This window comes from Passer montanus, unplaced genomic scaffold, assembly GCF_014805655.1.
Source record: "Passer montanus isolate IOZ18808 unplaced genomic scaffold, ASM1480565v1 scaffold2, whole genome shotgun sequence".
Taxonomy (NCBI): Eukaryota; Metazoa; Chordata; class Aves; order Passeriformes; family Passeridae; genus Passer; species Passer montanus.
This window is the reverse complement of record NW_024366591.1, coordinates 17,230,008-17,518,365: the sequence shown is the minus strand read 5'-3', so window position 1 is coordinate 17,518,365 and position 288,358 is coordinate 17,230,008. Positions and strand designations below refer to the sequence as shown.

At 41.0% G+C, this 288,358-nt stretch overlaps 3 protein-coding genes across 20 annotated transcripts in view; 1 reads left to right on the top strand and 2 right to left on the bottom strand.

Annotated features, from left to right (window-relative positions):
- Positions 1-90,760, bottom strand: part of AIG1 (androgen induced 1) — a 123,994-nt gene extending 33,234 nt beyond the window's left edge. The window contains exons 1-3 of the mRNA XM_039707568.1: positions 90,224-90,760; positions 53,881-54,036; positions 42,588-42,689 (exon numbers count right to left, since the gene is read on the bottom strand). Of these exons, the coding sequence (XP_039563502.1) occupies positions 42,588-42,689; positions 53,881-54,036; positions 90,224-90,364 (399 nt within the window). The 5' untranslated portion in view covers positions 90,365-90,760. The remainder of the gene's footprint in view (positions 1-42,587; positions 42,690-53,880; positions 54,037-90,223) is intronic.
- Positions 90,761-111,434: 20,674 nt separating this feature from the next.
- LOC120501303 lies at positions 111,435-117,650 on the bottom strand. The gene is made up of 2 exons (XM_039707394.1): positions 116,944-117,650; positions 111,435-112,607 (listed from the first exon to the last, which is right to left on the bottom strand). Exons 1-2 carry the CDS (start codon positions 117,509-117,511, stop codon positions 112,516-112,518), a joined length of 660 nt encoding a protein of 219 aa, XP_039563328.1. The 5' UTR covers positions 117,512-117,650; the 3' UTR covers positions 111,435-112,515.
- HIVEP2 (HIVEP zinc finger 2) lies at positions 115,571-252,246 on the top strand. 18 transcript variants are annotated; one of them, XM_039707380.1, is made up of 13 exons: positions 115,571-116,669; positions 148,206-148,311; positions 177,450-177,511; positions 178,185-178,342; positions 178,621-178,682; positions 200,755-200,852; positions 226,505-226,549; positions 227,816-233,438; positions 234,187-234,341; positions 239,492-239,667; positions 242,264-242,365; positions 242,886-243,796; positions 250,573-251,391. In XM_039707380.1, exons 8-13 carry the CDS (start codon positions 228,027-228,029, stop codon positions 251,389-251,391), a joined length of 7,575 nt encoding a protein of 2,524 aa, XP_039563314.1. In that variant the 5' UTR covers positions 115,571-116,669; positions 148,206-148,311; positions 177,450-177,511; positions 178,185-178,342; positions 178,621-178,682; positions 200,755-200,852; positions 226,505-226,549; positions 227,816-228,026. The 18 variants fall into 18 exon arrangements, with proteins under 18 accessions (XP_039563314.1, XP_039563313.1, XP_039563319.1 ...); XM_039707379.1 differs by lacking the exon at positions 178,185-178,342; XM_039707385.1 differs by lacking the exons at positions 178,185-178,342; positions 178,621-178,682 and having other exon boundaries at positions 250,573-252,246.
- The last annotated feature ends 36,112 nt before the right edge of the window (positions 252,247-288,358 follow it).

The window sequence follows — 288,358 nt, the reverse complement described above, 5'->3', positions numbered from 1 at the left end:
GACACTAGGTTCAAACTCCTCTCAAGGTGGATGCTGCATAATCTCTCATTTGATGGACAGAACAGCATGTACTTGCCATGAGTCTCAGCCTTACAGGGCTGCTGGAAAGGCAGCAATTATTCTGCTGTCTTCTCCAGTTCTCCTGGTCAAAACAGTTTATCAGTCTGTCAGTCTGACCAGTGTTAGTGCCTCATGCAGGGAATGATTTCTCTTCCTGTCCATCATACCTGGAAGCAACAAAACTGTCTTGGAGGCCAAAAAGAAAAACCCCAACCTGTTTCAATTCTTCTATTTATCAGCATGTTCCAGAACAATTTCTCATCTCTATCATGGGGTAAGAAACTCGTCACACGCTCACCTGATGTAATATCCTCTTCCCCACAGTTCATTTGCAATCACTGCTGAGCACAACCACCTCTCTGTGCAGCACCTCCCATGTGATGGAAGACAGAGAGAATGGACTTCTGTGAGGCCTAGTTCCTGGGTTGCTGCAGTGCCAAGCAGGTCCCACAGGCAGATCAGGGGACTTCAGAGACTGCCCACCCTGAGAATAAAGATGTGATGTTTTGGTGTAATTTTTGAAGTGACTTCTTCATGTTGTCTACAGGTTTGAACCTTTCTGTTATCAAAGCAGCTGAAGATTTAACCTCCCTGTGGTGCTCCCTAGCAGCACTGCAGCTTTTGAGCTGATCACACATTGTCTGTCTGTCCCATTGAAGAACATTTCCTGTAAAAAGAATTTTTGGCACGGCTGCTTCATTCTCTGCCAGGAGCAGAAAGTCGATGCAGAGATTAGCAATCGATTTTCTAAGAAGTACCCCACAAATCAGGTCTCCTCTCTCTGTTTGCCTTCACATTTCTGCTGGAGCCTCTATAATTAATTTAAACAGATACAAGCACTTCTCCTCCTCTCCTTTTTGATGCGAGCTGTTCCAACAGACTGTGCAGCGAAGCTGCAGCAATTTCAAAGGCTTCCGCTCCCTGCGCAGAAGGGAGCAGCTGCAGGAATAGCTCTTTGAAGAGGAAATGGCACCCAATGGGACTGGCAGGCGGCTCTGAGCTGAGCCCAAAAAGCCCCCAAAGTCCTTGGGAGCATCTGAGGACATCAAAAGAGGAAAGAACTAGGCTGGGAGAAGCCTGAAGGATGACTTCCCCTCAACCCTGAACCTTTTTTTTTGTGTAAGCAGCAGGGTTTGAGAGGAAGAGTCTTCCTCATATTTGGCTCAGATAATCCCATTTATATTGAAAGACTGGAAGTAAGTGCTGAACACAATTTCAGTCCTGGATTATTCATTAAACTGTAAATGTATAAATATGTATACAAACACTAACATATCTATAAAAATTCTGGATTCCTGTATATTGTTTAAAAAGCCATTATATTTCTATTAATGTAAGTAAGTATGCAACCATATTTCAAAATTACTATAAAGCACTCATGGGGCTTCATGCATGTTTAACTGGTTAACTGATGAACTCACTGATGTGATTTATCTCAGTGAAATGGTACTTTTTTATGATGATTGCCAGCATACTGTGTTATTTACAGCACAGAACACACTTTCCTACTGTCCCATTTAAGTGATTTATACAAAATGAAATAGACAAAACAAAGAAATCTTTGTTTCATAGATATGCATTTGTGTACAGGTACATACATATTGTCTCTGCCCTGAAGTGGGTAACATCACTGATTTGCTGCTGAACTTTATAACTGATGGAAATTTATTTAACAGGCTTCAGGCCTAAAAGGACATTTTTTCATTAAAGCCCTTTGGCCTGTGCAACTCTTGAAGGACTACTCCAGCTGAGGGATAGTTCAAAGAGCAGCCAGTTTTTAGTGACATGCCCGCGAAAGCAGTATTACACCAAATGAATGTTCTTTTATGAAAGCTGCGTCCTTCCCTAAGTATTTATGTATAAATAAATGCCATTTTACTACACCGCTACTGCGCGTAACCAACATGCTGTATAGAAAAAGAACTGACACAACACATCCTGTAAATGCCTCTTCCTTGTCAGATTGCACTAATTATACACTGCATCAAACTTCTCCATCTTTGTCCTCCTAAACGGCAAATTCTGACTTTCCCAATCAATTTCACACTGCTCTTCTCTCTTCACTTTTCAATTTTACTTTTGGAATAACTTAAGTTCACGGACATACAAACCTGAGATAAGTGGTGCACAGAGCTACTGCACATATATTTTTGCCCACACTTCTGCACATCCTTTGGCACAGATGTGGATGGCCTTTATCTGAGACCATATTGAGTCTGGCAGGATAACCCTGCATCCTGGCAGGAACTGCCCTCAAACAATTTTCTCTAAAAATTTTTTCTCTATAAACAGTTTTGCTCTGCTATTAACATTAGGCCTTATTGTTCTGATATCACCCAACAAATTATGATAAAACATTATACTGTGACTATTTTATTATACGTTGCAATTAATCGGCTAGTGAACTCCATTAAAAACACTTCTCTTTTCCTAAGTGTATAGGCTGCTTAACTGAGTTACTAGATGATGTGCAAAAATGTAAAGAACTAAGTTGAGATCAGTGGAATAATTATAATTTCCACTTCTCTCCCAAGTGAAAGTTTTGCTGATACTCCTTGACACCTCATATCTTAGCTGTATTTTCAATGTCTCACGGGGTCAGCTGTTGAGAGACAAAAACTCTACAGCCAGTTGTTTATACTTCTGAAAGCAAAATTAGAATGCAGAACAGGAAATAAACTGAAATGGTCTCATACTTGAATGGAATATAAACATTCTGCTTAATTAGGTCACTAAGCATATGTTTGTTTACTTGGATATTTTCTCTCTGGCAGTTCCTCTCTGGGTAACACAACAATCTCACTGGAGAGCGTGGAATTCCCATGGCAGATAACATGAGGTTGGCAATTTGGGGGTCAGAAAAATATGCTTATTAGCATACTCCCACATAATGAAGGGAGTTAGAGTGTGAACAATGCATGCCTTGCTGCCTTCTGTGTCAGGCTGGTGTCCACACAAAGGACAGCAGGGCCATTAGGGAGCTGGTCATAGCTGTCTGATTTTCTGCCAAACCCTGATTTACCTTCTTGACTGATTATAAAGCAGAGAATGGTATGGATGCTAGTGATGCCTATTTCATAGATATGGAAAATCTTCCCTTCTTGCAAACCAAAGGGCAATATTGCCGCCTACATTCATCTCTATAATTCTGTAATTTTTTTATATTTTATTTGTATAATTTTCTTCTACATCCATCTATGCATTGCATTTCTTCATTGTTTTACGGCTACTTGGAACATATATCTAGCCTTTTTGTCTTCAGAAATACAAGCAGACTTCTGGTGGTACATATAAAACCCAGCAATCTCTGTTTCTGTGTGCATTACAGGCCCAAGCCACAACTGAGACTAAAGGAAATCCTTCAGAGACAGTCCCGGTGCAGACTCGAGTCCACCCAAGCACTGTGGGGAGAGCAGATCCCCTCACTACCACCAGCACCTCCTTTTATGGGCCTGTGTTGAAAGCAGGACAGGGCTTACAGAAAACCATGTGTGCTGTTCCCTCCAGACCACAGTTCCAGGGCATGGTGCTTTATGGACAGGCGTGTTTTACACAATGAGCCAGTATTTTCTGGACGTAGCACCTCGGCAGTTGTTCCTCCACTATCAGTCTCGCGTCAGTTCCTGGGATGAGTTCTTCTGATTTCTCGATAGAGATTACTTGCACCTGGATGGGAATGATGGGGTGTTGGCAGGGACACTGAGCAGATGAGAGGAGAGGGGAGAAACCTTGCCAGCCTTTGTGCGTACAACTGCTGAGTCAGTTCAACAGAATCAGAAATCCCCACCCCCACAAACACAGGTGCAGATGGCCATGTAAAAGTAATCTGAATTTGGCTGCTGCCCAAATTCCACATTTCTCTTGGCTCCACTGGAGCCTTTTTCCCACATGACCTCATCTCCCATACCCTTGCAGCGGACAGCCAGGCAAGCAACGTGCAGTTTTTTCCCAAAACATCCAGGAGTTTTTGCGGAAGTGGGAAGGAGATGGCAGTCCGATACAGGCGAGAGGAAGAGCATACAGGCATGCCTGGGTCTGGGCCTTTGACCCTCAGACCTCCCACACAGCCACTGAAGTCTGGAATCCAGACCCTTGGAACTACCAGACTGCCTTTGTGTCCTTCCACCCCAGCAATAATGCACAGACTGCAGGAAATCCTTCCATGTGAAGGACTCTGCCAGTGTAAAGCTGCTGTGCACAGAGCCTGGCAGTTCCTGCTCTGTCCCCCTCTAGGACAGGATTAGAGGGTATCAGGATGCCCTCGTGGGAGACTCAAGCTGCTGCAAGCCAGCTTCAGCTGGTCTGGCCCCTGCCCCTCTCCGTGCACAGCTCCAAGCAGCTGAGGACTGACATGCAGAGACGTGAACAACAACTCCAGTGCCAGCCGGGAGGGCTGAGGGCTAATTCCCACACCCACCTCAATGCCTGAGTTAATACTGAGTACAGCTACAGCATATAGAGCTCACAGACTTATTGAAACACAGCCACTGAAGATTCAGAAACTTAAGTTTAACCTACAAAAGCTTTCAACTGTAGAAGCTTTACCTGAAAGTGACAATATTCCTCTGTCTGCAAAAAAAGAGAGTAAACTCCTTATTTTAACTTAACTTAAACAATTACCAAGTCCACACATTCACCATTTGCTAGGGAGACTAATGAAGCCAAAGCCAGTGGCAATGAAATACATGATGTCTGACCAAAGACTGCTTCCACACTGTGTTTCAGTTTCCAGAAAGAAGCCTCTTTGTGTGCACAGCTAACAAACTTTGTAACTTGTCTGATTTGATTTTGAGGGAGTCTTCAATCATTTTTCAGAAAAAGTGAAAGAAAATTGGTTGACTTTGATTAAAGCAAAAGAAAGACAAAGCCTGGAGTAGTTCAGATAGCAAAAGTTTCAGAAATTCACAAGCAGTTTCAAAAAGAAAACTGGACTAGAAATTATGAATACAACTTCACTGTAGGGACCAGTGCTTCAGCTGCTACAATTGGTAAAGGAAAATCAAAATCTGTAGCACTCAGATATGTACCATATTTCATGATGGATATCTAAGAACCACCCATTCCTTCATCTCATGTTTAGCATATCCCATGTGTTAGGGCAAAAAATAAAAACTTGAGCAGTAGGCATGAGAATGACAACACCATCGGGAGCCTCCTGCTGTTGGAGGCTTTATCGAGGGGAACTTTGACTGTCAGCTTGGCTGAGCTTCAAATCTGCCCTAAATATGGTGCAACTGGCTGAGAGGAGCTGGGACAACAGGGTGAGAACGCTTGCCACCACAGAACTATCAACATAAGAGGGTGGCTACCTTCCTGTTCGCTGGGTTCTCGCAGAGACTGATCAAAGGGGAACGCTAATACACACGACACGCACTGGCTACAGCGTGTGCCGGGCTCGAGCAAGGCTGCTCATGCCGGGCAGAGGCTGCGGCTGCGCGCAGAGGGGACACGGAAAAAGTGAATTGCAAGCGGAATTCCCTTGTTAACAAGTTGTTAGGAGGTGCTATGTGTCTATTTAAATCTGAATTGTGGAAACAGTGGAAACAGAAAAGGAATGGTGAGCAAGGTTAGGATTGGCCTTAAATTTCCCGGACTGACTAGGAGAAAGTCCTGTCTGGCATCTGAATATGCTGCAGGAAGCATTCTTGATGTTGTGTCTATGTCTTTAGCCTCCTTTAGGACTATTGCTAGATGTCACAGAGCTTCTCACAGTAGCCATGAAGATGCTTCACAAAAGTGGAAAGCTTTATTCCTTCTGTCAGTCTCAATCATGGTCACTGCAACTCCCTGTGGCTGGAAACTGCTCCGCTCGAGGTCTGGGTTAGGCTCAAAGCTGTAATCATGCTGTGAACCTGGGACAAGGGAGGTGTGTGGGAAGGAAGAAACAAGAACAGAAGGAAATGACACTGCAAGAGCCGACAGCAGGATGGAAAAATGGAGATACACAAGGAACTTGTCCTTATAAGAAATGCAGAACAGAAAACTGTTGACATGACACCCTACACAAAACAGCTACATGAAATACTATTAGCAGCTTTGGAGGTGTGCATGATCAGAGTAGCAAGGAAGAAGAAACATCCTGAATCTGACTCAGCCTCTGTTCCCAAAACACATAGATAATTAATTTCTGGCTTTAAAAGCTGTAAGAGATCACTAATCATTTGAGCCTTTTTCAGCATAATTGAAAACAAGTAAGGAAAAACCTAGCTTACAAATACCAGCAAGCCATGTTTGGGATGCTTTGTTTTTATTAGGATTTTTTTTAGAAAGAGCATTTATGAAAACCCAAATACAGATTTGTGGCTCCATATGTATGGTAGGAAGAACATTTGGTTGCACTGTGGTCATCTCAGTGGTATTAATCTGCAGTCTCGTCATTCATTATTTATAACATCACTGTCTTTATGAAGTACCAGGTCACAATCACCATAAATCCCAGATACTTCACTTAAGTACTAAAATTTTAATCAGTCTTTAAGAGTGAAAAAGAAAGAGAAATTAAGTCACCCAAACAAGCAGAATAATCACATTCTGTTGGAACATACAAGAGGACAAGATCACGCCAAGAATTTTGGGTCTAATATGCTAAAATGTGAATAAAAGCTCTTGTGCCATGCTTGTCAAAAGACCACATGCAACAGCTTGGCCATATAGACAATTCCCATAACCTTCTGTGAACCTGTAAAGTATTCCAGAAGTGAACCCACATTACTGATCTCAGCCAGTAAAATTCAGCCCTGTTCCCACTTCTACAAGTTGTAGCAGTCCATACTCTCATTAGACAGCAAGAATTCAGGGCAAGGATCATCCTCTAGTATGTGCTTTGTACAGTGCCAAGCACAAAGGGTGGAGGACTCTAGCTGTCACACAATATAAATAACAGTGATTAATCTTTCTGATGCCTCCCTATTAGCTTGATTACCTGGCTTGATTCACTCGAGGTCTGTAACAGCTTCCATGGGCTGTCAGAAATCTTATTTCCTCAAGCTGTTTTTGTTGGTGAACAAGACATCAACACACCTGCCTCCTGAGAGGATGGATTTGAGACTAAGCACAACACAGTCTACCCTCTTCATGCCTGAACTCAAGTTGGCCTGAGCTGCTCTTAAGGTGATCACGAAGAATGGGAATCCAGGCTCTGTATCTGCAGCCAAGAGTAGCTTATCTGTAGCTCAGGTGAGACTTACGCTTTGGAGGAAACATAATCCCCCAAACTGTGTTACACCTTCTCACCCACCCCTGCAAGGGACTGGAGGTTCTTTTTGCTCCCTGAGCACACTGGGGCATGTGCAGGAAACAGGTCCTGTTGCCCCTACTCAGCACTATACCATGTCCTTGGCACACTTGTTGGTGCAGTAATTTTAGGAAAGCAGGTATTTTTAATTTCAGTAAAGGCTTTTCTCTATTAATCAATCCTGTCCACATTCTCATCAAGATCCAGACTCTCGCTCCGTCTGGGACTCCAAATGTCCCAGACATTTGGAACAAAAAGCAATGCTTTCTTGCTCCAGCCATATTTATCTATTGTTTGTTTTCACAATGACCATGCCACCTCTTTTGTTTCTTTATAAGCCCTTGTCACAGCTTCATCAACCCACTACCTATTTCTACCTGCCCTTTTTTTTCATTTGCATTTGGGAATTGTGCTTTTACCAGTACTGGACTAGAATTTAGCAATTTTTAGCTCGGGGCCAGGGTCTTTCCAGGTTTTATTTTTTTAGGCTACAGTCTAGCCATGTGGTTATTCATCATGTCCCCCTGCAGCTCTTACATCCAAGAGCTAATGATTGCACTGAAACAGCACCCTCAATCTAAGAGTACTGTTCTTTTCAGTAGAAAAAACAGGTTGGTGAGGAAAAAAGTAAAAATACAAAAAAATTTGGATTATTTTAATACAGTCTTCATGTCTGACTCTTTTACTGAAATTATAACAAAATCTCTATTTACCCTTGCAGGTCTAAGTTTTGAAAGGGTTGGTGTTTTTTCAGTAACCAGGATTTCACTGAGTAAATGCTTCACATAAAGACAGGATTCCCTTCTAATTCCTATATCACTTCAGTGCATGCTTTTCTCCTCATCCCTTCCTGGCATTGTCCTTTAAACATACTTATGAAAAAATACTTGTGGAAAAATCACACTTGTCTTTGGCCTCCACTATTTTCCTTTTCTTCTGTCCAAAGCCCATGACCAAACCCCTCCTAAGCATTGAGAAGGTTTCTAAAAAGTACAAATACTTCAAAGAAAGACAGATACCTTTTCAAGTGCATCACAAAATTAAATTGTAATCCACAGCAATTACACATATACTATCAACCTCAGCAAATTATTTAGCTGCGAGCTGTTTCAAATGCTTTCTTCTCACCCTCCACCTAAAGCAGGGGAAAACCTATGAAATTAAATACTTGCAACTTCTAAAAAAAATGTCACATCTCCTCCTGTTGAAATGCGATCAGCCACTCAAAACGCAACTCCAAACACCTGCTGAACATGGGCAATGTGGGTAGGCATTACATCGTACGCTCTTGAAGAGTAAAGACTATAAATCTCTCCTACGTAGCCAGTGAGAAGCAATTCCCTGTCAACAGATGCAGAAGAGGAGACATGAAGATAACCTTTCCCTGTCTGTGTTGCTGAGGCTCCAAAGGCTGTAAATCTCCCCAGAGCAGCCACTACAGTAATGGTTCTGCATGTTGTGCTTGAAGAATAGTGACATTTCATCAGCTGCCTAGAAATGCAGAATCAATGGAGAAGTATTTTACAGTTTTTCAAGGGCACACAGGACCAGCAAAACATGCTGCTATTGCATCTGCTAAAGCTTTTGCACTGCCTATTCACCTGTTATTAGGAATTTCCCCTGTGCTTGTGATGGATTTATCCTGACACCTCTGTCACAGGTATCTTTGCTACTATCTCGCTATGCTGCCGAACCTCTGCTCAAATAAACAAGTGAGTAAATGCACACTTCAGCTTCTTGCTTTCCTGGGCTTGCAATGATCTACTTCTCATGCTGGAAAATAGCAAAAGCCAAATGGCAGCATTTTAGGCCATATGCAGTCACGCAAAGGCCACCTGAATCAGGACTGATGATAGCTGCTGCTTTGTTCTATGTCTGAAAGATTCATTTCCTAAGTTGCTAAGCATAGGATAGACTTTTCCAAAGCTGGGGTGTGAAGGGACCTCTGGAGATCCCCTAGTCCAAGCTTGATGTTCAGACAGGGTTTTACCAGTACAAATTGCAGCATCCAGCTGAATTTTGATTATCAGTACGGATAGAGACTTCACAGCCTCTCTGGGCAACCTGATCTAGTATTCATAACCTTCACAGTAAAAAAGGTTTTCCTTATATGACCTTAGCTCAGTACACCATCTGAATATTTTTTTTCCCCCCTCCAAGGAACTGCAAAGTTGCATACATATTTGAGAGAAACTTTCTGCAAAACAAAGTATGAGCAGGAGGGGTCGGTTCCCTGTCTTCCATATATCATGGCGAAGTTTTTAAGACAAGAATTCACACCATAGGTTGCTAACTTTGAAAAGGGCTATTTATTATCATATCTATATTTCTAACTCACAGGCAGCAGAAGTTAAACATCACAGAGTCAAGCTACCTAGAAAGCCTACTTCACAGCAGTCACCTTTGTCTCTCTCTTTGCCAGTCTCCTGTTGTGGAAGAAGATTTATATACAATACTGGTGATGCCACCTGTCTCTGAGTTTCTTGAGCAGGATGAAAATGATATGTTTACTTTACCCATCCTTTGGTACCTTAGTTCAGTACCTCAGTTCAGGACATCATACAATGTCTATGTTCTGCACACCTGAAGAGGAACCAGGGCTTTCAAATGGGTATTAGCCACCAGAGGCGGCCTTGCTGCCAGCCACCAGCCATCAGTGGGATTTTTCACCAGCTTGTCCATCACATTTCCACCCTTATCCTCTGAAGATATTTTTGCAGCATGCTGAGTATTATCAGGACTGGATGAGGAATCTTCCACACCCTATCTAGCATTTTTTTCACTTACTGTGTTAATTTCAGGGGCTTGATGCTCCATTTTATGACACTTAGATACACATTATGGGTCTTAGTTGTGTTTCAAGGTCAAATCAAACCAAACCAAAGAGAGGGACAGAAGTCTTCTGAAGTTTGGAAGAAAACCTCAGGCTATATACAGGATTACTGCTAAAGATCTAACTGATGTGATCTATACACAGGTAGAGTTGTCTGAAGTTGTACTACCTGTGCCAACCATATTCTCTGCACCCTAAAAAATACCTAATTATGAAGGAAGCATAGGGACTAATGGGCTGGCATGAACATAACCAACTGCCAAAGAGTACTTAATGCTACAGCATAGGCCATGGTCAGGGAGGGACTTACAGGATTTTCTTTGGTAGAACCAAGAAGCAGACATGTTGGATAAGCCATACAGAACAGAAATAAGACAGCTTCCAAAGTAAGTACAAACCATAATACTGTTTGCAAAGGTTAAAGGCATCTGGGGAAGATAGGATTCTTTTCCCTGAAATTTTATATCAAAATTAAAAAAAAGTCAGCTGAAGACAGCCTCGTCTGTATCACAAAATTACTGCCCATTAATATGTATAAAGTAACTCATCATTAAAATATTAGGGCAGACAAAGACCAGTACATTTAAAGGAGCTTGATGCTAACCAGAACAACAGATGATGATACAAAGTTAAGGATGACAGTGCTACATGTCATGTCAAATTTAGCTCCTGTAAACTAACATGATAGTTAAAGGATGTTCACATATAATTTCCAGATGGAGGAGGGAAAAATGTCAGAAAAAAACTAGCTTAAGATGATTTCTGATGACTTTTTTACTGGAAGGACACTATCAGCCAGTTAAGACTATGGTAAAAAGAGAATGTAGTGTCTTGCAGGAATATTATCCCACTAAAAAAACTTTACCTATATGCACAGATCTGGTGACAGATACTATGACAGAATAAACAGAGAAAATTGCCCCAGATTTCTACCACTTTTAAAAGTTCTGAAAAATTCAAGAGAGAGATGGACATAACTGAAGTAAAGCACAACATGCCAGTTTATCAGTCTAAATAGCAGTTATTTCTGACTTCATGTGCTTTCACTGTTTACTGCTGCTTTTTGGATAAGGTTGTTTCATACTGCTTTTCAAATAGAGATTCCAAAAATTTTTAATTGCAATAGATACATTCATAGTGTGTCTTAGTAAAATAAAAATAAAAAAATATGAAAACATCTAGCAGTAGGTTATGAACATGTGACGTACAAAACTCAGTTAAAGAGCTGTACTTGTTAATCAATAGATACATGCTTTCATTACAGACAATTATACCTATGTCTGAGTCTTTAAGCAGAATTTATTAAATTCCTATGGCAACTTACATACAACAATACCATTGTCAAATATATCATCAATTAAAGTATGTATATGAAAAACAGAGAAACAGTCTCACTTCCACAATCTAAGTACATCATTCACTCCTTAAGCAGGACAAAGTGGTCTTTAAGCACATCAAGCACTAGAAATGGGTATTAGGTAATAATTTCTGTCTTGGAGTATGGGTAGCAGCTTATTTCAGATAACAGCTTTTCACTGACAACAACTGTACCATTACCAGCATAACAAAGTAGGAATGTCAAGGGAAGGCAAGACCTATGCTGGAGCAGAATGAAAACACTGCCGTGCCTGACCTTCTCTCAACAGGAAAGGGACATGTTTGAAGGCTGTCCATGCCAGGGCCAGGAACCCATACTGAAGGTGAGAGCAAAACTGCTGTACTGAATTCAAAGGTGACAGTAAAGGCCCAGTTCTTCATGGCACCCATGCTCTTGTCAGCATAAACACAAAGAAAATGCTGACCTGAGAACATACAAACCTTTCACCTTTTGCACTACCTGGTCCTAACTAAAGCCACTGGTGTCAGCCTCCCAAAATATAATGCAGACTATGAGATGTATCTATCTACACAGACACTCCATGTAACCCCAACTCTGCAGAGGCGGTTTATGTTGGAAGAAAATTCCTTGACCAAAATAGGCTACAGTGACAAAAATACTTTTAGATGTATAACCACATCCACTTTGGTATCAAAAGGAAGCAACACTGGGCAACCTAAACCAACACTGCCACAGCATCAAGAGTTTCATAAAGAGCCAGCTTTCACATATGTTAGCTATCACATTTCTTCTAAATCAGTCTCAGATGCAGATGATGGAAGGGGCTGGAAAATGGTGGCTGCAGAAGAAGAAAAGTACTTCATTATATTCTGTTGCAAATTATTTCCTTGCTGCAGTAGAAATGCTCCAGCAGCCCTGTCCATGTTCAGATTCTCCCACTATCTGGCCACTACAGGTAAAAATGGGAGATCAAACTGGAGAATGCCATTTACACTCTCTTCTTTCTTTTTTTCTCAACAAGCTTTAGCTTGGGACACTAGGGAAAGAACAAATGAAATAAAGGAGCTATAAAAACCACAATACTAACAGTAGCATTTTGTAAAACTTCTTATGAGAAAAGGCAAAGGAGAGCATTGATTTTACACTCTTCTTCATATTCCTTTCCCACACACTCGTCTCCAAATACATGACACAGCAGAGCAGCATCAGTGAGCTCCAGTTCCCTTCTGGCTGCCACACAGCCCTGTACTGACTCACTTGAAACTCTTGCAGCTCGGTGAATTGCTCGAGGCTCAGGGAGGCAATGCAAGTCCTGAACAAGCACTAGGTTCATTATATAGGACATTACAAAGGCAATGGCTTAAATGTACTGTATAGGTATGTTAAGTCCTATTTTCTTTTTCAGAAGATACAGAACTGCAATATTATGATGTCTCTTTGTAGAATTCTGTGTACTTCTCTTTTTCAGATTCTTACACATTTTCAAAATTCTCTAAGGCGGTTGATTTGAGGAAGAACTTGAAATGTGACAATGTTATCAATTAATTTAATAAATTATCAGGAGAAACTGAGAGTTAGATAAAGGTTTTTGTTCTTGTTGTGTTTTGATTGGTTTCTCTGTGTGGTTTTGTTTTCACACAATATGGGAATAAATAACTTATTTCTATAATTGGCCAGCATTTCTCTATCACATCAGAAAATATTTTTGAAACCTGGATAAAAAGTGAGGGAGCGAATGACTGAATGTGCTCCACCCCCGTACCCCCCATAAAAATTCCCTGTGTTTTTCCTTAAAAACCTGTATTTTTAAAGAGCTAGCAGAGGCTTGGCCTCACATCTTCTATTCATATTGAGAAAAAAACGTTGTGGGCAAACCTTTTCATGCAATTTTATGAAAATCTCAACTCTTGATAAAACACTATGCCAAAACAAAAGTAGCAATAATGTGGTTGATGTAACAGGAATGGTTCAGTTGTTTAAGAATTAACTGATTCCATGCTTCCTGAGTATGGATAGTTTGGTTTCTGGGATAATAGCAATTTGGATAGTTATTTCATTATTTCATCTCAACTGGGTTTTTGAGGAAATGTTGGTTGATTTGTGGGTATGTTGTTCTTATTTACCAATGAAATACTATACTCAAATACAACACAGAGTTTTTCCCATTTGTTTTATATAAAAATAATAACAATTCAGCTGTATCCCTGGAGGAGTAACTGACAAAATCCTTCTAAGGGTTACTTTATCTTCCTTTTTTGTTCATGCTTCCAGTTTGTCAGCAACTGAAATAGTAATTAACTTGGACTGTCATGTTTTCTGCACCATAAATAGAACTTTTAAACAACCCTGAAAAGCCCTATTTTCTTTAGGTTACACAACATCTCAAAAAAAGCAAGTGACTGAAAACCACCACACAATGGATGTTAATGTTTTGAGTTCCAAGAGAAAGTCAGCTGCAGAACATCCATGTCTGTTTTTCAAGCCTCAGCATGAATGAAAAGTCAGCACTTTTAAAAAACACAGGTTTTTTAAACAAGTGTATGGCAGTGCTCTTTGCTTTTTCACTGCCTATGGAAGTGGTGGGTTATTCCTAGTCTTGCAAACACCTTTGAAGGATCATTGAGGACTTCACAAAGAATCTACTTTTTTAAGGCTCAAAAAAGATGACAACAGAAAAGTTTGCAGATAAGTCAGCCAAAATACCAATCCTTGTGATTGCTACTTTTAAAGACAAATGTATAAACTATTAAATAAAAGAAAGAAAAAGTCCTCACTCATCCCCTCCCTCCAAATCTCTGCAGCTATAGTAGCTGTGCCATGCTGTTTCTTAGAGAGTTGGGACAGCATATTTCTTATTATTTTAACAAGATGAGGAAAGCAGTAATATGACATCAATGGATATAAATGTGGTTGTAAGAGAAGTTTATTGTAGTTTAAGACTGTCAAAAATATCTTGTTTTATTAAAACATTTCTCCTTAGTTTCAGAAGGGTTGAATTATTATGCCTTTTCATGTCTGATATATTTTGTTGGGGGAAAATACATTGAGAGTAAGGAATCTGCCAGATATTAACCACAGTGTACTGCATTTAAGTACACAGTGAGATGTGATCTTATTTTGGGACATATCCTGTATTATTTAGACTAAAACAACCACATACCACTGTCAAAAAGACAACAGAATATAACTGAGGAGGCTCTTTTGCAAAGGATCACATGAAGACAACATAAAATCATAAACCTATTATTAGAGTTTTGCCACTATGGGCTTTCTTGTATGTAAGTTAATTTACTGCAATTTTTCTCCCTCCATGGTTTCTCAGAAAAGTGGGGTGAAACCCCTGAAAGAAACCCCACATTTTCTAGACTAGGAGATGAACAGCACACCACACTACAAAAACACCAGTCTGGTTCTAATAGTTTAATAATCTCTTCCCCAGGGGAAAACTAACACTCTAAAAATACCAAAACAGAAACAACACTCTGATCCAGCTTGGGTTAAAGATTTTTCTGTTAATTTTAAATGCAGAAGATCACTTTAGGGAAACCACTTTTTTATGAAGTAAATGTTTAATAAACAGTAAAGAACATTCCCTGCTGGCACTGCCTATGCAAATATACACTTAAGACTTCAGTATCTACAATATGCTGTCCTCACTACTGGGGACCTGGCTGCCCTCTCCACTCCCATATCACAAGAAGCAGCTATGCAGCAAGTAATTTCATGAAGCTTTTTCTCATGACATTCTGGAAAATTATTCAGCTAATGGCTTGGTGGACAGGTCCAATTTTTTGCCTCATTGTCTGTGTTCTGACTCCAACTCTTTATAATATTTTGGAGAAAGTTCGCCTTCTTTGCACTGTGCCGAGTAAATATTTTGTCAGTTGTTAAGGATGAGCTACAAAGTAAGTCCCAGCAACGTATCCAAATTCAGCAGCAAGACTTGGAACCATATTAGAACTTTTTCCAGATCGTGATTTGTAATGTATTTCAGAAGCCAGAAGAAAACCAACCACTTGAACTATTATGGAAAGGCTGAATGAACCCTTTTCAGAGCTGTGAAAATGTTTTCTCCACAGTTAAAAAAAAATAATTTAAAAATCATTAGTGCCAGGAGAAAGGGCTGGGTAATGAAGGGGGAAGTTTCCTTTCAGTGCAGCATGTTCTCCAAGGAAGAACCAAACTGTGACACCAAACTGTCCATGTCAAAGACACATCCATGCCACCGGCTGGTGAGCAGGAAAACACTTAAAAGAGGCTGCCCTCCATCCTGCCTCCACAGTGGAGCTATAGAGAAGGAGCCATAAATGAACACTAAACAAAGACTTGCTTCAGGAACATAATTATTTGATCTCTGCTGAAGCCAGGCAATTAGTGGAAGTGATGATCACCGAAACTGAATTCCACTAATTAAGTAAGCAAACATCCAGCTTATAAATTACTAAATAAAGAGAAGCAACTTGAACACAAATATAGGGCTCCACACACATCTATAACAATGTCATGGTAACCACTTGTTTGTAATTCTAGTGTTATGTCTAACATAAAATGTCTGCAGTAATAATCTGGGGGAGGGGACCCCACAGACAGGTGCTGTTGTTTGGACCAATTAAAAAGAAAAATAAAAAAGCATCTTCCTTTCCAATAGAATAGTCCTTCTTCATAGGATTTTGGACTGAAATAATCTGTATCTTCAGATTAGTATGCCAGAGATTCTGTCTCTCTTATACTATTATGATTGGTGCCAGAAAAATATTTTTTCTGTCTGCAAGGCAAAGTACAAAACACCCAAATTGGTGAAAAGAATGCAAAGGATGAAGAGGGTCACAAGGAATGCAGAGATAGAGTGAGAAGACAGAATCTGAAAAAATGATGCTGTATATCTGAATGTTTATCTGAGGAAATTTCTCTCCCTACCCCAGCTACAGAACACTAATATAAATGGCAAGCAGTTCCCTTCCCTTCCCTTCCCTTCCCTTCCCTTCCCTTCCCTTCCTTCTTTCCTTTCCCTGCTTCCTCTGCTTCTCCATTTTTGGTGCTTTTTTTGAGGTAAAGACTTTATGTGGGAGATATTAGTAGGCTTTTTATAGAGAAGAGAATACCACTTATTTAAGCAGGAAATTTTTTTGGACAGCATTTACAATCAAGCCCAGCTAATGGTTCTAGTCCCTGATTGACCTCTGTTACTTCTGGCATGCTCACAGCAAAGAACACCAGTCCTTCAGGAAAAGCCATACCAGAAAGCTAGTAGAAGGCCAGAAGGATTTAATTTGTGTTTCAGCTACACTTTGCTATTGGCAGTAGCATCCAAAATGTCTCATCAAATCATGAGGCAATAAATTGAGGCATAAATTGATAACATCTACCAAGTTCAGTTTTCAAAAGAGTAATTCTTGACTATATTTACTGTTTGCACTGAGAAGAACTTCTCCAGTTTTGTTTCTTTGGCACATTCATAAGCTACTATTCAGCTTCAGGGATATCACATCAAACAAACATAAACACTCTTTTCCCCTCCTCCAGACGAACACGTTTATATTGGTTTAGCCCGGAAGTTCTTTATGTAGCATCCTCCCATTTGATTTTAGGACCTTCCCGCCATGCTCTTAGGCCAACAGCTCCTCTGCATCACCACTGTCCTCATCCCCATCCGCTGGGCTGGACATGTCCTCTGCACAGCTCTCCCCTGCTATTCCCTGAGCCTTGGCTGTCCTTTCCCTGCCATGCCACAGCTCTTGTCCTCGCTTCCCTTGCCTGTGTCATCCCTATGCTCTTCTCCCTCACTCTTTCTCCTTTTGTTTTCCTGCCAGACAACTGCTCACAGATCAGTTTTTTTCTAATTTATCAGAAGTGAAGCAGAAGTGACACAACCAGCAGAGGAAGCCACAACCATGTGTTTGGTCGCGTCCTGCTTTTCTGATGCATCTTGTGCATTGGTGCCCGCCTGCGACTGGAGCCCTTCAGCATGGCCAAAGTGCAACCAGCCAAGCTTCAGAGAAACCCAGCCACTGGCCAGGCATGGAGATGCACGATGCACAGCTCTGTCACTGCTGGACAGCAAGGAGGAATGGAAGACTTCTAGGGCAAGACTAGAGAAAAACAGTTGTGTGCCTCACAGCACATGCTGGCTTCTGGTATAAGAGTAGCTTTTTGATCAACTTTTAAAAGCAGTCAAAACTACAGATAAAAAGGGAAAGAATATATTCTGAGCAGACATTCCCTTTTTTTTATCCTTATGTTCTTTTCTGGCTCAGAACTTTTACAAGTCCACTACAGACCAACCAGAGACCACAAAGTTAACAGAGATGGAAGATCCACCTAGGCCTCATGGTACTTCAGCTCAGGACAAACTCCACTGGGTGCAGGGATAGAACAATGAAAAAAGAGGAAGGGACACATTTCTGAAAATACTAACCCAATTAAGTCCCAGAATCACAGAATGGTTGGGGTTGGCAGGGACCTCTGGAGATCATGCAGTGAAATACCTCTGCTAAAGCAGGTTCATGTACAGCAGGCTGCACAGGATCATATCCAGACTGGTTTTGAACGTCTTCAGAGAAAGAGACTTCACAACTTCTCTGGGCAATGTGTCCAAGTGCTCTGTTACCCTCAAAGTGACTCTGTAAGTGAAGGTGCTTTCCCTCACAATCAGACGGAATTTCCTGTATTTCAGTTTGTATCTGCTGCCCCTTGCTTTGTTCCTGGACAGTGCTGGCTGGTCCTTTCATCTCGACATCCACTCTTAAGATACTTGTGTGCATGTGCCCTCTCAATTATCTCTTCTCCAAGATAAACAGGCCCAGTTCCCTCAGCCTACTTCATAAGAGAGATGCTCCAGACTCCTAATAAGCTTCATCATCTTCTGACGGATCATCAGATGAATTTCTAAGAATGTACTTAAATACTTAAAAAATTACAGCTCACTTATACATATTTATTTTCAGATAAAGACAGCAATTATTCTTAAAAAGTAAGTACAGTCCAAATAAAAGTCATTGTTTCAACAGCAACAAAAAAGTTATTGCTCTCCTCAGCAGCCTCTCTCCATAAGGTATTCCACGTGTTTAACAACTATAAAACTTCACTGAGGCCAAGTGAATGAGGGGATAGAGTCAGTGACTAAGTGAGGAGACAGCAGCTAACAGGATCAGGAAATAAGGTACATGCCAGCAGAGGAGTATAACTATATAGACCCAGTCCTGTGAGCTGCTCTGTTTGGCACCTGACCCAGAGCAATGCACAGCGCATACGCTCACTACCTACATCCAGTTTCAGCTAGGAACATGCGCTGCCTGTCCCTTCAGTTCTGCCCCATTTCTGGAAACTTGTCCTTTTCTTGGCACATGCCATGTTCAAGAAACTTGGTTAGAAACAATGCATCACTTTTGGTGTATCTGGCAATTCAGGCTGCAGTACATAATTTTTTAAGCCCAGAAAATGTGACCAAGTTTCTGCAATTTTGTTTACTGCAGTGAAGAAATTCACACTGCATCTTGACAGCATGTAAGATGTCTTATGATGAGGAAAGGCCTTAATAAGGCAGGTAAATATCAAACAACAATTCAGTTCAAATCCAGAAAAACATTTTAAAATTTTGCTTGGAAAAAATTAGTTATATGTAAAGTCTGTGAATGTGTTTCTTAAGAAGCAAACCACTGGACGATACCTCACTGCACTGAAAGGAATAGCCTAACTTGTATCGGTGTCAAAGGGGTAAGGAAAGATGCAAGACAGCCTTTAGAAAACCTAACACCTCTGTTGTTTCTCTATTCTCTGGGACAAGTTGAACCCTTCAGAAGCATTTGCCCACAGCTCCTACACCTGTGAAGTGTGTATTTCTTAATTTTTAATTTATAGGTATCTTTCATATTGCCATCTTCCACCCAAAGACCTAGTCAAGTCTACTTCTCCCAGTAATCTGGAAGGACTAAAGTGTTGTGATTCAAGATTTGGCTACATCTTTCATCTAGATATGCTCTTGATTTTTTTAGAAGATTGCATTTAGGAAAGCTGAGAAATAAAAATTAAGTTAACAATGCCATGGACTTAAAAGAAAAATTACTTCTATAGCTATTTTCTGCCCTTAATCTTAAGAATTATACTGAATTTTAAAAATCTATGAAGAGAAACAGATGAATTTTTAATGATTTTATTCCTTTCAAAGTATAATTTAATATTGTTTCCAAAATTACCTTCCACAGACTACTAGAAACACCAGTCCATGCTGATCAGAACATCATCTCACCGGCTGATCTGATCTCACTGCAAGAAAGGAGGCTTATAAAAATGTTTTAAGACTAAACAGTACAACCAGTGCCAAGTTTCATTTGACTCACACTGTATGGAAGCTGAGGTCCAAATAGCCAATGTTCTTCTCTGCCAGATGCCCATGTTCTCAAATTTAAACAGATTTTATATTTACCAGTAATACTTACAGTAATCACCAAGCTCTACTGAAGAAGACATTTAATAATTTGTATGACACCATATGCTATATTTAATTTTCTCTTTAAAATGCATTAAGAAATATTTTGCAAAAAACCCAAATTCTTTATAAACAAAACGTAATCAGTATGGGTGTGTGTACCCAGATGTCTGTGTGTGAAAGAGATTTTGGAAACTAAAGGCTCTAATTTCTCTTTTCTGAAAGGCCCTAGATTTTACAAGGTCAGAACAGGAACTTTCAAATAAAGGAAAAAAACATGAATGCACAGAAGGAACTCACATCTGTTATGCTGCCATTCATAGTGCAATCCAAAAACAGCACAAGGAGAGGCATGCAAACAACATAACAATTTTGGTGTTCTTGTGGGATATTAAATAACCAGTAAATTTTTGGTTAAGAGCAAACTAGAAAAGGTATGAAAATTCATTATATCCCAGCTCTAGCCTCTATTTCTACATTGCTCTACGGAGGCTACTGAAAAAGAAGACAGAAACCTCTGACATTTCTATTCCTCCTTCAAGAGGGAAGCAGAGAGTCTGTAAGTCTTCCTTGTCTCAGTTTGGAGGCTGTACAAGTGCACAACTATGTTTTAAGACAGAATAGGGAGTATCAGAGGTCAGAAAATCCCTTTCCATGAACTGTTTTAAACAAAGCAGAGCCATGGGACAACAGTAAGGAACAGCGGTCTCAGGTGGAAGCCCATGGTTTGGGAAGAGTCCAGGTTGCACCTGAGGTGCCCTAGAGCAAGGACCAGGACTTGCACAGGCTACATCTTCACTTGATCTCATCTAAAAGGAATCCTGGAAAATACAATCCCAATATCTGCTGGGATTTGCAGACATCCACAGAAAGGCATATTTGGAAAGAGTTCAAGATAGATGCAGCTTCCTTTCTAGTAACTTAGGAAAGTGTGAAAGAAACTAAAGATCATGCTCATCTACCCTGTAAGCAGGGAAAAAACCTTCTTCTTTTACCTGGTATGTCAAAGTCAAGGAGGCAGCCATTAATTTAACTACAGCAACACTTGGTACAGTTTTAGCCCAGTGAACAGGCCTTTTTATTTTGTTAAACCTACTAAAAGTGGTTTTACTTGCTTGTTTAGACTTTGCCTCTGGTCTTGTTTAGACTTAGAACTCTGGAGAGAAATGTCTCTTCAGAGAGAAGCTGTTTGTTTGCAAAATAACTTGATAGGCAAAGCCTGTGGGGAAAATTGGCCTCTAACATATAGGAAAAACAAACAAGAGTGGTAATGGATTCAAAGGTTAATGTAGAGACAATGAAGAAATTAATTAGGTTAATGAACACATCCTGCTACCCACCCCTTCATCAAAATATGATGGCATAGCTGCACCCCAGCTCCGGGCACATCCTCAAGAGGGATGAGAATCAGATACTGCAAACAGTGTGAGATACAACATGTATGCAAGCTCCCAGAGTGTCACCCAGGACAGGTGACACTTTCACCTGGTAGCCTGCAACACCAGTACCTTGCAGACTCCTGCCTCCAGGCCAGGAAGGACCTGCTGACAGCTGCTTTACTTTCATCTGTGCACAGACTCCAGAACTTTCCTCTGCAAGTTATGGAAACCATTATTTTCAAACATGTGCATCACTGTGCTCACTGTGATACGGCTGAACTACAGACCTGCATGCAGGTGCAAGACTTACCCATTTCCCAACCCACCTTTAGAACTGTATTTTCTCACACTAGCTCCTGAAAACCTTAAAAGCAGCTAAATTAACTTCCCAGTGCAGCTTAAATTCAGGCAATATTTCTGAAATGACTCTCCAACCTTCTTTTCCCCCATCTGGGATTTAATAAACTCCACCCAAAATTCCACAACACATCTGGCAAACAAGTTATTGTGACTGGTTTATTTAACATCATCCCTTCTGTACTTCCCTGTTATCTTCATAAACTACCTTGAAATTGTAAGATGCCGTAAAAAACTGTTTATGTAAATTTAAAAAAAGAATAACATTCTGCCAATAAATTCTATAATACGATACCAAAATCAAACCTCAAGGTAATTCAGGTATCCCCAAAGCTAAGGCTGAAAAAAGCATCACACTTAAAATAGTCACAAAATTGCATGTTGGAGTTAGAAAATGTCTTTCAAAACAAATTTTTGACAGGAAATGTTGTTTGGGTATAGCTGAAATTTTGTCATTTTGTTATTTTAAAAAATTTTCCATGCTTATAAACAATCTAAAAGATCCATCAGGCTACTTCAGTATGGCTGCACTGGTGGCATTCTGCCTTCTGCCAGCAGTTCTCCAGAACAACGTTGCCTTGGAAGAATTTAGTTTTCAAGCACCTGACACAACAGTTCTGGGCTGTGGGTTTAGCTTCTGGCTCTCATAACAGTTTTTCCTTCTCTCAACCCAACCATGAAGTACCTGTATGAAGATGCTCTTCAGGTTTATACTAACTCAGAGGAAATTATGTTGTGACTTACACATTTAAAATATACAAAATAATGGAGAAAATCTGATCCTACAATAACAACAACAATGAAAAGCAACCAACCAAAGGAAAAAAAAAAAAGAAAAAGACAACCATTCCAATTTTTTTGCCTCCATTAATCATATAAAGAATAAATACAATCTATAAATGTATGAAAAACTGGTGAATAATGGCTATGCAGACTGCTGGGTGTCTATAGAAGTGGTGTGTTTGGTTTTGTCAGATGTGAGACCTTGGAAAGCCCTACCTGTTCTGCATTTATGAGTAGGTACAATATATTTTTGGTAAGCTCTATCATTCTGTCCAAGTAAGAGAGAAACAGAGGCTAGCTTATTTCAGGCTGCATAAAAAAAAAAAAAAAAAGAGGAATAATGGATGCAAACTGACAGTCAGGTAAACTCAAGAGCAGAGTTTGCTGCATGCAATTCCCCTCACGTGGGAGATGTTTTTAGCATGCAACAAGAATAATGGACTGGGAGAGCCTTAAAATTAGTTTAAGGCAAGGAACTGCATGCAGACAAAGTGGCATCAACAAGTGACAAACTCACATCTGTCTGTAACAGCACCAGAAGCCAGCTGAAGCATTACAGCTGGTACTTAGGTCAACCACATGTAAACAGTTTACCATATATATTATTTCAGGCTGCATAAAAAAAAAAAAAAAAAGAGGAATAATGGATGCAAACTGACAGTCAGGTAAACTCAAGAGCAGAGTTTGCTGCATGCAATTCCCCTCACGTGGGAGATGTTTTTAGCATGCAACAAGAATAATGGACTGGGAGAGCCTTAAAATTAGTTTAAGGCAAGGAACTGCATGCAGACAAAGTGGCATCAACAAGTGACAAACTCACATCTGTCTGTAACAGCACCAGAAGCCAGCTGAAGCATTACAGCTGGTACTTAGGTCAACCACATGTAAACAGTTTACCATATATAACTCATTTTCTCTGTCAGGCATTACTCCTAAAATAAACAACACTGCTCCATTAAAGGTAGGTGGTGACCATCTTACCTTGCGCGTGCTGATTTGCTAGGGATGATCAAAATGATCTGCGAGGGGACATCAGACCCATGGATTCATGTAGCTCGCAACATAAGGATAGCTCAGGTGCCATCCATTAAAAGAGGGTATGGGAACAGGGGTAATAAGAGATATTGGTGCCTGGGAGATTGTAGATCATCTCCCGAGGCGACACTTTCCAGGTTCTTAACCTGATCAGCTTCTCCAAAAGGAGACATAAGATCTCTCATATGGAAAACCATGATAGAAGATGAGGAATAAAGACTCTTTTAATAGAGCAGTGGAAAGCATAACAAGATGAAGCTGGATAAGTTAGAAATTTAGAAAAGAATTAGCAGTGACAGTGAATAATGACAGGAGCAAGCTGCTAAAGAAAATAAGATTGCTATCTTTTCAGATCATGACCAAATGCCTTTCTGGAAGACAAACTTCAGCCAAATGAATATTACTGGGCTCACTACAGGTGCAAGTGAAATGTTATGGCTTGTGTTAAGCAGGAGGTCAGACAAAAACACCTAATATTCTTTTCAGACCTTACATGCCATGGATGTCTGAGTTTGTCTGTACGTATCTTGTTGGTAGGTAAGGACTCACTTTCTGAGTCTGGATGAATCCTTGCCAACAATGAACTAGGAGTGTGCAGCTGTGGTTAGCGTAATACACAACCAGCCTAATAACTTGCTCCTGACTGGGTATCAGCAAGCTCACAACAGAAAATCAAGTTGCATCTGTCTGCAAAATACCATCCAGACACACCTACCCCTAAGTTTGCAAGTTGACAAGCCAGCCAACCTGGAGCATTTTTACAGATAAGGAGACAGAAGGCATGTCTGTGCCATGCTCTAGATTGTGGTGCAAGGATTTCTGAGCTAGCACCCACGGTGTTCACGCTGGAGCTGGCAGCAGTACAGCCATCTCAGCTACCAAGAAAGCCTGGCCAAGGGGAAGGCTAATTTGGATGCAGTGCCTTCAAGACCAAGAGCTGTACCACATGGGAACAGGCCAGGCCAAAGCAAACCCCAGTGACCACCCTGCCACAGGCTAGGTGGGCATTAGGTCCTCTTGCCGCATGTGGCACTCAGAGGCAAATTGTGTCATGGATTCTGTTCTTCTGGAGCAAGAATGAGGGCTCAAGATCAGCTCATTGGTCATAACTGGAGTTTAAGTGCTCTGAAAGGACAACATGCATTCCCTTCCACCAAGCTCTCAGCACCTGCTTGGTGACCTGTCTCTTTTTCTCAACGTAAAATGAATGAAAGCAACTCCAAGTGCAAAACAAATTATTCAGTCACAGTTTTCTATGCTTGGCATCTAAAGAGTAGAAAAATGAACAAGGTGCTAAGAATATGCACTGGACATGCAAAGAGGGCAAATAAAGTTATAATGGTGATAATATCATTGCCATCACATAGTTTGTCTTTACAGAAAATACAGTGAGCAACACACTGAAAAATCTTGGTTTCTCAGCACAGAGCTCTGCACTGACAAGTAAAACACAGCTTGAGGAAAGAAGACAGAACACGGTCCTGAGGGAAGAATGTTGTCCTAAAGGGCTTATGCCACAGGATTGAATGCTGTGAAGAAGTATTGAAGTAAAAGGGCAAACCAAAAGTGAAATTCAGATGTTTACTCTGCCCTCCTCTTTGTATCAGATACTCAATTTACTCAATGATAATCTCAGGTTTTATTGAATAAAAAAGGTTTTCCATCCTTCATATCTGAAGAAGAGTTTCAAACTGAGACCATAAGGATTAACCTATCAAGGTACAGTTCACAAACTTGCATATTTTGGGCCCCTGCTATTTTTAATTCTGACCATTCATTCCTTAATGTTTGCCAGCTTACACTTCAAAACCACTGATACCTGGTGAAGAGCCCCAAAATAATGATACTAGCATAGGATGCCCAGGATTAATCTCTATATTTCATGGAGGTTTGTAAAGAAATGCTCAAGTAGGACTGGTGCATGAGTAGTACAAGCACATATGATGCATTCCACAGGATAGCTCCTGAAAGCATCCTGAGTCACTGCTTTTGTGGGAGGATAGTTCCTTGAAAGAATAATGTCCATCTGGAGGGACAGAGTAATTGGAAAGAGGCACTGAGGAGAGGATTTAAACAGTATCACAGCTACTGGATATGAACTATAAAACATGGTAAACATTTCAAAAACACTTAATAATTGCAAACCAGAAAACTTTAGCATTATAATAGCATTCTTAAAGTTGAGTTTTTCTGTAATCATAGAACCTTAAAAGTTGAAAACTCTCCTCTCTCTGTTGTGTACCAGTATGATTTTCACAAACACGTCACTTCAGTTGCTGTACTAGGAACAAAAACAGGATGGGTATTAGACATTGGAAACACTCCATCTGCATTTACCACAAGGGTAGTTTTTCCCATGGATCATAAGAAGGGCAGACGGGCATTCCCTCGAGGCAAACAGAGATGTTTTCAGAACATTGTGCAACAGGAATACTCCCTGACAACGTGTCTATAATATTATGTTCTAAATACAACTTTCTGTACTGCACCTTAGGCTGTTTGGTGGTGGACATATTTTTCTGCCCATTCATTTTCCTAGAACTTGTATAGAGACCAGCTGAGATAAACAGCCTTTTAAAAGCAGGACATCTCATTTAGCCACAAAGATGTTCTTTACAAGTCAATAGGTCCATAAAATTTTCTGAAAAACTATCTGTGTATCATCGTTACCCAGTTTCTCAATCAGCAAGGTGGAAAAGGTTATGATGAAAGAAATGCACTTAGTCACAGAGTATCTTGTGAGCAGACAGATTCCAACCCACTCCTTGTCCCAGCATCCAGTTTCCTTACAGAGCCTCTATGTGGCCAGAGTTTGATAAAGACGTGAAAAGTGAGACAGTGTCAAATGTCATCCAAGGCTTCCTTGTGGACAGACTTGCAAAAGAAAGGAAAGAAGAGTCTGTGTTCATTTCAGGCCCACGAGACTTCAGTCAACACACAGCTCATCTAAATGCCACCCCAGGAGGCATTTCCCCAAGCACTAACAAGAGGCAAACATCGATCCCTGCCTCAAGGAGCCTGCTAGAGAGCTCAGCTTGGCTCTCCCTGGGTAGCTCACCAGCCCCTTCTTTGCACCTCTAGTAGCACAGCAGATTTGGTAAATGCCCTGCCATGAAGACAGCAAGTGGAAGAAGATTGTCTCATGATCTGAGCAGCTAGCTTCCCTTTGTGTCTCCATGAAATCCAGTTGCAGTAGCCCTCCTCACTGAGAAAAAGTTTTTCTGTGCTGCTGATAGTCCTTTCCATTTCACATCTGGAGATTGTTAACCGTATCCCATGGGGTCTGAGTTTTAGCAGTAAAAACACTCCAACAAATTCTAGTAAAACTGATTTATTTACATTAACTGGACACTGGATACCCAGATAATACTATATAGAATCATAGAATATCCTGAGTTGGAAGGAATCCATGGGGAACTATATTTCCCTTCCTTTTCACATTGACATTTCACCTTGACCTGTCCTTTGAAATCAATACTAAGGAAACCTCACATTTTAGTGGTTGGAAGTTCAGAACTGAAGAGGTCAGAAGCTGAAAATAATTTAAGCATGACATCCTCTGTTTAGGAGAGCTTAAATACATATGAGGGGTGGAAGTCCCAGCTAAAACTCAAACTTGATGCTGTGAGACTTCCCCTCAGCTTATAGCAAACTCTCTTTCTGCAAAGTCATAATTTTCTGCCATGGAAAGAATTATGTTAGCAGACACTGAGCACATTGCTTCATATCTTTGAAGGACAAAACACTGCAAGAGGGAAAAAGATACATATACATATACATATACATTATGCAGCTACAGAAAAGAAGAGATAAATAAAGCGGGGGGAGTGCTGACTAGAGCTGTAAAAATGGTTTCAAGTTGCTAACTTGGAGGAAAAATTACCTATGTGTTGGATATAAAATTTACTACCTTTCCAGAAAGTTATGAATTTGATATCAAAGACTTATTTGGTGCAAGCAAATTTCTGCACAATTATCTTTGTTTAACATTTGAGCCACTCTTCGGTGAAAGCCAGAAGGCTAAGTTAAACGTTCTTCAAAAGTGAATACCACAAGTAACTAAAGAAATCAAAATATTATATTTATTTTAAAAATCACCACTAACAGGAAGAACCAATAGAATAGCTGCAGAATGCTTTCCACTCCATTCAAACAGGCAAAACCTTCTTGCATTACACCACCAATGTGCTCAAGTTGTGTGGCAGAGAAACAATCGTTAGAACTGAGAATGTGAGAATGAAGGAGATGATGGTTTGCATCCAACACTTGTTCTGTTATTTTACTTTCTCTGTTTTACTTAGTTTTGAGCCCATCACTGCAAATGTACCAGCTATTAGAGCTTTCTGCTGTCCTCAGTGCTACATAAGTGTGTTCCATGAGGTGGCAGAACATACAACCACCCCAAGGCCACTGCCTGAGGCTTGTTGCTGCCGCTGCTGCTGCTATGGTAGTGGAGCATGCTCTCGCTCAGCCTCTGACAGGGAGCATGTATCATTTGGGATTCATGTCATGGATAAAGGTGGTGTAGAGCAGGATGCAGAAAGGGTGTGCTTGGCTGCCTTGTATCTAATTTATGGATAGGTGAACAAAGGCATGAAGTGTTAAGAGAATGCTGCGGACCACACAAGGCTGCAGCCGTGCTGTGGTGCAGCAAACTTAAACAATGCCTTTGCTCCAAGCAAGGACTGACTCCTGGGGAAAGCATTTATTGCCCAGAATTCATCATCAGGAAAATGAAAGAGAACAGGTTTTATTTGTACTGTAAATCATGCACAGGACCAGAATACTTCATTGCAGTCAGAAGAAAACTGAATTCTGGTGTGGTATCTGACAAAGAGGCAATTTTGTTTTTGTAACTGAGACAAGTTGTATCTTTGAGATAAAGGAACCAATTAGCACTTTTGAAGAGTATTGTCATTCTCACTTCAGGAGGAAAAGGTATTGAAATCATAAGATGATGCAGAGAGTCCAGTACTGTAAGAAACTAGGTTTGAAGAATTTGAAGGCACCACAATTGAGCCTTCTGCCTTTGAAGGCCAGTGCAAGAAAGCTGATGCAAGAGCTTCGGCAGGGAGTGAATGCCTGCCAAATTCCCACTAATCGGTAATAAGGATAGCTGAAGAAACTGGTCTCTGAAAGGAAAAATAAAGCTTGAAACCTCAGACCAACTTCTTCAGGAGCAGAACTACTGCTAAAGAGAGTAGTAGATCCACGTGTGTGGATAGATATAGGCTAATGCCTATAAATAGCTCCAAGCTGGCAGTGCTACGGCAGGAACAGAAGCCAGACTGTGGTAACAGCCGGCTTCACTATAGAAATTTTCATCTTAATGCCATCTTCCTTCATCCTGTAGGAGATGCATTAAAAACAGGCCTGGATAGTATTTTAAAACTCTATCAGGCTTTTAACAAGGTTTCATAAGGTTACATGAGAAATTTTTTAATTTTGTTTTAGAAATTCAGTTCAATCTCTATGCAACACTTACTAAAATCCTAGGTTTCACTTTTTACATGAAAATGCAACCTGAAATATGACTTTTACATTTAGTCTAGTAAGTGTTCTCTACAAAAGTAGCAATAGTGATAAGGAATCTTATACTGAAATTCTGTAGATAAATTTGCCAGATTAAAGAAGCAAATATCCTTTACTCCTTTTGCTCCTGTTAATTTAAACCAATGGGCAATTTTAATCCTCCAGAATTAATGTCACACCTCTCAATTAAGAAGAGAATATATAAGCCTAAGTAAACTGTCTTTAATACTTTTGTAAAGTTTAATTCATTTGTTTGCAAAGTGATCTGAGATATCTGGAAAATTAAGTACTATTTTCTTTTCCTAGCAAAGGTTAGAATACAGTTGGGAATTCTGCTGCAGTAATACACGTGAGACTAGTTTCCATGAACATAACAGAAACACTAGATTCTCAAGTATATTTCATCTGCATGGAGTGCACTGAGTTATACTTACAAAAGTAAGAGAGAAAAGGAAAATCATAGCACTTTTCTACCTTTCTGAGGTTGCTGGGGTTCACATTTCTTGCATGAGTAAACGAGGATAGTCATGCTAGTCTAACATGTACTGACAGGAACTGGCAGGTCTGTGTCACCTGTGACCAAGGGACCAAGCAGGGGCTAGTTCTTTTAAAATGTTGTGCAGTTAAAACACTATCACAGAATTTTCAATGCCAAGGAATTTTACATATTACTATTTATATTTTGAATTGCAGTCACAGAATGTTCAGACTTGCCCTGCTCTGCCTAGCAATGTATATAGGTGGGATCTTCCACGAACAAGTCAACTTGATAAAATACACTTTCAGGTTCACCACAGAGTTTTCTTCCTGACACTGTAATACTTACCAAGAGGCTGTACAATATTATATTACATGGTAATGGTATTTCCAGAAAAAAAAAAAATTGCACATGAATAAGGCAATGAAAGTATGCAGGTAACCATGGCTACTGTTGTGAACCAAATAACATTTTTTATACAGCTGTGAATATTTGTATTACTGCCAGCTAAGCTGTAGAGTTCAGATTTGAGACAGAACTGGTAAACACTGAATTCTTGCCTGAAGAAAGGTACTTCCCAAAGTGGATCCAGGCCTCTACATTGCGCTGCTACTCATTCTGGTGTAACTTTGTCTAGTAAACACACACCTTATTGCCCCAGTCAAAATTATCAAAACACAACTCTCCATGGCCACTTCTTATACTTCACTGTCAGTGACCCACTTTTGCACAAACTATTTTCTGTCTTAGGGGTACTTTTATTTCCTCTTACCCACAATCACAACTATTGACATAACTTCTGAAATAGCTTTGACTTCATAAATGAGTTTCATACTTTTGAAAGATCTTTAAAAAATTTGCAACTTCTCAGCTTTCCTTGATCTTGGTTAGTGGTAACACCCACCCCCTTCTGCCCCCTGTCCCTCACTTTGGTCCCAACAGCATTCCTGGACAACAAAAGAAAAAAACATTTCCAAAATGTCAGGGCAAGGGCACATGAGAGGGAGCTCTTCTCCCTTGACATAATTTCAGTGTCCAAGTTCATCCTTCTTAAATCATCCTTCTGTTTACATATCAGCGTCTCTCTTCTCAAATCAATCATTATGTGAGAAGGAATGGAAACCTAAGGGATTTTCCTCCTTACAGAGAAAAGGTACACCCAAAATCAAATTATTTGGAATAAGTTGTCAATAGTTACTATACAAAAAGAAAACATAAACACAAAAGCAGTTGGTGAGGTGAACCTGTACTTCCAGTGATATAAACAAAATGAAAATAATGAAACGCCTATTGTAACTAAGTGAAGCACGACTTAGAGCAACATCTCCCTATTCAGAAATTGAGTCACTTCTTCCTTCCAATAGAACCTAAGTTTGAAACCCAAGTGAATGCTCATTCATAGACTATGATTTGTCGTCTTTGCCTGGTTTGTAGAGAGTGAGTAATTTCTTAACAAAAGTACTGACTAATGAAGCAAATGCAGATTCACTTTGCAGTTCAATGTTTAATAAACTGCCTGTAGCTTCAGGCAAACGACAAATTTCATGTTTTCATTTCTCCTCTGTAACACAGGGAAAATACTAATTCTCTTATGCCGGTCTTTACCTGTCCATTCATTTAGACTGAGAGAAATATAAGAACTAAACATCTTTTGTTTCTATCAAAAAAGATCAGCTTAGAGAGAATTACAGATATTCTTTAGAATTGTATTATCTACCAATATAATTATTAACAGCTAAATGGCAATATATATTAAGTATTTCTCTCTATGTATGGTGTGTGTGGGGTTGTGTGTGAGCATATATACGCATATATACAGACAAACACTACACATACACTATATATACAAACTGTATACATACATGCATGATAAATATATTACTGAAGATTTACTATATATAATAATCCTACCAAACTGATGTCATGGAGAATAAAACTGTGGGAGGCTCAGTAGCACAGTGTTCAGACAAACAACTGGGAGATCTAAAGACCCACAAGCTCTGGCGAGAGTAGAGGCAGCAAGTGTGCAAAGCGGGGCATTCTTTTGGTTTCTGCATGCACAAAAATGCTGGAAAAAGAGAACTGTTCTGTAAAAACAGTGGTCACAAGAAACCAAATGAAGCTAAATTTCTGCATGTTGGTCTAAAATAAACTATGGATGCCATTTTCAATATACACTGGGTGCTTTAAACTTCTCTCTCAAGTTTTTTCTCAGTGAAGTACAGTACACACAATTATCACCTCCACATTCTATGGTTCTCTCCAGCTGACTACTATTAGCACCTCTTTATTTCAGCATTTGGTTTCCTCTACTTTGTCTTCTCTTCTCCTCCTTAACAACCTATAAGGCTATTGCTTTTTCTCTTAGCTTCTGACACTTGATTTTCTTTCTCCTTCAAATTCCCTCTTCTTTTCCATCTTTCATTCCTCTGCTTTAGGAGCAGAGACCAAAATACCATCCACCTTAGTCTCTGATCTAAGAATATATATATTCATCTCCTAACATGATTTGCAGCTGTATGAATTTTTAAACAACTTGCAGCCAACAAAAATTTATTAATGGAGACGTCAGTAAATCTGTGTGTTAGTAAAAAGACACTTTTAATGGATGTTTTCTTAATAGACAATTGTATAATATCCCATTATTTTATTTTAAAAATGGCCTTAAAATACGAAGTTCAGTAGACTGATGTGCATATTTCCTCTTTCTCGTAAATAGTTCTCAAAAAAAAAAAATCTACATTACATATTGCATTTGCAAAAGAAGCCACAAAAATGTGCATTGCAGTGACTCAGCAAGTTGGAACCCTGTATACTGGCTTATAGAAAGCTGGTAAAGCTCAAAGTAACAGAATAAAAAGCTAAAAGCCCCAAGAAGCATATAAAATTTCTTCCTGTTGGAAATAAACTGAAAGATGTGATTTGACTGTTACAGCCATTTTTATAAAGAAGAATTTCTTTTCTAAGTATATTTGACTTTCTATAGCATGCCTCACATCAGCCTAGAATTTTATGATATACCAGGAGCACTAAATTTGTACATAACCATGGGTAATGTTATTATTTGTAGCAGTGGCCACTCGTGCTGTGCAGCAGAATGGACAATACCAACTCTAACTCTTAGTTGCATTTGCATCCATGAACCTCAGAGGAATCTGCAGCAGGCAATTCCTCTCTTCACTGTAACTGAAAGAACGGGATGCTGAGGCTCGTGAATGGGAAATCCCTCAGAGGTGTCAGCAAGCCCCAGCACGGTGAGGAGCAGAGGGCAGGCACAGGCAGCCTGGTCTGGCACAGCAGCCCAGCCCCGCCTGGGACACTTCACAGCCAGAATCAGAGGCACAGTACCATAAGCCCTCTGGCAGACTGCAGTGTTTTTCCAGCTACCATCACAAAGCCCCACAAAACACATTAGCACAAGCTAATGAAGACATAAAAAAATGCTTTGGATCTAACACTACATATTTTTCCTCAGATTGTTTAGTAAAACAGATCTAGGAATAAAAATAGAAATATAAAAATGGGGTTTAAAAGCAGCACTTCAAATATGCAGCATTCCTTGTTTTGAAGTGAAAGTAAGCTGTGAAGAGGGGAAGGGTATCAGTTAATAACACAATGGAGATGGAAGAGCAAATCATGTACTGGCCACTGGTCCGCCTCTTGCCATTTTGAGACATTTCACACCATCTGCTGTTTCTCCATGGTAAGAGTTGTTTCCTGCTCACATAACTCTGGTGTCAGAGGGAAGGAAAGGGTCACCTTAGTCAGACTCATGGTCTCTGACAGTAACAAGACACCTCTGAAAGGTTATGGCTTTTCCTGAGTAGGGCATCAGGATGGAACTTCGGACCTTTATGTAACTAAAGTTACATAAAGGTCCAAAGGTAGAAGGGACAGTTGTAGAACTGCATGACTAATGGCAATGGCTTACACATCTGTCAAAAACATTCTCTGTGCTACCTCCAATTACTAAAAATGTACACTGTTTTTACTTCTTTGTATCTATGTGGGAAATTTTAAAATATGAGGATAGAACATAACAGGTTATGTTAAAGCTTAGTCTTCCATGAGCGGAGGTCCCAAGGTTATCCCCAAATTCTTGATTTCTGCCTATCAGCATGTATAAAACATTACTGCTGTGGCACTATTTCAACATATTAATCATCTGAATATGAAATTACTTCTGCAGAAATGCTGTCTGTTTCCAAATACAAAGACACACAGAAGATGGCATTTAACAAAGAAAAAAGCTACTTCTAAAAAGTGGTAATTTTTTACAAAAACAATGTCAAAATATTTCCTTGTATTAGTTTTCCTGAAGCAATAATGATCTCTGGATACAGGGAGAAGCAGTATTTTTTATTCCATCAACTTCAAGGGCTGGAAAAAGCATATAAGCTTTTGGGTTCAGATTCCCTTCCCCAGGTCTGCTGATTCTTCTGGTACTGTGTCCATGTGAAATAACCCACTTTCCAACAATGATAAATAGGTAAAAATCTGGTCACTGACTTAGTACATATGCCTTCAATTGAAGGAAAAGCTGTCTGCCAAGCTTCAATCAAGTAGATCATAGGTCTGTGAAAAAAAGAATCTAAAAGGATGGAATTCAGTTGCTATAGTGGCACATTAAACAAATAAATGAGATACCATGGAATGCTAAAAAATATTTGTGGTCTGATTAAGTCATATTTGCCACATGTGTGAACACTAACAGCACAGTTTAGTAAAGTGGGTACAATGTAGTACAGTCCCACTTTTACTATGCAAAGTCTAATTCTTATCTGGGTGCTAATGGTTATCAGTGCGTCCAAGGGTTCACAACACTGCCTTTTACTGTAAATCATAGGGGAAAACATAGTCCTTTAAATACATAAAGTTAGACAATAAATGCTTATTAAACTATTACACCTTCAAAGATATATTTGCATTCTTCCTTGTACTTGTGAGACCTTCTAAGGAGACAAAGCTTCCAGGATGCTCACGTATGGAGTGTTTATTAAGAGTACATAACTTGTAGCTGGCAGCTGACTTATTAAACATTCATCAATATAACCAATCCTCCTCCAATACATTATTTTTTTCTAGTGAAATGTTCTCTTTTCTTGATAGAAGACTTTAAATATACTCATTATTAATCATAACAATCTATCCTGTAATGTTTGACTCTACTATCTGCCTATGTTCTCTGGAAAAAACTCAGGGAAGAAACCAGAAATCTATTCTGTTAAAAAGATAAAACAAGTGTTTGATTTAGCAGAGAGAAGAAAGCATATATTTTTAACTGGAAATGCATACTGCTTATTAATGCATTTTGCACTGATTTTAAAGTTGAACATTTATTTACATTTATAACCTGTAACTATATATCTGATAAATGGTGCAGTAACACCTGAAAATGTACCATCTTAGACCCTACAGCTCCAGCAATGTCTATGGCAAGCAATATAAGCTGCACAAAAAGTGAATGTTAAAACAAAACCAGCATTCCTAATATTGTCAGAACTATGTGACTGAACCAAATGCATGTCCATCCCACATCACTGCTGGTGGAACAGCAAACCTAGCAGTCCAGGGCCAAACTCTGCTTCTAGAAAACATAGCTCAGTACTCCACACTCAGAGAAAGGCTAAGGCCCCCTTCATGTGCCCTTTTGGGGCTTTTTGTTGGTCATTTGCTTTGTGCCCATAGTAATCACTCTAACAAACATTTGTATGAGCAACTTCAGCTGAAAATCTGGCTTTAAGCTTTCATTATCAGTATTATTACTATCAGCATAATTACTACTTCCAGAGTTACACCCAGCTTTGGCTGTTAAAGCAGGGCAGTTTGAAATGCAGACAGAACACCTCCTTACTCCCGGTATTTCAAATATGTTACCTTCCAGCTCAGCTCACCTGCAACTCTCACCCTCAGCAAACTGCATCTGTTTTAACATGCAATGCACTCCACACTCCACAGCTGATATGGCAAAAAAGGGTCTTTTCTAAACAAAGGACTTTAGTTTTGAGAGTGAAACAGATGATCAAGATTATGTACAGCCTTGTCAGATAAAAATATAGACAGAAGCAAAGACATCAGTGTCATTCTACAGATGTAACACAGGAAGTTTTATATGAACACAGACTTCATACTCTTGTGTGGTTGTGGGTGGTTTTAATCTAAAACTTTTTCCAAAGTTTTGAAGCTCCTGGCATGTCACTGTGCAAATATTACTTTACCTGACCTGTAAACCTACATCCAACAGCAACAGAAACAATTCTCCTCCTCAGAGAAGCACCCATAAGCCATTTCCTTGCTCTCAATTCCTCAAACTAAAACATCTCAGGGAAGTCTACCCAGTGAACATGGAAGACATGGAAGAAAACATACTCTCCATTTGTCTTTCTTACTGTTTATTTCCTTGTTTCTCTCTTCTTCCTCCCTGAAGTTCCCTTTACCATTTTGAGTCTCTTCCAGCTTGTCTACATTATTCTGTGGCTCCTTTTTTATTCACTTGCCTCATCTGTTATTTTTCTTTTCTTTTTTTTTTTTTCTCTAGGTAGGAGTTGGAACAGCATCAGCTGACTATTTAATTCATCTCTTTCCTCCCGCCTGTCTTTTCCTCTCATTCAACCATCTTTCCCTAACCTCCCTTTTTGTGCTCTCTCACTCTCTCCCCTTCTCTCTTCCTTTGGTTGTAACTCTGCAACCTGGTGCTGACACTAGATGCTCTCGTGCTGTCTGCCAGCAGACTGAGTTATGTGACCTTGTAATAGAAGGTGGTTAAACTTTTTGAAAGAGATTTCTTCTGGGGATTTCAGCTCTCAGGCCTTTCATTTTCAATGTTCATGCCCAGAATAGGGCTTGCAGGTTTTACTGTTAAGTGCTCAAAGATGTTTTGAAAAAGGTTCCTTGTTACTAAGGTTTAGGGATGTTTATATCAGGAGGAGCCTCTGTGTGGGTTTCCTCCACATTAGTGGAAATAGCAAACAATCGGAAAAATTCAGCATCTGTGTCCAGTTAAAAAGCTGTCTTCACCTTACCCTGATGAGTGTTCTCTGGCAGATATGTAACATGGTTAAGGCCAGCTTCCCACTTCACAAAAACTGCTGTGCTGTTACTGTGTTAGATAAAGGGGTTTTCCTAATGCCCCCAGAGGATGCCATTTAGACAACCAGGGCTTCTTCACCCTAGCAGCCTATTTCAATTTTCAGGTGCTATACTATCACAGGTTTTGACATACCACCAATTTCCAAGCCCTTCACATAAGTAAGAGAAAATAAAAGAAAATCTTTTAAGCTGGTGCTGCTTTTCTCCCCAGAGCAGGGAGATAATTGATACCACTGTAGTTACGCTCCAGTGGTGGAACTGGCAGATAATGAGGAGAGATAGCAGACGGAGCCACGTAACTGTGGCATAAAACATGCAAAAAGTGTACAAATTCAACAACATTGTTTTCATGGGTTTTGCAAATATCCTGAGTCCCCAGGCAACCAGCTTCAATTGCTATTCTCTCCATCAGATGTTTAAATAATAGCCATCTAGGAGTGGTTAGTCTGTTAGAAATTAAATTTAAAATTTTCCCTGATTTTTATCAGGAGACCTTGCAACTTATGTAGAAAGTGGGAACGCCTTCCTGGAGCAATGAAAATTTTATTCACACCTAACATATGAAAATATTGTAAATAAATTAAGAAGAGCACTTGAGTTGTACTATCCTTGAAACACATTTATTTGATTTAGAAAATAAATCCCAGAAAAATGTAAATATCTTCTAGGCAGAAGCATGAAGCATTAAGAAGGTGCACTAAATTTAAAAAGCAGAGCCCACCCATGGGATGTGCTGTGTTAGGAAATCATCCCCAGGAAGTATAATGCACTGTTTCAAATTAACAATTGCTGAAAAGGATTGTTTGGTCTACATGAAGAGAAACACCCTGATAAAAAACAGAGTATCTCCTCGTTCATACATCAGAGTGGCCACTGTGTATCACCTGACCAGTGATTAATGGAGAGATGGGTTTATCAAATAACTCACCACTTTTGGACATTCCAATCTTTATGTTCAGTTTACTATGGATTTTGATTTTTGCATGCATTTTCTACTGTTCTTATTAAATCATCAAGGAAAAAATATTTACACCAGAGAACCAACTTTCATAAAATCACAGAATGATTTGGCTTGGAAGGGACCTTAAAGACCATCTAGTTCCAACCACCCTGCCATAGGGAGGGACCCCTTCCATTAGATCAGATTTCTCAGAGTCCCATCCAATTGGGCCTTGAACACTTCAAGGCACAAGACATTCACAGCTTCTCTGGACAACCTGTTCCAGTACTTCACAACCCTCACAGGAAAGAATTTCTTCCTAATGTCTAATTAACTAACCTGCCCTCTTTCAGTTCGAAGCCATTCTCCTGTCACTACATATCCTTGCTCTGTCACTATATATCCTTGTAAAAAGTCCCTCCAGCTGTCTTGAAGGACCACTTCAGGTGCTGAAAGACTGGAATAAAGTCACTCTGGAGCCATCACTTCTCCAGGCTGAACAATGTCAACTCTCTCATCCTTTCCCCATAGAAGACGTGCTACATCCCTCTAATCACCTTTGCGGCCCTCCTCCAGACTCACTCCAACAGGATTATGACCTTTCCATCATTAAAACAAAAAGACACACAAGCCATGGCCACCAGGCCTTGGACAAGGCTGCTAGGACAAACAATTGGAGAGGTGGTTGGTGTGACTTTGCACCAGCCTTTGGTGGGCTCAACTTTTCAGCTGAGTAGTCAACAATAAGAAAAGAGAGACAACTTGTGAAATTGATAGAGATACATCTCTTGGACAGGCTCCTTCCTCTTCCTTCTTCTCTCCTTCCTCCAACTGCTATTTGTCCCAGTTTTTGTGCATTCTCTTGAATACTAGAACAGAGGGTAAGTCTTTCTAGAAATGCCTTTGTTTCCCATTTCCCGAAAGTAGCTTAAAAAATAACAGAGTACAAAACTGGAAGAGCTCATATAGACTGCAGTGGCACAGAACCGAGACAATAATCATTTTTCCAACTCCACAGATGCAGAGCATATTTCTCTCTCGCCTTCCTGACCTCTCCTCTAGGGTCTTCATATGAAGACATTACTTTGTTTCCGACCTCCAGAGCATTTCAACTCCTCAGTAAGTAATTTCTATCTCTGTATTTTGCTTTCCTTCCCACAAACAAAAGATGATTCACATTTTTAAACCAAATTTGAGACAGTGTCTGCAAAAACCAAAGAAGGACTCTCGCTGAAATGGTATGCTAACTTGGACAGATACTGCAGGCAGTCCTGCCATGTAACCTGGCTCAAAATCAGCAATGCTCAAGCATAAATTAATTCAGTCTACATATCTGTTTATGTGGGCATTGGTTAGAATAAGGGCAACTTCTAGTTTTAAACCCTGTGCTAATGTTGAAGAGAATATAATTTCTGAAAAAATCATCCATGCATCAACCTGCACAAAAAGTTGCAAGGAATGAACTGATAAAAATCCTATTACTGTAACACATCCATTTTACACACTAAAGGTTAGTCTTCAATTAAAAATTCCTCATACTGATAAAGACCAGATAGCCAGCCATCAGAAAATGGAAAAGAGTATTTCCCATGGAAAATATGCCTTTGGAATTATGAGCTGATATGGTTCCAAACTGCAGGACAGTCTCCAGAAAACAAATGACATCTCTGATGAAAGAGTTCAGCAATTTGGCAACTGAAATTGTAGCCCACAAAGATGAATTCATCTGCATAACTAATAAATCCAGGAAGTGCACTTGACAGTTCAGAAACAGACCAAGGCTGAGACACAGCCCTACTCTCCAACAACTCTCTTTAGACAGGTAGTTATATCTGTGGACAGAAGCTTAGCTTCGGCTACTCAAATGTGTTCCTTCAGATAATAAACAGAAATTAAATCCTTGTGTTGGTCAAATCAGCAGCAACCCTGCTATTGATTTTCATGATCATTTATCAAGTCATAGTGATTGGTTATGGATTAATGAACTGACTGAGATGATGCAATACATCAGCTTTATGGCACAGTATAACTCTGTTAGAGATACCTTTCACAAGTGTATAAATCTGCACATATGAGGTACTATCTGGTATCATAAGGCACCACTTTATACACAGATTTTCCCAAATACAGGAATTATATATTTGTGGCTAATACAGGGTGTGGGGGTGTGTATATACATATATATATATATGTAATAGAAATATGTTCTTGACACTATATGCAATTTTATTTTATGCTGAATAGGTTGTGCATGGCAATAAGCCTCTCCTCTTTTTCTATGAAAATTTATAAAAAATATTAAAATTGAATTAGTAATGGGACTGCATATTTCCAAGGTTCATTTCCCTCATGTTTCCCATTTCTAGAAAGGAAGTTTTTCTATAATTCTTATTTTTTTAATGTTGAAAAAGTGTTGCTATGAAGGACTGGTATCTCTGAGTATTAACAAGATATTACAGTGGGTTCAAGAACATAGGAGTTTAGATATGGACAGTGCTGTAACTGCAAAAAAAAAGGATGGGAAAGGAGGAACAAATTACTAAAAGCTTAAAAAGCAGCAGGCACCACAGTCCAAACCACTTCATCCTGGGCTAAGGCACTGAATCGGACAAGCTCTTCAAACCATTTCTTCACAGAGCCTTCAAGACAGTCACCTGAAAATGCTTCTAATGCTTCCAATACCAATACATGCCCATATTACTAATGGAAATATGACTGCTGTTATTACACCCCGATTTCATGACTTTTACTCCTTTTCTATGTATGGATTTTGCAGGTTGATATTGACACTTGAGCAAGTTGTTACAGCTGATCATAATACAGTAGAAAGCTTTTTTAATGTGCAAATTTGTTTTTTAATTTTTTTTTGGTGTTAAATAAATATTTTTGGGGAATTGCTGTGAAAAAATTCTGGATAGAGTGTTCACAGGTGAAGTAACATTTGACCTTACATCCTTAGGAGCTGTACCAGATACTTTGTGGGAAGCTCACTCAGAAGTGGGATTAATCAGCAAGGTGACAGAAGCTAAACAACTCACATCTCACTGACAGATGAGAGTCTCTTGTGTGAGTTGTGTTGTGCAAGGCTCCAGCATGGCCACCCCTGCTTTCAGAATAGTTACCATTCCATGTGCACAACTGCTGTCAAAACGTGCAGGAATACATGGGAATAAATGTTTATTTCAGTATAAAGAAATAGCCAGGGATCCTGATTTTTCTAAACTACTTCCAGAGGTCCTACCCTTTCACCAAGTGGGCCTCTATCATATTCTCTAAAATTTATTATGTCAAAATTTTAACTACTACTAAGTGAGGTGCAAGCATTCTCAAGGTAGTTTAATAACCCTTTCATACTATGATGAGCAATGCATCAGAATTAATTAGCATGAAAGCTGGTGTGGATAAAATGATGGATAAAACATCAGAAAGAATGTACTAAATGTAGTGAAAAGCCCCACAGCCATAAGCTTCCCTTGTGATCTAACTGAAGAACACTTGGATAAATGGAGACTGACACAGAAACCAATTCCTTTACAAAAGTCTTTCAAAAATGCTTTCAACAATATTTCAAGTTGAAAACAAAGTCTAAAATAGTTGGACACAATACATTTCAGTAAACTCTGTGGTGTCCAAAAACATCAAACAAAAAACCTCTTCACATATTTCACTAAGTATACATTTCTACAAAGCAACATGAGCTTGAGTTGCCTTTTAGTTATAGCACAGAGAAGACTTCCTGAATACCTACGGCCTTTTGCTGCCAACTGCTTCACAATGTACAATCATGAAAAATGTTATGGATTAGGCACTTCTAGTATATGGAATGTCACCTGAAAGAAATGTCATCAGAGCTGGGACTGATCTGTTGTGGGGAAAAAATCAAGATGTGCATGGTTTAGCAGTGTTGCAGTGTTTGCGAGTTTTCAGTTTGTAACCTCAAAGCTCAAGAGAGGACAGCCTGAACAATCATGGCAGGAGTCATCAGACTCCATCCTCAGCTCTAGACACACATAATATCATGCTGTTCCTTTCAAAACATCATAAAACAGTACAGTATCTAGCAGAAGCTGATGCTCCTCTTGTCAGTAACAACTCTCATACCGCTCCTTTGACACAAAATCTGGGGAACAAATAAACAGCAGTGTCATCTGTCCCACTCCACAACAGACCAGTTTATCAATGGTGGACAGATCTTGGTTTGCTGTGGTGATAAAGTGCCCACACCTGGAAGGGTGAGCTCTGCTGTCATCTACTGATGAACAGCAGTGCCAAATGGTTTGCCACATCTTGATGAGGAAAACAAAGTAATAATGAAACATTTTGCACAGATGCAACTAGAGAAGCAAACATGACACTTTTCAGTTCCAAATGCTGCATCAACAGTGGAAAGTACCTGATGGCAAATTGTGGCCTTAAGTTTCTTTTAGCATTTAAATATATAGTTGACAGAAAGGATGTCTGACTTCACATAGCAGAGAGGGATTAAAAGGTCATATTTCTTCTCAATAAACTACCTTTATGAATACCAATGCATCAATTTTAAACCTTTGCACTGATACATATAATTCCACATTATTAAAAATATTCAGATAGAGGTTCTGCTACATAAGTTTGGTATGCATGAGTTATTTTTCTAAAAACACACAAGTCCAATAAGTAGAGATTTTTTGAAAAGCACTTTAACCAAAAGGTTTTCATTATGAATTATTCTTTGGTAGACTGGTAAAGAAACATTAAATTAAGTGTTTCTGTGATTTTAGAGCAAGATTTGTCAAATCCAGAACTTCTGTTTTATGGAACAGTCTCGTCCTCATGACCACTGTGACATTTCTCTGGGAAAGTTACCTTATACAGGAAAGAGCTGACCCCCACAAAAAGCCTGGGATGTAGGGCAAGTAAGTTCATATCTCCAGTTTCAACCTAATAAGGATTCAAATATGACTCCAGGAGACAAGGAAGGAAAGATGTTACTCTTCCTTGCAAATCACATTCCTTAATCACTTCTCAAGGGATTTGCACCAAGAGTATACAGAATCATGCACAAAGAAATCAGTGTCTTACACTTTTGTTTATGCAAGGAAGTGTTTACATTACTTTACTCACCATTCCATGATTTAGCCATGCTGGTATAAAATTATCAAGCAGCTTTGGGTAAACCAGTTCCCTGTCATAGATATAGATGCTCCAAAACATTGTCACGACAAACTAAGGAGAAAAAAAAAGACAAGACATTTTTAAATATATGCTTCTGAAAAATTAGTTGCATTCTTTAGATAGCAAAATAGGTCACTTAGCAAAGGATTACTGTTCTTTCACCAAATACTGTTATAATCAACAGCTTGAATCTGGATTACTCTTTGAATTCACTGAGGTTTTAACTTTTCTTCTTTTTTTTTTCCCCCTTAACTTTTAGCCAGGAAAAAACAATCTCATTTTTTGACTTACATGCCTGTGGCCAAATTACAAGTGAATATTAGACTTTAGTAGCAGATGTGGCATATAAATAATGTTTCTCCACTAACAGGGCAGAAAACAAATGGAAAATCAGCTAAATATCACTTGGAATTCATACAAGTGATACATTGTATTCATACAACATATCAACATGAAATATTCACTCCTGAACAGAAGCCTGTAAATTCCTATTTTCACTTTTCTGTGTCAGCCATCAAGACAGCTTTTAAAAAAAATCCAAAGAACCTTTGATGACTTTGCACACAATTCATGGACTGGGATCCACCAGTATCCTGCTCATTTGTCAATATGAAATTTGGCTTGGTTCTTCTCAGAGACTATTTACTAGGGGTCCAGAAAATGACCATTATTTGCTGTAGACTGAGGGCAGGACAAATGGATCAGCTAAAGTTTACAGTAGGCTAAATTTTTGCTAAATTGTTCACATATTCTTTCAAGTTATCTTGATGAGTGAAAGGCAAAGACAATACAAACCTACAAAATGTACAGAAATAATAGTTTTAGCTTACCTTAACTGTGGCAAGTAAGTATTTTTCTAATTAAAATGCCACTGCTTTCTTACCTTGAATTTGAGTCATAGTTTTCTAGAAATAAAAAAGGCTTATTGTTCATAGCAGTAAAACCCAACACCTGTGCCAGGAGCTTTTCAATGAACATTTACAGGGGCTCTCTAAACAGTAATGCTAAATCCAAGTTCAAAGATTGAGAGCCAAAAGATAGAACTTTCACTGAGATAGAAGGGAAGTATTCAGTTACATCCAAACTCATGTAGCCTATGATCTAACAGCTCATTTATAGGATCAGTGAAAGAAATATGGGGTGAGCATAGCACATTTTGCAAATTACTAGCATGTATAATAGTGTAGGCATAAGTTATTTCATTAGCTTCTGACTTTAGAAACTTAAAATTGAGGTTTGCAGTTAATCAATGGCACCTTGTTCTAACCACAGACATGCAGACTTTGGCCAGCCAGTTATGTGAATGAGCTGAAGCAGTACACTGTTCCCTCAGTGTGCATACAGTACATAGTTTCTTGATTTCCAGCACAGTTGTCCATCTGTTACGACAGCTATCGATGCCTGCTCAGAATAAGCTTGGACTATTTGACTAGTGCACAGGGGCCAGGAAAAAAAATAGGTTATGATGGACAGCCCAAAAAATATTGCAAGTATAAAGCACCCCATAAGAAATCTCTCTTCTGGGGCAGTTTTGGCATTGGCACAGCACAGCTCTTTACGCACCTGCTGACACGTAAGTGCCAAGATATGAATAGCTGAACAGCAGGAAAAATGGAAGCAAAGTATCCTCCTCTCTATAGGCCTCCTAGAAGTCATGTATTATCACAGTGGGTCTCTGAGAACCTGCTAAGATCAACTGGGGCATAAAAACATCTTCTCAGGCATATGAAGACCAAGATTGATAATGTTTTTTCTTCCAAGGACGTCTCAAAACAAGAAAAATCAACCAGGATTAGGCTGAACTTTATTACACTGAATAGAACAAAGCTAGCATGTTTTGACCTGTGATTTTTGTGTAGAGCAGAATAAAACAATAGACTTTGTCAAGGAGGTAAAGACAAGAAAAGAGGGGACATGCCATCTGTCCCTTAACCAAAGTCAGCCAATGGATGGAACAGGATCAGCCTAGCTGGTTGCAACCATCTGGAGCTACAGACGGCAAATGCTGCTTAGCAAAGCACTATCACAAGGCAGACATAAGGTAAAGGAAGTGCGCAAAACCAAACGTGTTACAGAACTAACCTGTCCCAGAGGATGACCTGATACGAGACTTAACACAACACCCTGGGGAAGATTCCTTCCAGCGTCTGAATGGTCCACCTTACTCTTCTTTACAATTAGTTCATTTGGATAAAATGAACTATAAAAATTAACTATTTTGATAACAGGAATTATAATGAGGGCTTGCGACATAGTTACTTTGGCTGCTTCTGAATTTGTTTACTTTGATTAATGAGCAACTGTTGGTCTGGTACTTTTAAGTCCCCTCTACTATGCTTACATTTTGCCACTGGCAGACTTTTTATTTGGGCTGGGCTTTGCTAAGATCTCACATAATCATGTAGTGCCAGACCATGACACAACTGAGCTGCTTCTTTACACTGCCTCTTGTAAAATCCTGGACCTGCAGGATGAGTTCCTTATGCTTTTTTAATACCCAAGGCAGCACACAGGAGAAATGAGACAACATTCTCAGGAGGTTAAATTACAAACTTTCATTCGTAAACTTTAGAAAATAAAGGCACTTGGCAAATTTTAAAGCAACATTCAATCAAAATCAAGCATTTCACAAGGCACCGGCTTAGTGAACTCCAAACCATCTAACTCTAAGTTACTCAGATATTGAGAAGAAGAAATGGGGGGAGGAAGAGAAAAAGATTAAAAATCATTGCTTGAATTCCAGTGTGATCTCAGCTACTGTGAAATCGTAACAGTGGGCTGTGGCCACACGTGCCTATACTTTATCTGCCCTGGTCTCTCAGGGCATTCCCCTTTTGGTGGGGCTTTTGCTGTCCCAGTGGCTAATAGCCATTGTGGGTCTGGACTAGAGGCTTCGGGGCGGTGGGGGTGGAGCAGGGCACCTTTCCACCTATGCAGGACACACCCTGCCCGTCCCTTTGGTTGTTTTAAGTACAGGACACGGAGGCTCAAAACAATGACTGAGACTAGAACAATGGGAAACAGGATCTTCTTCTTCCTTGTTAGCAGTAGTGGGATTCTAACCCAGCAGAGAGAGGGAGAAAAAAAAAGGAGAGGAAATAGAGGAAAGTGTACAAGAAACCATACAGTGGACAATTGCTACTTCAATAATCAAAAACATAAGTTCAGTCAGTATAGGGATTCCACCCTATACTACTATGCAAGCTATCATCCCTCATCCTGTGAGTTCCAGAGATGGCAAAAAATATGCAAATCAGGATCTAGGGGAAAGAGTTCATGAAACCAGACTTTCGGCTGCAGTGATTGGAAGAGTTCAGCAGACTGGTTGGCAATTTTCTTTACTTTTGCTTGTGCTGCTTAAAACAGCATTTTCCTATTGGTGAGGTTCAGCATTTCACATATTCCTTGCCCATTTAGTAACAACCTATCAAGGATTAGACAATTTTATAAAATCATTTTTGATAATTGCTGGACTTCTACGTTGAGCTCCAAAATGGCCTAATGAGTCCAATTTAAGATTCTCTATTGCAATGCGACTGCACACCTCACCAAAAAATAGAAAACTTAAGGATAAGGCAAATTTTCAACAGTTAGGCTGCCTTACATTTTAGAGCTGATAAACTTACAAACCCAGATATCAGTGTAACCTGAACACATTTCCTGTATTACCACCCTTATCCCTTTCACCAATGTGGTTTCAGGGGGGCTCCCCAGAATCCGTATTAGAGTCAATTATCTTATTACAACGCTAGAGATCCAAATGCCAGTATAAGGGGGAATATCAGGGTGCACCATGGAAAAGTCACATCAAGTAAAAGTTCTTAGTCTGGTTGCCTCAGGGGGGTTAAAGGTATAACAAACACTCGAGCCATTTCTATCTATTTGGCATATTTTTCTAGACAGGGTCCTGGGTTCAAACCAAATACCTTCCTAACTTACTAAACCCTTCATTGGTTTCCAAATGTGAAATCCTTTCTTCTGACATCTTGACCACTTAGGACTTCTTTGCTTACAGCTGGAGAAAACTTTCCAGCTGCCCCCTCAGTCTCTGTCAACCCCCTTCTCTGTATGATCACGCTTCATACATCGCTTTCCACTACTACATGTGGTTTCTCTGGCATCAAACTACACTTATTTCTCAGTTCAAAGTAATTTTATACCTTGTTCTGAGGAGGTAGGAAGGGGTACACAAATCTGATTTCATAATCATATGAAATCCTGCTGAGCTTCCAAGCTAAATTCAGGAAGGAATCTTTTCCACCTGCTGTGGCAACCAGAGAGGAGACACAAACAGCCCGAAACAATGCTTGTGACATTTATACACATACTGCAAAACTACTGAGGCAAAACAGATACAAATATAAATATCACAAAACATATTAAGATAAAAACATGTACAAACAATCACTGCAGCAAAGAACTGTGTAAATCTTCAGTCCTGTTGCCGCTTCATCTTCTCACAGCCACATCTTTGCATGGAATGCTTGTAGAAGGAGAGACAAAAGAAAACTCAGTCCTACTTGGACTAGTTTTAAAAAGAAGGAATTATCCATCTGCTGTTAATTTTGTGTTCTCTGCCATGGGCATCTCTGGTCACCCATGCATGCATGTGCAGGGGGGTCTTAAAGACCAGCAGGACTTCCCCGATAGCTGGGAGGCCTACCAGTACTGGCTGACCAGGACAATCTATGGGGTTCCAGGGATCATCAGTCCTTTTGTTTCTGGAAGGCGTGGTAGGAGACGTGGGACAAAATGCTGTAAGTCATGGACATCCACTTACTCTCCACCAATCACTGACTTTGGTCACAGTGTCCCACAGCTGATGAGGCGCCTTTGGATCCTGAGGTCTCAAAAACCATTTCAGGAGACCATTTGTCCTTTCTACTATCCCACTGGCTTGTGGATGTGGTGTAGGGGGTGTGGAACAACCACAGTATTCCTTCAGTTTTCGTCCACTCCTGGACTACTCCTGCTGTGAAGTGACTGCCATTAGCTGATTGCATTGATTTTGGTTTAGGAAGGAAAGTGAATCATAATTTTAATCCTTTCACAGTACCTTCCCCTGTAGACCATGCTACTGCTTTAGCCTGCACCTAGGTTGACACTATTTGAACACCTATCAGCACATATTCTTTTGCTCCCGATTTGTTAAAAGGACCAGTGCAGTCCACCTGCCAAATTTCCCACAACTCCTTTCCCATCCTTAGGTGCAGAGGGGAAATGTGCAGGGGGTGTTTCTCCAGTCTGGGTGCAGCACTGGCTGCAGACAGAAATGACTCTTTCACAAGGCCTTTGGGTGACAGGCCATCCTCTACTTACCACCTCTCTTAACACGTATTTCATCCCAGAGTGGCCATGCTTCACATGCAGCCATTCCAACAAATATCTCCATTTCTCTTCTTATTTTACTTTCTTTTCCTCAGCTAAGACAGCCAACTGAGTGACAGAGTCTACTTGGTCATTTAAGATGTGGGCTGGATGATCCCCCTTCTGATGGGCTGCTACCCATCCAACTGATACCATTTTGGATCTTGCACTCTTCAGAATTTCTCCCCATTCCTCTTTCTGTCATACCAGCAGTCTTTAAACCTGTATGTGCCAGTGGCTAACAGCTAGTCTGGGTCTGGAATACAGGCTTCAGGGGGTGTCGTATCATCCTACCTATGCAGGACTTGCCCTGACCCTCTTCCTCCCTTCCTTTAGCTGTTCTGAGCCAGTACTCATTTTCTCTGGCCTCTCACACCTACCTAAGCTTCAAACAGAACTCCAGGTCTTGTGCTCGTGTTGCCTTCTTGTGGCATAATTCATCACTCTTGTGGAGACAGACATTGTACTGTACTCACATGCCAGGCTGAACAGGCTGCTCATATGAAACAAAAATTTCAGAGAGCCCAATACTTTATTTTCCTTTGTTCCTAAGGCAAAATGGCACAAATATTACCCTTCCATTTCCTCTGTAGATACACTCAAGGCTTTGAATTCAACAAAGAAAACAGGCAACAGAAATTGTTTTTTACATTTCTTTGCACAGGAGCCTCCTAAGATTGACAGATTTGCAAAAATAGTACTGGGTTAAACATAAAATTAAGCAATGTATAGAACACAAAAGCCCCTCATTTGTGGCTTATCCTATCTAGAATCTGCAATTATTCTATCTGTCTGTAATGATTATCTGTCTAGGGTCCAGTCATTACAGACCAAAGGAACCTCAGACTTGCCAGAAGACCTTGGAACCTGGAAATATGGAATAGCTCACTTATTACAGGCATCTGAAAGACTGCTGAACAAATACACAGCAGCAGAAAAAAAATAAGGCTGAAAACAAACTGCTGTCTTCCCACTTAAGGAGGTATTCCTTAAGTGTTTGTCCTCTGTCTGAAGCTTCAGAGGACACGAGCACAGCATGTGGCCCTGTCAAGGGAAAAGTTTTAAAGGACAAGTTGGGAAATGGATGGTTATTCAAAAGAGAAGTCAAGTGGCTTTGTCAAAACACTACAAATGGAAGTAAAGAGAAACTAAGAAAGTAAAGCCAACAAAAAGAATTGTACAATTCACACTTTTACATGAGTCCAACCAAGAAATGTTATGCAAACGAAGAATGAACCCAGTGGAACTTTATTTTCCTACACTATGTGTTTTTGGTTTTGGCTGGGCTGCACAGTTCAGTCATTTCCTGGATGGCTAATGACAAAGAAAAAAAACCCAAACCCTTGTGACCCTGACACAATTTGTTATAAGTACAATTAAAGGTAATCTTTCTGCCTATCTCCCAAGACACTTGTGGTTAACTGTGAGTATAAATATGTTGTTTGTGAACTTCTTTGACAATTAGAGGTATTACATCTAGAAGAAAAGTGGTGTTAAAGGCAGACCACAGTAGGTACAACTTGGCATGGTACTGTCTTTAGGTGGGATCAAGAGCTAGCACAATACACCAAAGGGATTTGAAAAGTGCCAGTGACAGGAATCACAAGGAGTGGGGGAAGAAATCCCAGGGAAAACCCCTCTCAGAGAACAGACTTCAAGGGGCAATTGTACCACTACTTGCTAATTATCCCATCACCAGTCATCTTGTCACAACAGATGAGGGTAAAATCTAGAAGAGAGATTTTGCATGGTTGAGTCAGTTATGGAAATAAAATTATGCTTATAGTCTGGTCAAGTAATAAGGTAACTAGGAAACTGCAGCAAATGCCTACACATCTTTTCTTGGCATAAGAGCACAGATCAGCATAACTGGTGATCTACAGAAGGGTGATCAGCTTTCCTTTTGACTCTACTATACAGAGAAACATGAAATAAGAAAGCTGAAATATGAAACAAGAAAACATGAAATATGAAATTTCTCCTTTGTATCATAGGTTTTTTAAACCCATGAAAGTGTAACAGAAAAAAATGAGGTAATTCTGGTCAGTTTAGACTCAGATTCAAACATAGCTATTGATGCTACATGATATAAAATGTCTGTGGTAGAGTTTGTGATTTTCTAGGCAGCAATCTCTCTTTTGATACGTGACAAGATCAATTTTTGTTCTTCCTATTATTATTAAACACAGTCTTAAACAACCAGAAATGCCTGATTTATCTCTCCTTTCTTTTGTTTAGTACAAATTACAAGAAACATACTGATAAAATCAAAACACTAATTAACCATAGAAACATGGCAACTCAATGATTTATGTCAAACAAATAGAAAAAAAGCTAAACCATTGGTGTAATGTCTGACTTTTAAGCATGTCTCACATCACTCTAGCAATGTAAATTACTCTCAATATATATCTCCTCTACACAGATAAAGGGACGGCAAGTCCAAGTAATTATAGATGAAAATTGGTAATGAACTTCTAAAATGCCTATGCAAGCAATTTTCTTCAGTGGATGGTTGCTAATCTCTTAGGCATTTGAATAGTATTGCAGGCTTATAACGAACTTAAAAAAAGGCTAGGAAGTGTTGCCCACAGGCCTTTTATGGCATAAGGCTTTACTGCACAGAAAAATAATCTATTGATTTCTGATTTGATTCTCTCAAGAGTCATGTTAAAAAGAGCAACAATAGGTAAATCGTCGCCATTATGTCCTCAGAGGAGGTTCATGTTTATTTCTTAACTCTCCTGTGAAATATAGGTTGGCAATTCAGTTTTATCAGAGCCCCTGAAGATACACAATGCATATCACAACACTGCAGAGATGTGATTTGCTGCACAGATTTTTCAGGTTTTGATTTGTTTACAAGATTTGATTTGTTGTGAAGCCACAAAAGGAGATAATTTACCCTTGGGCTGTTCTTCCCCTCCTTTGGAAGGTGGGAAGAATCTGGTGGTCAGACTTCCCAGATGGTTTGTATGTTTAGTTTTTCAGGAAGTCTTAAAAATGAAGAACTTAGTTACATTTTTTTTTTCTCACATCACTGTTTAACTTGGGAGTGGATATCCCTTTTCTCATCTGTTTTTCAGAACAAGTCATCTCAAGGGCTCTAGTAAGCAGGAAATACAGAAAAAAAATGTGGTGAATTGCTCCTGAAAAGCTGCAGTTATTAGGCTTTAAAATGTTCCCCTAGTATTTCCATTATTGCCTAAACATGCCCTGTGTAAAACACTGAGCAATAAAAATAATTTAGATGTTAAGGTAACTGACAAGTACTTAAGCATGACCACTACTGTTACATTAGAAACCCAAATGAGATTTTATTCACATCTGCCCAATTTTTATGTGTGAAGGTTCCCTTGTGTCACTACTGGAAACCACTGAGAAGCTACATGGAGAGCTAGGTGGGTGAGTCTCAAGAGAAAGAAAGTTTGCATTTACAATTATTTTCTTTTTTTTTTTTCCTTTTTTTTTTTCTGGAGTGAGGAAGCTGTTAAAAGAATATGAGAAACAAGGGAACTTTTAACTTTTTTTCTGCAGACACTCCGGTGTTTAATAACTTCCCTCTAATGAGAACCTCCATCATGGCAAAATTTCACTATTTCTTCTACATAAATAGCTCTTCAGACAACAACATCTGCATTAGATGTTGGTTACTTTCGGGTCCTGCACTCTTCCCATCTGTAATCCCACCAAAGCAGAGCCTGCAGTGCCCAGCAGTCTCTCAGGCACTGGCCAGGCTTTGGCAAGTGGTAGCTGCAGTGTGGTGAGATCTCTGCTGCTGGTGAGGATCAGGTTCCAGGAAGGAGTTGAGAGCAGTGTAAAGTTATGAGGTGCTGCTGTTTGTCTCTCAGTAGCCAGGAGAAGAAATGACAACAAAAACAACCTTTATAGGGTTTCTTAGTAAGAGGTAAAGTGGTAAACAACTGTTCCCCCTCGCCACACAAGGGTCACACTTGGAAATGGAGCATATCTGTACAATGAGCATGGCCATTCCTTGCTATGTTTCTTCAAGACACAAGTTGTTCTTGTATGAAGCCTCTGGGAAAGCAGCTAACTCAGGTATGTGACATATCTCTAGGGAACTGCTAATTTGTAAATGTTGCAACAACACCTGTAGTGCAGGCAGTGGCTAACTGGGAGTCTTCATGTACTGGTGGCAAGAGAAACATCACCTGAAAAGAAAACCTCAGAATTGCCAAGACAAAGTGAAGCTGAAATTCTCCAAGATCTTGAGAAGTTTCAAGGTCAGGAGCACTGCAGGAGTGGAGGAGCATACAGGCAACAGTATGGAGCTAAAACAGTGGCAGGAAAGAATCCCTGAATCCTGAGATGTGTGAGAGACCCAAGGAGAGTGTGTTTGATGCATATGAAGGAGTACACTTCCACAGTGAAAAAGGCACTTAAAATATTTAAACATAGACAAATAGTGTGAAGTTGTTCTCCTTTTTCACTTCTACTATCAACACAGTAGGAAAAGCATCTGTTGCTACTCACAATCACAACTACTTCTAACTCCCCATCTCCCTTAAAAATACAAAAGCAACATAAATTTCTGCACCCATAAAATGCATATTTGCAAACTTTATATGCACAGATTTTCTACTAGCTGTATTACCTGATCCAATTTCCTCTACCATTGCTGAAAAACTGCGATCTGCTACCCCAACATGAATTGTGGCTGCTCCCAAAAGGTAGCCCAGCAAGTACAATAAGGGAAGGCTACCAGCTGGGTTTTTATGAAAGAAGTACCTGCAGTGTTTCACATATGCTTTGCCTTTTGTAACTTTGCAAAAGCATTCTCTATTTCTTCACGTATTGTGAAATTCCACATAAATGGTGAAATGAAATTCTAATGAAGCATCACTGAATATATGAAGTTATAAGTGATAGATTGATATGTTAGCTGCTGTTAACTGACAGAAAGTGATCAGCTGTTGTGAAAGTACAGCTTTAAAGACCTCATACAGCTTTTCATACAGTCCATGAAAAAAAATCTGCTTCTAGTAAATTTATTTTGAACTACTGTACAATGAAACAAGAAAAAAAGAATTAAAAGTTTAATCCTGAATTACAATAAAAGCAATAACTTTAATGAAATGTTCACACATTTTTGCATTGCAACCTAAGTTTGGAACTAGACTGACATAGATGACACTTCCATATAAAAACTCATAAAATTTTGGATTTTTAGCAGCTTTATTAGCTATGTAAAGACACTGAACACTTCTTGCCATTGAAAGTGACATGCAATGTCCCAGTGAAGCAAGATCTCATCCAAAGAATAATTTTCTTTTGAAAAAAAACATGTCAAGCCCACATTTTCACATACCTTCCATGTCCTTTTTAACATTACTAACAAAACCCCTTTTTTCTACCTCAATTATTCTGCCAGCTCTGAATCCCCTGTGGAATTAACAAGGACTTTTGCTTCTCTTTGCAACCCGGACTTTTGCTTCTCTTCTTGCCCATGTCAAAATGTCTTATAGCCCAGATTCCCTCAGGTCATTATGGTGTAAAACATGCCACAGTCAGCACTTTCACTACTCCTGATGATGACATGTGGAGCAGAAAAAGTCTAAATTGAATCTCAAGATGCTGCTGGTACAATAAACATATAAAATTACTTGTACAATCAAGCTCCTATTGTAACATGGCTTTTTAAAAATGAACCAAAAATTATTTCAGCAACACACTGTATATTCTGTTCCCTTACACCTGTGAAAAACAAGAGAGTAGTAAAATCATCTCTCCCATTTTTCCCTTTCTGTGTAGTCTTTTGCGTAATGATGGGAAAACCTTTCAGGAAGAAAACATTCAGTAAGCAACACTGTTCACCCAGTTTGCAAAGACATGCACAGATTAACACTGTACTTACCACTCCCACAGGGAAAGCTAGAACAGCCATCATCCAGTCCCGGAGGGAAATGAGTTTTCTCAGCTGCCGCTCTTGCTCTTGACTGTCATTCCCTCTAGTGAGAAGACTGGACAGGTCAGTCAAGACACAAATCCCAAAGAAGACAGCCTGGATAACCTGCAGAGAAGGGGAACACACTCTTGAACACATCTTAATCTGTGTTCCTTCTCCCATTTCTTCTTCCCTTGAACAGAGAAGACCAGCCCTTCAGCAGAGAGCAGGTCAGACACAGGCATGCATGAGGAATATTGCCACAGAATTGACATGGGAAGTGGGAATACATCAGTCCCTTAAATATGGGTAGAGTTTATTCACATAAAAGCCACATGTGCTTCAAAGTCCTGCATGCACCTTGCTCCTAATCCACAGGGGGGATGCATGTGAGTGGAAGGACCATTCCAGAGGTGGCTTTCCACCCTCACCTCAGATATGTGCCACCTGCTGGACTTGAACTGCAGCCACCCCTTCCTCTGTCACTCCATACAGCTCATCCCCAAAGCAATTGCCTCTGAGGCAGAAAAGTGAGGAATGCTCCCTGTGAGAAGAAGGGAAAGAAACAGAAATGACCTTTGTGACAGGAGGTCTGTTTTGGAGATTCTGCCTGCCCCAGACACTCCACCTAAAAGTGAAGGAAGTGCCTGAGACTTCCTGACAGACACAGCACATGGCCCAGGCATCAGCAAATCTACCTCTACTTCACCTCAGGTAGTGAATGATAGAATGAAAGAGCTGCAGGAGTTATTCACTTTCTTTTCCTGATGGCAAACTGTCATTTATCTATCTTATCCTTTTTTGCATTTACGTATTTGTGTGCAATAGAAGATTATCTGTTATATTAAATCGTTTAGTTTAATCACCTGAACCCACTGATTTGGTTCAAACTTGACTCAATCTTAATGTGATCACTGAGTTTTTCTCCCTTAATTAGCTTAGTAAAACTGTAATAAGTTAGCTCAGGAATGCTCTTGCCTGAGGACTTGCACATCCTTTCTAGTACAGTTCAGAGGAAGTGCATGCAGCTTGTTTACTCCCCAAACTGGAAGGTCGGGTCACAAACCCACACACATCAGGTCATCTCAGGTAAAAAATTAACAAAAACATGGGCTTGGTTCCCAAATTAGACCATGATTAATCAAAAAACATAAACACACCTATGCTTAGAATTCATACTTCACGTATTTTAAAGCAAGCATGGAGTCCTAATTTAGAAGTCTTACTGTAAACTAAGTGTTCCACTGACTAGGAATTTCTGACCAAGCAGAAGACTACCCATAACAAATAAGAATAGCATATACCCAGATGCTGCAAAATACAATTATCTGCATACATCTTTGCAGAATTTCCACTACAATAAAGAAAGACAGGCAGGCAGGAGGGAAGGATGGACAGAGAGACATACCAAACAGATGCTGGCTACCAGGAAGAAATCCAGAGATATGTAATGATTGGATGGATTAAAGTACACTTCCTTCCTCAACACTTGTAAATTCTGGCTGTAAAACTGTGAATGACAAACACTAAAATGGCCCCTGGATCTGCTTGCAATTCTGTTGCCATTGCTTTCTTCTCTCCAGGCTGTAGCTACATGGAATTTGCTTAATAAATAGATGAAGCAACATTACAAAACATTCCCTGAAGCCGTGAGATGTGACAGACTACTAGTGCTAGAGTTGCATATTGCGCTAGAAAAAGGTATTACTATTTCAAATGACTGCTTAGAAAAAATCTTCTACATAATTTTTGAAAAGCCTTTTAAATGTAAGTTGGGACTTCTTGGAGCTACTAAGAACTCCTAATGCACTTTTTCATATTATTTGTTTGAAACAAGCACTTAGTTGGAAAAAAATCTTCCCATACTCAGCCCTATTTTCCACCAAACAGATGGCCTATTTGGAGAGCTGAAATAGAAGAACTAATTATGCATTTGCTTGACTTATGAGGAGATAGGATACCATCTACTATTCACTCAACAGTGTGAATGCCAAACAAGACAGAGATGGGAAAAAAAGTATACCTAACAGTAATGAGATCAATCTGGGTGTTAAAAAGTTTAGGCTGAGTACCAGGAAATATTTCCTAACAGTTAGCTCCGTCAGACCATGAAATAGTTTCTCAGAGGAAGTGGTGGAAGCCTCATGGCTTGAGTCACTCAAACCAATATTGGACAAAACACTCAATAATGTACTGCAGGGAACAGTATTATGCTGGCAGGGCTTGGAAGAGTGACTAATGGATTGTTTGCAGCTTTAACTACAATTCCCTGAAATGGTCCCTCTCCAAAGAAACACAGACTCAAACAATCACACACCCACTTTCCAAGGGAATTGAGATTGTACATCCACTAATCAATCACAAACTGAGCAACTTCTCTCCCTATTATGCTGTTATGAACACAGAGCTTCAAGAGAAAATGTAATGATATCATTGGGAATGAAATCCCAATTAGGAGTGACAACTCCTGAAGGGAAATACCCAAAGATTTCAGAGGGTAGGTATGAAGCAGACTACTCTACCAAAACATTAACAAATAAAAATCCATATAGGAAAGAGAAAATTACATCTTTATTGAGAACATTCAGAGCCAATGAAAAAATTGTACAGTGTTCAGGGAGGAACAGTTACAGCTTAGTCATACAAATAATGTACATACATTCACTCCATTCATTCTACTTCCTTTCCTTTCTAGAATGCACAAGGAAACTCTTCTGACACCTATCAACACCTGGGATTAGAGTTAGGACCTCCAGAGCTGCATGAGTCTCAGCAACATTAATTAAACAGAATCAGTAATGATTTATATCCTTTGTGGGTCTGACATAGGAAAAGCACAGCATGCAGCTCCTGGTGGCTTTTGGTATGAAACAAACTTTTAAAGCCCATGCTCCTCAGTGTGAACAGCGTCTAACAGATGTGAAAAAAATCACAGCAAGGAAATGGAAACTCCCTCCAAACAATGGTCTCCAAGGTGCCCTGGTGTTACCTCAGATTTCAAAAGAGAGACCTTATTTTGAAAATTTGCGGTGGTAAATCTTGAAACATCCTCAAGCTGTTAAACAGCTGACTTTTTTTTTCGCTTGAAAATGTAAGTAAGAACGGTATTTCAGAGGAAATACTTTCCAGTTTTGCCTCTAACTAGAGCTTGAAGGAAAACAGTGATTTAGAAAATGACAAATTTGACAGAAAACAGACAGAGCTTCCCTATGCCATGTAACAGTATTGACAGAATCAAAAACTTATGAGTAGAGTATGCAATCCCAAGAAAATAAGTGAACAGGTATAAAATACTGACTGCTGATCCTTTTTCTCCTAGAAGCTTAAAGGGGCCACTGCCACTAGAGTTGATACTACAGTACCTTTAAACTGTGATAATGTAATGACAAGTAATAACAATGGCCATGTAAAGGAAGTCAGCAAACAAAACTCAGAGCAGAGAAAACACTTGTTAAGTTGCTGCGGGAGAAAAACAACTATAAATATAAGATGAAACCAAGCAGCACAGGAACCTTCTCAAACAGTGAGATGTGTTGAACTACATAGAATAAGCTAATTGTATGTGTCTATCTAGTACAAGAAAATAAAAACTTGCTTCAGTAGGATAGTTTTTTTCAAAAGGACTGCAGCTAAAGACCTCCTTGTACTACTCCTAATTTAACTTCTTAAGAGTCAAACGGAAAACTTACTTCCTCATAAATCCATGTCCAGGGTATGGAGACTCCCTTCTCCCCCATGCCATGAAAACTCCATGGTGTGGACAAGATCTCTTGAGATTATGAAAATTCTGTTACTAGTCTTAACAAGGCAGAAAATCCCCCATTAAATTCACTGAATCTGGAATTTCATTCTCTTTCAAGTTCACTCTCATAATCAGAAGCACTCCTTAGAGCTCAGGGCAGAACTGGAAAAGTCTCTGCAAGCACTAATACCATTCAAGGGTAATTATTCCTCTACCTACCTGTGATCATGGAAAATCACTGTCCTCAAGTTACCATTTTCAAGATTAACACCACTTACTTCATGTGACCCTCTGTGAAACAGGCTGGCAAACAGACAGCATTGCCAGAATAAAACATGGGAGCAACACTCACAAAATCCACAAGAAATAACAAGAAAAAAGCACTAAGTAACCAAACATAGCCCACATGATAGGATGACTAATTCACAGAAGGGTGTCAGGGAAGCCTTACTGATCCATGGGGGCAGGGAGTGGCAGGGGGGGTAGTAGGGCCCATCCCATCTTCAGCCAGTGGCACAGGGTCAGTCCCAGCCTCAGGGCATCAGGCATCCCACTGGGGACAGGTCACCAGCTCACAGCTCGGGGGGCAGACATAACCTGACCCATCAAACTGCTCAGGCTTGAGACACATGTTGTATTTCCACAAGAAGATGGAAGTTCAGCTCTACCAGCATGCAAAATCAAATTGCTGGAAGTTGTAATTTCTGTTGTATTTCAGATTTTATAATCTGTCATATAAAGAACATGGTCCGATTTTCCTTTTCAAACAATGGAAAATTATTTATAACCTTGGAGTACTGCCCACCACCACCTTAGTTTTAATTTCTCCAGCCTCTAGACATCATCACTTGCTGTAACAAATGTACTGTGCTTCAGCAATGAAGATGACTGTTTCAAGTGGTGTTGAGTATTGGGCTGTTTGCAGGCACCTGTGGACAGCCTGCATCCTTAACAACAGCTCAGTTATCTGTACTTGCAACATACAGAGGAAGTCCAGGATGAGAGATGGAGAATAACAAGGTATTTTTAATAGAAAATGCTTCAAATGAAGCGACGGGTTGTAGCTGCTTAATAAATGTTACTGTTCTTAATTGCATGGAATTCTGACTGTTCTTGCCCATTGCCATTCCACCACTACTCACAGGCACACTGCTTTATTCTTCTCACTTCTCCCCTGCTCGCTGTATCTTTGTCAGTTATGATAGCAAGCAGAAGCTGGACAACATTACAACAAGTAATCTTTGTATCAGAGACGCTACAGACTTCAGATAAGAAAAGGACAGATTTTTGTGTCTACAGACAAATGAAAGAAAGGCATAAAGAAAAAAATGCAAGAACCATGAGCCTTTAAAATACTAAAACACAGTGTAATACATCTAACCATTAACCTATAATTGATTAGGGTGCAAGAACCATGAAAAAGCACTCTGTGCTACTCAGAATCATTATTTCTGTGCATGGAATAGGGAAAAAATACTCGTATTTCAATAAGCATCACCCCAGAAGATTCATTGACAATAAGCTGAGGTAAACAGCAAGCTTGTGTCGTATCTTCTTCCATAAGAGCTGCAAGAGCCATGGTTGTTTTAGGTTGCTTTGTTTCTTAAGCAGGTTTCAACATCATAGGTCACTTCAACACAGAAAAGGATGAGCCCCTGGCCCACCAAAATCCAGTAGTCTCAGAAAACAAATACATCATCTACTGAAGAAAAATAACAGACAAGGCAATGAAAACATAGTAAGCCAAAGGAATAGTTAATGCAAATGCCATCTATTTTACTTTGAGTTGTTTACTGGCTAGGAACCTAGACATAAGTATTTCTCCTATCCCTTCTTTCTCTTTTACTTACACAAATTAAAACTAAAAACTACACCAGTAAAACATGACACTTCTATCAGAAGAGACATTAGATCTCAGTAACTGGATAAAGGGACAGCCTTATAAATGTCCAGCACTGTCCTCCTCATCCAAGCTAAATGACTCATATCTTCCTTTGCAGCCTTCAGTGGGGGAACAGCTCTTCTACTCAGCATGTTGCACATGAAAACTAATCCTTAGTAGGAAATTTAACTTCATTTTCATGATTTAGTCATATGATATGAATCAGCTTATAAAACATGCCTAATCCCTTACTGTATTATGCAAATTCACGGACTCCTTTAAATATAATCCTTTACATTCTACATAACTTCCTGTGGTCTCTTCTCTGAAGCCCACCAGCATTGTCCAAATATAACCAAGGATGGGGTTTTAAACCACTGAGATTATACAGATATACAAAAGAATAAAATCTACTAGGAAATGAATATGCGTGAAAGAAAAAACTGTTTGACTCTTGGGTCTAGTTTTTATAGATACTGTTCAATTCCTAGTGCTTAAGCACCTATTATGAAGGTATGGAATGGGGACCAAGCTGTGTAAGATAACAAGATCTTGTGTTTCCATGACAAGAGATGCCTTTTAAAATTATGCCTGTTGGAATACAAGATATGTTTTAATCTGGAGAGACAAAAAAAGCAACTCAACAGGCTCTTCCTTTCTCTTTTCATCTTCCCTCCACTTAACCCAGGAAAATCCCTTACTCTGTTACTCTAACTTGAAAGGTTAACTCAGACCATTCAGTTTTAGCATTATTTTTGACTGTCACGTAAAGATTTCCAAAAATATGCAGTACAGTTCTTGGAGAATAATGCATTTGTGCTAACATAGTTTTAAAAGCAGTTTTTATAATACTTTAAGTACTTCTGTAAGGACAAATATTCCTTACTACAGCAAACTAAACTGAAATTTGGTACACTAGCAAAACTATTTGGAAATACTATATTTTTTGACAGCAACAGAAGCATCTTTACTCTTTTTATATGGGTGCAATACCACCAGCAAAAAAAAAAAATCCATAGTGGACAACTGAGGAATTCATTTTAAAGTGCTACTCTATCTCAGCTGAGTTGCATAGATGACATTTCTAACATGATCTCAGCATGACAGAGTGTATGCCATCTGGCTCAGAAGTGCTAACAGCCTGGAATCCACTGCCATGTATCGAATGAAGAGATGGAATGGACAATGTACTAAAGAAATATGAATAAAAATTTGAACAGATGCTGAGAAAGTACTACATTTTCTCAAATCTTTTGCAATTATATCAGCTGTGTCATTCCTCTCCAACACCATGTCAGTCTTCTTCTTAGATGTTCATATATCTTACTTTGATCTTGGCTAATACACTCAAAGAAGCATGAAGCTCATTGTTGCAGTTCTTAAGAAATTATTATTCTATTTTTATCTTTATCTTTTTAATTGTTTTGACTAAACTAATTTTCTAACAATCCCCATCTTCTTCCTTGCTCTCTTACATTGTCTATAGAAAAGCTGCCATTACTACTTATTGTATCCTGCTTATACGACAGTGTAATTTCATTAAATTTATATAATCCATTCAGCAAACATGTATAATACAGTTTATTCAGAATAGATTATGATTTTATTAAGTTATATATTTTATGTTTTTCTTTGGTAAAGCTTAATCTTATTAGGATTATACACTGCTCAGAAGGTTATGTCATTATTTTTGCATAAATGATAATTTTACACATTTTAGCATGATTGGTACACTCTCTTCAGCAGTGCTCTTGCAGTTAAGGCAGGAAAAGCAGCCCTCTAGACAATGTTTGGGATAGCTAGCTAAGAAGGTAAGACTTGTTCTACAGCTGTCTGTGCTAAAATGAGCTTTAGGATAGGGTTTCCCATGGCTGGAAAGCCCCTAGCAGTTTGTAAATTAATTACCCTCAAAAGGAAACTGCATTTTATTAAGAGCAAAACTTTATTTAAAAATGGTTTGCTCAAAACCCCAGAAACTTCTGCATTGCACCAAATTTTTCATGTTTAGAAATACACTTCGAATACCGCTAAAGAGAAGCAATTTTGACTGATCAAAGAGCAACTGATTTTGCTTTTAATTTCTTCCCTTTTTAATGAATAAGATAATAGCTGCCTTCTAAACTCCTGAATTTAGATAAGGCCATTACAAATGTATCTCAGCAACATGGGGACAGAGCTGGAAATGCAAATGAGAAAGTCACTATAATCTTTTGAGACACAGCAACCTCAGTGCTGTAGTTTAGGAAAGAAAAGGTTTTAAAGGTCTGTTTCCTGAGCACTGTGAAAATAGTAATGAATGACTCCACATACCAGTCCAGAAAATCAAGCTTTTACATGATATGCATCTAAGTTGGACAATTCTCCTTCTCTCCAGGGAAGGAAAGGGAAGGAGACACTGAGGGCTTTATCCCACCCCGTCATTCATCCAACAATACACAAATAAGGCAGTTGCAAACCCATATTGTGGAAAACAGCTCAAATCTCTGATCAAGATCATCTTCAGCTTTTGCTTAAACTCTTCTTCCTTTGCACACTGCTGCAGTAGCTGAAGTATAACTTACGGCAGGAAAAGTATATTCATAAATAAAGTTATTAGTAAGATAAGGATTTTCTGCAATTTAGACCACAGCAAAGGATGCTGCTATTCAAGCTCCACTTGAAAAAGAGACAGGACGTAATTTTGTACATTAATTATGAAGCACGTGGTTCAATGAAAGGTGATCTAACATGTTACACCATCCTCATAAACAAGACTATTCTTTACACAGCACTTCAAGCTGTTCTAAAGAGTTGCATTTTGGGAGTGTTACACCATCCTCATAAACAAGACTATTCTTTACACAGCACTTCAAGCAATACACTGTTCTAAAGAGTTACATTTTGGGAGAAAAAAAAATTCTCATTATCTCTCATCTCTAAAGAAACCATGGGAAAACCCCTGATATAAACTAACTGCATTTAAATTAAAAATACAAGCGGGGGTTAAGCGTTCACTAGGTGTGTGGCATTCCAACCACAGATGATAACACTGCCCTGCTTTCATTGTCTTTCTCATGAATCAATCTCAGAGGAAATGAAGGATTTGTTTCCTGGTTGTTGTTGGTGAAAGCAAGGCAGGGGGAAATGACCTGGCCAAGGCAGCAAGGCACCCCAGGGGTGAACTCAGGTGTCCTGACCCCTAGGCAGTTCTCCAGGCATTGTATCAAGCTTATTTTCCATGCACCTAGACTCACTCTTATAGAAACAGCCATTTCCAACGCACACACATTTCATTCCCTCCAAATGCAGCCATACTACTGTACTAACAGTGTAAATCTAAGAATCCAAATATTTCTCCTCTTATGCAGCTTACAGTGATCAGAGTTTTCAAAGACCTTCTTTAGTGTACTAAGCCTTTAATAGTTAGATACTATAATTCTGACCAGCTGATCTATTTCTGCCAACAAACTAGAGTTACCAAGGTCTCTAATACCTTTGGAGATCTTGTCCATTATACCACTCCCACCTTCACTGCTCTTACACCATATTTCATACAGCAAATATTGATTTTGAATAACAGTAGTGGTAAATATATATTTTTAATTTTCTCCCTTGTTTTGCTCTGTATCAGTAAGTTTGATGTGCTGCAACTTCAATGTGGTGTACACTTGGCTTCTCAGCATCCCTACAGGACAGGTCACAGAGTAGAAGAAGCACAACGACCTCATCTGCTACCTGGAAACTGTCTTTGGAGAGAGTGGTCTGAAAAAGAAAACAGCATGGAACCATATCTTGCCTTATATGCTCGTGAACACAGACACAGCTCAAACCTCTCCCACTCTTTCTTACTGTAACCAACTTTAACTGTTTCTCGAGTTTCCAAGAAACCTTTCAGACATACCAGTTTACTGTGCTTCTGGCTTACTCACTACTTTTCACTTCATTTGCAAAAGAAAAAAGAGATTAACTATATGGAAGTTTAATTTTACATCTTCTTACATATTAAGGGAAGCCACTTTATGACAACTACCTGATATCAAAGCAGGTTCCAAACCCATGAGATGTAGATATTCTCCATCAGCAATGAACATATTTTTCAGTCAGTAAGCTCTACAAGTTCAAGAATAGGCTTCCCTTTCTTCTCGAAGAAACAGAATGCTCAAACAACACATGTTGTACCAGGTAAGAAAGTAGCAAATCACCCGAGTAAAGCAACCTTTGCTGAAGTGTAGTTCTGGTAACAGTGAGCACAGTGTTTTTGATTTTCCATGGCAGGAAAAGCACTTTGTAGTAGCTTATAAACATGGCAGCCTGGCAGGAAAAAAAAAAAGCAAAAAAAAAAAAAAAAGCATCTGTGCCTACCAAAGAACACAGCCTACTAGTCAGCCAAGCAGGACACACCAGGAAATGCCCAAGCATCAACTGGCCTCTGCAGAACCTCTTGGTCCTCCCAACACTCCTGCCTCCATGCACCGGGCGGGTAGGTGCACGTGCACTCCGAATTAGCACAGCAGCTGTAATTGTAACGCAGCTGGGGACAAGGGCTGTGCCCCTGCACAAGCTGGGCCTGCTGAGTCACCAGGAACTCCCAGGGCAGTCCCGGGAACTCCCCAGCCAGTTTCTGTACAGATGAGATAATTGATGGATAGCTACTGGAACCCGCCCCGGGCAGTCCCAGCTGCACCAGAGGTCTGAGGCATCGATAAAAGAACTCCACAGGCAGTCCCAGTACATGTTAACAAGATAATCAACTGCATGTCACAAACTGGGGAGGCAGGGAGTTCCCAGCAGCCCTGGGAACAACCCAGGCGTGTCCTGCTTTGCTCATATGAAGTAAATAGTGAACTAATGGACACTATTTATCTATTGAGATATGTATATCATTGAACCGGACAACTTTTTGCACACAGATGAGATGATTTTAACTAGAAACTCATCATGCATGCACTGGAGTGTTGACAAGGGGATGTAGGCCAGCTGGAGGAAACCAGAGGTTGGGGGGTTCTCATCCAAACAAGCTGAAAATGCTGCTACAAGGATACTTGTGATGGAGACTCCCGTCATTACCTGGTTAGAAACTGGCCTTACTGGCACAACAGTGACAACAGCAACATCAGATTGTTAGCTAATACGCAAACCGATGTGTGTGTGTAATATGAACCAGAAGAGTCTCTTACGAAAATTAGTCTACCACCACATAAACTGGCCACAATGAAATGTAATGCAGATTTAAAACATTATCCTAGATGTATCAACAGTGGTCCAAGAAAATGCATGTGATGTTACTGTCTGATTTTATGTAATGTACCTCTAATTCCAACTTGCAGAATACATACCTTTTTTCCCAAAACATCTGGTAAATAAATACTTTACAGTATTCTGCCCTGTTCTTCACAGCACAAAAACCAGCTGGTTACCCAGATAAGGTTTATAAACGTTGGAGGCTTTTAGGCCATGCCCATTTGTTTATAATCTGGCAGTAGCCCATTGCAGCACAAGGCCCAGACACCCCTGCAACAGAACAAGAACCTCTCCAGTCTGGGCCACCTGTAACCACCCAACAAGAAACTTCCCACTGGAGTCCCGGAGCAGAGCTGCTGAGCAACCCCTATCAGCATGCCCATCTTGAGACATTCACTTCTGACTAACAGCGAGACTGGGTCACATTCAGCCTCTAGCTTTCAATCAGCCAAGAATCCTGGGTCAGAGATGTGTTACAAATTTTATATTACACAGCCTGACCAGGGCATTGGACCCTTCCATCCCCATGTCATGAAACTCAACTCAATGACTCAATGCCAACTACTCAGTGCAGAGCTGAGCTGAGTCCACCTGGACTGTGAGCTGTTCTGTTACACTCAGGAAAGCTGGGTTTGGATTATGCCTGTATCCACCAGGAGGTTCAGGCACAACACTGCACAGGGCTTTTACATACCTGGCTAAAGTTGAAACCAGAGCTCTCACACAACACTAATTTCCAAGGAGCAGACCATAAAGTGAGATGAAAATAAAGCAAAAATGAACTGGATATAGTAAGGTAAAGAAGTATGTCTGGAATCCCAACCTCTCCTGCAAGGCACATACATGCAGAATTCAAATGACCTCAGTCAATTTCTTGTGTGAGATGAGCACTCACAGCTTGATGCCCAAGAAAGGCTTTGCAAGTCCAGCATTTTGGGACTACTTACTGTAACATATGGTAGAAAGAAAAGACAAATTCTTGGTATCTAACTTTTATGCAGTATCAAAGTATAATACTTGCTAAGAGATGCACCCTCTACACCCATTTCAACCCAAACTGAGCTTAAAGAATAATTCCTGTCTTCAAGAAGATATATATTACTGACAATGTCAAAGAGTATTATGCCCATCTTTTCTGGTAAGTTGTGCTAGTGTAGGAGAGAGCCCACAGATGTTGTTGGAACTTATACTGAGGTTCCAGCCCTGTGCCTGTATTTCACTATAAAAACTATCGGCTAAAACACTTTATCTGGAGCAAGAAATAGGAATCAGAAACAAGGACTACATCCTCTTGTCCCATTCTTCTCCACACAAAATGCAATCTGTACAGCCACTACTCTAAGTAAAGTTCTTTGTGAATACTGTCTACCATCTTGCCACTAAAGTAATTATTTTCTTGGTGCAAAAACCAATATATTTTAGAAATCTCACTGCAGAGCTCATAAATATCACATTTCTTCATATATTACTGAAACCTCAAGGAAAACACATGCTGGAGATGTTTTTCAAGTTCCAGTTAACTCCATCAGTTTACTTTGTTCTTCCCACTCCACTGAAGAGAAGAAGCATGTGTGAACTCTGGCCATATACAAAGTTTGGCTGTCAAGATCAACTATTTCACTTCTTTATTTCTATTTATAAATACAGTTAGGTATTACAAGAGCCAGACTATTTAGCCATGAAGACTGTCAAAAGAGATAATGTACTGTGTCTCAATGAATTACAAACTGGCTGGGTGCCTAGCCTATTGACTGCAAAAGTCCACTCCATTACAGCTCCGGCAATGTCTTCTATCTACTTCAAATAGGTTTTTAAAAGCAGACAACTGTGAAATGACTATACGGATCACACAAATTATATTTTTTTTACTCCTTCTGTTGGTTATCTGTAATTATTGGTTACTAGTTCTGATGTCAACTCAGGAAGAGTAATACTTTACCAGAAAATCTAACTGATGACCTTCAGAATGAGATACCACTCAGCAGTATCTCCAACAGTACCCACACAGATATGTGTTAACTTACTCTGCTGGAATTAGTGCTGTGATAAATTGTTTTCCTTATGTGTTTAGGGAACACACGTGCAGCCACAGTGTGATCAAAATTAATATTACATTTCAAGGAACCAAGTCCTTAGTGTAGTAGCAGTTACAATAGAGTGATAGTTGTTAAGAGAACCATGAAATTTTGTTTGACTCACTGCAGGCATTGCTTGTATCTGCTTCCAAAATATCTAAAATAGATCACTAAAAAACAAAGGTAATAATACCTACAAGTATAGCAAATTGAATACAGGTAGGCAAACATATTCTTTTGAGTGGAAAACACTGAAAGAAAACAATAACCCAGAAAATGCACATTGACTCCAAGTTAGAATACCACAGCTTGCCTTTACATGAAATTGTATTTTCTTTCAGAGGAAAATACAATTTAAATACTGGTTTGATTTATAAAATGCTTGGCATTCAATCATCAACTTGCATACATGCAGTGTAGTAAAAGCACATTGTGCTTCCCTGCAAAGGGTTGTCTTCTCAAGAAGCAGTGTTTATCCAGCTATGAACATAGTCAAAACATGTACTTCATCTAAAGCAAAATATTATATAGTATTGCAATAAAGTAATATTATAATTAATATGAAACTACTACTTCAGAAATTGCCTGTCTATAATTATAACACCTGTATTAATGCCATGGTCAGCACGTTAATCCATAGTCAATTTGAAAAACAAGCACAAAATATCTACAGCAGAAATGGTCATATTTTAACCATGAGCTTATTGATCTTATATGGTAAAAGGATAACTATCATATCATGATGTCCATATTTTAAATGTATTCAGCTGCAATGAATGAATGAATCAATCTGCATATCACAGTATTACTATGGCATTATGATTGCTTCTCTACAGAAATTTTCCTACCCTTACTTTGTTTTTTGTCATTACCACTTCCCAGGTTTTCAGACTGAAGATGGAGAAAGTATTAGAGGGACTCTTTCCTCTCCAAACAACTCAAGAAATCAGAGAAGGAACCTGAAAGGATCTAGTGTACTTCAGTTCTAAGTCTGCTTTCCCTTAATAGCCCTTCGTCAATTAGAAATTATTTTGCTGCTAAATACAGAGACAGCCAGCTTCAGACAGGACTTTTTCTTTGGTATTATTAGACCATTTCTTTTGAAGAAACCTGAAACTGATCAAAGAGATGATCTGTTTATTTCTTATGCAGCTCTTATTTAAATTATTCTAAATGTCATACAGAAAGGATGCTTTACATTGAACTGTCATAAACCAGCCTAAACTGTATCAATATGCATTACTCAGCAGTGTAAACTGAGTAAACATCCATATATTGTAATATTTCTATCAAGCTACGATTTTTTAAAAACCAACAGAAAATCATGAAGCAGAGACCAATAAATTGCTAACTATCCTTAATAAAATCTCAAAAAAATTAAGTCTGTTTCCCTGATTTTAATTTCTTTACTCTTATTAATGGTAATCTTTTTTAAGAACTAATAAAAGAGATTTTTCATATCTAATTTTTCATAGATTAATGTATTTATTTAGATCAAAAAGAGGAGTAAGATTTTCAACAGAGATGTTCCCTATCAGTGTCTATTTCATAAGAAGGCAAAACAGTACATCTGTTAACTTCAGTGTTGCATAATAGCACAGGAGGAGTAACCAAGAGCAAAGTAGACAAATCCACAGCAATTTACGGTTTTGTAACCAAAACCAGCACTTTAAATTCAGCTTGAAAAAAATACAGGAAACTACTGTAGCTGGACAAAAACTACTACTGTAGCTGGACAAAACCAAAAAAAGAGGCAATTTCCTTGTGGTAAGATATACTTAGTAAGCAGACTGCTACATTTTGCACTACTTGCCATTTTTGGATAAAGCTTCTGGTGAAGAAAACTGCAGCAAAATAAGGCCTAAGGCATTGATGCCATGTGAGCATTAGAAAAATGTGACACTGAACACAACTGCCTAGTCAACCACAGGCAGAAGAAAGGACTCCAGAGTTTGGGAAGGTAACCAGACTTGTAAGGGCGAAAACCAAGTAACAAAATGGCAATCACTTCCCCTAAAAATGAAATCTTGTTTTTTGCTATACTCCTTATTTTTTGTTATACTAGAAAACAGTGACTAAAATGGTGCATTTATTTTATTTCTGTTAGATAAGTATCATGACTGGTGATAGGCTGGAATATGCTAAAATATCTCCAAGCAGAATTCTAACAGTTCTGAATTAAATAAATGATCTTAACTTCAGATGTGTTGCAAATGCAAAGAAAAGCTTAAAACAACACATTACGTATTTAAATTACAAACTAAAGAAACTATACATTTTCTGTAATAAGTAAAAATGTTTCTTTTCACTATTCTCTACAAGATTTTAGAGGTAGTAGATATTATCCTCCCACACCTCATTGTTATTTGCAGGTGAGTAGGAGGAAAACCAGTTTTCCTACTTTCTAACTCCCAGCTGGTTTCTCACTGAATTGATTTCTCTTCATTCTGTGTGAATGAAATAGTTACTGAACTAACCTAATGAATAACAAGAAATACTTTCTCTGTATCTGCAGAGGAGAGCAGTGTTGTCAAAAAAGCAATTAATACTGAAGGAAACTCTAATTCTGGTGCTTAACCATTACCTTTAAATAGTTTTGTGGTGTGGTTCCTGTTGAAAAGTTCAATAGCACAGTCTCCATCTAGATTTAACAAGAACTATTGAAAAATCTGGACATGTAGTACATGGTAATAAAAGTACCTGAAAATATGCTGTACTAGGATACATGATGGATTATGAGCGTGTTACACTACATCCAGCAGACACGATCATCACCTGAGATGATGGTGATCATCAGTGAGATCCTTAGCAGAAGATGTGATTGAGCAGTTCTGTACAACACAACAGAAAGAGACAGATGTGTAACTGTAGAAGAGTGGAGGTATCCAACTTACTTGTCAGAACTCAGGTGGATGAAGTCTGAGGAAACCTGGGTCAGTATTGAGCATGATCTGACTAAGGGATTGGACTAAATGACCTCATGACTTACCTTACAACCTGAGTGATCCTATGATTACATTACATCTGGAACTTCGTGTAAGGAAAGTGTTTCGTTGCATCAAGGATTGTGAAATCTCTTCATTGTTTGTGAAATTCACATATCTCTTGAATTATTCCAGCAGATCACAAAATTTTAAACACTTCTGAACTATTTTCACAATCTACTGAAGGAATTTTCCTATGGTCATTACAGGCTTAAGCTTCACATGAGGACTGTGGTGAACTGACACTGCTTCAATGGTACTTGGTCTCGTATAAGTGTCACCCTGTTGGTAAGACTTAGAAAATGTTACTCAGAGGGTAAAAAAAAGAGTCAGGGGACAGAGACCAACTGAAGATTTGAGTAAAAAGTTGTATACTAGACTATCATTAACTAAGAGGTACTCAGTAGCACCTGGTTACTATTTTATATGCTTATGTAGAAACAATCAAAAAAATTCAAACCCCATCCAAGTTGTTGCCCATGTAAATCTGGAAATCATTCTGCAATTGCAACATCTGCACTTGACAGGTTCAACTCATCCATTAGCATAAAGAAGAGTTATCTGTGCATGTTTAAGCATGTGCCTTACTGATTGTTTCATTGTCATTTTCTGTCTAAACAGGTCAGGAAGTTTTTACATACACACTTACATACCAGAACTGCCTTTTAAATCTATAGTGACAGTTCAAAATCTGTTTCTATCTCCATGAAACCGAAAGACATTGAAACAAATAGCTTAGTCTTTTCTATGTGATTTTACAGTCCACTGTTTTTCAGTAATACAAAGAATTCTTACTCATACCATGTCAGACTTCTGGTTTATGTTAAAGGAATGTTATCCATTCTTTGGTGAGGTCTTCATTATGGATCCTGGATCCACCTTGCAAGTGTCAGCAGCAAACTAACACCAATTCAGCTTTTAACCAAGATGCACAATGCTGATAAAAAAGTTATCACTTGAGTATCAGCCAGGCAAGTTGCATATGAAATGCAGCACTAATGTAATTTCTTGAAAAAGCTTATTAAAGTTTTGCAGGTAGTCTTTCCAACAGCTAATGGTATGTTATGAAAGGGCTTATCAACTGGGAGAATAATTTAAGGATTTGAATTCCCATAGGTGGTGGTTACTCATATCTGTGTGCAATATAGACAAGACAATAACAAACTAGGATGAAATTCTCGCTTCACTTAGTTGAGTCTTCTGTCAGTTAAAATATGAAAGGTAAAATACAGATGTAACCAAAGTTATTTTCTCTGCTGCTGATAACAACTGAACCGAAAACTTCAGTTTGTCTTGGGATATTGGAGTCTTCCAGTTTCATACCTTGGACACGTACACTCCTCAAAGAGTCTGCCATTCCTCACCATTGATCCTAGAGTTAGAACCCTGAACCTTAATGTCTGTTTAAGCCACCATAATGACATTTCTTTCAGCCTGCAGAGATAAATTCAGCTACAAGAGAGAACAAGAACAAGGAGACTGCAGTAGGATGACTGTTGCTACCTTTCCCCCTACAACAAGTTCAGTTCTATACAGACTACATATACCCCACAAACAAGATTCAACTATTCACATTACAGGTCCTGTTTGGGGGGGGAGGGAGGGGGTGTCCTTCTCCTTTATTTGGCCTTGTAGTACACCCTGCATGGATCTCATGTGTATGCAGTGTTCCCTGAGCTTTCTATTTGTGCTGTATGAGATGGGATAAAGTCAATTTCCTTCAGAGCAGCTAATATGGGACTATGTTTGAAAATAGATGTTTACATTATTGCTGAGCAGTGCTTGCACCAAGTCCAGGCTTTTTCTGCCTCTCACACTGTGCCACCAGTGAGGAAGCTGGGGGTGAACAAGAAGTTGGGAGGAGACACAGCCGGGACAGCTGATCCCAAGAGACCAAAGGGATATTCCACAGCATATGGTATCGTGTTCCTTACATAAAGTGGTTGGAAAAAGAAGGAAGAGGGGGATGTTTGGAGTGATGGCATCTGTCTTCCAGAGTGACTGTGATGTGTGAGAGAGCCCTGCTTTCCTGAAAATGGCTGAACACCTGCCTGCCCAGGCAAAGTGGCAAACAAACTCGTTTTGCTTTGCTTGTGTGCATGGCTTTTCTTTTCCCATTGAACTGCCTTTACTTCAACCCACGGGTTTTCTCACTTTTACTCTCCTGATTCTCACCCCCATCCCACCACAGGGGGAGGAGCAAGGGCTGCATGTGGTGCACTGTTGCTGGCCAGGGTTAAATCATGACAGTGCTCCACTACTGCTGGTGGTTACTGAACTTTACATGCAGCAAAGTTTCTGAAAAAAGCTAATTTTTCTAATCATTTGGAGAATGAAAGCATACAAAAAGTCTACATGAAGGACTTTCAGATAAGCCACACTGGAGGGCCATAACCGATTCCTCTACATACTGTCAGGTAAAATTAAACTGCTGGTTTGTTTTCTTTTATTAATTTCTTCCTTGATGTTCAGAACATCTGATAAAATATCCTGCATATTAAGGCAACAAATATTCGCTAATGTAGTTAAAAAATACTGTATTTTGTAGTTAAAAAATACTGTATTTTTGTAGTTAAAAAATACTGATTTATTTGAAGAAACTGCAAAGAAGAATTACAGCTAGTATTTCAGAAGAGTCTCTACAACCATTTAGCATTTACAGGTAGGACTTTAAACTGATAAGGAAACCTGCTAGAATTCATAGCCCAAGGTACAAAGCAGTGGAAAATCATATTTTACCTGAACACATCATCCAGGAAAGTAACAATAGCTACTTTTAGTGTCAATTTTATAGATTAACTGAAGCCCAGAAAATTTACTCCTTGTGATGACATCTTATAGTTCAGGACGTTCTGGAAGAAGACAGTCAAAACTCTTAACTGACCAAGACTCATTAAATAATCCTTTTGACCTTGACAGAAGTCAGCTGGCAGAAATTCTTCACTATTTGATTATCTCCCTCTCCTATAGACATCTTTTGAATGCTCATACTTAAATATAGACATGCACACTTCTAAATAAACACCACTTACATCTGTCTCTTGCTGATAAAGCAATGCACAGATGATAATTCTATCATGGAAAAAAATATTTTCAGTGACAGACCTTGACAAGGAGCTCAAAGATTTAAATGAGTGCTTCAGTTTGCCTGCCTACCAGATTAAACAGGTATTTCTAAATGGTATGTGCTTCATGGAGGAAAGTCAGTTTGACTGACTCTGGATAAAGACTATGTCTTGAAGTTTCTATTTCCTCTATGTCTACATACAGAGTGAAAACAAGATACAAGCACTACTAGATGATAATGATGTGTATTTATTGGTATTGCTAAGATATACATGGCAACACAAGGTGCAAACTAGAGGCCTTAAAACTGGATGAAGAATGCACAGAAAATCTAGCAGGAAAAAAAACAGTAAAAAAGTTACATCCTTGTTTGGAAAAGAGTAGAAAAATAATAAAATGACCCTAATTTTCAAAGTAAAATTGTTAGAAGCAAATCTGGACTATGATTAAGAGAATATAAACACCTAAAATCCTTTTGCTGCCATGATTGTTTACTACTAATTAAGCAGATAATTTTTTCACACTCCATTTGCAGCAGCATCTTCTGTTTGAAGTGTTGTGAAGATGTTGTGTTTGTCCAACACAAACACTTGTAAATTTCACTTTTTGATGGTTCTGCACTTTGATCAATTCAGTGCCTTTCATGACTTCAAGAAAAGTGGATTTTAGAGACTTATAAAATTTCCCGAGAACTGGCCATACGAAACATTTGATGACCTCTAACTTTGGCTCTTGACACTGTTGTCCATGTCACAGTTGAGGCGAGAAAAATAAAGCTGTGGAAAAGTCATAGCAAGGATAAACACCAGTGTTAATCCCTTTTGTGGTTCTTTATAAAATACTTGGCCATACCTCATGAATGGCAAAGGTCTGAAGCACAGTTTATTCACAGACCAACAAGAAAATGAAGAGGGAAGGGAGAATGCTTGTAATAGAAGTCTGATAGCTGTAAGCTTAAAGCCCAAATCAGATTAATGACTTAGGATGTAGGCTTTCAACTGATAAAAATTTGGAAGTCACTGTCATGTGATTACAGATTAAAATGGCAGCCACTCTCAAGATCAGGTGTATCTGGAAGCCATCCACTACCTTAACTGGTATTCTGCAGAGGCAGATACACCTTACCAGAGTGTAAGAGCAAAGGCTCTGAGGACAGCACAGGACAAACTAAGCACTAGCACAAAGTAAAACACCTGACACTAAAACTGACTCTCTGATTCCAGAAGTTATTAGGGTTCATGCCTTCTCGATATTCTAACAGAAAACTTCAGATCTTCAAACTTTCTTTTTAGATCATTTGCTTTAAATCAAAGAGCTTTTTGGGCCACATAGCTCAAAGAGATACTCGGGAATTATTCAGAGAATATTGATTTCAAGCTCTGGGATGGGAATGCAAGAAACGTATACATAATAAAATATGCTTAGAAAATATTCTTGTGAGAAAAAGAAAAAACCATGAACCCTTATTCTCCCCACAGAAAAGTGTTAATTAATGAGATGACTGAAAGCCGTGAACAAAAATCTAAAGAAAATATAAAACCCAAAGGAAGTTGTGAATTAACTTGACACTACCCACTTCACTACATAAATGCAATACTGTTTGTTGTGTATGGCACAACCTCCTCTCTTTTATAATTTTAAGTACATACAGTCTCTCATGAATCACTAAACCTTTTGGCTAGGGTTGGCATTGCCTTTTGTCCTGAAAAGAGGGGGTGCACTCCACAGCTATGAAAACTGGATCGCCTCACGGGCTGCCCCAGCTCAGCACCACAAGTTGCCTTTCCAAGCAGGGAGAGAAGGGGAGGTACCCAGGAACCAAGCAGCAGGCTGCCTGTAGGCAAGGCTTGGCTGGAAGGCCTCAGCAATCTGTCCCCAGCTGCCCCTGTTTCCCCAAGAGGAAGAGGGTGAGCTGCACAGCACTGCCTTCAGCCAGGTCTCACCTGCAGCCACCCTTGAGCATCACTGCCAGTCAGTGACTACAGCAGCAACAAAACACAGCCCCGACACCCAAATGCCAGTCATATATAGGCTTAGCCATTTACATAACCACGGACTACAAAATACACTAATAAATAAGGGCACACATGAAACTCAAGATCAGAAAGGCTGACAGGACAATGCATTCCTCTCCAAAGCACGCACATAGCTGCCTCAGCCCAGATCCATTTCAAGATGGATCCTTCAGGCAGAAGGGTCCAGTTCAGCAAATCAGGGACTTGATCAATGGGTATCCAGGACTGTCAAAATATGGAAGATAAGTCTTTGCAATCTCTTTCACTGCAAATTACTGATCCTTTATGAATTTTCAAACAAGTAATAAATATCGGGAGAAAAAAATTGTCCAGCACAGTGAAGCAATAATCCATGGACATGAAACACATTCCACATTTCTCTCCTCATTCAACTCTGCAGCTACAAGAAGACTGTAGCACAGTAAACAAGCCTCCTCCTCCTCAACACACTTCAACTCATTCTTCCCACACACAGCTGCCACTATCATGCATATTTCAAAGCCTCCATCTGGGCTTGACAACTGTACCTTCCTTTCTTCCAGCCAACAGAAATACACGTCCTACTCAAACAGGCATGGATGATACTGCGCTGTTTATTTCAAAAAAGAAGCTGTTCCACAAGTAGGTCATGTGGGTGGAAGCCTCCATGCTAACCTACATGTTCACAGTGTAGGTTAGAGCTACCCTACATTCATTTTTCCCTCTTTCCAGCTAGAAATTGTCTTCAGGCAGCATGTGAGGACTCATGGTACTTGTCCAGGTTGCTGAATGCCTGGTTCTTCTGCATAAACACCTACTGTTCACACAGGGATTAACTTCACAGTATACACCCAGCAGGTTAAACATTTCCCAGAGATTCTTCATTTATGCCACATATGCTACACAGTGCAGGTACACCTCCTTCTGTCCAGAAATATGTCCATAATTCCAACAGCTGTTGCAGACTGAGGATGTCCTGAACTCAGCGGGCACACAGGCAGATCTCCAGTCTATGGCCCTCATCTTTTTCTCTTAAGGTCAACTTGCCCTGCTGGAGCTATGCCTCTTGAAGTGCTGCTGCAGCAGTCACCCACTCTGCACCCACAGCAGCAGCCTACGTTCTACCATTTAAATAGCTGTGTCTCTTCCTTCCTCCCTCATCAGCAGCCTGTACTCAGATCACCCTTCCTGTACCATCAAATGCACTCGCCTACATCCAGCATGTAAACATGCACCCTGCCTCTCCCGTCTCTTGCTCTGCAGGGGCTGGGTAGGTGCAGGCTGAAGACAGTGCCTCTTGCAACACCACGGGTCAATATTACCCCAGGCTGTGGTTCTTATCTTGGACAGCAGAAGAAGGTGGGGCCAAAGTGGAGTTAGGTTGCTCCTGATCTACCAAGGGGGAAGCACCTGGGTTTATTCACACCCCATGGTAATGTCCACACATTTCCCATGTCTTAGTGAACAGCAGCAGGAGCAGGTGAGTCACCAGTGAGACAGGGCAGACTGGAGGTGATGCTTAACAGCCCAGGCAGAGCAGGTTGAAGAGCCTCCAGCCCCACCCTGAAAAAAGCCTTGAAGGCTGAACAGGGGTGATCTGTGGGCAGCCTCTGCCTCACATCACCTCCTGAACCACCTGAGATTAACAATGTTTTACGTACAGACTATGCAACTAAGGTAATTCCTAAAGGATTCTAATGACTATATGTCCAGCCAATTTCAGTGTCTTGTCTGCTGTGTTTGCATTTGGTTCAAATCACACTTCTCTGCAGAGAGATGTAAGACTTAGTTAGCAAATATTTCTTAAGTGCTTTGAGATCTTGTAATAAAAGGTACAATGGCACTACAAAGGAAATTTTAGTAAGACGCTATCAGGAGATGTTAATTTTTTTTTGGAAGATCTCTATCTGTGTACTGCTTCTTTCTTGGAATAAGGAGAACAAAGGAGATGGTACACATGCAAGCATCTCTAAAGAAAACAGACAAGATTGATCATTTAGAATGGTCAATTAGCTATTTATTCTATTTACCTGTGCTTTCTTTTGAGAAGACCACCAAGGAGAAAAACTGCAAAGCAAACTCCAGTGGAAAGATACTTTCAACCCAGCATACTCATTCATTTTAGGTCATATGGAAAAAGATGCGACCTAGATCTTCAGCCACTCTGCAGGCACTACCTGTCTTCCTACTTTAACAGCATTTCCAACAAACTGAGATATGGCCTTAATTTTCCTTAAGCTGATCATACAGGTTTAAAATTTTTTCTTTGATATTTATCATAGTGCTTCGGAGGTCACCCAGGCATTTTATGCAGACTGCTAGTACACTTAATCATTTCAGTGTCTTCCTGCAGTAAATCAGAAGATATTATATTAATAAAAGATGGGTCTGTTCCAGGTCTGATTCAGACTGCTGAATCCTCATCTACCTGGCTTAGAAAGAGGCTTTTAAAAGGTCAGTTTACTCTATGGAATTCTGAGTCTCAAGGATATGTCTTCTCTTACACAAGATATATACACTTGAGACCAGCATGAAGACACTGGAGTGATTCAGAATGAGTGCTCAAGGCTGTCTATACCACAGCCTAGCCAAAGAGACCTTGTCTGAAAATACACCACTGAGATACAGGCACACCATGCAAATAAGTATCTCATAAAACATGTTTGCCTCCATCACTACAATTCTTTGTCTGACAAATACTGTTTGGTCACATTCACTTAGCACAAGAAACAAGACAGGCAAAATACAAGATCTGCAAGGCAAAGACTGGACAGAAGAGGACTTATCTTGTGCCATATTATTATTATTTGGTTTTGTCTTCAAAATACTTACTAATCCTTGTAATCAGGTTGTACATACTTTAAAAAATAAATAAATAAAAAGAGAAAGCTTAAACAGTTGTTATTTTCTGGGCTTAGATTTTCACGTCCTCTTCTGACTCTCACTTTCAAATTTAAGTTTGCATTGACTATTCCACACAGCACAGGTACAATTCCTATGAAATAAGGTAGTATTTATGACTAAGTCACAACTTTCAGTGTTATAGTCCTCTTGTGACATCGATCTGTCCCTGGCTTGAGGGAAATTTAACACATTTTCAATTAATACCACTGACAAATATTTCTGAATAACAGTTTCTCACTGCAATGGCTGATTTCTTTGTAAAGTCGTTTTGTCCAAGTATTTTAATGAAGACAATCAAACATCTTGTTTTCACTTGATAGTTCAACTGCTCTGAAACCATGATTTTGAAATACTTTTTCTAAATCTTTTTCCTCACAAGAAATTGTGAGATGGATTTTTTTCTTCCCATCTGGAACTAATTCGTAATTTCTAAATTTACAATCATATGAGAAGAGGCATTAAAAAAAACAAACAAAAAAAACCCCCAAAAAAACAGAAAAAAGCTTCCTTCAATATTTTATGTCTTATCTTACAATGTGCTGAAAACCACATATTTCTAAGTCACATGCATATGTGGATGCTTTGTATCTCCCAGAACTGGGAGTCTGACCTCAACTCCTGTGCAAACCACAAACATGTGAATAATACAGAGAGAATACCTTACCATCAGCTGTCAAAAGTAACATCAAAATACCCCTGTAGATCAAGATGTTTGCTACCTTTCCATTAGCTGTTGGAAATAATATGCAAATACCCCTGTAGATCTGGACCTTTGTTATCACAAGGCAGTTGTGAACACTGGTTCCAGGGATGTGCCACACAGGTAGGACCTGTGGTAGAACTCTGACAGAAGTGACATGGAGACCAAAGTGCTCCCATCACAACACAGCAGCCTGACTGCAGCCCAGCCCTGCATTCAGCACAGGAAGGCTCACCAGGCAGGATGCACTCTAGCTGGATCATATGTTGAGCATTCCTTGTTCCAAACATCACTTGACATCCCGGCTGACATATCTTAAAAGATATTGACTCTAAATCACCTAATTCAATCAGAATTTCATTTGTATTGACCTGGATTACAGGCAACCTGATTTTACACATCTGTATTTGTATGTGTCCACTGGGCATGTGTTCAGCCTTGCTTATGGTTGGAAATCGGGGAGTGGAGCCATGACAGGCTCATCTACATCTGGTAACCCCTGACAAAAATGAGTATGTTTTCATGTGGGTTTGAGGAGAAGGTTACCGCTGTGAAGTGTACATTTGTCTCTTTCCTTACTCCTAAACTGCACCAGGCGTGTCTGCATACAGCCAAAATTTGCACGTACAATCAAGGTATCAGTACTTGTATATGTTCACATGAAAAAAACAAACTTCTATTAACAGCTGAAAAGCTCAGCAATGTTCAAAAACATTTTTGTTCATTTCACTTAAGGTAGTAGATTTTAAACCTCATGATGATTGTTAAGAGACAAGTTTTCTTATTAGGAAATATGCAATTTAAATAATTTCTGCATCTCATTTAAAATAAGTACATTACAAAAAAACAAAGATGGAAAATGACGGAATAAATACTTATTGCTGATTTTGTACATAATTTTGATTTTTCATGTTAAATGTCAGTTTTTATCAAGGACCTGCTTCTGAATTGGAAATTTTATCATAAAAAATTGAATGGCAGACTACCAAAAAATGACAAGATTTTAACACCATAACAAACATTAGGATCATGATCCATTATGCTTAACACTTACAGGCTTTTTTTTCCTGTAACCAGGATGCTTAAAAACTTGTTCAAAAACAGAAAGCAAAGCTAAGAGTCTTATGTAACAGCATAATTTCCAAACTGGTTATTTAAGGCCACACCACACCAAGAACAAGTTTTTCTAATAGAAGACGGCTTTTTTTTTTAATTGGTTTGGGTCTATACAAGGTGCTTTAAAAACACAAGAGAATGAATGACACTGAGTAGGTCTGGTATTTGGGGAGGACAGGGTGAGAACACAGAATATATGAAAGTGAATGCACTGGGAGGAAAGACGGTATGTGTGAATGGGGGAAAGAGCCTAAGGAGTACGTGGGGTAAGAAAAGCAGCACTTGACAGGAAAACACAGGCTTCTGGAAGAGCACTGGGAGTGCAATTGGAACTGTGATGCAGAGCTGAAAGTCACGGAGACTGATGGGTTAGAAGATACTAGAACAGGTGAAGAGATATTGAACAGGGGAATTCCTGTAAGGAAAAAAAAGGCAGAAAATATACTGATAGCTGACAGCAACTTGTAACTGAGGAGCCTGACTGGGTGATAGGGGGCACAAATGGATCAGGGCAAAGGGACAGCAGTTTCACTGACAAAACCAGCAGTGGATGGAAAGAGTCATCCTTTGCACACCCTCAAGAACATTCATATTTTGCTTTTATGTTGCAGGTTGAATTTTTAAATTAAGAAGTTCAGATCCCACTGGTCCAAATCATCAAACTAACAAGAGGTCCCTCCACACTTTTCTAAAATGCATTGTCATAAAATACTTCTCATCATTTGAACTCAGCCTTGTAATTAACAGGGAACAAAACAGCTTTGAAATATTTTGGTAATATTTGGTAATAATTGTAAGTAGCTTCTGCCTCAAACCATGACAAAAAGAAAATAAAACTTAGCCTGAAATGACATATAACTTAAAAGCAGAGAATACAATCTATGGAAAACCAGAGGTGTCTAGCTTCTGAAATTATACTGGCAATGAGTCAAGGAGATTTGAATGCTAATCTTCTATAATAATATATTAGAATTAGAAAGATCATTAACTCCTTAATAAATGCAGGAATATCCCTTTCTAGCCATGCTAGGTCATGACACAGCTAACCCAAAAGCTGTCTGCTCTCTCCTGTCCTCTACAGTCGACACTGAAAAACCTGAACAGCATCTTGAACCGATGTAATCTTTGACCTACTGTTCATTAATTGGTCACCTAAACTGACTTCAGTAGTAGCAGACCATTTACCCTGTGATGTGCACAGCATATAGAGAGGCTATGACTACTGTTCATTAATTGGTCACCTAAACTGACTTCAGTAGTAGCAGACCAATTTACCCTGAGATGTGCACAGCATATGGAGAGGCTATGGAACAGAGTAGCTTTTATGACAGTTTGGTATTTTTAAATTACATGCAGCATAGGTGAGTAACTATTATATCAAATGTACCCAATATGTGTACCCAAACCTGAACACACCAAACCCCTTCCAGCCTCCTGAATGTCCAATTTAAAAGTACGGTGCCATGCAGTTCTCCACAGCAGAGGTTTCCACTGTGACTCACGCTTTCTTGGGACACTTCCTGGGACCTACTCGAATGCAGACAATTGTGTCTACTGCACAGTCCTTGGAACATAGATAGAACAAGGAAACCCAGGTTAAGAAGGTTTTCACACATGGACTCTCTGTTTGTTTGTAAGCCTAAGTGAACAGCAAATGGGGACCTCTGCATCTGTCAGCACATATGGCTTCCAACTAGGGACAAGCTTTGCAAGCACCCTGCGCTGAGCAGAGCGTGCTAAGCCAAACACGAATGCGCAGAGAAGTGGTGCTGTGGCACCAGTGCCCCCAGCCAGGGGGGCTGTGTGGGGAGACTGTGTGGGTGTGTGGGAGGAAGAAATGACAGAGAGGAAAAGGAAAGGAGGGAAGTCTGAGGGAGCTAACACATGCTGGTTTAGCCAAGAAATACCAGCCACCCTGCATCTCCACCCTTTGCTTTCCCTCACTTTGTCCTCATAGCCGGCAGTCAAATACCTAAATACCAGTTTGTCACAACATGAGACTGGTCGGCATGGTGCACTCTGTCACCTACGCACCCCGGGTACAAAGTGCTGTCATGTCCAATTCCTTTCCTCCCTCACTTCCCTACTTCCTTTCTTTACACGGCTGAGCCTGCACAAGCACTGGCCATAAACAACTTGTGTCTTCCCTATGGGCAAGGGCCCCACTGCCATGCCTCAGGATCAGCCACTTGCCCCAACACCAGCTGTCTGAAATGCTTCCATCACTTTCACAGGCACGCGTTTGTTAAGCACCTCCCAGGGAAAAGATCCCTTTTGTATTCTTGCATTTCACCAATTCATATAGCAGCAGTTCAAGTCAGCAGTTTCTTTTTTTTCCTTTTGCATCTGATCAAGTACATTTAGGAACATATGCCACCTGTACTTTGCATGTGGAACTCCCACTTGTGCTGAATTCTAATAATATTAGCAATAATCATAAATAACGATTAATTACTTATGTGCTGCCAGGACCAGAAGGCTTCAAGACACATTATAAAATATACACAAATATAGGGAAGAAAAAAGTAAATTTGCCCTCAGGTACACAAACTCCTAGGTTTAAAAAATATACAAAAACAGACAGAACTGCCTGAAACCAAAAATGAGCCAATCAATCCCTAATAGATTAAAATTTAAATTCTCAACTAGGTTCCTCCCTGCACAAGCAGCTCAAACAGTCTGAAGAGTCTAGCAGCATTTGTAGAGTCAAGATTCAGCCTCTTAAATTGTTTCAGTTGGACCAATTAATTGCAAAAACCCACTACCCCTTGTGCCTTGCTTTACAAGTAAGGAAGGAATTAGTGAGGGATTTTACATCCTGCTCTCCTGCACATTCTATTCTACTTTACCAGGACAACAAATATCCAGCTAGGAAAAATGCAGCAGTACTAGTTTTGTTTTAGGCTACACTGCAGAGTCCTCATGCGCTTTAAAACAACTAACATGACAGACAACTGCAGCAAAAATACCTGAACCATATCAGCTACAAACAGATTAAAGTGGAAATTATTATACAACTGCACCTTTTGGCATGTTTGTTTGGAAAACCTACTGTAAAGTGGATGCTTGTATGGGCAGTGGCAAGACAGGATGTTCAGGGAATGCAACTAGAGGCATTCAAATGGTACTTTGAAACTCTCAAGGGAAAATTGGGATTTAGCTATGTTGCCAGAAGAAGCCTTCATACAAATGAAAATCAGGTTCTTATTTTCCCCTAGCATTTCACATAAGCTTAGCCTGTTTTCAACAAACAGAATCCCTAAAATTTGCAGCATAAAAGCAATTTTCCAATATTAAAAAAGAAACCAAAAACTTTATCACAGTTCTAATTGGGAGAGGGCCTTGTTTTTAAGTCTTACCAACACATGCTTATAAATTTTAACTTAGAGTTTCTTCCTGTCTGAAAAGTCTGGAAGTTTTATTTAAGCTTCTAACAGATTTTTTTTTTTCAGAGTTGGGTTAACTTTTCCATCCACTAAAGTTAAACACGGCTTTTTCAGTGGTAGCATATTTAACTATGCGGAGTTGAAAAAATCTTGCATTATACATATTATACATAAGAGTAATGGAACAAAGCCTGCAAAGCTTTGAAGACTAATAACAAATTCAGAGCTTTGGAAAATGAAGTACGGGGAAAATGTAATTATATAAATAAATGCTGGAAAATAAGGCAAAATTTGAAAAAGCTTTCATTGGAAGGATGAAAGCTTCTCATATTCACTCATTCAAAGAGTTGGTCTACAAAATAAGTCAATTGTCAATTTTGTTTCTACCTTATATGCCATATTTATCTATATATACATACATATAGTGGAACATCAAGATGAGAAGAATAGGCCTCAGATTCAAATACTTTAAAAAATCCCAAAAACCTACACTGAAAGGAGTTTGATGTTTTGCACGAGTGTTTTGCAAGCAATAACATCACTTTTATTACAAATACAGAAATATCCAGTGTGAACTTTCTTATACACCAATATTTCTTTCACTCTTGAATTCTGCAGAAAGCATACTAACCTGTCACTGGTGGTGATCTTTTTTACATTCACTGTCTGGAACAGCATTAGCAATTAGAGCTCCAAATAACAAGAAATTCTCCACCCACAATGAACTCCACCCAACATCAGAGACTGTATTAAAGTAGCACAATTAGAAAAATGTTTTCTAGATATTGCATTAGGATATGCAGACCCTCACAAAACCTATTACTAGATATGGAAGGTTGCAGCACAGAAAATACTTCATCTAATAGAAGGAATCTAAGATTTTTTTTTTATTGGTTTGTTCAGGCAAATACACACTCAACATAATCCTTCACAATGAATCTCATATATTGTGTTCAACAGACTGCAGAATTGCCTATTTTTTCTTTATTACATTCTATTGTTTTACTTTATTCAAATCTTCAAACTTATAACTGTGGAATGTGAAGATTCTGTATTTCATAAAGGCTTTTTTTTTTACTTCTAGGTCAATTTCAGATCTGTTGTACAGTGGTATATTATCATATATTCTTTTTCAGCCTAAGGACAAAGCAAGCAACTACCCACACAGCAATCTACCCTACAAGTCCTTGTACATCCTAATGTTCATGTAACTGCAAAAAATCAAGTGTTATTTGATTTTTATTACAAATGTATTTAATTTAGAACACTAAGTTTGCAATTTTCTATATTAGTTAAGAATACTATTTGATAGGTTATATAGATCTTTACTACAACTTAAGAAGGTCAATCTTCCAGAATCTATTTCTTGTATAAACTTACATGGCTGCATTAACATAACACAAATATATGGTCAAAAATACATTGATTAAATAATTTTTAAATACTTATATTCACAATGGATTAGGACAGCTCATAACCCAAATGACTTCACAAGGAACACTAATGTAGAACACTAGACATATTGTCCTTATTTAAACTAATTGTTTAAAACAATTTTGCTATATGAAGGCATATAAGATTATCTGAATTATCCTTACCACTGTAATAAAATTTTAAACAATTCAACTGTTAGACAACTTAACTTTTTCAAAGGGCAAAGAAAGTCTACTAAACCAATTTGTTGAAGTTGACATAATTTGAAACTCTTCTGGCAAAACTCTACAGACTGTACACTAGTGTGAAACACAGCACTGCTGCATATCACTTACCCACTCCAAGTTCTAAAATAATATTACTGACATTAGTTAAATCTATCATCACAGAAAGTGATCCCAATATTTCCTCTCTTCCACTCTCTTGCTTGATGCTGCCAACCCTATTGCCAACACAAATAGTTCAAGATAGCCATAACTTCTCTGAGAATTCCCAAATTAAATGTACATCATACTTAAGTACAACTGTAAAATAGAGACAGACTAATACAATGTGAAAACACAACACTTCAATGTAGTGCTCAAATTCCACTCAATTTCTAATAGCGCTACCAACAGCAAATGGAAAACACAGATCTATGAATAAAGAAGGGTGACACTATTACATTTTTATTACTGCATCAACAGCACTATACATTACTCTTACCCAGACGTGTTTACAACCCAAGAGTGAAAAAAAGCTCTGAAATACTTAAAAGGCTCTCCTACCTATATTGGTCCTTTTTCTTTCAAATACCTTAAATATCATTAAGAAACCCCACCTTGTTATTCCTTAAATAACAATCCTTTTCCATGTAAACTGATAAATTATCCGTTGACTGTATTCTCTGTAACACCACAGAGGTATTTAGATATGATGATTAATTACTACTGAGAATAATGCATAGTAATATATTACCGGTTTGCTTCTGGAATCTTTTCATTCAAAAGTCATAAAACACTTGCATATGAGGCTAACTTTACAGATGATGAAAATGGAAATCATAAGGTGAAATCTATTTTCCTAAGGGAAATCCTGTAAAAGAGTCATAGTTATATTCCATAGAGTGTGGAATGTGTTTTCACTTTTGTCCTCTGTTTGTGGCAAGTGGAATCCATACAGTTAGCAATGAAACTCACTCAATTTCAAATACACCAATGGTATTGCTTGTTATTCCTCAATTCTGAAACTTTTGGCCTCTAGTATTTTCTGGTCCTTATATTTCCTATCAGCTCAACTAAATCCAAACTGGGCACAACTGACCAAAAATTTTTAGCTGTGCTTTCTTAAACTGATATCATTTTTTGTTGTCCAGTAACTGTATCTCATACAACTTAATAACTAATACATGAATTAAATAAATTGTAAGTCTAAACACTCGAGTTTCTAGTCCTGTTGATAACATGGTCCTCTGAAAGTTTTCAGAGACAAGGATACAAGTTCTGATCACTTATTTGAACTTAAACTAAATCTAAAGATGTTTTCTAAAAAAACCCACAGCATTTATTGGCAAAAAATCTGTGCTGAGAACAGAGCACATACCTATTTTTTGTAGAACTCAATCTGCCAGGCAATGTATAAAAAGTTCACACAGACATCCTGCTATTTCTTTCAAGAGAATAATAAATGTATAATGTCAGGCAGATTTATATATGAGCAAAATCTCTTCCTCTCTAGCTTTGGCTGCACTGAATCAAGACATAGGAATACCCAGGTTAATATTCTGATATTCAAAATGGGACTATTAATTTTATGATGATTAATCATAAAACATAACACTTGAGACTGCTTCCAAAAATTTGGCCTTGCATTTTGTCTCTGTAACTACCCTGTGCTGCCTATCAGGGAGATCTTATAATGTTATTATATCTTATAATCTTCAGATTATAAAATACAAAACCAAAAAAACATAAATTTGTTAATATATATGCACTCATATCTTGGTTTACTCTACTTTCTTTGAGGAGTAAGGTTTCCAGAGAAACTGCACAATGAAAACTAGAAGCTATTTAGACCAGCACATCCCTTACTAAGGAGGTAGATACTTACAATTCTAAGTTACTTTTCTGCTAATTATTACAAAACCCAAACATAAAAAGTAGATTTGGTCTTCTTTTGGCACCCACAGGCTATCCACTTTATTCCAGAAGACAAATTCTATTTAATTTTGCCTCCTCTCCCAAAAAAAAGTAAGAGATCCAAGAGAAACTGAAGAATAAAATGCAGTAGCAACTTTTAAATGAGTTGGTGCAATGGATTCCTCAACAAATGTGTATTTATAAAGGCAGGTGTGCAACTGCAGTGTATGCAGGATGACCAAGTATGATTATCTTTAATCCAGCTACTTCAAGTACCTACAGAACTGCATGAGGAAAATTTCTGAGTGATTTATATAAGATGACAAACTTGCTGCTGGCATCATTTCCGGCCTAACTGAAATTTCAGCTATGAGGCTCAACAATGTATTTGTGGGATGCAGCACAGGACAGTGCTGTCCTGCTGTATTCCACTATTAAAGCACAAAATCGTGAATCTGAGTTAAACAAAGGCAGCTCTACAAGAACTTTTAGGTCTATTTCTTGAAATATCCCATCTGAATCCAATTCTTTGCCATTTTCACAGGAACTAACCTCAGGGCTTGGTTTGTGTTTTGAGTTTAAATGAAAGCAACACATAGTTTTGAACTAGCCTGAATATTCAGTTTCATAATTCCATCTGCTGGGCCCACCAATTGATTTTGGCAGCAACTCTTTACCTCTTTATACCTTGGTTTTCCACTCTATACATGACAAAGAAAACGCTGCTGTCTTTTCTGTATGGGCTTGTGAATACACAGGTACTAGGCAGGTATCTTTACCACCTTTTGAAAAAGCAGGGTAAGTATCTACCACCTCTATATACAAAGAAGAAAGGCTGAAGTGGAGATATTACTGTTAGTAGCAACAGTCAGGAACATCTTGAATGTAATGTCAAAACATATTGCCTGTGCATTGCTTCATAAACCAGAAAAATACTCCACTGTCACAGGTGTTTTAGGGAATGTTGCCATCAGATCTGCAACTGCAAAAAAATTGTAAGTCATCAGAATGACAGCAGTTAAAATTCTTTGGTTGCACTTGTTTTCTTTCTTAATTCAAGGACAGAAGAGATTAGGGATGAACATTGGTATCCAAAACACTACTTAGATACAAACATCCAAACACTTTGGATCAACATGGACATTACATTTTATTAAATTAAAAGTATTAAAAAAGTAGTAAAGTATTAAAAAACTTCTTCATAATGCTCAACTTCCGTGAACAGTGTGAGGGCTCAAAGTCTACTGTTCAAACCATGGCATACACTTATAATGTTTTACTACCCCATGTTTTAGAGTCCAAACTACTAGATTTTCATAATTCCATTCAAAAGTACAATACCTGCTGATAACCGTAAATCATTTCTCACAGCACCTCTATAAAACTGGCTACTTAAGACTCCAAGAGATTTGCGGATGCTGAGACTGGAACGAACATCCCTTCACAAATGGACAGATGGAAAAAAATTGCAAATTACTTTTCAGATTAAAGTAATAAACTGACTTTTCTCAAAAACTGGTAGCAGTTTTTGGAAGCAGAAAGAGCTTCTACGTGCTTCTGTGATGTCAAAGATGAAATCTCTGTTTGTGGAGGTACAATCTGTAGCAAGAACACACGTCTGCCAAGACTCTGGCATTGATGATATTTTGTCTAGACAGCCTTTGAATGTGACTGACACAGGAACAGTGCACATGGCTGAGCAAACTGAAACTTATGGAAGAGCTTTTCAAGACTTAGTCAAGACACAGGATTTTGGAAATGTGCCTAACATCCTCCAACTATGCCTCCTGGTATCCTCCTCAGGAATCTAACTGGCTTTGTTTCATCAAATCTCCTAGCTGTCCCAGGGAACAGAAAGATACATTTGCTTACATAAGATAATGGACATAAAGAAATATCATCAGCAATTGGAGAGCTCTGCATGATGGCTAGTCACTGAGAAAGGCATTCAAGTCATTGAATTGTGGGTTATTTTGAAGGATTGAACACTGCAAGAAATAGCTAAATCTTTTCTCAAATACTGGGCTTGACTATGAGAAACACATGACAACTATTAGCTAAAGGACAAAAATAACTAGCTGCAGTTGATAACTATTCTAGCTATTTCAGAAAGCATTACATATTTACCATGACCTTTTGAGCCCTGACAGAAGTAGCCTGGACCATGTACATGCTTTGATGGAAAAGTCCACGTGAACTTGCCATTTACAAGGCTACAATTTTTGGGAAATGATGACTATCATTTACAGTTAAATTTTCACTGTATGCCAGACCTGGTTGACTTAGTCCTCAAGCAACTGTCAAGGCCAGGAGAAAAGAGAAAAAGGTGAAGGAGACTCAAAGAGATTATCAGCTTTTAGCTTTGGCTGGTTCACTTCCAGTTCAACTGAAGTCAACAGCTATTAACTATTACAGACAGTACTGTTCAGCAACCCAAAAGGTAAAAAACAGATTCTAGCTTGTCCTCCAGAGAAACATCAAGCCTTAAGGCACTAACTTAGAGTTGCAGCAAAAGCACTAGTTACTGCTGTGGAACCTCAGAGCTCCAGCAAATTTTTGCACCTGCAAAAAAAAATAACCCTGGCTAAGTGAAAAATACAGCAGATGCTTTTTCTCTGCAAACAAAATACGGACCTCAGCGAACCTTAACTTAATCCTGATACAGAAATTTGCACACTTGACCTGCTTGGCTAGGAGTGTTTGAGTCTTTGGTCTCCAAGCCCACAAACTCAACCTACTGAGCCAGTACCATGCGTGTAGGCAATGTATTGCAGCAGAATCTACAATGAAGTTCTGAGAGAGGCGTTATCACTGGGAGGCACTGAAATACTTGCATTTTGGGACTTTTTAGTGAGCTGGAACTGCAAAATGTCTCACCGTGGATACAAAGTAAAAAAAAGCACTTTGATCTAGGTACTAGGTGTAAGTTGGCTATCATATTTCTGAACCAGAAACGGGAGTTTCTCCTCCCATCTCATCTCTTCCTCCCGCCCTCTCTCCTCCCACCTGCACTAAAGGAACACTTGTTGTGGGGGCAGCACGCCTAGGAAGGCTCAGATTAAAAATAGTCCTGACTAGCACCTGGTGCTCTCCAGCAGGCCAGCATGCTGGTGACTCTTACAGATCTGGACCCTTATGAAGAAATATGATGAAATGACATGTCTTTTATTTCATACACTCGTTTATGGATTTGCAACCAAAACTAACTGGATCTGGCAAGTTGGAGTTGCCTGGCTCTTTTTGCATCACTGACACACTTGCACCTGTCACGGATGGATTCCTAAGAAGGGCCAAAAGGAGCAAGACATATATTTTATTTTGACAGCACACGGGAGCCAGATGCTGGGCCAGCAGGTTCTGGTGTTCACTGTCGGCCATTAGGAAAGGCGAAACACATCATCAGCACTGGGACGGGTGGCAGGCCGTCAGGCGCACCTTCCCCACGGCCGCTCACACGCAGCAGCCGCTCGCCTTTGTGCGTGCCTGTCTCCGTTCAAACCACCCGGCTCCGCGGAGTGCGGCCGGCTCCTCTCACGGCCGGCCCCGCAGCCCCACCATGTCGCCGCCCCGCTTTAAGGTCACCGCATGGCGAAGCCGTCGAGCGCCGGGGGCCGCGATGCACCCGGGCCGCGGCCGCTCCACGGGCAGCCCGAGGGAGGGGGCAAGGCCACGGCCGCCGCCGGGGGCACTTACCAGGTCTATGAAGGTCAGAAATTTCCAGCTGCCTCCATAGGTCTGATGCGCGGGCATGTCAATGGCCTTGTAATTGCACAGGATGGAGCAATAGGACAGGAGGATGGCGGCGCGCAGCACCTGGCAAGGCACCAGCGCCATGTTTGCGGCGCGGGGTGCGCCTCCGTGTGCCTGTGTCTGTGTCCCAGTGCCCCGCGTGTGTGTGTCCGTGTGGCCCGGTGTGTGTGTGTGTATCCCCGTGTGTGTGTGCGCGCCGTGCGGGCGGGACTCCGAGCGCCCCCGCGGCCCGGCCGGGGCGGAGCGCAGGGCCGGGCGGCGGCGGCAGCCGGGCGGGCTCGGCGCCTTCCCGAGCCTCAGCTCCGCGTCCGGGCCGGGCCGGAGGAGGCCGGGCCGTTGCCGAGGGAGGGGAGGGACGCCAGTGTGAGCACGAGTTAAGTGCAGAACCCGGCTGCCCGCCGGTTTTCAAGCGGGAGCTGCGGTGAGTCAGCAGTTACGGGCGATAACTGCCCGGCTCCGGCTCGTGTGTGCCCCGGGCGCGCGGCCCCGCGGCCCGCGCTGCCAGTGGGCGGGAGCGCGGCCGGGGACGCCCGGGAGAGGCCGGGAAGGGGGTGCGGCTCTGGCTGAGCGCCCTGCCTGCCGCTCCAGGGCTGCCCTTCGTGTGTCCGTGTCCATGCTTGTGTCCGTACCCTTCGCGTGTCCGCACAGCGGCCCCGCCGGGCAAAGCATTTGTTTTGCCCTCTGTGTTCCTGAACCTTCAAGTTTCCACTCATCCCACACAGACGTTTGCTGGAAGTGGGCTCTCCAATGCCTGTGAGATGGGAGCCTCCTGATCCCTGGGTTGAAATGAAGTACCAGCATTGTGAGGCATGATGCCCTGGGACATCATACCAAGGGTCTGGAGCATGTCTTACAAGGAAAGACTCAGGGAGCTGGGCCTGTTCAGCCTCGAGAACTGATGACTGAGGGGACCTCATCAATGTCTGGGAGTATTTTAAGGGAGGGTGTCAAGAGGATGTATTCAGGCTCTGCTCAGTGGTGCCCAGCAGTAAGACAGGAGGCAAGAGGCAGAAACTGATGGACAGGAAGTTCCACCTGAGTATGAGGAAGAACTTTACTGTGTGAGTGACTGTGCACTGGAACAGGTTGCCCAGAGAGGTTGTGGATTCTCCTTGACTGGAGATGTTTGAGAACCATCTGGACACAATGCTCTGTGCCATGTGCTCTAGGATGACCCTGCTTGAGCAGGGAGGTTGGACCAGATGATCCAATGTGGTACCTTCCAACCTGACACATTCTGTGGTTCTGTGATTCTGTCCTGTCAGCAAAGGTTTGATCACCACAGGGATCCTTGATACTAGGAGAAATCAAGGGGGGCTCATGTTTTGGACTCCTACACCTTAAAAAAGAAAGCTCTCAAGGTGCTTGATTGCAGGGTAAATATTAAATTGCTCCACCATCTGGAAAAGTTATTTTAAAGGGAAAAAAACCCATGAGCAGTGATGTCTGGGCTTCGATAGACAAATCACTTCTATAAAAACTATCTCCATACATCTGTCTTAGGAAATAAATATTTGAACAACAAGGTGCTTTATCATAGTTAAGCTACTGAAAGGCAAAACGAAGCAATGATTGTGCAATGCATTCCCTGCTTCTATCCCACTAAGTAAAGTCAAAGCCTTTTAATCTGATATCAACTGTGCTCAAGTCCTGCAAAAAGGAAGAGCTTTTAGGAGAACACATGCTAGCAGCTATCCTCAATGAATTTAGCACTGTTCAAGGTTTCTCCTTATGGAGAAGAATTGTATGTCATATGTATGAATGTATAAAGAATCCTCTAGAAACACAAAGAATGAATTTAGCACCACATGCTTTAGATAATCTTATCCATCAGTTCACAGACCCAGCAAGCACATTGGGCTTGGTTTTGGGCACATTACTCTTGTATGTGGCATGTGTTTTAGTCTTGCAGGCTAAAAGTCTTGCAGTCTCCCTGAGGTCTCAAGGTGCAGTGTGAGAGTCACCTGAGTGTAATGTAGTGGTCTGGAGTACAACAGGAGACCAGACTAGTGACATTATCAGTGTGACCCAGCAGAAGGGAGTCTGTAAAGCAGCATAGTTGCTGGTGGGAGCCTGATGTTCTGTATGCATGCAGGAGGATTCACTTCTCTGGACCTGTGAATATTCATTAGTGGCTGAGGTGCATTAAGTGAGTTCCTGGAGCACATCTTCTGTTTTGGTTTATTCAAAAGGAGTCCAGCTTGCTTTCTGAAACTGTGTCAAGCTGCAAAAGCACTCAAAGGAAAGTTACTCTGTGCAGAACTCTACAGTGTTTTGATCAGCCTCTTGACAGCAAGAGTTTGGGGCTGTCTAAGCCTTAGGCAGCCCATCCCCTAGTTTTCTCCTGCACCACCTCCTACAATATACAACAACTCACTCCTTTGGTCATCTCTCTGTCAATAATGAGGCACTGCAGACACGAACACTCACTGAACATTACATGATAGCCACCTTTAGCAGTTTGCATTTCTGTTGTGTGTAGGTTAAACAGTCTCCAAAGTTACAGCACCCCAATTTTTTATTTTTTTTTTTAAACTGAAAAACCACCCAAGCATTTTGGAGCCCCATTTGAATGTTCTTCAGTTTTACTCTCCACTCTTCAACAGACATCTCAGCAAGGCTCACAGAAAATCTTAACCTCGTTAGAAGAGCTTTAACTAAGCCTTGTAAGTCAAGGTGAAAGTCTAAATGAAGCAGAATGTGGTACATTGTAACAGTCTTGTTCCCCGTTTTTTTTTCTTTCAGTAAAGAAAATCTCAAGGCAGGCTAACTATCATGCCAGGCTCAGTCAAAAACTCTTCTTTATTAGTCTTTAGTCAATAATTCTTCTTTATTATGCATTTCTAATTCCTACTTTTGAAAGGAAGCATAAATACATTGTGGGTGGGTTCTTTGAGCCTGTGTCCTTTCTAAAGGAGTATTTGTTTACTTTCTGTACAGCATTCTAATAAGGACTAGATGAGACTGGAGGCTGCCATTGGTCTGTATGTGCTGCTATGGATTTCATACTCTGTTTATTGAGAAACAAGCAGCAAAGTCTTTTGTGACTGTTGTTGAAGTCGGTCTGCAAATTATTTTATTTTCCTTTGGATTTAGTCTTAAATATTTTCCAGCAAAGTAAAATATAGAAGTTTACTGCTTTGACCTTTACATTGCTGTATGAATGAAACTTTTTTGTACTTTGGTAGCTTGTTTACATTTCAGGTTTTGGATTAAATGCTTAAATCATTGTAAGGTAGATTTTATCCATGCAAAGTCAGATATCCAGGGCTACCCTCTTATTTTTCAGATTCCAAAGATTAAATACTTGTTTGTATGTAAATTGTGAAAAGACTAAGTTTTCATAAGCCACATACTGTGAATTTACTTGAAAGTGGGATTTTGACACAGGTCATAGTTGTCATTCAGTTGAGAGGAGAGATGGCATTAGAAAGGAGAAAGAGTTCAAAGTGTCTGGGATGGGAGGGCTGTCTACTACAGGGGAGGAAGCAAGATGCCTAAAAATCTGTCAAAGAACTGACTGGAAAAAAAAAAAGGTGTGGGGGGAGGTGTTCCCATCCAATTATATAAAATGAATATCATAGTGTTCTTTCTACTTGGCACCTTGACAGAATAAAATATAACATCTTGGAGTCCAAGTTTTGATCTTTTCTAGACAGACTAGCAAATAAGAATGTTGAAGGAATATTTGGTAGATTTGTCTTTTTTAATTTTTTGGTTGGGGGAGTTTGTTTTGTTTTGGTTTTTGTTTTGCTTGGGGGTTTTTTTTGGTGGCTTTGGGTTTTGTTTGCTTTCCATTTTTTAAACAAATGACATTTGAATTTCTGAACAGCATTTTATTTTGTGAATATCAAAAGATATTGGTGAATTATCTGGGAGAGAGGCCCACAATGGGCCTTTCTTTAATTGCTTTAAATGCAGATTAGTTGTCTACAAGGAATTATGCCAAAGCATAATTCCCTCCAAAGCAATGATAATGATAATAATAATGAAAAAAAAATAATAACAAATGGTTTTACTTGTAGGAAATTGGTAATACTGCCTCAACACAATGTGCTCATGATGATGCACCTGATACTGCAATTTCTAATATCTGAGGCATAGAGTACAAACTGTGCCAAGGTAAGTACTTGGATGTGTGGGAGTGTGACTCTCACATAAGCAGACATGCGAAAATTAAGCTTTCTTGTGAGGAACATAAGTGAAATTACTGAACCAATGCAAGTTAAAAATCAAGAGGAAATTGTTGAAAAGCCTTCTCAGTGCCTAAGAGAAGAGTTTATAGAAATGTTCTCAATTAATATGTATGTGTTTAATATGTATCTCTTCAGTTGAATAAAGTACCACTTGGGTAGGAAATGGCCTCATGTATCAGGGGAGGATTCAACTCAAAATATTTGGTAAAGACAGATGCTGTAACTAGGCCTGTTATTAAAAGTACTAATAAAGTTTAGGCAATATTTTATTTCTTCATTTACTTTGAATAAAGCTATAAATTAACTATGTAATAAAGATTGAAGGATGGAGGAAAAAATAATAAAAATTAAAAGACTGCATTCATACCTGGTATAAAGAGCAAAATGTCTAGATTTATGGAACTGCTTCATTTTCTGATGACTGATTATTGCCAATTTACCTTCACTTTTAGGTTTAAGAACTACAGTGAAGTTACTAATTTGGCATATTTTGTACTGCATATTGTACTGTATATCTATCTATATGTATTTAACAATGGAGAAAAAAGCTGGAGCAGAGATAACCAGGAGATTAGTGAAACAAAGCTTGGGGTAGGTGGAAATTGAGTTATCCTCTCTGTAAGTTAAACTTGACTTTATCCTGAAAAAACATGAACTTTCTTGCTATAAAGATGAAATGAGTGAAAAAACTCGCTATGTTCATCTTCCCTCTTAGATTATAGTGCCCCAAAGGGATGATTTTATAAAGAAAAACCTTATTGTACAGATCAGGAATTTTGAATGTGTAAGTGATGCAGGGACTGTGTAAGCAGATTAGCTTTTCTCACATTTGGATCAGATAGTTTGTGTGTAACAAAGCTGTTTCTTGGTTAGGCTTGAATATCTCAGTTTCATATACTTTCTGTTGAGTACATCAGAGAGTGTTAGGGCAGAAAGGGAAGGCAGGTACCAGGCCCTGAGGCACAGAAGTGTGCTACTGGGAGTATTCCACCTGCCCACAGATCATATGGCCCTCTGTAAACCAGAGCAAATATTGTCCTGCTGTAGCATGCAGTCCCACAGAAGGATGTGGCTTTTGGGAAATGGTTTAGGAACATGCAGTGCACAGTTGTAAATTATCTGCTGTCCTGTTTTAAGAACTTATCCCTCACACTGCATCTAGCTATTGTCAAGTTCTTGGAATGAGCTGGATATTAGCACCATGCTCTAAACAACTGAGCTAATCTTGGGGTCAAAAGATTCACAGAATATTCTGAGTTGGAAGGGACCCACAAGGACTACCAAGTCCTGCTGTTAAGTAAATGGCTCATACAGGGGTTGAACCCATAACCTTGCTGTTAATTAACCTTGGTGAATATGCACTGTTGTTTAGGAATATCAGTGAGCAGTAAAAAACAGAACTGTTTGCCATGGGAAAATATGAGTCAGCTTCTAATTCATTAAAAATGCACAAATGAAGAGAAACCAATTTTCCACAAATAATTGTAACGCCAGAAAAATTAACCCTGTGTGAAACTGCACATTAAGGATCTGCCTTCTATTCTTTTGATATAAGTCAATCCTGGCACAAGAATTTTTACTAGTTACCAGTGAAACACATGAAATCCCATCTGCATGTAAGAAAATGCTGTTTACTCTCAGACTGGTTGCTCATGGGAGCAGGTTGCTTAGACTGTGGATTCTACATCTGTGGTGGTATTCAAAACCATCTAGACATGGTCCTGGACAATCTGGTGTAGTTGACCCCAACTGAGCAGGCGGATTCAACAATATGTTCTCAAAAGGTCCCTTCCAACCTCAACAGGTTGATGTGATGCATTAGTGTAAATGGAGATACATTTGCATTTACACTTAGTGACTAATGCATAGCTCACCAAGTCAGCCTGCACTTTCTAGATTAAAAGTTGTTAATTTCTAATTTTAACAATTAATTTAAATTGCTAATTTTAATTATTAGTTTAAATTCTTAGATTTAAAAATTAACAATAAATTAAATTGTTAAAATAATTTCTCTGATGTCAAAATAATTTCTCTTAAATCTCCTAAGTACATCACTGTGCTACCTTCTCTGAACACCTGGCCAAAGGAGTTACTAAGATAAGAAGGAATGGGAGTGGTGCACCACACCACTTTTTTAGCGCTGCTTGCATAAAAAAAAAGTTACATAATTGTTAAGTTGTGCTGGAGACTTTATATGTGTATTTTATTAATTGAATTGGAAGAAATCTTTACCCTGAAATTGCCCATAAGAAGTTGTAGACTTATTTGTTTGCACTGTGTCTGTACCCCAAATTCCTATTCATAATTCTGGACTAGTAAAACTTTATGTCTCCTGTCCTGACTGAAAGTTCATCTCAGCAAGACCTAGTTCTTAATTTATTTTGAAATTATAAATATGTAACTTTACTTCACCCAGTTACATCCTGGACTTCTGAGGAAACATGAAATACTAAAAAATACAGAATCTTCTTAAACAAACAATGTTATTTTTTCTATAACAACCAACTCATAGGCAGTACTGGAAAATAGAGTAAACATAAAATATCTTCTATTGTGAATGACAAAATTGTCTGGTTCAGCTGCAGTAAGATTTAGCTGATAAGGGAGTGGTAATACACATCTAACACAACAGCCAGGACAGAGAGAGTGTTTCATTCAGTAGCAGAGAGACAGCAGTGGCTAGCAAGGACAGGAGTGACTAAATACCCACCTCAAAGACTTGGCATGCCCAGTTTTTTCAACTGGTTTTGCTTTGATGCTTTTGCAGAAGCTTGTATTGTGTTTGGGCTGCCAAGCAAACCTGGAGGTGCCTCCCATCATCTGCTAGCCCCCGTGCAGGGAATGCTGATCGTTGCCAATTCCTCCTCTCTTGATAGGAATGACTCTCAGCAGAATGCCACACTTCTGGCTTTCTGCTCTCTGCCAGACAATACAGCAGCAACCAAGCTCTTTCTGTCACCAGCTGGAAGCTCTTTTTCTATCTAATTTTTTATTCTAGTGCTCATCCTCAAAATGTCTTTCGCACAACTTGTGGAAACTGTCATTTTTCAGTGTGTGTCCTTCCCATTGATACAATCTGCTGCTGAAGGCTCACATTTCTCTGGGCTAACAGTGGCAGGGGGTCTCCATCTTACTGTGATGATATTGCACTACAGATGGTTCTATAGGATGGTTTTCCTGGATACTGATGCTTTTTTGTTTCATTTTGTTGTGTTTTATTTTTCTTGTCTGTGTATCAAAAACGTTTCATATTCTGGAAAATAAGAACAAGATCAAGAAATCTTCGGGTAAGGTATCTTCATGCCTCTGGAGCATCCTTTTTTTTCCTGCCTTTTTAGTTCATGGCTATGCTGATGGATTAAACCCCTTCCCCGTTCACTAATTTACACTCTTCCAGCCTTCTTTCAAATCTTGTTCTTTGACACACAAAGCCACTGTGGAAATGGTAGACAGAAAACTATTCCTGTAATTTCCTCACTTATTAATCTGCCATGTGTCTGCATCTCCATAACTAAAAGCCTCTCTTAAAATGAGCTTGAAAAAAAATCCACAATAGAAACCTCAAAATGGATGTAAAAAGGGAAGGAAACACACATATTGATGTGACACAAAAAGTGAATTGCAAACTGAGTTTAGGGAAACAACCATGAATAACTTTCTCCTCTGTTTGTTCAGCTTTGTATGTTTTTATAGTCTGATGGTCATCTGAGATTAATTGCAAAGGATGGAAAGATAATGTGTGTTAAAGGAGAAAATGAAGGGAGAAGCAGGAGGTTGAGACCAACCTGCAGAAAGAAACCAGTAATTGCATATTTGAGCTCTTAGATAAATTGCCACAAATGCAAATGGGAATAAATGAACACACTGAAATTACTTCAGACTTTCTTACAAATATCTTTTTTCATGTTATGATTATTGCTACCCACTTGCTAAAACAAAAATAAAAATTAGAACAGTTTAAAACTATTCAAGCTAAATCATGGGAATTTCTCAACAAGTGAATGAGATAATCATAATCCTTGTTTTCCTGGATGACAGCAGTGTTGCACAATGTTCATAACCACTGCAGAGGACACACTGGAAAAATGGGTGTTTGCGAAGAAAAAGTAGTACTTAATATCCATGGGAAATGTTTGGCTGCCAGAGCTCCCGCCCATGAATCTCAGATTCACTAGCCACAAGTCATTTTGCCTTTTTTTTCCTGTTTATAGAAGAAACACAATTGTGTCCATTTCACATATGCATCATGGAAAGACAGCAGCTTAAGCAGATGTGGAGCAGCATTACTGTAAGTCTTAGCAGTATAGCTAATAAAGTGCAATTGAATGAACCAGGAGAGGTTGAATTAGGGTGTCTTTGCTGGAAGTAACCCTGGAAACTGTAAATATTATAATTAAGATACCTTTGAAAACCTTTGGGTGCCTTTTTGGAGTATATTAACTGGTAAATCTGACTAGCTATGCTAGTAATGTACAACTGCTAGGGACAATTGAAAATGCACAGGACTTCAATTTTTTAACTAAAATATTCATGTGAATGAGGGGGGAAGTTCCTGTTTATGAACATTTTGCAAAAAATGTCTATTCTCAAGCATCTTCAAGCCTTGCATGAACTTATGCAGCCACTGGCCTAGCAGCTTTATAATTTATGAGCAGCCCAGATGGCACACTATGATTCAGAAGACAGACTAAATCTTTATAATACTCCATTTAATTTTGGCTGATTTAGATTAATCATGAAACTGTCCTCTATGTTTTCTTAACCTAGGCAATTCTAGATTTGAGAGGGTTTTGTATTTTGGCTTTGTTTGTTTGGTTTTTTGTTGTTGGCATCTTAATATAACATATATCCTTCTTATCAGAGTAAATTATATAATGGATATTTCCAGAAATGATTGGAGATAGGGATTTTTACAATTTCAGACATTTCTGATGGCAGCTGAGGAAATTTTATGTTTTTCACTTTGTCACAGAAAACATATCCAAGTGTGTTTATTTTCCTTGTAAGGGATTCACTGCAGGACAACAGCTTGGTGCTCATGACCAGCTATGATGGATTCACATGGGTGAAGTACACAGGTGTCTTTCAGGGCCAGCATACCTAGCTGAAAACCTTATCAACTGCAAGATATAATAATTTGTCTCTTGGGAATTCCTGGTCTGTGGTGAGGATAGGGTGTAATGCAGATGAATGCAAATAGCTAACATTTAGCATTAGTATAAATTTTAGATGGTTACCAAAGTATCTAGGAACAAAATTTTCTTAATGTAGAAGTCATCTTAAAATGTTTAATATAGTGGGAACACTTAAGGGCTTCTTTTTCACTTATTTGACATCATTCTTCTATCCCTCATTAACAAATTAGCATGCCTAAAAAACCTTGTGCTACTTTTATTAGAATTAATCTCTAAGTTTCCTGATTCAACCAACCATCTAATTTTTTTTTCCCAATTTTACCACTGTCAGTGGGTCTCAGGTGAAAATTTGACGCTTCTTCTTCTGAATGTAATGATGCGCCTTCCACTGATAATGATACATGATCAATCCTGAGCTCATGTAACTTACTCAAGGCCAGTGTTCTGGTATCATTATAACATTAAAAACAATGCATAGAGTATGGTTTCTATGCCACAACTGGAACATAGTACATGGTGAGTAACAGAATTCGTTTCTCAATGTGAGCAGATATTCTTCATTTTCACTAATTAATGTACCAGCAAGTTTAAAGGGAAAAGAAATAAATGAGCAGAATATTAAAGCAAAACAAAAAGCATCTCAGAATGAAGAGTATGCATGCAAATGAAAGTATGTGATAGTGGCAGGAAGTGATTACATCCTAAGTCCTCTACCTTTTTTTCCAGATTTTGCATTATTCTTTTAACTCTAAAATTATAGCAATGGATCAAATAATTTTCATAAAAGCATAACAAAACCCACTGTTATTAGTTTGAGCAGATATACCATGTGGAGTTTGTTACCATTTTCTAATTTTCAATTCACTTATTAAGATCATCTCTCATTTTTTAATTTTCAGTAATCAGTGTCATTCTAGTTGTGAAAGCACCTCTGCAGTCTAGACAGTACATACTCATTTATGTGATAAATAATGGATAAATACTGAGTGTGCCATTAGCCGTTAATGCAGTAGATTGATTCCCTGCAGCACACACTCTCCATCCTTGTTTTAGCACTTATGCCACCTGTCTCTTGCACTTACTGTATGATGCTTCAATAATGTGAATGGGGTTCCCTGATCATTCTTAATTTAGCTCATTTTATCATCTCAAAAGTAGGCTGGCATTGCTCTGACAAATGTGCAAATCCAAAGGTGCCTCACTACTGCCTTTATGATAGTTGTCATTACCCTGCCCAATGTTTTTATCACAATGCTGATTGCATGAGGGTGACTGGATAGAATCAGTAGACCTGGTTTTTTTCCACAAATTTCCATTTTAACATACCACTACTGCTTTGGCAATGTGGCTGAGACAAAGACAGTTTACTTCAAGTCCCTGCTCCCATTTCCTTCAACTTTAGGAACATGGATCCAAACAGAATTAAATCAAATGGACAGATATCCATAAATCACCAGGGCAGACTGGCATTCAACCAAGATTTTGAAGGAACTCAAATGTGAAATTGCAGAACTGCTGGCCAAGTTGTCTCACAAATCTATAGAAACAGTCACTATGCCAGACTGCCAGTGAAACTTCCACTTATAGGTAGGAATTTGTGATTGTAATTCATCAGTACATAAGGAAAATTATATATTGATCAACAGTTTACACATAGATTTGTTTTCAAATATGTGTCTATAGTTTACGTATAGATTTGTTACTAATATATGTCTATAGTTCAGTGAAATAAAATTCTTCCATTGTACATTCTATCAATCTAATTAATGATTTATTTGTCCTTACATAATGCCTTTGTTTTTACTTTGATGCTCCTAAGAGCCTTCTTACTTTTGATAGCCCATTGCATTTAATCTTTATATGAGTAATACAATATTCAAGTGCTGCTATCCTGTTTTGCATGGTTCCCTCAGTTCCTGGTGTTCAAAGTGAGAGGTCTGTGGCTGCAAGTGGATAGCAAATTGCCATCAACCTGTTGGTCTGCAAGGGCATATGCAAATAACTTAAATGTGAAAAACGTTTTTTACGTGACCTGAAACAGTATACTGTGGGGAAGATGGGTAAGAGAGAGCAGAGAAAGAATGGACACAAGAAACCAAAAGGGTAACATTTCTCCCCAAATAATCCAGGAGGTAAAGAAATCATGAAGTATATGAGAAAGTTTGTTTAAGTTCTGCCCAGTAGCAACTATAACCTGCAACTTCCATTTCTTGTTCTCTCTTACATCTTAGATTATATGCTTGGGTGGGGAAGGATTCTAATTATTTTTGGTGACTATATATTTTGCATAACAAATAAAATACTTTATTTTGGAGATTAATGTTCAGATTTCATCTCTGAAGCAGGACTGAGGACTGTTGTAACACTGGCTGCTGACAGCTTGTTTTATGCAAAGGAAAAAGGCTCATCTGTGGAAAATTTGACTGTTCTATGGCTTAGCCTTTAAGGCGCTCATGAGATGATGGTGAGGGAGCAAGTCTGATTCTGCTCTCTACTACATGTCATGTTAATCATGCTCATCACTTGCATTAAGCCAGGGAGCAAAGATTTGGGTTCCCATTAATAATGTCTTCCTTGGTTAAGAGGAGTCCCCAGACATGGCCAGGGGAATTGATAGGTGAAACTATCTCCTCTCTTGGTAACAAAAACCTTGTCCAGAGAAAGTTTCTCTTGTCATGAAAATATAGACTGGATAAACTGGAAAATATGCCACATCAAAGCTGTTGACAGCACCAAGAGCAAAGTTTCTGTCTGTTCAGATGAGCCAGAAGGTCCCTGGTCTGGTTGCAGCAAAGTTCTGCAAAAGATGTTTCCTCACCTTCAGGTCAGGCCTGTGTCCAGCTGGCCCCAGCCTGGATTGCTCCTCCCTCAGCTGTGGTCCTGCATGCCTGGCTGAAAGCCTGGCTTCCCCCAGAGCAGCTCCTCCTCCATGGGAGTCTGGGCTTGATGTGAGCCTCAAAGTCACAGGGGCCAAGATCCTGCCTGTAAATCAGGAGAAAGTCAGTGGTCCCACTGTCCCCTCAGCTTTCTCCCTTTCAGGAGGGAAGAGGTACAGGACTACACTGTGAACCACAGGTCAGCCTCACAGAACCTCACTGAAAGCTTCTGCTTAGCCTCACAGAAACCTCACTGAAGGAAACCAGGGAACATATTTAGCTTTGCTGCATAGATCATAAAGCATATTTAAATAATGTAATTCAGTTGCTCACTGAATATGCTTTTGCTTTAAAAGAAGACGAAAAGAGGAACAGTAAATGGAGTAAGCATGTCTCTGTATTTATAAATGCATAAACTGCTTTGACTGTAGTGAAAACAGCCAAAAATTATCAGAGTGCAAGCCTGTTTAGTTTAACCAGCAAAAACTTCGAAGGACTGTCAGAAAAGGATTCACTCCTGTTTAATCTGTTAATTTTGTAGGAGAAAGCTACATCTCTTATCCTCAAATTAAATTTATTTACCCATGCATAAGGGAGAAACAGTGAGCCTTAGAGATGCTCTGTGATTTAAAATTCAGTAGATTTTGCTTCTTGAATTTCAAAGACTTCTAAGCAACTGAGTCATGCTACGTTGGAAAATCACACAAAAAAATCTGACTTTCAGATGAATGATTGTTATGGCTGAACCTTGGAAAAAGGAGTAAAAGGCCAGCTTAAAATACTAGGCGTATCTTATTGTCAGCTTTATAACACTGAACTACGTTCACTCTACTTTTCTTGGCAGGTTTTTGCATTCAGGAGAGCAAAGTTGTTTCAGGCTGAAAAATAACAACAACTGTTCATGTCCTTCAAATAACACATCCCATGTATCTTTACTGTCAACTAATCTGATTCGTGTATATAAGTTATTGCCCTGTCAGTTTGGCAGAAAAGACCCAGTCATATATTTTCTTACTTCAGGGGAAAATCACAACAGCTTCAAGAAAAGTCTTGTGCTGAGTACCAAGATGTGTCAGATAACAGAAAAATGGAAGCAACAGGAAAATAAAAGCAACACAGTCCCCTTCTTCCCATGCCAGCCCATCAATGCTGCAACTTGGTTTACCCCATGACTCCTGATATCCTGTGAACTTGGGTATTTGTTCTGGTTCCTTGCCCATAATCCCTTCACTGGAGTAAGTTACTGGACTGAGACTGGGGACCAGTTAAACTTAATGCTGATCCTACCACATTCATTTCCAATGGCATTAAAAAGTTCAAAGCAGTGATAAAAATCTCCCGTCAGTGGGAGTCAAACAGCTTATCCCACATTTGTCCCTGTGAAAGCATAGCTCAACTGCAGGAAGAAGAGCACTGGGAAATATTTTTTTTCTGTATATCTCAAAATATATATGGGATTAAATTGCTGACAATGTCAGCAATTGCTTAACATCTGACTTCTGATAAATAGAATCAAGTTCTTGATTCTACTTGTTGTCCTATATACCAACCCCATCAAACTGTTTGGTGGAAAGGCAGCAAAAGGGAAGGCATTGTGTCCACTCTATAAAAAAGGTCACAGAGAGCACCATGGAGGTCTGCTCTTGATGATTTTCTTGCCTACCAGTGCAAAGTGAAGTAATCTTTTACCTTCAGCTTCCCATCTATATAAGAGGTCTATTTTCTTGCTTATACAGGAGACTGGGAAGAATAAATGTCTTAGAACCAGTCACATACTACAGGAGTAAATGCAATAAAGAGACAGCCTCCATTGGCAAAGCCTTTGAGGGAGCCTAGAGTTCCTTTTAACTGACCCCTACATTTTACCGTGCATTACACAAACATATACACAATATTTAGCATATGTAGGATTTACAAGAAATATCAGGTTTTTAAAATAGCCGGACAAATAATTTAAAATTAATGGACAAAACCCCATACCCATGTCCTTAGCAAGAAAAGTTACATGTTTCTGTTAAATAGTTCTAACTCCCTACCTCTCTTCTTAAAATTCTTCTTAGTAAATCTGTGACTTTATTCTCTCACTTCTAAATAGCTGAAGTATTTTTGAGTGTCGGTCTCAATCCTACTCTGTCTCAACAGACTAGCACACCCAGTGTGCTCTGCTCAGCCAGTGCTAGCAGGGCTCCAGCTCCGTGGGAACAATGAGAACATTAGTCTTGTCCTCTGGAATATCCATTTAGCATCCTGGGTTTTTTTTCAAGTATTTTAAGTTTTGTCTTCATTGCTGTTTCCTTTAATATAAGTCCTGTAAAATTTTTTCTGAAGAAAAACAGAAACATAGTCAAGTTTCATATTGATTAGGGATTATCTAACTGATGGAACTGTAATGTGGTAGAAAATGCCTTTTACCCTCTAAAGAGAGAAAAAAAAATATTGATCACAGAGCCTATGAAACCATTCTAACTATTCTAAAATGTTTAGCTGTTCTACACGTTATGAGAGTCAGTTTATCAGAATTATAAATAACAGTACAGCCCACTAAAAGTCAGATTAATGCATAGCAATCCCAAAAGCATTCCATCAAGGAGTACAGTCATTTGGGTAGAAAGCTTTAGTCAGTTTATTACTAACCTGATTGGACACTCAAAATGCTTATAATGGATTTAATTTGGTAATAATAAATTATTGCTTATACTAATGGTGCTATCCAGATTAATAGGTTTTAAATGGTTAGAGCTGTTTTATTGTCTCATCCTGACTAATGAACTGGTCTATATCTACACTGTACATTGAATGATGGAGACCAATAACTTGAACAGTATCATACAGTGGTATCAGTATGGGACATCAGAACATTTTTTTCCTTATACATTGAAAGGTAAAGTTGAATTTTATGAAAGATTATGAACGATGAAAGTGTGCAACAGAATCTGTAAATAGCTGACAGAACACTGGGAAATTGGTTTAAGTGCCTCACCACTCCTCACTCAAACCATCTGTCAGGCATTTCTCCAGTAAAAAAAAAAAAACAAAAAAAACCCCCAAAAACCAAACACAATTTTTAGAAATGTTTGTTCTGCAAATGCAAATTAATACTTTTTAATTTCTTTCAAATCATGTAGAAGGATATATATCTTACAACATGTCTGCATGGAGATATGGTGCCTATTTAACCACTTCAAAAAAAGGTTGCAAAGGCCCAGGCAGGCCATCCAAGATGAGTTTGAATTCTCTTTAGCTTTGCTAAAAGAGGAGTAGAGTGGCTGAGGACACGCAGAGTATGGTTTGACAAGTGTCTTCAGCTTGTGTCTGGTTCACCTGCATGTGCAGAAAAAGCCAGTCTTGCCCTCTCCCTGCCTGCTCTTTTCCTCCAGCCCCCATTGCAAGTGCATTGCGGATGCTGCTGACAGTGCAGCTCCCACAAGTTCTAGTGCCAGGAGAGGAGAGGTGGTGGAACAACAGGGCTGGGGACATTGGGAAGGAGAGGTTCACATCTCTCAGTGACACCACAGACTTATATCACTTTAAGCAGCTTGTGAAACTTCACTGCAGAGCCCCAGCTCAGCAATATGCTCAAATATGTGCCTAAGTTGAGACACACAAGCTATTGATAAGAAGATACTGAAGCATATGCTTTATTTTTAAACATATTATTAAGAGCTTCCTGAATTGAGATAATTTCCTTCTCAGTATTTCTCTTGCCATCCAGCATAACTTTATTTTTTCACTTCCTGCCAATATGTACTTCATCTCCCTCTGCACATTGCCAGCCAGCCCCTCAACTTGCTGGTTGGCATCTTTTCATTCTCTTAGGTAGAGTGTGTGTGTGGTGCCACACTATTTTGGGAAGGCCTTAAAGATACAGGGCAATAAAGATACAAATCCTCAGGGATGGGCCCTGCTTCATTGACTGCTATAGCAATAGCTTTGTTGTCTTCTGTGTTGCAGGAGTCCTATAGAAAATTAAAGACAACCTACATATCTTTAAATAAGTTTGGATTCAGATTTCCTTACCAACCTGTTCTGTTATCAGAACCTAGGGTATGGAGGAAAAATCTAGTTCTGCACCATTTCTCATTGCTGTCCTGTCTCCTGTGGCCTTGGAGAGGTAGATAAGGGACATGAAAAGCTTGTGAGTACTGCACTGTAAGTCAGCTAGTAGGTCCGAGACAGTGTAAGTAAAGATCCCAAACTGTAGACAAGTTGAGTTCACCAGCTACCTGATTTGTTGGCCTCAAATATTTCTTTACCAGAAGATTTTATTCATGATTTCACTAACAGCATTTCACTGAAGCAGAACTTGAAACTTTCTGTTTTCTCAGTACTTACAAGTTTGTCAGGCATTCCACAAACCTTCTTCTTCAGTTGTGAGATCTTGAACGGTACAGAGTATGTAGGCAATATCTTGTTATATTAATGTAGATGGCTAATACCTATCAATCTCTGAAGTTCTGATGGGATGATAATAGATGACCTGCACTGAAGAAGACTGGCCTATCTCTTCAGTTGGTTTCAGTAATTTTTTTCCCCCCCAGTGAGATGTCCTACTTCTCATTATATCTTGCAGCTAGAATATTTTTTACATTGTATCTTTTGACCAAAATCAGAGTTAAATTACACATCACAACATCAGTTGCCTGCAATCATCTTTAGCCATAATTTGGTTCGTACACAGAAGCTGAAGATGCAATTTTGATATTTTGAAAGAAAATAATTTCACCTAAATTATTTAAGAGACCTTTACACCTACCTGCAGCAGAGAAGTTTGTTTTTAATGCTGTGAATGCCTATTGCTCATAGCACACAGGGTTATCTGGTGCCAACCTCTCTGCAGTTTCAAAAGTTTCCGGATTGTTGAAATATAATTACAGTTTAAGTGAAGATTGGAATGGAACTTTGAATTTGCTGTTTTATTAATTTCTACAGTCCACAGACCTTGAGCCAGGAACACTGCTGGCCATGCTGTAAGCCCAGGAGTGAATCTCTTTTTGTATATTGGTATCCACCAACATACTTTCCCAGGCTTCATGCTAGTTCCTTGCCAAAACATTGTAATTGCACTGGTGATTTCAATTCTTAGTTTTTGGGTAAATATGCTTCTTAAACAGTCTGACAATGTCCTTATTGACCAAGAATACAATTTGACGCTTCCCTCTTGCCCCCCACACCTCAGCAGCGATGACACATACTGAGATTACAACTGAAATTGTTAACAAACAACATCCAATGAATGTAACCTGTTTGCATTTAATAGTGTCCACCCACTTGAAAAATCCCAAAATTTTCAAAACGTAAGAAAACCATGTACTTGTATACTCATAGCCAGCTAGGCATGGGGCCAAATTGAACGTCTTTTCCTAGAGGTGTGCAAGAAATGTCAATGTCTGTGAGTAAGGATGGAGAGCACAGGATTGTGAAGACTAGGACACTTAAGCATTTGTTTAAGCCCAAGAAAACATCACTGAAATCACTAAGTTTATTCCTGCACTTAACAGTAATTATGCCTTTACATACCAGCTTGACTTCAGATTTGTCTGTAGTACACTGACTATGCAATTTTACCCAGCTCCCATTGATCAGAATCATTGTGCAGCCCTTAGTGGGTCTTGTGATATTAGACATTCCATTAGAGAAACATTGTTTCCATTACCATTTACAATTTGAGCATTTTAAAACTATCATTAAAATATGTAGCTTTAGAACATACTTTTTTTCATATATGTAGCAGATGGCTACTTACTGGCAACTGGTCATGTATTAATTTTCAGAAACCTGTTTCCTGAATATGATTAATGACTCACATCCCTTTCATATCTCTTTATTCCAGATGAAGGGTGTATGGATTCTGAAATTCAAGACATATGCTGAGCACCTAATTGGCTGCCAATGGCTCAAAAATATTATAAGTTCAAAAACTCAGGTAATACAAAGTTTGCTGCCTGGGTATTTCACATTTACAAACCTGTGGTATTCAGGAAATAGAGTTTATATTGATATTTTAGCTATTAGAATTGGTTACATTATGACAAATCAGTAATTTGTTGGAGATCTTTAATGCATTTTGGCTTTTAAAGCAGAAAATACAACATGCTTTGCAATGTCTCTTCCATTATGAAGAAGAAAAATAATTCAAGGATGAACTGAAATTTTCATTGAATGCTTTCCATACAGTCTTTGAAACTGAAAATAATTTTAAAAGCCCAAATTTTGTCAGACATTTGCAGAGAGGCCAGATGTGACTGGAAAAAGTCCCCTGAAACAACCCACCATAAATTAGTAGGAAGATAAGAGCTACCATTATTTCAGCCAGATGAGAACTTCATGTAATTTGTTGTTCTCAAAGTGTGGCCAGTTACACCACTTAGGGAAAGAAATTCCTCTTTTTGTCTCCTATGTTTTTTCTATGATACACCCATTTCTGCCAGTCAGTGAGTGGTTTAGGGACAGACCCCTAAGCATCTGCACATATGTGAGCTTTTTTAATAGCCAGTAAGGGACTATCTCACAGCTAATGAGGAGAATCTTGTTTTCAAGACATTCCTAGTCTGGCACCCCCCAGCATTCTTCAGCCTCTGGTCTACACTCCTGCCATGTGCTGGGTTAAGTAAGTGGGGTTTTTTTGCCTGTTAAATCTGCTGAACCTCCTCATTTTCTTGATGGGAAAGAAGAAAGATGGGAAAGATGGCACCATGTTATTTTTCAGATTGTGCCTGAGCAGAGGAGTATTTGGTATGTGCCACCTGCATCTATACAGGTGCAAAACTTTTTCATCCCTTTTGTTTCTGAATTACTCCTGATAAAGGTGCTTTCATTGGTCACTGGGCTAATAGTTTTGCTGGACTGTCTGCAATGACTTGCAGAACTTTTTTAACTGACAGTTGGTATAGACATGATGGTGAGTCTAGAGTTAGATTTCTCCCTGTTTTATGCTTGCTGACAATGAATTTTATTTTCCTTCTATGTAGTACACATGTGAAACTTTGGTCCAGTTTCAGGTATTACAGAGATTTTAATGTACTGTATGACAAGTTGGTTGAGACTGACAAAACTAGTAGAAACACTTCAGACTTTTATTTTACACATCCTCAAACTGTTAATCCATTAAGATATTTATTCTAAACCATTCTATTTTATTTAGAATAAAATAATTTATTCTAAATTATTTTATTTCGAACATTCCAGCAGAAGTTTTGATGACATTCCTACTGAGAATTATTGAGAACAATATTTCTTAGGAACAAATCAGTCCAATATAGAAATGTGAGAAACTTTACCTGTTAATATCAGTGAATCACCATTTTAGAAGTTTTGATCATCTACTGTAATACTCATAACGGAATTTACATTGCTGACTCAAAAGTGAAAGGCTCTGATGAACCTCAATGCCTAAAATTTTTTAGTTAAGCAGTTTCATAGATATTTATAAAATAAATTGGTCTTAAATTATTTATTTATTATCCACTATTAAAACACTTGAAACAACACTGACATCTGTTTCAACGTTTTTGGTAGCCAAAATAATGCATTAGTGTGCATGAATAACTCAGTGGTGTGAGACTCAGGTAACCAAAGGACACTCTCTAGGTGTGTCAAACAGCAAGTTATGACAACAGCTGCATAAAGTTTGCTTTGAGCTTGTTCAACCAAATGATTTTTTGAGCAAAGAGCACCCACCATCAGAGGCAGCTACTGCCTGGCAGTGAAGCTGTTCACTCATTAGTTAAAAATGCCTAACTAACACCTAAACTGCAAATACCATGCATGTCAGTACTGCCAACTCATCTGCGTGTTTTACTAATTATCTAGAAATCTAGTGTTTTCTTATATTTGTAGAGATAATTCTTGATATTTATCTCATTTCTGGCAAAAAGTGGCAATGTAGGAGTAACTGCTTTCAGGCAGATGATTTATCAAATTATGCTGCTTACACATGAATTATATGGAACCAGTCTGGATTACATTTGCTCATGTCCATATTCATGACCTTCCAGTTGCCGAGTTTACAAACTTTCATAAACCAAAGACTAATTTCTAATTCAAATCAGTAGTGTGAAGGCCTGGAAAGTTCAGAAATGGGAGAGAACTTAAGAAAGTCCAAGACATATAGAAAGTGGCTGAGGTCCTTCAGTAGGTGGCACACTTCCCTCTCAATCAGTTGAGAAGGAAAGTATTTGCAGGATGCTTGGGGCGCTTGCCTGTGGGAAGATTCCAGGGATGCAAAACCAGGAAGGTAGCCAATGTGGTTAGGAAGGTTCCCATGGCATGTGCCAGAGGAGTTATGGAGATAGGATAATGTGGTGAAATTCTAGATAGCTGCAAGTTAGTTAATGCAATTTTTCTCATCCAAAGTGCTCCCTGCCATTTTGAGATATCTTTACTCTGTTTTCAAGATGTCACTAATCACTGTTAAGAGTGGTCTGCTCCTCTGCTCTCTCCAGCCCATACATGAAATTCTCTATGCATGAAGCACTGGAGGTTTCTTTGAATAGGAAGATGATGTAAAAGAGTTGACTGTTTGAGAAGAATGCTAAATGAAAGGCTATCAGGGCTAATGGGAATAAAAATAGGCAAGCTTTTAGAAAATTAAGTCACTTAATAGTTCAGGTTATATATAACTCAGAAGTTGCTAAATCATGCCATGCTTTTGGCAGGCTCTTACTTCAGTTGTTCCTATAAAAAATGGGGCAGGGTGAGGGGGAGAATTGAGTCCTGTATACAAAACCTGCAGGAGCTAATACTTTATATTTAACGAGAAATAACCAGTGCTTAGTAACATGTTCCACTTGTCAACAAGGCAAAATATTTTTTCCAAATCCCTAAAAGTTTTTAAAAAACTTAATTGGGTTGTGATGTTAAAAAGGGCAAGCAAAGAGAACTTACAAGCTTTATTTATCTCACATGAGAAGTGCACATAATCCCTTGCCTGAGTTTCTAGTCAGCAGCATAGATTTTCCTATTCAGCTAGTCAATTAGCTATGAAAAAAAATTAAAATGAGTAAAAGTAATCAAATTTTATTTAAAAAAAATTTTCCCAGGATTCATGGGCTTTAAAAAAATGTTCCCATGAAAGGGCATAATTTCAGAAAATTCTGCCTTTTTCATTTTTTCACCCTCTTCCAAGGTCAAGTGATGACATGTTGTTATCAAGTTGTTGATGCACACAGCATGTTAGTTCTGCATCTGGAAATACTTTATTTAGAAAAAAATAACTATTTTTTTTTTTTGTGAGGAAATCTCAAGATAGCAGAAAAATATTTTTCCTTCAGGAAATACAGCCATTTGTTCATTACCAGGCAAACAGGACTCCCCTTCCTTTGGGCCCTCTGCCAGAGTTATTTACACACAGGCTTGTTCAAGCTAACCACCTTGGCTTCGTGCTCCTTCACACCATTTGATACTGTATGAGATTGGAGCTGTTGTGGATAAAGAAGTGCTTCACTGTGACTCCTTTGTGTTCTGTGGAGGAGTCATGGGCACACTCCCCTATGAGGAAAGATTACCCTTGTTTATGTGGGAGAGTAGACAAACAAGATACAGCAGCCTGGATTCAAGGAACACATAGGAAGAGGTGTTGAGAGGGTGAAATGGCAGTGTCTTTTTCTCTCATACGATAAGATGGCACTTGAGCAAAAGGAAAGCAATGTGTAGAAATGAGAAAGTGGAATGCTGTGGCTGGAAATGCATTTTATGGTATTAAATGACCAAATGATATGTGAAACTCATAGCTGCTAGTTATCTCTATGAAGAGCTTGAGATGGTCAGTAGAAGGTAGGTAGCTCCTAACATAAAAAATCAGTTACCTGAATTAGTACTGCTCTTCAAATGGATTTTGTGATGCATTTGACATCCTAAGTAAAGTCAGAGGCAAACGCAGCCCTTTTAGTACTCTAGCCAATTCTTCTGATCCATCTGGGTCTCCCTTCTTTCCCACGGTCCTTGCTGGCCCCAGAGCCACTGGATGTGCCCTCTCAGGCTCTCCTTGGCAGGGTCTGGTGGCTGGGACCCTCACTCTCACAGGCCATTCATCATCCAGCACCCAGCTCAGGGCCCTTCTCTCTCTGATGAGCAGAGAAACAGCAGGTCAGAAAAATGAGAGAAGAAGTATGGCAGGAAGCTCCTGTATAAATAAGGACAACATGTTTTAAATATCATTGGTAGGAAACTTCTAGTATTTATTGATGAGGAAAGCCATTCACAGGCAGTTTCACATAGATTTTCTAATTTAATCAAACCTTAAGAAAGAGGATCTAAACAGCAAAATAACACCATTAATTTTGTTTTGCACTCCTAACCTCTGAGACTTTCAGAAAATTGGATACATTTGGTCCATTTTGCTTTACACTGCTCACAGTGAAACAGTAAAGAGGTATCAATGCCTTATATAAAGGAATTATCCCTTTTCTGCAGTTCTATCTGTAACAACTTTGTGAAGAATAGTAATGAGCTTGTGGGTACAGGTTTGGAGACAAAGTAATTTTTTTCTTAAGAAAGGATGAATTCTTTTAAAATCATTAGCTATTTTAGGAATGAATGGTTGTTTAACATTTCAATTCAATTGCACTATTATAGAAAAATTATGTAATGCTTTCTCCTATCTACTTTGAGAGCAGCACAGTTTACAAAACTGATGGATTCTGTGTGCTCTGAGATTAAACCAAATTTTCAGAATAATTTATAGCATTTAATAATCTGTGAACATTATTGCTGAATATTATCACTGTATGTTGTGTTTGCTGTGAGCTGCAGCTGTGATGGCCAAGGTGCTTTCCAAGCATCAAGAATTACTTATTTTTTGATGAATCTGCAAAATCTATATTTAAATAACAGCTGTAAATCTTACATCTGAGAGCTCCCTTAGTTATCTTCTTTGTTAAAGTGATAGTTTTATTAAATGCTGGGTGTAAACACAGAAAAAAAATCTAGAGGGAAATGATAGGATGGTATGAAGCAAGGACATCACTATTAAGTTATGTTGTTGCCACGAGTAGGTGAGAGAAAATGATTCAGACGTCTGATGCCTCTCTGCGGAGTCACTGGGAGGAAAACTACCCTGGCATCCCAGCTGCAGTCCCCTGTGGCACACTGCTCCTGCCTCATGCTCCCCGTGGGAGGGGAGAGGAGCATCAGTGGGGGATGAAGGGTCAGTCTGTACTCAGTTACACCCACTCCCCTACAGTGTGCACAAACAGGGAGAGGGCTGAAGGAGCCCTGGGAGGATCTCTGTGCCTCTTTGCCTGGGGAAGTCTCCTCCAAGCTAAGGACCCTTGCAGCTGCAAGTTGTGCAGCTTGTCAAAACCTGCTCTGGGACTTGAGCCAGACAAATTTTGTAGAACAGTGAGGGTCTCTGAGCACAGGTATAGCTTCACTCTCTCACTCCTGGAAGCACCAAAGTGCTGAAGAGTTGTAGCTCCAGCACATACCTTGTAGAGCCACAGTGAAGGAAATGGCTGTGGCTCAGATGGTGCAATACTAAGAGAATGTGGGAAAGCACACACAGTATAGCTTCTTGAGGTAACCAATGTAATTGGAAAAAGACCCTTATTTTGAAAGGCATTATGGAGAAGCATTTTTTACTTTGCTTTGAGACTGATTGTAAATAAATTCCTATTTTGGACACTGAGTCTTGTTGCAGTACCTTCTGTGGGCTGGACAGTAAAAATGAACTTCTGAATTCTTGCGAGAGGGAGGAGACAGGATGACAACCCTGGGCATACACAAAGAAGTCAAAGGTGCTGGTCAGGAGTCTGCAGCCTCTCAGAGGGGAAGGCACTGGCAGCCATAATCTGGGGGCAGAGGTAAATGCTGCTGTTGTAGAAAACAGCAGGATGGGAAAACCTCATTTTGAAACAAATCCTAAGCACTCCCATTGACTTATTCTGACATGACATCAAATAAAGATCACAAGCCCAAAGTCAATATGTTTGCTCAGACAGAATAATTCCAGTCAAATAATACTCAGTGTCAGGAATGACAGTATCACTTACACCAAGATCAAGAAAACAGACATGCTCACAGACCCAACAAGAGCAAAACCCTCTTTGTTCAGCCCTCTCAGCATAGAACATGCTTGTAGGAGCAAGCCTTATTTGTAAAATAAGTAATAATTTATCATTAAATTATGGTCACATGATATTGTGCTTATATAACTTGAGGGAAACCCCAAGAATTCCCAAGACTCTCCTGCACCTCCTGGATTGAGCAAAATGAAGCACTAGGAATCTGACTCAGAGATCACCAAAATTAACAGGGGCCAAGGACCACAGTAGCATGAAAAGATTTTTATTAATACATTCTATGCCCTTCTGTGTCCCTGTATTGCAAGCTCTGAGCACTGAATTGTTATTAGTCTCTAAAATATGCAGGAACAATTTAAAATTCTTAGTTACTAAAATTATGAAATAATGGTTTTATTTACTCTGGCATCTGTCATAAGAACCATTGTTTTCAGGATTTATGTATAAACTTTTTCCTTTTCATCCATGAGACCGATTTTTTTCTTGATTTCAGTCAAAAGAATAATCTCAGATGCCAAGTATGACTTTCGATGTCACCGTGACGGTGCTGCGAGTTGGCATCACTTCGAATCAACTTCCAGTAGCCTGTAAACGGGGCTGAATGGATTCCCCAAAAGAAAATTTACTCTGAAAAGTAGGTGAAGACATGCTGTCAAAAACCCAGCGGGCGCGGGTGCCACGGCAAAGCCAAACCAGGCGAGGCCAGGCAGGGGACCCCCGCACTGCCGGAGCGGCCGGGAGAGGGACCCAGCCGGTTGAGCTTCACTCCGAGCAGCCGTGGCAAATCTCAGGAATACAAACACCGTTCCCCGGAATCGCGCTCAGGCTTAACTAACTCAAAGACCGTGTGAGCGGCAGGACCCGGGGCGTGTGTCGGTGCGAGACCAAGGCCGGGTCCCGCTTCGGCGAAGGTTCCGAAAACCCGTGGTGCGTTCCCGACCACCGCGGAAGGGCGGTGGGATGTCTCAAGGAAGCACGGGCACCGCCTCGCCCGGCCGGGAGGGCATTTCCCCTGCAGCGCCGCCCTGCCCCGGGGCCGGGCGCTGCTCCCCGTGAGCGGCGGCGGGGGGTGCGAGCCCCGTTACCCGGCGCGGGTCGCTCCCGGGGCCGGCGCTCCGCTCCGCTCGGCCGCGGCGCGGACGGCGAGCGGGTGTTGCAATAAATGCGTCTGTCTGCGGCACAGCCCGGGGCGGCGCGGCGGGCTCCCTGCCCTCCGGGGCCCCGCGCTGAGGGGTGAGCGAGGGTCGGGGTGGTCCCCGCCCCGGGGAGATCCGGCTACGGCTGCGAAGCCGGGGCCGGCGGCCGGCACGGGGAGCCCCGGCGGTGCATTGTTCTCCTTGACAGATAACGTGATCTCGGCCAGGCGAGAGCGAGGGGGTGGAGGGGCCGGGGGAGGGAGAGAAAGGAAGCGGAGGGAGGGGAGGGGGCAGGAGGATCCCGCGTCCTCAGAGGAAATTCTCAGGCCGGGAGGACGCGCGGCTTGCGCACGGCAAGTCGGGACTGGCTCTCCTGGGAGTTCCCTCGGCGGGGAGGGGGAGGGGAGCGGCGATCTCCGCCGGCGGGGAGAGGCCGCGGCTTCGCCCTGCGAGGCCCTGCCTTCCCGGCGAGGAGCTCCCGCGGCTCCCGCCCCGCGCAGCTCCCAGGGCGGGCAGCGCCCAGCACCGCGCCCGGAGCGCTCCCGCCGCCGCGCGGGGGGACCCGGTGACGTCACGGGCGGCGCGCTCCCCGCGCTCGCTGCGCGCTCGCCGCCCCGTAACTTCTGTTCTGGGAAGTGGTGCCAGGAATAGCCCGGCGGAGCCGCCTGCAGCGCGGAGCGCTCCCTCCCGCCGCGGCCAGGGCGGGCTGCGGCTCCCGGGCCTCCGCCTCTCCCCCGTGCAACACCAGCCCCTCCGCCACTGTCAGGGAGATGGTGATGAGCCTTTCCAAAAAGAGGGAGAGGAATGACCTGCCTTAAGATAAACGCGTGAAGCGGGCGCCCCTTGGCCGCTGGAATATCTCTGTCTGTCTTTATATATAAAGAAGCACCGCGAGCCGCCTCACTCCGGGCGAGCCCTTAGCAAAGGAGCAACACGAGCTACCGGCGGGATCAGCAGCAGCAGCAGCAACAACAACAACAACAAGGGCACCGGGAGGGCTTCCCTCCTTCCTCCTCGGTGATTTCCCAGGTGAGCAGCACCGGCTGCTGCGGGCAGCCCCCTCCTCCCTGCCCGCCGCTCGCTCCCTGTCACCGGCACCAGCTGACAGCCGCGCCGGGGCGCGGGGCTCGGGTGCGGGGCTGGGCTCGGGCCGCGGCGGGCAGGGCGCTCCGCGGAGCGCGGGGTCTGTGCCGGCGCTCCGAGCGCCGCCCGGGGCTGCGGGGGTAAATGGAGGGCAAGGCGGCGGGAGGGCGCCGGCGGGGGAAGCCGGCGGGGCTGTAAAACCGCCGGACCGGTAAGTCACCTCTGTGGCGGCGGCTCCGGGCGCTGGCAGGCACCGGCACCGTCCCCGGGGCACCACGGCCGGCGGCCCTTCCCGCTGAGCCGGCGCAGGAGGGGGACACGGCGGGGACAGGCCTTTGTCGGTGACACGCCGTTAGGAAATGTGGGGAATACCCGGCTTGTAAGTGTATGCAGATGAGGAGAAGGCTGCCTTGCGTAATCCCCTCCTGCGGCGGGGAATGGGCATGGTCACCGCCGGGGAGAGGCGCCCGCGGGGGGGCCGACCCGACGGGGCACTCATCGCGGCCTCCGGCGCCCCGGGAGCCGATGGGGGGGCACCGGGGCAGGGGGGGCGCCCGGGGCCACCCGGCGCGGCGGAGGGCAGGGCGCCGGAGTAGCGCAGGGAGGGGATGTGCCCCGGCTGCCAGCGCGGCCCCGCGGGGGTGCCGGACGCGGGGGAAGCGCGCGTGTGTGTGCGGGGACACCCGCACCGCGCCGGGGTGCGTGTGCGGGAGTGCGTGTGCGCGCTGCGCCGCGGTGACTGTTCCCTGAAGTGGGTGGGACGTTGGCCCGTTCCGGGAATGTTCCATGACGTGTAAACGCCACAGGAAGGGGGTTAACGAGGGGCTCGGCCGGGGCCGCCGCCGGGTCCCTCCCTTTCTCCCTCCCTCGGTCCCCCCGCCCGCCGGCGGGGCTGCCGCGGGGGCCGGCGGGGGCACGATCCCTTATGTAATGCGGGGTACGTGTGCGGCCGGCGGGGATTATGTAAGCGGCACATCCGCGCCTGTCGCATAGGCTGTGGCATAGGATAGAGCACCGCACGCCGGGAGGCGGGCAGGGGCGGCGAGCTGCCCCGCCGCGTCCCCGCCGTGTCCCCGCCGCCGGGGTCAAGCGGCGCGGGGGAGGCGGGGGAAAGCCCCGGGTTATCCCGGGTCATGCCCCGCAGCCCGCCCCGACCTTCCTGCCCGGGGCTGGCGCGCCGCCGCACGGCCTTCCCCTCGTGAGAGGGAGCCCGGGGCGGAGGGGACGGAGGGTGGCGGTGTCCCCAAGAACTCCGGCCGCGGGTGGGGAAGCCGATGGGAGGCCCCGCCGCCCCAGCACGCCTGGCCCGGGGTCCCGGCCGGCCGCCGGCCAGCACATCTTGTCTCCGTGGGCAGGCGGCCGGGGCTCGCCCCGGGACAACGATAAACCTCCTCAGAGCTTAATTTCCCGGAAAAGGGTTCTGTTTTTCGTATTAGTTGGCACTAATGGTCAAACTCTTATTTTTTTTTTATTTTTTTTTTAATATGATAGTTGCAGAAATGAAACTTCTGCTGAAACACTAAAGTGTTTCGGTTTTTAAAGCAATAATTCTTAAAAACCTTTTTGAACTAAAGTAATCGAAATACTAATGAGTTTCAGCAGAAATATTTAGCTAAATAGTTTCTCTTGAGTCTCATTTTAAAGTGAAGCCTACTTTAATATTGAATCTGTCTGGGTTTGTATTATTAAATAATAGAGGGGGCACTAAACGTTTTTTGCTGACTTAGTCAAGGGTGTCACTTTATTTTTTTTTTCTTCTAATGAATTTATACTGAGAGCTATTACGAAAGAAGTAAACAAAGTGGTCAGGGTGGCAGAGGAGAAGCATTGCTGGCGAGGTCTGTATTCCTGTGCTTCCCGGAGCTGTGTTCGTGCAGCTCCCAGCGCAAGGGGGCTCCGGTCGTCATCGGCAGGAGTTCTGGGGACACCGGCTAATTGGAGTAATTACTAGATTAAAGAACTACTGGTCTAACGAGGTACAAATTCAGTGGGCCCAGGTTTAAGTTCTGTTGTTGTTGTGGATTACCACTGACTACCAGAGGAATTTGATCCTCAGGTTATCAGGACACGGTGTGGAATCCTCAATATTTTGATAGTGAAGATGATATACAGACGTGCTGAAAAAGTGCATCTGTTTTTCAAAGATAGGAGAGTCTCTGCCTGTTGGATTTGAGGCACGTGGGCATATTTAGATAGATGCAGTGTATCCTGGGGTTTATATTTATTTATACTTAGCTGTTAAATCTATCTTGATCCTTCCACTCAGGAGATGTTTCTGAAACTTCAGGTATGGATTATCTGAAACTTATTTTTTTTTTTTTTTGCTTTGTCTCATTTCTCAAAAAATTAAATGTTATAGAATAGGCTGAGAGGGTTTTTCATGTGATTTTTAAGAAGTCACTACTGTCATCTGCAAAAGTATTGAAGATTCCTGTGGTTTTCAGCTGTGCAAAGGCAGCAGTGATACGGTACGAAATCAGTGTGTTATTACTTTTGTTGATTGAATAATCCGCATTTTTAATGTTTTGTATCTGTTGTGTTGATGTTATTTTCCAGTGGCTGTTGGGCATAGCAGTTCTATGTGTCCTGACTGAAGTGACTTCTTAAAACCTCACTGCTGTGGATTAGGATAGAATTGAGCAGCACTTGTCCCAAAACACAAATGTAGAGGACTTTTAATTGTGTATCTAAGTCCAATTGTGTGGCAACAGTGCAGAATGCTTCTTTATAAAGGCAGATTATTAGATTCTCAAGTGACTAGATTGCCTCATATGTGAGATCTGTTTACAAACCTTCTTGTTACTATGAAGACAAAACAGAGAGCCATATGCATTCATGTGGTCCTTGCTGAATAATGGTACATGTGTCTACTTGAGTGTTTGGCAGTATATCATGTTTAGTTTATGTGGTGGCACCCTACAAGGCTATTCTTTTTTGACTTTTAACTATTTCTAATACCATTGGCTGTATTCAGTTGTGTGAGCAAATTTATGACCCTGGTCTGCATGTTTGTAACTAAGCTGGACGTTTCTAAAGCAGGACATTTCTCATGGAGCATTTTGCCAAATTTCTTTGCTTATTTATTTAGGAGCTTTTTAAAAAAGAATAAAGGTGAATTGGATTTAAACAGAAGTGAAAGTAGCGAGTACCATTTTGTATGTCCCTCTGCTCATCATTTTTGGTCAACAGCAGGGGCAGTTACTGTTACTGCTTTTGTAATTTAACCATATTGGGTAAGGTAGTGGGAATATAGGAGCTGTGTGCCTGGCAGAAGTGGTTTACTTAGTGAAATACTGCAATACTTACCCATCAAAGAGAGGAATGCTTGCTATTTAAGAGTATTCCTGTATACAAGTCATAGTGATGTATAAGTCACAGTAATATGACTTGGGTTATGAAATATGGCTTGCCATCCTTCAAATTTGAGTGTGGTGGGGTTTATAATAAGCTGTGGTTGGTTATATTGATAGTTATCTGTACAGCTCAGCAAGTACTACCTGCTTGTAGTTGATTCTGCCTAAGGATTGCAGGTAAATCACCAGAGCTGAGTACTGACTTCCTCAGTCCCATCACAGATCAGGCCCATGAAAAGTTGGTTCTTCATGTCAGTGGTCTTCACACAGGGTAAAGAGAAAATGTTTTATCTGTTTTACCTCAGACTGTCAGTATGTGGTTTTAAATTATTGGTCCTCCAAGCAGGAGGAGTGCATAATTATTATTATTCTTACAGGTTAAAGGCTTCAGGAAGAGTTAATTGTTAATACTTTTGGGAGTTGAACAGGAGTGTTGAGTGCAGAGGCTGCATACCTTTGGTATTTGAAAAAGGTCTGATAAGTTACGAGGAAACTGCTTTAAAAATTCTTTTTTTTTTAAAGAGGCACGTTATTTTTTCTCAAGATTTCTTAAACAGCATCTCTGAAGTAGTATGCTACAGATTACATATTTTTGAAGTTATTTGTCTTTCTTCTGTAGTTTAACCATTTGTTTGTTGGATTTTTTTTTGTTTGGTTGAGTATTTTGGGTTTTTTTGTTTCCCTTCAATAGACTATCTATCAGTTGCTAAAGAAATGAAGAAACAGCAAGGGGAAGTGTAAGCTAGATGGAAAATAGAGAATGGTATTTTTCACATATTCAGTCATCAATTTGGGATGCTACATTTAAATAAAGCAGCACAGAATTATGATAGAACAATGAAAGTTTCAAGCTGGTTGTGCGGCTTGAATGTGCCATTCTGATACGAAATAGCAGCTTTGTACAGCCTTCTTTCTCTACTGGGTGCTTAAAAATTTTTGTAAGACTTGTAATGACTCCCCTATTTCAACAGAAAATATTAAAAAGCAGTTCATTGCAGCCATATTTTTAATTCTCAAGTGAAATTAGGACTTGTGAAAATGCTGGTCTGTCAGCCTGAGAGAAAAAATTCACTGTAAATAGAAATATTAGAAGATTTTCCATGACAACCAAGTAGCAAACCCCTGTTTAGACTTCAAGAAATCATTAGTGAAATTAAAAAATATGTTAATGTCTGGAAAAATCTGGGGTTTTTAAAACTTTTTTTCTTTTTACAGAAATAGCAAGTGGGAGGTACCATGGATGTTTTATTTCACCATTCTGCTTTGTTCACAGATTAAACAATTGGCTTTACCCTCCCTACTGATTTGTAGTAGGTTGTCCTCAGTAAGGTTTGTCCCTGAGAACTCTCTTTCCAAAGCTATGAGTGTGGAAAAGGTGGGGGAGGATGTAGGTAGGGGGAACAATCTTATACAGTGTTTCAAAATCCCCAGTGTAAGAATAAGACATTCAAGTACCATATGCAATTTTATTTGTCAGGAATTGCTTGCCTTTTTTTATTGTCTTGTGATTAAATTCTTACCGTCATTGATATGGTCTAAACATAAAAGCTCCTTCTTGCTCCAAGGAAGTATTGTGGATTTATTTGTCTTTCAGGGACATTCTGTGCATCTGCAGAATGGTCACTCTGTTTCCTGTGTGACAGGGTGTATATATATATATATATATATATATGTCTCTTTTACTGTTTTTTGAACCTGGATATCGCCTTTTACTTGAATAAGCAAAAACCTGTGCATGCTTTTTCCCCCCTTCACTTTCTCTGGATGGGAGTCTCAGGGCATACCTACCCAAAAGTGTACCTACCACTTGAGTGGTTTTCTGGAAGTAATGCCGTGCATAAATATGGATTTAATTATCTGATGTAAATTCCCCTGGCACATGGTTATTCTGATATGGCCAGTTTGTATAGTGATAATATCCCCTTTTTTTGGGTTTGTTTATGCACATTCTATCGCTGTCAGTTGGTCTCAGCAGAAAAGTTCCTTCTAAGTATGACATGGTAACCACAGGTAATGTAATAATGTAGTAGGTAGTGAGTTTATGGCCACTTCATGTACACATGGGTTTGTTTTGTTGCATCTCAATTTGTCTTTTACAGAAAATTATTTTCTTGTTTTTTTATTTTTTTTCTTTTTCTGATAGTCGATAGTTCTGCCCTAATGCACTTACAGAGTCTGAAAAATGCAACTCATGTACAAGAAATTTGATCCTGCACACTCAAAAAAAGAATAGTAAAGAATACATCTGTTTTTAAATTAGAAAGTTCACTTAATTGCAACTGAAGTAACTTGTAATAAACTGCTGTAGCTCTGGCTAAAATCTTTGATTTATGTAAGGTGCAAAAAAGGCGGGGAAAAGAATGTGCAGTCTTTTTTGAAAGGCTTAGCTTAACTCCTGTTGTGTCGTACAGGAGAAATTCAAGGTTTCACTGCTACAGAAAGTTTCTCTTTCAGGTAGTTATTGGAAATTCCTTACAAAGAAAAGCAGTTAGGTAATTTGCATATATAGTTCAGTTTAATAGAACAGTGAAAACTAGAGGAGCGAATGGGAATTGATATTACAGTGTCAGGTGACATTTTAAAAGCAATAAAATAGAGTTTGACCCTCTTCATAAGAAAATACTCAAAAAAATGAGCAGAAAAATTCCAAGTTGTTTTCTGTAATTTATGGTGAAGTTTACACTTTTGTGGCTACGGAGAATAGTATTGCTAAAGAAGTGTCAAAAACTGAAAGAAAATTGTAACTGCACAATGTATGATATGATGCATCAGAGGATTTAGTTGAAATAATATTATTTATTGAGCAAGTTTTCCATTGACCAACATCTGTGCTTAGGCAGAAAGGAGCTCTAAGTTTAAAAAAATCGAATGGCAAAGGATCAGGGTTATCAAAATTAGTCTTATTAGACAGTAGGGTTTTTTTACATGTTGGCATGTTTTTTTTGTCATTTTTGTTTTTTAAGTAAGATAAATGTCCCAGTTCTCTGTATTTATGTATTTTGTGTTTGTGGCTTGCATTAAAACAAAACATGTGTAGTGTCAAGAAAGAATAGTATGAAATAACAACCGAGGTTACCCTTCCTTGACAACAAGACTTGACACTATTTAGTTAGAGCAGAAACTATTCAGTTTAGACCAAAATCAGTATTCAACAGAGACGTAAGTTGCTGGCATCTATTACCAGTCTTCACAGGTCAGTGTAGCTCATTTTGTGTGTAGTGTGCTTACAAAAGTTCTAGAAGTATGTGGAGTTTTATGTTGCTTGTCTCTCAAAGACAGCTAAAATAAATAGTTCAGTTAGCTGAAAAATAATATTCTTATTTGCTCTTAACTGTTGTCAGTTTTTCTGAGGACTGGATGTGATTTTCTTTCTTTCTGCACAAGCCTTAGCAACGAAAGAGACGCCCTAGAGCATCGTGCAGGCCCGTGGCTCACTGACACCTCTGCACGCTGACAGTGTTCAGCTGAGTCCTGTGTGACACCTGTGAAACACTGATTCATCTTGAGAGCTGAATTTCTGAAACTGCTTTGTTAGTGTTTTAGAAAAGAAAATCAAGTACAATGCATGGTCTTCTGTAACAATAGAAATGGACAATTTTTGACTTTTTCCCATTGAAAACTATTTATGTTTATGAATGCAATTTCTGAAACTGTTTATGAAAAGCCTTTTAAGTGCATTTGTCTGAAGTAAAATAGTTCTTTAGTGAAAAAGGCATTTATCTTTGGCAGGACATTCATAGACTCCTACAGCCAAATTCCTCGTCCTGTGTAAGTCAATGAAAGTTTCTACAGTCTGGTAAAAATAGGATTAAACTGTCAACTATGAGACTATAAAGTTGGACATCTTCCTGCTGCCTTGATATGATAATCTGTTTTGATCACCAGGTGAGGCTGTAATACTAGGCTCTTTGAGTAAAGAGATTTTGCTTTAAAATCTCTTCAAAGCTATGTGAATTTAATTTCTTCCAACATTCATAGTAAATTTATGTCAAACAAAACTTGCAGTCTGTTCCATTATTTTATGCTTGGTCCTGCAATAGTAGAAAAATCCCTTTAAAAGTTAGTGAATATTTTCACAGAGCTGCTTGGCTAGAATATTTGATTTCTTAAGGTTTAAATAATGGATAAGCTACATGTATTTAATTTGTGAGGTACAGTTGAATTTTCATACAGGCTTAGCAAGATGTTACTGATACATCTGAAGAAATTTGTGGTAAGTGTAAGGGTAGGAGTCGTTTATATAATACGCTTAGGAGGAAATGATGTTAGTGAAATAAAAACTGACTGAAAGGTATTTGTTTTAGACTGATACCAAATACAGTGTTGCTACCTCTGCAGTTGGTGGAAAACATTGGGATCAAGAGGACGGTGAAGTTGGTCCAGTCATGTTTGATATGTCATATATTTTTAATCTCTGATTTACCTAATTACTAATTAAATACACAGATTGTGCTCATCTTTGACCCAATTTATTGTAGTGAGTAATGTTAATTATTGGTGAAGAACTTTATAGTCAGCCATGCATTAGTAAAACTACTACATGATTTGGAGTAATTAGTAGGGCAATTTTGAGTCAGCTATTTTTTTTCTAAACAAGTAAGGCTGTAAATTGGGGCTGATACACAGTAGTATGATAGCACCTTTCTTTGGTCTGACAGGACTTTGGTCTGTGAAATGTAGGGTGGCAAAAGGATGACATACATTCATTTTCTCTCCTTTGTTTTTTAGCTCAGCTCATATAGTTGTTCTTTGATTCTATTAAATTAGTGATCTCTTAATGGAAAAAAATTAACCACTCTGTTCATTACCTGTGAACAGGCTTGAAGGAGAGGTGAGAAATTAATAGAGAAGTGAATGGAAACTTATCAGGTCTTCCAAATTTTTCTTTTGGAGCAAGGACAGGATGTGTTTACATGTCACCTTGGAAATGCTTGTTTTGCTTCTGGGTTGTGCAGATTTCCTTGTGCAAGGCTGATAGACCCAAACCCTCCATGGTGGAAGGCTGGACTGGACACATTCACTTGTAAAAGATGAGTGTACAGGAAGAACTTTTGCTTCAGTTTTGGTGTATTTATGTGTGATGTTTTATGTGGTGTGTCTGGGGTCTTTGCTCATTCTTCTGTAGGAACAGTGAGGTAGCCCAGATCACCCTGTGCATGACAGGAAAGGGAAAGACACATGGAATGATGGAGTTCCTTTATGCACACCTCTTCAGAACTTCAGTGTAGCTTATTTTCCACAAATGGAGAGAATATGAGAGAAACCTTTTAATTTCATTTCTCTTTCTCACTTGCAACCTTGTTAATTATAGAAGAAACTAGGGATGCTAAATATGCAATTTTGGATGTATGCTGGTTAAGGATGAGGCTTTGAGGGGAAGATCAATAAGATGGGGATGGGAGGTTTGAATGTGATTGACAGTGGATTATAATTGTCTACTGGAAGTTATTTTTATCAGGTCAAGTTCCCTCTAACCTACAGAATTTTAGTAATGCAGTCTTTAGAATCCCTGTCCCATCTCAAGCCATACAAGCTTGTGTGACTGAGTAACTAAGATCCTATGGAAGGCACATTCAAGGATGCAGTGGTAACATCCTCTAACTTCCAAATTTGACATCTCCACAGGTAGCTTGCACACATAATATGATGCTTCTTATCTTGCTCAGTGCTTGAAGGTATTTATTTTTGCATTTGTTTATGCATGGTTTTGATTTAATTTCTTTGCAATATCATTTAATCCCCATCAGTAGTTCAACCCACTTAACTAGCAAGCAGAGGAATAAATGAAACTAATTTTGACTTTCTTTTTTTCAGTCATGTGGATTGTCTGATGAGCCAAGAGTGTAATAAATACATTTGATGGCTGTTTACAGATTCACACAGCCGTGTTTTAGTTTCCTTGCCTAATTCAGATGGTGTCACATGCAGGTGATGGGATTATACTTGTCTTTTTATCTCAGCCAAAAAGGCATTTTTTTGGCTCCTGCTTTGATGCTTTCCCATAAAAATGAACATATTACAGAAGAAAATGGAGAGGGTTTGCCACATAGTGTGAAGAAATATTTAAGAATGCATGTCTAGGTATATACATCTAGACTCATGTACGTATATGTGATCGTAGCTTTTACCTCTAGTCAAGTCCTGTCTCCTTCATAGAACACTATACTTGGAGTAATTTCATGAGAGCTCATGGTTGGAGGTCTGGCTGTTTGTCACTGGGAGGAAGATTTGTCCTGGATTCCATGTAGGTTCAACTTCGGGTGTTGGTCGACTATCAAAGAAATTCTTTTAAATAAATAAATTTATTTGAGTTATTTATGTATGACTGTTAGCATTTTTTTCACAAATGTCTATGCAGATGCATTTCTAAAATGTTATCCACTGTTCCTGGTGCTCTGCTGCTAGGAGGATGCAGCAGGGTCAGTGAGTGAGCATGGCCCATTTGGCTGCCTGTGACTGGCTCAAGGTCGTGTCTTCTTGGACCCCATAAAGATGTTTGCCTTTAAGCTGAAGCACTTTGAATTCCTTTTACATCCTGGTGTTTCTGAAGGACGTGGTCACATCCCTCTGTCTGCTCAGAAGGTGGAAGGGTTATTCCCAGGCCCTGTCATCGCTGCTGCCTGACGCTTGCCTTGAGCAGGGTGTGCCCTGAGCCTTGCTGCTCTGGTGGGACACCCAGCTCCACACTGCGGCTGAGCTGGTGCTGCCAGCTCTCACAGCTGTAGGAGAGTGACCAGAGTCAACCATGCAAATACATGATGGAAATCAAAGCTAGCCTAAAAAGCACTTGCATCGTGCCAACACGGATCTTGTTGCTGGAGCTTCACTTTCTCTGGAGCCAACACAAAACCATCTTGCCCTCATCTCACGGTTTTCTAATCAGTGCCCCATATCTGAGAAGATGACACCAAACTGTGCCTGGCACAGCTTGTGACACCATGTGAACTACCTTGTCTCTTGTGAATGTAATGAAAATTCTGTCATTTGGGATTGTGTCCTGACCAATAAAAGTGCAGAATGGGAAGTTATTGATTTTGATTTTTTTTTTCATGAGGTCAGGATTTTTCATCAGCTGTAGATAGGACTTGTTCTGCTGAAATAGTACTCCTCATGACTGTCCCAGCCTATAAATGGAAACCTTCAGCATGCAAGGTTTGCTTTTCATTGAATATAGTAACACTAGGTGAGACTGTGGAAAAACTGTCTACACGGAATCAGCCCCTGGATACTTCAGGCAGAGAAGACCTACAACAAAGGGCACTCTCAGCAGAAATGATCTTTACATTGCCAGATGGTATAAGGTATTTTAGAAAAAAAAATCATGCATTATGTACCCCAAGGTGCTTTCACTGTGATTTGAATATAAAGTACATGAAGTTGGAGGTGAAAGTGCTGCAACTGACTGGCTTAGAGCTGTGGTTTTAGCTTTTTTTGGTTATTATTTGTAGTTATAACCTAGCTGAAAAAGAAACTTGCTTGGAGCCAGGGCCATATCTTGTCCTGTGTGCTTCTCTCCCCAGTGAAATCCCATTATTTGGTTTTGGAATGATTAAGACGTGAGAAACTTGCATTTAATTTGAGTTTGTGTATGATGACCTGTTTTATTTTTATTTTTTTAATGAGGTCTGATGCCTGCTTATTTCAAGTGGCATAATGTTTTTTTTTTTTTGTCTGTTTCTGGTATGATTCAGCTTACAAAGAAAGATAAAGCAATACATACAAAAGGTTTGCATGGTTCTAGTGTCATGTTTCATTTTGGTGTATTTCACCTGCCCTATGTATCTGCTTCTCCATCTGTAGCCCAGTAGTGCCAAACTGAATTAGGTTATCCTTGATAATGGAGTTTTTCTTTGCAGTTCCCCATTTTTGGATGTAATTAAAAATAAAATCTTGCACCTCACCTGATGGGTGGATTAGAGGGGAGATGAGTTTGGTGTTTTTTTTAAACAGTACAAACAAAATAAAAAAGGAAGAGGAAAAAGCCTAGTTCAACGAAAGCTTATGATATGGCTCTAGAATGCATAACCCTGGGCAAAAAGGGCCAGTTATTGGAGTAGTTCTTGAGTAACCTAATTGTTTGATAAGGATCCTTGCCTTGATCTGTTTAAGTTGTTGTTGGTTGTTGGAAATATTCCATTTCTAAATTTGTGCCTTATTGCATACCCTAAGGTATGTGTACAACCCACTGTAATTGCACAGTTTATTATTTTATTAATGAGAGCTGTGATAATGTGTTGGCTCACAAATTCCCTCCAGTCTGGGTACGGTCTCCTAATTGCCCGGGGTTCTGCCATTCTGTTTGTTCTGGGGCTGGTGACAGGGAACACAAGCAGATTCTCTGTAAGCACGGTTTACAAAACTCAGACCCTGCCCTAAAGCCTGGGTTTGGTGTGATAATGCAACCAAAGTCTGGAAAGGCCGGATGCGTTTTTTAACACACACATAATGAATAACAATAGAAGCGGCAGAAGGAAATTCTTACTACATAATCCTGAGTACCTGAGACTTTGCCAGCTGGAAGGAGAGGGCTGCACACCTTACTTGGCCTTCTTAACCATAACAGAGCACCCCTTAGCACTCCTTTGATCTGGGTCTCTCCTGCCTGCCTCTTTGCCCCGGTGGCTGGAAGACGCTCGCTGTATTTGCTGTAAGGCACACAACAGTGAGCAAGCACCTGGCGTGCAGCAGCAGCTCCTGCTTTTCGTGTGCCTCGGGGGCAGCAGGCGTGCTAGGGTGCCTGTTCCCATGTTCTGGAAGCTGTTTCTGTTTGCTGATCCTAGATCCACAGCACAAGAGAAGGGAGCAGCAGCAGTGGAGGTGTGGTCTGTGGAGCAGACGGGGAAATCCAGTTTACTGTGTCTGTAACTCTGGAGACGAAACTTTCCCGTAAAAGCCCATAGCAAAACACCACATCCTCAAACAGCTCCGCAGCACAGCCCAGCTTTCCTGGCACGCTGTGAACCTCTGACCCTGGCTTTGCAACATTTGGGGAGCTCTCTGAGGACCTTGTGGCAGCTGGGGTAACCCACAGCGCGGGGGGATGGCAATTCCCACTGAGCGTATTGCAGGCTGCCTCCTTACTGTGGTGGCTGGGACAGTTTTCCACAGCTTCTGAAACTGCTCATTACAGAACTTGGCTTTTCTACAAGGGCTTTTCTTAGCTGTAGCCCCTGTGGCTTGATGCAGCATGCTTTTCTGGAGGAACAGATGGTATATTGCGTAGAAAGTTACTGTATTTTTGTATCACTGGTTTGTATTTATTTATATTGCTCTTCATCTTCCTCTCTTTTTTTTTAAGGTGTGCATATAGGCCAAGTGCAGAACTTGGAATCAGTACTGGGTTTGTCTTGGGTATACTCAACTTTATATTTGTGTAGGGTGTGCTCTCTGAAGTTTTAGGGAACAGATTTTCATCATTTGGATTGAAATTAGCTCGAAATACTGCAAGGGGAAAAAAGCATTTTCCCTTTAGAAGTAAGAAGACCTTTAAAAGAAAAAGTCAGTATCTTCTTAAACAAGCTTTGTACTCACTGAAGTACAGTTTACTTTTTTAAGTCAGTAGATGTGTTTTCTGTATCTAATCTTTGTTTTTTTAATTGATATCATCTGGTCAATTTGAGTGAAAATGCTATTCCCATAAGAAAAATATTTATTCTAAATATTATTGTTGCCTAGGATCTTGTTGAATTAATGGGATACAGAAGCAGTCAAATTGATTTGATATTTGATTTTTAAAGTGTATTCTCTTTGTTTCCATGAAAGCAGTTTAAATAAGTATTTTAGCAATTGCTTTTGGTTTCTGGAAATTAGGTTACTTATTGTTGAAAACTTAGGGTTCTTAAACATGGGGTTCAGGTCTGCTTTGTCTTGATTAGACATTTGAAATAAAATATAAATACTTGGTACCACAAAATAAGGGCTTCCCTTTTCCCCCACTTAGCTTCCAGGACTTAATGTGTTTTTTCCCAAAGAATCTCCATAAGCCATTGCTTATCAAAGATAGTTACAATCACAGGGTTTTGGTACCACTTAGCCAAATCACTTTATGTATTAACTCTCAATGTGAATATATATATATATATATATATATAAAATTATATATATATGATTATATATGTAGATGTCTACATATTGTTTTGTATCTAAACACGCAAATGTGCACAAATTTGTAGGTAAATGTATACAGACACACCACAGACAAAAATACATTCCCACACTGTGTCTCTGTGGACACACACACACACATCTGCACTATCTGGGATCATCCAATTTCAAGTTTAATATTTTCATCCTAAACCAGATCCTTACCATAGAATTGGAATGTTTGTCTTGGCAATGTAGCATTTTCCCAGTAGCTTTTGGATGGGGGAGAGGCTGTGCCTGAAGACCCCCTCAGGTACCTGGCATGAGGGACCAGTGCTGGTGGCAGTGTCCTGCTGGGGCAGGAGAGCATGGCATGGGGCAGCTGAGTGCAGTAAATGAGGAGACAAAATGCTGGGGAATACTCTGGGAATTTCTAGTTGCTGCCACTGCCGTGGTGGTTGGATCGTGCCCTTCAGCAATGGGCAGACTCTCCTGCATTCTGTACTGCTGTATTTAGGCTGAACACTGGGTTACAGTGAAAAACAAGCCCTCCCTGCCCCCACTTCTGTTTTTTGCCACACATATTTTGAAGACAAATAATGACCTACTATCAGGTGTTTTGGCAGCTTGGACTTTGTCATCTTTGTTTGCCTTGTTTTAATTTAAAAAAATGGTGTGAAGGATATTTTAATCATTGGCTTATAGGATCGTTTGAGAGAATTCCCTTAGTGATGTGACAATTCAACAACAAAAAAATTCAAGATAATGGCTTTTCCACTTGCACTTCTCTTCAAATGGAAGTGAAAGAATTATTAAAACTTTGTACATAATTTGAATTCCCAAGTGATACACGATAGTGGATTTGTTAAAAGTATTTCCTGGATGGGTTGCAAAGGGTAAAAGTGTAACTGAGTTGGTGGGGATCACTAAAGGTGTTAGATACTTTGTAAGTAGCCAACTTTAAGAGTTGTTTTCCCTGGTATTTGTACCTACCGCAACCAATATCTGTTCTGGAGTGAAAAAGCAAGTGTTTTCATCAGTGGGGATCACTAAAGGTGTTAGATACTTTGTAAGTAGCCAACTTTAAGAGTTGTTTTCCCCGGTATTTGTACCTACCGCAACCAGTATCTGTTCTGGAGTGAAAAGCAAGTGTTTTCATCAGCGTAGCCAGGGCACTGTCAGTGAGACCAGGTCACAGTTTGCATCTGTCTCTGTTTCTCACCTCAAACCATGGCAGAGATGGCTTAATACTCTTTGTCAGCTAATGGGACAGTGAGATGTAATTGCATGAAAATTAACTCTCAGGACATGGATGGGTGTGTGAATCCAGTGCTATTCCTTGTTCTGTGTCTTTAGCAGACACTCTTGCAACAGACAGCCGTAGGTGTGTGGCAAAGCCTGTTGTGATATGGCATGGTGGTGCCTGCTGGTTACTCAGCCTGGCCCTGTGGTGCTGCTGTGCCACGCGCCAGCTGTCTCAGTATGGTCAGAAGTACAAATTGTTGGTGCATTTCCTTCATTCTTGGATGTGGGTGTAAAAATAGTTGGCCAAGTTTGTTCTGAGTGAGCATGGTACCAAGTGGTTGGATTTCAGAAAGTCGAATGGCTCTTATATGTGTTGTTTAGGATGCTGTGCACAGTGGGAACTTTCTTATGGTACTTTTGAAGGTTCACCCCCTTTTTCCTTTTCTCAGGAGATTGTCACTACTTACACCCACTACTCTGTGTAATATAGGCTGGATTCTGTTCCAGCAACCACAGTTTTAAGGGTGACATTCTGATCACTTTACTCTGACTGGGCTAATCCAAACTGTCTTCGCTGCAGTTGATGCCTGTGTACTGCAAATCACTGTCAACACCAAAGACTTATTTCTCTGCTTATTTTTTTTAATATTGAAAAGAGTCCTGATTATTAGTGCCAGATTGACAACCTTCGGGATTAGGTTTTCAAGCTAATGTCAGAACAAGAAGCAGTAGATATTTTTTCATGCTACCTGGCAATGAATCCTAGAGATAAGTTACCTTTGAAAAATCTACCTTTAAAGGAAAGGGTAGAAAACAACCAAACCAGCTCGTGTTCTTGTAGAATAATGTGTTTGAAAATATACCCAAAATGTTTCGTTTATAAATTATGGAAGTACTATATCTGACCTTATTTTAGGAAAAATGATCAGGTTTGGTTAGCTAGTGACACTGCTTATGTCCCATGAAAGATACAATATATCCAAGATGTACTGGTGATTCCCTAGTTTCAGCTCTATTATGCTGAATTACTAGGGCTGAAAACTGGCTTCAGTTCCCAGTGTGACCACAGGGTGGTTATTGCAGAAATAAGGCAAAAATACTCTCTTCAGCTAGTGATGATGGTATGAGAATTCAGAAGAGCATTTTCCAAACATCTTGTAACCCTTTTCACTGAGGTTTGTTGAGTACCTCTATTTGAAAAAACAACTTCTATCAAGTGGAGCAGTGCTACCCAATCTGTCACATTTGATGTATGCTGGGACATGCTTATGGTGGAATGACTGCATTTATCACTGTGTTTTAAGATGTTGTTCAGAGACTATCAAAAATGGGTTGAATGGGCTTACAGTACACGAGAGTGTACTGTAAGCCTGTGCATCCCTCTGCCCCAGGAGAGGATCAGCTATAACTGAAGTATTTCCTACAGGTAGTTGTTCAGACTGCACTTTAAAGCTTCCAGTGGCTGGTGGAGACTCTGAAACCTCCTGAAATTCTGACAAGAATTTCATTTACATTCTTGTCAATGCTTTCCATTTAAAAAGTATTTCTAATATTTAGCTTAAGAAGGTAGTAATGGTGGGTAGGACTGCAATCCAGATTCCCTCTGTGCTTGCCAGCTATACTGATTTTCTTACATTTAGATGGACAGCCTGGCTGGCAATCAGTTACCAAATGTTGGACATCCACATGCCACTATCCAACTCCTGCATCCTCACTGTTTTCCTTAAGGTGGGACCTTACCTGCTTCAGAAAGACAGAGGCGAATTTGAAAAGAAACCTCTGTATTCACTCTGCCAGGATGCTGGCCATGTCTGACAAGGGAATCTGGAGTTCTTCCCACTGGTTGTGCCTCTGATGCATTTACAAAACATACTTTACTTCATGGGATCCAAAGCAATGTAAGGCTTGATTTTCAGATGCTTGCAAAAGTATGGGCTGCAGAAAAAAGCTTAGTACATTTTGATATTGTAGTAATATTTCATTCTGCTTCTATATTGCAGTAATATTCTTACACAAGCTGTACAAGAAAAACAAGAGCAGCACGGCTCCTGAGCAAATATTGTTTCTAGTCACATACGATACTTTGCAGCTGACTGCTTAGCTGTTTTGCTATGCAAGTGCAGAGAACACTGTTAGCAATAAAGGCACTGCTGGTTTCTCCTCCCAAACCTCCCTCCTTGCGGTGCATTGGAAATGACTGAACTTTGGCCCTCAATCTGCTGACACCCTGAGGGAGCGTAAGTGTAATGACGTCTTTGCTTGTTTCAGCTGCACAACAGGAAACGCTCGTGGCCTCCCCTTCTTCCTGCTCTGAGAAAGTGCTGCTGCCTTTTTTTTTTTTTTTTTTTTTTTCCCCCTCCCTTCCCCTGCAGTCGAATGGGCTGAGACCTAGTTTCAGGTCTGGGCTTGGCAGCCAGCTGGTGCTCGCACCGGCCCCCACTGCTGCTGCCTCCTCCCCAGGGCAGCCAGTCGCCTCCCTATTGCTCTGCTGGAGTGGTGATGCCAGAAACACGAGCTTTGTAATTTTCTTTTCATTTTTCCTTTTTTTTAACCTCCTGGAGGAGTGACTGAGAAGAGAATACAGTTATGTGGCAATAGCTTGCTCCACGGAGCGTGTCACTGGACACAGCTGAGCTGCAAAGACCAGGATGGTCAGGTGATGATTTGCCTTGGGGACACCATAGCACTGCCTTAATGCAGAGGACACACTCAGGTGGGCATTGAGGGATCCTGGAATATGGTCCCAATAGTGCTGAATAATGCTGAATATACTGGGCCTGAACAGATTTCATTGCCTTGCTGCAGTACAGAGGCTGGCTTCATGCAGAGCATTGACAGGAAGCCTGTTTAACTCTCTCTGGCTGCTGCTTTTACACTTCGTAACCAAAGCCGGGATATGAGTAAAAATGGTTATTTGCAAAACACAAGCATTTTGCTGCTAAATCAGGGAGGAGGATTTTATCTCAGTATAGTCATCCAGAACATTAAAGCAATACAGTACAGCGTTTTTGTGAGTGAAATTGACTGATTCAGTATCCAGCTGTTATTCTGTAATGACTGGGGAGGGGAGTGGGTCACTTTTGAAAAATAAAACACGCATGTACTAGGGAGTTTGCATATAGTGGCATGAGAAGTGGCACCGAGTAGTCCAGAGTAGAGGATCCTGAATTTGAAAGATTTAATTAACTTTGAATGTAAACAGTGCTGCTGCAGTGGCTTATTCATTTGTTTAAAGTTGCATAGGCATATTATTTGAGGAGAAGCTTTTGTCTGGGTTCTGTAATAAGTGACTTCTGGATATACCTCATTAATCTTTCGTACTATCTAGCTGCATAACTCATGTTGTTTTTAACAAACTGGAGTTATGTAACATGAATCATGCCTGGCAAGATGCTTGCTAGCAGGAAAAAGAAGATAGGCAAAGAAGTAACGGCACTCAACCTTTTGCAGAATAGGATATGCCTGTGTTTTGAGATGTGTGTTGGTACGTTGGTATTCCCAGCTGTACAGACAAGGTCCAGCTATTCATTAGGAGGATGTGTCCTGAAACAAAGTCTTGGGATGGGAATGTTTAACAGACAGAAGATTGAATTTGAACCCTCCAGCTCATGGAGGGTTCTGTATATGTATACACCAAATTCCCCCCACCCCAACCCCTGCCTTCTTTTTCCTCTGGGATAATAAATGGGAAAATTCCCTTAAATAGGCCCAATTTCACATGTAAAGGAAAATATCTTGATGAGCTGTGATTGCCCCGTAAAGTGTTATATAAATCTTTTTCCTTCCCTTTTTTAATATGCCCTTATAGTATCATTAGGGATGTGTGCAATGCAACAGTTCTCCGTCTCAAGAGATTTTACAACCAGTTTATAGAAGGGAGAGGCAAGTGATCATATGAATGCATTAAAATAAGAGCAATTGATTTTAAGCTAATTTTTCCTTTAATAATATTTCCTTGACAATTTTTTTTTGCTGTTACTTAGGTTGATGTTCAAAGTCATGCTGAGTTGTTAAGCCTGGGATGACTTCTTGCTTTAGTGGCATGTATACAGTTGTTAAATAATAATGTCAGGAGATAAAGGTGCAACAATATCAGGCCTTCAGGTAACGATTAGGAATAGTAACTATTTTGGAAAAGAATGGTTTAGTGCTCCTAAATTCCCCTTCAAACTGTCCTGCTCCCTCTCATTTTGACCAAATAACTATGTTTTTTCCTTTGTTTTATCTATGAATGAAACATCTGTAAACTGTGGCATAGGGTTATAAACTCCTGTACTTTTAAACTTTATTGTTATTAACAACAGATGGCCAAAAATGAGTGCTGATGTGGATGGTCTCCTTCACTGCCATGTGTACAGGAACACAGCAGCTGATGGCGCCTTGGCACAGGTGGCAGCTGAGATGTTACAGTGACAAGCAGCCTCTGTAAGCTGCTGCTGTAGCCAGCCTGGGGCCGATAACCTCAGCACAGAGACAGGGGATGAACAAGCACAGATGGAAATGAGTATTTTCTCACACTGGAGGCCATCCAGGTCATGGCCAAGGGATGTCGAACAGGCACTATAAGGAAGTGAACCATGTTGCTCTTGGTATGTCCTTAGTTTCCAAACAAATGAAGGATGTCTCGTGGACTGTCAGTGCAACATCCTTCAGAAGAAACTTGCTTTTTTATGAAAACTTAAAAAAATTTCAGTCTTCTGGAGAATTTTTGTTGGATTGACTTGGTTTCATATAGTCGCGTTGCTGTTAGAGCAGCAGAAGCTTAGAGCTGAGAATCTAAAGAGTGGCACATGAGGGCACCAAGACTTTGTAGGTGGAGAAGGACATTTTCCTGAACCTGCATGATGCAAACCAAAATGAGAGTTCATCAAATGCTTTCTGTTTCTGTCAACTCCAATGTTTGTTACTTTTTGATTCTGTAGTGGGTTTTGTCTGACTAATGGTCATGTCCTTTCTGTGATTCCATGATTTACTTGATACAGATGAACATTGTGCGGGGACGTAGTATAAAATTGTTGAAATTTTTTTGGTGCACTTTGCTGTTATGGCTACTTAGGAGGGTTTGAGTGTCCTTTACTTGGGCGCACTTTACTTGAGTTTCCCTTACTCTTTTGGATGAGAAGTCCTTGTGGCTTTGTTAAGAGCCATGACTTGTGAAGCCAGGAGGTTCAGAGGAAGCATCACGGGACCCATGGGAGTTTCCACCCGTGTTTTGGCAGGACCCATGAGATGAGCATGGCTGCAGAGGAGGTTGTTGTGGCTCTCTGCTGCCTGATCTTGTCAGGTGAGAGCCTGTGCCTGCTGGCTTTTGCTGGGGGGCAGCCAGGGGTGGGCTGAGGACTGACGGGGGGTGAGCTGGGCTGTGCAGGCACAGGAGAGTGCCATGGCAGCTGAGCACAGCTGGGATCAGTGCCTGTGAGGAGTGAGGGTTGTTCACCATGTGCTGTGGGAGGTGTGGGCTCTTTCTGCTGAAATGGGTGAGTGAGCAGAGTAGGGTAAGCATGTGGCTGCTGGATGGAAGAAAGTAAATTGCCACGAGTGGCACTGATGCACAGACAAGGAGGGGGTGTATCTCTGTGCATGAGCTGGCAGTGGCTTGCTCAGGGGTAAACTCTCACATCCTGGGGTCTTTGAATAGATCTTCAGAGGTTACTACTCCAGGTCATAAGGCTCTGCACAGGGGGATTTCTTGCCCTTCAAGCTGCTGTGCACAGCTTCATTTTCCTTGCTTTTGTGCATCTTGTTCTTTCAAACCCTTAAGCGTTGTCAGATTATCAAGTTGTTTCCATGTTGTGGAAAAACTTGAAACAATTACCAACCCAGTTTCGCCATTTTTGCCTGTTAAAAAAGGTGAAATTTAATTTACACTAATTATTTAACCAAATGAGATGCTCAGCATGAAAATGACCAGGTGCAAATTAAGATGAAATAAGTAAAGGAAAAAATATGCTGTGCATTACATTTTTCATATTAAGCATTCTATTTGTATTTCATTACCAGTCCATCTGCAAGAAGATTTTTCTTAGCAGATTGAAGCATTAAAAAAAATCTCGAACAAATTTACAGTAGTCTGATACAAATAAAGAATAGATTAAGAAGGGAGAGTTTTAAACAAATCTTCTGATTATTGCAGAGTTATTTTCTTTTAACTCTGGTTGTACTGTGTGCCTTGGAATGGTGTCTGGAGCCATGCAAAGGCCACCCTTTTTCCACACTGTGTTGCTGCAACACAACCTCTGCAGAGCTGCTGTGTGTGTAAAATTGGGCCCTAGGTAGTACTGAAACTTGTTGTAATATGTAATATGTAGCCTAAGTGGGTGTGTGGTCTTAGCTCCTTGTCACGGGAAGGGATGTGAGAGCGTTAGTCTGGTTCTTGTGATTGTGCTTGTTGCAGTCCTGCTGCCCCTCAGCCAGTCCCTATGAACCTGCCACTGCCTTGGGAGGGGCAGATCACAAGTCATGATGGTTTCACTGTTTGTGGGGATGAGAAGCAAAAGCTTTTGTTCAGTTGTAGCCGAGGCTGGCCATGAGATTGTGTTGATTACACCATCACTTTTACCAAGGCGAGTTCAACACCCTGGTGGTGTTGCCATGGTGCATGTTTCTTTGGAAGCACCAAACAACACCCTTCTCTAGAAGAGAACAGGTTTCACCCTGCAAAAATATGTGTGCTGTCTTTCTTTACCTCGGCAGGCCCTGGTTTTGAACCTTCCCAAACACTGGAGATGTTTGTTGCAAGGTTTACTTCAAGAGTGGAATTGGTTTTTTTGAATGCATCATGCAAGATTTGGTTTATCTGGAGCATGCTTCCTTGTGCAGTTGCTTTCCACAGTGCAATGCTTGTAGGTTAAAATCCTTTCTGTTGTGCTTGTGCCAGATCAATTCCTCCTGCAGCAAGTCTGTTTTCCTGGCATACTGCATGCACCAAGGTGCCTGGTTGCAATAGTGAGAAAGAAATTTTTTTGTTTCTGCTGACATGTCTTTCTTGCAGATTCAGAATGGTAATTACAGGGGGTTTTTTGTAACCATTTTGCAAAGAAACTCTGAAAACTAGAATAACACTCCCTGCTTCAATGTATACTTTATTCCATAGGAAAAACCGCTTTAAATGCATGTATTTGCACTTGGAATTTGAATGCTTTGCATCAAAACTGGAAATGACAACGTCATATGCAGGGAGTAGACCTTTGAGTTTATGGTGGTGGCATGTTTTACTGTGTGTGACGTGTGATCACACAAGCTCAGCAGTACACAGCTGACTTGATGTATTTACTGTAATCCTCTACCCAAGGAAGTACGGTCTAGTGGCTGGCAGGCTGGGTGGGGACAGCACCCACAGCTTCAATTCCTGGTTCTGCTACACAGTTCATGAGTTTGGGGCAAGACTCACACCACCTCACAGTGATTTTCATGTGAGTTATATTCATCCATGTGAGTGAGGCACAGCAGTGTCACTGTTGTGCAGTGTTCTCTTCATGTCAGTTCCACTTCCTTATCTTACAGACGTGTCCTGTAGGCAGATGCTGTGCTCTGCCATTGATCCAATAGGGTTTTGTGCTAAAATTGACTGCGGCGTTTGAACCTTAATTTTTGTTTTTGTCTGTTTTTAAGTGACCATTCTCAGAGTGACCCATAGTTGTGCCATTTACTGTGGGCACCTCTGCTCATACTATTTATGGTATTAAGCATAGAAGTCATTGCAAAAGTCAGGCTATATGTGGCTTTGGAGTCCAGTTCCATCTCCTTTACTTAAGAGGAAAAATAGCCTAACTAAGGTGCAGTCAGCAGCCAAGGCATGAGAGAAATGCAGCACAAATATCTGCCAGATGAATCTGGTGTTTCATTAGCAAAGCCGCTAAGAGAAACTTTAATTTCAGGCAGATTCCTAAGCTGTGGTGAAATCATTGGGCCCTACACACCCTCCTGAAGTTAAGTATATGGTTATATACTTTGTGAATAGGAATGGCTTATTGAGCTGGAGCCGGCATGGGGAATTTTGGGACTCCTGCTGTTCTGCTTACAGTATTTTGCAGGAGAATTTAAGGGTGTAGAATGACACCAACTGGATTCACAGAACAATCTGCTCCTGTTCCCGTGAACTCCAAATTATTTTCCTTCTCACATGCAAAGTTGTATCGAGAGCTGCATTTAAAAACCCATCTGTTGTCCATATTATATCAATACGAAGAAAAATTTTAGACTTCTAAAATATTCTGGTTTTGTGTTCCATCCTGCTGTCGTTTGTCTTTCAACTACAAGCCATTTCTTGTAGTTGCACTTACTCAAATCTTTTCCCTCACACCAGCAGATGAAACTCTGAGTTACTAAACTGCAGAGATGGAAGCAGGATGCTACAAACTGGTAGTGGAAAGAAATGACCACTTTCAGAACATGACGCTCTTGATAGCCTAAAATAAATAAAGAAGTATAATATTTGTTTTCTTATCAAGTATGGGAATGAGTAATAAATTACTTCAAAAGTTGTTTCATCATATTTTTCATTACACAGTATATTTGAAGTATCATCAACATCTAGATGTGTTTTGATATAATTCATGACACAAATACATATAGCAATATACAGCCTTTTAAGTTTGGGGTTTTTTGTTTAGTTTTTACAGCAAAACAAGATTACAATTTCAGTGCTACTGGTTATAATTTTGTAATTCACCTGCTGCTGATGTGACTTTCCTGTGTTGCAGTGGCAGTAGCATGAATGCAATGATTGGCAGACACTGCTTTTTGAGAGGACAGCAGTGAAGTTCATCAGTGGTGTTTATTTTGGTTTTGTTGTTACATTTTGCTGAAACAGCCAATTGTGACAGAAGAGGAGAGACAATATTATATTTTTGCAGGTTTGGAATTTTGTCTTTGCAACTGTAATGCATACTCAGGGGTGTGTGTACGTATGTGTATTTTCTTCTGCAAAAGCTACCAGGCTTTCCTCTCACCATTTTAAAGCAGTATCTTCACACTGAGAGCTTCAGGATTTTTCAAATGCTGCAGTGTGTCCTCCCTGGAAATTCCATGGGAGACACTTGGGTCATGGGAGTTTTGTAGGCTTTTCCTAGTGAGGTACAGACCACAGATAGAAACTGTCTGTCTCACAATGGTTGGGTAGCTGGGCCAGTGTACTCCAGTGGGTGAATTTGCTTCCTTTCCCACTTTTATTTAGCCATATGGATGCACCTGTAGTTGTGAACTTCGGCTTTTGATACCATTTTGCATCTTAGTACATCTGTTTTATCTGCAAGCTCTGCTCTCTCTGACTCAACATGGAAGATTTTCCCCTTAGCATGAATGCTGACCATCTCTCTCCTATCTAAGCATAAGTTCAACTAAGTAATTTTGAGACTGCTACCTTTTTGTTGAATGTCTTTAGAGAAATTACTAAGAGCAGGCGGATAGACACAGGCATGACATCACACACAGTTTGTGATTGCAGGGCTTTTTTTTACATAGGAAACAATGTTACAAAAGAGATGTTGGGAGGAAGGTTGAATTAATTCCTTTGCGAATACTTTCTGGATAGGAAGCCATATGGAAGTAGTAAAGTGTTAGAATTGTGTAATGTAAGTGATTTTTTTTATTACCATGACTTCTATTGTCCGTGTGGTAATATCTAAAGTCTTCTATGAAGATGTAGCCTTCCTTGTCTTTACATCTTCAAACTCCCTGAATCTCCAGCATATATAGCTGACAGATGAGGAGAGGAAAGAAATGTTATCACAGGGATCAAAGATGGAGACAGATTATGTGGTGCCCTCCATGGTCAGATAAGAAATCAGTGGTGGCTAAGAACTCAGTCTGTTTCTCAAGTCCTATGATTTGGTGGCACTCCCAGCACCATATATCACTTTGCATCACAGAGGTAAATCTGTGTCCTTTGTGCACTGTGTTAAACCATGTTAAACCATGTTAGACCTTCAGCAACCCTTTTGCTCCTGAAGCTTTTGACATACTTAGTTTATTACATGTATCTTTGCATTGCAATTCAGTCCTAAACTTGTTTTATTCTTAAGTTTAAAGGTCCCATCTGACATAAAGCACATTGATTTTGTGGATGATTTATGGAATAATGTCAGATGCCACTGTTTAAAAAAAAATTACTGCCTTGCAAAAGTGAATGTCTTGTTTTCTTTGTTTAGTAACATATTCAAAACACTTGAAAGGAAGTTTTGGAATAAGGAGATTTCTACCCTGGGGGAGTAGTATCCTGTGCTTTCGTTAGGTCATGTCAGGCCATTGTTTTGCTTTTCTTATCATAAAGATCTTGTGTCTTTATTTGTGCTCAGCTGTGGACTTGAGTTTCCTGGAAGAGAGTGAAATAATTAAGAAATAATACTACAAAATCATATGTTCTCTGTAGCTATGCTTGTTTAGTTGAAGGGAGTTCTGGTCTGTAGCTATGCAGAATAATAGGTGGTGTAGATACTTCCCAGTAATAAGTGGTATCTTGTATTTGTGCTTCTCATTGTAGCTGAAAAGAAATAGGATTCTTCCATGTGAAAAAAAAACAGAGAAATTCAGGGTCACCCGTCAAATGGCTAGTAAAACTGGGGTCTCTTGACTGGTGAAACTGGGGTTTTCACCCATGACTGCCAGCTGAGACTCTCAGTGGCTTTTTCTCTACTGGTGGATGACACGGTGGCAGGGTTTGGGAAAGGGCATGTTTAATTTATTGCTGTAGATGTAGGCACTGGGGAGGATGGCTGGGTGCACAGGGTGGTTTATCAGCAGAAGTCATTAAAGTAGGGTGATTAATGTGGTGCCAGAGAAGGGCATGCAGTGTGTTGTGCTTGCACTTAAAATCTGTGAGCTGCCACACAAGGTCACACAGCCTAAATGCAGTCCTGGTGAGAGGAGTCACGGGAGGAAGAAGGGCACTGCCAGCCTAAATTAAGATCTCATATTGCTGTGCACTTTTGTCAGGGGATGGAAGAACACCTCCTTAATGACTTGGTAATGGGATGGATGAAGCTTGTTTGGTACATCTGTCTTGCTTGGTAAATCTGGCTTGGTTCTGGTGTGACAGAGCTGAGATATACTAGAATAAGTGATGTGAGCAATAGCTTTCCTGGTCACACCCTGGGATGCATGTGCCTGCTTTGACAATAAGCAGAATTTCTAGCACTGACAGTGAGATGCCTATCTCCAGAACTAAATTTATCAATACAAGGAGGCATGAGAAGGCAAGGCTTGTTACGTCCCATATTCATGGGACTTTTCCTTTGAAATGTATTGTTCAATTTCCTCCAAGTGTTCCTTGGGGAAACAATTTGGATTTAGTATGCATTTTACCATTGATTCTTCATTCATCACTATGTGCTGCTAGATTTTTGCCATAGCTTGTGTTTACTTTTATTTGCTGTTAAACACCACCACTCTGCTTGCAGGCCGCACTGTGATGTGCAGGTTCCAGTACATGTGGAGAAATCCTGGTAGAGCAGAGCAGGGGTGCTGTGGGTGACCCCATAAAACCCACACCAGCAGCCAGCAGATGTGTCAGTCTGCGTGGTGAGCACAGAAACTGTCCCCTGCACAGGCCTCCTTCTTCCAACCAGGGACCAACATGCTCTCTTATAAACAAAAATAAATCAATTGCACCTAGGGTATCGTAGTCTTTCCAGGGAGCAGCTCTGACTGAGAGAACTGGAGAAAAAGCTCCTGGCAGAGGTTATACACCCAGGTTCTCTTCTTTATGTAAGTGGCAACAGCAGAAGGAGGATGAAGCTGCACAGCCATGTGAATAAATGTGCAGAATCTGAAACTGGCACTTCTGGCTCGTCTATCACATACCATCCTTTTATAGTGTGAGATGAAATGTCCAGCACCAAGTTTCAGCTGCCCTCAGCAGACATGCCATTACCTTCTGTCTCAGTGCACAGCCATAATCTCATCCTGAAAAATAAGATTTTACCTTCCACTTACCCTTCTGGAGACAGCTTGTCAGAGCAACATGGTACCGCAAACTTATCCTGCTTAATGTCAGCTAATTAAATTCATTTTTGAATATACTACTAAGCCAATTTAATTCTGTCTTTCAGAGCCTGCAGAGACAGTTGTGACTTTCAGATGGGTTTCTGTCTCTGATTAGTGATCAAATCTCTTTGTGCTTTTCTAGACTGACTCTGTCTGTCTTTTTCTGCGTGTCTCTCACCAGTACTTGGATGTTATATCTCAGTGGGATATGGGGTGGAATGGGGTGTTTTTCCCTGTGCTTTCATATCCCCAGCATCTTCTGTCTAATTTGTCAACATTCTCTGTTCAATGACTTTTGATCTCTGAAATGAGTTTCATTACTGTGGTTGGAATAGAAATAGGAATTCCTGTGAAATTCTCCTGGTGTTAGGTCTCCTTATTTTAGAGGTTGTTTTTCAAAAGTGTTGATCTTTGTAGGGATGATCATTGGAGTGACCTTCTAACTCTGAGGTCATACACCCGCCTCTGGATGATCATTCACATCACAGTCCAAGTCACAGTCCAAGTGCAACAGCCTCCAGTAATGTTTACTGTCTGTCACTCTCAATATATTTTGTTATCACAAACATTCATGAAAATAAGGGGCAGAATTTAAAAAATAAAAAAAGATTAGTCTAAAAGAGAGAAAGGTCAAAGCAAGTCACAGAGTGACAAAGTGACAAAGAATAATGTACTTGATTAATTGAGTGGTGCTGGTGGAATATATCATGCCAGGGACAGTCCAACAAGTATTTTTTAATTTTAGAGGCTTTCTCTGCAGGTTTTCAAAGTCAAAGAAAAAGTAATTTGTCTGGAGATTTTCATGCTTTATTTTCTGTACAGCTCTGGCACACCCCTCACTCCTTTTGTGCAGCTTTGTGCCAGGGACCGCTTCCAATTTCCGGTTCCTGAATTCCCCAGTGCTGTTGGGCAGCAGATTGCTGTGCATCACCGTGGAACTCCCTACTGCAGTTTAGCCCCTGTCTGCAGCTGCATCTCCTTTCTCTCATTCCCTTCCTGCTTGCCCTCCCACTTGTTGATGTGACCCGTTTGTGTTCGCACAGACGTGACAGAGGCAGAAGGGAACAGTTGCTATCAGCAGTGTAATTCCCGGTTACTGAGAAACCACTGCTCCTGTTTTCCTGCCAGAGAGCAGCTGCAGTGTGTGTGGAGACATGGACTGGGGAAAAGCCTGTGTCATTGTCAAGCACTGTGCCTCTTCTGTATGGAGAAAAGGGCTTCAGTCTGCATGGATGTCAGTCTGATATATTTTACTGTCACTTCATCCATCCATCCATCCATCCATCCATCCATCCAACCATCCATCCATCCATCCATCCAGTTTTTGCATTGCATAGTAAAGCAGACAAGTGCAGTTGTGTCTGTAATGCGGCTTCTGATGACAGAGAGAACAAAATACCAACTTTCTCACCTTTACTAAAATCATGCTGAAGTTGTAAAACAGAAAACAGGTGCCAGGAAAGTAATACCAGAGTCTTAGATTTATTGAGAGGAAAGGACAGAAATTTTTTTTCAGATAATTAATTACATATTTTTATTTAACTTTAAACTCAATTTTTCTGAAAGGCTATTAAGGGGTGTATTTATTTGAAATTAGAAGCTATGGTTCTAAATTAAATTAATAATAAAATATATTCTATTATATGTATCCGGAAAGTTTTTGAGGCTTGATACCTCCTGACCTGGGTTTAGTAAAGAATTTGATGCTTCTATATAACCAGTCTAAGCATTTGGTTTAGCTTCTTTGTCTATTTCTTAAGTCCTCATTCATTTTTGAAATTAGCATGGGGAGAAAGAATTCCTAAAAACCTGGTAAGTCCTAGAGCACAACAGTGTGTTTATAGGGACTTTCTAAATACTTGTAGTTGTTAGACCTCTGTAGCTCTGTGTGACTTCAGTGTGTGCATTGATATGAATATTTGTAATACGAAAGATTGCATATTTGCTTCTTCAGTGCTGTACTTTGTTGTAAGAAAGGTGTCACTTTGGGGCAATGGAGTAACTTACGTAGTTTAGTAAGGATAAATGCAGTTTTAGGATAGTCTTAAGACCTGTAGACTCAGTTTTAAGAAGTGATGGCACATGTGTGGAATTAAATTGGAAGCAAAAATTTAATTTCAGCTTCCATTAATTTTTCTAACTGCACTTAATATTACATTTTCTTAAAATGTAATTTTTGCAACATTGCTTGTGCAAATGAAGGTTTTAATTGATAGCACTAGAGATTATCACTGTCTAGCTATAGAAAAGAAACAGTTTGGAGAAGAACTGTATTCATTTTCATACCAGTTTCTCTTTCTTTAGAGTCTGTATTGATTTGTATGTTTAGTTGCCAGTCTTTTTCCCATTGAGATTTTAAGCACTGGGTCCCCAATGTATTTCTGTCAACACTATTTCCATAAATCCTAGAACCACGTACTTAAATATCTCCCATATAATTTCAATTTCCATATCATTTTACAATGGCTTCCATGCTTTGCTTCACCTAGAAAGACTTTGCTTTTGCCTTAAAAAAGATCTTCTAAGACTTGCAATTTTTAGATGAATTTTTGGGACTTTGGTGCTTGTTTCTCACCACAGGTAAGGAATTAGGAGGCCTCTGACAGAAAGATCTTTGTAAAAGATCTTGAAAGTTGTCATGATCATTAGTAGTTACGTCAGTTCTTAGCTGTTGCTCATTAGTGCCTCTGGCTCCACTAGAAGTGGTTTGTTTTGAGCAGTTCTGGCTTTCTTCTATGCAGTCTCTGAGATCCCTCCCATCTCAACTATGAACAGAGAGACAGCAGCTCTGAAATGAGACATAACTGGTGGCCTTGAAAATATGGACCTGGCCAAGGAAGAGCATAAAGACTCAGTGAATAAATCTGAGCAAAAGGGAATCATATGGATAATTACAAACTCATTTCCTACGGGACACTGGAGAGCAGAAAGTGAAAGGTAGCTGGTGACAGCTACCAACAAGAGTTAGGTTTGAACTGATTCACTAGAGATGATAGACTGTGTTTCCCTTGGTTCCATGTGTGCTGTATATTTCTGTTCATGATGTAGCTATCTGGTGATCATTCTTTTCAATTCATATGGTGATTTAGAACTTTGAAATGAAAGTATTCGTGAGAGTTTTCACTTTCTAACGCTACTGTTAACAGACAAAGAAAAAGAAAGAAAAATGTTTAAATTATTCACCTGAAAAGTCCTGGTAGTTTCAAGGTAAATGATTAGGTGCATTCATTAGGGACAGATTATTAAATGACTCCAAATAAATCTGCAAGCAGAAGAAAGTGTTGCATGTCTTACTGTGTTTTTCTGTTGAAGGCAGTTGGCTGTGTTTATCCTTCTGTGGGGGGTATGTCACGAATTACTTCTCTGGGAAGGAAGATTGTTTTTAAGGCTTCAACAGGTAGAGAAATTTTGCTTTTGTAGGTAATTATTGGGAGAATTGTTGGGAAAGAAAATTGCAGCAGTTTCATAGGACAGATCTGTCTGAGACTCAGATAGGTCTCTGCACCATCTGCCAGGCAGCGCTGCCTCGGGGCAGTCACTGCTCCCCTGTTTTCCTCACTGCTGCTGGGTCCATGCTGTGGCTCAGCATCTCACCTCAGCATCTGGCATTCAAGTGTGCCTGTGCCCACAAATAGGTGCACTGCTCTCTTGGTGTTAATACTGTTTCAGAGCAGGCAAACTTTAGATATTGCATTGTAGCATCGTACCCATGGGCAGTACACAGCTCTTCACCCATAATTTTTTGTTGTTGTTTTGGACCCATGGATTATGTTCTTTGCAACTTAGTCTTTACATGGTTTTACACTTGTTATTGAAAACCAAATGCAGGATATAGGAGACACTGACTTGCTTAGGTGGCAGCAAATGAAGGTGTACATGATACTAGTGAACTGTGAGGTGTTGAGGCTTCTCACTGAAGTGTAATAAAGGCAAGAGCCAAGCCACTTTGGAGGCATGAAGACTCAAAGAAGCATTAGAGTAATTTATAAAATATAAATTATGCCTAAAATCTAAATTCTTGAAAATTCTTTGTTATTTACCAGGCTTTCTTCTTGAAAACCACTTACTCTAGGATGAGATACAGCTTGTAGAGTAGGAGAAAGATCAGCCTCTGTTTGGGGAAGCTTGATTAAGTAATTGGGTAGTTTGTTTGTTGCAGAGTGTCTTGTCATTGCAGATAGCACTGCTAATGCAAGCTCATTTTCCATCTCTGCATTGGCTACCTACCAAAATATTTAGAAACAGACTCACCCATCAGGTGGTTTTAAATTATCAACTTATTATAAATAAGGTGATTGTAGTGACCAGTGGGAAGTAAATGCTTTCTTAAGATCCCTTAAACTCAAGAAAAAAGGTTACAAGAGAACTCCAGTGCTGTGTCTACTGCCAAACCACCAGTTTACAATGTTAGGGGGAAAAAAAAAGGGAAGATAAAGCCAAACTGGCAATGCACTGGTGTACTGGTGGAAGGAATGGAAGGAATTACATGCTTTTCAAGGACCTGACAAATGGGAAATCTGAAGTTCTGTATCTGTCCACCCAACAGTAACAGCTTCTGCTTTAATATTGAAAACTAGTTTTCAGTGCTTTGATAGTATGCCTAAAATATGGTCTGGAGAAGTGGGCCAAAACAGTTTGGCTACAGCAGGGCACTTTTGCTTGCCACTGTGAATGGCAAAATGTTTTCTGTGAGCCTGGAAAAAGCACAGACCCTGTTAATGCACAGGATGAATGTGTGAAATGCACAAATGCATTGGCAGAGCTTGCTGGAAACCTGTGAATGTGATGAACTTAGTATCTGGATTTGTTATACTTTCAGGTGGGACCCTCTTCTGACATGTGATCTACCCTGAGCTACTTTGACTCCTACGATGACAATGTTATCACTGCCACATCTCTGGGAACCAGTTATTCACAAGTACACGGTATGTGAATGTCTGCATCTTACATTAACCACTGCTTGTTGGAACAGCACAGAAACAATAACAAGAAGGTGCTAAAAGTCATTGAATTGAATGTTAAGCCACATGTACAACCAGTTACACGGACCTGTTCCAGCAGATGTTTATCTGCTAGACCTGGCCTGTATGCAGAGTAGTGAACTGTTTTAACTTGAACATGTATTTATTCACAGATATTGGTGGAAGCATTCTACCAATGTTTCCTTTGGACGAGATTATACTGGTACAGTGATGATTATTCTCTCTCTCAAAAGGAGGGAGTGATAGCAGTAGCCTGAAGGGTTCTGTACTTTAACTGTATTGTTCTGTACTTTAACTGTATTGCTGCACTTTTTTTTTATGCATTTAGGAAAGGTCTTTAATTGCTTTCTTTATTCATTCAATTTTCAATTTCTGGTCAGTCTAAATTAGATTAATTTCACACACCGGTGAGTCCCTAAAGAAGTGTAAATTAACTCCATTTTACCAAACCCAACCAGATGATGGCAGTTATTCCCTTGATGTTTGTCTTTACATCACCCACCATCTTTGACCAAGACTTCAATAGGAAGTGAATTCATATTTTAGCCTGTTTTCCTCAGCCTGTATAAGGAAATGGAGACTGAGATCCACATCTGGTGAAGGGAGGCTATTCAATTTATGGCCTACAAGGCAAAAATTCTAAGGTCACTCATAGCTAGCATGTTTTTCTTTTCTATGATTCTGGCTTGATATTTTTAACACACACTCAGGTCCTGTAAGACTATGGCAAAATGGTTTTCTGAGAGTGATTACATTGTTGTTTTAGGTTATAAAGCAGTTCAGAGCACACCACATAGCTCTTGGCATGGAATATCTTCATCTGACTTATGGCCCCAATGCAATTTCCATCAAAGCTGGCTGAAAAAATTTCTTATGCTGATGGGAGTGGAATAGCACCACATTTAACACCTTCTGTTAAAATAATGTTCCCTGCTTGGATTTTTTTTTTTTTTTACTTCTTAGCCATTTATTAGAGATTAAGTATTAAAGATACAAATGTAAAACCAAATTACAAGAAAATGGATGGACAAAATAATGAGAACTCAATTAGTGAAATGCTTGCTATATGTGATAAGGAGAGATGACTGTTTGCTCTAAAAGTATATATCTGGGTTTAATGCTCTGTACTTTTATGTGTCATTTTGAAGACACTGTCAGAAACATGGATGGTTCACTGCTACAGCAGTGATGCAAAAGAGGGAAAGCAAGACACAAGTCTTACGGGGAACAGGAAGAGAAAGATCGTTCTTCATGGATCAATGCAGGATGTTTTGGGAAAGCAGTTCACAACTTGGGTAGCCTGTGTGTTGGTTGGTGAAGGTTTCCACAACTGGCTGGACAGTTCAAAGAGAAGCTCTCAGAGGTGACATCTACCACTGAAGTGAGAGGGCCTTGCAGCTGGTTCTGCTGGCAGGGCTTCTAGCAAGCCTCTTTAGCCACTCTCAGTAGTCTCTGCTGGCCAAACACCATTAACATGACCCTTTGTAGACTGTATTTGTTCAGATGTCTCTTCTGTTGTCCACACCTAAGCACCTTTTCATGAGAGATACAGGATTAAGAATTTATGTTGCTTATGTTTCTTGTGAGTTGATTAATTTTCAAACATTCAGAATAATTTGTTGGTATGTGTTCTTGTAAATAAGTTTCGGTGCGTGTGTAAGAATTAGTAATGGAAAGCTGGTTTGAAGAAGATGAGTTTCATGTCCTGCAGGGGCAGAGGTCTGGAAAGGACCCAGCAGACCAGCTGGTCTGCTTTCCTGCCATCACAGCTATCTCATCAGGAAAAGCATGAATGTGTCTTGGTTGACATTTTCACTTTTCTGGTGGAGTGTGGCTTTTTGGGGACCTCTCGGAGTGCCAAGGGCAGGTGGTGGGGAGAGGCAGCTGTCGGAGTGGAGACCGCTCGCAGATCCCTGTGTTCCCCAGCACAGAGGGCGAGCAGCCATCTCACAGCTGTACTTGTAATGAGCTGCAGGGCAAGGGAGACTGTGTCTCACACCTCGTGAAGCTTCTGGTACACGGCAATAACCTTCATGGATTTGCCATCTACACACATCAAAATGAAATTTCCTTTGACCGGTGAACACGGGAGTCAGAAGGAAGTGAAGGTTTTCATGTTTATTTTTCCTTTTGGCTGTTATTTTGGTTCTCCTTTTTTGCCAGTTCTCATATAGCATTGCAAACATTTCAGGAAGCTAATCTGCAGGAGCACAGCTCATAAAAGACTGATCTGCCAGAGGACGAGGCTCTGCTTATTACAGAAAAGCTTCTGAGACAGTGACAGCTGAAAAGATTGCACACTTCCACAGGAAATTAAATTTGATGTAATATAGTGAAAGAATGACAAAATGGAAAGGGTATATATAACATATTTGTGATTATTAAGCAGTAGAAAAATGAAAACTTGAGATCCAATAAAGTGCATGTAATTTAGATATGGATAGAAAAATCCCAATAGTTTTTTTAAACTTTGGACCTCCACTTTGATTTGCCTTGTCTCAGTGTTGTTATTTCAATGTAGAAAATCATTAGCTTCTTAGAATCAGAAATAACTTCAGTTGGAAAGGGCTTTTAAAGACCATCTAGTTCCAACACCCCTGCCATGGGCAGGGACACTTTCCACTAGACCAGGTTGCTCAGGCTTAGAGCCTGGCCTGGAACATTTCCAGGGATGGGACATCCACAGCTGCTTTGGGCAGCCAGTGTCTTGTAAAATTATGTTAACTTTTAGGCACATTAGATTATAAAACATTTAAATCAAGTTTCAGAGCAGTCCTGTTGTATCCAGGTAGATTGCATTCTTCAGCAGAAGGTGAATATGTGACACCAGACTGGGAGAGGCAAGAGCTTCCTTCTTTGCTTTGTCCTTTTCCCTTGTGGATGTGAAGTGCCAGCAGAGGGAGAAGCTTTTCTTCCCTGTCTGCCAAGGCTTGTTGCTGAGGTGTGGTGTGGTGCTCCATGTGGAAGCCCTAGCTCTGTCCCAGCTACTACCTGCGGAGTGGCAGGTGCCAGGGGGACCCACTGGGGCTGTTCAGGTGACATACATGGTTGGTACTGAGGTCCTTGGTGCTAACCCAGGGCACAGGGCAGGTGATGTATCTCCTTTTCCTCTCTTCCTTGGGGTCAGTGTAGGTGCTGCAGTGAGCCTGACTCTCTCCTAGCCAGGTGCTTCGCAGCAACACATAGGTTTTCTTTCAGGGGGGATGGTAATACCCTTAATAATTTTACACCTTAATAATTTTTCCTTTAAGATCTGATTACCTGCAGTTGGAAAGAATAAGCAGGACTCTGGCAGGTTTAACTTTATTAACCATCATAAATCCTTTCCTTTTTGACTCTAATCAGTCTCTGGAGTCCTTTTAATTCTCTTGACATTGCGCTGGCCTTTCATCACAGCTCAATATACATTTTCCTGTAACTGGAAAAGTGATGGCGAGAGCCTTGCGTAAGCTGGCGGTAATGGACGCAGCGATGGGGACGTGCGACTGTCAGACGTGTGCTGACCATGGAAGGAGGAGAGGGAGCTTCTGCTGCCAGCCCAGCTCTGCCTCTGCGGAGGGCAGAAGGGGGTACCCGAAAACACAGGCACTCACAGGGTCTGGTGTGCGCCGCTAGCACCTGGGGATGGGGAATCAGCTGCCTTGACAGACACACACACAGAGACAGCAGTGCTTTTGTGCCTTATTTTGGCAAGCGGGCGCCAGGAGCCAAGCCTGGCTCAGAAAGCCCCTCTGTGAGCAGCCCCCAGCCCTTGTCCCTGGGGCAGTGAGTGGCCGGAGCCTGCCAGGGGCCGGCATGCTGGCCCAGCCGCCAGAAATGGGGAGCCGGGAGCGGCACAGGGACCGGTCAGACCTGCCCGGGTGGGGGTGCTGGGTGAATGGGGCTTTTCTGAGCTGGGCACAGTGCTAAAAGGAAGGAGTGTTACCAGGTGGTCGGAGGGCGGGCACCAAAGCAACAAATGGTGCCTTCATAAAGTCACTGCTTGGGTTATTGCCTCTCTGTCCAGCCTGTGCACAAAATCCTTTGGAAACCAAGAGGGGAATTCCCCGGTCGGTAGTCTGTCTGTCTCTCTGCTGTCCAGGAATTCATGGGAAGGAGAAGGCATCCCAAGAATCTGCCCCAGTGTGCAGGGACAGTAAATTCCCTCTTGTTTTTCCATATACACAAGTCAGCAAGTTTCTTCAGCAAATGCTTTAATTTTAAGCTTAATACTATGCAAATATTTAACTTGGGACAAAAAAAGCCTCAAGCTGGCTTCAGACCATGGACTGGCTTCCAGTTGTTTCTGCAGGTAAAGATCCAATGTTTACATACATGAATGGCTATTTGTTTGTTTGTTTATTTATTTACTATGGTAATCTTTTTTATAATCAAGTTGGATATTTTTGTACTCTGCTTTTGCTTTCAACATAAAAATCTATGTATTTGCAATTCGTGGACAGGCATTTTGAGAAGCTTTGGCAAAAGGCTCAGATCTGCTGAAGATAATCACTGTAGGCTGAATCTTTACTATGACACAGAATTGTACTGACTTTGTTTTTTCTCTAACTGAAGTGTCCACAGCTGTGCTCACCACTGATATCCCACCAACCTAGGTTGTTAAAGAAAGGCATTGAAAGATTTGGTCCCTACTGCAGGATCTTTATAGTGTAATTTGTTTATTCAGACAAATGGGTACAAAAGAATACTCAGGAGTGTCAAGAGCATTACCAACACATAGGTTTATTAGGTTTTAGAAGTCTGCTTAAATGACACCTTGAAAGATAATACTTTTCTGTATCCATGCGTATTTCATACATTTGTGCTTTCTGCAGCCCTGCAGGCCTGACAGCAGCCTCCTGTTAAAGAGGGAAAGACCATAGTCTTGTGGCCCTTCTGTAATGTGCTCAGCCTGTGAGCTATTGAGTTCACGAAGACGAGAATAGCTATGTCAAATGTGTTTCATTTGCATGTGGCAAGATAGAAAAAGCAAACTCTGTGTGAAGACGAGCAGGCAAGGAAGACATTGAATGCCTTAAATACGAAGGGAGTTAATGCTATGCAGTGATTTTGCTTCTGTTATAGGAAGTGTAAGAACAGTATGCTTCCAAAGCATAAATACAGCATAAGTACATCGCCATCCAAACTGCAAGGGTTTCAGTTCCATGGCAACACAGAGGGCCCGACTGTGCGGAAGGTGGATGTATTAATGCATTCAGAGTGAGGGGCTGGGACTGAGCTGGGCAAAAATAAAATGCACCTACATTTTCCCCGTTAACTTATTTGTATATAAAGTAAAGCCTTTGTTCTTAGAAAATCAAAGTAATATGAATACACCTGCTCCCCCCCGCCTCCCATTCTGTCTGATTCTTCTTTACAGACATTTTTCTCAGGAAAAAGGCAAATGAAGAAGCTGGGTTTTTTGAGGTGTTTTTGTCGTACTGTAAGTGCAGCAGCACTTGACTGTTGCAAGAAAATGATATTAATCCCTGTGGGTTGTATATCCCTAGAGAGAAAGACTTGGGATGGAGGTGGAGGGACATATTGTTTCCAAGATGTACTGCTTTACAGTGCAGAGTGAAGCAGTGGGTGGTTGGTTGGTTTTTGTTTGTTTGGTGTTTTTTTAATTATTAATATTATTTTCCTTGATCCTTTTGATCTGCCCTCTTTCTGCCTTTCTCTGCATCTACTTCCAGTTTCCCCTACCTCCCCTGGCTGAGGAGCAGGAAACAAGACTTAGCTCTGTTTCCTGACATCCAAAGAAATATAAAAGTACAAAGAAATTGTGTATTTTGTTTTCCCAGCTGACTTGGATTCACAGACCTGCACTAGAAAGGCACCTGCTCCCAGAGAGGGTCAGGAGTCACCCTCCAGAACAACTGGGCAATTGTCCAGGGAATAACTGAGACCTGATTGTTATGTGAATTTTGTTTGATCTGCTTGGTTGACTGCAGGAATGTAGGATGGGAGATTGTGATAAATTGATTTTTCTCAGAGTGAAGAACTACCTCAGGCTGATCCTGCCAGCTGTGCTGATGGGTGGATGAATTGCAGATTTGCAAGGTTTAAAGTCAGACTGGGCAGTAGGAGAACCTCCAGATGTTGATATTTGTGAGGCTAACAGCAGTGCTAATCCGGCATGGAAAAGCTGACAGAAGTGGCAAGTTAAACTGGATTTACAGCTGCTCTGTATTGCTAAAACAGGCAAAGCAGCCCGAACATCCCAGTGCATCTAGCCTAGAGATTTCAGGAAGGTTTCTCTGTCTAACTGGGAGATGAATATAGCTCTGCAGCTGGAAGTTGCTGTGCAAGAAGAAAGCAGTTGACCGACTTCCAACTGTGGCTATACTGTGCAAAAGGAGAGGAGGAATAAAATTAATCTCTCTTTTAATCTGTATTCTTACTCTTTTTTTAATCTGTATTCTTACTCTTTTTTTTTTAGATTTTTTTGCTTTTTTTTTTTTTTTAATCTGTTTTTTTTCTCTTTTTTTAATCTGTATTCTTGCTCTTTAGGAATATATTTTTTTCTTAAAAACAAGCCTTGCTTGCATTGCAGTACGAACCTTGAGTTTGAGATTCTGCTTGGAGGAAATTTCACCCTCTTCAGAAGACCAGTGCAATGTGGGTAAATCTTTCCTAAGGGAATAAATAGCACTGAAGTGATCCTGTCTCAGCATTCCACAAAGGGGTGGATTTCACCCTGCAGGCAGTAGAGCTGCAAAGTAAGAAGGTGTCATTTTAAAATGTTCTCTTTGTTAGGGAGAGCAGCACTGGTAAGACCAGGTCCCTTGCTAATGCTGAACTTGACATTTTTGACATCCTCACAATTTTGTTGTTGTTGTTGTGGCTTCTGATTTCTGTACAGCCCCCAAAACAAGGAAGCTCATTAAAACAAGATGTAGTTCATTAAATACTGGCATATGCTTCCCAATTTATGTCACACCTTCATTTTCCTGAGTTTTGACAAAGGAACTGTGTATGCAGCCCTAAAACGAAGAGGAGGAATCACTCCAGTCAACAAGGTAGCAAGAGAGCCGGAGGATTCCTTTGTAGGTGTCCCTACCTGATATAAGCCTGCAAACAGCCCAGCTGCTATTTGTCAGCACCTTCCCAGGGGAGTGCCTCAGTCAGCTTGGCAGGAAGGATGAGGAGAAAGCACCAAGAGGAACACCAAGGAAAGAGGAAAAGGAGGAGAGAAATCAAGGATGGGAAGAGTAAGGAAACAGAGCAAAGGCAGACGGGTGATCAGAGAAGAAACGGGGCTGGGAAGAGCACAGCAAAGGAAAGAGATGTTCCTCTGGTGCCTGTGAGGGAAAAACTGGTTTTCAGGTGTAATGTAGACAAAGCCAAACCAAACAAAAAACTGAGCAAGAAAATTAAAATGCACAAAGTGGGAGAAGGTACCAGAGGGAGGAGAATTCAGATTGACGTGAAGAGGAGAAAATGCATAAAATACATGGAGGAATTTCATACCATGGTCCAGCCTATTTTAAATGGTAGTTGCTAAGTTTGTAGCACCAGGAGCTTGTGACCTTCTTCTTATAGAGGTTTTGGGGGCTGGTGAGGAGCAGTAGGGCCATATTGGGAGGCTGCTACAGGCACCAGAAAGGGTAGTTGGAGGCAGATCTCTTCTGTACACCGTGTCTGGAAGCCTAAAGCAAGTATGAATATCCCCAAGGAAAACTGCTCATCCTGCATCTGAAGTCTCAAAGTCATAAAAATGTGCCTGCTTCTCTCTGAAGGTATCTGAGGAAGGGTTGTTGCCATGCAGGCAGGGGTAAGGGCTCCCTCTAGATCCCTCTTCCAGTTGTTCAAGCTATCTAGGCTACCAGAAATAAAGAGCTGAATGGAAATTTTAGTCCTGGCTGTGCAAAAGAAGCTTCTGAATGAATTCTGCATCAAATAATGAATGTCTTCTTTCCTCCTCCTCCTCTCCACCTACCTTGTTCCTAAACATTAACATTTCATGTCAGTTGAGCTAAGTTCCGTGTCAGACTCAGAGGATCCTGCTGAAAAATACACCCCTGTTTTGTGGCAAGCCAGAGAAGATGAGAGGCTTGTGGTGTTTTTCCTTCTCAAGCTCAAGCTCTGCTGGGAAAAACAGCTAAGGCTGTGTGAAGCTGTCTTCTTCCCACTCTCCTAAACGTCGCTCCTAAAAATGCTGCTCTCTCAACAGCTTTGCTCTGAAGGAGGCATGGCTTGGCCCACTTCATGCCATCGCTTGCCAGGGGATGTTTTCTGAGATTGTGGTGACTTCCATCTTGATAGGAGGCTGAAGAAGATTGCTGTGGAACCACTCATTGGCATCGCTAGCTGTGTCATTTGAAAATGGTTACTTAAGCACAAAAGGGAGGAAAGAGATCAGAAATTATGAGATTTAAACCCTGTCCAAAGCTCCAAACCTCCAAATAATTTCTGCCATTTCTGCTTCTTCTTTTTTAAAGACTAAGATGGTATTTGCTTTATATTTTTTAACTTTTCTCCAGAACCACCAAGGTGAGAAACATCCTCTCTCTGAAATAGGTTGTTTTGTGGGCAGTGGTACCAGTGTGTGCCAGGCTGAGGCTCAAACCCTGGCTGACCACCACAGTGGCCATGCAACACCTGAGGGCTGAGCTTGGGGCTTCAGTCTAGAATTCCTCCTCAGAGCCAGCTACCAATTTTCTCCAGACTTTTTGGAATGTCAGTACTGAAATGCAAGAAGATAACAAGTGTTTGCAGAGGTGGAGAAATATTCATTCAAAACAGTAGGTTTGTTGTACAGGAAGAGGAATGGTTCTCTGGGCACTCGTCTCTGAGATACTCTGCTGTATGTTGTAGTATTTCATGTTAAAAGCGTGGGGACAGGAGAGACCTGGAGACCTTAATAATTTTTCCTATTATAGAGAAAGCAAGTGGTGAAAGGCACAAGAAGGAGATGTTGGTGAAAACAGACCTTTTGACTGCTGTTGACAGGGAGTGCTGTCTTGCTGCTTTTGGTGGAGTGAGTGGGGAAGTTCCTGTATCTCACTGTAGTGATGCAGAGATGTGCTGATACTTGCTTGTTTTGATCAGGGCTGAAAAGCAGAGACAAAAAAAAAAATTGCATGTGGCTTTGGAGTGCTGTAATACACCTGAAATCAAAGCCGGTGTGATGTGGAAATTATGATGGCTGATGTTTGTGTAACCCCAAATCTCTCAACCTGTACCTGAATAAACTTCTCAGTTGTTAGAGGAACACCATCCTTCCCGCAGATGCCATGTGAACAGAACAACCATTTCTGCACAACATGAGGAGTTTTTTCTCTTCTCTCACCTTGTTGTCCAGTCTAGCAATTAGGAATCAAATTTAACCCCCAGTGTTTCTTTCAGGCCCTCTGAGTCTTTAATTCTTTGCCAGCAGCAAAACAATTATTTTTGATAGGCACGCTAGTTGTTTTTTAATTTGTTTATAATCAGTTTTCTAGGAGGTTGCTTTGATGTGGGAGGAACTGAATTCTTTGGGTGCAAATATTTGCTCTTGACTCTCTTAGTCATTAAAAGATGTTTTCCACATTAATGTGCCTTTACTTTTGAGGGCAAATGTCAATACCAGAAACATGAAATGTGTGGCTGCCTAAAGAGGAACCATTTGCTAAGCTGCATCATATGAGGGCAGGAGGGATCAAGACCAGCCCAAACTTTCTCCAGCTTCCTGGGGAGAGGCCAAACAACCCCTGGGCCCCTCTGGCTGCGCACACCAGCCCCAGGACCTGAGACCCCACGGGTGCTGGTTTCAGCTGTTGACCTACATCCCTGCCGAAATGGCTTCAAGCTAAAAGATGTCACTGTTCTTTTCCAAAAAGAGCATGTCTCTTTTTTCTTGGGCTTTTTTCTTTTAAATAAATTCCCTTGCCACCTTTTTGTATTTTCCAACTGCAGCTCTTTTAAGGCTCCCTGCCTCTGCAGTTTTTGCCTTTGTATAGGTTATTTTTGGAAACTGGGGAACCAGGAGGAGGGAAGAAATTTAGGGGAGTTAACTGCGGTAGAAGAAGAAAGCGCTTGCTCTTGGTGTGCTCTTTCTTCCCTGTCCTTTCTTCTCATGACCTCTGTGGTCTGACTCCCGTTGCATTGCTCATTCCAGGGCAAGTGTGGCTGACCCTCTTTGTGCCCAGCGAGCAGCTCCTTCCCACGCGCTGCTGCTTTGCAAGCTGTGCTTGCTTCTTCCTCCCTGCAGTGGCTGCTGCTTCTCTGCTGCTTTTCTGGGTCAGCCAGTTGGCCAAAAAGTGGGTAGGTGGTCGAGCAGAGTTCTGGGAGCTGTGAAACACTGGAGGCACTTGGGAAGTTATGTGCCTTAGGGTAAAGTGTATGCAGAGAAGAATGTGTTCCCTTCATTTTTTCCTCAGGGGAGTAGCCCCATCAAGGTGGTTGGCTTTTTCTTGAAATGCCAGTGGGTTTTTTATATTAGAAGTGTCACATGCTGACTGCCAAAATTTGCAAGAAAAAAACCCCAAATTCTCTGAAAGGCTGGGGAATAGCAACTGAAACCTGACTTGGCAGAGAGACCAGGATCTCACCTTTTGTATCTGGTGCATGGGGCAGGCAGTGGTGAGCACAGACCCCCCCAGAATGCCTGAACTCTTCTGAACAGGAACAATAAATTCTCCACAAAAATGTATGGAGAAATTTTCCATTTTTTGAAGGAGCAACCAAGGACTCTTTTTCCTGTCTAGGTTTTCTGAAATTACTAATGCATAGAAAGTCATTGACCATACGGTAAGTCAGGCTGCCCTTTTGCTGAGACAGTATCTGGATAATTGAGATGCCTGTGATTACCCAGGAAAACTTGCTGATGTTTACACTACTGTCAGGTATTGAAGTCACACCATAATATTTGTTTTGGTGTCTTGAAATAGGTTTTAAAATAGATTGACATCACAGCACAAAGTGGGAATTTTCTTAATTTTTTCTGTGGTTATGAAGATGCCTAAATAGCAGTGTAGCACAGTAAATGTTGAACATTAAAAGCAGGGTTTATGAGTTTATAATTAGAGGACATTGGTGGAGAAGGAAATAACTTGGGTTTGATAGGAGTATGGTAGAAATCAAAGCAGGGAATGGTGATAGACTCAGAGCATTAACATGATGACTTAAAGGGATGGATTTGGGTCAGCATCATACCAAGAGCTGGTATGGAGGAAGACTTTGATCCTAAATAAATAAATTTGAAAAAAGATTATTCTGTATAAGAAGCTGCACAACTGATGCAAAAAGCCAGCAAATGTGAAGAGAATGAAATCAAAAGAACATGAAGTACTGTCTTAAAATACATGGAAATGGAGGGGGTTTTACTATCATGCTATTGCAGAGATCAATTAAACTGTGCAGAATAGTTATGCAAAATGTTTGCTGTAGGGAAGTAGCCGTTTTCCACAGATTCTAGGAACGAGTACTGGCATGCTGCCGACAGTGATTTATTTTCACCCAGCCCTGGTGCTTGTGTCTGGCACTCAATGAAATCTTCCAGGGTAAATTATTTATTTAATTAGGAATGGCCACAGTTGCACCGAGAAACTGGCAGCACAGCAGCAGGAAGTCTGTTAGAGATTGCATCTAACTTCTTACAGATAGGCTGCTTATATATGCTTTCATTAATTAATATAATAAATAATTGTATGTTGGCATTTTTGTTAATTAGCAACAGTTCCTAGTCTGACTGTGGTGAGTGTGCTGCTATGCATTGTAGAAATCTAATTTCTTGATTAAATAACCCAGAGGCTTGTGTAGCAAGCTAAGACATCAGATTCTTGCTAACTGAACTTTTGAACTTTTCACAGGAAAAGGAGATGTCAGTAAGAAAAGAGTCATATTAATCAGTGCGTAAGCTGGAGCAACCCAAAAACTTTCATTTCAGTAGGCATTCCCATAAGAGCAAGGAGAGATATCTCCCCTCTTCTTGTGCCAAGTTGGCAAGATAATGCTTTTTTCATAGTTTAGCATATTCCAGAGATAAGAGATAAGAGCTGGTGGTTTGAGGGAGTCCAGGAAGAGAGGAATTTGGGTATAACTAACAAGCAAAACTGTCTTTTGAGGAGAAATCCCTGAAGAGTCTCTATGAGATGTCATACTTCTTTTCTGTGTTGTTTAAGAAATATAAAAGATGAAGCAATGTGATTTGGTAATTTTACTTTTTTCAATAAATCGGATTTTTAAGAATGCTTTATGAGTTTGGTCCTTGCGTTCTTTCCTTGATTGTTGAGCAATACGAAAAAACCTCAGAAGAAGAGAAGGAACCACCTCTTTTAGAGGAAACTACATGTGGATTTAATCTGTACAGTTTGCCACAAAGGGGAAAAAATGGACGAAGATTTTGAAAAATATCACAAATAGGCATTTCTGAAACATCAGGCATACTTGGGTTTCAAGGAGCCTAGTAAGCAGATCAGAGCAGAGCTCAATATACCTTCTGGGCTGATCTCCCCTTTTGGCAGGGACTGGTGGCAGGGACCAGCCAGGAGGCTGCAGCCAAGCTGGGTCTCTCTCCTTTCCATAGAGTGCTTTGGACATTCTCCTTTCTTCCCCCTGCAGTTCCTTCAAGACCCTACTGGCCCTCTGATGCTCCCTGCTGAAGTTGTCTGCATCAGTGTCTGAAGTGCCTCTCAGCTTTGAGAGGTCAGCTTTTCTTTTCCTCAGCCTGGATTCTCCAGTGCTGCCAAAGCTGGAAGCGAGTGGGCAGGTGGTTGGAGATTGAGGAAAGGTTTCCCACTGTCCTGGCTGTGGCATCATGTCCCAGAGGGGCTGCTCCTGCTACCTGCCCTCTGCAGCCCACCCTGGGCTGGTTTGGACATGTTGGATAGCCAGGGATTTCTGATGGGTGAGCACCTTGGGTTGGCTCCCCATGGGCACAGGCAAACTCTAGAGCTGGCAGGAGCACACAGCTGGCATTGAGAGGAGGAAGCAAAGTGGCATCCTCCCCTCTTAGGTGGCAGCTCACCACTGGACTGACCTCACTGAAGCGTGAAACTTCATCCTCAAGGGCAGGTCAGATCCTGTGCATGTGAGGTCGTTAACACTTGAATACGATCTTACGTTATCACAGTGCTCAGGGTGGAGAAAGTGAAGACAGTGGAGTTTCCTATGCTGCCCTTTTCCACTCCCCAGTTTTGGTGATCTCTAGTCACTCTCTCTGTGTTTCCCTTTCTGTATGGGGTAGGAAATGGGTGTACATTTTGAATTAATTTTTTATTGGGTGTACATTCTGAATTAATTTTTTATTTACCTGTGGATGAAGATTGTTTTTATTGATTTGCAATCAAACATCAAACTGAAATAAATGTAATTTCAGAATAGTCTCTTTGCAGTCACTGTCTTTATTTTCACTTTGCAGTATCTCTGAGGTACTCCTAATTCTGTGCACTGGAATTAGAGAGTCACAGAATGGTTTGGGTTGAAAGGGACCTTTAAAGACCTAACCTTATCTAGTTCCAACCCCCCTGCCATGGGCAGGGGCACCTTCCACTAAAGCAGATTGCACAGACCCCCATCCAGTCTGGCCTTGAACACTTCCAGGGATGGGGCATGCACATCTTCCCTGGGAAACCTATTCCCGTGCTTCACTATCCTCACAATAAAGAATTTCTTCTTTATATCTAATCTAAACCTACCCTCTTTCAGTTCAACACTGTTGCCCCTTGTCCTATCACCTCAGGCCCTGGTAAGAAGTCCCTCTCTTACAGGTCCCCTGTAGGTACTGGAAGGCTGCGGTAAGGTCTCCCCAGAGCTTTCTCTTTCCTCTTCAGGCTGAATACCCCCAAGTCTCACAGCTGGGCTTCACAGGAGAGGTGCTCCAGCTCTCTAATCATCTTTGTGGCCCTTTCTGGATCCACTCCAGCAGGTCTGTGTTTGACTTGTCATTGTCACCAAAGCTGCATATGCTATCCAGTTGGGGTATCACAGGAGCCCAGTAAAGGGACAGAATTATGTCCTTTGACCTGCTGGCCACACTGCTTTTGCTGCTGCTCAGGATGCAGTTGCCTTTTTGCACTGCAAGTGCACATTGCTGGGTCATATCTGGTTTCTCATCTAACAGTGCATTGGGTTTGTGTAGCAAGGTTTTGGTAGCAGGGAACTGCAGCTGTGGCTTCTGCAAGAAGCTGCCAGAAGCTTCCCCTGTGTTTAATGGAGCCAATGTCAGCTGGCTCCTGGATGGACATGCCGCTAGCCAAGGCTGGGCCCATCAGCAACAGAGGTGACACCTCTGGAATAACAGATTTAAGAAGGAAAAAAAGTTGCTGCACAACACCAATTGCATCCAGAGAAGAGCAGGGTGAGAATATGTGAGAGCAACAGCCCTGCAGATACCAAGGCCTGTGAGGAAGGAGGGGCAGGAGGTGCTCCAGGCTCCAGAGCACAGATTCTTGGGGTGCAGACCATGGAGGTCCACTGTGCATCAGGCACCCACCTGCAGCCCATGGGGGACCCCACACTGGAACATGGGGATGCCTGAAAGAGGCTATGACCCCATGGGAAGCTTGTGCTCTCCCTCGTGGGAGGGACCCCACACTGGAGCAGGGAAATGAGTGTGAGGAGTCCTCCTCCTGAGGAGGAGGGAGTGGCAGTGAACACAACCTCATTCCCCATTCCCCTGCACTACTGGCAGAGAGGAGGTAGAGAGAGTCTGGAGTGAAGTTAAGCTTGGCAAGAAGGGAAGAGTGAGGGGAAATTTTTTGAGGTTTGGTTTTATTTCTCATTATTCTCCTCTGTTTTGTTGGGTTTTTGTTTTTTTTTTTTTTTTTTTGGCAAGAAATTAGACTTCTTTACCCACATTCAGTCTGTTTTGTTTGTAATGGTAAGTGGTGAGTGATCTCCTCCATCCTTATCCCTTTTGTTGTGTTTTTTCTCCCCTGTCCATTTGAGGGAGTGACAGAGCAGCTGTGGTGGCCTGTTAAGTCAACCCACCACACAGTACCTCCTAATCATCCACAGGGCTGCTCTCAAACCATTCATTCCCTGTCTGTCCCAATACTGGGGGTTGCCCCAGCCCATGTGCAGGTCCTTGGCCTTGGCCATGTTGAATTTAATGAGGTTCACACTGGCCCACTTCTCAAGCCTGTTAAGGTCCCTAGAGGTGGCATCCCTTCCACCAGGTGTATCAGTTGCACCGCTGAGCTTGGTGTCCCCTGCCAGCTTGCTAAGGGTGTACTCAATTCCACTGCATCTTTAATTAAGACATTGAACAGAATTAGTCCCAATAAGGTTCCACGAGGAACACTACTTGATGCAGCTCCATTTGGACATTGAGAGGTTGACTGCAACTCTCTGGGTATGGCCATCCAGCCAGTTCCCTTTCTACTGAATGGTCCAGCCACCAAATCCTTATCTCCCCAATGTAGTGAGACAGAGATGTTGTGTGAGACTGTATCAGAGACCTTAAAGAAGGCAAGATAATGACATCAGTTTCTCTTTCCTTATCCACCACTGCAGTCAGTGTAGAATAGTAGATAGAATAAATCTGTCATGTTTTGATGATTAATGTTATCCCTTCAGCTCAAGCGCCATACATACGATGTGAATAAACCACTGAGACTAGTGTTGTTTTTCATCTCCATATTCTAGAAATACTTTAAAGGAATTTAGGTAAAGAATAGATCTTGAAGTATTTTTAGTTATTATCTTGAAATAGGGTTGTACACAGACAAGGCTATTGCCATCAAATGTTAGTTTCTTATTTCAAGAACACTCAGTTTCAGGTGCTCAGGCAATAACTTTCTTTAGTTTTATGGCTTGATTTACTTTAAAACTTTGATATAAACTCTGTAATTTACTGTTAACTATGCTACCAATGTATCTAGCTTAGACTATATCAAAGGTGGTGTTAATTTGAAATTTAACTTCAAGTGTACTTATTTCCACAGATAAAAATGTTGGGTTTTTGTTAAGTATCTAAAATAAGCACAAGTCCCACCGCCATCATCCATTGTTACTCATCTTAGATTTTTTCAGGGGTACTTGAATGCAAGGAGAGGTAAGAGTGTCCTGCTTCCAAATACAGAAAAATCAATATGTAGTCTCAGAAGCCTGTGCTTCTATAATATTTTAATCTTTTTTTTTTTCAATTATAATCAATATTACCTGTTTTACTAATGGTAGCAGTGAGAGAAAGGCCCTAAGACATTGATGGGAAGACCAACTGAGAATAGCATGGACTATATTTATGTTTCTGACATCAGTGTCCTGGTTTATCTAATATTGTATGATATAGTGACTAAATGCACAATACTATCCCATCCTCAGTGAGCCAGTATTTTCTAATACTGCCCTTTGTTTCAAAAATCATAGAAATTTCAAATAAAAATTTGCTAATGTGAGGTGTTCTCTTACCATGTTTGGAAATACCACAATCTCTTTACTTCTCATAAAGAATATTCCTACACTACATTAATGTATATTCAGAATTGGATGCTCCTGGGCCAGTAAGGGATAATTCATCGGCTTCCTATTTCGAACATAGGATTTTTAAAACTATAATGAAGTTTTGTGATAATAGGACATCTCTACACTCTTTAAGACTTACTTAAATGGGTATATTTAGTTACCATTGTAACTATGATTCCTGTTCTGTCCTTCACCTGTTTTCATTATATTTTCTCTGTATTGAAAAGTGACACATTTTTTACTATTAGAAAAAGCAAAAGCTGCTCCTACCAGATCCTAATTTTTCCACCATATCTCCTTTTATCCTGGAGATACCACCTTCACTGCCCATCTGTCACATTACCACAGCTGTACCTATTCTCTTCAAGGGTTTGCTGTGTTCTTTTATGTTTCAAGAAATCAGGCTTCTGAAAAGTCTATTGCCTTACAGAAAGGTCTAGTGCCTTACAGTGCACAAACCAGCCTTGTTCTAGGTCTCCCAGAATTGGCAGAACCAACAGCTGGTTGAAAAAAAAAAAGGCAACCCAAAAAAAAGAACCAACAAAACAACCCCAAACCAGTCAAAAAATGAACTGTGCCAAAATTTTCACTTTTCAAATGGTGTAAAATGTCTCTTTTCTGTGAACAAAGGGGTTTGACTCTTCTGTGTTCAAATAAGCCCTTCATCTTTTAATTGATGTAGAGATTTGGATTACAACCGCTTAATGAGTATTGACTGAGTCTGCAGCATCCTTTTCCTAGAGGTGTATGTGAAAGGAACATTAGCTGGAATGTTGTAGTAAGGTGCTAGAGAAATGGAGCCCTAGGACTATTCCAAAATGCCTGGCCACTGTGATTAACCCATTCTGTCTTCCAACAGGCAGATGGCACATGGGAAGTTAACTTTCCAAAGATAGCTGGAAATTACAGATCAGCCTGATGCTTCCCACACATTTAAGCAGTTTCTGCTTTACAATTGCTGTTCAAACTCAGAAATACACAGTATATGCTGCAGCTTCTTTTTTCCCAATCAAGGTTTAAATGGACCTTTAGAGGATTATGAAGGCAACCCTAAAAGTTAGTCTGTCTCAGAGTATTTATTTAGAGCTTCAGATCCTGATCTCCCTTCTATGTTTAATTTGATTAATGGTTAATAGGGCCATCCAGAGTTCTCCACAGAGGTTTATGGCTTTAATTAAATGCACAGAGACAGCCAGCTCCAGCCAACCTCTGCCTCTTTCAGCTGGACGAGGAGGAAGAGGACAGAGCTTTAGCCCTGCTTTCCACACAGCCTCCTGTTCTCTCGCATCCTTTGGGCAGCCAGTGGCCATGGTGTGGCTTAGAGCAGATGCACTCCCTCAAAGGTGCCAAAGAGCTGTTCCAGCAGCTGCCAGGCAGCTGCCTGCCTCCACAGCATTTCCTGAGGCAGCTCTTCCTCAGCAGGGGTTTTCCTCCAGCCAGGAGAGATCTCCTCTTCGGGATTTGGACACTGTTTTGTTGACGTCACCTGTCACACTGGAGACGGTGTTCAAAGTATGTGTTAGCATCCCTGCCTCGTGGCTTTCCCAGCTTGGAGATGAGCTCCAGCTGTGTCCCTGCTGGACAGGGACATGCAGCTGCAAGGGGATGAGGCCCTGTGCCTCAGTGGTACCCGATGCAGCCTCCAGGAGAGGGGCTGGAGGCAGAGGGGATGGTCACAGGGAGGGTGGAATGCGGAGTCTGTCCCTTTGACAGACATCAGAGTGAAAGGAGAGGAAAGCTCCCCCTGCTCGCCAAGGCTTGTGTGATGGCAGAAGGGAGGAGATCCTGGGCTCTGAGCTGTGAAATTGTCTGATCCATCACCAACTAACTTAGAATGTGTGGCAGAACACAATGAAATACTTACGAGCTTTTTGAGGCTCCCGATGGAGGGGAATTGCACTGCTTCTGAAGGGGTGAGGGGCTTCCTGTGTTTCCTGCAGAATTGCAGGCTGTATTTTCCCACGGAATGTGCACACTTGCTACAAAGTATATTTAGGTGCTTCACCGGTGCTTGGTAAGGTGGCATTAAACACAGGTATACTTTATACCTCTCCTGTATTTCATAGCATTTATGCTATTTAAAGAGCTCCTACAGTTGAGAGCACTAAGGGATTTGAGTGTTTTGATTCCTGTATCTTCTGTAGGAAGTGGCTTGTTTTATTCCAGGGCACTGCATTTTAGGGGCAGCAGTGAAAAACCTGGGAATGTCAGGAGAAAAGAGAGACTGCTGCTCAGTGTCTGCAGGAAATTGGTGAGGAAAATCAGCTAGAGGGCACCAATATTTCTTCTTAGGGCTGCTAAATTAGGACATGTGGACTGGCAGCATATGGATGCATGAGAGAAACATGAGGGCTTTACGAAACAGTTGTGCTAAAAATAATTTTTGGTGTTATTTTTAATAATGTTATCACAGATGAAGAAAGTGAGGTAGAAGTTCATAGCCTGAGACAATTCCTTCTCCTGCTTTACAGCATAAACACTATAAATCCTTGAGTGTTTGTTTGGCTAGGTAATGCTTTCCAAAAGTATGTCAATAAAATAGGCATCAGAGCCATAAAATATTTTCTTATATTTAGAGTCTAAATGTGCAATAAAAAATCAGTAAACTTTAGACTCCTAAGCACCAAAATTGCTTTAAAAAAGGGGGGGTTGAATGTTAAAATCAAATATTAAAAAAAATAAAGATTTTAATATTGCCAAAAATGCACAAGTCAGTGTTTCGTGCTCAGCGGTGTTAGTAGGCTCAGCTATAGCCTAGTAAGTTTTATTGCAGTCTGGGCATGAGAAGGATCCTGAAACTGTTGAAGGGGGCAGGAGTATTGTAGGATTATCAGTTGATTGGTTAATTTAGAGGATTATGTTTTTAATGCCAAAAAATCCAGCTGCACAGAATTGCAGAATAATTTAGGCTCAAAGGGATTTCTGGGGATCCTCTTTCTAGCCCCTGCTCAAAGCGGGTGCACGGTATGTGGTTTTTGCATGTTGCAATAACTTACCTTTGCGTGGTTTTGATTTGTGCAAGAAAGATTAACTGTTTGGGTATTTTTCTTTTTGTGCAGTACAGAGCCAAATACCAAAGAAGGATAAAAATTAAGGCAGAAGTTGATCCAGATAGCATTTAAGCAGCAGCAAAATAGCCCATACGATTTTGCATATATTGTTTTGGGGTTTTTTTTGGTAAAGAAACATTGCTTTAGGGTAGCACAAGGGGCTTAGTTTAAACATTTGTCAATTAATTTTAAATTGTTCTTTTCATTGCTGGCTAATATGCAGGAGGAATTGGTAAATATTGAGAGCAAAGCCTATACAGCATTTTTTAGCCAGTGGTTCTGTTTAGACTTAATCGCTGTAATGCAGTGTTAAAATTTACAAAACAGCTTGTAATTGCAGTAGCTTATTTAAACCAGCTATTTGTGGTTATGTCTGCTGAGGAAACTTAAACTTCAACGTTCCCCAGCCATCTAATAGCAGCAAATTGACTGCGGGTCTCTTGAAGGAATATCTAAATGTAGGCTGTTGAATAATCCCTTTGGGGGCCCTGTAACTATTTTTGTGCCTGGATATGCGTCATCAGTGGGTATTTTCTCTGGTGACTAGCTTACATCAGTAGGTCTCCTACCATACGCTCTATCGGTGAGTGACTTATGATTGATGGGAGTCACGGCTGCTGTTTAGCTTTTATCTGTGACCTCAAATAATGGACAACAGGAATTTCCAGGCTGTTAAATTCCTTGAATGACTGAAGACACGGGATGGCTCTGCTGATAAACGCAGGTAGTGCCCAGATGCTGGGTGTTCACCGGGGGCTGGGGCGGGGAGGAAGGCGAGGGGGTTCCTCGGCTGCCGGGCGGTGGATCCGGCGCGGAGCCGCACGCCGGGAGCGCCGGGCGATGCTCCCGCTCTGCCGCTCTGCCGCCCGCCCTGGCGCTGGCCTTGCCATGTGTTTAGCCGGCTGATCCTTAGGGCAGTTTTCCCCCTTCCATTGAAACCGGGGAGACGCGCGGTTCGCAGCTCTCTGGAGGGGAAACGCTGTGGAATTTTCAGCTGCAGTCTGGTTGGTTTTTAACCCTTTTTATTACCATCAGTGGGTTTATTGGCATGCTTCACCCAGGTGCTGCCTGGGCTAAGTCTGAAGGTGCAGTAGGCTACGTGGTCTTAAGGTTAAGTTGCACCTGCCACAGTGACCCACTGAGCACACAGCCGTAGTTCATTTCCTGGTGTTCAGTACTTCATTTTAAGGAAATAAGGACTGCAGATACTGAGTTATCTCCTCTTTCTATGTACTTCATTTTAAGGAAATAAGAACTGCAGATACTAAGTTATGTCCTCTTTCTATGTCCACTCTGCCTTTCTGTCTGACATCCGAAATGGGGCTGCAAGACAGCTACAAGATTTTCTGTGTTACCTGTGATGAATTTAGCAGCTTGAGTCAGCCCTACGGCGAGGCACTTTGTAATTTCTTCTTCTTTCCCTCCTGTTCTTCTTGTCTCAATCCCTTTGATAAAGCTATGATAGGAAACAGGAGATTGGCTGTCTGTGAAGTTGTGCACAGAAATCTCTCAAGTGCTTCTCCTGGTAACCGGGGAGTAAAAATGACAGATATAGATGCTCCAAGTGTGATTGAGGATTTAAAAAAAATCCTTAGTGCTGTTTATTGTGTGGCATTGTTTGGCTGAGGGAGGATAGCAGCTGGATCCAAATTCCTTCTCACCACCTCTTCCTGTTGGCAGGTGGCCTTCCGCACAGGCTGGGCTTGCAAACTCTCACGCGGGTCTTACTTATTGGAGTGCCTGCTATTGTTTTCCATTCAGGTGACAGCGGATTGGGTTTTGTGCGAGATTTTGAGACTTGAAAAGTTTCAGAGGAAAACAGGAGCTTTGTTTGAACTCGCCTGTGTGCTCCCTCCTCCGCATGTACTAGCCCAGAGGTCGCAGTTAATGAATGAAACCAGGCTTCCTGCAGAAGCCAGTGAAGCCCTGTCTGTGCCTTTGTTGACACAGTGCTTACAGGTGTGCGCTGCCCTGGCGTGGGTGCCCTCGCTCTGAGCCACACGGGCTGTGTGTACCTCTCTGCTGCCTTCAGACAGGTCCAACACATCCTCTGGGTCTGAAGTAAATGTCCTCATCTGCTCTGGCTAGTTGAGTGCTGGTTAAGAATTGCATTCGGCAGAAACAGTAGGAAGAGAAGCTGCAATTAAAAAGAGGCTTGGAAAATCAAGAGGGGGAGAGGAGGGAATGGAAAGGTCTTCATTGAACTGTGATTTATGAGTATACTCTTCTTTTATTGTTGGGTTTATTTTTTTTCAGTTGCTTTAGTAACATTTTGGGATTCATGACAAACTGGTTATATAATTCAAAATCTGTAAAAGGTTGAGCACAAAAATGTTTGATGAATCTTGAGTCATTTGCATTAAAAATCAGTGGATTTTCCTAGGGTGTGCTTTGCAAATGTAAAGCTTGCTAACTGGTTGATGCTACTATATGTGTCATTTACCTCAGCTTTCTAGGAATCAAAATGCCTGGCTCCACAGTAATATCTTTTGGCTAATATTGACCTCATTTGCCCCCATTTTTAGGGGTATCATGTTTTAGGGTAGTGATAGTATTTTAGGGTAGCTTTCATTTACAATATTTGTGCAAAAGCTCAGCATTACCACCTTTCCAGAAAGACTCTTCAAACCTTCAGAACATTTCCAGAAAGGGTTGCCGTTTTCTAAGAAAAAGTGTTGGCAAGTTGCCTGCCGTTTCCTGATGCTTGGCGCTGAGGCCAAGGCAGAGGGATGAAATCCAAACTGGCATGTGGCAGGGTGTGTAGGTACCTCCCTGTGTGCTGTGACAGAGATGTCGCGCTGGGGACAAACTTAATTTAGGTGCTGACCCTGCAGCGAAGTCACACCCCGTGGATGCCTGGGTCTCTATGCCTACACCCTGTTGCTTTCAGTGACTAAGTGCAGGCACTGAGTTCTGCTGGCACAGCTTGAATTGAGGAATGATGACCGCAGTAGCTAAAGCCTTGTTTTTCCAAAAGAGCCTTCATTTATTCAATGTCCGCCTTTAAAATCTTGAAAGTCTCCCTGCACAGTGGCTAACCAGATACTCATCTGTTTAGTTTAAATAATTAGGTGTTGTGAGCAAGGGATACTGCACACTCACTGAAAGTCAGAGTATTCACTGCTGCATCTTGTAATATCTCCATCGGCAAAGCTCTCCCTCCTCCAGCAAAGTGTGTTGGTGTTTCAGTGTGTTCCAGTTCCCAGTGGGCACAGGACTGTAATTACCATACCTGGGAGGCAAAAATGGAGACTGAATCTGACACAGGAATACTGGGGCTTCATTCTGAAATCTGTTTTAAGATTAAGTGCAATTCTTTTCTCTTCCACCTCTCCCACCTGTTAAATCTATGACTGTACACTCTGTACAGCTGCTCTAGTGCTGGGTATTTGTTGAGGGTCATGAGTTGGTATTTAATAGTCTTGTATCATTTTTACATAAAGTACTCTCAGAGCTTAAATACTCTTGAGTGTAAAGAGGTGCTGTGGGATAGAAAGAAGAGAAAGAAATTAGAAAGCTCACCTTGCCATGGTCCGCTGTTTTGACAGCACTATTTTGTTTGAAGAGTGACTGTATGGAGCAGGCAGTGCTGCTCATTCATTAGTGAAATCATAAACACAAGTAATTATACATTATTAGTGGGAGCTAGATGTACTCTGTAAAAATACTCTGAAATATGAGGCAAAGTGTGATTTGCCATTTTCAGGGGACATGGTGTATTTTGTTTGTTTTCATTCAAAATCATCTATTATAGTCACAAATACTTGATCTCTCAAGGTGATCTTTATGTTTCTGTAAAGTCCAGTTGAAATCAGTGAACCAGTTCCCAGATGCTTGGAAATGGCAGTTTTGGTCAGCTTTTGTGAGCAATAGTTTGTATTGTTTCATTGGTTTGTTTGGGGTTTTGCTCCTTTGGGTATCGTGGAAGAAATAAAGGTTAGCCATCACTTCATTTCAGCATTACTTTTCTGTAGGGAAAAATAAGGAGTTACTCATAAACATTGCTCATATTTGTAGTGATGGAATAACAAAAGCAAAGAGGAAGAAAAATAATGCAGTGAAATAATACAAGAAAAATGCAGTGTAAAGAAAAGCTGGAACAGTGAAAAAAGCTACTTCACTTTTGTGAATATAATTTTTTTAATCCACTTGGTCCAGTGAATGAAGAGCCTTCCATGTTTTTGATGTTACTGTATACAGTAATGTGGGTGAATGGAGTGAGATACACTTTAGCTCTTCCTGTGGGTTCTGTGCTTGATAACTTCGCTCCTGAGACCTTTAGTCATCAGCTCAGTCTTCCCTGCAAGTGGCCAGTGACTTTAATAAGATTGTTGGAGATCTAGGACTAGGTTGTAAGTAATTTCATAGATTTATTAATGTTACCCTGGCATCAAACAGTTAATGTGAATGGAATCCACCTGTTTGTTGGCACATGGGCAGAAGAGAGAAGGATTATACTGCAGGTGAAGGCAGACAGGAAGGTACCTCCTTTATGTTGGTAGTTTGGCACCAACTCCTCTAAACTGTGGCAAAGTCTTTTCTTGGTCTCGTTTCCTGTATCTACATGGAGCAGTAGTTCTTTGCTCTTGGAAGTATTTCTCTTTATTGTCTCAAAGTGAGCATTTTTCCTGCAGGACCTCAAACAGCTCAACAAGTGGTGAGCTGCCAGTGACTCAGCCCAGCGTCCCTGTCCATCTGCTTGCAGCCACCAGCACTCCCTACCAGCTGCCTATTCTCAGATGAAAAGCCAGGCAGGAATCCTGAGACAGGAGTGGCTAATGGACGGGGTTATCCTGGATAAAGAGGTCCCGTACTCCAAGGAGACAGTGAGGGAAGAAGCTTCATTCCAAGCCAAGTTACATTTTTTCTGAGTCACATCCTGGCCTTTTGCACATCCTGGCTTGGAAACTTGCTGTAAAGGAGGCAAGAAAGAGATACCACACACTGACATCCCCAGGAGCCTTGATAATGTCAGGACACCTGACGGTACAGCGGCACTTCAAAAATGGCACTGTCATGAAGGATTTACATGATACTGCAATAGCTAATAACACAAGGGCAGTACAAGGTACTTACTCAAGATTGCTGAGGAGTTTGCCAAGTGTCTGTAGTTTCATTACATGACTTTATCCCTCTGCAGACAGGCTTTAGCATTGAGGACTTTTCCAAAAACTCAACCAGTCTTTCTCAAGTGCAATTTTCAGTTGCTACCCTGATAGTTAAAAATAATAACAACTAAGTTAAAAAATCAAATTCCTTACCAGGTAGTCATTTTCTTTTCACAAACTTATTCCAGCATCCTCAAGGAAGGACTCTCATTTCTTCTTGCACACTTATTTATCCTTTTGGGTTTTGAAGTGAATGAATGTTTGGGGATTGCTCTGTGTGCTGCTTGGGACCATCTTTGTTCAGGGAGAGAGAAGATATAAAGTCAGTCCATGGTCATGACATCCTCTGTCCCTTGCTTGGGAGGTAGGATAACAATCTGCAGTGTGAAATTCCTTTCTCTCCTTCAAGGAATTCTATTTCTTTATACAAAGGCCAGCTAGACATCCTAATCTGGAAGTTTGCAATTTGGGAATAAAAAGGTGTTATTACAACTAAGAAACAGAAAACTCATTAAACCCCCTTTCACTAATATGCAGGGAAAAGTGATAGGAACCAAAATAGTGATTTTCTGCCCTCTTGACCTGGAGCTCAGGTCTCATGACTCATGCAAGCAGGAGCTTGCCACTGGCTACAGAGGGAACAAGGCTGCATATCAGAAGATCAGTTGCTCTTTTTAGTTTAGCATTTTAAACCTTGATTTCTACTAAATTAGATATTGCAGTGGTATCAGAGACAAGATCACCTAGAAAGGAATGTCTCAAAGAGGTATGAAGCGGTAAAATGATACAAATAAGCAAAAGGAGCATTAGTTTATCTACTAGGAAAAAGTCATTGTGGTGGAAGTCTGTTCTCTTGATGGAAGATAGAGGACCTGATTAGTTTGAGCAACTAAAAAGTGAACTGGACAAAATGCTGAAAAATATACTTCATAGATTTTTCTTAGATACAATATGATCCAATAGACTTTGGTCATTTCCTTTTTGATGCAATTTCTGGCATTCTAAGGTCACCTTTTAAAAATTGTCATTTTCTTGTCTATTTCACTGCAAATCTTCTTTGTGAAATATTTTGTCAGCTTTACCACAGAGGGAGGCATTTGCAGTAATCCAGCATGGTGGTATTTTGAATACTCCAAACATTTCTCATGGCCATATCTTGCTCCATTATAAAATTCTCAGAATACTTGATGGGAGTTTTGCATTAAATTGTAAGGTATTTTTATCCAGCTGCTCTTTAGAGGCCCAAGTCATATCCATGCTCTATTCCCATGGCAGCCCTCTTCCAATTCCTTAAAGATACAACTTGGCTTTACAGGAAATAATAGTCATGCCTACCACACTGTAACTAAAGTATTCAGACACATGAATCTTTTTCTTGACTTCCTATAAAAATGTCATTTGTAGCTGTATTTTGTTTGTTCTGGTTTGACTATAGTATAAACAAGAGTTTATTAAAACATTAGCTCTAAGTTACAGTTCTTTTTTGAGACTGCCAGATCTTACAAAAAATATTACTGAAACTGCAGGGCAAAGCCACATATTAACAGAAAAATGAATAATGAGTCTGTTTTCATATGGATTTTTTAAAAAGTACAGCTTGTAGTTGAACTAAATGTACTATTTCCTCCACTTCAGTCAGGAAGCTCTCATAGGCTTTTAACAGTGCCGCCAAAAAATTAATGCTTCAGCTGTTTAACAGATATCAAAAGCCAGTTTGACAATTGTAATCTCTTCCAGGAATTCCCTTTCCCATTTTCTCTCCCAATAAAAACAGATAACAAGATGCTTATATCGTAGAAATGGAAAGTCAGAGCTATTTTATGAAGCGTTGTGCATTTCTTCCAGCCTTAGGAGATGAGGCATGACATCTCCACGACAGGGTAGGAAATGCAGGCACTCTGTTGTGTAAGTAGCATTTGCTTCAAGGATTAGCTGCTTGCCAAGATAGCACAGATTTAAATGTTTCCTAAGCCATTTCTGAGTTTTTACGTAACATGGCAGTGACGGGAGAGCCGTGGAGATGGCTAGGTAGGGACTCAAAGCAGTGACCAAGGAAAGAGAAAACCAAAGGAAGCAGAGAAATATGCTGCATGTGCCAGGATCAGCTGACATGGCAGAACTGGAGGCAAGGGACAGCAGCACCAGCCAGGCTTCTCTTGGATTTCTGTCCTCACTTTTAACATGCAACAAGATGAGACAAACTGAAAGGAGATGCCACTTGAACTTTTGTTCTGAAGCATCTCAAAAGGCACTGAAACATAGACTCAAAGGTCAGAAGTGTTCTGTTTTCTGGAACAAATTCCCAGGACAGCTGTTAATACTACTCTGTCTTTTAAGGCTAATCTTTAATAGTATTCAGTGATACCTCTTAAGAAATATATAGTATTACTGTGGCTCTGGTGAGGAATGGTTTGTTCTTCTCTAACGACAGAAAGGAGATTCTGTGTTAGGAAGAGTGAAATAATTAAAGAGGTTGCCAATAAAAAAAGCCACTGTTTGCAGAGGGTGCCCTTGTGTTCAGCAAATGCCAATTAGAGAACTGTCACTTTATGTGTACCATGGGTTATTACTATGCACACTGTTGTACAATTACGCACTGGGTCAGAAGGGCAAGTTACCTTCACCTCACAGCCATTATTTTAAAGCAAACACAAATACCAGGCACACAAACATCAGGCGCTGTGGCTGTAAAGTAATGACTCTTTGAAAATGCAGGTTAAAGAAAAAAGAGTGCATGTAACAAGCCTTGGCATTGTGGAAAGCAATTTTTACCATATCTGCATTACGTAGATTAGAAACATCGTCTTTATATAATGGAGAAGCACACACTTCCTTCCACCACTTGAAATACAGTTTATGTGCTGTTATGTTGTTCTGAAGTTTAGAAATATAGAGACTATACAGAATATACATTTTTTTCAGTTATCTTCTTTAATACTGAAATGTTTGTAGTCCACATGCCCTTGTAAATGAGTTTGTGCACTTCCTTCTGTTGTGCTACCAATGGTCTGATGTCACCATCATCTGATGTACTCTGCTCTCAGCTCTTGTGTGGCTGTGACTGACTTTCGTAAATGGAATATAAAGGACAGTTCTGCAAGCCACCTTGTGCAAGACATGTCCTTGGGTGTTTATTACTTGCACTTCTTTGTAGGTGTTTTACTTGGTATTTTATTTTGAATATTTTGCCTGAAGCTTCATTGGATTCAAATTTAAATAGGCAGAATGAGCCGGGGATGCTGTGGCCATCCTGGGCATAGGATGTGCTGTGCTGTATGTGGATTCATAAGTTTTGCTCTAAGGCTATCAAGTTTGCCTTCTTTTCTAATGTGGTTGCCATCTGTGCTTGTTCTGGCTTCTCCCTGGGTCATAAGAAAGAACACAGTTCAGCAGGGATTGTGTTACCATCAGTGGCCTGAACCTTTGTGCTCGCTTGACCTCATACCTCTAGGAAGCTCATATGGCAAACATAGCACAGACCTTTGTGGCAACACCCTCTGGGAGTGTGGGCAGCCGCTAAGGTTACCCTGCTTCCATATATGCCGAGGTATTTTCATTGACATGCTCTTTTCACGGGTTGGAAATCACTGTGCCTTTAAAGTACCAGCTTTCCCTGCAGCGAAAGCACCGCGCTCACCCGAGGACCTGCTCGAACCCAGCATCTGCTGGGGCAGGACGGGGTGGCAGAAGTTAAATGGAGAGCGTTAGTTTGAAAAATGTTATGAGGTCACCATCCTTTTAAATTGGTTTACACAGATGGCTGTCTGGTTTGTTGCTTTGTCCTTGCTTAATAGTAACTGTTTATGGAAAAACGAATTGCTTTGCAGAAGGAGGTCCAAAAGCTCATGCTGTTGTTTCCCTCACTGGAGATCTTCGTGTTTTTATGGGCATACAAAGATTTGGCCTGAAATAGAGATTAATTGGGAAGCATAGTGAATAATTAACTGTTTGACTTATTACTAAGCTCTGTAGTCACTGGGTTAGAAATGATTTCCCAAACTGCAGGAGATAAGAGAAGGTTATTCCTGGTTTCACAATGTCCATATTGTTAGGGCTTTGTGCTGTGTGTACTCTGACATCAGCTGATACCTACGCAATCTGGGTCCAGCTTCTCATCCAAACCACTTCCTGGGGTTTTCTCGGGTAATGGCAGTGATTCAGAAGACACCACAGTGCCTCAGAAAGCCATTTTTTACACATTGCACCCAGACTGTGTGACCCTGAAGAAACGGAGTTCTTAGGAAAGAGTTTTGTTCTTAATAATACCCACTTCTTTGTTCTGCATTCAGATTTGGATGGGCGTTGCTTGGCTTGTGTCCTACTGACCTGTTCACAGACTCACTTTCTGTTTTGTGGAAGACGTAGGGATATGATGTACACATATGCATGAGGCAGAAGCCTGAGGCCAGTCTCCAGGCAAAGATGCTGATTTTGCATCCAAAATTGTTCCTACTTGAAAAATACTTATAAAAACACCCAACAAAGTAATAGACAGGATTATTTAAAAAAAAAACAAATCAAATCTAAATAATGGTGCTCTGCACTTTTGCAGGACTCTCTACTTAAGAAGCTGAGAGTGAGTTAGGAACATTGATGAAGCCTCTATTCTGTGAGGTGGGTATGTGTTTTTTATTATGATTTTGAAAAAGCATAAAAAATTCAAACCATTTGCTGGAGTCCAGCCACAGAACTATTTAAGAGCTGGGAATAGAGTCCAGAAATTTTCTGCCATGGCACGTGTTCAATCAACAATTGCAAATAAGGTCTTTTGCCCTTCTCTGAAGGAAGTGATGAGTTTTTGCATTCTGTTAGTGTTTCAAGTGGCTCTTTTGATTTTTGATTTCTGACTAATGGAATAAGTGACTCTCACAGATACTTTCGCTCCTCTGCTCTTGCAGTGGCCTTAGATCAAAGTTTGGGGAGATAACAGTCTGTAATAGGGGAGCCAGTGGATATCAGACATGTCCACTGGATCCAGGCCAAACATAATCTGGGGCTCAGAAATGTTCTGTGTGTTTCATTACTTTTTTCATTTTTTAGCATTCTGTCATGGTCAGATGCACCAGCAGTCTTTTAATAAATCCCCTTCCGTATTCAGACTTGCAGCTCAGGTTTGCAGGCCCATGGGGGCTGGATTATTTGAATAAGTCTGAGAAGTGAAACTGAACATTTGTAGGTGCAGCAATTACAGGCAGCCAGTCTAGTGAATCTTGTAATTTTGATAACCTTTGTTATTACAAGATGCTGCATGCAAACCATCAGCTCTCCTTGACTTCTGCTTCAGCAGCTCAGATGTTGGCCCTCAATGCTTCCTTGTTCCAAAGCTGGTTGCCCACCCCTGCTCGAGCATCCCCATTCCAGGGAGCTTGTCCTGGGCAGTGACCTGGAGAGTCTCTCTCTTGGGTTCTTGGTTATTTGCACCACTTTCCCTTCTGGCATCTTGAGGTAAGCTCTGTTGAGTGGGATTCTGCCTCCTGCTTCATGCCATTTGGATCCTGGATTTGTGGCAAGAAATTAAGTTGGGATTGGAATTTCCTTTAAACTGCAGTTCGTTTTTAAAAGCCGATTTTGGAATAAATTACTCTGACAATAAGTACCAAAATATGTATTGATAAAATATGAATTTATGCATGCCAGCATTTATCTTTTTTGTATCTATTCACAAATACATATCAAAAATTGAATGTAGCTCCATATGGCTCCCAATCTCTTCCCTCCCCCAGCTGTCAGCTTCTCCTCACCTGGATGACTAAATTGGAGCAGAGTGCTGGGCCATGAACTGAAGGTGGGTGTAGCAGAAAAGCTATATTGAATGTGTTTTCTCTGGGACATCACTGCGGCTCCTCAAGTGCCTCTCAGTTTGGATGGAAAATGCATTAAAAAAGTGATGCAGTTTGGTGCCAATCTTAGTTTCACACTCTGAAAAAGGAATGAAAATTATGTGAGATCTTTGGGAGGGAAAACACCCATTTCTTCTGCCCTAAGGCGTCTGGAGGCGAAGGGCTCAGGTTTCCTGTGCCGCTGCAGGATGGGTGGTGGGATGGCTCGCTGCCTCACCGCTCACATCAGCATTTTGGTGTCAACCAGCTCCTCAAAGCCTCCAAAATGGGAAAGTTATGATCCAGTACTAAGTGTTGTTGCCATTAAACAATGATCCCAAAGTTACAGGGTTCCCTCGGCTTCTGGTGCTGGGTGGGCAGGAGCCCAAGTGGGCTTCTTCTGTTGCTGATGTTTTTTGTAAGGGAGCTGAAATGATCACAGCTGATTTGGAGTTTTTTTCCAAGATTGCTTTCTGCCACGTCCTTTATAAACCAAACATGAGCCCACAGCTTTCTGTCCTCTTGGAACATTGAGTTTTGTTGTCAAATTCAGAGCAGTTAGATGAAATATTAAAGATATCTAGAGGAATAAAAAAACAAAGAAACAGATAAGGAGAAAAAGAAGACAAAAGTGGTTGAAAGAAAATTTAGATGGCAGAAGGTTCTGAAATACTTTACCTCTCCTCTAAATGGGACAAAACCTTGACAACTCTTAAGCAGTAAGACATCTTACTTCAGAACATTTAAAATGTTGCTTCAGTTTTATTTTGCATATTTTTATGTTATGAAGGTATTCCAACTCATCAAGTAGCAAAATACCGTCAAACTTTAGTACTGAAGTATCTTGTTATATCACAAGGTCTATTATTTTTATCTTCTTTTAAATCAGGGATAAATTTTTTATATTTTATTGAACTTTTAATTTCTATCAAATCAGTATGTTTTTCTTTCAGGAAACGCCAAAAGTTTGGATGTGGATAAGTTACAGTTTTAGAATTTTTTTCAATTCTTACTATTCAGTTTCCCTTTCTAAAATAAGTAAAATGTGCCTTCTTTTATTGTCTATAAGCCCCCCAAATCCCTAGAATTACGTATTTTTGAAATCATAGGATTTCAGCACAGATAGGACTGACTTTCCATTTCTGTGAGAATGTTTACAGTTGAATGGTCTCAGGAACAAAACTGAAGCTTTTTTACGTGTATGTTTTGTGAATGCAAAACTTGCACACACTCTGAGCTGTGAACCAAAAAGCTTCAGATTGAGCCAGCAGAGAGGAAGGAATTTGTCTGCTATACAGCAAAAGGAAGTATTTGATGTGTTATTGAAGCACATGGCCTTTTGCCATCTTTGATAAAGTATTTAAGGGCTGTGCACCCAAAGTCTGCTGCCCTCTTGACCCATCATTCATCACTGGCTGTAGATGAGGTAGATGAGATGCAGCTCCATAGGAGAGCCATTGTTTCAGCCCCGCACAGTTCCTCAGAGAACGGAAGCTGCAGACAAAGCAGCTCCCTGTGATTCACCACGCTGCTCAGCCTCCTGGTGTTCTTTCTTTTACCTGTACCTTTTCAGGTCCTGCTCTGTGCTGGCCAAGGTGGACAGGCAGCCACACTGCTGGAGGAAGCTGTGGGATTGATCCGCTTTCCACTCAGCTTCTACTGGGTGCAAATGAGATGAGCGTCTGGGATTTTTTTTATGTATTGAAAAGGAGAACCAGATACAATTATCACATCATTTGCCTTGGCAATGCATTCAAATTTATTCCCCTTTTGACTATTCAACACTGTTGATAGATGATGCTTAAAATGTGGAATTGCCCATAATTTTTCTAGCATACTGTGAATTGCCCAGTCTTTTTTTTCCTCTCTGTAAGCAGTTCTGGTTACAGAGATGCCAGCATTCCCAGTAAGTATGCTAAGAATGTAGAGTTATACTTTGTACTGCTAAATTAACAGACAGGAATAGTCACACCAAACCAGATTCAGCTCCCAGATGGGAAAGCATCTCCTCTAGACCAAATTTTAATGACTTTTTTACATGAGAAATTTTCACCAATGTAGCATACTGCATGATTTAAAACAAATGCTATCATCTCTCCCTGTTGCTGATAGGTAACTTGTAGAAAATACAGCTTTCTTTGTAATGACCAACCAGGACTTAGGAATGTATGGATATTTAGGAAGGCTAACTAAGCAGGTTAACTGATCTTTTGTTATCTTAAACTATTTAAATTAAAAAAGATAATTTTTAGTTTAGCAATTTTTTGGAGCACTAATTTGAAGGATCTGATTCTTACTTGGTTTGTTATATATGCAATCCTCCTGGCTTTTACGTTCCTGTAGGTGACAGGAGAATGAGTCCTAGATGGCATAACAACAATATCTGAAAAGTTAACTTGGTTTGTTGTAGGATGTGGTGCGAAATATTCTCAGACATTTCTGCCTCCTGACTAGGAAGGGTCTGTTCATGAGATGATGGAATCCATGCTCTTTGGCAGTTTGCCTGTGTCAGCTGGAATATTGTAGGAGATTTTGGCCCCCTGCAAATTTTAACAATGACTGTTATGATGAAGTGATGCAGAAGTTTTATGATTTGTTTAAAAGAAGAGAAAGGGTCTTCCATTTCTTGTGAATGCTTGACCTAAGAGACACTGCAGTACACAGCCTGCCTTGTCCTTGGAACTCCTTTATGTTTCTGCCATGAAGTCAAGTGAGATGTGCAAATGCTGGAAGGAAAAGTTAAAAGCTGTGTACATGGGCATTTGGACAGAAATATACAGTTTTCTGTACTTGTACCAGACACTTTAAATACCCTACCTCCCAGTCACTGCAGCTGCTCAGCCACTGAGGAGATACTTTAGATGTCATTACCTTGTGCTGTTCTCCAGTTCATGGTATTTCTAATTTTGAGTGCACTGTACTACCCTATTTCTGTTTATAAATCTTTTAAGTGTGCACATTAAAAAAGTAATTAAATTGTCATTATAATTTATAGTATGCCTGAAGTCAATCACCTAATTAAATGGAAAAAGCAGAGAGGTAGTAGGTTCATAAGCATTTATTAAGTACTACAGTATTAATTATGCAGGACTTTTGAACCAAGCAAAAGAGGAAGGAATGGAAACACCAATCTAAAAAGGCTTTCCATTGCTGGCCTTCTCAATTTAATAATGTGAGATACCCCCCAACCCCCAGTTGGCAGGACAACACTAATGCTTTCTTTTTGTTAATTTTTAATGAAATTATGATGGGATTTTTTTATTGCAACCACTTGCAGCATTTTCCTGTAATATTTTTGAAAGCATAATTTGTCCCCATGCAAGGGCCTATAAATACATGAGTAGACTTGAGGATGCATTTAGAGTTATGGTTTGGGGTAGACTGTGCAGGAGCAGACTCTTGGTCGTCACTCCTCAGCATCTCAGGCAGGGATTGGAACCCGTGCTGGTCCCAGTGACTTGGGGGCCACTGGAAGTAGGGGCTGAGCCCAAAGGGGCAGGCTGTGAGTGCCACTGGGAGAGGGCAGGGATATGGAGGGACAGCATGGACGTGACAAGGTTTGCAATTTCTCTGCAGCCGTTCTCTCACCTCCAGCTGCAAATCTGTGTCACCTGTCTGACAGTGAAGGGCATGAAATGCTGGCTCACCCTGCGGGGCTGGGGTCAGGAGGAGGCTCTGTAAGGTGGCAGACTGTGGGCTGAGCCCTAGAAATGGAAGTGCATTTTATTAGTGAGCTTGTGAAACAGGGCTGTCTCACTGTGGCTGATTTGTACTTTGATGCATTAGATTAACTGCCTGGAGCAGGCAGATGAACTAGATGGAGCAGAAGCCCTGAAGTCAGGATTTCTTCTCTTTTGCTAGTTTGTTAAAAAATTAAAAACTCTGGTAACACACACAGCGAAATAAATTTGCCTGCATTCCATGTTGTTCCCAGGATTTTCATTTCATCCTCAGTGACATTTACACCTGAACATTAGTCATGGAAACCTCTCTTTTAGGTAGCAGGGGGGTCTAATCCATCCGCCCAGGCCCTGAGCCCTGGCTGCACTGAAGCAGACTGCAGGCTTTAGGGGAGAGAGAGGCTGGTCAGGCAGAGGCAGCTACTGTGAGCACTGCAGCAGTCCATGATCTCCTGCTGATACATCGGCCTGCACCAAACAAAGCCCAGCTGGTTCTTGGGAACACCAATGCAGGCAAACATCAGTAAGAAACCAGGACAAGCCCCAGTAAGGGGTTTGACAAAATCCAAAGTATGCTTTTCAACTCAATTGGATGTTGATGTTAAGGGATACAGTGGAATCCTTGGAAAGGAACACCTATACTTTTTTACTGCAAGAACTTGTAAGCAACAAAAGCTGGCTCACTAGAGATGGGGCCTTTAAAAGACCTTTAGATCACAGGTCTTTAAAAGAAAAGATGACCAAAACACCCGCTACTGTACAAATGGACATGTAGAGACTTACCTACTTGCCCTGTCATTACCAAATTGATTTAACACATTTGGAACCTAAGTGCACAGTATCAGTTTGTCTTGCAGTATATTAAATAGGAAGTTGTTGGCAAAACCTAATCATAACATAAGGGCAGCATCTGAAAGTTGGGCTTCACTTACCTGAAAACTGAAGAACCAGGTCAATAGCTCTTTTTCTGAAAGAAATTGAGATTATGTGATTTGAATATAAATCCCTGCTGAAGACCATTTCTTTTCACAGTCTTTAATAGGCTGAACTGAATTGACAGCAAAAATTACCAAAAAAAAGGCTAGACTGAACTATCAGAAAATTTACTTTGTACAGGTATTATATGTTTTATACAAAAAAACATTGAGTCTGTTTGGCCATAAGCACTGCAGGATTGTGAACCATCTTCTTCAGTACAAAGATGAAGAGGATTGTACACTAAGGCCAGGTCCAGCAGCTGAGGTTGCAGCTTCCCTTCTCCTTGTCCCTCACACCCCCTGAGTTACAGGCTTGCATGTCTTGCTGGAGGGGGACCTGTGGTTATGGCTGTTAAACTGTTTATTTCTGGAATTAGTGTTTCAAACAGACATAACTGGGATTCCCTTTTCAACAAAGATAAATTGTTTTACCTTATATGGAGAAAATGAAATTATTGACAGCTCTTCATCTCAGAACTCATAATAACCCTATAATGAGCACAGTCATTATGCTTCAGGTTAGCACTGCAGCAGTGTTATATAAGGAATAACTTGACAGTTTTCTGGGGGAAATAATTATATATATGATATATATAATATATATATCAAAGATAGTGGCCTAACCAAGGTCTCAGATGACATAATAAAAGTTGGGTTATATAATTCATTTTATGGTCAATAAGCCTGTCTTCTGAGCTGCATGTTGGGAAACGTAATGCTTGTCTGTTTGTATCAGAGTTTACAGCCCTCTCTTTAATATAGAAATTGCTTGTGCCATGCTATTGTAATCTGTTTTCAGCTTCTCATGCTGGCACTAGGCAAAGGCAGTCCCAGCAGAGGTGTCCTCTCTTTGTTGAAACATTGAAAAACTAGGAAACCCAAACCTTCCATGTGTTGATTCTGAAAACAAGTTGGATGAGCCTTACATTGCAGTCCTTCGAAGTAACAGTGGAGCAGAGCCGTTCAGATGCACTCTGATAATTTTTGTGTCTAAAAAGAGGAAAATAAGTGCCCTCTTCATGTGTTTTTAGCACTTTAGGCATGCATTTTCATTGGGAAAATGGACTTGTTTTATGATTGATTTATAATTGATTTTAAGTCCCAGATATATGATACAACGATACGCCAAATGAATGCTGATTTTTAAATCCACAGTAGTGGAAATTGCATTTTCTCAGGTATTAAAACCAGCATAGGTGTTCTGTCACAGACGGAGAGCTTGACCACCCCAGTCTGTCTTTATGGGATGCTCAGACATTATTCAGAGGCATCTGTGTTAGGCACTGGCAGAGGTGGGAGAGGTGGATGTTTGGTGACATGTGCCTTGCATACACAGGAGTGACTCCAGGCAGCTCAGCCAAAGACTCTCTCTGTAAGCACAAGGATGTCACCAGCTTCTCCTGTGCTCCTGCACCTCCTCTGTGTTGGGAGCACAAGTGTGTCACATATATGAGGTGAAGGGTGTTACTGAAAAATCAAAGTTGCTCGTGCTGCCACTGGAATTTAGTATGGCCTCAATAGACTCCAGATGTTCTGTGCAAATGTTCAGGTAATCTTGGTGCTGATCTTGGCTTCATTCTGAGCAATCCCTAATGGAGGTGACACAAGTTTATGGAGAGAGGTAACACTCTTGGTTGGTGTTTGGGTGGAAGTTCTCTGGAATTACAGGACACATACTGAAGAAGAGGGGTATTAAATTCTAGCTATTTAATTAATGTGAGTATTGATCTTGTATGTGGGATTTTCTTGAGGTATATCTTAGGTGAACAATATTAAATTGGAAAGAACAAAGCCACTAGAAAGCAGGGAGTTGTGCAATGACATATTTTCAACTTCAAACCTCATAAATTAAATTCCTAACTAGACTTGGTGCAAATATTTTAAATCCTCTTCAGTCACAAAATCAAAGAGCCAAAGGGCAACCTCAGTTCACAGGACTCTTCAGGAAGATGGAGAACCCAAAGTCAAGCTGAAAGTGTGTTTGAGAGAACAAATCTAGGTAGATTGGGTCTGGAGAGAGCCTAAGTGAGAGCTTTGAGTACAAGGGCTGGAATGAACAGGGCAAGATCTTTTCATATGTTGCTGAAAAGAAATTGGGGTGAAATACTGTGGTTAAACGACATCAGGGAGTACTTTGCTCTAGACTGTTCAGTACTGGAAAGGGATTACTACTGTACAACATTTAGGTCAGTGGAACAAAGTGCCATGGGAGGGTGTGGGGTCAGTCACAGCTAGACTAGGTAGGTGACTATTATATATGACCTAGGATGACCCATTTAGAGGTGGCTTCCATCCCAAATGTTTCTGTGATTTTTGTTTTCTTCATATTCAACTCTGTCAGACTGACTTGTTCTTCCAGCTGGTATGTAAATTATTACAGCCCTATTGACAAAGATGCCCTCTGCATGTAAGATAAAAATATGACAAATATTCCTTTGCATTTATTGCAGATGTAAGATGCCAAATAATTATTACATAAATTATGTATTACAATACATAATACAGTGTGTTTGTGGATAATCTCTGGAAATTGGTATTAAAAATAAAATACCTTATAAATATTTAGGCTATACTTAAAATATTTGGCTTTCTTCCTTAGGATTATACTTTTTTTTTCACATGAATTTCTCCATATTTTAAAGATAGGCAATGTCTATCATTTTAGAGAATAATTTCACACAGGAGGTGAGACACAATCTGTGTCCCCACGACCACATGAGTTATATCTGTCCTGCTGCAAATGTCTGTGGTGGTGCAGGTTTCCAGGGAAGGGTTTAGAGGACTTACAAATCAGTAAGCTGCATGTGTTCGTATGTGTGTGCATACACTTGAGTAATGGTGTGACAGTCTTACCCAACAGTGCCGGTACTTAGTGGAATTTTTAAATGAAGACATAGTTCCTCTATGCCAGATTATGTTTTCTTTAATGACACTACAGAGTTCAAAAGCAGGCTCTGGTGTTAGTTAAAATTGGTGCATGGGTAAAGATTGATTGTCATCCACAGGAGCAACATGATGTATAGTTAATCACACCTGGCACAGAAGAGCATTTCTCTCTGGTCTCAATCCAGATTCCATTGACTTTTATGATATTTGGATCAAGTTTTCTAATCATGTTGCTGTGATGATCTGCAAACCCACTGAGGACTTTATTGCTCATTGCCAGGACTAGTTGTAATGAAATGGTATGAAAAGCATTGGAACATAGGTGCCAAAACCTACATCGGCAGTTCAAATTAAGAATTTCTTTGACTTGTCAGAATGAAATAAATGAAGTAGCCTCACCAAAGTTAATTCTGACTCCATTTACTTATCCTCTTTTAATCACATTTGAAACTGCTGTAGGATTGGTGTATTAGTAAGCAATCCTTAGAGAAGTGGTGAGCAGTGTCCTAAGGTCATGCAAGGTTCATCAGGCTCTGCCTGGAGCCTCTTCCTGGGATCTCGTTTTTCTGCTTGTGTCCTGTGAAGAGTCCTGACAGAAAAAAATAGCTTCTTTTCTTTGAGTGCATGCTCTTCTATCAAGAAGCAGTAAGCAGTGTAAGCAGTTTATAGGGGTCACAAATGTTCTAGAACAGTGCAATATGGTTTGAGACATAATTGAATTTTAATATATCTTTTGTAACTGCCTGAATCAAAAATGATGGTGTTAATCTCTGGAAATGCTCGAGTGGGAATTTGAATAATTCTTTTGAGATGTAAAATTCAGTAGGGATCTGTTTTGTCCTTTTTCCCCCCCCACCTTATCACTTTTCTTAATCATTCATTGTATCTGAAATTCTGAGTGATCACTATGGTTTGTTGTGTCTTTTATTCTTCACGAGAAGCCTTTAGCTTGATTTCTTATGTTTCTTAGCAGTGACATTATGTTTTCCTGGTAGAAGCATTTTTTGGGCCTTGATTTTGTGTTGATTCTGTTATCCAAAAGCATTTTTGAAGCCCCATGCACTTTTCTTGTCTCCTTTCCTAGGGCAGTTTTTCCTTGGTTGAAACTTCTACAGTCAGAGCGTCCTCTCACCATTTTTCTGGTTTTACTAATTTTTGAGCTGGAGCCCTTGCATAAAATCAGACCTTGAGGGTTTAAGGGTATGGGTCTTGGTGAAATTGCCACCTTACACTCCTTAGTCTTTGCTTGCAGCCGCACCAAAGCTCAGCTGAATGCAGCAGAGAAAGCAAAGGTAGCCTAAAAACCTGTTTTTCCATTTCTCTGTTTCCTGGGGCAACCAGGCCTTGAAGATATCATATGTTAATATGAAACATCCTCAGAAACCAGGTTTAGCTAATCCCTGCCAGTCTCTTTAAGCCAGGAGTCTCTTTCTGCCATTTAGTGTTATGGTATCAGTTTGAGCTGGCACCTAGCTTTTGGAATACAGGCATCAAATTTAGTGGAGGCTCTGCTCACCTGCATTATCATTTGTGTTTCAAAGATCAGTAATTTTTTTCTTAAAACATATTGCTTTTTAATGAGTTTTCTGGGCATAGTAAAAATAAGCAATTTAGAGAGGGATGGGTCTAGTACACTATTCAGAGTCTGCATTTTATTCTTTCTTGTCTTGACTATCACAAAATGATATTCAATGGGGGTACTTTGTCTACAACAACATTCATGAGCTCTGAAAATTCAGGATAAAATCTGTGTGTCTGCCCTGAAGAAATGAGTCTTCTGTCAAGTACCACGTCATAGATAATTTTCATTTAGGGTTTTAAGTTCAGTAACATGTCTGGTAAACTTATTTCTTCAGCTGTTACTTAAGTGATGCAGCAAGTTAAACTTTCCATCTTGCCCTTTCCATAACTCTTCATCTATGCTTCAGATCTCAGACAGTGGACAGGAATTGCAAGGGACTGCAAGGTTAAGGATGACCCTCTGCCCATGGATCATCATTGCTTACAGGCTGGAGATTACTACCCCACCACCCTACTTGTCAGAAGAGCTGTGGAAGTGCTCTGCTTCTTACTCCAGGCAAAGCCATCTGGGTTGGCTTTGGTTGAAGGTCAGTGGAGGGCTCACAGTGAATGAGGTAGAAATGTGAGCCTTCAGCCAGCATGGAACAAGTAGGGACAGAAGGACCTTCAGCTTCCATAGCTAGAGCAAGACGTGCTGTCATAGCTCTTAGCCAACAACATTTTCCTTTAAATGACGTGCTGGGATCGCTTGGATAGCTACAAGCTTTTGTATCATGTTTTCCTACATGACGCTGAGGAAGAAGTCTTGAAACTTTTATGGAAAAGTATACCAGAACCTGCCTTGTAACTGTCCTTGCAGGAGCTTTCCACTGGCCTCCAAAACCTAGCCTTTTATCTGAGATTATTCTCCAGGCTGCTGATTACATTTTTCAGAGCTGCAGTGTTCTCAGTGATGATTGCGTCAGGACTATCACTTGTTATTTCCAGGTCCTCAATTTTCTTTTCAACCTCCTGCTGTTTTAATCCCAAACCTTCAAGCTTCCTGTCTATGGAAACCATAGTAGCCTGGAGTAAGTCCAGCCTTCCAGAAATAGGAAGTTTTGTATCTTTTATTTAAAAAAAATAGATAATACTGGGTGGCCAATGACTGCAGCTGTAGACATTGTCAAACCAAAGGCAGGTAAGCAGGTATGCCCTTTAACTGGCTGAAAACTGTGTATGAGTATGCTGCCAGATCCTCTGCTGGTCCTAATTTCTTCAAAGGCATGTTAAAGTCACTTATGAAAATCACAGACAACAGTCTTAAAATCTTAAATCACTTAAATGATTGTGACCAGTAGGTCATAGCATATAGCACACCTGGAAAACAACTTTTCACATGGGTCCTGAAAGCCTTCTAATAAAATTATTTTAAAAACATATCTTAAATCAGTTGTTTTCATCATCTTGGTGAATTTGGTTGTTTTCTTAAACTGTCCACATAGTATCAGGCACTTGGTTTGGCATAATTTTCCCCCATGTCTCTGCATATCATGGTCCTCCCTTCTCCATCCTGGGAGAAGGCTGTGCCTGCAGCAGGCAGCAGCTCCAAGCCCACTGTCTGCTTCCCCCTTCCCGTGGCTCTGGGAAAGAGTGCTTAGCCCAGGTTCAGCCTCATTGATGGGGGCAGGGCCAGGTGGGTGAGCCTTCTACAGAATGGGGGTGGAGCAGGAGCTGAGGTCAGTCATAGGAGTGCTGGAAACTTCTTTTGCTTGTGAAATACCATAACCTTTCTGATAAGGGCACATGTGGTGAGACATTTTATCTCTGCATTTCTGCAGAAGTTCATGAGAAGGTAAGATTTCCAATGGAGGCAGAAGCCAGTATTGAAGCCTTTAAAAAGGACTTCTTACTCAAGTCAAATGAAGAACATGCCTGTTTTACAGATTTTTGCTGTCTCTGCTGTCTCGGCCAGAGGTATAAAGAGGCATGGTCCTTGACTTGATCTCTTAACACACACACAAAAGCTCTCACTGTGGATACACTTAGAACAAACCTTTACTTTTACTGAAACACTTTCAGTGTGTTGGATGAGGGAAGATGGACCTCAGGAAAAAGCTGTGCCAGCAAATAACATAACTTTGCTGGTACGAACGAAGGCTGTGCTGGGAACACTGTCAGTACAGTGTGCTGGGACAGCTGCACCAGCAGAGTGATCCTATTCTGGATACAGCCTTGTCTTCTGTTCCAGTTTGTCATGCATGATTTATCTTTCTGTCACCTCTTCAGAACCCTAGGCACCTCTCGGCATAAAAAGAAATTAAAACACAATACAGATGAGTCTGCTCTGTATTGGAGTCTTGACCTTTAATATATCAGGTTTTCTTAGTGCGGCTTTCCCAGCAAATAGGTTGTTCTACAAGAACAGAGGTGCTTTAGTGGGCTGCAGAGGTCCTACCTTAGCCATGCTTCAGTTTTATTTGCTCCCACCTACCAGCTCTCAAGCTGCCTGAAATGCCTTTGAGAGGAGATAAGGTTTTCAGATTGCCTGCTAGATCATGACCATGAACTCCAGTAGTCCAGCAAGGCAAAAAAATTATCATTAAAAATCAGAGAAAACAGCCTGGCAACCTGACTGTTAGAAGGATTGCTTAATGTTTCATCCTGTTTTGCCAGTTTAATTTTTATCAGCCTTTGGGGTTTATGTTTTTCCCCTTGGTGCTCTCATTACATTTTCCTTCCCTTATTAAAGAAAGTGTTTGCACCTTACTCTGTGTCTGCAGATTCCTCGTGAACAGACTGGTACATTGCTCCAATAGCAGCTTTGCAGTCAAATCCCTCTAGATCAATAAACCATCTTAGTTGTTGAGTATACCAGATCTGAATTTTAAAGATTCACAGTCACACTTGAAATACCTGATGTAAATTTGAAGAGGCATCTGAAGAATTGCTGTATGTTGCAGTCATAAAGCTTTGCCAGTGTTACCTTTTTACCAGATCACTGTTTGATTGGGATTCGGTCTCATGTTTTTCTCTGCAACTATTCATGGTGGTGGTGTTCGTTTTTTTTTGTTCAAGAGACAGACAACTATGTCTTTAGAGAAACAAAACAACTGTGTCAACAGATGGGAGAGAAAATACTGTGTCTGAAATAGTGCTAGGAATAAACCATGTTAAAAATAGGTAGTCTTGCCACAAGTGTTTCTTTGGCCAATGTGGAAATCCTTCTTTCCCATACTTGCATGTTATCAAAACTGTACTAAAATCCTGCTAGAAAAGCTGCCAAATAAACCTACAAAAACATTGCTACAACAATAACTACCCTTTTCCTGCCTAATTGTAAGAGTCATGCTAGTAAAAGAGAAAGACTAAGGAAGTAGTGCTACCATGGGAGAGCTCTGAACAGTGCCAGGGACTGACCCCTGGCCAGCAGCAACTAAAACACAGCTCTTTCACTTGTGGCTATAGATTTTATTGATGTGACCTTCCTCTCCCCTCCCAACAGTCCTAGCACAACACCAGAGGGTTTTCAGAATTTTGCCCTTTCTTAGAAGTGTTTCTGCATTCCTAGGCTTGCAGAAAAATAATTTTCCTGTCCCACAAAATACCTGGGGAAAACCCACAGCAGTTCAGCTGACAAGCTGAGGTTTTTTAAAAGAAAACTCTTTTCCTCTCCAAAACTGGAAAGTAAACTGAACTACTCTTAAATGTGACTGTTACCAGCAGAATTACAGCTGCAGTTTAGGTTTTGCATTTCTGCTTTCCATCCCTTGTCTCACTTATTTTTGCTGTTTGTCTCCCTGCTTTCAGTTGTCTCTTCTGTGTCTCAATTTATCTAATTTTTGTGGCCAACCAGCCAGTTCAGCATTATCTCTGTCCTAATGGCTGTAAGGAGGGCAGAGAAGCCCTTCGCTAAATGAGTTTTTTTTCCACAATGCTTCCGTGCTGTCTTTGGTCCATTTTTGTTCGTGCTTGGTGCTCCATGTTGTGTCATCTGGGAAGAAAGATGATGTTTGCATAATGTGTATTTTTCTGGAGTTAATTTCTGAAAACATTTGTACAGTTGGCAGCACCTTTGGGGCAGGGACAGATTGCAGTCTCAAACACAGAACAAGTCAGTGCGTTGACAGCAGCTGGAGGAGCGGAAGAACAGGTAGAGCCTGGCCCTCAGTGCTCCCTTCCCCACATTCCCCACAGCCTTTTTCTATGGGGACTCGCTTGGCAGAAAGCAGCCTCAGGCAGCAGAGCATAGTTTAGGGCAGCCCCATGGTATTTGTAATTGATTCTGATATCTGCAAAGGTAGATAAGGCTCCTTCAGCTGGGGAGAAGGGCAGAGGCAGGCAAATGGTGCAGCCTGCTGCTGGGCATAAATTCCCCATGACTGCTTCCAGCCCTGCTCTTTGCAACGGGCTTTTCTTTTCCCACTTGTCTGCAGTCAAGGAATGCTCCTGGGGATCTGTGCTTGACTGGAAGTTGTCTCTGTTAGATTAATGATGCTTGCGAAGACTGAAAGAAATTTAAAGGAAAAGAATAGGTTTCAGATGATGGTAGAGTCTGCCCCGTTACTTCAGTCGATCAAGGGAAGACCCACATTCCTTATCAAAGTAGTGTGTTTATTATCCTCACTCTTTCCTTGTTGCCACATGAGGAAAATGTAAATGAAGAGATGAAATGCCCATTTTTTTTTACTTTTTTTCCAGTAGATAATTTCCCAATTTACTCTGTGTAAAGACTCAGTGAGGCTTATCAACAATTTATGTAGAGAATTTCCTATGGTAGCTTCTTATCTCTTTTTTTTTGTGTTAACTCCTGCCCCTGTGGTCCCTGCAATTCATGGGTCGTATGTATATGTATATATATCTATGTCCACTGTAAGGATATGTCCCATGGCCTTTTAAAAATTTGTTTTTGCTTAAGTGATCTATGGATGAGTTAAAAAGACTAGTACTCTACATGCATGAGTGACAGTTTGATTAACAGCTGAATTCTACCTTCTTCCAGCCTGATGACCTCCAAAGGTAAATCAAGGGAAGTTTTGTGCCACATCCTCACTCTGTGAAAAACCAACGTTCAAAAAGATGCACTCCACCTATTCACTTTTGGCTTGAGCACATGCTTTGCTTTGCTGAATTAACAATACTGATTAGAGATGGAATTAAGTGACTTGCTTAAATGACTTGCTTAGCTGTGAATGAGGTTGCATAATTTCTCTGCTGGAGCTTTCCAAATCAGTGAGAGTAGGCTCAGGGCACAGTGACAGAAAGGTGATGCAGTTGCAACAGGCAGGATAAGTCAATTAAGAATCATGCCCTTTATATTGTAAAATGATGTTTTGCTTTTTCATTACTCCCAGTTTCAAATTGTGGTTGTGAATTGTGGTCAAGTGAATATGGTTTCATGGGGCAAGTATAGCAAAATATTTTTGCGTCAGCTATAGGAATATAGCTAAGAGTTCTTGCGTAGCAGCGTCCAAGCTAACTGCTGTTGCACTGCCTTGTTTCTCAGACTCTTTCATTCTTGTGTTGGACACAAAAATCATTAGAAAATATTCACTGGCAGCATTTAATAGCATATATTTAGAATGTGAAATAAAGAAGCCAGACATTAGTGATGCACCATAATCTATTAGTAATTTGTTTAACTCCACTCCTCCACACATGCAAGAAAATAAAATAAAAGTTATTCAAATAAAATTGATATTAAAAAAAATCTTCACATTTATGATTATGTGTGGTTTTTTTCCTTAAAACACCACCTATTTTTCTGAGAGTCAGTGGTGATCACAAAATGCAAAAAAATTGCAAACAAAACTAAGGAGAAGTTCAAGTTAGCTGTGGAGCCAAAAGTGTGATTCAGTAGCTGAAAATATCTCTGCGCTTCATGCATCAAACTCAAACACTGTGCTTTGGCAACGCCCCCTGGATTAGAAGCAGAGTTTGAGGTCATTCCTCCTCCAGCCTGCCATGTATGGAGAGGGCCCACGCTCATGACAAATTACTGACTTACTGAGCACACCCCAAGAGCAGAGCGACATCAGTGCACAGGGATCTTGCCTCACTGAGGACAACCAAAGTCTTCACTGCTGCCTTTCTCTGGGTAGTCTTAACACCTGGAGGACCAGAGTGGAGGGAGAGAGGACACTTAAAACAGCCCCTCTCTAGATGTGGCAATAACAAGGGATAGTGAGGCAGTTTCCTTGTGAAGAGGTCACATGATGTCCAGCAGAAGTGCTATAAAAGTGTGTGCTCAGAGATGGTTTGGTGGCCCGTTCAGATTTTCAACACAAATGATCAGCTGCCAGTGATGGTGTTGCACTGGGGCTGCCAACCTGAAACAACAGTTGTGTAATCCTGTGCTTTACAAGCTGTCTCTGCAATGGTCCGAGACTGATCTCAGCTTATCTGGTCTGAATTCAGAGTGCCTTGAGTGAGGTCTATACTTTGAATTAACACCAGACTCACTGAGCTCTTAGTTTTATTTCACAGGGAGCCTTGGCTTAGATTTTGCAGGTAACAACCAAAACTCTGTAAACAGACCCTAAGTCCCTAGATTATTTCCCTTGCTGACAAAACTCTCTTGCTCACAGACATCCCACTTCCCTCCTGTTATCCTGCATGGCTGACCCAGTTGCCAGCTTCTCAGGGACAAGTTAGCTTTCACCTGCTGCTGAGATGGTCCAGCACTATGGCCATTACTCTGCCATGGGCTTGATGTCGGTCTTTCCATGGAGATGGAGATAGTTTTGACAGCTGAAGTGATTACCATGGTCTAGTGGGATGCTTGCCATATTGTAGCCTACCTGCTTAGTGGCCTTAATGTCTGCTTAGTGCCTCTGCCTCAGTTTCTTCACTGTGCACCTTGCTGCTTTGGACTTCCCCAATGCTTGGGTGTCGTAGCAGGGTAATCATTCAAAGAGAGAATGGAAGCCAAGGCCACTCAGTGTGGGAGGTTCCTCGTGATGATTTTGCCAAAGTCTGTTTTGCCAAAGAGCATGTTTGGATCCCATAGAGCATGAGCTTTACCTAGAATCCTATCTTGGGCTTGGCTGAGATGTGATGTTTTCATTTTCCCTGCCTACTCTCGGAGGATCGCCAGATGTACTCCCATCTTCCTGCCAGCTGCCTGCACAAACAGCCCTCTTGGCAGCAGCAGGCCAGGCAAATGGGTTGAGCAATGTGTGTTTGAGGACACTGTGTCAATTGTCAGCTTGACCATTGTCTAAAAGCATCAGGCCTGGTTAGTGAGGGTGCTGGTCTCAGCTGGCAGTGTTTAAACTGTTATTTGCAGTGAGGTTATGGACCTATACTTAGGGGGATGTGCTCTTGCTAATTTAGCTCCTGGCTGAAGTGAAAAAAAGTAACCCAAAATCATACTTTCAGAGGCAGCAGCTAAATAGGCTCCTGTGCAGACTGGGGTCTGAAGATAGGGATAACATAGGGAGGCTCCCAAAAGAAATTAGGTTCTTGGTTTTAATAAAGTGAATTACCTATGTGTAAAGTAAGTACAGTTGATAGATATTCCTTTACTTAAATTTTGTTTGGATTGCATAGGGAGGCTCCCAAAAAGAAATTAGGTTCTTGGTTTTAATAAAGTGAATTACCTATGTGTAAAGTAAATAAAGTTCATAGATGTTCCTTTTAGTTAAATTTTGTTTGGATTGCTGAACCTGAGAGACAATAAAATCAGCTCCACTAACACACATGCATTAGTAAATATGTCTGGTTTTATTTAAATAATATGTACAAATATGCACATATGTATATATACATATATTTATGTAGATAAACACATATATATGCACATAAATTTATGCATGTACAAATTTGAACAAACTGAAATTTTACAAAGATTTCTTGGTCATCTTTGCATTGAGATCTGCAATATGGTGTTATCAGGATACCAAAATGAAAAAAAGCTGTCTATAAAAAAAATTTAAATGGGCTATCATACTCCTATTGAGAAAATAGTGGAAAACAAAAGAAGCATATATCTGAAATATAAAGCAGGCTTCAAATCTCTTGCTGTTTTAATAATGAAGACAAAAATGTTTACAGCATAGCAACATTTGATTCAAAAAATGAATTCTATACCTTTTACTTTGTAAGTAGTTCAAAATTTGATCCGTTAATTTTATCTACCTGGTTGTGTGCGGTATTGGGAGCTGCCAGAATGACCTGGAATTAAGAGGGCAAAGGTAGAGTTGCTTTAAGTATTTTAATTCATCTATTCAAAGATGATTTGTGTGAACACATTAAGAACACCAGTAAACTAATGGGAATAATTTTCTTCCACTTTTTCCAAATTCAATTGCATATGGTGTGATTGCATTTGATCAAGGCATGAACATCATTTCACAGATGATTGTCTTCTGGCATTGATCATATGAAGTCAATTTAAAGTATGACATTGCTTTTACCTTCCTCACATCAGAAGACTTTTTTGCTTCTTGTCTTAGCTGCCATAGCTATCAAGTTGTGTGTGTAATAAATTGTGTTTTGTTTAGAGAGCAATAACTTGGAGAAAAAGTGCTGTGATTGAGATTGATGCCTGGAACTTAATGTATCATAGCTGCAATCAAGGAAATTTTAGACTTATTTCTCCCATAACAAATGATAATTCACAGAGTTCTATGGACCTGTGTTTGAAAAGGAGCAAAAAGAGAAAAATTAAAAAATTGAAAAATTAGAAAATCCACTCTGACTGGCTTCACACTCTACAGATTACAGAAGTTTTTGTGGTAATTTCGTTGCATTAAGAAAACATCTATAAAGAGGGAACTCTTGCAAGATGGTTTGGAGTGAGAGATTTGCATATAGCCCCATTGTTGTGAGTTACCTGCCATGAATCCAAGTTGTTTGTTGATGCACTGCTGAAGTCTGCACATTTTTCTACCCATATTACCTAGGTCTTCTTTAGTACAATTTATTCTGTATAAATCCTAGAATCTGTTTGCAACTTAATGGTACCTTATAGACCTGATTAAAGTGAGGCTTTAGGTAAATTCCCAAACCATGGTAAGTTACACACTGTGCTGGAATGCTATCTGCTGCAAACCAGCTAAGGACTAACATGGGCATGGCTTTATTTGCCCTTTGTACTCTTGAAGCAATTTCACCTGTACTATTTCAGAATCTTTGAATAATTAGCAATAAAATATTATTAAATTGCTTTCAAAAAAATTAGTTTCTGATTAAAATACACATGAGATTTCTGACTTTTTTTTGCTTTGGAAGATGCACAGGTATCTCCCTGTCAACTCTCTACCCTCAACTGACCTTACAGTGTCAGTTTAACAAATATATAAGATATAAAGCAAAGATTTTGCTGTTGATCTATGACATTGCTTAATTCTTACAGTCAGATGATGTTGATGTCTCTGTTACATTTTTGTGTCACCACCGAAGGTATGTTTTATGACTAGAATATGGTTACAGGGGTTGCCAAGGCTGCTAGGAATCTTTCAAAAGCAGATGGTGTAAGAGTCATTATCAGGGCACTTCTGCCTGTGTTTCCAGGTCCTGTGTAAAAGGCTATTCCCAGAGTGTTTGAGAGGCAAAGTTCAAATTGAAAAAGCTCTTCCAAACAGTGAGACATGCTGTGATTTTCATACTCTCATTTCCCTTTTGATGAGCTTGTCTATTCATAGTCCCAACAGCTGTCAAACAACTGCAGAAGAGATTAGGAGAGTCATGACCAGGTGTGACCAAATAGAATCACAGAATCCTTTAGTCTGGAAGTCCAGCTGTTAACCCAGCACTGCCAAGTCCATGACTAAGCCTCGTCCCCAAATGCCACATCTGCATGTCTTTTAAATACCTCCTGGGATGGTGACTCACAACCGCTGCCCTGGGCAGCCTGTTCCAAAGCTTGACAACTCTTTCTGCCAAGTTTTTTCCTAATATCCAATCTAAACCTCCTCTGATGCAACTTGAAGTAATTTCCTTTTGCCCAATAATTTGTTAGTTGTAAGAAGAGACCTAGCAATTTATGAACATCAGAAAATGCTCAGCAGTGGTGGTTGCATTGCTGTCTTTGGTGGGCAGGCATTGGAGGCATGCTCGTTTTCTTCTGCAGGAAAGGAACAAAGGATCGCTCAAATTGTTACTAATGCAGTGATAAGAACAAAAGTTCCTGGTTTTACTATCCAAACAAGAACTCTCGAGCTTCAATTAGGCAGAAAAATCCTGTTTGATGACACATGCATTATTTGGGCTTGTTAGAGGCTCTGCAGATTGGTTCCTTCAGACCATGTCCTGTTTGCTAGAACCAGTGCTGCTATGAGATGTTAAGTTAGTAAGGAGATTCATTACCACTGCCAGGACAAAATCCTGCTGTCCTTAAGCAGATCTTGGTTTGGAGAATATTTTGCCTCCTTGTAAGTAATGATTAAGTTTCTTAAATACTCAGAAACTGATCCAGCCTGAATTGAACGGATCAGATGCTAGAGTATTCTTTGAGGAACCGTGTTGAAAACAGAGAGGTTACCACAGCAAGAGGGAAGACATTGGATCCCACCAGTTTTGAGCTAAAATAAGTTAGGACAAAATGGAATATAGTGTTCCTCATGGATTTCAATTTAAATCCTCTCTGTGAAGCTAGAGCAGCAGAAGTGTGATTTTGTTCTATAAATGACATCTTTCACTTACGGCTTTATTTTTTTTTTCTTGAAAGTCTTCTCTGCTTCTGCCAGGGTGCTATAGAGAGGATTGAGTATAAATGAGAATAAAAACCCTTTTCTTTAGGTTGCAGATAGGATAAACAAGTTCATGATATATATTAATTAGAAATAACTGTGCATATGTAGCCAGCATCACTAAAACCACTTCAGCCTGTGAAACTACAGGGGGATCTGCTTTAGGGCTGGAAGGTATCCATGCCACACTAGGAGGAGGAGGCCAGGGTACTCCTAGATCCTACTGAAGAATGGGAGAATAAGGACTCAGGACTTCTTTATTGTTTTGCTTTGGTTCTTTTGCCTGGGACATTTTTCAGGTCAATTGTAAAAGTAGTGATTGAAATGCTGGCCCTGCTAAGTACAGAGTTTTGCCCTTGAGTAGAGCTGTGCCAAGGTTTCACCAACAGATTAAAACCATATTAGGCCCTTGTCTGTTCAAAGGTTCAAAAGTGGTTCCTGGCTTCACACCCAGATCATTTCCTAGAAAGCTGTAGATTGGTGTGATAAAGTGCCAGCGGCTGCAGCCAGAGCATGTGTTATTTTATATACTCACATGCCTGTATAGACTGTTGTTGATATTGCTGGTCAATAACACATTATCATTTACTATTTGTTTTTGTTGCTGGTAGCAAACATTGCAGGGAAAAGCAACATAAGCGTGTCCATTTTATTGCCAGCCAGTTCCAGGCCTGCTTTACCTTTCAGCTTTTGGCACGCTGTTTCCACTAGCTCACATCTGTGCTCTGCTAGCAGTGGAAGCACCCTGTGTTGCCCACCCCACGGAGGACAGGTTCCCTGCTGGAAACAGAGGGAAGTTTGTTTTGGCTTCAGGGTATGGTATGGTCAGGCCACAGGCACAAATTTGCAAGTTAGGTGGGCTAAGTTTGAGATTTTCCTGTTCAAGTCCTCTGACATGCTCCTCTACCATGATGTATAAGGCCTTGAGGAGAATGTACCGTCTTCTGCTGTGGTGATCTGATCACCTGAGACAGCAGCCAGCCAGAGCCCAGTGACACAGCCAGGGCAAAAGAGCAGGAGAAGGGGTGACATGAGCTGCACTTCTTCCTGGGACCCTGTGCACCCCTGGGCTGCTGCTTTGTTTAGGAGCACATCCACCTGGGATACTCGCACTTATTGCCTACCCATCACATCACCTGGGATCTCACATGTGGGTATTCAGGGATGCAGGGAAGCCTGAAAGAAAGAGCCCTGAGCAAAATGCATGCTGTGGTTGTCTATGTGTTCACAGCAGCCTTTGCAAAATCAGAGCAGCCAGGCCCGTTGGAGTACATTGTTCACTGAACACAAGATCACTGAAGGTTTGTTGCCTGAGTAGTAACAAGGGGGCATTTCAGTCAGCTCCTCTGTGTACAAATTAGATCTGAGTCTCCAGTTCCTGGAGCCTTGTCTGTATGCCCCAGTTAGGGGTATTCAATAACCCACTCCCTGCAAGGTGTAAGCAAAGCAGCCTGTGGCTGTCTGACGTGTCTAACACATTAATGAACCTATCTCCTGGTGCTCTGTGCCTTGGATGCACATGCACTCCTGCACACATGCAGGTCTTTTGTATGCAGAAAGTGCTTTCTTTGTGGTCTTTCTCAGAATTCCATCACATGTAAAAAAGAAATTTAAGGGTTATGACTGTTTTTCACAGTGTATGCTAATAACTCATGTAAAAAAGAAATTTAAGGGTTATGACTTTTTCACAGTGTATGCTAATAACTTACTTTCTAAAACATACTAGTATCATATGGAAAAGGGAATTCCTAGAGGTGATCTTGCTTTTAAAGCACAGTGCTAAATAGGAAAGAAGCAGAATGAAAGATAATCACATTGCTCTGGTTCAATAACAGGAAAGTGTTTGCATTTAATTAAAAATTATGTGCTCTCAAGTTCAGGATTTGGGCATGATGTTTTCAAAATCAGACATAAATTAGGCAGAACACTTGGAATGACAAGGCCTAAACATAAAGATACTACAAAGACAATTCATGGTTTGTGTTTACCCCACTTTTTGTATATATCATGTATGAAAATACATCATTGTGTGCACTTACTGGCCTATATGTCTGTTGTTTTCACTTTGACATGCATTAGTTGATGTGTATTCTAGCCCACAGTAAGTTGGAAACCACAGGAGAGCTACTGATTGCTGGTGCCACATTGCTCTGAAGGCAGCCAGAAGGACTGTGACAATCTCTGAAGTTCTTGCATGTATTGATGTAGCCAACACCATAAAGTCATTCAGGTTATAAAATCAAACACCAGGCTGAATTGATCACAGTCATTAAAATTTTTTAATATTTGTTTTTCAAATAGGTGGAAGAGAGAGTCAACAGCCATATTTGCTGGAGTAGTGAACCAAATTGCTTTGACTGGAACCATTACTCACTTGCACCTTTGATGGCAGGAGCCAGGTAGGAGAGAAAAGGAAGGGTGGTTTTGCATGAGCTGAAGGAGCAGGTCTGTGAAAAGGCTTTATGTGGCAGTCACCCACATTTAAATCCTGATTATGTGTCTTTTTGTAACAACTGAGGCCAGCTTTTGCCGAAATTAGAGACATTTTTGTTTTGGGGCAGGTTTTTGTTAATTTGGAAGTGATGTCTTTGCTTTGTCCACATATTTGGTTTTCCACTTTCCCTTGTCATATGCAATTCTTGTATCAAGTATCCAGGTCTTCACTTCTTGAACTAAACAAGCAGAAAAATGTGCTTGTAAAAATACGAGAAGGTACGGTGGGTGAGGTTTTTATATCCAAAATGTCTGGGGGGTTTTATTTACTTTGTCCTAAAATATAAGTTGGTGATTTATGCTTGACAATTTTGCCATTTCACGTGCACTATGGACAGTACTGTTCAATGTTTAAATTTCCTCTGGGTCTTGAACACTTGGGCATGTAGAAACTGCAATTATGAAAGTGCTAATGTTGTTGTTTGCAATAACACCCAAGCTTAAAATTAGTGGATCCCCAAGAGAGGTTTTACTGTGACACCAGATAGTTCAAAGAGAATTTATCTTGTCAAGAAAAGGTCCATTTTCAGCTACTGATTGCAGCACCATGTTTATTAGTCCCAAGTTGGTCAGTTTTCATATTCACAGTCTCAAAAACTGTACCTGTGTGCAGTACACAAAGTTACTTTTCTTGCTTTAGGAGACTTGAAACACTGAGAAGCTCCTCTTCTCTCATCTTCTCTGTACAGGCACATCCTTGATGGTCAACGAATTGCTAGCCCTTAGAATTTAATAAGACAAGCTTGAAAGAGAGAAGGGTTAAGGAAAGTTTGATCTCTCTCGTTGAGGGTTTTTTTTTTTTAATTATCCAATATTTATTTTCAGTCATAGAAGCTAGGTGTATAAGGAAGACCCTGGAGATTGTCATGTGATATCATGAGCACACGAGAAGGTGTTCAAAGAAAACACAGCACATATTTTGAAATAACCCCGCCAGATTTTTCAGAATTATGTAAATAGTGTTGGACCTATGTTTCATTCTATATATGAATTCAGTGAAAGAAGGGGTTAAATTGAGAAGGGCAGTCCCTTGAACCTTTGCGCAACCCTGGAACTGATCCCAAATATTCTGCAGTCCAGGATGGTGCTATATGGGTTATCTCTTCTTATGGATCCCTCTCAAGGTCCCTGCAGTGGTAGTCGTGCATATCTGCGTTGTTCTCTTGCCCCTCTGCAGTCTCTGAGAGCAGCAGAGATGTTTCTGCACAGCCTGGGATCAGAGTTGGGTGGGCGAGAGGGTGTGAACTGATGGCTGTCAGCAGGGCTGTTACCCCGCCAGAGGTCCTGTGGAATTTCTGTTTAAAGTTCAGCAGGAAAATAAACTGTCCTCATGCACCCCTGAGCTGTGTTGCCAGTTTGGAAAGCATTAACAGCGTGTGAAATTTATAAGGAGGAGTAATGGAACACTGCTGGAGTATGGAAACCTGGCCATGTCCTGACTCACCAGGCAGGATTTAAGTGGAAAACGGAGAACTTTGGCATACAAGGGTATAGCGGCCATCCTCTGAAATGGAGTTTTAGCATGCAGCTTTTAGGTTTTGTTAGCATGCAATTTAATGGCACTTGTGTGCATTGGGCCCTTTTTGCTGTGGCTCTTGTACGCTGAGAACTCTCCCCGAGAATGTGTCAGCCGAATAAGAGCACACTTCACTTTTTGTTTGGAACAATTAAATTTTAGAATAGATGCTCTCAATTAATGTGGTTCAAACTGGTGTTATTGTAACTTTGATGACATGTACCGCTACCCTGTGTGCTAAGGATATTGAGGCAAGCACTTAATACTGGTAGGGTAGTAAATACGCTGTGTGAGCTAATAAAAGGCTCCCGTGAAGAAATGGAACCCTATCACTGCCTACTTTGCAGGTGAAAGCTTGCAGTCTGATTCTACCTCTAGGCACGGGGTGGTAGGAAGGCACATTTTCTCCGAGGACCAGAGCACGCAACACTGCCAAACCAGCAGTCACAGGCGTCCTTCAGGGAATGTTTCCTGCAGCAAGATTGCAAGCTGTGGTGTGGAGGACTAGCTGCTTCATTTTGGCAAGGAATCCTTTGAAGATACTGGTCCTGATTCTCTACTGCCTGAAACCTTTTGCTATTTATACCTGGGTAAAGTGAATGCCGAGCGAGCATAAAATACCACTATGCTAGTGCTAAAGGAGCTGTTATCCACTTTGCCCAAATATAAATGACTATGCAAAGGGTGAAGCAAGTTCAAGGTCTCTCTTTTTGTTGTGACATTGCCCCTAGATCTTGCTGCTCATTGCTGACAGTGTGAATGGAACAAGACTGAATCTTCCTGTAGATTTGAGCTCGAGATGTGCAAATTGGGATAAGTGAGAGCACTTATCCCAGTAGCCACAAGTAGCCAGAGAGAAGCAGAGAGAGTAGCCAGAGAGTAGCCAGAGACAGGCAAAACGTGTTTTCTCCTTTTCCGTCCGAGTGGTGGCTGGACAGCAAATCAGTTCCCTGGCAGCCTGTGCCGGGGTGGGGGGGATGAGGCACGACAAGGTCCAGAGGAGGCAGGAATGGGCACGGCGCTCTCCAGCCTCACAGCTGCCGGGCACCACAGGCTGCTCCGGCGCTGCGGCGGGGGCGGGCGGGATGGGGAAGGAAAAAAGGAAAAAAGGAAAAAAAAAAGGAAAAAAGGAAAAGGCGCGCCCGGCACAGCCTCGGCCCTCAGGCAGCTGCGGCACCTTCTGCCGGCGGCGGGCCGGCGTTTGTCCCCTCCTCGTTTCAGAGCGTCCCCACCCCCAAAAAACCGGAACCAGCCCCCAGAGCCACAAAAATCAGCGCTGGCTTAATGAAATCTAACAGCTCCTTTCCCCCCCCCACACAATGTGTGGCCCGTGCGCTGACATCCCGCCGGCTGGAAGGACACGGTCCTTGAAAGGCTCTGGCACCGCGAGCTGCTGCTTTCGAGCTAGGGCAGCGACACATAAGGATATTGTGAAGGAGAAATTTGGCGTTGCAATATTATAAAACCTAATCCTTAAAGAACCTGCGTCCTTTTGGCAGTATTTCGTGTGTCGTAAATAGAACCCATATATATTCATGCGTATTTTAAGCAGAATATAGCGTACTGCAATTTCTGCCATCTAAGCAGGTATCTTGGTGAAGTAATTTAAAAACATAGCTGTTTGGTTTATTTTTTTCATAGCCAGCAGTGCACCAATTAAATAACAAGGCCAGCATTCTGGGTTAGGCATCCTGGCCCAGGGGCTCCCAGGTGTCCATACCCCGGCTGAGGGCGATGCAGGAGTTCAGGAGCTGACCCAGCACGGGCTGAGGGCATCGCTGGCCGGCTGTCCCTGAGCAGAGCTGGGTGGGGATGGTGTGCTGCAATGCACACTGCTGTGCGAGAGATACTTTTAAAAAGCAAGACACACAAATGGATTCTTTATAAGACCTAGATAAACCTCTGCATGTTTCATTTCTTTATAATCCTGCAAGTACCTTAATATTTGCTAGGGATAGGGGGTCATAGCAGCATGAACACTTGAATCACTGAAAACCCCCCCCCCCCCACTTGATGGCATTAATTTTATTTAACTTCCGAGACACGTATATACCTATTTGCATCAATATTTCCCTCTGTCTAAAAATATCTTAAGGTTATAGATTCGAGGCCTGCAGCTTCAATTAAGACATGGAGTGAACAACTGCAATTTTAAATCTGCCATTGACATATATGCAGAATTATTGTTACATACAATGCTATAGTAACCCTAAATAATTTCAAAATATAAGCAGGGTGCTATACTATGATGTCAGTCTTTAAAGGTAATCCTATGAACCTGGCTGTGTTCTAAACAAAATCTGAAGAACTTCCATTTTTGAAAAACTACAGTCCAGTGCCCTGTGCAGATCTGTGTGAGTGGAGTCTCTTGCTCACTGACGCTTTGCTAAAAAGTTCTGAGACTGCAAAGTTTCAGAAGTTGGGAAGCTCAGATCCACACTAGCAGTTACCTCCAGATGGCTGCACTTTCATTTGGTATTACGCCTTCTAGCATCTCAGCGTTTGCATGTTTGGGATGGTGATGTGTACTGTTCCACTTGTTTTTGCCAGAAAATGTACAGGGCATTGTATGGTAAGTTTTGACACATAGTATAGCTCAAGAGGTGGGAAAGAGAGCATGGGGAGAGAGAAGGGACAAGGAAAAGAGGAAGACAGGAAAAGAAAGGAATAAAAAAATGCAGCAAAAGAAGTTCATGTCAGTGTGATGAATTCACCCTGACTGGCAAATACAATCTGACTGCAAGTTGTGAATTTCATTGAATTTGATCCAAGAAAGACACAGCTGAGCAATCTGCAGGAAGCAATCTTTTCCTAGAAGTATGCAGCTCCAAACTGTACAAATTCTTCCACTGGTCGTAAAATGTCTGTCTGCCACTGAACCTGTGCAATCAGATACTTTTGAGGAGAAAGTGTTGTACTGAAACAGTCAACTGGAGAATAACAAAAAATATCAGTAAATGTAGAGTTTTGAAAGAAGAAAACCTATATAATTTGAAATTGGCCAATGAAGCCTTAGTGATAAGGACAGTTAATCATTCTGGTGCAGCTGTTTCCTGACATTTCTGCAAAATGTTGTGGAAAAATTAATGAAGGTTTGTTCAGTAATGGTTTCGAGCTTGGCTAGTGGAAAATATGACAGTATTTCCATCGTCAATTAAGAACAAGCAAGGCCTTTTTTTTTCCGTAGGGGAAGTGGTATGCAGTTTGTACTGCACAGGAAACTGTAGACTTGAGAGCAGCTGTGTGATAGTAACAGGTATGCAGAGAATATGGAGAAGGGCCCGGGCCCTCTTCTCTTATCACATGTGCTTCAGTGTAGTAGAAGTAGCTCTGTCATATACTGGAAATACGGGATACTTACGCTATCTACCATGTAGGGTATTCCTTCGAGTGTCTGGCTCTGAAAATAAATGCCCTCCTTGTCACTTCAGTAACAAAACTTGCATTAATAAGGCTTTCATTGCAATTTTATTACTGTGACAGCAGAAAAGACTAATTCCTTCAGGTGGAGAGGCACAGGATATTTTTTGCCCAACTCTGAAATTCAAGTTACTTGCCGTTCAGCCTCGGGGTGTCTGGTTGTCGTAGCCCTGCAGCGGGCCTTGGTGAGCACATCTGGGTGCTGTGCTGCTGGGTGAGGAGCAGCAGTGTGGCTGGAGGGGAACTCGCTGGCCTCGCGTGCAGCACGGACACGGGCTGTGCATGCCAACTCGGTGTCATGCGTGTGTGTGGGGTGTCGCAGATAGCCAAGAAAGCATGTGGAAACACAAGCATGGCCAGAGGGTGCATTCCTGATGCTGATCAGCATAGCTGAAGGTCACTGCAGCAGCTGAGCAGTGGCCTTTGTCCACTCCTTCACCTTGTAGCCCGCAGCCCCTGGCAGGCAGCCAGCTGCCAAAGCCTCCTCCAATGGCGCCTTGGGGTTCCCACTCCTGCCAAAGCTCAACTGTGCTTGAGCTCCTCCAGCCCAGCTCAGTTTGGAGTATGCTGGATCCTCTCTGCACTTGAGTAGGCTGTATGGGGCAGAAGGTGACTGGGAAAGAGACAATTTCACTCCTGAGAATAAATTACGAAGAACAGTCCTGTACAGCCACTAGAATTAACTTTTTTACGCAAAGGGTTCTAAATTTTATTTTGTGTGAAAAGTGCATTCATGTGAAATGTCCAGGTCTGGTACAGAAACAGTGTAAATCACTGCAAATATTTAGGTGAATGATTTAGGTGCTCAGTACCTTTCTGGACTGTGAGGTTTTGTACATGCCTGCCTCCTGTAACAGCTTTTTTCTTCCTCTGACTTTCTGAGATACTTTGAGCCCTACCATAAATATGATTTCTAGCCTGTTTACACGGTATGATGATTCATGCTAAAGTGTTGGCTAGAAGATGCATTATAATGAATGGTTTATGCTTTCCTAATATCATTCTGTAAAGGTGACACTTACTCAATGCTCCACCCGCAAATTTAGAAGACCCTTTGCAAGCTTGCTAAAAATGTTTGTCTTGCTCTCTGTAATGGTAGCTGTAGGGTATATAGTTCTTATTGACAGGTTTAAGCCAGTGTAAAACAGTTAATAATGACAGATTTGTATCCATGATTTGTGACTGTTCACATAAGCACATGAAAGTCAGCACCAAGTTCTCTCTCCCTGATGCAGCCCACTGTGAGAAGCTTCATTTTAGATTCTCCCAAGCCTAGTGCAGGTAAACCTGTTGCTGGAGTCAGTGACAGCTTTAACCAGTATCAGACTTATCAGAGCATTGAAGACAGCTCATATAAGAGCCTCTGGTTAGTTCTGATTTGGGACATTAAAAGGTTAGTCCTGCAAGCACCCCCCATCAGTAACCACGTGCATGCTGCCCCTGCAGTCAGTTCACTCTCATGCAGTGAGACTGCTTGTGTGCTGCAGGGTGTGCTCGGGAGTAAAGGAAAAACGAGGGCTTTGCTTTTGCTGTTTATCTGATGTGGGAAATCTGAGGGTGCTGGGTCAAACATGAGCTGCTTTTAAACTTCTCAGCATGAGGGCTGTGCCTACAGCTGCTTAGGAATTTCCCATAAAAACAATTTGTCAATTGAAAGCGGAATTTCCACAAGAACAAGTTTTCCACTGGAAAATTTCCATATTGCTATTTTTATTTTTTTGTTTTCCCATGGAAATCTCCGAATTAAATACTTCCCTTTAAGTCACTTCACTCCATGAAGAAGATCTTTGTTTAGCTGATCTGAGCTAAAATGGTTTCAGTTGCCGTTAAGTTGCCTGTTATGTTTCTCATCTCATTATGAATGGCAGTACAAAAATTTTATGCTTAAGAAATTCCTGTGGGCAGATCACCTTGACAGTCTTCATGTCCCACACTGGGTTGTAGTCACTTGTGTGAAAAAGTCTACTCACTACTGAAAAAACAACGTCAAAGTGAAACAAATTCTAAAATAGAGGCCCCAAACCCTGGGATACCAGAGGAGCCTTGTTCATTTGTGAGCCTATATCTTTGCTGTTTAAACTCAGTTTCCCAAAGTTTTGAGTATGTTATACTGGTTATTTAATATGTCTGTGGGGGTTGTAAAACTCTTGGGCTCCATTTGAGATTAATAGGGAATAAAAAGTATGTTTAAATGATTGTAAAATTGACTAAGATGACACAATCAAGATGAAGGACTTCCACTTGTCTTGTTTTAATTCCTTCCCTGATAGCCCCTACTGAGGGCAGCTGGGTAGTGGCTGAGACATTACTGGAGGTGACTGGACACCTCGTGCTGAGCACACGGGAAGGGAGAAGAAAGCTGCTGACACCAAGGTGTTCATTGTATCACACAGTGACCTCTTATGGATGAGCATTAAAAAAGAATGAATACCACTTCTAATCTTTAAACTAACAGTTTGAATAGTACCAATATTTGTAGTAGGTACTGGGTTCTCCTTATGGTACTGTGTCTCCAGATATCTGTGAATCTTTTTCTGTGTCATGCTGTCTCTCATCCATTCTTCATTCCCATTGACACACGGAGCAAGTTCTTGTCACAGCACTACAACTTTGGTTATATTACATGGCGACCAGCTGGCAGTTTTGGTGATCGTGACTGGTGGCACGCACAGAGTACTAGCCCCTGTTGCCCCCAAGGGAAATGTCACCCAGGAGGAAATGGGCTGTGCCAGAAAGTGAGCTGTGTGACAGCCACTGCACTGGAGGAAGTTCTCTATCTACATGAGCCTGAAGGCAGGTGCAGATTTTTTCACCTGGTGCACACAGGAAACAGCATGGCCAATGTCTGACTTTCCTTTAGGCAGTCTTCCCTGTGCTTCTCAGAAGGGCATGGGAGTTGTGGTTAAATATTACAGTCTAACATTTTACTTGCTCACAGACTGAACAGGAGCTAAGTAACTTTAAGCCATTAGCTCTATTTTAGGTATCTCTTCCACTGGATGAAGGGCAGTTGACACTCAATCATATCTTCCAAATGAACTACTTGGAGTGAAATCCTGGGCTACCTTTACCTGCAGGAAAGCATGGTGCCAGCACACATCTAAAGCATCCTCCTCTGTCCCTTTTTCTGCCCCTCTCATGGGATTCTCTCGAGTTCCTATTCCTCCTTACTCTGTCACTGGTTTGCTTTGACCCTCATAAATTTTGCTGGGTAGCCTGAATTAGATTTCTGAATGCTGACTGTTGGATCCGAACCTTCTTCCTTCTGGGAGGATAGGACTGACAGCTTATGGAGAACTTGTTTGACTGTGAAATCAGGAAGGGTTTTTGAGAGCTGCCTTAGTCATTTATCCTGCCAGCATCCCCATTCTTACCAGATGGTGCTGGGAACCCTCCCAGCCCCAAACCCTTCTGCTTCCCCACTGCTTAGCTTCTCCAGTGGTGCTGAAGACAAAGGTGACAGATCTGAATAGAAGGAAGAAGGGACACATAAGGACTGGTCATTAATTCTTTATTTAAATATGTCAGTGGTTGCCTTTAGGTGATACCAACGTAAGTTGCTGGCATTCAAGGAAACACAAAATAGGCCTTCTGTGCTAACAGCAAAGACCTAATTGTACTGAAAGCTGAACATAGTTTCAAAGAACACAATAGATCGCCATCATTTCCACCTGTGTGTTGTTCTTTGGGGAAAAAACAAAGCCCACCTCACTTGTAGTCCCCCATACTAAAAAGGAAGGTTTTCTTCCAGTATAATTGAAACTGGAGTTTTCATTCACCTGAAGAATTTGAAGACTAACTGAAGGAATGATCACAGCAATTATTCACACTGTTTGGCAAGGAAAAAAACAATTGGCAAAACCTACATTTGTGACAATCAGTTGTATTTCACAGTTGCATTGCAAAGGCCATGGTTCTAAATATAAGATAAGCAGAAATTGTTCTGTTTAGTGTGTCCTAAAATTATCCAGCACAGAAATACTTTAAGGAAGTGTAAAAATGAATTCTCAATTTCTCAAAAGGCAGCTTAAAGGGGAAGGCATGCTGATGTGGAAGTATTGAATAAATGCCATCTCAGTAACAATTTTACCAAATGTAGGGAAGAGTCTTACACGTCATGTCCTTGTTATAAGATTCATGGAGAAAATACTCCCACTCAGATAGAAATTTGCTGTAAACAGCTCTCTTGCTGTTAGAGTAGATGTACTTTTGAAGATGCAGTGGCTCTTAGAAGGAAAAGAGCATGTTGTGCAATAATCTGACCTTACGTTGCATAGACACTTCCAGTTTTGGAATGTGAAATGTCTGAAACTGGGAGTGGGCGGACAAGAGGTGGAGCCAGTCAGGAGCCTGGGTGGCTGCGTTTCTGAGAAACTCTCTTCTGCTGGTGAGTACTGCTAATTCACCAAGCGCACGCCTAAAGCCCTGAATAGTGCTAAGCTGAACCACTAAACAATATCAAGTTTCAAATGGACATGGAGCTATAGGGTGATATTTTGGAAGTTAATTGTATGAAACCTCATTGAAAACAAGGCTGAATTCTTTCAGACCTGAAACCACAGCCTCCCAAAATGCGTCAGAGACTCTTGGTGCTGCAGCGAGGTCAGCTTCCCTCCCCCCCTACCTGTGAGTCAGGACAATTCTATTATAGGAAGTTTTTATTGGAGGCTCTCGATGGAGAGGTAGACAACATGCAGATGGTGAGGACACACTGGGACAGAGTTTGGATCCTGTGCCTGCATAAGTGGTGACCAACAGGCGACCAACAGGTCAGAAGGGCATTTTTTCTGGAGAACAGTGGGATACTAAGGAAAGAATAGTATTTGGGCAAGAGGTAGGTTTGACTGATTTCACCTTTTGTCTAATTAAAACCTGGATTCAGAGTTCACTCAAGCTGGCATTGTATCAATTTCTCAAGGGGAACAAAGGCAAGTCTCTTGTAGACTTAATGCCCTCAGTGCTTGTCCGCAGTTCCTTCCATATCTACTTTAGCTGAAAATCACAGAAAAATAATTCTAGATCAGCTCAGTTCACTGTTGAAAGAAAAAAGAAACCAAGGAGGAAACAGAATGTATTTGACAGGTGGGAATTTCAGAGGTGTTATCTTGATTTTCAGTCAAGGCAGACACTTTTTAAAATAGAAACTTCCTGTGGGGTAGTCATCCACTTACTCTTTCTTTTCTATAAATCCAGACCTGCTTATGGGTGGATCAACACCATTGGGACTTAAAAATATCTGTGAGCAATGCTGCCCCATTTATATTAGCAGGCCTGTAACTTTTTCTTTGTTGTTTGTCATTGCTGTTATTACCTGGACTGCTTTAGCAGAGTGTTAGCATAGATGAAATTCCTGCAACAAGCAGTATTTTGACAACTTGGAGCTGTGGTTTTAGATGTGCTTTTCTTTTAATGCTGGCAAATGCTCTGTGCTTCCTGGACTCACTGCTACTGGAGAAGAAGTATCTTACAGCAGTCTGTGATTAAACGGATACCTCTAGAAATAATTTACTCAATGAGGACTTTTATTATTTCTGTGTGAAATTGCTAGCAGCAGGTAAGAGATCCTGGAAACCAGCTGTAGTTATTTAATTCGTAACCTGTCAGAAAAGGTTTTGGTTTCCACTCCTGATGAGCACCTTGAGTGAAAAGCAGAGCATGCAAAGGGCTGACCTACCTGAGCCCTCAGCATGATGGGTAGTTCTGCATTTGAGTGATTTTCCTGAGACCACCCCATGTGGAGTCTTCCGCTTTATTGAAGGTTTCTCTTGTCCTGGTTTGATCCACTTCTCAATTCATTGGTGGAATATTTCTGTTAACTTTCCCACAAGCTGATTCAGACTGCATAAAAAGGGGAAAAAAGAAAAGATTCAGATTTGAATCCATGGGTGGTGCATTTTATAAGCAACTTCATCAATTCTTTGTTCCTAGAGATGTAAACAACTTTTCCTTTAAAAAATGAAAAACAACTGGATGCACTTCTGGTGGCACTCTGACTGCCAGGCATTCACTAGTAAACACTCAGGCAAATGCACCTCTTCATGCAGATGTATGTGGACCTGTTCACATGTGGAGTTTGAGCTGGAGAAAATAAGGTGCTCTTGATAGACTTGCTGAGGCGGTTATCTGTCTGAGATTACGTTTGTGTTTCTCATCCAGCAAGTTTTAAGTCTAAAGATGGTTGTGATGGAAAAAGCATAAAGCAAGGCTTTATGGTTTATGGTTTATCTGAGCTTTATGATGAGGGGGGATAGACAGGCAAACTTAAGCAGAGCAGTGTGGTCTCCCAAAAGGGGAGTAGAACTGCCCCAGGCAGAGAATGCTTCTGAACATTTTGATGGCACTATCTGCCACATTCCCCTTTAGTGTGATTTAGCAAATTATTCCCCTATTGGATAAGATGGAAGTAAGCTTCCTTTGCTGTCTGCCTGATTGCCTGCTGTCCAAACCTGCTCTGACCAGTCAGCAAAAAATGTGAGTGCCTTTGACCTCCACTGGCCTTTTTCCTGGCCTTCCTCTGCCCTTTGCTCTTTCTGGCAAGGTCCTGTTGCAGTTAGACCTCAGCATAGCAGCCTAAGTGCCAGCAACTTCCAGCTGTCATGTGAAACTGCAATTTGGTTCACATCAGTTCTGTTCTTTCTCTAAGCAGTATGTACAGAATATAAAAGTTCATCTCCTATCTTATGATTAGATTTGACATCCTGAACAGATCAAGGAGAAAAATGAATTGTTACCCTGAAGAAACTTGTGAAGAAAAATATCAGAGTGATGGCTTTTTGCTTTTAAGTTTTCCTGATCAGAACTCAGAGGCTGAATTTTGGATCAAACAGCAGTAGCGATTTTGCAATCAAATACTCCCAGCTTGTGAAGATGCAAACAGCCGCTCCTCCAGCTTGCTCTAATGAACCAGCAGCTCTTTGTTGATGCTAGGAAAGCAATTAGGCTCCCTGTTACGCAGTTGCATCTGAGCAATTTGGTTTATTTTGCTCAAGGAGACCTCACCAATCCACAATTAAAGTGGCATTTTCATCTATCACTTAGGGGTCGAGAAAACGCTTTTGAAGGTCTTTGTTTCTCTGATGAGCTTGGGAGAGGAACAAAATCAAGCAAGGTTTTTAGGTTTTTTTGTGGCAGGAGTTGGGTCGTGACTGAGACAGTTGTCTACTTCATTATAGCAAACACGTAGGTGGCCTTTCTCATGTTTTGAGATCCAAGAGAGGAGCTCTAACTTGACTGACATCTTTGAGGGGAGTGGAGTAAATCCTTTGCAGAAGGAGGGTCAGGTCAGCTGTGCCATATGCAGCACGCACTGACAGTGAGCCCTTTCCTCTTAGCTCCTTTGAAGTTACAGTCTCTGTCTTTTTGGCAGGATCAGATCCAAGTGGTGATGGCCCTGAGTTCAGGCAACTTAAAATGTGTGTAATTTTTTTTGCACTTGTTTGATTGTGGTATTTATAGCTCATTTTTACTGGTGCTTTCTTTTCAGTGTAACAGTTACCAGCAGACTTCCTTGCTGGTAACTGGTTCCACTCTGAAGGAAAGGCTGGATGTAATCTGGAGGATCATTAGGGTGAGATCAGTTCTTGAAACTTGAGTCAAGTTAATGATGAAACCTGAGTTTTGTTAATAATACATTGTAATTATTACTTCCAGCAGAGCAGATTCCTCATATTTCTCATCTTTTTAGCTTGAGGGTCCTGTGATATTGCTTGGGTCTACAAGAGGAAGATACCTGGTCTCCACCACAAGATTTCCACTTGGTCTTTCCCAAGTAGAGCAGTGTGTCTGCAGATGTTGGTGCATTACACAGGCTTGGGTGCAGAGGGGCCAAGAGGAGGATACATGATCAAGAGATGAAACAGCAGAACGTTAATAATAAAAGACACCTAATTGGATGTGCCCTTTTGCCCAGCAACAAGGGCATATGTCAGTGCACAAAAGGCACCAGGCTCGTGGCAACCTGCTCCCACCTCCTACAGGTTTTACTGAGGACAAAATTGCATTATGAGCCAAGCCACTTGCCTGCTGCAGTTGGCAATAAAGCATTAATCCTAACCCTTTTCAGACTGCATCTATGCTTGCACCTCCGAGATGCTGGGCAAGATTGGAGAGGTGACATAAATCATGGTGTGCCTTACATGTTGTTGAGTGGGAGGGGAGTGCACACTGGGGAAAATGACACCGTGCAGGGGTGGGAGGGAGAAGGCTGTGGCAGGAAAAGCAACCTGCAGCAGGATGTAGGATGATGTGCGATAGTGCAGACTCTACTTAATGCCGTATTTCCTTACTGCCTCCCATAGCTCCTGTTGCAGCCTCCCCTGCTGTCCTTTGCTGGTGCCCACTGCCTCCATTTGCCCATGGTGTGCTTTAACCTACTGTAGGCTTTTATTTTGTGGGAAATGCCACTGTGGAACTACTGTCCCATCTGAAGTGCAGGACACCACTATATCCAGCCTGCCACCCCACCTGTGGTATCTGAAGGTTCACCACATGGTGAAGGTGTGAGTAAGGGACTTACTTTAGAGCAAGGTGAAATGGCCTTAAGTTGCAACAGGGGAGGTTTTGGTTTGGGTCTTAGGAAAACTTTCTTCATAGCGCTGGAACAGGGAATTGGTGGAGTCACCATTCCTGGAAGTATTTAAAGTCTTGTGGATGTGGCACTTAGGGACATGGTTTAGTGGTGGACTTAACAGTTAATGGTTGAGCTCAATGATATCAACAGTCTTTTCCAATCTAAATGATTCTGTGATTCTGCATTTGGGACAAGAAGGTTCCAGCACCCATAGTTTAAACACGGGCCAAAGGAGAAAGCCTATGGCAGGAACTTACCGAAAAAGAAGATTTCGTTCCCTGATTTTGGGATTTCAGTCTATTTTACAGAACTTTAGAAAATACAATGTAATAGTAAATGTTATGTTTTTTAATACACTTTTCTGTGGTTTTCTTAGTTTAATATTCTCCTTTGTATGTTTATTTAAATAGGTGCAATCTTAAATGTTAGGTAATAATATATTACTGTTTCTTAGACAGAATTCCTGTTCCAAATCTGAGTGGGGAGGTACACTGAGGCTGTGACCACTGTACTTTTAACTTCATAACTTAAGATCCCCAAAGTGGTTGAGAATATGTGGTCCTGTTTCCTATTAGCTTTATGAAAATATATTGCCAGAACATGGTCTTCAGTATTTAAACCTACTAAAAATTATTTTAAAATCCATATTTCCTCTAATATAATAACATCTATTCTTCATTTCAGATGAAAATTAAATTGTCTGAAGAATAGTATCATCAACCGATTTGTCTTACATCATCATGTTTATCTATTCTAGTATAAAAATCAGTGATTATTAAATTTACCACTAAGGCAAAGAATGAAAAGACAAAACTATGATGCTGCGCAAAGAGTGTTCTTGCATCAATGGGACTTAATCACAGCATATCAAGAAAAGAACATGGTCTCAATTTCCCACTGTAGTTAATGTTAAAAATTTAATCTTATTAACTTCAATTACTTTTTGTTTAATGTTAAAATCAGAGGAAAATAAAAATTCTAATTTCAGAATAATCACTTGGATTGAGTCTTGCATGTGCAGTTGGTAGTGTTACAGTGGGCTTTTTTTTTTCCTGTCATAAATGAGAGAAAAAGTCTGGTAAAAACCTGTGTGTTTTTGTATAGCCCAGTAGACGTGATGGGCGGTATTTGGAGGCACACAGGAAGGCTGCATAATAATGAAACAAATCCCTGTTGTGTGTGTCAGCCAAACGAGTCATGATACCAAATAGAAAAAGCAAAATTGTGGGAGAGACCATTTCCTTGCACAGCTCATACAGAGCACTAGTCAGCACTAGGAATTTGGCATGGGTGTTGCTGCAGTAGTGGTATTCCAGTCTCAGGCTTTAAATAGTTGCAGATGTTCTGAGGGGGACTGGGGGGACTGTCCCTGCTTTCCTTTTGGGAAGCAGGGAGCGAAGCACATGGCCCGCAGGAGCATGGAGCTTCCCTAGAAGGAGACTTGGCTGAACATCCCTGAACACCTCAGCTGAGTGTAGCTCTGGCTCGTCCTGTTGCAGTCAAACCCACGGGAGGCTCAGGGCTCCTGTCAGGAGGGGCAGTGGGATGGTTCGTGTGGCAGCCCAAGCAAGGCTGGCTGGCACCGGCAGTAGGCCAAGCTCTCCTGTTCTTGGCCAAGGGTGACCCTTTGGCTGCAGCCTGAAATGGCAGTAGCTGATGGCTCCCTTCCTGGCAGGTCCTTCGTGCCAGGGAGGGGCTGTGCAGCAGCCCGGGGCAGGTGTGGCATGCAGGACCTGGCTGTGAGAGAGCCTCTGTGTCCCACTGCCGCTGGCCGGGCACCGCCACGCTCCAGGGCGGGGGACCTGTCCCCTGCCTTCACCTCCTGCTGCTCCCCAGAGTTTGCTGGTACTGCTCTGGTTTTGCCTCAATCTATTCCCATAGTTCGATGGGTTGTTTAGTGGGATGTCTTAATAGAAAGCTTCCGACTATTTTTTATGGGATGTCAGGATGCAAAAGCTGCATGGAAGATTTGCCTGGTCTTCTCACCTTTACTCTTGTTAAAATGTCAATGGAAAGGGAATGATTTCAAAATCTGAATTTTACCCCCCTTGTGTTCTCAAGTTTCTCAAGTTAGAAACAGGAAGCTGTTTTGCATAAAGGTAAGATTGTGTTTTTAACAAGAAAAGTTGGTGTTAGACAGACTAAATATACCCACACAGTCATACTCAGTGGGTAGTCCTGGCTATTTTTAGGCTTTATTTGTGCCTCTCTTTATTTGTTGGGTTTTTTTTTAGTGACATCTCCACTGTACCTTCAGCTCGTAGAGAGGCACCACTTCCTGCACTGGTATGAAACTGGCAATTACAGCCAGCCTTGTCAGGTGTCATTTATCAGGCGTTGCAGAGGGCTGGTTTCAGCAAAGGAAGAACAAAGCTTAATAAAAAGAGAGAGAGGCAGAAGCATTCTCTTAATAATTTGCCCTTTGCAACAGCAGACCCTTATCAGATCACCCACGCTCATCTGGCTGCTGACGCTGTACTTGCTTCATTAGTACGAGCTATTTTTACACCTTTTGTGACTTTTGAGGAACCGAGTGGGCCTGCTGGCTTGTAGTGATTCACCATCTCCAGGCGAACAGGGTGTCCTCAAACCCTGTCAGTGGGGGAGGAAGGGAAAAGTAGGGGGAAGAGTTCAATTGAATGAGCAAGTTGATTTAAGTGGATTATTTATCTTTGGTGCTCTGAGTGATAAAACATTGCAATGTGTCTTAAGGAAAATAGCCCTATATGTTTTTGGCTGGCAGTGCAACAATTTCAGATTGCTGGGAGCTATCCCATGGAACATTCAGTAATAATTAGTTCAAGTCTAGTTTAGCAAGCATGCATGCTTGCACATATACTCTACGTGATCATTTCTCTGTCTATAAAGGGAATGTTGAGGGCTAGACATGGAGATGTTTGAGAGTTGAACTTGATCTTTAAAGGTCTCTTCCAACTCAAAACACTGGGTTGAGTGTTGGTGATGCGTTCTTTTGTTTGTTGTGTGCAAGTGTCTCTGGTGTATCGCAAGCACCTAAGGTACTTTTGGGCCAGACTGTTAGGTGATTTCTCTTTCACTTCTGATAACAGAAAGAAAAACTAAATTTGGTGAAATGAGCCGGGCAGGATACAGGAGAAGGAGAACCCTGTATGAAGCTGTCTGGGTTTTTTTTTTTAAAGCTGAGCAACAGTTGCTTTCCTTTATGATGGGTCTTCAAGAGAGAATGTCCTCTTAGAGCATGTTGAGCTCTTGCCTGGTGGCTGGAATTAGGATTGCTGCCCTTACTTCAGCTTCTCATGGACAGGAGTAATTTGGTGTTCAGTCATTTCATGTTGCAGGTTTCCTTGGAGTAGTTTCAAAAGTTAGTGGTTTGTGGGACACACATATGAACCTTTAAGGTGCTGTGGTAATGCACCCTGATCTGACCTTGTCTGGTAAAAAGTCATCATGAAATCTGAACAGTGTCTTTCCTGAAAAATGTTTTGGGTTTTATTATGTTGTGCTTGTTGAAATCTGTAACTTAGCTTTCAGCTTGGTCTGTGCCGTAAATAGCAACAGCTCTATAATAACAGAGGTTTTAAATGCAGTTTCGGGCATTTTGTTAGACATTTATCTCTTCAGAAGTGTTTGCTTGTGAGAATGATGGTAATGTTAATAAACACAGTTGATTTGTGTTTTGTAGAAGGAAACTTAAGTGCAGAGTGAAATTTCATGTATAACTACAAAACGCAGCAAAAAGCATATGCATATTTTGCTGAATTTTAAGTGGTGTTCTGATGCAATTGAATGTTATACATACAATGCTTAAAAAAGAACAAAGCACTGTGAAATATAATCAGAATAATTTTAAAGATGTTTTTTATTATGCTTTTCCTCTTCAGGCCATCCTGAGGGTTGTAAAGAAAGCAGCATTCTTAAATATGCAGTCTAATTAATGTATCCTACATTACCTCTGTTGTGATCAGAATCTTCAGGCAATGCTTGGTGACTGGATTTGCTACACCAAAATGCCTGTATTGAGTCATTAGTCAAAATGAAACATTTTGGCTGCTGAGTAGTGACTGTTGTGACATCTATGCAATATTTAGGATTTGAGGCAAAGTATTCAGGATGGATTGAAATAAAACTGCTGTGAAGACCCATTCTACTTTGGGGGCAAAAAGTGGAAAAAAAATAGTAAGAACATACTGCTGATGTTTAGCATGTGTCTCTTTTTGTTTTGACATGTGATGACCACAGAGCTTAGTAAACAATGACAGGTTTTAAAATAAGCTTGTATAATAACTGGTGTTAGTGAAAAAACAAATGCAAGCTTCAGGTACTATAAATGTCTTCATATGTAATTCTTCCCAGGGTGAGAGTTTCAGTCTGAGGCAATGCATTTGCTCATTCAAAAAGGTGTTTGAAAGTCACTGATATTTTAATGTGAAATGAAAGTGGTTTCTTCTGACATGTGTGAAAGGAGGCATGACTGTTCACAAAATCTGCCGCGGTTGCATAATTAGGATTGTGTAACTTTTTAACTTGAAAAACCTCGCTTCCCAGAAAATTCAGTTATTTTTCCCTCTGAGGTGAAAATAGGCTAAGGCCTGGTATTTGCCTTGTATTTCCTTTTGGCATGGGAAGAATAATTACTTTGTACCTAAAAATGTTGCAATATTTACTCAAATTTTGATTTTTTTTTTCCTGTGAAAACTTGGGGGAAAGCTGTATGATATCTTAACAGAGATTTACCGGTACAGCTGCGTTCTCCCCAGTGGCTGCCCGTTTGCAGTCCTTGTGTGAAAATGATGAGGCATTTCAGCCTTTGCATGTCTTTCACTTCGGAAAATTCTTATATCTGACAACTTTAATAGTTTGAACTCTCCAGTGAAAATGTTCTTACCCTTCCTACTGTAGATGATGTTTTATAAGTCTGTAAATGACTACAAACCACATCCGCATGGGAATATTGCTTTTTGCATACACTTTATCCTTACCAAGTGCTGCTAAATTCATAGTTTACTTAGTCTGTCCTTTATTGGGTGTGAAATTTCCCTTTCCGATTAACATGTTCCTTTGTGTTGAATTGAGAAAAAAAATCTTTAATCTCGATAATTTTCACCAGTTCTTGCAAATGCAAAACTTCCATTGCAATCCCAGTGGCATCACATAGCATCATTGGTTAGCATCCGAGCTTTTGCTTTGCAGAAGTTTTTAGCCCTTTTTGGGCAGGGCCAAGGCTCCATTTCATTTCTACATAGTCAAAAGTAATTCTACAAATGGTGATTTGACACTTCTATGGTTTGGCACAGTGTCCTTATATTTAGCTGCTGTGGCTCAGAAGGAAGTGAGATAAAGCTGAGTTTCTGCTGACAGACTAATCCAAGAATTAAGAGCTCATTTGTATCTCAGCACTGTTTTGGATACTCCTGTACATTGTTAATGTGTATTTAGTAAATACTGTTGCTTACTACTTAATTCACCCTTGAGAGACACTCATTCTTCTGCAGATAGCACCAATGGGATTAGGCATCACATAAACCTTGTTTCAGCCATCAAAATGGTGTTTAAAGAGGACCTTGGTGGGCATTGGTTTCTGACTGTTCTCTGCATGGGAGCTGTTCTCACTCTTATAAATCACTGTGTACTACAGTTCAAAAGAAAATGGGGAATGGGGGTGGGGGTATGGGCAGGGCAAAACAATTGTGGTATTTTTGTTGCCTTCTGAAATTTTAATAATCCTGGAAGTACTGCCTGTCAGATCTGCTGTTGCTCTGCCATTACATTTTAAGGTCCACATGGGAAATTATTGGTATTTTATTAAACTGTTTTCATTTTTTAACTTGTTCCCCAAGGAAATAAGTACCACTGTGCAACGATTAGCAGTTTATGTAGTTCTCTTGTTTAGTTCATATCTGAATAATCCCAGTCCTTTGCTTTTGTATAGAGACAGATTCAGGATGTCCATGTCAGAAGGCAGTCAGACAGAACAGGTGGATTTTGTGTTATCTGACATGCTTTGTCAGACTCTTGAGGTTCACAGCAAGATTAGGCAACCAGAAACAAAATATTTACCTGATCCGTTAAAAGGAGTGGGATCAGAGGGATCAATTAACTGCTAATTGGTTGACAAGATTGTTTGACTTGTTGGCTATTTTGGCATCTCTTTGACAGCAGGGTTTTGTTCAGTTCAAAGAGAAGAATAGAGATTTGTTTTCAAATTCCTACCTATAAAGGAAGCATTTAAGATAAATTTGGCTCCTGCATAGTTTATAAATTTCTCTCTCTCTCTCTTTTTTTTTTTTTTTTTTTTTGTAATACTCATCCTGTGGAAATAACTGTTCAGCTGGTCTTTGGCAACATTAGAGCTTTTTTAATACATTTTTTCCATCTGATAGTAATATGTACATTGTGTATAATGATAAAAAAGGAAATAGTGATATACTTTTAAGTGAGAAATCCTTGTCATTATAGTTAAAAGGTTAGGGTTAAAGCATTTCTACTCTAGACTTACTATATGGCTTCTTAAAATACAGTCAATTTGAAGTTGAGGTTTTTGGTTGGTGCTGTTTTTCTATAGAGACCAGCAGTTTAAAATTATATTTGAGATGCTTAACATAGCAAAAACTGAATGTTTTGCTTCAGCTTGTACTCAAAGCATTTATGATACAAACTAGCATCTCTTAATGAAACTCACCCACCTTTTCTTACTATTGTATAATTGAACATTTCTTGCAATATGTTACAATTCTCTCTGTAGACACCTTAGAGGTGTTGAATTAGTTTATTTTCACCTTGTGGCAAATAACTTCAGGTATTTTGTATGTAGGATATAAAAGCCTAAACCTAAATGGTTTGATTCTTTTGTTTTTATGAGGAATAAATATGGAATGATGTCCTTGGATTTGCAGCTCATTGCTTCAGATTCATGCCAGGCTAATGTAGAGCAGAATTTTGCTCTCCTTCTTGTTGGGATAATTTGTCTCCTTTCAGTCTCTTTTGAGTCAAATCTTGTAATGAGAGGCTCTTGTTTCATAACTGATTTTTCTCTTAGTGTGTGCCTGACCTCTGACTCAGTAGGGTCACATTCAGAGTCTAGGTCTTCATCATAGCAAGTACACATAGACATTTATGTGAAATGTCTGAACAGGTCTAAGATCCTGCACTTCAGGTTATCAGGTGTTAGGGTACAGCAGATTTGATTACTTGTTTTCTTAGTTGGTGTCAACTTGATTGTTTTCTTAGTTGTGCTTTTAAAGTATGTTCTTCAACATACTCTCATAATGGTCTCAGGTAATATTTTGAATTATACGAAATAATTAAGATTAAGGTGAATTTGGTAAAAGCATAAAATTAATTAAATACTCAATACTACTACAGTTGTCTAAAATGTGTTAGATGCCAGTTCTCAATGGCTGAGATTCTAGAACAGTTCTCAAAGTATAAGCACTGAAGAAATAATAATTGCACAAATCAAAACGCCAGGTTTTACACCACTTCTAGTTTTACACACACAAATCTGTCCCTTGAAACCAGCAACTACCAGGGACACAAATGTGCCCTCATGAGGACAAAGACCTGAATTTGTTGTTTGGACACAGTGAGGTTGCAGTCTGCCCTTGATGTATCTGTAACTGGATCCCCTCAGTTCCTGGCTTCTTGGGGAATCCGTGTGAGCACAATATAGCAATGGAGAACAGATCCTGCCCTGTAGCTTGACCTCAGGTAAACTCAGTACAGTTTGTTAGATCATTGTGTACTGTGTGCACTTGCTGAGCAGTGCTTGGGTTTGTATTGGATGGTACTTTTAAATGACATTTGAAAAAGTATATTGTAATAATTAGTTCAGCTGCCCAAATTTTAAAAAATAAAAAGCCATCAAAAAAACCTCCCAAAAAATCACCCAAAAAAATCACCCAAAAAACCTGAAAATCCAACCAAACCCATAAGTACTCATCTAAGTATTTCATGGTTTTTCCAAAACTGTGGCTCTCTGGCTGATTTTGGAGAGTGACAATGCATTCAATAAAGCACTGGAATCCAGAGGGCAGGCAGAACCTCTGAGGTGAAATTAAATTAACCAATTAGAGTAGTATCTTCAGACCTGAAGAGGTAACAACAGCAGTTATAACATAGAAAGTGGTAGATTAAAATAAATGCATCTAACCTGTTTTAAACCTGTTTGATTCGCATGTGCAAAATGATGTCTTACAACCCCTGCCAAACTGGAGCAAAAGAACAAGCATGCTCCCATTCCACAGTAATTCAGACTTTGCCAAGTGTCAGTTGGTCATCTTTTTTTTTCATTTGTGTAAAATGCCAAAACTATACACCCCAAGGACTGCATTCTTTTTGTTCTGTTGCCGCATAACATCCTCAGCCCATGAATGAACATATAGCCTTGGAAAGAAGGAGGAACAAATGCTTGTCTATCTTCAGTTAAACCCTTCAGTTCAGAGGTGCACACTGGATGCTGGTTGAGAGGTCTTCTTCAGGCTTAGCCCACCTATGACTTTGCCTATGCAAAGAAACTATAAATCCGTGTTTTACTAGGGATCCCAATCTTTTTTTAATTTTTCACTGGGATATCAGCACCAAGCAGTTCTTTGGGGAATCTCATTAGTAAGACAGAGGGAAACATGTAGGACAGCAAGCTGAAAGTATGCTGCTTTTCTTCCTGAAAGGCCAAGGCAATTTTCTTCTCAGTTGCAGGTGGGGAAGAGTTCAGAGGTGGCCTCTCTAGTAAGGCTGCTGGGCTTATCCCAGACATAAACTAGACTTGCCTAATAAGGGTCTTGGCAGAGGTCTGCGCATGAATGTAAGGATTTCATAGGAGCCTCTGCAGTTTTTCTGTGCTAACACTTGCCCTATAGAATACAAATTCTTCAGGGGCCAGTTACTGTGGTTTTAGGCCAGCTTTGTGCTGGCAGAGCTGGACAGAAAAGATTTAAAACAAGGCTGGATCTGACCCTTAGTCCTTATGCTAGAGTCAATATTTATTCTGTGTGGTGCACTCAGGATTTAGCCTGGAAGACATAAGCTTCCAATTTGTTCACTTGCAAGAACTGTAATATGAGCTACAAATTGAGAAGCAGTAAAAGTAATATTTTGCCAAATTTTATTTTAAAGCTGTTGAGTGTAACCATTTTAGTGGTCTGAAAAAAAGAGGAAGAAAAAAAGAAATGAAGGAATAATCTTGGAGCTCTGCAGTCAATCAGATATACGTCCCCTGCATACAGCTCACAAAGGCACTCTCGTTAAAAAAGGAGCAAAAGGATAATGTTCCTTTCTAGAAAGTTTTGAAAGTCTTGATTTAGTAGGTGCATCTGACATAAATGCAGCTCCTAGTTTCCAAGTAATCTTCTCATGTTCAAAGTTTTCATGGAAGTGAAATGTCCTGTTTTGAAGCAGGCAGATAGCACAGCTAATGTGACTAGGGGAGCTGGCTCTTGGGCCACATTCCTGTCAGGAAACCTGGCTTGGCCACCAGCCAGGAAGGACTTTGCAGCTCCTGTCAAACAATGTGCTCCGTGCAACTCCCATACGGCTTCTGATCCGGGTAGGTGGGCTACTCTTACTCACTCCAGCAGAGCTGAGCCGTGCCAAAGCATTAAAAAAATTGTGCCCTTTTATCATCCTTTGTTCCTTGGTTTTAAATAGGTAGTACTCTATATATAATGAGTTTCTGCCTATTGAATGGTATGTATTTGATGAAAAGCAATATTTCATTGTGTATTTATGATTTTTTCTAAAGGAGAAACATTAATCACTTGGAAAAATGGAAGTATTCTGTTGGTTTAAGCTAGGCTGTGAATGCAGTCAGATGAGATAGAGTTTTGACTGGATAAAACAGACACAATCCCAACTAGCTTTGCAGTGTCTTACATTTCTCCATTTAGGCCAGTCTCCCATTAGGAAGGGGAAAAAGAACAAGAGAAGTAACATTAAAGCCATCTTTGACACAGGATGGATGGCAGCTCAAACCAAACCAGAAATTATTATGTTCATTCTGGAAAGGGATTTCTTTTTTCCAGGAGAGTGGCTCTTGCCATACTTAAACCATCAATAATCCTTGTAATTAGTCTCTACCTGTTTCATAGTGGAGGTTGAAAAATTGTACAGAATGTTCTGAGGTTGCAGGCCTGAAGAAGGGCTTTAACTCTGTAACAGAGTTCTCAGTCCAGAACAGAAAAGTTTTGGATGTATATTAGCATCATCTTTTGCTGAAATAAAGCTATTGCTGTCACACTGCTGTCACTGGCAGATTTCTTCTGTAAAGGTGCTCTCAGTAAAAGGAATATGGAAAGAAAGGATACTCCCATCTTCTAGAAATTTCTCCTTCACCATTTGCAAAATTACCTAATAAGGAGAAGAGTATTTTTCTTTGAAGATGGAAAATACCTTTTTGCTTTCTCAGTAAGGAACATTCACTCCTGCCCCTCTTTCTGCTTTCTCAAGCCACACATTTTCCTTTACATCTGTGCTCATATATTGGCATCATTAGCCGCCTGGGATTCAGTGTAGCTCAGCTGCTGGAACTGCTGGGCCATTTACCTGCCATTTCCTCATGAGCCCCTGCCGAGCTGCTCTGCAGTAACCACTTCTGGTATAATGTAACTTGTGCACAAGGATTTCTTTTTCCATTTGGACTGGCACTTTTTATTTGAGGAAGCAGATTGGGAAATTAAATATATATATATATATACACTTGGATTTCATTTTTCTTTTTTTTTTATTTTAGAGAATTAGACAACAGACTTATTTAAAGATGCCATTAGCACATCAAAGCTAAATGACATTATGATCTAAAACATTCTGGTTTGCATTTGATAACTTGCTGTTATTTTGTACTGCAGGGGATTTCTCTATAGTTAAAAGAAATAGTTGACTACACCAACATTCCATCAGTTATTGCTGGCCCAACTACTGACATATTATTTGTACTACTAATGATTAATTCATAACAGGTGGCATGGTACTGATTCTATTTGTGTCAAGTTATCAGGCTTTGCTAATGTCCATTTGTTCTTGGAAAGTGTTATTAATTCCAAAAAACTAAAAAATATTTTTGAATTTTTGTTGGGTGTTTTTCCTTTATAAGATTTTTTTTTTATAATTTTTGGTGTAATTCAATGGAAAAAAAGCCATGAGCACTGTAGCTTCTTTGTGATAGTTGTTAATTGAGGATCATTAAAATAGTCTGTATTGCCTACTCTGAAGCTAATGTTCCAGCCATTAGTAAAGCTCTGTTCTTTAGAGATGCTCTTGACTTTTGTCATAAATAAAAGCAATAGAGAAATGCTGTCATTATTGCTTTTGTTGTCACAATTGAACATATATCCTCTTTAATGGAACAAAAGCAGAAATCTTTTTTAAGGGAGATTTGTTGAACACTGAAAGGGAGAGTCTTCCTTTTGTGGGTCTTAAGGCAGTGAGATGATGCTCAGGCTCTCTCTTCTCTGAGCTGGTCTTTTCAACAATACAGAGTAGCCTGCAATGTGGTGACAGTCAGAGAGGTGGCAAATCATGGCAGTCAGAGAGGTCTTTTCTGTAAGTTTCTTCTCTGAGAAAGCAGCCATGTATTCTGTAGTACTATCATACAGGTATTAACTAATTTGGACACCTACTTCTGTTTCACTACATTTTCTTCTCCCTGAGTGGTGACACCCTGACCAGGAGTTTGTGCTGGTCCCTGAAACATTTAATGAGAGGCCTGGAGTCTAAAAGTATTAGCTGAAGAGAGGCATTGAAAGGGGATTTGCCAAGGGGATTCAGGGATAATCCAGGCTTAACAAAGGCATAGGAATGAAGAGGTACATTGGCAGCTCTCTTTTCACTGATTCAGGAAGGTGAGACTTTATTAGTTTAGACTTGCTGTTATTCATCTACACATTAGAAATCTAAGTCCTTTAAAACTATTCATGCTTATAGTCTTCAAATGTAATTACTCAGACATCTAAGTCACGACATGAAATTTTCTAGTGGATGGGTAAATGAAATTTTCTGACCTTTATTGTAAAGAATAGAAGATTTTCATAATCATCTATACCTAATATAAAAAATTTCTTATAATTGTATTTTTTTCCCCACAGGGACTTTGAAGATAGTCATGACTATTAGATGTTTAGAAGATGCAGGTAATTACTTTATACTGAAAAAAAAATAAATCTGAAGTGCTATTACTTCTGTGTTTTCATGCACTTAGCTATTTGTAAGTTTCTGTAAGCCAAATTCATTTTCTCCACTGTAGGAATGAGAAGTATTCCAATGTCTGTAACACTGATGTTTTTACTCTTTTCCTTGCTATAGTTAAATCATGGCTGTCTGTATAATTCTCACCATTTTATCCAGAAACTGTCTTGTGTTTGGGTAACATGAAAACAGTGAGAGAAAATTTTACTTCAAATTCAAATGCTGTACTTTTCTATGGAAGTCATACCTCTGAGCTTTTGGTCTTTTTAATGAAACTGTGGAAACCTATTGTGTTTAAGCATTAAAAATGCATGTATACCTGGATGGAATTGTTTCAACAGTGAAATCTAAAATGCTAAAGTCACATAAGCACAGTCTCTAATACATCCTTTACATCTAGCAGGATTTTCTCACTAGAATTTAGCATAGTGATTTGAAGATGGAGTTGGGGAAAGGTACTAGTAGTGCTGTGTTTGAAATGCTTCTTTGATGTCTTTTTTGACTGTTTAAAAGTAGTTTAGAATGGCGAGCAACACCTTCTTATAAAACCAGTTAGATGATCTAAGGTAAGAAGTACCTCACTTCAGCAGTTTTTTAGCAATATTCAGTATATACCCCAAGATGACTAGTTAGAAACAAGCATTACTATAGTGGAGGGCCTTATGCATGGACAGCCTCTATGTCAGAAGCACCTGTCATGATATGGAAAGATTTCTTCACTGGCCACCTACTTTGACTTGAGAGGAAGGCCAGGTGACTAAAGTGCATGTGTGAACCCTAAGTGAGTAATACTGGATAAGGTAATTCCCACTCACAGTGTTAGGCTTCTATTTTCAGCAGTGATTTGCTGAAAGAGCTTTGAAAGTATGTGGTGGACTTTCTGAGATCAAGCCTTTAAACTGTCCCCTGAAAGCCTTCCAAAACTACTGTTTGATTTGGAAAGTGTAGGTCTTTATTTTCCAGTCCTGGAGCTGCTATTGAGTAGTGATTGTGCTTGTGTGCAGTCCCTGGAGCCAGTCTTTACTGTGTCGGCTCACAAAAGGGAGTTTAGTGAAATGTAGTTACTTTTACTAAAGTCCCTCAGTAATTTCCATGTAAGGCTAAATAGAAGTGGAACTGACTGCACCAATGTTGTTTAGTATGGCTGTACTAACTGGTGTGTATGGGGTTTTTTTGTTTGTTTTTTAATTTTCTTTTATATTTCTGTACAGATAGCTGTGTCACCATGGAGGAGATGAAGAGAACTTTGCTCTAGGAGATCACAAGTATCTCTGGATCATTCTGCATCTCAGTATTTAATAACAATGGAACATGTCCAAATGCTATAACAAGTCTTTGCAAATGTATAATAAACTGTTTAGGAAAGTTCATGCCATGAACAGAACTGTGTAATACTCTTATTAGTGTACAGACACAAATCTAATGCCTATAGACTACTGCGTGGAAAGTTCCAAAGAGAAAGAAAAGTCTGTGAACTTGCAACAGCCCTGGAAAAATGGGAGCAACAAGACTTTGAAAAGCACAGCTTTGGGCACACTCCATGTGTCTGCACAGCTTTCAAGTGAAATAGCACTTAAGACCTTGTGTAACAAAATGGACTCTGGGGACACAGCTATAGGGCAAAAAGCTACCTCAAGGTCTGGAGAAACTGCTAAAGTACCAAGTAGATGGAGGCAAGAACATCCAGCTGTTATTAAGATGAGCACTTTCGGCAGTCAAGAAGTACAGCGGCAACCGCAAATAGATCACGAGCAAGTAGGAAACACGGCATCAGCACAACTTTTTAGTTCTGGGAAACTGGTATCATCAAATGAAGCTGCACAGCAAGTCACAGAGAAGCAATATCCACAGCATCGTCCAAGCCCTTACTCATGTCAACATTCACTTTCCTTTCCACAGCATTCGTTGCCACAAGGCTTCTTGCACAACATAAAGCCACATCAGAGCTTGGAAGGCCCTCCATGGCAGTTCCCTAGCCACTTGCAATCAGTTGCCTCAGAGGACTTGTTTCCTTTTCATATGCATAGCCATAGTGGAGGTTTCTCCAGGAAGAAGATTTCAAGTTTGAACCCTGCATACAGCCAATATTCACAGAAATCTTTAGAACAATCAGAAGATGCTCACAAAAAAGAGCACAAACCCAAAAAGCCTGGCAAGTACATTTGTCCTTACTGTAATCGGGCCTGTGCCAAACCTAGTGTACTTAAAAAGCATATTAGGTCTCATACTGGTGAGAGACCATACCCTTGTGTCCCTTGTGGTTTCTCCTTCAAGACGAAAAGCAACCTTTACAAACACAGGAAGTCACATGCCCATGCAATTAAGGCAGGGTTGGTACCTTTCACAGAGTCAGCAGTCTCTAAATTGGACCTGGATGCCAGTTACATCGACGTGGAAGCTGAAATACATTCAGATGGAGAGCAGAGCACAGACACGGATGAGGAGACCTCACTCCTGGTGGAAGGGTCTGACAAACTGAGCCCCGTCTCACAGCTCCCACTGGACATTGCTAGCAGGAGTGGTTTCCACTCCTCCATGGAGGAGTCCTTGGTGGGGCCAATGAAAGTCCCCATTTTGATTATCCCTAAAAGTGGGATTCAGTTACCCAGTGAGAGTTCACCATATATTAGCTCTGATATGTTGCAAACCCCATCCTTAAGTACCAAGTCTGATGACTCTCATACAGTTAAACAGCGACTTGCACTAAGACTGTCAGAGAAAAAAGGACAAGATTCTGAGCAGTCATTAAACCTCCTGAGCCCACACAGTAAGGGAAGCACTGACTCTGGCTATTTTTCCCGCTCAGAAAGCGCTGAGCAGCAAATTAGCCCACCAAATACTAATGCAAAGTCTTACGAAGAAATAATTTTTGGGAAGTTCTATAGGATTAATCAAAGAACAGCACTAACTGTAGCCACAGCAAATCAGGAACACAGTTTAATGGGTAGAAAGGGCAAAACAGACCCATCACCTCTTTCAAATAACAGATTAGATATCAAGATGCTTGAGGAACATATTTCTCACCTGACTCCAAATAAAGAGGAACTCATTGACTCCAATAATTTGAGCACTATTAAATCTACACAAGTTTATCCAGGCAGCAATACAGAATGTAGACAATCCCAGACCACATCATCCATCAAAAGTGAATCCAACTTGTACCAAGTCAGTCAGCAGGGTGATGTACCTGTCCTTCTAGAGCCCCCAGTAGATTCTTCTCCTCTTATTAGAAGTAACTCCATGCCAACCTCTTCTGCAAACAGCCTAAGTATTCCCCCATCTCTGAGAGGAAGCCATTCATTTGATGAGAAGATGACTGGCTCTGATGATGTATTTTATCCCGGGACAGTGGGAATATCCCACCAAAGAATGTTGAGAAGGCAGGCTGCCTTTGAACTGCCATCTGTACAGGAGGGACACTCAGATTCAGATTATCATGGAAGACAAGGGAAAAATATTATTATTGCTTCGAGCAGACAGACAGCAGGTGACAAAGGACCACCCTTAAAAGAGAAGAAAGGAGACAAGACCTTTTATGACTATGATGCCAGTGGAAAGCACTACAGAAAGTGGGAAGAATTTGAAGCTCAGAAGCAGAACTACAGGGACTCACCATCCTTAAGTGGGATGAATAAAGGGGGAGAGTTTTTTATTGATGCACTTGGACAATCTCAGTCAGTGCCATCCATGCTTGGAACAACTTTTGAAAACAGAAAGCGCAGGAAAGAGGAGAGTGTTGGAGATGAGGAAGACAGTCCTATGATTTGCAGCAGTACAACTGGCACCCCTGGGGGAATTCAACCTTTGGACTTTGATCCCAAGTCCCAAATTCAGGAAGTGCCAAGAAGTGGGTTTACCCTTCAAGGTCTGGAAAATGCTCCCCATTGCCATGCGGAACGTTTTGAAATGTGCAGGCCTTACTTGCAGTCTGGAAGTCCAGCAGCTTCTTTGGAAGACTCATCCCTTACTGCAGAGCAAGAAAAGACTGCAGAGTCACTGGTTAGAAAGCCCCCAGGAAATGTCATCTCTGTCATTCAGCACACAAATTCATTGAGTAGGCCAAACTCATTTGAAAGGTCTGAATCTACAGAACATATTGCATGCCAGCAGGAAAAGATGTATTCACCATCTGAAACATGCGAGAGTGAGCTTTGTGAGTCCCCGATGAGCCCAGACCGAGCTCCACAAATGGAAAATGTTGACACCAGTAAGCCATCCCCATCCCAGCAGCCTCAGCCGTGTCATATCCAGCCCAGGTTGGTTCGCCAGCACAACATACAGGTACCTGAAATTCGTGTCACGGAGGAGCCAGATAAGCCTGAAAAAGATAAAGAAGTGCAGAGTAAAGAGCAGGAGAGACCCACTGAAGAATTCCAGTGGCCCCAGAGAAGTGAAACCCTTTCTCAACTTCCAGCTGAAAAGCTACCACCCAAAAAGAAGCGTTTAAGACTGGCTGACATGGAGCACTCCTCTGGGGAATCCAGCTTTGAGTCTACAGGTACAAGTCTCTCTCGCAGCCCTAGCCAAGAAAGTAATTTGTCCCACAGTTCAAGTTTTTCAATGTCCTTTGAAAGAGAAGAGAATATGAAGTTCATCACACCTTCCAAACAAGATGAATTTGGAAAACAGCCTGAGTTTTTAACAGTTCCAGCAGGTGCTTACTCACTTTCCGTCCCTGGGCATCACCATCAGAGGGAAATGAGACGCTGCTCTTCTGAACAGATGCCCTGTCCTCATGCTGCTGAAATCCCAGAGATCCGAAGTAAATCCTTTGATTATGGGAACTTGTCTCATGCCTCTTCAGCTGGAACACCTACTGTGGCATTGTCTCCATCCCGAGAAAGGAAGAAATGCTTCTTGGTTCGCCAAGCTTCCTTCAGTGGTTTTCCAGAGATTTCTCAGACTGATCAGAGCACAGAACAAAGTATAAAGCAGGAGCAGATGGAACATTCACAGGTTGGTCTTCGCTCTTCCCAGCTTGTCTGGCATCACTCCCCTTCCTCTGTACTTCAGCCCATTCAGGTGGATGACTCTGGAAAACAAGCTATTGGCTCTTGTGCTCAGCTTAGTAATAGCTCATCCCACCTTGCCCAGCAACAGGTTCTTGTTGCAGACAGCCCGGAAATGTTAAGGACTCCCTTAATCCAACAAGCACCTTATATTCCTAACAAACATCCATCAGAGCAGCAGCAGCTATTTGCACATCAGGAAAAAGTCCCATTTCCCCCAATTCATAGCACCTTGTTTCAGTTCCCCTATCCAGCTGTCTGCATGGTTCATTTACCACCATCTCAGCAGCCTATCTTGTGGCAGTCCTGCACAGAACCTCTGCACTTCCAGCATCAATTTGTACAACAGCTGCAGAAATCTTATGTCAAGCAGGCTTTCCAAATAGATGTACCTCCAAGTTATCACCTGGAACATGCACCTGAGCTTATTGGAAAGAAAGCAGCTGACTATGTGCATGCTAAAGAGCAAGCATACCAGCATTACTCAGGAACATCTGGGTCGTATTCAAAAAATACTCTTGCTAAGTACCAGTCAGACCATAGCATTAAGCCAACAGATACCTCCTCTGAGCAGCATCTTCAGACAGATTTTGACTCCCCAAGTGATGGATCTGTGCAGTCTTTGCCAGGAACAGTTGTTCCCGTCAGGATACAAACCCACGTGCCATCATATGGTAGTGTCATGTACACAAGCATTTCCCAGATTCTTGGACAGAGCAACAGTCCTGCAATTGTAATATGTAAAGTTGATGAGACAGTTTCTCAAAGAACATTGGCAACTAATGCAACCATGCAAGGAATTGGATTTAACATAGCTCAGATGTTGGGTCATCATGGAGGACTAGAAAAATATCCCTTGTGGAAAGTGCCGCAGACACTTCCGCTTGGACTGGAGCCACCAATTCCCTTGTGTTTGCCTTCCACTTCTGACATGGCTTCTACCCTGGGAGGAAGCAAACGAATGCTTTCCCCTGCCAGCAGCTTGGACCTCTTCATGGAGACCAAGCAGCAGAAACGAGTCAAAGAAGAAAAAATGTATGGGCAGATAGTTGAGGAACTAAGTGCAGTTGAGTTGACTAACTCAGATATAAAGAAAGATTTTCCAAGAATGCAGAAGCCTCAACTAGTAAGGCAGAGTTGTGCTACTGAGCCAAAAGAAAGTCTACCATCCATGTCATCCTCTTCATCGCTGTCATCCTCAACATCTCAAGATTTCCCACCTGCCAGCATGGCGGGAGCTGATGCATTCCCACTGAGCAGAGAGAAACTTTCCAGTTTTGATTCTGCATCTCCGGGACAGAAGTCCAGTGGCCCATCTGAAGGAAGAGACTCACCAGAAGAGTTGGATGTGGATGAAACAGCCTCAGATATGAGCATGAGTCCACAGAGGTCTTCATTGCCACCGGGCGAAATTCAGGCAGAAGACCAACTGAAGCATCAAAAATTACCTCTTGGGATGTTAGTCCAGATGTCATCTAATACTGTTGGGAAAGTCACAGCCTCAACCATTCTCCTGACAGACGTAGCAGATTTTCAACAGATCCTTCAGTTCCCAAGTCTGCGTACTACGACTACTGTGAGCTGGTGTTTCTTAAACTATACGAAACCCAATTACACTCAGCAACCAACCCTCAAAGCTTCTGTTTATGCTTCATGGTGTATAAGTTCATGTAACCCAAACCCATCTGGGCTAAGTACAAAGACCACTTTAGCACTTTTAAGGTCCAAGCAAAAAAACACCACGGAAATCTACACCCTGGCTGCTATGCACAGACCTGGAGCTGGTAAACTGACATCATCAAGTGCATGGAAGCAGTTTGCTCAGGTAAATAAGAAATTTTAATAAAACTAAATTCATATATGTATATGTGAGAAATTTCTAGTAAACTATAAAATGTGAGTTAATTTTTTTTTTTAAGTTTCCCTATTGGGAAATCAGCCAGTGACATTTTTCCAAGACAACTTTGGAGCCTCAGTTTATCCTTCTGCAAGCTCTGCTACTGCTGCTGTCTCTGTCTCTGTTTCTATTTTCAAAATCAGATGTAAAAAGTGAGGCTTTTAAAGCCCTCCATTCATGTGTGCCAGAGCCTGATACATTATCTCCTTTTATTTTGCCCTTTGTTTTTCCTGATAAACAGTGTCAGACAGAAACATCCACATGTGTTTGTAAAAAAAGATTAAGATAAAATTGAGTAAGGATCTTCAGATCCATTTAATGTCTTTTACATATTGACTCTTCCTCATGGATTAAGCATTTGCTAATGGTGCCAGGGAAAATTCTGTAATGGCAATAAATTACCTTCTGAGGCTTTTTCATATCTATTTTCCATGATTTTTTTTCCTCTGAGGAAAGATACAGTATTGTCTTTTCTGTCAAGACTCTCATAAAAATTTGTCCATGTTGCCTCCTCTTCTATTCTCTGTCAAATTGAATGGGACAGATTAATTCATCATATGGAGTAGGACCAAAATGAGAGTTTGGCTTTGACCTGGTATGTTAAAAGTATTTGAAATGAAGTGTGCGTTTATTGTGTGCTCCAGAAGTAACACCCTTCCTTGACTTTGTTCTACAGATGAAACACGAGCCATTCTTCTTGTTTGGCAGCAAGCTTGAAAAGAAAGTAGTGGGGAATATTATAAAAGAAAGAGTAAAAGGAGACATTCATGGAGATAAAGACATTACATCCAAACAAACTGAGCCGATACGAATTAAAATCTTTGAAGGAGGGTAAGAAAATATAACTGGAAATTTCAAGCTCAGCCTGTCATTTTAAAGACATTTGAAAATGAATATGAATGAATTAGAATGTGAACAGTCTCCTGTATTCTTGCCATGTCCTGTAGCTCCCAAGTCTCTTCTTTTTTGTGTATTTGTCAGTCTTAAAATGCACCGCAGGGTACTTGTATACTCACTTTGGGCTCTACTTTGCTATTAAGACAATTGTTTTCCATCTGTGTGAGAGCACTCACCCGAAATTGTTACTTTAATTCCTTAAGTCATTAGGAAGTGGATGAACTGTTAACATTTTGATATTTTCTGTGCCATTTCTTTGTATTTAATGACTTCCATGAGGACGCATTTCCATTTTTAGGCACTGTGTACTTCCACTCAGTTGAACGGGTTGATCAGGTGTGCTTAGTGTTATTCTTGTAATATTGTATTATTTACTGAGGTTGGATTTTGGAGATGAAATGTAAGATGCCAATGAAATCTATGGTATCTAAGGCTAATCCATAGATCTGTCTTGTATGGTTGATAAAACAATGTTTAATTTTACTATGGCAATCTATCATTTAAGTGATAACAGAAACAAATAACAAAGACAGGAAAGCCAATTAAGATTGTTTTGAGGCTTAAGAAACTTGTTAAGAAAAGAAATGAAATAGACACTTGTTTGTCTCTGCAGTATTCCCTAATATGGAAGATACTGTTGGCTTCTTTTACAGAATTCTGACACAATGCAATTAGTTTGCTGGTTTTTAGTTGTGCATAGTCAGGTGGCTAAATAAGATGTGGTTTCCAGTCTTACCAAACTCAGCAGCACTGAGTTTGGTAAGACTGGAAAGCACTGGTTTGGTCCCACAGCACTATTTCATTGGGGTAACTAAATAGGTCAGGAGGGATATGTGAGAAATTCATACATCCATTTCCTTCTCCTGTCAGTTTGTACCCTTTAAAATCTCAATTCTCCTTCATTGATGTTGTGTTTTTGTCTGTGATTGAATAATCTTCATGACATTACCATTCCCATTTCTCTGTAGTGTGCAACAGTGAAGGACTGTAGCCTACATCTTGCCTGAAAGACTGAAAAGGTTATTTTGGAGGTTTTTATAGCTGTGCTGGCCCTCACCTTGACTGTTCTCTGTAGCTGTACCTTGTGCTAGTACCTAAGCCAGTAGACTGGCTTTACAAGAGTGACCCAAATTCAGTGGTTAAGCCTAAGTTTACAAGAAATTTAAAGAGCTGGTGCTTCAACTCACTCGTACCTTGAAGTATAAAATCGCTTCCCACTAGGTACCATTTCTGAATTTGGATGACCCAGCTGAGGATAGTCTGCCTTGATGTAAGCTACATGGTGAGAGGTCAGAAAGGTAAAAGTGTGTTAAGGAAATCAACTTAGAGGAGTATTCAGATGAGTGTGAGCTGTAGCAGATCACTCTATAAAAGACTTCTATTATCTAATACTGACATCAATAAATTTTGTGTGTTACTTGCACTACCTTAAGTTTTCCCGTACACCAATAAGGTTTACAAAACTATTTGAGTAAAATTGTGTAATTCACACTTCACTTGAAAATGTCTCCTAGAAATACTTGGCTATGTTTAGATACCCTTTGAGTAAAACAAAGCATGGGAAACCTTGATGTGCACATGAATTTCTGGAGTGGGAAGAACAAATAGTCTGTGCAATAGACTGGGACTTCCTCAATAGAAACATATAAACTGCAAAACTGCAGCAAATGAGGTGACGCAGTGTCAGTAGGTCCACTCTTTACTCACACATCATAACTTCATGGTACATTTCACAAGAATTATTTGTGGTAGAATAGATTTGTTCTTTCCATTTTAGACATTCATTTGGCAATTTTTTAAATTGCTGTAATATACCCTAAATATTATTGCCATCTCTTGCACTGCTTTCTGTCCTGGTTATTGAATCTTTCCTTCTCTTCAAGTTATTGTCTATCGCACTTAAGCTAACTATTGTCTATAACTTCTTAAAGCTAGTTTTTGACGTCGGTGGGTTTCTATGCTTGCTTCTTCTTGGCTGTTTGTTGAGCTATTTTTTTCTTCTCTCTTCAAGCACACCTTCATCTCCTCTCAGCACATAGTGCAATAAACTATATAGCAAATATAGTCTGTTGTCTTCATGCCACATTTTCTCCCCTGGACAGACAAGCATGGATGGTCAATCTATTTCAGGAGGATATTTGCATTTTGGTTTTTGGTTTTCATGGGGAATGGGTTTCCTTAGGCTTTGTGATTGGTTTTGTTTCATAGGTGTGAAGAAGGTAATTAGCTGAGAAAGATCTGTGGTTGTCCACTTTTGATTTGTGTGAAAGCCTGTCCACCTGGCAGGCAAGTGGAGCTTCGCAGCTGCTTTGTGCCAGTGGGGTGGAACATTCATGTGGCAGCTGGGCAAAAAGCAGATAGCTGGGGCTGGGGATGAGTAAGAAGCTGAAGGAGAAGAATCAGAATTGAGGCAAAAAATAGATCATGGAATCATTGATTGTTGCAGTTGTAAGAGACCTCTAAGATCGAGTCCAAATGCCAGCCAGTACCACCAGATGTCACAGCACATCACCACCTCACTGCAGAAAGCCCATCAAGAGCATTTTGTAAGCATCATAGCAGAGGGAGTTTGGAAGGAAGAAACTAAACACTACATTGTTACCACTGGCAGGTGGCTTGATTCAAGTGAAATTAGCAGAATCATGAAATCTGCTTTCCATCATCTGACTGCAGATGTGACTGATGGGACATGAAGCAGTATTTCTCAAAGGAAAGCAGTAATTTCAAGTTCAGTCCTTGCTGCAGTACAGTTAGTTACTAATGGTGTGCAAAGAAAGAAGGGACAGGACAAGCATGCCTGCTTGTCTGACACCTAGCTTAATGATATTATCACCTGACAGCAAGAATTCACAGTTTGCTTATGTTTGTACTTTCATATATATCAGTAATAGACTGCAATTGAAGAACCCAAATAAAATAACATTTTGAATAGAAATTGCAGGACTCTGAGACTTGTTAATACTTTTTAACTCAAGAGTCCCATCCTAGTCAAACTCAGAGCAGCAGTGGCCAAAGTCCTTACATGGACGTTACATACTAGGAAGGGGGAAATTACTCAAAGCTTTGAGAGAGGCACAAGTTTGCAGTAAGATCAAATATTCCTGAGGTCTAAAAGGTAATCACCATGACTCTGGCTTCTGGTCTTTTAGTTTTTGCACCAGACCTTCTTTAAATGTCAAGTTTGTGTGTGTCATTTCTCTTGCAGTCATTGTTATGATGAAGCATACTTAAAGAGTCAAGGTCAGTTGTGGCCAAAAACCATCTATATGAATGATGAAGAGACACATGTTTTATCATTGTCTTTGTGTCCAATGGGATCTGACAGGTGACAGAAGCCAGTGGAATGAGGTCAAGCAGAAGAAGAGCAGAGATGGCGCAACAGAAAAGCACATGTAATAGCACAGCATTTATCTTAACAGTATCAATCAGATGGTAGACTCCATCCCAGCAAAATCAGACTGTAAGGAGAGATTAAGAGAAGATAAAATAGCAGTATTTCACATAATAATGGGCTCTTTTTTTTTTGTCTGTGGGAGAAAGCTTGGAGGAAGTTGATGAAGCAGTGGATAGAGAGATGACTAGTAGTCATTGGCATGTGCATATGAAGGACAATCTGGGAAATGGGGCAGCCAAGATTCCAAAAATGTTGTACAGAAAACCTGCTAGAGAGATGACTAAATATTATATTACATTAGATTATTCCAGTTTTGTCCATGCTGCCAGGGACAATGAAGGATATGGGAGAGGTACAACTTTGTTGGAAATGAGATGAAAAAAACCTGAATTTAGGCATCTGCATTTGAAAGAGGAGCTAATGTGTTTAAAAGATAAGAAGATGGACTTGAGAGCAGGACACTGTTTTATGTTTTTCTAAAATACTAACTTCAGAATTTACCCACGATATAGCTAAACATATGGGAAAGTGTTCATCTAAGAACAGCACACTTGAAAAATGTTCCACCTCTGTAACCCAAAAATTGCCAATTTTTTCTTGTAGGGTATCATCACATTAACAGAATCTTTCACACAGTCCCTTTTTTATTTAAAGTACTGAATGTCAGTACCAACGATATTTTGTGAGTTGTGCATCCACAGAATGACTGAAAGTAGTTTGTGCTGCATAGGATGAGGGCAATGGAGGACAGAGGGCAGAAGAAATATTATTTCTCAGTTCTTGCACTTCCCGGATTTTACTTTGGATAAATGAGGATGGAATTCTTCCCCAAAGGAATGCAGCCTTCAAACCTCAGAACAGCCTAAGTAGATTCCCTAGACTCCTTTAGATTTCAGTATTAACAATTTAGCATGATAATAAAGGCAATGTACAGCTTTACATAGATTTTCATATCTTATTTATTTTCTAACTGCACACTATGTGATCACCAAAAAGAAAAAAAATTAGAAAGCTTTTTGTCTGTGTGTCGGTTCTACGCCGTGATAAGAAAAATTTCAGTAGTAGCTTTCTTCAAAGTATCTGTGTTTGACATATACCATTTTATTTCTAAAGCATCACATACCTGAGTGAAATCAACTCCCTGTCTCTTTGGGGAGCAATTTATCTTCAGGAATGTCAGGCATGTGTAATGTGAAAGAATATATCCTTGCTTGTCATCCATGTTCCCTTTATGCTTAATGGGAAGAAACGGGCATTTCCAGGATGTGATTTATCTGATCCCAAGGGATAAATACACTAAAATAGTCAGATGAACCGTGCTGCAAAACAACGCTGTTTTCAGTAGTGGTAAATTTCTGTGCTGTACAAGACTACAGTGAGCTGAAATCCAACCTGCAGGCTTATATTTGGAGTTGTGTCTATAGGAATGGTTGTTCATTGGTTTCCTGACAAGGTGCTTATACTGTTCTCATACTGCAGCCTGTTGGTCTCATATTGTTTAAATACATTGGGACCAGTACATTCTCTGAAAGCCAAATACTTTATGAGTTCTATACTGAAAATTCAGTAGTTCCTTTGGACTTCTCTCTGAGTTTACATTGATTATGAGGATCAGATGCATTGAAGTGATGTTTGTACATGTATCAGACCTAAAGTCTGTATGACTTAAATACTTACTCTCTTCCCACAGGTATAAATCAAATGAGGATTATGTCTATGTCAGAGGTCGTGGCCGAGGAAAGTACATTTGTGAAGAATGTGGTATTCGCTGTAAAAAGCCAAGCATGCTCAAGAAACATATCCGCACTCACACTGATGTCCGGCCTTATGTATGCAAGCTGTGCAATTTTGCCTTCAAAACTAAAGGTACTTGACCTTTTTTGCTGAACTCTTGCCACTTCTGGAGCTATTTTTCCCTCTGGAATCCAATCACCCATTGCAATCAAACAGAGTATTTTCTTCAGAATAAAATTGTTGTGTTTATACAGGACTGTATAAGACAGTTTGTTCTCTTCTGTTTAATTGATCCAGGGATTTTGTAAGACTCTGAGACTCCTTGGATAGTTTCATTAAGATCTAGAGGCTCTTGGCAGGTCCTTCTGTCTGCAGAGAAAATGTAGTAGCATAAGAACCACCCTGAAAAATAAGACTCTGCCAACATTGTTACATGGTGCAAATTTTAATTGCAGCAACACTTAAATGCTACCGGGAGACCATACTTCTTATGACATAATGTAGAAGCAGAGCATCAGCTGCTGAGGAATACATGCCTTTACAGGCTTTACAGTGGGTCAGTTTCAAGTTTATAAATAATATATGTCTCCTAGATGGGCCAGTCCATCCACTGTGGCATTAATTATGAATAGAGATCTGATAGCTTCTGTTCACATGTATTTATCAGCACAGAAAAAAGCTTCCATTTGTCACCCCGTGGCCACAGATAATGGTATTCTTTGGAATTCAGATTCGTGATACAACCATCTCCTTGAAAAAAAAATCCTTTCCTTGGTATCATTTCTTTGTAGCTCAGCCTAAATGAGCCTTACATTCTTAGTTTCTTAGCTTCCCTTTGGCAGACAAAAGAATGGATTCTAGTCTCAGTGCAGTGAAACAACTCAAAGGGGGAGAAAGGAAGCTGAAGGAAAATTCTCCCAAGATCCCTGTGCAGCTTCATGGCTGTTTTGAGGATTGAGAATTGTAATAGTTTCCATGACTCCAGCAGTTCTTCCTGTGCCAAAGATGGGAACAGCTGATGGATGGTAGTAGACCCATCAGCCTAATTTAAGATGGGAACATTCATGGGCATGTAGAGACAAAGACAAGGAGCTGCTTGTTTGTAGTCCCAGTAGAGCATCTGGTGAGCTGCTCTGATATCATTGCTTACATTGGACATTGCTGGTGGAATGGGTCTTGAGTGGGGACTTGAAGTACATGACAGTATTGTGGTTTTATAGCTGTGTTCAGAGAGGAAATTCCAGGAAGAAGAGGTGGCATGGTAAAAAAAAAAAAAAAAAAAAAGAGAAATTGCTTGCTGTGGCTGGCATTTCTGACAAAGAAGAAGAAACATGGAGGAGGTGGTTTGCTATTGCACAGGAAGGTCACGAGTAGCAAGAGACTAGATTAGCCTTTGAAGTACAAGTGTTTAACTGGTGCATTACTGATTATAAGCAGTTGTCAGCCTCATAATACTGTTGCTACTTTGCTGAGAGTACTTTCAAAGGTACTTAGGTTTTCAGTTTTTCTGAGCATTTAGCCACCCAGAAGCATCAATGGCCAAGTTAGATTTTTTTCACGCAGTGCACAGGCTCAAGAAACTCCTAGTGAGAAGGGAATTATTTAAACTAGCTGGAGCTGAAAGTCAGAGAAGAGTATTGTGAGTTTCTAAGCACACCTGCACTATCCAGCAGAAGAGTGCAGTGTTCCTGACCCAAGGTGGCATGTGCCACAACACTCTCTGGAGATGCTTGTTGGGGTACTAGAAGCAGCATAAATGCATTTCCAGAGGGCTTTCCTGGAGCTAAGAAGCACCATGTCTTGGTAGTGGGTTGAGTTTGTTTGTGCCATGCTTTCCCTTTTGGGTGTTTAAAAGGAGGCTGAAGTGGCAAATGGATTAGAGCGATATTCTCCAGCTTGTGCTTTGTGCTCAAAATTCTTTGTCATAAAATGTCTCTTGGGGCCAATCTCAACCCATTTTTTTAATCTATGAAAAAACAGACCAAGACAAGCACTCCAGAAAGTCAATAGTCTAGTGTTAGATTGCTCCCTCAGGGGAATGGGAGATTTGCTTTCAAATCTCCGCTGTGTCTGGTTTAGATCCGTACTCTAAATCTGGGAGCTGAACCTGAATTTCCCACATCCCAGGTGGATGCTGTAAGCACAGCTCCTCTCAGTTTAGAGACTGCATCTAGATGGTAAACTTGCATAGAGAAGTCTCCTATAACTGTCTTCTTTTTTTTTTTTTTTTTTTGTGAGGAACTTTTGCTTCCAAATGCTTCAAATACACGGAGCATTTGGAAACCATGTGCGAAGTAAATGGGAGAGCCCTTACCTGGAAAGTGCCACTGTGTAAATAAGAGCATGAGCCCTGAATGGCTGCTGTGCTGTGAACTTACTTTGATGTCTAGGCAGTCTGTATGTGTCATAAAAAGTGAGGCCAGGAACAGATAACATCCAAAAGTGAGTTTTGTAGGGGTGCCTAAATATCATGTGGAAAATTGGAGAGATGCCTATGTACCTCTCAGGCCTTTAGTTTATTTGAATATTTTATTTTCTAAAGATATGAAAACCTACTCTCATTAACATAGGCACTGAGGCCAGTGGTATTTATGAGTCAGCCCTGTCTGTTGAGCTGTTTTCTAAAGCTAAACCCTATTATCATAAATGGAGTTAAGATACACCAAAACCTTACTTTAATAATCATCTTTGTTGTTGTCCGTTAATTACATTAATCTCTGATCCATAGGAAATCTGACAAAACATATGAAGTCTAAAGCACACATGAAAAAATGCTTGGAGCTTGGAGTATCAATGACATCTGTAGATGATGCTGAAACTGAAGAAGCAGGTATGTCAAAATATGTCAAAATTATTTAATTTAGTTGGAATGGCCTCATTCCAACAAAAGTACGGAAAGTATGGAGTCTGCAAATGACTCACTGCACTTTAGCACAGTGATGGGCATGGGAAAATATATTACGGGTATTTGGGGCATTTTTTAATTGAGAGTTAATGTTTTAATAAACAGGAAGTAAAAAAAGAAAAATCCTATTTAGTTGTCTGGGTTATACTTTTTTACGTGAAGCTACTAGAAATAAAAATATGGCCTGCTGTGATCTGTCTCATATGAGGTTCCAATAGTGAAATTACAAGGTGGTACAGGATGAATTTGCTTTTATATGTCAAGTATAGAATTTTAGGTATTATTTTGAAAAAAAAGATGGCTTTAGTCAATGAGGAATGGCTTTATGCAGCCATCCCAGATGAAGAGCATCCAACGATGGCATTGAGTGTGCTGGGCGGGGAATGGTTGTGGCGTGAGAGGTGAGATATGTGCTAATCATTTGGACTTGCTGTGGTTGTTTCAGAAAATATGGAGGACATGCAGCAGGAAGCAGAGAAGAGCAGCAACCTGGCAGGGCTGTCAGCAGAGCACCAGTTTTCTGATGCAGAGGAATCGGATGGCGAGGATGGCGATGACAATGATGATGATGATGAAGATGAGGATGATTTTGATGATACTCAGGGAGACTCGACACCAAAAACCAGATCAAGAAGCACCAGCCCACAGCCCCCTCGATTCTCCTCCCTTTCAGTGAACTCGGCTGGGGCATCTCAGGGGGCTTCCCCAGAGGGCTCCCTTTCAGTGGGACACTCTTCCCTCATCAGTTACTTGGTCACCTTACCTAGCATTCAGGTTACTCAGCTTATAACACCAAGTGACTCCTGTGACGACACACAAATGACAGAATACCAGAGGTTTTTCCAGAGTAAGAGTACAGATTCAGAGCCCGATAAAGACAGATTAGACATACCCAGCAGCATGGATGAAGATTACACGCTTTCGTTAGATCCCAGTTCTTCTCCGAGGGACCTCTCACCTTCCAGCCAACAATCGTCACCTGGCTACGATTCTTCACCCTACAGAGATAACTCACCAAAGAGGTATTTAATGCCAAAAGGGGATTTGTCACCCAGAAGACATCTGTCACCCCGACGCGATATTTCACCCATGAGACACCTTTCCCCGCGCAAGGAGGCTGTGCTGAGGAGAGAGTTATCACCAAGACGGGACGTGTCACCAAGACGTCACCTATCGCCGAGGAGACCAATGTCACCAGGGAAAGATGTGTCTGTTCGAAGAGATTTGTCTCCCAGGCGAGAGAGGAGATATATGGCCTCCGTTAGAGCGGCATCTCCCCGGAGGGGCTTGTACCATAATCCAGCATTGTCCATGGGTCAATATTTACAGTCTGAATCTATTCCAGTGGGACATTCAGTAAGTATGAGAGAATATTTTCATTCCTCTTGTGCTCTTACTGAATTTGAGCATTTCAAAAATCTTTGCAGCTTTGTCGAAGAAAGCATAAACTTTGAGTCTTGGTGGGAAGTCCAGAAACAAATGCAAGAAATTTGGAATAGGCAGAGAACAGGGATGCTGATTCATTTAGATGTACTAGAGTCAGCCTAAGGGGCAAGTGTTCACTTGGTAGAACCCTGAGTAGCTCCATGAACTTCAATGAAATTAGGTTGGTTTGCATTTTCTGCCTCCATATTCATTACATATATATATATATATATATATATATATGTCTGTATATATATATATATATATGTATGTATGTATGTGTGTGTGTATATATATATATATATATATATACACATATATAGAGATATAATTTAAAAATTTTTAAATTGTCCAGAAAGCTTACATGTTTAGTGAGGCTTCCTTCTGCACTGTAAAAATTCTCGTACTTTCTGGACTCTTAGGTGAGATCCAGCCAAAGTCAAGGCTTAAAGCCCTGTTCTTGTGGTATGGTGCCCATCACTGTTTAATGGAATAAAAATGCTAAGATAATGGAACCTCTTAGAAAAGCAAAGTGCACACTGAAATCATGATCTGTGGCTGGAATTTAACGTATATTATTGTGTGAGAGGAGCAGGCAGCTGTATGCCCCACAGAAAGTGCCGCAACCGTTTGGGTGGAAATATGCAAAATTTGTGCAGCTGCTGTCTGTGCTCTTCCCTTTTAGTAAATCAGCTCTCAGAAACTGCCAGACTGGCACTTTGACCTGCCCTAACATTCACAAAGCACTCCCACCACAAATATATTACATCTTCAGAGTTAAGGAATGGCCGTGCTAGGTGTGAATTTACTTATTCATTTACTGTGCTTTCCTCACCATGATGCTGTTGTGGCTTCCCTCTCACTGTGTGCCTGTGTGTGGGTTCAACCTGGGCAAGCTGTGACAGTCTCAGGTTACCTCAGAGCTCCTTGCTCCCTGCTCTTCTCTTGGATGGCCTCTTCTACCTGCTTCCCCATTCCCAATCTTCTTGGCTCTCCATATAGTCTTTGCAGTGTTCCTCTGTGGAGGAGAAGAATTGAACCCTGAGCTCATACAGCCAGCATTTCTCAGCTCTGGTGTGATTTTCTCTGTAAAGTCAGGCTGATGTGTTATCTGCTTCCAGGAAAGGAGTGAAGGGTGCACCTGAACAAAGATGGTTGGAGCAGGGATGGACAAAAAGAGCTGAGATGCTGCCAGCCTGGCAGATCCAAAAGTGATTTCCCAGAATTTCAGGGGTATAAGGGAAAGCTGCAACTTGAGTGGATATATTTATAGGAGAGAGCAACACAGGTGCTTCTCCCACATCTTAGACATTGCCCCATGACCTAGTAAGTTGTTTAGGAGAGCATTGGAGAGAGTGACTGATTGATTAAATGGTTCTTGAGAAAGGGCATGCTGAAACCCTGCTGAACTCTCACAGAAATGATCACTGCACAGCTGAGAGAGGATACAAATCCCACCAGCAGTTCGACTGAGGAAGCACAAGTGGGTGAAGTCACCAGTATAAGTAGTCATGATGTCTTACTACCAAATGGATGGGATCATATGGGATTCTACAGCTGACATTGTGCAGGGTGCCCCAGTTCCTCATGTTCCACATGATACACCCTGGCATCCTGTAGTAAAGATTTTAGATGAGTAATGATGCTAGCAAAAGCGTATTTTAACAGTAATCCTTGGCCATCTGACAGTTCTTGCTGTAATATCTTTCTTACGCATTATGCACACCTTCCAGCAAGGCATTAGCACATTGTAAGGACTCTCTTAGCACTTCTTACACCTTCTTTTGAAAAGTCCACCGTGCCAGGTGGACTTCTAATGCTTACCTTGTTTTTGAGGTAGAGTCAGGCATGTGGTAGTGAAAAACACAATGTAAAAAACCAGTTGTCTTACAGAAAGCCTCAGTAACTTGATGGCATGTTGAGTGTTTGAGAGAGAGGGCCAGACCTCAGTAGAGTCACTACAACCTGAATAGAGGAGGCAGCACTGGAAGTGGAGCCCAGGCAAACTTAAATGAAAAAAAATGACAGGTGAGGATGATTGCCCATTGCAACAAATGACTGCAAGGGAGGAAAGATGCGTTCCTTGTCTCTTGATGCCTTTCTGGAAAATGTACTTTAGCCAAACATTAGACAAGCTTAAGTGAAACACAAGTTATTATACTCAGCATGTGGGAAGACAAATAGCACCTGAGCTTGCTATAAATGAAAGCTGTCAGAGAAGAAAAAGGAATAAAGGTTGTTTTTCACTTTTTAGTGTAGTGAAATCCAGCAAACCAGAACATCATTAGCAGCTGCATTGGTGATGCTCATGATGGCTTACAATCCTTAAAGTACTTTAAGAGCTGCACTGAGTTCCCAGTCCTTGCAGGAGTAAGGGCAGTTTTGTGCTTCTAGTGCCTGCAGTTCTCAGAAGAGGCCAGTTTACTTTCTTCTCAGCTGAAACTGATGTATTTGCTCTAGTCTCCTTGGCCAGTGCTGGTCTAGTTGCTCTTCATCTTGCTTCCTCTTGAATGTCCATGCACTTTGGTGGTCTCGTACAAAAGGCTTGTAAAGTGGTCAGGCAGTGAAAGCACCACATAGAAAGCAATTAAAATTATTTGTTTAGGAAGTGGAAAAGAGCATGGTGAAAGTAAATATTTTTTTAGATTGTATAAAAATACAGGAAAATACACACTTTTTTTACATTTGGCAACCAATAGCAGGATACACTCTTGCAACAGAATACTCTCTACTTTAGAAAGTAGCCTAAGTCTCCAGTGTACGCTGGGTCACACTTGGCTTTGACTAGTTAAATTGATGTCTTTAAAATTAATGCCAGATATCTTCTGCTCTCTAAATACATAATAAATAAATAAATTTGGGATCTTCTGTTCTGTCAATGGCAGAAGTTTATTTCTTTATTGAGGAGGCTGATGCCATTTTCAAGGGGCTCAAATTCTTCTTCCCAGTCATCTTCTCCCAGTCCTGAATGAAAGAGAAGTAATAGGAAGGCATAATTTGTTCACCCTGAGTGAATCTCTTTTAGCATTTTAGTTTGGATCAGGCATATTTCTCTGTTGTCACATATTTTGTGCTTTGACTCACAGTTTCAGATCAGTCTTGGAGTAAGGGACCTGGATTGTTGTCAGATGGAATTAAACTGAATATGTGCAGCAGGAGGGCAGCAGGTGCCCTTGAACTGTGAATGGCCATCCAAGTGACTGCAAAGAGGCCACATAGGGCTAATCTGAAGCAACCTTCCCTTCCAAACCCACAACACTTGCATTGTGAATATGGGATCCAGCACAAACAGTTTTCACTCCATTCCTGCTTGTCCCAACCCTTAGTACACCCTGCTACTTCCTAGTGCAGACCAGAACCTTTGCCTCTTCTTCCAGTCCCAGGATAGACACGACGAGATTGAGATGGTACCTTGCTGTGAGTGGTACACACTTGTCTCTCACAACTATTGTAGCTTCTAGGCAGTAGTGGATTTTGCTTCTGTTGCCGTCTTGTTGCTCATCTCATTCATTTTGAAGTCTGAAGCCTGTCTTGATATATTCAGAAGCGCTGAAGGGAATTAGGCACCTCTATGACCACTTGAAAATTGATAGGATTTAAGGTCCTTTGATCATCCTGAACATGGATATTAAATCACTTCCCAAATACTCACTACTTTATCATCTTGAGTGAAGTGCAGAGAGCCAGAAACTTCTGAATTCCAGGTAAACTGTAAACAGGTTCACTGATGCATCTGGGTTACTGTGGTGAATTCTGTGCTGGGTTGCAAATTGAGCTGATCCTGAAAGTGAGGGCCACACGGAGTTACAGTCACTTTATTGGGCATCATGTCTTTCAGGAGCACATTGGTAATGTGCTCTGTTACTGATTTTCACTATAGAGTTCAGTGTTTTCTGATTTTTAACTTTAAAAAACCTCAAGTACATTATGACATAATGTACAAAGAGACTGTTTTCCACCCAACATGTTTTTGCAAGCTGTGGTCTGAGGCTGCCCAGAGGATGTCTGTGAAGGGTGCTTGGCTTTGAAATGTGATCTTCCTCTTAATCTCGCACAGCCTGATTTGGGTGATGTACCAGATACAGGGTAAACCCTATCTCATCCCTGAGGCATTCTGGGGGACTTGTGAAGCTGGATATGGCTTTGCTCAGGGGTGTAATGTGGCAGTCTAGCTTTGTGACCAGGTCAGAGCATTTTAGTCAAGAGCTGCTACAGAATTCTGTTGCTTGGGAAATTGTATGTTACCTGGAGCTGAAGGGAAATATGCTAAACTGTAACAAATGAGAATTAATAGGAAATGAACTGGATTCCCATCACCTGACAAAGAGAAGAGCTCAGCTCACAGGACTAACAGCAACCCATTCTGACTGCACTGCAAAAAGATGCCATGACTTCCTGCTCTGTGCTGTGTGATCAAATACTTGCCCTGTCAACTGCAGAAAGTCTTTAGATTTTCTGGATGCTTGTTGAAAAGACACAGGCTTTCTCTGTGAATGTGTGTGCCTGCTTGAAGGAATGAAAATGCTAAATATTGGTAAAGGCAATAAAAACAGGGTTAGAACTAGTAATTGTAACTTATGTAACAGTAATTTATGTTAACTGTTTCCCAACTCACCTGCCAGGGCTAGAAAAAAATAATCCAGTATGTGCCCAGCCAGGCTTGAAAAGTATCTAGTGACATGCACACACTGTCACTGTCTGTGTTAAAAATCAGGCATATGAAACATATATTGGATGATGGTGTAGATCTTGAAGCACACAGCAGTTCTGTCATGTTAGCCACCTCTATTCAGCAAGGACAGACTATTGCTCTATTCCCTTATGAAACTCTGGCAGGGTAAAACATGAAGCCAATGTCTTTCTCCATTAGAGATTTGTGTGTGACTATGTTTATTCTTTGATGAGTTTTACTCATTTTTTTTGCTCAATTTCCCTTAGCCCAAGTTCACATCAGATGTAATAGCAATAAATGTCATGGTGTAGGAAACGTCCAAAAGGACAATATGACTGAGAAACTGACAGACCAAAGATGGAAAAAAAATAGAGGGCAAGCAGCTGTGCAGAGGTGAAGTTAGTGATAGGAAGGACTGACAGGGTAGGTGAACTGTCTTGTGGCTTGGCAGTTGCAGTGTATTTCGTATAGTTTTCCCCATTCAGCAATATAATGTGCTGTCACTGTGCTTTCTTATGGCAGTTTTTCTTTTATGAGACTCAAGCGTCTCACTTTCTGAATAGGAAAATTCCCAACATAGATTAGTCTCTGAATAATATCTCTGAAGTTTGACTCTGATGATTATGGGTCACCCTTTCCTGTCTCAACATTGATTTATATTAAACAGGACAAAGCATCTGAGCACAGTGAGATTGAGCCCTTGGGTAGCACAGAAACTGAATATTTAATTGCCCCCTAAACCAGCTCCCTAGGATGGGATCAAGAGGTTGCTTAATGCCTTGAGAGCTAGGATTTCCCAGCAGTGAAGTGCTGCCACTTCAGTGCATTGGCATTTAGCAGCAGTCCTCGGGCTGCCACACCAAGGCTGTGGTAGCATTACAGCTCTGGGGCAATTGATCCATGTTTGGTCAATTTGCAGAGCAGAGATGAGCATTTTCATTCATTTAATTTCATATGAGAGTCCCTGAGAGATGTGTGGCCAAATCCCACATATAATTATGAAAATGTCATCCTGCACTTCTGTCATCATTACTCCTCTGGTCAGCAATAAATGATACTTAATCATCAGATAGCAAACAAACTTTAAAACTCAGGAATGAAAATAAAAAGGAACCCAAAAGTCCAGGGCATATTTAATACTGAGTGGAGATGGAGCTATTTATTCTTTCAAGGCAGGAAGCAATGGGAAGGCAGTGAAAATGTCAATATTGCGAGATTGGCTTTTATTAGCCGTCCCAAAATCCCCCATTCTTCTCAATCCCATTATGAGTGGGTGAGTCTCCCTGGGACAGAATCATCACTTTTGCTCACAGCTGATGCCTGTGCTTTTGTTATTATTTATTGTTTACACTGCAGATAAGCCAGAGGGGTGCTCCATTGTCTCAGTGACTAAAAACATTTGTGTCTTCATCACACAGAGACACTTGAACTTGCATGGAAATACCCATCTGCTTTCACCAAGGATTGGGTAAAGCTCCCAGGGAGCAAGTGCCTTCTGTAGGGCTCAAGAGCAGATTTTTCAGAAGGCAGTAAACACATACATGCTGTCAGATATTCCCTGTTACGCCAAGCAGTGTGCTGAGCAGGGGATGTTCAGATGTGTACTTTTCTGCAATAAAGTTTAAATACCAGCATACTTTTCCAAAAGAGAGCGTAAGATGGATCTCCTGGCTAAATTTGTCCTGAGGAATGAAAATCTATCTACCCCAAATTCTGTTCAAAGTTTCAGTTGGATATAATACCCTCCACTTCCTGACCTAAATTGCTGCATTGTGTTGCTGAACTCTCTTAACTAGCCACTGCCTTTCACCTCAGAGGCATGAGCCCTGTAGGGCTGAGCTAAGCAAAACCTCCTCTGTTGTTTGGATATGCAATTAGTGGAGTTTTCCAAATGCTTTGGGATCCATCTGGATGAAAGGTGCTTCGTGAATGGGAGGCTGTGTTAGACAGGAAAGCAGATAGGTGGTTTGGCAGCCAGACAAGAATTCTGATCGTAGCAGAGCTGACATCTCTTTTGTTTTTCTTCTGGTTACAGAGGAGGGGGTTGTCTCAGGCACCTTACTTCAACATATATGGAGAAAAAGGAGGCATGGAGCACCGCAGGTCTAGCCTGTTCCCTGAAGGTCCGAGCGACTACGTCTTCAGTCACCTTCCACTACACTCCCAGCAGCAGATCCGAGCACCTATCCCCATGATGCCTATTGGGGGTATCCAGATGGTCCATTCAGTCCCCGTGGCCCTTTCAGGTTTACATTCTCCGTCCACTCTGGCCCTGCAGAGGGAGGTCTCCGAGGAGAAGCAAAGAGGACCTGCGGAAGCCCTCACGAAAGAGCCGTACAGCATTTCTAAGCACCATGAGAAACGTACCTCTCCGCACAGCTTGCACCCCGCTGCTCCCCCCAGCGCCCCCTCCTCGCCGCTGCTGTTGCTGGCTCAGAGCACATCCGAGGACAGTGTCGTGGCTACCGAGAGGGAGCAGGAGGAGAACATACAGACTTGTACAAAAGCCATAGCCTCTCTGCGAATCGCCACAGAAGAAGCCGTTCTGCACGGGGCGGAGCAGCTGCAGAGGCCTTCTGAGCCTCACCAGAAACCCTTAGAAAGTGCACATTTTAGCATTAAACACTTTAGTGGATCTGAGCCGGGCCAGCCCTGTGCCTCAGCCACCCATCCTGACTTGCACGGTGGTGAACAGGACAGTTTTGGTACAACACAGACTGCGCCAGCCCATCCCACCTTTTACAGCAAGAGCTTTGTGGATGTCCAGCAGCTGGGCTTTCACAGCAGGAGCGACCCCCCATCAAGCACACAGGAAAGGAAAGATCCGTCATCTGAGAAGAGCAAGCCGCATTGATCTGAGATGCATGGAGACTTTCACCCATACATTTACCCCACTTTTTTTTTTTCTAGAGATAGAAAAAGTATTCAAATTTACAGCATGCCTGTTCTAAGTTACAGTAGTTTGCTATTATATATACTTTTGTTATATCAAAAGAATTAGATAAAGTAACAAGTCATCATGAGCCTGACCAAAACTAAATTTGAAATTCTTATTGGGTCTGGTACTTTTAAATTGTACAGATGTTTGTGCCTTTTCTTTACTTTGCTTATATTCTTATAAGCATTTTTTTAGCAGTAATTTGTACATATTTTAGAATTTGTGTATCTGCTTTGTAATAAATGTAATTTCTTTCCTTTTTTGGACACTTGGATCTAAATGATGTAAAACAGAACAGCATCAATATATGTGAGGTTGCACTAAAACATATTTTTATATGATTAAAACTGAACAGCTTTTATGTACAGCTCTGATTCTGTAATACTAATATTTATTTACTTTGTTTCATAAATTGTAAATTTTTTTCTTAATGTTGTGGATTGCTTTTCTATGTGAAGCATGGGATTTACTGTTGCGTAATTAGAACAAAATGTATATTGTAAAACAAGATATTTAAACTAGAGTATCTTATATTATTCTGCACTTATGCATTAGTTAAAAAAAAAAGATAAAAGATGTATCAGTCAGTTCTTAACTCTTGTAATTTTTTTTGTCTCTTGTTTGCCGGATTGACTATAACTTAAGTGCTGATTGTGATTTTAAACTGATAGTACCGTAAAGCATTAAAGTAAAACAATGTGCTATTGTGAGTTTTTTCAAAGCTTTATAAAACAGTTATAAATATATTAAAAGTATTTGGTCTTATGTGAACATGTTGATCTATATACTCCTTAAAAAGCTATGGGAAAACATTCCACCCCATGTAAATACGTGCATCACTGGTGCCATCTGTGTAGCTCACCGGGCCCAGCAGGGTTTGCTGCGCTGGTGCTTCCAGGAGCGGTCCGGGGCACTGCTGGCTGCCAGAGGGCAGAGTCCAGCAGCGTCCTGGCCCACTGCCTGGCCTCCAGCAGCAGGGTGGCAAGGCCCCTACGGCTGCCTGGGGCTGGGCGAGGAGCTGGCCTGCTGGCTGGACACACGGCGCCCTGCAGTCCCCTGCTCCTGAGGGCTGACCGAGGGGTGTAGGTGTCACGAAGAAGTGCCCTGGAGTGTCAGAGAGGGCTTTGGAGAGGAGAAAAAGGTGTTTCCTTGCACTTGAACTCCACAGCTGGCCACTCCCTACTGCAATACCTGTGCCAGCTTCGGGGGAGGCTCCCGTTCTGTCCTGTTCCGTCCTGTCTTGTGGATGGAGGTGTGCGGCCCTGCCGGCAAGGCAGAGAGCACCGCCACCCTGGCCTCTTCTGAAATGGGTTTCATGGGCAAGAAAGTCGCAGTCTTCCAGTGTAGGGTCTCCACCTGGGCAAGGTTTGCTCCAGAGGGAAGGGAGGAGGAGCCCGGGCTTGTGTTTGAACACGTGTGGTGGGTTACCACTACCACCAGCAGCATGCGTGCCTGCACGCACGCACACACACACACACTCAAACACACGCATGCATACGCACAGATGAAAGAAACCAACGACCTGGATTATATTTTGTGCTATTTAGTGGATTATAAATCTGTGAAAACAAGTTTGTATATTGAAAATACATCTAAGGAGTGTTCTTTAAAAAGAAATAAATATACAGTTACATGCATGAGGTGTCTAGTTTTCATGTGTTCTTTGAATTTTCCAAGTTTATTGGTGTTCCAGCATTCTGCACAAGAAGAACCCTTAAAAATGTGAGTGGTAGTGAAAAATGTGGACCATCTATTGGCTTTCTCACCTATTATCAAACTGAGCCAGTTTATTTCTCCGCTAATACTGTGTGGGGGCAGAGCCACAGGTGGCATGTTGTCATAGTTCTGGCATGATGGCATGTGATTAGTGTAATACCATAATGGACGGTGACCACTTCTAAACATTAAAGCTTAGCTTCTCGTACCCATTGCAATGTTCTGCCTTTATTCCAGATCATTGCGGCAACCTTGCCAAGAAAAGCATGTGTCAGAAAACTGGCTCATCTCAGACTGGAGAGAGGAGAAACAGTATATGTAGTTGGAGATGAGCAGCCTGTTGGATCATGCTTCCATAAAAAAAGGAGAACTCAATTATACATTTTAAATAAACAAGCTCCATCTGATAAAAGCCTCTCTCCTCCTGGGCTTCATGGCTGCATTGAGAACAAAATGCTCTGCACAATGATCAGCTAATCAGGTAATCATAGATATTTTATTAAAAGGGAACCAAGCAACCCCTGATGGTAAATGCTCTATTAACATTGCCTTTGTAAGCAACCCTCTTACTGTGGGAGTTACCTCTGACTTGTTTGATTATTTTAATTAATTTGCAGCTGCAATTTGCCATCCACCTTCTCAGCCCTGGGGCATTTTGTTTTTTATAATCCGTGAGCAAGTATCACTGAAATTACATGTGATATTTTTGGGTTACAATGGAGCAATGCTGAAGAGGTTTCAGGTACTTACAGTCTTAATTGTATTTTCTTAATGAGATAATGTATGTACAGTGCTTTGAGAAAAAACATATCCTCATACAAGGCATAGGCATCAATGATGACTTTTCATGCTTTGTAAAGGGTGTGGAGGAGAAATGGCAAACATGTCTGACAAAATTTTCCCAGGCATGAGCAATTTTCACAATCAACTGTGCAAGCACAGCAACGGGGACTGGGGGGGCAAATAATTCCGTGAGCGCTCTGCCTGCACTTCCCAGTGCAGCCCCTCCAGGCTGCCTGCGGAGATGATGCTGTGGTGCTGCTTGTGCCCTGCTGTGATGAGCCTACAGCTTCAGCCTCCGTGCTGGGAGAATGCAGCTGCACGGCTCCCTGCCGGGAATGTCGGTCTCCGGGCAGGACTGGAGTTGCCTGTGTGAGGCAGCCCCTCTGAGGGTGATGGGGAGGGGGTTCCTCCACAATACTCGGTGCAGTGGATGCAGGGAGGGCTCTTCGGACCAAAAAGTGTAACCCTGAGCTCTCTGATGTAAACATTCCGTGTTTTTAAAATGGGGGAAAAGAAGAGATTTAACAGGGCACCCTACAAGAAACTGCAGAACCGAACAAGGATCCTTACATGCAATGTGCTAAAAAAATTCTACGTCAGGAATATAATTACCTATTATATTGTTCAAGGAGGTTATAATTTTCTGTGAAGATCCATATGTCTTTTCTGTAAAGCGCAAGGGAAATACAGATGCTCTGGCAAGCTCTCTTCATTTTCTTCTCACAGAATACTGTCACTAGAGTTACTTCAGGACTTATTCGCGTCAGCAAGACAGAGGGTGTATCGGTCTCATATAACTGCCTGCACAATCCTCTCACAAAGCTTTAGATTCTGACTCAGGGTAGTAACTCCATCGCATGTTAAATACTTCTATGTGGACTTCACTGCAGGACACGCTGCCAGCAGTGGATAATAATTAGCACCAATAAAGGGCATCATTAACTATAGCAGACCCAAATGGAATCAAGGGACTTAAGTACAAAAATTTAAATTCAAGGAATCTGCACTTAACTCCCATTTAACCCTAGAGGCATCTCAATTTACAAGGTGCCCTGCCTTGTTTGAAGTTGTTTCCTGCTTTTGGACATGAGGTGAACTCCTCTTCTTGGAACTGCTTCACACCTCTTCCCCTCCCACGTTGACCTGGACACAGAAGGTATGTATTTCTTACTGAGATCCTCCAAGGGACCTGCCCTACTGAGTGGGTCTTTGAAAATACCTGACATATGATGAAATATGCTTCCCTCTTGAATTATACTTTTGGCAAGTGCTGTCACCGCCTCTTACAGATTAGTTTAATGATTTGGTCCCTATTTATGGGTATCTAAAAAAGGCCCAAACCACCCCAAATCTGTGCTGAAACTGGCTAGATCAGCACCTCCAGTCTCTTAGGAGAGTGCCCTAAAATGCCCCACAAGAAGTTTTTTGTTTTCTGCTGAAGTTCTCTTACTGTGAAACAAAATATTCAGGATTCACTAGATCATCATTACTGTAGGCTACTGTCCCCAAGAGGAAGAGCTGTTGGATGTGCCCTGCTCAGTCAGAAGAGAGCTGCCTGGAAAGCTGGTGAGTAGAGTGGTGTGACAGAGACTTAGAACGACAAGGACTGAGTTCAAGCAGCTCCCTGCCTGAAGTCTTCTAGACAGCTTGGAGAGCACATTTTCCAAACATGCTTTCTACTTAGCATCCAGCTCCTGTCTGAGGTGGCTGACTCTCCTATGTCCAATGGAGGTGGGCCAAAACTTAAAATTCTGGGCTTCAGAAAAAGGAACAAATCCCAAACGTTAGGTGTTACGGTGTCTGAATCCTTTATTAGTTTTTGCCCTAAATAGCTCAGGGAGAACAAGCCTTATTGATTTATTTCATTGTCCAGTGGAACAAGTCAATGCAAGTTATCTTTTTAAGTCATTCAGCCACCCCTGAAAATCTCAATCGATATTCTCTAAAGAATATCCTTAAAGTAAATCCAGGATATTCAATGCAAAACCTGCACAGCACATCATATATTTTAGTCTAATCACTATTTTGGTGGGGGTTTTTTTCAGTTAAGATGCCTGCATGAAAAAATCAGCAGTCTGTATACTAATTGAGTTTATTACAGTGACAATGTTCCTGTGCCCTTTTCTCAAACACAGATTACAAGCACTAAACACAGACCCTGAACATATGCTTGCTGTAAGGTCAATGTAAGATGAAAATACTGGATAGCTTGACCTGTTCTGCAATTATTCTTGGGGTCTTTACATATGCTACATCTGTCATGTGTGTTTGCAGCTATCTTTAATATGTCTGCTTTTAACTGGCTTTGGAACCACTGAGAGCACCAGGAATGTGGGAGACAGCTTTCATTGCAAAATGTTTGGCTTTTGCCCCTGTGATGGTGCCTACATGAGATATAATAAGATGATTTGTTGTGTGTACATAAGTCTTTTCCAAGTGATTGTGCTTGGTGACAGAAACTCTTTCTAAGAGTTTCTTTAATTTGTGGGTATAGAGGTGGCCTGTACATATGTGTAGGGCTTTAGTACGCATATGATAGAATTTAAGGAAATATCTCTGTCTTTTCATACAAGATAATCTTAAGTGGAGGCAGAACTGAATGAAACTCATTATTGGGAGCAAAGACCATGAACCACAAGAATCCCCATAAAGGACGAACTGTCATTCAGGACTGTTGTCTCTCCATGTTGGCAAGTGTCTGCACAAGGTGTCTTGGTGTCATTTTCCCTGAGCTTTAAGAAATATTGATGGTCTTCTATTGCACTGTGCATTGCATATGTTGCAAAATCATGTCCTACAGGCGAGGCTCTCATCCATGGCACATCAGGCACCAGTGCACCTCTGCTGCAGGGCAGCCAAGAGACCCTGGGAGCCTAACACCTCCAAGGTCTGTTCAAGCATGCAAATAGCCTACAAGATCTGCTTGCAGGCTGGACTGCAGGCTGGTGGGAGCAGTGGTAGAAGAGAACAACAGCTTTCTGAAAACCAGAAAAATTTTCTGCTCTAGTGAGTTTCCTTGCTTTTCTGCATTGTATGAATATTCATTCTGAAGCTGACATGTCGAGGGGAGCTTGGTCAGCAGGAGGCTTAATAAAAAAAAAGCCAAACAATATTGCTTTATAAACTGCCTTTTCGGATACCTTCCTGATGAGTGACATCTCTGAACTGACAGGAGTGCTGCAAAGCGAAACAGCCGGGATGAATATGCATGGCAGCACACAGCCCCATGAGCACCCAGTGAGCTGGAGAAAGCCAGTGGAGGCAGATCCAGCTCTGTACTGAAGAAAAGCATTTCTTTTTCCCCATCTCCTGCCAGAATATAAGAAGAGGCTGACACCCTGCTATAGAAACTAATGGAGTTTCCACATTCATTTTAACAGCAGGAGGTGTAGTCTCTGAAGGCTTGTTTCCATGAGGTGATGAGAAATCTTGCTGCTAAAGTTGCAGAGGAATGCCAGAGTACTTGGCATTTTGCCGTTTCAACCTCTTTCGTTCCCATCTGTTCCTAGAGAGGCAAAGGTCTTTGCCTGGTTCAGCTGTGCTCTGCCAGGGCTTTGGGGGGCAGCTCTGGGCCATGGGAGGAGGTGGTCCCTGAATGTTTCTGATATGAACACCCTGAATCCTCTGAGCACGTTAGCAGTAGTCTGCCAGGCAAAGAAAGGCTTGGGAAGAACCTGTGTGCTTCTTCTTCCTAAACAGATATACACTTACAATCCCTAAGGGGTTACTTTGAAGGAGCAACTCTTAGAAAAGCCAGGCTTTCTGAAGAGCTGGACTTTGACTGAGGCACTTAGATGAAGTGGTCAGAGTTTCCAGAAGTGCTGAGCATTTGTTATCAGCAGAAACCGCTGGTTTCTGGCCACATGTGAAAATCTGACCCTTAAAAACTTAATGACTAACTTAATGATGCCTGGCACTTCACCTCCATTTGTTATTTTCCACAATTTTTCTTTCCACCACAACATCTTTATTTAGCCAGAAAAAAAAGAGGAAAAAACAAATTAATTAATGAAACAATGAACCAATATTCATGGCTGAAATACCCTTTCCTTTTTACTGCCAAGAAAAATGTAAATGATAAAGCAGACCAGTTTTGTGACAAAATTTTTCCCCTCCATTTCATATTTCTTGATGACATTTTAACACAGGGGACTGGCACAATGCGACATCTTGGACCAATTTTTAATATTTCAGAAACTTTCCTTAGACATACAGAAGAGAGAGGGTCTTTTAACTCTGGGGAAAAAAGGTAAAAATCAGAAAGTCAAAGAGATGGAGTACTGCAGGGAGCAGTCGTCCTCTGGCAGAGGATGAGCTACATAGTCTAATAGTTTTTTTCCATCTGCATTTCCTCTGCCCTATTGTGAGCAAAAGATTCAGATCCAGCTGATCTGTCAGGGTGGGGGGTGAAGGGAACTGGGTGATATTATAAGCTGAGTCCTGCTGCCTGGTCCATCAATTAACACAGGCATCAGGAAGAAGCTGAGGGGGGATAACGCCCCTGTGGTGTTGCCCCTGCTCTGCAGGATCCTGTGAAACGTTTTGCTGGCTCTCTGCAGAGCTGGATTCCTACCAGACCACGGGAGCAAAGGATCAGCCACTGTCTAGAGCATTGCCTTGCACTAACCTGCTGCATTTCCATGCAGAAATCCAAGAGAGAGTTAATGCTGTGTTGGGCAGACTAAACTTTGGCTTGGTTTGCTCTCTGGCTGCTACTGCACAGCTGTGGTCTGCCTTGGCCACTGCTATGAAAGCCACTGGTGGGGCAGTGCTGGCTGGGGGCCTCAGCTGAGTGGTGGTGGTTCCAGAGATGCTGGCCTTTGAGGCCAGTGCTCTGCTTGAGGCTGCTCTGGCTGGTCAGTGTCCCAGGAGCTCCCGAAAAGCACATGGAAATTCTGTATCCTGGAGCTTGCAAAGTTTCCTGGCTCCTGCAGTCTTTATTTTCCAGGAAAGGGGACAAGCTAAAGCCTCTGATGGTTTGGTTTCTGTTTTTTCAAATTTAACGTATTCAAAATAATGCTGATGGTGTCAAACATTGTTCCTCCCTGGGGGAATATGAGACAGGAACCAAAAATATGTTGTCATAATGCATACTACCTGAGAATTTCATCAAATTAAAAAGAGCAGTGAATAAGAAATTCCCTGACTGTTTTAAATAGACAGGATAGAGTATCTTTCCTTCTCTAACTTAAGTCTGTTTGCTCCAGAAACTTCGGCTGTGACGACAATTTAGTGATCTGTATTCTGCATGTTTAAAGGGATGCCAGCTCCTGATTTTGCACACAAGTTTTGTGATAGACCGTCTATTTCAGCAGAAATTACTGCTTTCAGCTTGGTGCTTGGGGTGCTAAAATTATCAGAGTCTGAGGTGGGTTGACCCTGGCTGGACACCAGGTGCCCACCAATGCCACTTTGTCACTCCCCTCCTTAGCTGGGCAGGGGAGAGAAGTTATGATGGAAGGTTGTGGGTTGAGATAAGGACAGGGAGAGATCACTCACCAGTTATGGGCAAAACAGACTCAACTTGGGGAAATAGTTTTTATTATCAATAAAATCAGAGTAAGGTACTGAGAAATAAAATTGGATCCTGAAAACACCTCTCCCCACCCCTCATTTTTTGCCAGGCTTAATTTACTCCCCATCTACTCCCCATTTAATCTTCCCCAGTGGTACAGGGGGATGGGAAATGAGGACTGTGGTCAGTTCACCACACTCTACCTCTGCTGCTCCTTGCTCCTCATGGGGAGCACTCCTCACACTCTTCCTCAGCTCCAGTGTGGGTGCACAGGGTGCAGTCCCCCAGGAATAAGTTTCTTCAGTGCTCATGCTCTGTGGGATCACAGGTCTGGCCAGTAAACCTGCTCCAGCACGGGCTCCTCTCTCCATGGGTCCACAGGTCCTCCCAGGAGCCTGCTCCACAGCGTGCCTCCCAAAAGGATCACAGCCACCTTCAGGCATCCCTCTGCTCTGGCATGGGATCCTCCATGGGCTGTAGGTGGATCTCTGCTCCACCATGGACCTCCATGGGCTGCAGAGGCACAGCTGCTTCCCCATGGTCTGCAGCCTGTGCTGCAGGGGAATTTGTGTTCAGGCACCTGGAGCACCTCCTGCCCCTCCTTCCTCACTGGCCTTGGTGTCTGCAGAGCTGCTTCTCTCACGTATTCTACCTCTGCCCTTCTCCAGCTTCAGCTGGACAGGGTTTTTCCCCTTTCTTAAATCCATTATCCCAGAGGCAGTACCACTGTTCTGATGGGTTCAGCCTTGACCAGCAGCACTCTGTCTTGGAGCCCACTGGCATTGGCTCCATTGGACACAGGGGAAGCTTCCAGCAGCTTCCTTCAGAAGGCAGCCTTGTTGCCCCTCCTGCTACCAAAATCTTGCCTTGTGGATCCAATTCCTGTCCCAGTGTTCTAAATAGATGATGCACAATGTGACATCTGAAGAGAAGAGCTCAGAGGGTGCCACATTTTCCAAAAAATTGCCACCATTCAAATGCTATAGCATCTGCAGTTGGAATGAAGGCTGAGCTAGGGGAAGAGGAAACCTTTTTGCATTATAACAAATAAAATGCTACCATGGAGTTTGAAGGTGCAAATCAGGCTATAACAAAACATGAGTGTGCATGCTTTCAACACCAAAATGACTTACTGGCTGCTAATTAAATCTCAGTGCAAATAGGATTTCATTTTTATTTTTTTGATGGAAAAAGTGGTTTTGTTACATTTACTTGGCTGACAGCCAGGAATACAGCTCAATACGAATCAAGCAAATTTAAAGGCCTTCTGCAGCAACATATGGCTTGTTTGGGAAGTATGAGTCATAAATGGAACCAGATGCAAAAAAAAAAACCCCAAAGTTATAAGAAGGTAGGAACTGTCCTCAGACAGATGCTACTATTGTTATTTCTGATGTTTCCACCTCATTGTGAAAAATGTTCACATGCATATTGGTGAGCAATTTTTTTTTTTCACTATGGATTGCTGCCTGTTTCAAAGCTCTTCAGTGGCACAGTCCACTCAGTCTGCTCATGCAGCTACTTCATACCTTACCCAAGCTGTTTTCTTGTGAGTAATTGAAACACAGTTCCCAGTACTGTTTGTTTCTTCCCTGGTTTCAGGGTGTTTCTTAACATATGCAGGGTTGGCCTTTAGTTTGTTCTCCAAATCCTGTGTAAATACAGGCTAATAGAAGTATGTCCTTGCCTAGGAAGGAACCCTACGGATGCTTTGTAACCACACCCTGTGCATATCTGCGGGGAGGGCGTGTGTGCATATGCCTGTACACACACAGCCAGCCCAAGTGCCAAGAAAATGACAACCAGCAGGGGAGGGGAGCCATCAGGGGCTGTCTTCTGCCAAGAGCTTCGACTGCCAGCAGTGAGGCAGCAGGTAAACATGGGGACAACCAGAGTGATGGGGGGTGAGCAGCCTGGGTGCATTTTGGCACCATTAGTAGGCTTCCCAGCTTTGCCTGGTGGCTGCTGCTGTAGGACTGCTGTCAAGGGCTTTCTAAACCACAAAAAGAGCTACCTGCCTGTACACCCATTGCTGTGTTGAGTACCCAGCGTGAAGGTGTGCCTCTAGCACAGGGGCCCATAAGGTTCTAAGAGTTTGAGTCTTGAGCCCTAAATACCATTTTCTTTTTGCCAGTCACATTGCACGCATTCCTGTTGTTTTTCTCCTAATTTCCCCGGCCCTTTACTACCCTTTTCTCATTAAGTATGTAAAGAACTTTGTCCAAATTTAACTCATCAAGATCCCCTTCCTTCCCACATAAAATCCTCTCATACTACAGGTAAAACAGATTCTCTGTGTCTCTCAGCTGGGCAAAGCCTAACTAGGCCTAGTTTAAAAGGAAGTAATGTCTTGGTCATGCTCAAGTCCTGTAGAAGAAAATGGCCACACACCCTTGAACAGAGACACAATTCACACGGTGCAGGCAGTGCAGGTGCAAAGACCAGGTGGTGAGGTGGCTGTAAATCAATCTCCTTCACTCAGTGGTGGACACCAGATGATGACTAAACAGTGAACACCCCAGTGGAACTTGTTGTCCTGCTGCATGTGTTCTCCCAGCCTCGGCTCTTCCTGCATCCCAGTGCCAATGCTCCTCCAGCGTGGGCCTGTTTGCACAGCTCCTACAACAACGGGGCAACAGAGGGATGTCCTGTGGTGAGCCCTGATGTATCTCTTCAGAGGTGTAGTCCTGTGTAGTAGTGAACAAGGCCCTTGAAGAACTTGCAAGCCACCTGCTTTGTGCTGTGTCTTCTTCCAGCAGGATTTACAAGAGCTGCCCAAAGCCTTGTTCATGTCCCCCACCTGGAAAGTCAGCACTTAAACCACAGCTTGAACCACTGCCCTTTTCTTGGCAGGCATTCTTTGTCCTTAGAGAAAAGGCTATTGTATTGACTAAGTGGCTATCTGATACCACAGCATCTCACCTTATTTGATCTGCAAGGTGGGTGAGTCACCTGCTTCTCTGAGTGGAAATGTGTTTGGTGTCAGTGGCTATAGCCTGCCCAAAATGTCCAGTCACAGTCATGCCAGCTCCAGCCTCTCTCACTGCAGCTCAAGCTACTGCCCAGCTACAGCATAATCTGACATATGAGCAGGATGACTGAGTTGAAGAGGGGGAACTGGCTCAACTCATAACTCAGGTGTGTGCTCCCTCTTATCTTAGTAAAAAGTCAAACTACAGGCAAACATTACCTCCCAGGGTTTGCATTACAACATATGCACTACCCTTTGCACTTTAGGAATTCAGATTGCATGTCTGAGTTAGAAATATTATTTCCTTCTTTTGTACCTTGTTTCGGATGATGTCTAGGATCATGACAGAGAAGAATTGGGTGTCAATAATTTTTAAAGTGATAAGAAGGAGTGAAGCTGAGGAGAAAATTACTTGTAAGGCTGCTGCTTTCTATTCAAAGAAATCCTCTGGGAAGGTACAGGGAATTTCAGAAGACTGCATTGGCCTCTGGGAAGAACAAGAACCTGTCACCTTGGCTGGGGACACAATGAAACAGGCTGTGTAAGCTGAATGGACAAAAATTTATACCCATGCTAAAACCAACCTCATGACACACAATACTACTTAAAAGCAGATAGATTTTGCAACTCTTCTCATGCTGATGACATCAATGGGATTGCTTAAGTGAACGGGTGTTTATTAAACATGAACAAGAGCTGTGCTATGTAGCATTAAATGCACCCCAGTTGGGCTGGAGGTTTCGGAGTTCATGTTCATGACTAATTCTTGGTGCTTGCTAAGAAGAGCTGGGAGTGCCAGCAAAGGAGCTTCCAGCTCCTGGGGGGAAAGGCTTAACTTTCTGTGCATTAATTGTATTAGTCTTGCTCATTGTGAAGGAAAAACTGAGCTCTCCATCATACCCTCCAAAGGCTTCCTACCTCAGGAAGAACTGTGGGAGGTTTTGTGTGCAAATGCTCCATAAGAAGAAAAGACCAAGAGAATGGAAAAAAGTCTGTCTCTATAGCAAACTCCCACAGAGAGAAATTTCAAGGGGGTTGGTCCTACCAAGAGAGAAGTATGTGCTTAACACACCCAGAGAGGCCCCATTGATTAAATAGGTTTAAAATCATCACATGGTCTGTGCCTTAACTTGTAAGCTCTTTTAGTCACAGATTTTGTCTGCCTCTTTGGCCAAGATTTTGTTTCAGACAGAGCATCCTTCCAAGCACAACACTTGTGGCAGTGTAATGGGTAACCCTATTTCTTAAGCACAGGAAACCCAGCAGTTTTTCCATGCTCAAGGGTTAGATAACCCTTTAGCATGCACTGGAGTCCAAATATCCTCATGGAGAATGTGTCCTAGCCCCCTGGGAGACTGAGCCTGTCCCTAGTATACAAGCAGCTCCCTAGAGTGCCTCATCTCTGCTGGTGTAGATCCAATAACAGAGATACCCTGATTTAATTCTACAGAGGATTTGGCTTTTAATTTTGCATGATTTTCATGAGCAGCTGGATGGAAAAAGAAATGCCTGAAGCTGAGTTTTGCTTTGACTTTCTGAGGTTTCCAGGTGAGTACAAAATGTATTAAGAGCAATCAAAACCAGATTGCACTTTTGCAGACCAAATATATATGTCCTTAGACTATATGTGGCTACAATAAACCGTAGACAGTTGTATTTAGAATCTATTTGTTCCACCTCACTGCCTATGCACTTGTGATGATTACAATAAACCGTAGACAGTTGTATTTAGAAATCTATTTGTTCCACCTCACTGCATATACACTTGTGATGACGAGTTGCTATCATAACCCTCAGTGCTGCACACTCACAGTGCCACATCAAGCTTAAGCTTTTTAAATAGTTTAAATAGTTTCCTGTCGTCTTGGCAGTACAATTTTTCACGGTTGCCCCTCATCACCAGTCTAGCGACAGCTTACTGACAGCTGACAACAACATGGAAGGAAAGTCTTGGTCCTACCAAGCAGCTTTGGGCTGCTTGTTCCCATCAGCACAGAAATCTGGAAGCTGTTCCAAGTGGCCTGGGGGACAAAGCCCCAGGCAACAAACTCCCAGGCCAGAGGAAGGCTTGAGAAAAGGACAAAGTTCACAGTTTCCCAAGAGTCAGAGGTAGGTCCCTTGTTTTTTTAAAATGCAAATTAATAACCAAAAGAGGGAGAGACAATAGTAAAGGAAACAGCAAACAGCCCTAAAAAGGCCGGAAGTATCTTTTCTTACAGCAGGTTACACTTCCTATTACATGATCAATTTGTGATGTTTGCATTCAGATATCTGTCCCTCCCAGGAACAATGAAATTACAGCAGGTCTATGTGGAGACCAAGTTCAAATAGTCAAACTTTAAAAGAGGTATTTTAATAAAAAGCTGTATGTGAGCACCTGGCTGCTGCTGAGAATGAGGCCAGGTAGAACATATGAAAGCAACTTCTAACTTGTAATGAATTGCTTTTTGGGATCTTTGGGTATATTGAATGTTCCTGAAGGAACTCAACTGCATAAAAGCAAGAAAACATCCAAGTCTTTGTTTAGAATGTTTAATTTAAGACTCTTACTCACTAGTGGAAGAATTAAAATTTCAAAGATAAAATGAGATCTGTGCAACAGGAGCAAACTAGAAAATTCAGTCTTTAGTTTTCTGTATTCTGAGTGAGAAGATTAATTAATTTAAAAGAATATCCTAAAGTATCCATGTCATGGGTAACAGGTATAAGTCTTTGCTCTCCCATGGAATTCTTGACATCATGGGAGGATAGGTTGCTTCCATGGTACAAAATATTTATTTTGCTGGATTCTTCTCTTCATTGTACTTGTGGCACATTAATATCCAGTGCACTCTAATGAACCCAGTGAGGTATATTAGTCAGGACAGACAAGAGATTAAGTACTGTAATATTTTGTTATGCTGGAGGCAGCTGGTGTCTTGTGGCTGTTGTGATGATTTGGGGGGTTTGTCTAAGAAAAACAGGTTATGGATTTTGTAAATTTTTGTGATATGGAAAACTCTGCTGATCCTTGTGTCGCTTCTACCTTTCACCCTCTGACTCGGAGTGGCTAGCGTTCCTAGGAGGAGCTGGCACAGGGCTGGCACTGGTCATTAGTGATGCCCTGCAATGCACACATGCTGAGCAATGGCCAGTCAGACTGGTTCATAAATCAGTTTGGCAATGCTGTCACCTGGCAAGGGACTGTTGTCATCAAACAACTGAATCAGAAACCACTCTGAGAAAGGAGGGAGAATTTGCCCTCTTTGAATCATGTTAAGGCTTGATCAGCTCCTACAGCTGAGGAACAGCCTGCAGGAGGACATCTTTAAGACAGGGAAATGCCAGCACTGTTAAGTGCACATGAATTACCAAGGACATTCAAGAGAGTGGATGGGACAAGAGGCTAGAGACAAAAGCTGTTTAGTGAAGATGTTTATCCTTGGAATTTAATTGAAGCTTAAAATAAAAGGTAAACAAAAGCTCAGGAAAACTATGTGTAGGTATCTGCTAGTTTTTGCATGTTTGGTTACACACCATATCTGTGTTCATTCTGAGTTAATACATAAACCAGAATGTTTGTTCCTCCTCTAAAACTCTGGGAAAGTGAAACTCTGTGAGGTCTGTCTGGACCCCAGGAAAACATAGTTTTCCTGTGGGTCTCACTTCTCATAAAACAGTGCTGGGTGGAATATGATCCATTTTAGCGTGGATTTGAAGGATAAACAGACTCTGGACAGCTATTAGGTGTGGAGCTAGATTTTGCCTTTCAGAGCAAAGGCAGTAGGAATGGGATGAGTGGAGTTGCCATGCATATGTGCAATGCACCAGTGGATCCCTGCAGTGGAAAAAGCCCCTGCTCAGACAGCAGTTCATCATTGCAAACTTGGCAAGAGCAACTTTCAATCAAATAAACATGAGGGAAAGAAGGACCAAAAATTAGGATGTCATATCGTGAAGACTTTATTTTTGAATCTAGATCTGCTCAGTAAATGGAAATTGGCAATACTTCAGAAACTTGAAGCAAGTGGATCAATTGGGTGTAATGAGGAAAAGAAAGATCATAAAAGGACTTCCATAAGGTTGAGGATGTTTGCAACAGAACATCCCAAAAGTTTAGTGAAGGCTATTTGAGGGATTTGTACCCCAATACAATGGGCAATGAAGGAAGATGTGAGATACTCTGAGAATGAGAATTTGAGGACTGAAATGCAGTAGTAACACCTGGGAATTGCACAGGAATATGAGTACTGGCTTACCTGTGACATAACTACAGTGACAAGTGTCATACAGAGCAATACTGGAAGATAAAAGACTCAGAAAAGTTAGTCTTAGGTGCAGAATGTCACATGGAGTTGTGCAGCTGTTCAGATCTGGTAAAGTGAAGTTTTGAAGTTAGAAAAATAATGCCTAAATAACAGGGACAGCAGATTCCTTTGCTGTTGATTCATGTCCCAAATGCCAGAAAAGAGGACTTCTATGTGAAAACATTAAGCAAATAGTTTGTAGGCAAATGGTCTGCTGTGGTAAAATGGCTTTGCCTTAGAAAGCAGAAGATATGATATATTGAAATAGTATTCTAGTGAAGAGTGGAAAAAGAAAAGAAACAGTTGTCAACTGAATCTGATTTTGAAGTCTAGGCTAGGATGAATTTTAAATTTTAAATATCAGAGGGTCTCACTGGTTATGGATTCCTACTTGTTTCTGCAATATCTTGGATCCACACAAACATTTTATGTGTTTTATAAAAGAAAATTATGATAAACCCAAAAGAAAAAGTGAGTCAGTAGATTTGATGGATCACCATTTATAAGACAGCCACAAAGTTCAAAGAGATAAAAATGTCTCCCTTTGAAATAGGAAGTGGCCTAACTTCACCCTGTCCCTCAGCTTCCCTCAGCATTCCGGTTAAAATGTCCCCAGTGACCATGACCTCGATGCAGTCACTTAATGATTTGCCTTTACATAAAGAACTGTGTAAAATGCAGGCAGGGTAAAGAGCATTTGCACAGCAGAGGTGATGTTTGTGTTACGGAAAAGGATCCATGTAAGACAAGAGTGGCCCTTATGCAGCCGTATCTCATGGGATCATCAATGGATCATGGTTTTGCTTTGTTTTGTTTTGGTTTTGATCTGTGTAAACCTTTGCTTGAGGCAGAAGCAGACAATCAATACTTGCTGTCAGCAGCCAATTACTTAAAAAGTGGTTGGAAGTTTTTCCACGAAGGAGACAAGACACTCAGAGGGTAATAAAATTTTTGACCAGATCTGATAAAGGCATTTGCAGAGATGGTTTTGAACCTACCGTTATTCCATGAGTTTACAAGGAATTGGCAGCCTACCCACTGAGCATCTCACCAGATGGGGGAAGAGTTCATTGAGGCTTATCTGACTTCAGGGTGAACCACTGTGGTTTTGGGACTAGGTACATCCCACTTCTTCTCATAAGTTACAAAGCTTTCCGGATTGCTCCCTCCCCATTCAGTGAAACAGATCTTTGCACCTTTATTGTGAAGGAAACAGTCAATGCTCAGGAAACACTTGGCTTTTGCCAGCCAGTCATCCTAGCCCGAGCTCCCTGCGTGGCTCCAGGCACTGACTGCTCAGGGCAAAGCAGAGCCCCTACAGGGTGCTCGGGTTAGGCTGGCTTGCTAAAGCCTGTTTAATAAGTGTGCTACTCCAAGGAATGCATTTCCTTGAATGCACTCCCGAGGTCTCTACTCTAGGAGGAAAAGATTTTCCCCAGCCACAAAAATACCCCTGAGATACAATTACCTGGTGTTGCCAGGCCAACAGTGCAGCCTACTGGCCATTTCACTCTAATTAGCTCCTTGAGTTTCCAGCAAAATTCGGTCTCCAGCGGGAACCTCAAAAGATCCATGCAGACATGCTTGGTTTCAATACAACATGTTTTTACCAGCAGAGCCATAATACTCACTGAGGGTGGCTTAAATACCTTTGACTTGTGGCAGATCCCATATATCTTCATAGACAATTTTGCAGTTACTATAGCAAAATATGTCACTTAAGCTGCTTTAAGTTATTTCTTGGAATTTCCTTTGATTTATTCATGGCTGGAGGATTTGCAATTCAGAGTTTTGGCCGCTTGTCAACAGTTTCTCTAAGGGAGAGATGCATTCCACAACCTTTAAATAGGCTGGGACCATCTTGTCAGATGTGTTTCCTACATCAGACCACATTCCTTATGCCTACAGTTAACCAAATTTTCTTGCAATTATTTCCACTTTCTAGGCTATTTAATTTTTTTTCTTAGAGCTTGGGTTAAAAAAATTATTTATCTTGTAGTTGATATAAGTACAGGACCATATGGGACAGGTTTTAGAAAAAAAGATAATTTACAACCAAGGAAAATAATTATTCTCTGACATAATAATTCATTGTCTCTGTTGTGGCTTAGGGTCAACACTCCTTCTCTAGGTAAAAAAATTTTCTTTCTGGTAGTCCTTTGACAGTGTGTTTATCAAAATATGACATAATAATGAAAAAAAAAAGTGAAACACGATGTTATTTTCAATGGAAATTATTGCATTCCTGAAATTTGGCTTGAGTTAAATGTAACTGTTCATACTGATCAGAAAACATACATTAAAAAATGTTTCAGCAGTGCTTATATTCATAATGGTGTCCTCTTCCATTAACCTAGCATTTCATTATGTTGCTCTCATTAACTGTTGTGTAAATAAGAATATAAATATATCTCAGTTCCTGTGCTTGTTGCTTGAAACATAATTTCACCTCGATTTGTTTTTAGAAATAGTAATAAAAAAAGAACCAAATTTCATTTTCAGAGATTCTGTCTGTGCTCAGGAATTGTGAAGGAACTTGGTGAGGACATAATCCTGAATCTCTTAGAACACCTCCAGCAAAAGCATGTTTATCCAAACAAAGAGGTGCCTGACCCAGCCAAGCACTTAGCTGCTTATTTAGCTTTAAGCCTCTGCCTAAGTGGCTCACTGAGCTGTCTTCCCCTTCCTCTGAAGAATGCTGGATGAAGCCGGGGGAGTAGCAGGCATAATTTTTTGAGTCAAGAAATTTTAACACACTGTGGAGGAGGAGAAATGTGGGAGGAATATGAACTGATTTCAACTTATCAGCCCCAAAGAAATAAGAAATGAAGTGCTGCTCCTTTCCCCTCCTAATGAAAGGGAGAGCATCCTTCTGCTCAAGAGATCTCCTTGCCTGTCAAGAGCACTCTGGGCCCATCTCAGCCCCCATTTCTTCCTCTGCATTGAGTACACACACAGGCCATCCAGTTTATTTATTATTCAAAATTTATTATTTTATTTCCATTAATTTATCTGTTTATTAGATTTTTTCCCCCTGTGCAGACATACAGGAATTGAAATAGTGAAGTAACCTTTGGACTTGAAAATGTATGGAGGCAAAATAGGCAGTTGGTACCATTGGAAATCACCCTGTAATTACAACCTGAAACACTTGTTGTGATTGGGCTTTGGCTTGCAGGAGCTAGCATAACCCCCTAGGCTGAAAGATAAAGGTCTGCTGACGTTAAATGAGGGTTGCAAATTAATGTAATGAATGACTTTTAATAATAACCTTTTGGAGGTGGTTCAGTGTTGTTAGCAATAACTCATAGAATCACAGAGTCATTAAGGATGGAAAAGACCTTCAAGATCATCAAGTCCTACCTTTGACCAAACACCACCATGTCAACTAAACCATAGCACTCAGTGCCATGTCCAATTGCTTCTTGAACACCTCCAGGGATGGTGTCTCCATGACCTTCCTGGGCAGCCCATTCCAATACCTCACCACTCTTTCAGTGGAGGATCTTCCTGATGTCCAACCTGAACCTCCCCTAGAGCATCTTGAGGCCATTACATCCTGTCCTGTCTCTGGTCACCTGGGAGAAGTGACTGATCCCCACCTGGCTACAGCTTCCTTTCAGGTGGCTGTAGAGAGTGATAAGGTCTCCCCTGAGCTTGCTTTCACTCAGGCTAAACACCCCCAGCTCCCTCAGCCACTTCTCATAGGACTGACTCTCCAGGCCTTTCACTGGTCCTGAGGAGGGTTTGCTGTGCCAGCCTGAAGGACGGGGACAGGTATCATCAGGGAAAGTAAGTGGGAGTGTCCTCAGTTTTTCAGAAAATCTCCATATTCTGTGTGTGGTTGCTGTCAGTCCTTTCATGACTCATAATTTCAAGGTCAGAGCTTCCTAACTTTGTCTCCAGAGATGCCAATAGAGTGACTTTAGCCAGTGTCATATTGTTAGGTCAGACCTTATTAAGGCATATCCTGAATCCTGAGGGTGATCCTATCTCATCCCTTTAACAGCCAGGAGAAAAGATGTGATGGTCGGCAGCTGTGACTATGTTTCAAGGCCAAATGTATCTCTTTTAAGGTTCTTCAGGAGAGGCGTTTCCTCTGCTGAGACCCCAAAAAACTGCAAAGGAAAATGACGACAGGAACCAGAGAAAGCAATAACAGAGAGCAGTAAAGACGAAAGAGTATGGAAAAGCAGAAAATAGTCTCTTCTGGGTGTGCTCAGGGCCTCTTTTAATTATTTGGCACTTGGCTTAAATTTAAATATACCCCAGGCATTGTATGCAAGAAGAGACTGGATGCCTTACTCGGCAAGGCGAGCACAGTGTTTGTGGCTACAGCAAAGGGGGAAGGAAAAATATAGCCCAGACTGAAGCAGTAGATAGAAAAACCCTCAGACATCCTCGTTGCACTGATTAGTATCTTGAGTCATTGCCTTTGAGGGAGGTGAGAGTTTCCTCAGTATGGTGGAATTAGATGAGCTCCTTTAATGAGGTTAGATACCAGAGGCATTGCGCAGTACTGTGAAGTTCCCTGAGGGGAAAAAAATAGAAGGATACCTTTTCCCTGCTGAGAGCTGAGGTCTAAGTGGGGGTAATCAGTGTTAAAACAGTAGGCTTTGGGAGCTACTAAAGCTACCCTACCTATGGCAACTGGAAGTGGAGATAGGAAGAGATGGGAAGAGCTGCGATGCTGTGTGGCTGCTCCGCTGCCCATCAGTTCTGCCTCCAGACGCTTTGGCACCCCTCAGGCTCCGGGTCTGTCACTGAAGGGTCTGTCCCTGTCCTGCCTGTCGGGGGCTGGCCCTGCACCAGCTGCCAGGCGGCCAGCGGCGGTGGCTTGGCAGCGAAGCCTCTGCGACGGGCGGCCAAGGCAAGGGAGGTAACGCTAATGCAATCTGAAACCTCCCCCAGACAGCAAGGCGGGCAGGCGGAGGGGAATGAGGACACAGGCAAACAGAAAAAAAAAAAAAAAAAAAGGGAAAGAAATCAGGCTGTCTCTTTATCTCCTTTCAACAGACATCTGTTACACAATGTGTGTCTTTCTGCTGCTTTATATAGCATGCGTTAAGTTTTCCTGCTTCCTGCAAGCGCTGGCTGGGACAAGGCATTGAGATGAAGCAAGCGTCGGCTGTGCTTCAGGAGTTAAACCCACCGAAGGAAAGGTGAAGGTGTAACCTACACAAACCCCATGACTGCTGATCTCTGTCCTGTGACTAATGGAAAAACCCCCAGTCTGGCTGGTCCGGCTTAGAAGCCACTTGTGCCCAGGCTGGGTCCCAGGGGACTTGGTGAGTTTCAACACCAGAGGCAGGGCTGGTTGCTCTGAATAGCACTCTCAGAGCTAAGAAAGCAGAGCTGTCCACTTTGCAGCTAAACCTGTTGAGCACCCTCAACTACCAGCTGGACAAACAGGTTGTTGCCAACTTCAGGTGGCCACTGTGGAGGGCTGACCCCTAAACCAAAGCATCATTTGTCAGGCTGCTTCACTGAAAATCTTTTTAAAGTATTCAACAACAGGAATAGAGGAGGGTAAGATTGGAGATTTCACTTTGCCTAGAGTGACCTGACAGCACTCAGGTTGAGTTTTGCTTTTTCATTTTTTAAATTTAATTCTGTCTCAAGAATTTGCAGCTCTTAGTGTAATTTTTGTAATAGTTTGGAGTGTGTTTAGAAGCTTAAGATTCTCTTCATTACCACCTTTCCCTTTTTGAAAGTGCCAGACTCTTTTTTGCACAAAATACGTATTAATAGACTCAGGGCTGCTGTAGCGATAATAAAACAAAAATGCAGTGCAGCTAGCACCGTGCTGCAGAGGAGCAGTGAATCCTGTCACCAAACCTGTTGAACCAAACCAAAGGGGCTCTCAGGAGTCCTCTGCTGCTCCTGCCTGCAACAGAGCTCAAACCAGCAGCAGATGCCCCAAGGGCAACCAGTCCAGCTGAAGCTTCAAAGAAATTTAGCTACAACACTGTAGCCAAAGAGCTGAGATCCAAATTTAGTTTTGGACCTTTTGAAAGCACAGAATGAAGTGTTTAGGTTCTGAGTTCTTGGTAGCTGCAAATCGGAAGAAGTTCAAAGCTCAATGAAGTTCTTGACAATGGGAGGGAAAGTTAGTCCTGGGATAGCAAATGTGGAGGCACCACAACTTCCAGTACAAACACCCCTAAGCTTTTCTTTGGTGAAGTGAACATTTCTCCGGTCCCTTTAATGCATTCATCGCCCCTACTACCTTTCAAGATAATAGCTATGAATGCCTCCTTTGTTACAAGGCACATGCTGCCCTGTGTGTGTGGGAGGTGGGTGTTACGATAGGCATCATACAGCAGTATTCTGGTATTCTAATAAATGAGCTTCTGCTGGAAGTGACATTACTTGAGTGTAAAACCAGGCATATCTGTCTCCTCAGTAAGATACAGGGTATTTTGTGGGGGTGTGAAGTAATTTTCTTTGAATAATTGAATTAATTAATTACAAGTTACATAAATGTATAAAGCTCCAATTGCCCATAGTATCTGTGTACCATTCACAGAACTCTATGCAATATTTTCTTCTGATTACATGAACACGCTATTCTGAATATGCCAAACAACCTTCCTTTCTCCTTTTTTATAGTTCCCTGAGAACTACTTCTGTAACACCCATGAGATGTGAAGAACAACCAGAGACCTCCTACAGGGAACAATCTGCCACCAGAAGAGCTGTGCATTTCACTGATTTTTTTGGCTCAGATGCCAAATCACACCCTCATTCTAAGACAAAAAAAACCCTCTTAAAAATATAAAAACTTCATTTCTTGGTGAAGCAAAATCTCAGAACATCTAAAGTGTTCAGAAGATTTTGATTGAGGTCCTTGCAGACCAAAAAAAGAAATGCTAGATTCACAAAAGCTGCTATGGGAGGATATATTACCCAGTGGCCTCCATCATCAAGCTTTAGGAGAACTAGTCCAGTTTCCATCTCTGAAGAAATCTGAGCGCAATAGGACAGTCTTTTCACTAGCAGCCTGCAAGCTGATTGTGCATGTGCAAGGCTTGAAGCATTGCTCCTTGGTCTCTCCTGATGAGACAGCCACTCTGTCTCATCAGGAGAGAGTGTGCAGAGTGTGCAGCATTTTACATTCACTGCCACATGCTCTAGAAGCCAGACAGCCACTTCCCAGAAGCGTGAATCATTTTCGCATTTGTTTTCTGCTTCAGCTCCTGTCAAGTGCTTTATTCCAAGTAGAATGACTTTAAATGGAATACCTAAGATTCAGCAACTGCATAGGGATTTGCAGGACATTCATCTGCAAGGTTCATCTGCCTCTAAAGGATGCACCAGAGCTTTGAGTGCTCCCCAGCACAGTGTCCAAGACATTAGGAAGTCCTGTGCCCCAGGTAGCACCTTGGGAGCACCTCCAGGTTCTGAGATCAAGAGTGAGAATAATGTCCAGGGGACTGGGACACTCACCTGGGATGTGCAGCCACACTGCAGAGTGTGCAGGGCTGAAACTTGACATCTTGTATTGTCCAAGGTTTGCATCTGAACAGAACAATCCATGCTTGTGGACAGATGTGGCTGAGGTGGAGCTGGGGTGCAACTACTCCTTTTCCATTCCCAAGGCTCTTTCTTCCTAGAGCTTACAAAACAGGACCATTAAGCAAAGGTGGCTACTTTTGTTTGAGAGGTCTTCAGATGAACTCTAGAAACCCAAACAAGAATCTTTGTCAGGTTTATTGAGGAGAGTGAGAAATTGCCAGGAATGCTCTTCCTTAATTCTGCTCTTAGCTGTGTAGAATAAGAGCAGTATGAAAGAATTACAAGCTTGCAATACCAAGCTGTGTATCAATAATTTTTTTCTGCTCTCTGGGCTGTAGAAATAGTAATGATTTAGCTTTAACCACTCAATATTTTTCTCAAGTTCTTTTTTTGACATTCTTTTCATTTTTTCTCTTTGTTTAAAAGCACAGAATTTTTCCAAGATCCTCTGGAAATTTCCAAGATGTAGTGTTTTGCTTTGGGCTTCAGTGGTGCCACTTGTGACAATGTTTAGATTTTTATTTCAATTGCACCTCTGAGTCACAGAGCCACATTTCTTCCTTCTTTTCTTTCCCTTTAGAAAAATGTTTCAAATCCCTCCCTGTAAAAGTGCTTTGGCAATAATAATAACTAGAATCTTAACAATTAATGGAGCTGTTTCAGTGTCCCTACTAGCAAACTTATATTCACTGGTTTTGATTATGATTTGGAAATAAGCAGGTAGGAATGCGCGATGCTGTTTACTTGTGACTTTGTCTTCTGGGATATTTTAAAATCATAACGTCCCTGGTGCTGGCTGTCCAAAACCAGTGCAATTTCATCCCTTCAGGTGGTTCTGATGATACCAAAGGTCACTCAGCTGCCTAATAAAGTCAGTGAAATGTGGAATAAACCAGTCAGTAGCCTGGGGAAGTACCCCTTTCTGTGTGGCTTCGCCTTCCTTGGCAATTTTATATGCCTGCATACATTATCCTTGTAAGTGTGATCTGATGTGTAGGTGGTCTCTATTTCTGACACATTGCATTTATCTGCATCTCTGGAGAAGCTTAAAAAGTCAAGTCTTTTTTACAGTCAGAATATTACCATGAATATGATGTATTCTGGGGACTGCATTCTGCATCCCAAGCATTCAGCTAATCAGAGCTGCAGCTCCAGCTGGCCTTATTTTGCCAGTGAAACAAAGTGGAGCTATATAGGGAGAACACGTGAAGGCGTGCAGTAAATTTTTATGAGCCTGAGAATGGAATGACCACATTGCTCAAGACTCACCAGTAGAGAGCTATGAAATGCTTAACCAAAATAAGTGGCAATTAAAACTTTATAGTGTTGCACATTGTCATGTGTGCCTGTGTGTAATTTTTATCTCTTGTTTACACCTGCACTGGTGAAACGGAGGACAGTACATGTTACTGTACAGTCACCCAAAAGGCATGGTTTCATTTAGTTTGTTCATGGGTCTTCCTTGAAGCTACTTGGAGGTTTTATGTGTTGTTTTGAAACACAGGGAGGTATGCAGCCAGGAAGGAGCTGTGTGATGGTATTGCCTTCTTCCTTCTGTGCTGCACAGTGAGCTGCTCTGTGCCAAGTATTGACAGTGCTGTAGTCTATAGCTCTTCATAGGAACTCTTATCCTCCAGGAAGTATACTTTGTAGATGCCATGGAAACTGAAATATATCAGTGGTAGTTAACACTATATAACAAGAGATGAAATACAGATGCTTGCAATGGCCAGAGGGTGTATTTGTTGGACATGTCTTTGAACCAAAACTAGATTTAAACATACTTTTGAGCTTTGTGTCTGACTCTAACCTTTCTTGGTTTCAACCTGCTTCCAAGTTTTTTTTTTTTTTTCTTTTTGTTGTTTTGTTTTGTTTTGGTTTTTTTGTTTGTTTGTTTGTTTTTTGTTTTCTTTTGGATATCTTTTTTTGTATTTTCTTTTCCCCCTCCTAATACAGGTGGCCTCTCTGGATCTCCTGGCAATGCCTCTCTGGTATGCTGGCAGAGGCCAGGGAAGGTCAGGACAGGCAGAGAGGAAGGGGGAAGGTGCCAGCTCAGTACGTCCTCGAGGAAGAGGGTAGAAAAATCACCTCAGTAGGGACACGAGAGCAGAAAGCAGGGCAAGACAGAGTTAAATAGCTGGGACTGCAGAATCAGATTAAAAAAATACAGCAAATAGTCTTGAGACCTAAATTCTGAATCCCAAGCTGAAAAAACACCGAGTTACTCAGCCTCATTCACATAATGGGAAAATCTTCCACTTTGAAAAGCCATGTCTCTGCCATTAATACCAGGCATCTCCCTCCCCATTTCTGGCCTTAACATGTTCACCGGTGTTACCCTGGAATCCTGCAAGATGTTACTTTAGAGATAAGCCTGTCCTCAGGGAATCATAGAAAACACAGATGGAAAACACCTCAAGAGATAATCTACCCCCTGTTGTTGCCCCAGGCAATGGAAGGCAAATTACATGTATGGGCTGGGGCGTGGGGAGATGGGTGCATGGGCAGGGTTTATTTGCTGGAAAGCTCTGAAGAAACACGCTGGGAGAACAGTGAGGTAATGGGAATGGCGTTGCATCCAGGTGATATTGGAAACTGCCAGGTACAAATGAGGTACTTTGTAGTGACAATGGAGAGGCAACAATACAGGTTAATGACTATGCTCATTAAGTGTTCTCATCCACATGATTTAGGGCCATGTAGGCATCCTGAACTGACTGGCACATTTTTCATTGCACACCTCTATCCGTAGTGGGATAGGAGTAAGGATTAGGAGGGCTGCAGCAGGACTGTAGCTGCACATGCTGTGCTGTTAGTGCAATCAGTGTTGAGCAATGCTGCCCTTCCCAGTGGCAGCACTGATGGATCCAGCTTGGTTGCTTTATAGGGTCAATAATTTGCAGTAATCAGCTCAGTAGTTGAGCAAGGTAAGAATCAAACTGACCTCTTCAAGAATCCTGATTATTTCACGCATCAGAAGACATTCTGCAGCACTAAAAATGTGTTTTCAGACATTGGGTGCCAGGTTCCCACCCTGTGAATTGAAAAATTTCAAAGTGCTGTTTTTTATCCATCTAGAGTAATGGGGAAATGAGGAGAACTAATGGGAAACCCGAGACTTAACTGAGTAAGGTACAGAGTTAGGGTCTATAAAAATGCCAAAATCCAGTAAGGGTAAGTTGAGAGGGAAAGGTCACCAAGGACATTGAAGAGCTCCCCCTCTGTTGGAATGGAAAAGTCACAAGCGAATCCCTCCAAGAAGAACTTCAGCATTTACCCAGACACAATTCTGCCAGGTGATTAAATAAATAAATAGATATTTCTGCAGAGCCCAAGGAAAAGAGATTGCAAGACACGTAACAGCGCCATTCGCCATCGGGCAGTGCTGGGGGTGGCGAATCTTGGTCCTTCCATGCCACCTAGTGTAGGAAGCAGAGCAGCTCCCTGCTCTTGGCAGCAGCTCCTGGACCTGTGCATCCAGCCAGGCTGGGCTCCGCAAGCAAGGGTGATTAGCAGGAAATTAAGTGAGGATCAGAAATCTGCCACCGTATAAACCATCCCAGCAATGCGGGTGAAAACCTGCTCCCAGTGCGCCATGTCACTGAGTGATGCTGGTTCCTTGGCTGTTTTGTGTTGTGGCACACTCTAAGGTTTTAGAGAGAATGGTGTATCTTGTGTTTTCACATGTGTTAAGTGAAAGAGAGTAAGGTTACCCAACTTGCAGCTCTTGACACACTAGGAAGAAAAAGCATGGGATATTTTCGTTCTGACTCTTTGTAAGGTGGTTTGAGTCTTCATTTCTGTGACTAAAACTGTACACTGGGTAAGTGGATATTAGGTAAAGTTGGATGTTTGGTTTTGTTTTTTGATTTGTTTTGTTATGTTTGTTTGTTTTCAACAGGATAGAGAAATTTCTGGGTTTTGGCTGGTTTGTGTAAGGAGAAAAAGCATTTTGTTTCCATTAATTGTTGCTCCAAAACATGCCAATGGATAAAAGAGGGTCCAAAGTTGTGGTGAGCTGTCTAATTTCTAAACATAGATATGCTTCAGCTGAGTGGTTAGGAATAGTTTTCTCTAGTGCCAGTTACTGGTGTAACTAAAAGACTAAAGGCTAAACCAAGGACTCTTGACCTTACTTTGAAACATTCAGCGCTGGTTTGTCTTTGACACAGACGAGCAGATTAGGTGGGAGAAAATTTTGATAGCCTTTGATGCTCCCAGAAAATCTATACCATCTCATTAGACTTGTTCAAAACTGCTCCTTAACAGATTGCAGTGTCAGTCCAGGATGTTACCAATCCCAGAATAACCAGATAGCTATATATATATATATATGTATGTATGTATTTCACCCAACACCCATGGACAAGGGCACCTGCGTGCTGGCAGATTGTCCTACGTGTAAGATGTGAAGTGTGTTTATAAGCAAGTTTTGAGAGTCATAGTTGCTAGCCTTGATATATAAAGAATGAATGATCTCAGCAGGATTTAAAAAAAGACAGTTACCTTGAATAACTGTGCTGGAGCCAGCATCAAACATAGGAGGAAGTAGTTAATATTTAGTTTTGGACCTAATAAATATATAGGTTTTTTTTTCCTCAGCTTTCTAGTTTTTATTTTGTATCCCCTCTAGAAAAATAGGTTTGACTCATCCAGTTGCTATATTGCTGGAGTTGATAAACACTTGCCTCCAGACAGAAACGATCCAGGCTTAAGAGGAGATCTGTGCCCTTCTTCCACCCTGACTTCTGCTAGATTCCCTCACCTGTGTACAGGCTTCCGTGTTCCCACACGCCTTTACTGTGGAGCAAGTAAGGTTTTATGTGGTGTGTAAACACGGAAATCCCTAGAAGCAAAAGAGCACTTCAGAAGTTCGGCTTGCATGATGGCAAAATGATGACATGTAAGCACAGCACTGATAAGGGCTGTATGTCTGTTGTGTGTTGAGATATGGGTGAAACACAGCACAGGGGAGGAAGAGATGGAATGTCATCATATGCTTTTCATTTGCGCCAACATAAAAAAAAAGGATAGTGTTTCTACTCTTTCCAAGGCAATGTGATGTATGTGTCTGGTTCCATTATTAAAAAAAGATTAAAATGATTTGAAATATGTTTCAGGGTTAAAAAAAAAGAAGTGGATGTTGGACATTTTGAGTAATCAGCCAATCTCTTGGCCTTCCCGTTTTTTCCTTTGCTTGGAACTCCCACATATCTCTAGTTAACAGAACCCCCAAAGATGAGTGATGTTTAAATATTTAAAATCCTTCTTTTTCAACATTTTTCTAGTCTAATTATTGATCCCACAATGTTTAGTATCCAGGAAGCAATCCTAAGTTCCTGAAATGAAAACCACCTTCCATAAGCCAGGCTTTTAAAAGATGAGTCATTGGCTGGCACTTGAGCATTTTTTGGCACTTAGCTTAAAAGTAAGAGGTTTTGAGGACAGTTTCTGCGTGTGAGAAAGTAAAACAAAGATAAAAATCAAATAAAAAAGTGCTTGGCATGCAGCCTGCCAACTTTCACAGAAGAGTGTAATAAAATCACTCTGTCCAGGCTGAAAAATGGGGGCACTCTTGCATTTGGTACTTAACTCTTTCCTGAGTGGCCTGTAATTACCATCCTGTATTTGTCTGAAGCCAGGGCTGCATTTCTCTCTTTCTCAGAGTGTGTCTTTTTGCTGCTGAAGCTCTGGGGTTTACAAGGGCTGTGCTCAGGGAGTTGGGGAAGGGAGAGGGGGCTTGGAGACCAAGTTCTCAGCATCCTCATTAGCTCCCTGCAGAAGCTGCTAATCCATACCAGGACTGCTGTCCTTGAGGCAAATGCTGGATTGGTGGAAGATATTTCATAACTGCTGCACCTGAGGCTTGCCCTGCTCTTTGTTCCCTTAGGCAAAACCTGGAGCAAGGAAAGAAAGGGTAGGCAAACTGGTATGATTGTCAGCTAAATTGGTCTAAACATCTGCCTGTAAATAAAAATCCTTTCCCTATTGTTTTCAACATCTTCCTCCAGAGAACTGTAGTCTACTTTGAGGAAGGACTGCAGGTTCAGGTCAGCAAAGATTAATATTAAATAGAGGGAGAATAGAGAAGACAAGAGTTGGGATATATACCTCCCTATACTGAATGAAATGCCAATAGAAATGAATGTTTTATCAGCATGGTGAGTGGAATCTATTAACCCTTGGAGATGGAAGGTGTATTGGTCTCAGGCATAGAGGGCCTGTAGCACAGAGGGCAGTGCTGCAAATTCATGGGTCTCTTGCCAGGCCAATAGCACAGTTGTGTGCTCCATTGTTCCTGCCATGAGTAAATGGGGAGTAATTTCAGTGAAGCAAGAGAACTGAGGGTTGATAATTCTAAGGTGTTTTTTAGATTTTTGACACTTTTTCTCATGCTACCTTAACTTTGCAGCTTCCCATTTTCAGCTTGCCCCTCCACAATGTTCTGCAATGGCTATGCTTTATTTGGTTTGTTTCAGGCTTTATAATTGAATCTATAAAGCCTCCGTTGCTGTGTTTGTGGAATCTCTTTGACAAACTGCAGAATGACGAGGACTGGGGCTGTGTACCTATGTGAACACGATGAAACCATGTAGCAGGAGACAGGAAATATGAGTTCCCTTAGACTCAGGAAATATTTTTCAAGCAGGAAGTATAACCAGCCAGCCTGGAACAGCCATGGGTTAGCAGCAGCATCTCCTGCATGATGACATGACTCATGTCTGTGGTGGGTAACCTGTCACAATGTGCTCATTCCCAATGCCAAGTAAAACCCGCATGCAATCCAATGGAGTTACAGGTTTGGGGGAAGAAATGTTCTGTACACCTGATCATTGCAGACCTCCACAATCCAAGGAAGTGCTTTGAAAACCGCAGCTGCAGGAAGCAGATGGGAGCCTCAGTGCCTGTGGCTGTTCACGTCGTGGCTGCAGCGGGGAAAGGCCTGGCCTGCAGCTGAGCAGAGAAACTGGGCTTTCCTCTGGAAGGCAGCTTCCCACGGCTCCCTGCCAAGGAGGCTGCACCGAGTCACCCTGAGCACTGGCCCTTTGCCCCTGTATTCCCCTGCTGCGGCCAGTCCGGGCAGCGGGATAGGAGGGAGCCGTGTGATTTAAGTTGAGAGGAAGGGAGCAGATAAGGACACAGAGTAATGAAATGAGTAGCTGGAGTCAGGGGAAGTGGGAAGCTGACCTAAGGACTGAGGAATGTCATTGGGGACGGAGGGGTGGGGTCATGTGGACTTGGCAAAGAAACTGGGAGGGGAAGCCAGGAAGAGAGGGTGTGGAGAGGCTGAGATTAGATGGGGACCAGAGAGAAAGTCTTATTCTGGGGTTGGGCTTGTCTCAGATTTGGGAAGAGGACAAGGATCCAGAAACCTGGCAAATGGATCATGGCACTGGTCAGGAAAGGGGTCAGGAAACAGAGCAGGAGGAAAAAGATGAAGCGCGTTGTACTGGGACGGAACAGAGACAGAAAACTCTGCACCTACCCAAGTGTGCTCCAGCCTCCAGAGCTGGAATGGGACCCAAAAGGAATGTGTGCATCCCCCACCACCGTCTGCAAATACCTTTCAGACCTATTCTTTGAGCCAAGATTCAAGAGCATGCTTTCAGCTTCTTTTATGGAACTTCTTTGAGAATTTGGCTGAAATGGTGTAGAATAACTTTACTAGGGAGGGTGAAAAGTGAAGTCAGGAAGGTGAGCCATGATAGATGCAAACAAATTTGTGGGTTTTTTTCTGCTTTGTCATGATGTATTTTAAACTAAAAATCACATTTTATGTCCAAATATTTGTCATAAATTCCTTAATTTGCCATGTAATTAATCCATTAGTCTATACATCTCAGCAAATATTTGAGTAGATTAATTTTAGAAAGATATAAAATAGAAATAGCACATGATTAAATAAACTTAAATGTGTTCTCTTGCTTTATCTTATCAATTTTTACTATTCTTAAATAATTTAAAAATTGTAGCAGATTTTTTTTCTTATTGAAATTTCTAGGGGCTGGCACAGATGAAAACAGTCAATCAATACATGTTTCAATACTTCCATGCATTTCAAGATGATAAAATGTGGTAGTCCCTGTGATTTTTAAATCCTTTTGTCAGGTAATGAAAGGAAACGTGATCTAAAGTTGTCTTATCACAAGTGTATTTAGCAGCGTAATGAAGTGCATCAACTTGGTCCTGTGGAAGCAAATATAACTCCTCAGTTTCCAGTTAATTTATAGAAAGAAAGAGCTCAGGCAGAGGAACACTCTGCCACAATTAACATTGCTATGACGAAGTTTGCATCTAATTTCAAAATGAAAACCATTTTACTACAAAACAGTTTTTACATTTTTCAAATATTCCTGATGAAGCTTCAGTGCAGTCAAAAATAATCACGAGCCAAGTAATTATTTTTCTTCAGTTTTATTTAAGGAGTGAATTAAGTGCAGTCTTTGGGCGAGACAAGGACAAAATTTCATTTTGATTTACGGTTAGGTTTTTTTTCAGCTTGTTGTTAAGTGTAGGTTCTGCACTGGAGCAAGTATGATCAGCCTGCTGAGGATGCATTCAGCCTCCCTTACATTTATGTGATAAATGAAAAAAGGTATCTCTGTACAATGAGACTGCTTCTGTCACTCGCAGTGACGGCCTTCACTGTCACCCCCTACTCTTCACTGTCTGCACTGGGAGCAAAGGAAGGTTGTTGGTCCCATGCAATTCCACACTAATCTGGGATCCTTGAACTGCCTTCAAAACTGGAAGCCACACAGATGTGCCTACACTGTACTAACACAACTGTGTGGATTGGCTGGACTCCAGCGAGATTTTTTGGTATTGTACTTTGCTGGGTGCTTCTACTGACTAACCTAGAATTTGCTGCAGTATTTCCAACACTGCCTAGTACAGAGAAATGGAAAATGTGATGGCTTCTGTTAATTAATTCCACATTGAAACGCAAGACCATAGGAGGACTTAAAATTCTCAGCCTCTGGTGAGAGAGCACAGGATACTGATACACTTGCTCCTTTCTGATTGCCCATTACGGATGGCCTTTGTAGTATAGCCTTTTAGAGACTTTTTCTTTTTTATTTTTTTTTTTAAATACAATGTGATGTTGCTAAAAGCTATTTAATGAAAAAACCTTTTCCAGGACAGGTACTATATGAACAGTCCCTTTTCCTTTCTGTTCTTCATATTTTTACCACATGTATTAGCTGTGCAGTTTTTAAGGTTCTCATCCAGAAAAGTACTTGAGCAGGTGCTTAATTTTAAGCATATGCTTAAACGCTTTTCTCTCTTAAACCCTTATTCTTGGCTTCCACTAGGACTGCTGAAAAGGGTGATAAATGCATGGAAGTTTCTGTGATGTAGAAAGCTGTCTATTAGTAACTCCAGAGAAACCACCAAGTGATTCCACATGGACCACCAAACCGTCTTCAGAGTCTAATGATTTTCATTTGCTCTGTCAGTCCAGAGTAGCCTCAAGATGAAAAGTTATGTATTATTTTTCCAGCTCCCCGAGCTATTCAATCCTTCTTCCATCATTTGTTTAATACATTCCTCATATGCTACTCTGGTCTCCTGACACCCAAGCTGTTCCTGGGAACAGCTGAATTCCCACATGAGGGGAAACACATTTTCATATGTTTTTGGGTATTTCAAAAGTGTTATTTTATTTAATAGATTTAAAATATTTAAGCCCCCACCCTTCCAACACCCCTTTGGCATGCTTTTAGTGGGTCTCCCAAGAGACTGTAAAGCAGAAATGAGAAAAACTAAAATGGCACAGAAATGCTTGCTTTTCATAGGAGTTCAAGGTGACATACAGTCAAGAAATACATTGCAAATAAACTGAACTTAGTTTCCTCTCAGGAGGAGATTGACTCTTCACCTCTCTGTCTGTTTTCAAAACTACTTTTACTGTTTTACTTTTAAGAGCTAATAAAAAATACAGAACCTGACTCTCCTCTTGCATCAATTTTAGATTGGCAATGTCAGGGTTATTGTACTCCATTTCCTACAGAGCTCCATTAAAATGTCAGCACTGCATCAAGGAGAACCATGTCCATGTTCCCTGAAGAATTCTGTCCTGCTGGCATTTTGGGAACCCCTTCAAGGTGCAGGTTAGAGGTATCCCTTTAACACAGAAGTGTCAGTCCTGCATGAAATTGAAATGGGAACAGAAGATGATGGGCTAAGTTTTAAAACTGCATGAACAATATATGAGAAGAAAAGAAAGTAAACTCAGGAAGTCAGTTTGTGTTCCTAGTCACACCCCTTTATCTTGCTGAAGGCTCTGAAGTTGCAGGGAACAGATGCCAGTTGCTCTATGAAGCTCTAAAGAAATAGCATTTTTGGAGTGAAACACTGGCACCGATGAATGCAGTGGGGGTTGTCTCTTGCTTCCTGTGTGAGAGAATTTAAGTGAAGTGTAGATGCTGTGGGTGCAACAGTCATGTTTCATTTGAAGACCAATGTTGTTCTTGCCCATCCCAATCAGGTGAAGCCATCACAGTCTAGTAACCAATAGATCCCTGGAAGAGCAGTGTTACTTAGCAGCCATAGTGTTCCCTTCTGTGAAGCTTCAGGAGAGAGTGAAGTAACCCAACATGCACTGTGAAGAACAAAAGTAACACAGAGCACTGAAATAAATGCTCTTTTTAATAGGAACAGCATGGAATAATGTGGTGTTCACTAAGTTATGCTCCTTGGGATTTCAGCATTCTGCACATCCAGGGAATGCAGTGTAGTGACCCCCAGCATCCAACTTCCAAAAAGAGTGGAAAACTCTGCAAATTAGAGAAAACATGACAGAGCCAGAACTCTGCTTTGCATATTTCCTCCCCTTCCCCTCCTATCTATGTCACCAAGCGTTTCCTATTAACACTTCTCCTTTATCCTACGCAGTGCCAGAACTGGAATGAGTCACTGCTGGAGAAGGGCTTGTTTGATGGCAAAGGCAAAGCAGCAGCATTACTAACAGTTTCAAAACAATAGGGAATACTCGAATGTACAAAAAAGGAAGCACTAAACTTTTGCTGTGTGAGACTGGCACTGGCTTACTGTCAACTCATTAGGCAGCATCCTGAGCAATGACGAAGGAATATATTTGAAAATACATTTGGGACTGTTTTGCAAGCATCAGATTGTTTACACTGCATGTGAGCTTTCCCCTTCTTTCCTACTGGGTTATTGTGCTAAGACTATTTGTAGTTAAGACTGCTGATTACCCCAGCAAGAAAACAGCTTTTTTTTTTTTTTTGGTGAGTACTTCTGAGGTTTTGAAATTTGATTTTGGTCCACATGTGGTGGAATAAAAATTGTAATTTCAGAGTATTTTTGGGAATAACAAATCGCTAAGAGAAGAATCAGGAGAGAGAAAACAGCAAAAAGATGAATCAGGCATTCATCTGACATATGGGAAAACAACAGCTGGGACATCTTCTGCTAAGGTGAGGACCTTATAAATTACACTTTCAGTTATTCTGCATTCTTCTCTGATAGCCTCTAGGAAATCTTTCTGATTCACAAAACATTCTGTGTTTGGCAGAATGTCAATTCTGGAAATAAAAACATCACTGCATGTACTTGGATGAGCAGTATTGAGAGCCCAAGAGCCAACTTTAAGAAATTAGACCTGGAGGAATGGAAAGTTAAAAGACCTTCAAATCCTAACCTTATGCTCCCTTTGGAGGAATCTGCCTCTAAATAACATTGATTGGACAATAAATAGTTTAATGAGAAAGTGTTAGCAGTGTTACACTTTACTCTAGGAAGCACGAATGATATCCCAAGACTCTGCAATAAAAAATGTGAGCCTGGTCTCCACTCAGCATCTCTCATTAACAAATTGGTATTTTTCTGTCTGACCAGTCATGTGGCTATGTGGCTTTAGGAAAAGCCACAGGCCCATAATAGAAGATAGCTATTGCAAAAAGTTTCATATCTTGGAGAACAAAAGTGAGGCAGGTCAAACTGACAATACTAATTTGGGGCTCTGTCAAATCCTGCTTTCCCTTTTCAGGTGAGACTTCCACTACTGTGGCAACACCCAAATCTTATAAATTGACTCAAAAATGTGAGAAATTTAAAAAAATTCAATTGAAATTTGAAATAAATTGCCGAGAAAGGAAATTGAAGCAAGAAGCATAAATAATCTTAGTAGTTTCCTTGGCTTATTTATGAACAAAATATGAGGCGAGGAATACTATGAAAAGCAAGAAAGAATAAGAGAAATTCAGCAAAAGAAGGATAGACATACCAAGATAGCTGGACTTTTTCCCTGTTGTTTAACAGTTCCGTGCTTTAATCACAACCTAGAAACAGCATAGGCCTCTCTCAAGATCATAAACACCTTCCCTACATGGTCTAATTCTATAAAAACTGTAGTTTTGCACAATATCTTCTAATCGCAAACAGATGCAGCATCAATTCCAGGCGTAGCAAGATAGAGTATCAATCTGTTCAGAAACATTTAGGAACATTTCAGGTATAAGTGATCCAAAAGTGGCCTAAACAGTGGGCTTCATCCTGCACATTTTGCACCTTTGCATCCTGATGCTGGCTCAAAGTGGCGAGTTGTTGCCAGGTTGGGTCTAGAAGCTGCTGTGCAAGCGCAGCACTGTGCTGCCAGAGGGGAGCTGGGGCTGCTCTCCACAGGTGCCCTGCTTGCTTCTGTTGTGGACTCAGTTGGCATCAATTCAGGGCTCTATATATTGTGTGTATTATTGTGCTGTGTAGACTTGAGCAGCCCTACAGGACTATGTCTGCTGGTTTAATTTAATGCAAAATTTGAATTGTGAATGTATCCCAGAAGTGCAACTTTTAGTGTCTTCTGGCATCCACTTCTGGTCCTGGAAGACAAAAGTATTTCTGGCCCCAGTTAAAGAGAACAGTATTAAAAATTGGCTTTTCTGCACACAAAGATGCTTAGACGTTGAAACAGGCTTTTGAAAAAGCCTCTTTGTGCTTGTGTTTAAGTATGGAGTTTCCAGGGCAGGAAAAGACCAGAAGGGTAATCCTGTGGATCTCATCTTCAGGCTTCTCATGTCTGAGGCATGTAAGAAGGAGGTGGTGGCTGTCACCATGGCTCTGCAGTGTTTGGAACAGAAAGCCTGGTACAGGTGGGCTGCTGCTTCACTGACAGAGGTTATAAAGTCCCCTTTCTTTCCCAACCAGACATCTTATTTGGTGAGGTCTAACAAGAGAATGAAGACCTTTTCTCCTTTGTTCTCCTTGATTCTGTGCGACACACAGAAATGTACCACATCATCTCTTTTACTTCAGATAATTTTACAGGCTTATATAATTTATTAGTAGAATTTTTATGTCAGAGCTTCAAAGGTCATAATACCTATCAGAGAGTTTCTTGCTGTTATAACCTGTGCATTAATATCACTGCAAATCCCTTCTGCACACAAGGCCCTTAATGCGAGCAAGGTGTCATTTTTAACTCAAATTAGTGAGCTCACAGGGGAGCATTAGCTACAGTTTATTAGCTCAGCTCCCCAGTTGCTAATCCAATCTCCATGCATGGCAGGGCAGTCACTGGGTAGCAGAGGTGGGACTGCACAGAGTGCTCTCCCTTCAACCTGGCAGAAGCATTAACTGCAAGGCAGGAGTCTGGTTCTGCAAAGGAGCTATGGTCATGGCAACAGAGTCAACCAGCACACCAGCAGGAGTTCAGATGTTAGTTCTGTGTGAAGGATTCAACCAAAATTACCCTTTTGTGTACAGGAGGTGCTCAGCAGGTGGCCTTCTCCAACGTTTTGAGATACTTAGTTTGAAACAGCTACGATTCTTCCATTTTTGATTTATACATTTGTGTTAAAAAGTCTCTTTAACGCCTCCTCAACCTATCTGCGTTTTTGTTGCCTCTGAAAAGCATGTGCAGTGCACCAGCAGTAGTCCCAGTGGGGACAGACCCACCATCAGCTCCAGAGCAAATGTGGCAGACTGGAGTTGAGAGTGACTGTGTGGGTAACAGAGCTTTCATTAGTCTCAGCTCTCAAAGACTGAGGGCCTGTTTCTGTCACAAAATTCAAATCAACAAGCTGATCTGTGAATCAGAGTCTAGGTGTCTCTTGTTTACTCCCTTTGAAA

Coding starts and splice junctions, on each gene's coding strand:
- HIVEP2 (XM_039707385.1), top strand. CDS start 228,027: ATGCCTATAGACTACTGCGTGGAAAGTTCCAAAGAGAAAGAAAAGTCT. Junction 233,439..234,186: donor CATGGAAGCAGTTTGCTCAG/GTAAATAAGAAA, acceptor TTTGTTCTACAG/ATGAAACACGAGCCATTCTT. Junction 243,797..250,572: donor CTATTCCAGTGGGACATTCA/GTAAGTATGAGA, acceptor TTCTGGTTACAG/AGGAGGGGGTTGTCTCAGGC.
- LOC120501303 (XM_039707394.1), bottom strand. CDS start 117,511: ATGGAACATTCCCGGAACGGGCCAACGTCCCACCCACTTCAGGGAACA. Junction 112,608..116,943: donor CCGGAGCCGCCGCCACAGAG/GTGACTTACCGG, acceptor TTATTTATACAG/GAGCTTCCTGCCATACTTCT.